Raw genomic sequence first — 288,358 nt, forward strand, 5'->3', positions numbered from 1 at the left:
GCCGCGATTAGACACCTTATGTTTTTCAGCGGAGTACCCCTTTAATGTTATTATGACACTTTATTCAACAATTAAGCATCCTGCTCAACGCTGTCTTGATAAAATGCACAGAGTCTAATAGCATTGTTTTCAAACTCCCTCACAGAACCGTATGCATTTACTAAAATCTATAAAAATAGACAAGGAAATGACAGACAAAGCAGAATCTATAAAGAAGGGTTTTCTCACCTAACTGACAGAGAATAGAAAATAATATTTAGGCTTATTGAGAGAGAGACATAGACCTGCTATAGAATGAAATGTTGTATGGGTATTTCATATCATGCTTTATGTTATGATGATACGTTCAATGATACAGAAATGACAGTAAAATTACATAGAAATTACACTAACAATACATCAGATTTGCCATTATCTTTTCCGATAACCTGGATTTCCACTCAAGAGCTAGTCCTGCAGAGCTCCTGCTAATGGGAATGGTGTTCCTGCTGTGAAAAAAGTGCAGGAGCTCAGTTCCCATGCGTTTCTGCAGGATTTGAGCCTGGTATGTTCTTCAAATGATCTAATGTTAATACCTTCCATAATCCTAACCTCTCACTTCTATCTCCAAGACACATCCTCTTGTCCCTGGACTTTTTCTCAATATCTAGTTTTAACCCCTTAACGACAATGGATGTAAATGTACGTCACGATGCAGTGGTACTTAACGCACCATGATGTACATTTACGCCCCGCCATGACCGCGAGCACCGGACCGGTGCTCGCGTCATGCGCAGCAGGTCCCGGCTGCTATCAGAAGCCAGGGCAGCCGGAGGTCCCCACACCTGGCTCCGGCTGTCCCCCAGAGCAGAAGATCACTGATAACACTGATCAGTGCTATGCTCTATGCATAGCACTAAACAGTATTAGCAATCAAATGATTGCTATAAATAGTCCCCTATGGGGACTATTAAAGTGTAAACAAAAATGTAAAAGAAAAAAGAAAAAAAAATGTGACAAAGCCTCTCACAAATAAAAGGGTAAAACGTCAGTTTTTCCCATTTTACCCCCCAAAAAGCGTTTAAAAAAAATAATAATTCACATATTTGGTATCAACTTGTGTGTAAAAGTCTGATCTATTAAAGTATATTGTTAATTATCCCATACGGTAAACAGCATAAACTTTAAAAAAATATGTAAAAAGTCCAACATTGCTGTTTTTGTCACATTTTATTCAAATTATTTATAACAAATTAATAAAAAGTAAAATCTAGGCAAAAGTGGTATTGATAAAAACTTCAGATCATGGCCCAAAAAATTTGCCCTCATATGGCCCCATATACGGAAATATGAAAAAGTTATAGGTGGTCAAAATAGGGCAATTTCAAACGTACTAATTTTGTTAAAATGGTTTGAGAAGCGGTACAATTATAGAAAAGCATATAACATGGGTATCATTTTAATCATATTTACTCACAGAATAAAGAAAACATGTCATTTTTACCGTAAAGTGTACAGCATGAAAACAAAACCTTCCAAAATTTGCTAAATTGCGGTTTTCTTTTCAATTTTGTCACATAAATAATATTTGTTTGGTTGCGCCGTACACTTTATGGTAAAATAAACCCGAGTAGTCTGGTCCTTAAAGGGGTACTCCGGTGGAAAACTTTTTTCTTTAAATGAACGTGTGCCAGAAAGTTAAACAGATTTGTAAATAACTTCTATTAAAAAATCTTAATCCTTTTAGCACTTTTCAGCAGCAGTATGCTACAGAGGGAATTGTTTACTTTTTGAATTTCTTTTTTGTGTGGTCCACAGTTCTCTCTGCTGACACCTCTGTCTGTGTCAGGAACTGTCCAGAGCCGCATAGGTTTGCTATGGGGATTTTCTCCTGCTCTGGACAGTTCCTGATATGGGCATCAGGTGTAAGCAGAGAGCACTGTAGACAAGACAAAAAAGAAATTCAAAAAATAAAGATTTTCCTCTGTAGCAAACGACTGCTAAAAAGTACTGGAAGGATTACGTTTTTTTAATAGAAGTATTTTACAAATCTGTTTAACTTTCTGGCACCAGTTCATTTAAAAAAAAAAAAAAGTTTTCCACTGGGGTAACCCTTTAAGGCCAAAATGGGCCTGATCCTTTAGGGGTTATGCATGTCCCAAAACCACATATTTTAGGCAAGCTTAAAACATTTCTTAATTGGTTTCCCTTACTTTCAAACATCCCCTCTTGATTCCATAATGCTCACCCCCACTCTGTGTACTTCATATCTGCAGATGTTGCTGATGTTAATATAAGAGACAGTAGTCAGGTTAGGGAAAGTCAATACAGCATAGAGAAAATCTCCTGATAGGTGAAAGAAACAAGCTGGTAGTAAGGCTATTTGTATTTCAAGGGTTTCTCACCCTTTTCTTCAGTATACTTACAGACAGAGTACATGGCATCAGAAAGCATCAGAAGTACCGTGTGGGATGCCCCCTCTCATAAGCTTGCATTGAGGGGGTGGAGCATGATGTCATATGGAGGCAGAGCCGTGACATCACGATACTCCGGCCCAATGATCGGGATTCAGCAGACCAGGTGCGATGTTCGCTCTGAAGGCTGATGATAGCGGGGTGCTGCATGAAAGATTGTGAGGGTCCCCTGGGGCGGAACCCCTGCAATCAGGCATCTTATCCCCCATCCTTTGGATAGGGCATAAGATGTCTTAAGGCTGGAGTACCCCTTAAAAGGATATCTGCTGCAAAAAAAAATGTATCCCCTATCCACAGGATAGGGGATAAATGTTTGATCTCCCGAATGGGCCCCCGGCATTACCACGCTATGCGCTGGTTAATGCACGTAGTGTTGAAATCACTGAGCTCGATGGACACCTCCCCCCTCCATACAGCTTTATGGGAGAGGCGGGGAGGCACAAATGCTGCATCCCCGCCTCTCCCATATAGATACATGGAGGGGGTGTGTCGGCTGCAACGTCATGCTGCGGCCAACATGCCTCATTCACGGGAGAGCCGTGGCAATGCCAGGGCTTCATGCAGGAGATCGATCGTGGGGGTCCGAATGCTGGGATTCCCCCCCCCCCCCATTTATCCCTGTGGATAGGGGATAAGTATTTTAAAGATTTCTCCCCTTTGTTTAGTTTTTTTTAGCTATTTCATATTATTGCACATTTGGATATTGGTTTAAGTTCAGATAAAGTAGTTATCCAGGAATAGAAAAACAGAGCTAATTTATTCCGCAAACAGCTCCACATCTGTCCCCAGGTTGTGTGTGGTATTACAGCATAGCTCCATTAACTTCAATGGAACTAAGCTGCAGAACCAAACCCAACCTGGAGACAGACAGGGTGTGATTGTTCAAAGAAATTTGCTCTGTTTTTCTATTCCTGGATAACCCCTTTAATATCAGTATACACTAGCCCTTTATAAGCTACAGGATATGAGCTACAACTCATATCCTTCTTGCTTTAAAAAAAAGTGTATATTATTACTATATTATTAAAATTTTTATTATTATTATTACTATTATTATTGTTAAATAACAAATTTGAAGAACTAGATAAAGAATTAGAAGATTAGAGCACTAAAGAAAATGTCCTTGAATTTGAGTCTTTACTACATACACTTATCTGACTGATAACATCTCAGTTGAAAAGAAAATATATTGCCACCTAAAAGGGGTACTCCGGCCCTAATACATCTTATCCCCTATCCAAAGGATAAGTGATAAGATGTATGATCGCAAGGGTCCCACCGCTGGAGACCCCCACAATCTGTCATTGCCCACCCACCACAGAACGAGAATATTGTGACGTCATGACTCCACCCCCGTGTGACGTTTCTGCCCCCTCAATGCAAGTCTTTGGGAGGAGGCGTGACGGCCATTTGGATGGGGGATAAGATGTATTAGGGCCGGAGTACCCCTTTGAAAAGTTACCAGAACCAATACACTGGGAGCATGATCTTTTTAGTGAAATGTTAGAATGGTTACACAAATAAAATATAGGAAAGTCAGCCAAAGCAAGGTCTGCAGCTAACTGCAATATTCAAACTTCTACAGCTTTTTATGGCTGCAGCTTTTTAAAGGCACTGCATTCTAAAAATGTACACCTTTAAAAAAAATACTTACCGTATATACTCGAGTATAAGCCGAGTTTTTCAGCACGATTTTTCGTGCTGAAAACACCCCCCTCGGCTTATACTCGAGTGAACTCCCCCACCCGCAGTGGTCTTCAACCTGCGGACCTCCAGAGGTTTCAAAACTACAACTCCCAGCAAGCCCGGGCAGCCATCGGCTGTCCGGGCTTGCTGGGAGTTGTAGTTTTGAAACCTCCGGAGGTCCGCAGGTTGAAGACCACTGCGGCCTTCAACATCATCCAGCCCCCTCTCACCCCCTTTAGTTCTGAGTACTCACCTCCGCTCGGTGCTGGTCCGGTCCTGCAGGGCTGTCCGGTAAGGAGGTGGTCCGGTGAGGAGGTGGTCCGGGCTGCTATCTTCACCGGGGAGGCCTCTTCTAAGCGCTTCTCATCATTCGCCCTCAGTGGTCTTCAACCTGCGGACCTCCGGAGGTTTCAAAACTACAACTCCCAGCAAGCCCGGACAGCCGATGGCTGCCCGGGCTTGCTGGGAGTTGTAGTTTTGAAACCTCTGGAGGTCCGCATGTTGAAGGCCGCAGTGGTCTTCAACCTGCGGACCTCCGGAGGTTTCAAAACTACAACTCCCAGCAAGCCCGGACAGCCGATGGCTGCCCGGGCTTGCTGGGAGTTGTAGTTTTGAAACCTCTGGAGGTCCGCATGTTGAAGGCCGCAGTGGTCTTCAACCTGCGGACCTCCGGAGGTTTCAAAACTACAACTCCCAGCAAGCCCGGACAGCCGATGGCTGCCCGGGCTTGCTGGGAGTTGTAGTTTTGAAACCTCTGGAGGTCCGCATGTTGAAGGCCGCAGTGGTCTTCAACCTGCGGACCTCCGGAGGTTTCAAAACTACAACTCCCAGCAAGCCCGGACAGCCGATGGCTGCCCGGGCTTGCTGGGAGTTGTAGTTTTGAAACCTCTGGAGGTCCGCAGGTTGAAGACCACTGAGGGCGAATGATGAGAAGAGGATGATGAAGGGGGGGGGGTGTGGGGATGATGAAGGGGGGTGGGGATGATGAAGGGGGGGGGGGTGTGGGATGATTACAAGGGGATGATGAAGGGGGGATGTGTGGGATGATGACAAGGGGATGATGAAGGGGGGATGTGTGGGATAAGGGGATGTGTGGGATGATGACAAGGGGATGATGAAGGGGGGATGTGTGGGATAAGGGGATGTGTGGGATGATGACAAGGGGATGATGAAGGGGGGATGTGCGGGATGATAAGGGGATGATGAAGGGGGGATGTGTGGGATGATGACAAGGGGATGATGAAGGGGGGATGTGTGGGATGATAAGGGGATGTGTGGGATGATGACAAGGGGATGATGAAGGGGGATGTGTGGGATGATAAGGGGATGTGTGGGATGATGACAAGGGGATGATGATGAGGATGTTAATGACGGGTCTGGATGATGACAGGGGGGGATGAGGTATTTCCCACCCTAGGCTTATACTCGAGTCAATAACTTTTCCTGGGATTTTGGGTTGAAATTAGGGGTCTCGGCTTATACTCGGGTCGGCTTATACTCGAGTATATACGGTAAGTACAATACTTACTGTATGCCCTACAATAGACCAAAAAATTTAAAAAATTAACAGAAAGTTTGAAAAAGTATCCAACATACACCTAAGCTTGTGCTTTTCCTGTTAAACAAAATAGGATATAATAATAATAATTTATCAAAACCTATCCAAAGGAAAAGATGCTGAGTTGCCCATAGCAACATACAGATTGCTTCTTTTATTTTTCTCAGATCTTTTCAAAAATGAAAGAAGCAATCTGATTGGTTGCTCTGGGCAACTCAACAACTTTTCCTCTGGACAAGTTTTGACAGATCTCCACCATTGTTTCTTTATTATTTTCTATTTTTTATTGCCCTAGAAAGAATGCCTACAAAAAGACTGTCAAGAATATATGTGAGAATTATATTTTCACTCCTATCTTAACCCCTTAACGACGTAGGACGTAAGTGTATGTCCTGGTGAGGTGGTACGTAACGCACCAGGACATACATTTACGCCCCACACATGACCGCGAGCATCGGAGCGATGCTCAAGTCATGCGCGGCAGGAACCCTTTGGCAATGGCCGACATCTGCGATCGCGCAGATGTCTACCATTAACCCCTCAGATCACGGCATCTGCAGCGCTGCAGTCACTAAAATGGATGATCGGATCGCCCGCAGTGCTGCCGCGGGGATCCGATCATCCAGAACGGCAGACGGAGGTCCCCTCCCCTGCCTCCGCTGCCTTCCACGGGCCTACTGCTCTGGTCTGAGATCAAGCAGACCACAGCAGAAGATGACCGATAATACTGATCAGTGCTATGTCTTATGCATAGCACTGAACAGTATTAACAAGCAAATATTTGCTATAAATAGTCCCCTATGGGGACTATTAAAGTGTAAAAATAAAAGTAAAAAAAGTTAAGAGAAAAAAAAAAGAAAAATCCCCTCCCCCAATAAAAATTTAAATTGTCCCATTTTCCCCATTTCACCCCCAAAAAGTGTAAAAAAAAAAAAAAAGTTTATAAACATATTTAGTATTGCCGCGTGCATAAATATCCAAACTATTAAGATATAATGTCAATGACACCGTATGGTGAATAGCGTGAACGTAAAAAAAAAAATAAAATAAAAATTGCTGCTTTTTTAATAACATTTTATTTAAAAATTTATAAAAAATGTATTAAAACTTTTATATATTCAAATATGGGATCAATAAAAATTACAGATCACGACACAAAAAACCACTGCTTATACGAAAAAATTAAAAAGTTATAGGTCTTCAAAATAGAGGAATTTTAAACTTACTAATTCGGTAAAAAAAAATTTAAGCGCAACAGTAATAGAAAAGTATGTAATCATGGGTATCATTTTAATTGTATTGACCCAAAGAATGAAGAACACATGTCATGTTTACCTTAAATTGTACGGCGTGAAAACAAAACCTCCCAAAATTTGCTAAATGTAAAAGGGGTACTCCCGTTAAAAAACTTTTTTTTTTTTTTTAAATCAACTGGTGCCAGAAAGTTAAACAGATTTGTAAATCCCTTCTATTAAAAAATCTTAATCCTTCCAGTACTTTTTAGGGGCTGTATACTAAAGAGAAATCCAAAAAAGAAATGCAGTTCTTCTGATGTCATGACCACAGTACTCTCTGCTGACCTCTGCTGTCCATTTTAGGAACTGTCCAGAGCAGCTTATGTTTGCTATGGGGATTTTCTCCTGCTCTGGACAGTTCCTAAAATGGACAGCAGAGGTCAGCAGAGAGGACTGTGGTCATGACATCAGAGGAAATGCATTTCTTTTTTGGCTTGTCCTAACATTGCCTTGTCCTAACATGCATAGGGAGTGTTAGTGAAATAATACTGTTATTCAGTATAACATGCAGATTACAGGCATCACTATTAGAATCACTGCCCCAGAGCGCCTGGATGTGGCAGCAGGGAGACCATATGGCGTCAAAAATGAAGAGAATAAATAGATTTTTTATGTAATTTTTATTTTAATTGAATTTATTTATATTTTTGAGATCCCATTCTGGTGAGCATCGAGCTGGCGGTCCACCATTAGGCGAGCTACCACCTGTTCCAGCCCCCCCCCCCCCCACTGACTTACTCTTTTTGAAACTGCAAATGTTTCCTTTAATCAGTTATGGATCATTGTTAAGGCTCCAACATGGTTCATTGGATTCTTGCAGTAATTACATAGCTAATATATGACATCGACGACCATAGGGCCTCAGTCTTGAAAAGATTACATCGATTTTTTGAAATTTCAATTTAAGATTTTGAAATTTAGATTTAATAGTACACACCCAAGTTTAATGTGATCGGCCCTGGCGTATACTTTGAATAAATAGTGTGGTTACAAAAGACCAAATCTAAAAAGAAGTCATATGTCACATGGCAGCACAATGACAGAGCCTGGTGGTGGCATCAGCATGAGGAGACCATATAGTGGCTGAATGACACAGCCTGGAGCTGGAGGCAGCATGAGGAGACCACATAGTGGCTGAATGACGCAGCCTGGAGTTGGCGGCGGCATGAGGAGACCATATAGTGGCTGAATGACACAGCGTGGAGGTGGCGGCAGCATGAGGAGAACATATAGTGGCTGAATGACACAGCGTGGAGGTAGCGGCAGTATGAAGAGAACATATAGTTGCTTAATGAAACAGCCTGGAGATGGCGGCAGCATAAAGAGACCACATAGTGGCTGAATGACACAGCATGAAGGTGCGGCAGCATGAGGAGAACATATAGTGGCTGAATGACACAGCCTGGAGGTGGCAGCAGCATCAGGAGAACGTATGGTGGCAGTATGAGATAGCTTGGAGCTGGCATTAGCATGAGGAGAACATATGGTGGCAGAATGAGACAGCCTGGAGGTGGCAGCGGCATCAGGAGTCCTGAAAGTGACCCGGTGACCGAGTGGTGTGATGGGTGGCAATAACAGTACCCGGTGACGAAGGTGGGTGAAAAAAGGAAAACTTGACATCAGATGTGTGGCATTAGGGTGACAGGATCAGAATAGTAGCTGAGGCAGGTAAGAAGAAGAAAAAAAACTCTTTTATAAAAGTGTTAGTGTGCACAAGTAAGTATTGAGGATATGCATTACTTAAAACGCAAATTTTAATAATATGATTAGGATAATATATATGGCCCCCAAATTTTTTTTTTTATCAAACCAAAGGAAAGGTGTGGAAAAAACACCATGTGTCACCTACACCACGAAGTATTGATGTGATGCAAAGACCTCTAAAAGGTGGAAGGGAACACCTTCCCAGGGTTTTTAGGTGGAAATAGGAATTGTTTCCTGTGTGGGGAAGACGAGTAACACTTTCCTCGAAAAGGTGGAAGAGAACAACGTATTGTTCATTGTAGCAGGTGGGAGTAAAAACTACCCCTATAAGGCCCTACTCTTGCCCTATTAATTCCCTTCTTGGCAAGTGTTACTCACCCTAAAAAGGGTGGCCCCACACAGGAAACTCTCTATTTCCACCTAAAAACCCTGGGAAATGGCAGTGTTTTTAGGTGGAAATAGGTATGTGGGGCCACCCTTTTTAGGGCGAGTAACACTTGCAAAGAAGGGAATTAATAATGCAAGAGTAGGTCTTACATGGGAAGTTTTTACCCCCATCGGTTACAATGGACCATACATTGTTTCCTTCCACCTTTTAGAGGTCTGTGCATCACATCAATACTTGGTGGTGTAGGTGGCACATGGTGTTTTTTGCACACCTTTGTTTGATTTCAAAAAGAATTTTGAGTACGGATATTTTATCCTCAGAAAATTAAAGTTTTAGCTAATGCCTTTCCTCAATGTTTGAGGTCTGATGGCGAGGAATGTCTGTTACTGGGGAGCAGCACCTTAAACATGTTTTGCACTATCCATATTTGTGAAGTGTTGGTGTGGCACCATGGTCAATCTACTCTGATACATCAGGCATTGGTGGGTGGAAATCCTGGCTGATCCATGCCTGATTCATCTTCACAAAGGTCCAATAAGGTGGAGAGTCAGAAGTCATCCCGCTGACGAATGGTGACAATTTGGCGGTCACTACGCAAGCAAGTGAGCATGCATCGTGCCATTTGTGCATGTGACTCAGAGGGACTCTCTGCCTCCATCTCTACTGCAAACTGCCATGGTGTGTCTGGGTCCTCTGTCTCACCTTCCTCATAACCCTCTAGCTCCCCTGCTGCTCCTGCTCCTCCTCTCCATTCAGATGACTAGAAAAACTGCCCATCTCGCGGAACCTAAACTGTGCTCCACTGTGTCTCTCCCCCTCCTCCTCCTCCAGTTCAGCCCCAACAGGGCTCATGTGGCTGTGAGATGTAGGCCCCACGTCTCCAGTGCCCTGACCAGCTGTTTCCAACACGTATTGTAGTACAGGGTGGGCCATTTTTACGGATACACCTTAATAAAATGGGAATGGTTGGTGATATTAACTTCCTGTTTGTGGCACATTAGTATATGTGAGGGGGGAAACTTTTCAAGATGGGTGGTGACCATGGCGGCCATTTTGAAGGTGGCCATTTTGAATCCAACTTTTGTTTTTTCAATAGGAAGAGGGTCATGTGTCACATGAAACTTATTGGGAATTTCACAAAAAAAACAATGATGTGCTTGGTTTTAACTAAAGATGAGCGAATTGAAGTTGACGAACCCGAATTCGTTACGAATTTCATGAAAAATTGGATTCGCAACGAATGCGAATATCGCTGCGATTCGATCGCGCGAATCGCTTCATTAAACTCCATTTTACAGCGTTCCAGGCTATTGGAGACCTAAAATGGCGGATCCACATGTGAGTACATGGGGCAGGGGATTATGGGAGGGTGGGAAACAGCGGCGGGAATGAAGGTAGGGCTGACCCTGAATCCCATGTGAGATGCAGCCTATCAGTATTCACTGACCCCTGTGATGTCACAGCCCCTATATAATTGGTGGCCATCTTGTCTCTCTTCATTTCATCTATGCACTCAGATGGAGAGGACGGGACTGTGTGTGTGTGAATAGCTCATACCACAGCGTTACACTACAACTGCTAGTCACATCAGCATTAGGGAAAGACAGGAGTGCAGAGTGCTGTGCTGTTACTCTGAGAAGGATCATTGATAGTTAAACCTCCTATTCACGTTATTGAGCATTGCAGCAGAAAGGGGCAGATAGCTGTCAGCTGCCTCATACAGATTTCCAAACTGCCTGAACTTTCTGAAGCATCTTATCTCCTCATTTCTCAGCCCAATTGAGTTTATTTTTTTTTGCTCCACAAATCTTCTGCTGCTCAGAATTGTGTGACAGAGTGCAATTTAGGATTGAATCCCAGGATTTTTTTATTTTTTTTTTGCAGTGCTGCACTGTTGGGTCCTGCTGCTGTTCATAAATACGTGATTTTTCAGTGGACTGTAGTGCATTTGTACCATTTTGTACCTGTTAATCTGTCAAGGGGCTACAGACTGTGCAAGTCCAAACAATAGTATTCACCGGCTGTTTAAAAAAAAAAAAGTTTTTCTGCGTATAGTTACTCATATATAACTGCCCTCATCAGTGCATAACGCATAGGTGCATACAAGTATTGTACAATTTAGTACCTGTTAAGCTGTCAAGGTGCTCCATACCGTCAAAGTCCAAACAATAGTACCACCGGCTGGTGTTTTACAAAATACAGATTTTTTTCTGCATATAGTTAGGCATATTAATGCGCTCATCAGTGCATACCGCATAGGTACATCCAAGTATTGTACCATTTAGTACCTGTTAAGCTGTCAAGGTGCTCCATACGTCAAAGTCCAAACAATAGTATCCACCGGCTGGTGTTTTACAAAAGTACAGATTTTTTTTCTGCTAATAGTTAGGCATATTACTGCCCTCATCAGTGCATACCGCATACGTACATCCAAGTATTTTACCATCTAGTACCTGTTAATCTGTCAAGGTGCTCCATACCGTCAAGGTCCAAACAATAGTATCCACCGGCTGGTGTTTTACAAAAATACTGATTTTTTTCTGCGTATAGTTAGGCATATTACTGCCCTCATCAGTGCATACCGCATTGGTACATCCAAGAATTGTACCATTTACTACCTGTTAATCTGTCAAGGTGCTCCATACCGTCAAAGTCAAAACAATAGTATTCGCCGGCTGGAGTTTTACAAAAATACTGATTTTTTTCTGCGTATAGTTACGCATATTACTGCCCTCATTAGTGCATACCGCATAGGTACATCCAAGTATTGTACCATTTAGTACCTGTTAAGCTGTCAAGGTGCTCCATACCGTCAAAGTCCAAACAATAGTATCCACCGGCTGGTGTTTTACAAAAATACAGATTTTTTTCTGCATATAGTTAGGCATATTACTGCCCTCATCAGTGCATACCGCATTGGTACATCCAAGTATTGTACCATTTACTACCTGTTAATCTGTCAAGGTGCTCCATACCGTCAAAGTCCAAACAATAGTATCCACCGGCTGGTGTTTTACAAAAATACAGATTTTTTTCTGCGTATAGTTAGGCATATTACTGCCCTTATCAGTGCAGACCGCATAGGTACACCCAAGTATTGTACCATCTAGTACCTGTTAATCTGTCAAGGGCCTACATACTGTCAAAGGACAGCCATAAGTTATCACCTGCTGCTATTCTAGACAAATACTGTTTAAAAAGTAGTGTAGCGTATTGTAATACCCTCATAAACGCACTAAGTATGTCAGGCAAAGAAGTGCCAGGACATGCACAGAGGAGTGGCAGAGGCCTAAATACTTCAGGCAGAGTAGGCAGCAGTCTTGGGGCGAGTGGCAGCAGGAGTCGCAGCGAGAGGCCTGAGCTCCCGTTATGAGCCAGCGGTCATGTCTCCACCAGCAACCCATCTGCCGTCGTCGATTGGTTAACAACATTCATCCACATCATCACAAGTGACATCTGACACCCCCAGTCAACAGTGAGTTCTACAGACTCAACCCTCAGTTGGCATGGCCCGTGAGCAGTCCCTGTCCTCCCATTGCCTTTGTCCTATGCTGTTCCCTCTCCTAAAGTATCTTATGCTGTGGGTTCAGCTCCACTATTTACTGAGGATGATCTAATAGAGGACAGTCAGCAGCTACTGGACAGCCAAGAAGGGAAGGAAACATGCGCCACTTGCTCCGCTAGGCAGCCAAGTAGTGATGCGGAGAGTGACGTGGGAGGCGGTGTTGCAAGTGTTCAGGGTCCTGAAGCAGACACTGTTAGGGAACCTGAGGAGGACATTAGTGACGTGCACACAACTGTTGATGATGATGAAGCTGATCGCAATTGGGAGCCGGGTGCAGAAGGCGCTTCATCATCATCAGGAAAAGAGAGTTGCAGGTTGCCCTTGAGGCAGCAAGGCGGTAGCACGGTTGGCAGTCAGCGTGGTGGCAGTAGTGGAAATTCAGGAGCCAAACGTGCCCGGGGTAGACCACCTGCTTCGCGGCAGCCTACCTTTCCGGGAGGTAGTGGAACAGGGGTTCCTGGAGACGGCGCCAGTAGCAGTCAATTAGTGCGGACTGCGGGTGGGAAAATCAGCTACTCGGCGGTGTGGAAGTTTTTCATAAGGCATCCGGAGAAGGTTCACGTAGCCACATGCGAGATCTGTCAGTAGAAGGTGAAGCGTGGCCAGGGTCCCAATGTCGGCACCATGGCCCTGAGTCAACACATGCTTCGCCACCATAAAGCGGCCTGGGAGAACCGTGGCTCCGATGTAGTGGTCCAGCCTGCTGCATCACCCAGTGGCCATCCGCTCCCTCCTTCATCCAGCCAAGGCTCCACCACCTCAGCCGAAGGGAGCTGTGTGTCAAACCCTCCTTCTGTCGCTCCTGCTTCTCCCGCTTTTAGTCAGCCATTCCGCCAACAATCCATCAGCGAAGCCATGTCCGAGAGACAACAGTATGGGCCCACTCATCCAACAGCGCAGAAGTTGAATGTGCTCCTGTCCAAGTTGCTGGTGTTGCAGTCCCTCCCTTTTCAAGTGGTGGACTCTGCACCTTTCAGAGAATTGATGGCTTGTGCCGAGCCGAGGTGGAGAGTCCCAAGCCGTCATTTCTTTGCGAAGAAGGCAGTACCAGCCATGCATAAGTTTGTACAAGAGAAGGTGGGCCAGTCCTTGAGCCTGTCGGTGTGTTCAAAAGTGCACGGCAGAGCTGTAACTACGGGCAGGGACAATACTTGTCTTTTACGGACCACTGGGTAAATGTGGTTCCTGCACAGCCACAACAGCAACTTGGACAGGTCACACCCCTTCCTCCTCCACGCTCTCGCTCCCAGGCAGTTGGTCCAGTTACAGCGTGCGACGCGACCTCCTCATCCTCCACCATGTCCTCGGCCTCCACTGCACGTCCAAATCTTTGTGGACCTTCATCTTACTCTTACGGCTTACTCCACGAAATCTGGAAATGGGAACCATGGTGACCGACAATGGGAAGAACATTGTGTCCGCGCTGCGACAAGGAAGTGTGAAACATGCGCCCTGCATGGCACACGTGTTGAATCTGGTTGCACTTCCTCAAGTCTTACCCCCATTTGCAAAACATCCTGAAAATGGCAAGGAAACTGTGCATGCACTTCAGCCACTCGTACACCGCCAAGCACACCTTCCCTGAGCTGCAGCGTCAGAACGGTATCCCACAACATAGTCTTATTTGTGACGTTGCCACACGTTGGAATTCCACCCTCCATATGTTGGACAGACTATACGAACAAAGAAAAGCCATCACCGATTTCTTGATGATCCAAGCAGATAGGAGTACTCCCCTGTGTAATTTCAATGTGAACCAGTGGCAGCTCATACGTGACACCTGCCGCTTGCTGAGGCCCTTTGAGGAAGCCACATTATTTGTGAGTCGCCTGGATTACACCATGAACGACGTAACTCCACTCCTACATTTCCTACAACAAATTATTGAAACCATGGCTGGTTACGGCAATGGAGACGTTGCGCCTACATCTCAAGGCTACATGAGCCCTGTGGGGGCTGAACTGGAGGAGGAGGATGATGAGGGGCAGAGCGGAGCACAGTTTAGGTTGGATGAGATGGCCGGTGTTTCTAGTCGTCGGACAGGAGAGGAGGAGCAGGAGCAGCCAGAGGAGCTGGAGGGTTATGAGGAAGTTTAGACAGAGGACACCGTGGCAGTATGCAGTGGAGATGGAGGCAGGTAGTCCCTTCGAGTCACTTGCGCAAATGGCGCGATGCATGCTCAGTTGCTTGCGTAGTGACCCCCGAATTGTCAAAATTCATCAGCGGGATGACTTCTGGATCTCCACCTTTTTAGACCCTCGCTACTGTCCCAAAATGGGGGCCTTTTTTACAACCACTGAGAGGGAGGACAAACTGACCTACTTCAGAGAGATTCTACATAGTCAGTTGGCCACATGGTCCATCCAATCGCAGGTCTGACTTGGGGGGCCCTCTGCGCTCACCTTCCACTCCCATGGCTGCTGGGGAGGGGAGGGGTGGCAGGAGCAGTATCAGCTCAATCAGCAGCAGCTTGAGTCTACAGTCACTGATGAGTAGCTTTCTTCACCCGCATAGTGAAGCAACTCATCAGCAGCAGGTAGACATGGAGCAGGACCTGAACCAGCAGGTGGTGGCTGATCTGAGGAAGGGGGTGGCTCCCCCGAAATGCGTCATCTGTGTACTTCATTGTCCTCTTATGCTCTAATAAACCACTCCGGTGTTTTTTTACCAATACCTCTGGTTGGCATCTATATTACTCTGGAACTAGCAGCGCCTCTGTAAGGGTCAAATTTTCCTTCTTTGCCTCCACTTCTATCAGGATCGGATCTTTTCCTTCCCTGGGACCCAGGCTCAGCAGCAGTTCCAGCCTTTCTGTCACCCATGGTGTGGGTTATATGCGAATATCCTATTCGCTCAAGGTGAGCGGCCACTACCTAGGGGCAAGTCCTGCCCGTTCACTGTGACTTTGTTTTAATTTGTCATCCCTGTTTAGTGGTAACGCACAAGGCGCCTGTGTCGGCCTCTCTTTTTTTCTCTCCCACTCTCAGGTACCTAGAAATGACCATGCCAACAACCATTGAAGATTTGCTGGTCTTCTGTTCAGCCAAACTTGATTTATGGCCACAACTAGCAGAGTTTGCCCTGGAAAAGCTGTCCTGCCCGGCCAGTAGTGTGCCATCAGAGCGGGTGTTTAGTGCGGCCGGGGCCATAGTCACACCAAGGCGAACTCGTCTGTCCACTAAAAATGAGGAGAGACTGACGTTTGTCAAGATAAATCAGGGATGGATCAGCCAGGATTTCCAGCCACCAATGCCAGATGCCTCAGAGTAGATTGACCAAGCTGCTACACCAACACTTCCCAATTATGGTTGGTTATGAAACCCTCTTGGGCTATCAATTAGGGTTATGAAACCCTCTTTGATACTGTGATTGCCTTCTCCTGGCTCATCCTGTGTCTTTCAGGAACTACTTGCTTCACTGATGATTCTGGCCTTGGGCGTTTAATTTTTGGATGTTTAGCAGTAGCTAAATATATGCTTAATGCAAATGTCAACATTGATCTTTAAATGTAAGGGGTTATGAAACCCTCTTGGGTACTGCGAATGCCTGCTCCATACTCATTCTGTGTCTTTCAGGATCTACTTGCCTCCCTGCCCTCAGGCCTTGGGCCTTCAATTTTTGGATGTTTAGCAGTAGCTAAATACATGCTTAATGAAGATTTTAACATTCATCTTTAAATGTAAGGGGATGATTATGAAACCCTCTTGGGTACTGCGAATGACTGCTTCTGACTCATTCTGTGTCTTTCAGGAACTACTTGCCTCCCTGCCTTAAGGCCTTGGGCCTTCAATTTTTGGATGCTTTGCAGTAGCTAAATACATGTTTAATGCAAATTTCAACCTTGATCTTTAAATGTAAGGGGTTGGTTATGAAACCGTCTGGGGTACTGCTCCTGACTGCTCCTGACTCATTCTTTGTCTTTCAGGAAAAAATTGCCTCCCTGATGCCTCAGGCCTTGGGCCTTCAATTTTTGGAAGTTTAGCAGTAGCTAATACATGCTTAATGCAAATTTCAACTATGATCTTTAAATTCTCAGCATTCTGCTAGGGCCTTCTCCTACCCCGCCGGGGCCAATCCGAGGACCTCACTAAACCATCCAATCGGTAGTAGAGACCTGCGGTGTGTACAAAGGGCAGGGATTTAATGAACCCCAGCTTATGACCCGCGCTTAGTTGTGATTCTTCTTTCCTGGCAAATAATTGCAATCCCTGATCCCTATCGCAAACGGGGTTCAGCGGGTTACCCGCACCTGTCGGTGAAAGATAGACACACGCTGGTCCGTTCAGTGTAGCGCGCGTTCAGCCCCGGACATCTGAGGGCATAACACAACTGTTATTGCTCGATCTCGCGAGTGATCGTGCAATGTAAGGGGTTATTAAAGCCTCATGGGTACTGCTGATGCCTACTCCTGACTGCTCCTGTGTCTTTTAGGAAGTACTTGACTTCATGATGCTTCTGGGCTTGGGCCTTTAATTTTAGGATTTTTGAAATATATACATACATGCTTAATTTAAATTTTAACATTTATGGTGCAATGTATGGGGTTATTAAACACTCTTGGGTAGTGTTTTTTTTTCAAATTTTCTGATAATTATCACAGTAATAAACTTGAATGTTCCACAATAATAACCATTACACCATTGAACGATTGTTGCGTGTGATTTTTTGAGTAAAATTTTCAAAAAAAGAATACGCAGAGGGATGAACTCTGCTTCTTTGGTTCATAAAAAATTATTTTATAGAAGAATGTCTTTTGGTGGTCCACCATCCTGCATTATAGAGTCTTCTGGACTCTTGGATATGCGCTTGTTCTTAACCCCTAAAGGACCGGGGTTTTTTCCATTTTTGCATTTTAGTTTTTTGCTCCTTGCATTTAAAAAATCATAACTCTTTCAATTTTGCACCAAAAAATCCATATCATTGCTTATTTTTTGTGCCACCAATTCTACTTTGTAATGAGGGGCTTTTGGGGGCTTCCGTTTCTACGTAGTAAATTTTTCGGTAAAAATGACACCTTATCATTATTCTGTAGGTCCATACAATTATGATACCCTACTTATATAGGTTTGATTTTGTCGTACTTCTGGAAAAAATCATAACTACATGCAGGAAAATTAATACGTTTAACATTTTTATTTTTCCGTGTATGGGGCAGTATGTGGGCTCATATTTTGCGCCGTGATCTGAAGTTTTTAACGGTACCATTTTTGCATTGATAGGACTTATTGATCGCTTTTTATTCATTTTAAAATTATATAAAAAGTGACCAAAAATGCACTATTTTGGACTTTGGAAATTTTTTGCGCGTACGCCATTGACCGAGTGGTTTAATTAACGCAGTGATACCATATATGTTTATTTTTATTTTTATTTAAACTGTGTTTTTTTTATGGGAAAAGGGGGGTGATTCAAACTTTTAATAGGGGAGGGGTTAAATGATATTCATTCACTTTTTTTTCCACTTTTTTTTTGCAGTGTTATAGCTCCCATAGGGACCTATAACACTGCACACACTGATCTTTATCATTGATCACTGGTTTCTCATAGGAAACCAGTGATCGATGATTCTGCCGCTTGACTGCTCATGCCTGGATCTCAGGCACTGAGCAGTCATTCGGCGATCGGACAGCGAGGAGGCAGGTAGGGGCCCACCTGCTGTCCTGTAAGCTGTTCAGAATGCCGTGATTTCGCCACGGCTATCCCGAACAGCCCACTGAGTTAACCAGCAGCTTTTACTTTCACTTTTAGCTCAGCTATTAGCGGCGGGTCCCGGCTTCACTATGACGTCGGGCCCGCTGTGATATGATGCGGGGTTACTGTGTAACCCCGCGTTACATCACGGGAGTAGTACTAAGGACGTACCTGTACGTCCTTGGTCCTTAAGGGGTTAAACAAAGGTACAAAAACCAAAAATGGCCGGTCAGGGCTATGGAGATGTTGCGCCTACATCTTACGGCCACTTGAGCCCTGTGGGTGCTTGTGAGATTAGGTCCTTTGTACCCACACGGCGGGGTCCGGGACACAAATTTTGATTTATATTTAAAATAAAAAAATCACACATTTCAATGGTCTCCTCATGCTGCAGACAACTGAAGGCTGCGTCAATCTGGTAATATATAGAGAGCACTCGCTGTCCTAAATTTTATTTTAAAAATGTTTGTTTTTTTCTTTGGGATTCTGAAGCCCTGGTGTGTACTCAATGCTGCTTCCTGCTACACTCTGTCAGATCGTTGGTCCTGCGACAGTGTGCTACTCCGCCTCCACATCCTCCACTGTGTCTTCAGCCTCCACTGCCCGGACAAGTCTCAGTGGCCCTTCAGCATACCATGTGTGCAGGTCACGGCGGTGTCACGTTGTTCTTCACATGGTTTGCCTTGGCGAGATGTCTTGGAAACAATGGCCGGTCAGGGCAATGGAGACGTTGCGCCTAAATCTCACTGCCACATGAGCCCTGTGGGGGCTTGTTGGATTTGGTCCTTTGTACCCACACGCTAGGGTCCGGGACATGCAAAGGTTGTTTTAAATTTCAAATAAAAAAATTATGGCGCTGCTGGGCCTGGGTCTGGGAATTTTAAATTTTCTCATGGGTAGCACCCGCTATCCAAAATCTTTTTCGAAAAATTCTAAAATTGTGGTGTTTTTTGGGGGGGATTGTGAAGCCCTGGTGTGAACTCGTGCATCAGCCAACTCCAGGCTGTGTCATTCAGGCAAAATATGGTTTACTGATGCCTCTGTGGGCCTGGGTCTGGTAATTTCAAATTTTCTCATGGGTAGCACCCGCTATCCAAAATCTTTTTAAAAAATTTCAAAAATGTTGGTGGTTTTTGGGGGGGATTGTGAAGCCCTGGTGTGTACTCGTGCATCAGCCAACTCCAGGCTGTGTCATTCAGGCAATATATGGGTTACTGATTCCGCTGTGGGGCCTGGGTCTGGTAATTTCAAATTTTCTCATAGGTAGCACCCGCTATCCAAAATCTTTTCCAAAAATTTCTAAAATTGCGGTGCTTTTTGGAGGGAATAGTGAAGCCCTGCTGTGTACTTGTGCATCAGCCAACTCCAGGCTATGTAATTCAGGCAACATATGGGTTACTGATGCCGCTGTTGGGCCTGGGTCTGGGAATTTAAAATGTTCTCATAGGTAGCACCCGCTATCCAAAATCTTCGGTTTAAATTTCTTAATTCATCTTCTAATCTTAGGGATTGTGAAGGCCTAGTGCCTAGTCATGCTGCTGGCAACTCCGGGCTGTGCCATTCATCCACTATATTGTCTCCTCATGCTGCCAACACCTCTATGCTGTGTCATTCAGCCACTATATGGTCTCCTCATGCTGCCAACACCTCCACGCTGTGTCATTCAGTCACTATATGGTGTCCTCATGCTGCCAACACCTCCACGCTGTGCCATTCAGCCACTATATGTTCTCCTCATGCTGCCAACACCTCCACGCTGTGTCATTCAGTCACTATATGGTCTCCTGACACTGATGCCACCACCAGGGTCTGTAATTGTGCTGCTGTGTGGCAGTGATTCTAAAAGCGATGCCGGTAATCTGCATGTTATTCTGAATAACAGTATTATTTAACTAACCCAGCACATGCCATATGCATTTTAGAACACAGCAAAGTGTTCTATACCCCTATAGAGGCTGTATGTAGGCTAGAAATAGCCTTTTTAATATAGATTCGCCGCTAAAAAATTCGGAACTAAACAAACTTTATCGGCCGAATCAAATTTTTGAAAAGTTCGCTCATCTCTAGTTTTAACGTAACTTTATTATTTCATGAGTTATTTACAAGTTTCTCTTTGTTAACAGCCAACCCAGGCAAATGCACAAAATGAGCCATCATTGAGAATCGGTCCACTACAACCCAGATGACAGTATTGCTGCTAGAAGAAGGAAGACCCGTAATAAAGTCCATTGCAATATTAGACCAGGGCAGATCAGGAACAAGCAAAGGATGTAGTTGGCCAGCAGGCTTGGCGCATGGTGTTTTGTCCCAGACACAAACAGAGCAAGAACGAACATAGTCCATGACATCCCGTTTCAAAGTGGTCCACCAATACTGACGAGAAATTAGTTGCAAGGATTTACAGATACCAGCATGACCTGCCAACAGAGAAGAATGACCCCATTTCAAGATCTGGAGTCTCAAACGAGGAGAAACATAAGTCTTCCCAGGGGGCAGACGCTGGAGACTTGCCGGTGCTGTGGAAATAAAACCATCCGGAGGGACAATATGTTGCATATGGGGTTCCAGGCCTTGTACCTCAGAAGATCTAGATAGAGCATCAGTCCGAAGATTTTTCTCTGCTGGACAAAAATGAATAAAAAAGTTAAATCTAGAGAAGTACAGGGACCAGCGAGCCTGACGAGGATTGAGACAATGGGCTGACTGAAGATAAAGCAAGTTCTTGTGATCCATATAGATGGTTATTGGATGCACAGAGCCCTCTAAGAAATGACGCCATTCTTCGGAGGCCAACTTAATAGCCAGGATCTCTTGATCTCCTATAGTATATTTTCTCTCCACTGAAGAGAAGGTCTTCGAGAAGAATCTGCAAGTCATAGTCTTACCCTTGAGAGATCTTTTTGTCAAGACTGCTCCTGCAGCGACAGAAGACGCATCCACCTCTAAAGTAAATGGCGTGTCCGGATCAGGTCTTGACAACACCGGAGCAGATGCAAAGGCAGACTTTAAATTTTTGAAGGCTTCTTCTGTCTCTGGAGTCCAGACCTGAGGATTGGCAGCTTTTTTGGTTAGAGATACGATGGGGGCAACCAAGGTGGAGTAGTGGGGAATAAACTGTCGATAATAACTGGCAAAGCCAAGGAAGCGCTGAATCGCTTTCAGTCCAGTTGGTTGAGGCCACTCCAGTACAGCGGATAACTTGTTAGGATCCATTTGTAGTCCTTGACTGGTAACAATATATCCTAGAAACGGAAGGCTGGTCTTTTCAAAGTTACACTTTTCTAGTTTAACGTAGAGTTGGTTGTATTGGAGACACTGCAAAACTTGATGGAAATGGAGATGATGAGTGTGGAGATTGTGTGAATAGATGAGGATGTCATCCAAATAGACAACGACACAGGAGTAGAAAAGGTCCCGAAAAATGTCATTGACAAATTCCTGGAAGACTGCTGGAGCATTACATAGTCCAAATGGCATGACAAAAACTTTGAAATGTCCCTCTCGAGTATTGAACGCTGTCTTCCACTTGTCCCCTTCTCTTATACAAATTAAGTTATAGGCACCTCCAAGATCCATTTTGGAGAAAATCCTGGCACCTGGCATCCTGGCAAACAACTCCAAGATTAAAGGAATGGGATAAAGGTTTTTAACTGTAATTTTATTCAGTCCCCGGTAGTCCATGCAAGGATGCAACGACCCATCCTTCTTTTCCACGAAGAAGAACCCAGCTCCGGCAGGAGAAGAGGAATTCCTCATAAATCCTTTCTGTAGGTTCTCCTGGATGTAGGTTGACATGGCCTGGGTTTCTGGAATAGACAAGGGGTAGATACGGCCCCTGGGAGGTGTGGTGCCGGACCGCAAGTCAATTGGACAGTCGTATGGACTATGTGGAGGCAAAACTTCAGCTTGCTTTTCGCTGAAGACATCAGCAAAATCCTGGAGAAATAAAGGTAAACCGGGTAGAGGTCTAGACAAAGGTTCCAACTTGGTCACATGTATGTGAAATCAGGGATTGTTGCAGTGCGGACCTCAGTGAAGGACTTCTCCAGTTTTCCAATCCAGTTGTGGGGCATGGAGCTGCAACCAAGGTAGATCAAGCAAGAGAGGGGAAGTACAGTGTGGGAGTACATAGAAGGACAAGTTCTTCCTATGGGAGACTTCGACCTGCATCACCAGGGGTTTTGTTTGGTATAGCACGGTACAGTCCAGTCTTTCTCCATTGACCGTAGAGATGAACAGAGGTTTCCGGAGGTGGAAAACTGGCAGACGATACTTATGCACTAGAGAGGCGTCAATAAAGTTTCCGCCAGAGTCCAGGAAGGCCAGGGAGGTTCTCTTTGGAGGGAAGAAGAAGCTGAACCGTCATATTTAAGCGTGAAGAGGAGGAATTCACACCTAGGGAGGCCTCTCCAACAAACCCTAGGTGCAAGCGTTTCCCTGTGGCTGAGGATGCAGAGGACAGTCCTTAAGAAAGTGGTCTACACTGGCGCAGTATAGGCAAAGATTCTCGGTTCGTCGGCGAGTCCTTTCCTGAGGGGTCAGGCGAGACCGATCCACTTGCATAGCCTCCACTGCAGGGGGCAACGTAGAAGATCGCGGTGGTTGCTGGAAGACTGGCGCCAGCCGAGGAAAGAGCTGAGGTGGTGCAGATTCCCTTTCTTGTAGTTCCTCTCGTCGCTCCTAGAAACGGATATTGATCCAGGATGCTAATTGTATTAGTTCGTTCAAGGTAGATGTCAATTCCCGGGCTGCAAGGACATCCTTAATTTGACTTGACAATCCTCTCTTGAAGGTAGCACAGAGAGCTTAATTATTCCCGGCCAACAGTGACGCCAGGGTTCGGAACCGGATTGCATACTCACCAACAGTGGAGTTGCCCTGAGAAAGACTCAGCAGAGCCGTCTCAGTAGAGGAAGCACGAGCAGGTTCCTCAAAGACAGTGCAAAATTCTGTTAGGAATGCCTTGAGATTAGTAGTGATGACATCACTGCTATCCCACAGCCGAGTTGCCCAGGCCAAGGCCTGGGAGACTAATGACAAAAGCCACCTTTGCTTGTTCTGTGGAGAAGTGGTCCACCATGAGTTCAATGTTCATGGAGCACTGCGTCACAAAACCTCGACAGGACTTGGAATCCCCCTCATATTTTTCAGGAAGCAACAAACAGAGTTTGGTTCTGGACGAGACTGCAGCAGCGGGAGGCTGTACTGGAGCTGGAGGAGGAGACTGTGGCTGTGGCAGTTGCTGCTGAGCAGATAGCAACTGCTGCATCATGGCAGATAGCTGGTTAAGCTGCTGTGCCTGCTGGGCCAACTGCTGGGACTGGAGCACCACGATAGATGCAAGATCCGTGTTGTGAGGCAGAGGATCCAGTGGGATCCATGGCCGGATCTTACTGTCACGCACCTGAATGCGGGCTGTCACGAAACTGGATGTGGATTCTCTACCTGTGTGGCCAATGACTCGGACCGTATCTGGGAGCGGAGTCTAAGGTGCCGCTTGTCTTCACCAGAGACCGCAGCAAAGCAGGATGGATGTGCTGCGGCAGGCAACACCCAGGTCGTTACTCCCGACACGGCTCGACCACACGGGTAACTGGGCAAAGCGGGGTACCGGAGGATGAGGCAGAGGCATAGTCAACGTAGCAGAAGGTGTAGGCAGGAGTTCGGTTCGGAGTAAAAAAAGACACGGGTAGGCAAAACAGGCAATGGGAACGAATTCTCTTAGGCAATAAGCACTGAAGATCTGGCAGGGGGCGTGGGAGGTGCAAATAACTTTTAACATGGTGACAGGTGAATGCACTAATTATGGGTGCACTGGCCTTTTAAATTTCAAAGCTCTGGCGTGCATGCGCCCTAAGGAATGGGGACGCGCACGTCGGGGCTGAGAGAAAGCAGCTGCAGGAGCAGAGTGAGGTAAGAGACGGGCTGGGGATTCGCATGCGGGCGCGTCTGGCAATGCGAATCCGGCTCCATTGGCAGTCAGGAACACGGGGATGCAGCGCTTACGGCCGGTGACTCCTACTTCTCGCATTCAGTTTTTAGGTCTGATTGTAGATCTTCAAGAAATTAAGATTTTCTTTCCAGAGGACAAGATTCATCAGATAAGATTCGAGGTCCTGAAGCTTTTCCGTTTTCCAAAGATTTCCATCAAGAAACTATGAGTGTTCTGGGGATGCTGACTGCCACCATAGAGGCTGTACCATGGGCAAAAGCTCATTTCAGAGAGTTTCAACTAGAGATTCTCAGAAGTGGGCAGTTGTGGGCTTCTCTAGCATCCTTCATCACAGTGCCTTCCAAGGTCCGCTGGAACCTCCTGTGGTGGACTATCTGTTCCAACCTACTAAAAGGAAAACATTTTCTCTGCAATCACCATGTGACCATCACTACATATGCCTCTGCCACCAGTTGGGGTGCCCACTTAGAGGACAAGTGGATCCAAGGTTCCTGGACAACAATAATGAGGTTTAAATCTTCCAATTTCTGCGAGTTGAATGCCATTCAGATAGCCCTCTGTCACTTCGGGACTTATGTCTTCGGAAAATCTGTGGTATTGCGAACCGGCAACGCTACTGCAATATTTTATATAAACAAACAAGGGGGCACCCGTTGTCTAGCGTTACAAAATCTTTATGCACAGATCACGGCCTGGGCAGAGCCAGTAGTGACGGATCTCAAAGCTACACACATCAAGGGAATCCTGAATCATCAAGCGGATTTGCTGAGCAGAGAGATGCTTATACCAACCGAATGGTCTCTGAATCCAGTTTATTTCAACTGTCTAACAGACAAGTGAGAAGCCTACGGCTGAATTTGTGGGAGGGGCCGGGTGTATTTAACGTTCGGCCTCTCTGCAAGCCGGCACGTTCATCGCACAGCGTTGTTCGCACAGCGTGGTTCGCACAGCGTTGGAGACGTTACAGGAAGGGACGTCAGCAAGCGGGGATTTCCGGTTCCGGTCAGGTGAACGGCGGGCGTTCAGCCAGGGGACACGCATCGATCTCCAGGACTGAATCCAGAGGACGGGTAAGCGCTGGATACAGGGGCCTTTAGTGGCCACGCTCGTGGAACGTACAGCCCCGCAAACGGTTCCTCGCAGGGGGGACGGCAGATTCGCAGCCAACTGATTCTGCCAGGGACGCTTAGATGGCAGTGCAGAGTCTGTGAGGGGGGGGTTGATTGGCAGCATGTCAATACTGACGATGGTGATAACTTGTTATGTCGTTATTTCATGAGTGATCACCGGCGGTGGTTGTGACAGGGTACGTGCCATGCATATCGCTGACAACAAGGAGGGTACAAGGTCTTCAATCCTGACGATGGGATAACTTACTATGTGGCTGGGTATTGTTACATTATGCATTTATACTTCATAGGCTTAAAAGTGCGTGGGACAAGTCCTGGCAAAACAGTCAAACTCATAGGTATGTTCCAAGGTATATGTATTAGCACTGGGAACCGGTAGTTGTCACAGTTGATGCACATTACTGAGATACATTGACAGCTATGATTGATCTGACAAGGCACAGGCTGTGACTACTCTGGAGATGTGATCACGGGGATACCACGTGCAGTGGGGCGGAGGTCATGTCTCCAGGGGGTCAACAGCCGCAGCTCATCCGGATAGATCTCAGTATATGACAACAGAACAGGGGCCAACACAGGGGGGGACATAACAGTAAACCTCTGAAACGACTATTGGCTTCTGACGCGTCAGGGCATGCATGCGCAGGTGCACGCACATGCAGAGGGTGGGTGCAGGTGCGTATGCATGTACATGTGGGGGGCATGGTCGTAAAAAAAAAAAAAAAAAAAAAGGGGGGACGGGTGTCATTCCTTGGACAGGCCCCATGGCTAGCGTCACAGGACATACAGAACGCCACACAGGAGCAAACATTGACACTCCCGCACAACAAGGACTACTGACACGTGGCCAGAGCACACCGTATAGCTCACGTTACGGACTCATAAGAGTAACCAACAACTGCAGTCCGACACGATTTAGGGGCAGCATTCCACAGCTGGTCATCTTCAACTCGTTTCCAGGTGTGCTACTGACACGTTTTTCAGAGCATACCACACGTCACGCACATATGTAGGAGTTTAACCTGTTATCCTGACACGCTTTCAGGGGGTAACCTACAGCCAGGTTTGCTACTGACACGTCTTTCAGAGCATACCACACGTTACGCACTTTTGTAGGAGTTAACCCGTTGTACTGACACGATTTCAGGGGGGTAACCTACAGCTGGTTTGCTACTGACACGTTTTTCAGAGCATGCCATCGCGTTACACACTTGAATAGAAGTGAACCGTCACCCTGACACGCATGCAGGGTGGCGGGGGGGGGGGGGGCATAACAGTTATTGGCTGCTGACACGTTTTCAGAGCATACCATACGTCATTCATTGGTAGGAATTTAACCCGTTGTCCTGACACGTCTTCAGGGGGGTAACCTACATCTGGTTTGCTGCTGACACGTTTTTCAGAGCATACCACACGGCACACGTACGATTAAGCGCAGATCCACTTATCCTGACACGTTCTTCAGGAGGGTAGCTACGACTCATTGCTGCTGACACGTCTTCAGAGCAATACACTTATAATCAGACTATCTCCCGAAACATCTTGCAGGACGGAACCACGACAAGACAGTTGCGGACATATTTTCAGAGCAATTCGCACGAGGCGACACGTTGCGTTCACACGGTCCACGACAGGGGCTTGTGCTCCGCAGGCCTTAGAACCTTATGTCACGATGGTGTAAATGTTGGCGGCTTCACTGTTCCACGATCATGTTTTCACGACAATTGGGATGGTCTAGTATAGTCACGGTCAACGAGCCAGGAGAGTTGGTCTAGGTAGTACACGGTGAGGTGGTAGGCACCTGAGTCGATAGTAGGAATGTTATAGCATGTGTTAATATATCGTGTTGTCCTAGGTCCTTGCCTGACGGTTGACGGTGGTAGTTGGCAGGTTAGTAGCAGAAGGGGTTATCAACTAGAGTCGGAAGGCATACATGGTTTTCATGTTTTATTAATCTCTCCCCGGCACCCGTCATGGCCCGGACAGGTGGAGGCATTATGTCGAACGCATCAGACATCGAAGACACGTTGTCTGTCCCAGAAACCCCTGCCAGGAGTTCCGAGCAGGGAATAGGCACGGCGTACAGATCCTGGACAATTCCCAGATTGATGGAGGAGCTTCGCAAGAAGGGAATTCCATTTCCGGCGTCAGCTAGGAAAGCAGAATTATACAAGCTGCTAACATCAGGACAGGAAGCGAGCGGCAGTCAGCAGGACATGTCAGGGCAGACAGTAGCCACGTCCCTGGCACAACTGCATTCTATGATGAACAGCATGTTGTCCTCCTTGTCCAGCCTGGAATCCAGAATGGACACATTCGAGAGGGGTAGTGCGTCCCAAGCTTCAGTTCCCCTCGCGGCGGTTGCACCCGCAACCCCAGCTACGCCTATGGTGGCAACTCCTGTAGGTAGGGGAACAACTCCTCCAAAAATCACGCCATCACACTTCATTCCCGCTTCCATCCGCAAGGATATTCTGGACGGCAAGGACGTTAACCTGGCATCCTTGCTTATCAGCACCCAAGACGTCACTGAGACGAAGACGGTAGCATGTGGGGAGGTCTCGGTGGTCTTCAAGAGCAAGGATGCCAGGTTAAACCGCAAGCTCACTATAGTAGAGTTTGTGATTGCTTTCAGCCTATACAGGGATGTGATCTGCACAGAGAAACCAGAGAGGAGGGAAGAGCTGGACCTGTATTTGTACAAATTATCAGAGTTTGCGTACAAATACGGCGGGTCGTACTTCTACGAGTACCACAAGTCCTTTGCGGCAAAGGCTGCGGCAGGGGTCAGTCAGTTCGCTTACGAAACAGACTGGGGAGTGGTAGACACCGAACTGTTTTGTAAGCATTTTGCTGGGTTGAAGGCTCCGACCTGCACCATCTGCCAGTCTATTTCACACACAGCCCCGTGGTGTTCCAGCGCCAGCCACGAGCCTGAGCCAAGTACCAGTAGGGGGGTCACGGCTTCTCCTGCTCCCGGGCACAAGTTCTCGACTGCTGTAGACAAACTGGGGCGCCCTGTGAGGTACCTGGGCAGGAGCCAGGTATGCAACAACTACAACTTGGCAAGTTGCAATTTCAGCAACTGCAGGTTGTTGCACGTGTGCTTGCTCTGCTTCCGGGCCCATCCCAGCTCATTGTGCTCTCAGAGGTCACAGCAGTCGTGACTAGGCGGGGTCCAGGTGGATGCGCTGGCTGGTGTGTTGGCAGATCACCCGGAACAAGACTGGGTACAATGGTTACTCACAGGCTTCAGGTCGGGTTTCCACACAGGCTTAGTGTCTTTACCTCAATCTACGTTTGAGTGTAAAAATTTACGGTCAGCCACGCAGCAACCCCAGGTCGTTACGGAATTAATCCAACAGGAGTTAACCAAAGGCTTCATCATCGGGCCATTCCAGACGTCACCATTCGAAGTCTGGAGGGTCAGTCCGGTCGGGATGGTGACAGGGAAATTCTCCAATAAAAAACGTTTAATTTACGACTTATATGCCCCATATTATTCTGTAGTACCCAGCCTGAATGCCCTGATCCCATCTGAAGAATTTGCTATGAAATATGCTTCAGTCGACCTCGCTATACAAATTATTCTTCAGTTGGGACCAGGTACATGGTTAGCAAAGGCAGATATTGCCGATGCCTTCAAGTTGCTACCAATAGCAGAAGAGTTGTGGAAGTGGTATGGCATAAAGTGGCAGGGCATGTACTATTTCGCCTCAAGACTCACGTTCGGCTCCAAGAGCAGCCCGTGGTTGTTCGAACAGCTAGCAAGAGCGTTGCACTGGGTACTGGTAAATGTGTCAGGTTGTAGACACGTCATACATTACTTGGACGACTTTCTCCTGTTAGATCCCCCAGGCGGTAATCCCAACAGTCTGCTAGCACTGAGGTCTTTATTCGACACCCTGGGTATACCAGTATCTCATGGGAAAACGGAGGGACCATCAGCCAAGATTACATTCCTAGGTGTGGTACTGGACACAGAGAGAATGCAGGCCAGCCTGCCCGCAGACAAACTCAGTAGAATTAAAGAAACCATCCAGAAATTCATGAGAACACGAGTGACATCAAGGGTTGAACTCCAGAGCTTGCTAGGCATGCTGGCTTTCGCGATGCGGATAATTCCGCAGGGTAGATCTTTTGTATCAAGGCTATTGGCACTACTGTCACTAGCAACAAAGTCAGGTAGTCCGGTCAAGTTAGGTCCTGAAGCATTGGCAGACTTACACATGTGGCATGATCACATCAGTCAGTGGAATGGGGTGTCAATTTTCTTGCCAGCTGTCACTCTCGACTCCCCTAAGGTGTACACGGATGCCACAGGCACACTGGGTTTCGCAGCAATCCATGGCGAGCAGTGGATGGCCAGCCGATGGCCACCGGAGGTTATGGATGTCCCTGGGTTCAGCCGCACTTCCGCCTTGTTTGAAGTGTATCCCATAGTGGCAGCAGCACACGTCTGGGGATCCTCATGGTCCAAGTCCACGGTCACGTTTTTTTGTGACAATTTGGCCACAGTACAGACAGTTAACAAGGGCAGATCCAAATCATTACAGGTCATGAGTTATTTGCGCAGGCTAGTATGGATAGCACTACAACACAATTTCAACTTCATTGCAGTACACATAGCTGGAACTTGCAACACAGCGGCTGATGCCTTGTCTAGGGGTAACTATGATCTTTTTTTTCCAGGTCTCACCAGGTGCGGAGCCAGTGGCCACCACAGTGCCTTCACATCGGGTGCTAACTCTGGATTGAGGCGTTACTCCCTGATAGCAGAAACTTTAGTGAAGAGTTCATTAGCCCCAAGGACAAGGAAGGCTTACGCAGCAGCCATCAGCTTATACAGCTCGTTTCTGGACAGACACGCCTTGCCTTGGGGCTTTAGCATTTCCACTACACTACAGTTCATTGCCTTTTGCCACTCTGACCTGAGCTTGTCTTACAACTCCATCAAGTTACATATATCCGGGATTCAACACTACCATGCTTTACAATTCCCTGAGGAGCCTTCCATATGCTCAATACATCTCATCAAAGCGGCATTAAAAGGAGTTAATTCTACCTCCATCCCGCGGGTGGGTACACGGCAACCTATTACAGGGGAAATCTTCAGAAACATGTCGAATCTTCTCGACTCCGCCCCGTTCGGGTGGTTCCACAGCAAGGTTATCAAGGTCGGCATATATTTGGCGCTCTATGGGTTTTTGAGGCCTGGGGAGATCACTTGCGCGTCACGTTCAGCTCCTTTCGTAGACATAGGCCAACTTAGCATCAAGCAAAGTCATGCAGAGCTCACACTACGGGTCACGAAAACCTGCAGGGAGTCCACCGTGGTGCGGTATTATCCCTCCGGTAACCCCTGGTGCCCTCTAGCGGTACTCACGGAGTGGGTAAACATCATGAATGGCAAACCAGAGCTAAGGCCACTGCTGCCTTTTGATTCAGCTCCCCTCACCACCGCTCAATTTGTCAGTCATGTACGCACGTTGATTAGGCTGTTAGGTCTTGACCCACGCTGCTACTCAGGACACTCGTTCCGCATTGGAGCAGCCTCCGCAGCCTCCAAACACGGAGTACCGGTCCATATATTAAAAAAGTTAGGAAGATGGAAATCAGATGCCTATGCGGCATACATTCCCAACCCCCAGTTAGAAATGGCGGATGTATTCAAATTTTTAGTGCTGTAATAAATAAAGTAATTTGCTTTCACCATTTACCTAAACCGTGTTATCATTTTTGCCCACTATAGGCGTGCCCTCGTTCGCGGTTTGGGCACAATTCAACCGCTGTTAAAATTCAATAGTAAGGGTCAGTTAGTATCAGTCCAGGTTAAGGCATGTGTGTTCAGTGGCAGGATGTGTTTTACAGGTGGATGAGTTGTGAAACAAACAGATCAAGACAAGCATTGGTAAGTACGTCCAATTCCACTGTCATGGGCCACGACCACAAGTGAGAAGCCTACGGCTGAATTTGTGGGAGGGGCCGGGTGTATTTAACGTTCGGCCTCTCTGCAAGCCGGCACGTTCATCGCACAGCGTTACCCACCCTCCCAAACCCATTTTTCATTTATCACCAATAGGGCATGCCCACTATAGGCGTGCCCTCGTTCGCGGTTTGGGCACAATTCAACCGCTGTTAAAATTCAATAGTAAGGGTCAGTTAGTATCAGTCCAGGTTAAGGAATGTGTGTTCAGTGGCAGGATGTGTTTTACAGGTGGACGAGTTGTGAAACAAACAGATCAAGACAAGCATTGGTAAGTACGTCCAATTCCACTGTCATGGGCCACGACCACAAGTGGTGTTATCTGGACCTTAACCTGATGGCTACTTGGGAGAATCGGAAGTTGGAGAAGTTCAGATCCCTGAGGGTTTGAGATCATCCAGATGTCCTGGATTCCTTTTCAATATCTTGGACCAAGAAATTTCTCTACATTTTTCCTCTACTTCCAAGGTTCTCAGCAAAATCATGAAGGAACTGTGATCCTGGTGACACCATCCTGGCCACGCAGAGCCTGGTTTCCGGTCATCCTGCAGCTTGCGGAAGGGAAATACTTCAAGTTTCCAGTTGTTCAAGATTTATTGCTTCAGAAAGGATTTCTCCATCCTCATCCAGAGAGGTTACACCTACAAGATTGATTCCTGAAAGGGAGAGATTAATTCAGCAAGGTTTTTCTAGCGAAGTCGTGGAAACTCTAATGGCGTCTGGAAGGTCTTCCACAAATTTTGTGTACTCAAGACTATGGAAGAAGTTTCAGAGCTGGCTAGCTCTGTTTAATCTCTCTTTAGTCTATTCTACAATTTCTCCAGGAAGGTTACAATAAGGGATTGAAACCCAACACGCTCAGGGTACACATGATGGCTATCAATGCAATGACAGATGGAAAATTTGCTAATAATCCACTCATCACCAGATTTTTAAAGCTTTAAAGAAATGAAGGCCTACTGTCCGTCCTCCAGTAGCCTCATGGGACTTAGCATTGGTCCTGAATGCTCTGACCAAGTCTCCCTTTGAACCTATTGAAGATATTGATCTTAAATGGCTTTCAATGAAACTTTTGTTCCTGATTGCTGTCACTTCAGCTAAAATAGCTGGGGAACTTGAGGTTCTTTCCTCCAGAGAACCTTATCTTAAGATCCTGCCAGAAGGAGTTAACCTTAGGACTATGGCATCTTCCCGTCCTAAAGTGCCTTCCTCTACTAATATTAACAAAGATTCTTTCTTGCCTGATTGCAACTTGCATTCTTTGATATCGGGCCAACATGAGGACTGCGCTTATTGTTTCCTCACCGCCCTTGCAACTCTGAGACAAATGTCCACTTGATTGTAACATAGCATGCTTCTATGACTTTTATTACTATTGTTGTCCAATACCTGTTATCTACCTGCTGATGCAATCCTATGTTCTACCCTAAGGTTTTTTTTTTCTCAAAGTATGTGTTTATTAAAGTTTTCACAATACAGAATAATAACAAGAGCACTGTAAATGGTCACAATGCGGCACAACAAAAGTCAATGGATATTATGAACTAAGTAGAGCACAGTGTAATCCACACTTAACAAGAGAACAGAGAAAACAGTTTGGGAGACAGCGTAGCAATATCTATGCATTAGATCATCAGTTGCATATATAAGTCAATCAGTTACAGCTACCATTTGTAAAGAAGTGAGGTTTGTTCCCAGTGTTTGCATATAGGAATGGCCTATGATGTGGGAATGAGGTCCAACAGGTCATGTTGCGCCAAACTGGGAGCTAACTAACGGGCAACAGTGCCCCAGTCAATACTAAACAAAGTGAGAAGAAAAAATAAGGAGAGAGAAAAGAAGGAGCAAGAAAAAGGCAAAGAACGGAAAGGGATCGAAAGAAGAGGTGGGAATATAGGATGAACAATCAAGAAGAGCATACCTTGCGTCACCGCTCGTAATTTGGAGTCCCTGGGCACCTGAGCATGGAAACCGATCATGGGATGCCACTGAGAGCATCATGCGTCCGAACCATGGAGGTCCGTGAACTCACTAGAGACCATAAAGTCTATCCAAGGCCACCATGTGGAGGCGAATTTATCTAGTTGACCGCGTGAGTCTGCCACTAGTTCCTCCATTCTTTGTAAGTATGAAACCTCTTGAAGCCAGGACGAAACCGAAGGGGAGGGGGAGACGACTTCCACAGCCGTGAAATGACAGTTCTAGCTGCTAAGAGTAGAAAATGGAGCAACCGTACCGAGACTTTTGGTATGGTAATAGGGAGGATTGACAAGAGGAGAACTTTAGGTGACTTCGGAAGTGAAAGTTTCAAACTTTTTCTACGATGTCTAACAGTTGGGACCAGAAGGAACTAAGCACCGGGCAGTCTAACCAGACATGAGTCATGGTGCCTCCTGGTCGTCCACACCGCCAGCAGATGTCAGAGACATTTGGGTAGATGCGGGTGAGAAAAGATGGGACACGGTACCATCGCGTCATCACCTGATAGTTTTGTGTGCTTTCGACGAGGTAGCAGACCGGTGGCACCATGAGAAGGCCCTCCCCCATTCCTCCTCCGAGATGGAGCAATCAATCTCCTGTTCCCATGCAGAGCAGAAGGACATTGGTCCCTTCTTAAGACTATCTAGGAGTTGAGCATATAAGGTACTGACAGTTTTACAGGAAGGGGATGAGGAAGTACATAATCGCTCAAACGGTGTGAGAGTCCGGTGCAGGTCCAGTTTATTTTTATTGGTCTCGTAAAAATGTGTAAGTTCTAAGTATTGGAACATATGAGATGCAGTGGGCGTCACACCTCCCATAATGTCTGCGAGAGGTCTCACACCCATCGAGATCAAGAGGTCACGTACTGCTGGTGCTTAATTCCTAGTCATGGACAGGAAAGACAAGGAAGATAGGGCCGGTGGGAACAGTGGGTTACCAAAGAGCAGAGTCATTGGACTAGTGGATGGGAACATGGACAAGCGAGAGGAGTATGTCCTATGGGCTACCCTAAGGCTTTGTGTTATATGCCTATTCTAGATGTTTTTTTATAAAAATCTTTATTTGAAAAAAAAAAAAAAGAAACTTTCTTGCCAGTCTTTTTTACAGAACCTATTTCTGAGGAACAACAGAGGTTTCATCTGCTAGATATAAAATGCACATTAACCTGTTATCTTAGCCGGGTACAAGAGTTTTGTAAGGAATAAATTTCCTTTGTCTTGCCAACTGGTGTCAATAGAGGTAGCAAGGCATCAAAAGATACCCTTGCAAGATGGATTCACACTACTATTGTGGAAGCCTTCACTCTGGTCAAGGGAAAGAACCACCTAATCCACTGAAGGCACACTCTACTCGATCTACCTCTGCTTCATGGGCGGAAAGAGAACAAGACTCGTTGATGGAGATCTGTAATGCAGCATCCTGGTCGTCATCTTCCACCTTCACCAGGCACTACAGGCTGGATTTTCAGGAAATGAGGAAATATAATCTAATTTTCTCGAGTCCCGAAGGCAGCACAACACCCACTCAATAACATTTTTTATTTACATCAATCGGTCTATTTTATTTCACTATGTACTATGTGCGCTGGGTACCTTTATGGAGCCTCTGGCCCAACCCTGCACTGGCCAATACCGGGACCCCGCACCGGCACATACTTGCTAGTCCTGTACAAAAAAAAAAAACCTTACCAGGACCCTGCACTGGTAGAAAGTAGAAGGCCCGAGAACGCGCACCGGCCAGACGTAGCAGCCAGGACCCCGCAAGGCTAAATCCTCAGGATAGGATGATCCACATCTGGTAAGGAGGACTAAAAAAAAAACACAATGTACTATGTGTGCTGGGTACCTTTATGGAGCCTCTGACCCAACCCAGCAATTAATTAATTATTAGTTTGTTCTAGGGGATTGTCCTGATTTGGGATGGCGAACTAGAATATTAGAATATCCTTACTTTGCTGGCTTCGGGACTCGTGGAAATTAGAATTACGTTAAGTCAAATACCAACTATTTATTATACATATATATATATATATATATATATATATATATATATATATATATACACACACATAAAAAACTAAAATGTGCCGGGAACCTTCAATAAAACTTCACTTTTAATTCCTTTAAAAAAAATACTGAAATAGATTATCAAAACTTAGATACACTCTGACCATCACCAATGCTCTTGAGCGCTGCAGAATCCCCTTATTTTGCACTAAAATTCCACATACTGTAAACTTGACTGTTATATCACATTTTGCAAAGCAGCATACGGCATTACTACATGTTATTGCACATTTGTCCATACCTTAGATTATTTCTGCTTGTGTGGGAGTTCAAGATACAAAATTACAAAAAAATATATAAAAGTCCAGATACTCCTCATAATTATATGCAACAATATCCAGAATCATCCTTGTTATTAAAGGCTCCAGTATATTATTCTCTTAGAGCCTATTATACATCCATTGTAGCATACGGCACCCAACAACATTAGTGCAAAATAATCTATTGTGCAAATATATCCACATTTTTTTATATATTCACTTCCACTGCTTTATAGACATCTAGTGCATAGTTCCCATTCAATGCGGTATGTAATCCCCCACTGCAATTGTCCGAGCAAGTAGCGCACTCCAAACAGTATTATATTCACTTCAACTGCTTTATGGACACCCAGTACACAGTTCACATTTAATGCAGTTTATAGTCACCAACTTCATTATCCAAACAAGCAGCACAAATTCAGAATATATTATATTTCATGAACCATTTAAATTAGTATGCATACTATGCGTTTTTTAACCCCTTAACGACCACAGACGTATTTTTACGTCCATGGCCGGCTTCCGATCTGTGAAGCGCGCTCAGAAGCTGAGCATGCTTCGTATCTGTGCGGTCCTGGTTGCTATAAGAAACCAGGACCCACGGCTAGTATCGGACATTGCCGATCGGGCTGATGTCCGGTATTAGCCCTTTAGACTCTGCGATCAAAGTTGATCGCGGCATCTAAAACAGGAGAATAATCTGGTGGTTAGCTCAGTGGAGCTGTTCAGGACCGCCGCGGGATCCCGAACAGCTGAGAGGACAGCGGGACGTAACTTACCTACTTCCCGGCATTTGATTGCTCCAAGCCTGAAATCCAGGCTTAAGCAATCAAGTGCAGAAAACACTGATCAATGCATTCCTATTGCAATGCATTGAACAGTGCCTGCAATCAGTATATGCAATGTTACTGCCCCTAGAGGGGGCTATAACACTGCATAAAAAAAGTTTTAAAAAAGTTAATAAATGTGATTTAACCCCTTCCCTAATAAAAATCTGAATCACCCTCCTTTTCCCAGAAAAAAAAAAAGTGTGTAAATAAAAATAAAAACCAACATATTTGGTATCACCGTGGGCATAAATGTCTGAACCATAAAAAGATATTGTTAATTAAACCGCACAGTCAATGGCGTATGCGCAAAAAAATTCCAAAGTCCAAAATAGCATATTTTTGGTCACTTTTTGTACCAAAAAAAAATGAATCAAAAGCGATCAAAAAGTCTGATCAAAACAAAAATGGAACAAATAAAAACTTCAGATCATGGCACAAAAAATTAGCCCACATACCGCCCCATTTGTGGAAAAATAGAAAAGTTATAGGGATAAGAAGATGACAATTTTAAACTTATCGATTTTTGTGCATGCAGTTATGATTTTTTCCAGAAGTATGACAAAATCAAACCTGTATAAGTAGGATATCATTTTAATCGTATGGACTTATAGAATAAAGATAAGGTGTTATTTTTACCAAAATTACAAAATTGTGTTTTTTCTTCAATTTTGTCGCACAATGATTTTTTTCAGTTTTTTCGTAGATTTTTTGGTAAAATGACTGATGTCATTACAATGTAGAATTGGTGGCACAAAAAAAGCCATCATATGGATTTTTAGGTGCAAAAATTGAAAGGTTAATGATTTTTAAAGTGTAAGGAGGAAAAAACAAAAGTGCAAAAACTGAAAAACGCTTGAAGAGATAGAAGGTCAGCTGTATAAACAAATAGAGAGGGCCGCCCGGGCAGGTACAGTGGTAATAATGGGAGATTTTAACTATCCAGATATAGATTGGGGCCGGGGGCTGGCTAAAACTACAAAGGGGAGAAAATTCCTAAATTTATTGCAGGATAATTTTATGGGCCAGTTTGTGGAGGACCCAACAAGAAGTGATGCCTTGTTGGATCTGATCATTTCCAACAACGCAGAGCTGGTTGGTAATGTAACTGTGCGGGAAAACCTTGGTAATAGCAACCACAATATAGTTACTTTTGAGTTAAAATGTAGAAAACAAACACAGACGGGGAAGGCAAAAATATATAACTTTAAAAAGGCAAATTTCCCTGGGCTGAGAGCTGCACTACAGGCATAGACTGGGGGGGAGGTGTTCTCAAATACTGATACAGAAGGTAAATGGGACATCTTTAAATCAACTCTAAATAACTATAGAGCTAAATATATACCAAAGGGGAACAAATATAAACGATTAAAACTAAATCCTACATGGCTGACAAATGATGTTAAAAGAGCAATAAACAACAAAAAAATAGCCTTCAAAAAATTCAAATCTGATGGGTCAGATATAACATTTAAACAGTACAAGGAGCTTAATAAAATCTGTAAAAATTTAATAAAAACAGCAAAAATTCAAAATGAGAGACAGGTGGCCAAAGAAAGCAAAACTAATCCTAAATATTTTTTTAGATATATAAATACAAAAAAAAACAAGGACAGAGCATGTAGGACACCTTAATAATGATAATGGGGAGGTTGTCACGGGCGATCAAAAGAAGGCGGAGCTACTGAATGGGTTCTTTAGTTCTGTATACACTATGGAAAAAGTGTATACATTGGCCAGGTCAGTGCTGGTAACACATCATGTAATGTACTGAACTGGCTTAATGTAGAGATGGTACAAGGTAAGTTAAGTAATATAAATGTAAGCAAATCTCCAGGGCCGGATGGACTACACCCAAGAGTTCTTAGAGAGGTAAGTTCAGTAATATCTGTACCCTTGTTCATGATATTTAGAGATTCTCTGGTGTCTGGTATTGTGCCAAGGGACTGGCGCAAGGCAAATGTGGTACCAATCTTCAAGAAGGGCTCTAGGTCTTCGCCAGGCAATTATAGACCGGTAAGTCTAACGTGCATTGTGGGTAAAATGTTTGAAGGACTTATAAGGGATTACATACAGGAATACATAGGGGATAATAGTATTATAAGTGATAGCCAGCATGGGTTTACTAAGGATAGAAGTTGTCAAACCAATCTAATTTGCTTTTATGAAGAGGTGAGTAGAAGCCTTGACAGAGGAATGGCTGTGGATATAGTGTTTCTGGATTTTGCCAAAGCGTTTGATACTGTCCCTCACAGATGTCTGACAGGTAAGTTAAGGTCCTTGGGCTTGGAAACTTTAGTTTGTAACTGGATTGAACACTGGCTCATGGATCGTACCCAGAGAGTGGTGGTCAATGATTCGTACTCTGATTGGTCCCCGGTAATTAGTGGTGTACCCCAAGGTTCTGTACTGGGCCCGCTGTTTAATTTATTTATCAATGATCTAGAGGATGGTATTAACAGCTCTGTTTTGATGACACCAAGCTTTGTAGCACGGTACAGTCTATAGAGGATGTGTATAGGTTACAAGATGACTTGGATAGACTAAGTGTCTGGGCATCCACTTGGCAAATGAGGTTCAATGTGGATAAATGTAAAGTTATGCATCTGGGTACTAATAACCTGCATGCGTCGTATGTCTTAGGGGGGATTAAACTGGCAGAGTCACTGGTAGAGTAGGATCTGGGTGTACTTGTAGATCACAGACTACAGAATAGCATGCAATGTCAGGCTGCTGCTTCCAAAGCCAGCAGGATATTGTCATGTATAAAAAGAGGCATGGACTTGAGGGACAGGGACATAATACTCCCCCTTTATAAAGCATTGGTACGGCCTCACCTGGAATATGCTGTTCAGTTTTGGTCGCCTGTTCATAAAAGGGACACTGCGGAGTTGGAAAGGGTGCAGAGACGCGCGACTAAACTAATATGGGGCATGGAACATCTTAGCTATGAGGAGCGATTAAAGGAGTTACAATTGTTTAGTCTTGAGAAGAGACGTTTAAGGGGGGGATATGATAAACGTATATAAGTATATAAATGGCCCATGCAAAAAATATGGAGAAAAACTGTTCCAGGTTAAACCCCCCCAAAGGACGAGGGGGCACTCCCTCCGTCTGGAGAAGAAAAGGTTTAGTCTAAAGGGGCGACAAGCCTTCTTTACCGTGAGGACTGTGAATTTATGGAACGGTCTACCTCAGGAACTGGTCACAGCAGGAACAATTAACAGCTTTAAAACAGGGTTAGATACATTCCTGGAACAAAATAACATTAATGCTTATGTTCAATTATAAAACTACATCCCTTTCCCTTATCCCCTTACACCCTTCACTTCAATTCCCTGGTTGAACTTGATGGACGTATGTCTTTTTTCAACCATACTGACTATGTACCTACTAACTATGTAACTATGTAACCCCTTAAGGACGCAGCCCTTTTTCACCTTAAGGACTGAGCCCTTTTTCGCAATTATGACCACCGTCACTTTACGAGTTAATAACGTGAAAACGCTTTTACCAAATATTCTGGTTCTGAGATTCTTTTTTCGTGCCATATTGTACTTTATTTTGGTGGTAAATTTTCGGCGTTAATTGCATCCTTTTTTGGTGAAAAATCCCCAAATTTCATGAAAATTTGGAAAATGTTGCATTTTTCTAAATTTGAAGCTCTCTACTTGTGAGGAAAATGGATATTCCAAATGCATTTTATTTTTCTTCACAAATACAATATGTCCCCTTTATGTTGGCATCATAAAATGGACATATTTTTGCTTTGTGAAAAAATTTGAGGGCTTCAAAGTAGAGCAGCAATTTTCAAAAATTTCATGAAAATTGCTAAATCTGAAGGGACAGATGTTACAGAACTACAACTCCCAGCATGCCTGGGCAGTCGAGGCATGCTGAGAGTTGTAGTTTGGCAACATCTGGAGGGCTACTGTTTGGGCACCACTGTTACTTTCACTTTCAATTACCCCCCCCCCCCCCCCACTGTCGATTCCCTACCTGAGCAAAGATCCAGCAGGCTCCAGCGAAGATCCCAGGTCCCCAGGCATCTTCTCCTGCAGGCACGGCCTCCATCTTCTTCCCAGATCCCCTCGACATCCAGGGGCAGGCAGAATGGGGGGCAACCCCCTGTCCTGCGCTGCCATTGGTCAGAACTCCGTTCTGCTAATGGCAGGGGATAGGAGGAGATCGCAGCTTTGCGTCCTCACTCCTATCCCTTAGGCTGATCGGGGCTGTTGCTGACAGCTCCGATCAGCCCTATTTTCCGGGTGATTAGGTCACCAGAGACCCGATCAGCCCGGAATCGGAGAAAATCGCATGTCTGAATTGACATGCAATTTTCTCCGATTGCCGACATGGGGGGGTCTCAGGACCCCCCTGGGCGATGTGCCGGGGTGCCTGCTGAATGATTTCAGAAGGCATCTGGCTCTGGTCCCCAACCGGCTAGCGGTGGGGACCAGATTTCCCACGGGCGTATGGATACGCCCTCGGTCCTTAAGGACTCGGAATGCAGGGCATATCCATAGCCGTGTCCTGAAGAGGTTAAGAGGTTAATGCATTTTTTTGTATTCATATTTTCATATAGTACGTTCCGGCTATTAAAATAATGACATTAGGACGTACAATTTATAGCCTCTTACACATGTATGCTGTTATAGGTCCAGGACAAACCACAGCAATAATGTTCATTTTCCATATGACCATATTCAGACTCCCAACAGGCAAGTACTATATAATCATACTTCACTCCGTGGGATTTTTCATTTGAAGACCAGTATATACACTAAGGATGTATGCTGGTCTTCCAATGAAAAATCCCACGTATGCCTGTTGGGAGTCTGAATATGGTCATATGGTAAATGGACATTATTTCTGCAGTTTGTCCTGGACCTATAACAGCATACATGTGTAAGAGGCTATAAATTGTACGTCCCGATGTCATTTTTTTTTTTTTGTATAACTGTTTATTTAAGGAATTTTTCATTTCAATATAGAAGAAAATACAATACAGAAATGTAGGTGCACTACTGTGGTAGATGTATACAATGACATTGGCTAATCCCTCAAAACTGATGTTAAAATTGAGACATTTGCCAGTGTATCCTTATATTAAGGACACACCAGAGCCCGCACACCAACGCCAAGGTTTCTCAGATGGCACGGGACCTAACGCTAACCTACCTAAGCAAAAACCAGGAGCCAGTGGGCAATTACAGCAGCACTAGGTCGACATGTAGCCTGCTCCCAGTTCCCTTCAGCGTGACTAAGCACACATACAATGGAAGGGGGGAGAGAGGCTACAAGCCCCACCCAAGTTGGCTGATATAGGTGCATGGCCTCACAGGTGCAACCCTAATGCTGCCTGGAAAATGTTCAAGGCGCATTAACATATGGAGTTTACACACCTCCACGTATAAATTTACAAACAACAACAAAAAACGTGGTCTCAAATGGCTGGAGGTGCTCAACCCCAAATGCAGTTGTGCATATATACTGGGGGAGCAGATCCTGCCCTTGTAGTCCGTTGCTAGGGGCGATCCCCAGCATAAAAATGCATACAATGGAGGATGCCTGCAGCGGACTACAAGTGCCACAATAGAATCCTACACCAGATAAATGGTGTTGATGTGTAACAATTAGAATAATACAATACAGAAATGTAGGTGCACTACTGTGGTAGATGTATACAATGACATTGGCTACCCCTCAACACTGATGTTAAAATTGAGACATTTGCCAGTGTATCCTTATATTAAGGACACACCAGAGCCCGCACACCAACGCCAAGGTTTCTCAGATGGCACGGGACCTAACGCTAACCTACCTGTGCGTAATAAGCAAAAACCAAGGGCCAGTGGGCAATTACAGCAGCACTAGGTCGACATGTAGCCTGCTCCCAGTTCCCTCCAGCGTGACTAAGCACACATACAATGGAAGGGGGGAGAGAAGCTACAAGCCCCACCCAAGTTGGCTGATATAGGTGCATGGCCTCACAGGTGCAACCCAATGCTGCCTGGAAAATGTTCAAGGTGCATTAACATATGGAGTTTACACACCTCCACGTATAAATTTACAAACAACAACAAAAAACGTGGTCTCAAATGGCTGGAGGTGCTCAACCCCAAATGCAGTTGTGCATATATACTGGGGGAGCAGATCCTGCCCTTGTAGTCCATTGCTAGGGGCGATCCCCAGCATAAAAATGCATACAATGGAGGATGCCTGCAGGGGATATGAATACAAATAAATGCATTAAAAAACGCATAGTATGCATACTAGCTTAAATGGTTAATGAAATAGTATATATTCTGAATTTGTGCTACTTGTTTGGATAATGAAGTTGGTGACTATATGCCGCATTAAATGTGAATTGTGTACTGGATGTCCATAAAGCAGTGGAAGTGAATATAATACTAGTACAACAATGGAGTATCCAGCTCACCAATCCACTTCGTGTGCACGGATGCGTGGGGACTGCATCCACAAGACAATTGGAACAACGGACATCCAGCACCACAATCTCGGATAAAATGTTGCTCTTTATTGTAGAATCATCAACAGGAACATAAAACACAGAAAGCACAGACCAAAGAGTGATACATTTGGGCGGACGTAGCCGCCTTAGTCGTACTACACAATCCCAGGAACCTATCTCCACCGTCAGGTGCAACACCTGTGCCAGTAAGGATGGAACACTCCCACAACACAGATGGGGATTCACATTAATTAAACACCTTCAGTGCAACATTATACACTATACAAATCAACAAGCATTATATACAGCATAAAATGTTACTGTTATAAATATTGGTGTAAGTATAGGTTTTATGCATAAATGTGCAGGAATCACACATAATAGTGAAAGGAGGAAAAAAATTACTATGGACACAGAGTCCTAATACCGGTATCAAGGAATTTTGTATATAGTGATGGAGTAAAGTGGGTTTATTATTGCCCCTTTTTTGGGGGAGGATTTATGATAGATTTTTTTCTCTGCAGTAATTCTTGTTTCTACAATTCAAGTTCTGCACATATAACTATGTTTTTTTATTTAGTATTTACGTGGTATTATATATTTTTTAACTTTTGTGTTTGTTTATTATTTTCCATACAACACTTTTATGTTGGAGATTCATAGTACACACTTTATATTTATTTATATATTTATTTTTTGTTGTTGTATTGTTATATACAAAAGTCCTTGATACCGGTATTAAGACTCTGTGTCCATAGTCATTTTTCCTCTTTTCACTATTATGTGTGATTCCTGCACTTATATGCATAACACCTACACTTACACCAATATTTATAACAGTAATATTTGATGCTGTATATAATGCTTGTTGATTTGTATAGTGTATAATGTTGCACTGAAGTTTAATTAAGGTGAATCCCCATCTGTGTTGTGGGAGTGTTCCATACTTACCGGTACAGGTGTTGCACCTGTTGATGGGTGGAGCCCTCCCCCTATATAGAGGGGATGGATTCCTGGGATTGTGTAGTACAACTAAGGCGGCTATGTCCGCCGAAATATGTCACTCGTTGGTCTGTGCTTTCTGTGTTTTATGTTCCTGTCAATGATTCTACAATAAAGAGCAACATCTTTTCCGAGACTGTGGTGCTGGATATCCCTTGTTCCAGTTTAATATAATACTGTTTGGAGTGCGCTACTTGCTTGGACAATTGCAGTGGGTGATTACATACCGCATTGAATGTGAACTATGCACTAGATGTCTATAAAGCAGTGAAAGGGAATATATAACATTTTTGGGATTTATGTGCACAATAGACTATTTTGCACTATGTTGTTTGGTGCCGTATGCTATAACGAACATATAACTGGCTCTACAAGAATAATATACTGGAGCCGTTAATAGCAAGGACGATTCTGGATATTGTTGCATGTAATTATGAGGAGTATTTGGACTTTTATATAATTTTTGGTAATTTTGTATCTTGAACTCCCACACAAGCAGAAATAATCTAAGGTACGGACAAATGTACAATAACATGTAGTAATGCCGTATGCTGCTGTTGCGCTGAGCGCTCTGGCCACTCACTCTGGCCGTGAGTGCTCTCCTCCTTCTTCATCTGGCGGGCCTGGGATTTGCATCACGGGACGTGCCCGCATGCGAATTTTGGGCTGTCACTTACCTTCTGCTCCTGCTGACTTCTAGGGCGCGCCAGAGCTCTGAGATTTAAAGGGCCAGTGCGCACTTAATTAGTAATTGCACCTGTCCCTTCCTCATAATTTTTTGCACCTCCCTCTACCTCTTGCCGGATATTTGTGTGCCCTGAACCCCTAGAGAAAGCATGCTAGTGTTTTGCCCATACTGTGTTCTATTCTTTCGCTTTGTGACCTAACCTTGCCTTCTTGTTGCCGGCCTGTATACCCCCTGCTATGTTTCCTGACCATGCATCTGTGCCGCCACCCCTGACCTTCCACTATTTCTGACTACGAGTTGTCTCATCCTTCCTGTGCCACGTTATACTTCAGCTGCCTGTGGGGACGAGTCGTATCAGGGGTAGCGACCTGGGTGCCGCCTGCCGCAGAAAGACAATCCCACTTTGTGGCACCTTAGACTCTGCTAACTGGTACGACCAAAGTAATCTTCCCCACAGGTCAGTGGATCCACCTACCACAGCCATTACATCTTCTGTGCAATTTGTGCAATAACAATCAAGTTTAAAGTATGTGGAATTTTAGTGCAAAATATGGGGACTCTGCAGCACTCAAGAGTACTGGTGGTGGTCAGAGTATCTAAGTTTTAATAATCTAGTTCATTACTTTTTGTGTGTGTGTGTATATATATATATATATATATATATATATATATATATATATATATATATAATATCTTGTTATATGTAATTTAAAAATGAATTGTATTTTTCAAGCTGTGTTTTTAATATTTTTACTATTACTCTGCACAGTATGCACTAGCGCACTTTATATACCAGTATGCACTATTTTCTACATGAATTTATATTTGCACTTATGAAGTTTTTATTTGATTTGTATTAATGATCACTTTATGAAATTGTTTGGCACTAATGATTTGTATGGGCATAAAAGCCCTCATAGGTTTGTGTATCACTATGCTTGAAAAAGGCTCCAGGAGGAGCTGAAACGTTGTAATGCTGACATGAGACATGAAATCACTTTTTTTGTTGGAGTGCTGCGCCTGTATCTGGTTCATATATATATATATATATATATATATATATATATATATATATAAAACCTAATGTGAAAGTTTACATCTACATACATCTACAGTATATATTATTACATATTATCCATATAGTACATATACTCGATATTCTGGGTCCTGCAAAAGTATTGAGATATGCTGCGGGACCCACTGACAGTCAGTTTTCAAACTGTGAAAATATATGTTTGCAAACTGTCTGTGGGTACCTGAATAGGATGCGATTCTCGTTCCTTCAACCCAGGTCAGATATGCTGCAGGATCGGCGGTACCCATGGACAGTTTACAAACATATATGTTGCACTGTTTTCAAACTGACTGTTGGTGGGTCCCGCAGCATATCTCAATACCATTGCAGGACCCAGCATATTGAATATATGTACAATATGGATTGTATGTAATAATATATACTGTAGATGTATGTGGATGTAAACTTTCACATTAGATCATATATATATATATATATATATATATATATATATATATATATATATATAAATGTATATACATATAGCTACACATATATCTATATTTATATATATATATATATATATATATATATATATATATATATATACATATATATCGTCATGAACTTCACGGCTCGGCAGTTGCTGACTTTAGCCTGCATGAATTAGTTCAACTTTCAGGTGTTCCAGTGGGCTGGAAAAGGTGGATACAGTCCTAGGAGACTCTCTCCTAGGACTGTATCCACCTTTTCCAGCCCACCGGAGCACCTGAAAGCTGAAGTAATTTATGCAGGCTAAAGTCAGCAACTGTTGAGCAGAGAAGTTTGTGACGAATTGAATCACTGTATCTTCGTTGATCTCTAACATATATATATATATATATATATATATATATATATATATAAAGGGGATAAGTATTTGCCTCAGAGCGAGGCCACCACTCCTGGTGTAACAGAGCTTCAGAAGGCCATTAATCACTCCGTGGGCATTCTGGGTAGGGGAATATGCAAAGCAGCTCATTACATCACCTTTTCAGGTAATGTTCCCTGGTATCAGCTTAGCTCCTGTTAAGGAATATAAAAAGCTGATCAGGATTTTATGCCAAGCCAGACTACTCCCCAATGGCCTTCTGAAGCTCTGTTACACCAGGAGTGGTGGCCTCGCCCTGAGGCAAATACTTATCCCCTTTAGCTGCTCTCAGGCCTCTTACCCCAGCCAAACCAGATCACCCTGCTCTGTACTGACGAGTGGCAAAAACCACGAAACAGCTGCCTGCAGATGGGAAGAAACTTCCCTTTTGGGGAGTAGTCTGGCTTGGCATAAAATCCCGATCAGCTTTTTATATTCCTTAACAGGAGCTAAGCTGATACCAGGGAACATTACCTGAAAAGGTGATGTAATGAGCTGCTTTGTATATTCCTATATATATATATATATATATATATATATATATATATATATATACATACACATATACTAGCTGAATACCCGGTGTTGCCCGGTTTTTCCTTCCTAATCTTTATTGGGGAGGAAAATAAACAAAGGAGGAAGCTTTTGACTTCATATCCCGTCCTCATATATTGTTGTCATATCCCAACCCCATATCTTGTCCTCCTATCCCGACCTCCTATCACGTCATCATATCTCAACCTCATATCCCATCCTCACATCCCGTCCTCACATCCTGTCCTCATATCTCGTCCTCCTATCCCGACCTCCTATTCCGACTTCCTATCCCGACCTCCTATCCCGACCTCCTATCTCGTCCTCCTATCTCGACCTCCTATCCCGACCTCCAATCCCGACCTCCTATCCCGTCCTCATATCCCGTCCTCTTATATCGACCTCCTATCCGACCTCCTATCCTGACCTCCTATCCCGACCTCCTATCCAGTCCATCCATCCCAACCTCCTATCTTGACCTCCTATCCCGACCTCCTATCCTCCTATCCCTTCCTCATATCCCGTCCTCATATCCCGTCCTCATATCAAGTCCTCCTATCTCGACCTCCTATCCCGACCTCCTATCCCGTCCTCCTATCCAGTCCACCTATCCCAACCTCCTATCTCGACCTCCTATCCCGTCCTCATATTCTGTCCTCATATCCAGACCTCCTATCCCGCCCTCCTATCCTGACTCGTAATATGTGTACCAGGTATTGAAATATCTCTAGCCGTACTGAAGTTACGTACTGAACATACATTTCCCATTGATTTGCATGAGACTTTAACCCTTAAGGACCGGGGTTTTTTCCCTTTTTGCATTTTCTTTTTTTGCTCCTTGCCTTTAAAAAATCATAACTCTTTCAATTTTGCACCTAAAAATCCATATGATTGCTTATTTTTTGCGCCACCAATTCTAATGACACCTTATCTTTATTCTGTAGGTCCATACGATTAAAATTATACACTACTTATATAGCTTTGATTTTGTCGTACTTCTGAAAAAAATCATAACTACATGCAGGAAAATTAATACGTTTAAAATTGTAATTTTCTGACCCCTATAACTTTTTTATTTTTCTGTGTATGTGGCGGTATGGGGGCTCATTTTTTGCGCCGTGATCTGAAGTTTTTAAAGGTAAAATTTTTGCATTGATAGGACTTATTGGTCGCTTTTTATTCATTTTTAAATGATATAAAAAGTGACCAAAAATGCACTATTTTGGACTTTGGAATTTTCACGCCATTGACCGAGCAGTTTAATTAATGATATATTTTTATAATTCGGACATTTCCGCATGCGGTGATACCATATATGTTTATTTTTATTTTTATTTACACTGTGTTTTTTTTATGGGAAAAGGGGGGTGATTCAAGCTTTTAATAGGGGAGGGGTTAAATGATATTCATTCACTTTTTTTTTCCACTTTTTTTTTGCAGTGTTATAGGTCCCATAGGGACCTATAACACTGCACACACTGATCTTTATCCTTGATCACTGGTTTCTCATAGGAAACCAGTGATCGATGATTCTGCCGCATGACTGCTCATGCCTGGATCTCAGGCACTGAGCAGTCATTCGGCGATCGGACAGCGAGGAGGCAGGTAGGGGCCCTCCCACTGTCCTGTAAGCTGTTCGGGATGCCGCGATTTCACCGTGGCTATCCTGAACAGCCCACTGAGTTAACCGGCATGGTTTCACTTTCGCTTTTAGCCGCGCGGCTCAGCTCTGAGCGCGCGGCTAAAGGGTTAATAGCACGCGGCGCCGCGACCGGCGCTGCACGCAATTAGCGGCGGGTCCCGGCTTTACTATGACGCCGGGCCCGCCGTGATATGATGCGGGGTTACCGTGTAACCCTGCGCTATATCACAGGAGCAGGACCAAGGACGTACAAATGGAGGTAGTTAAGTGTTGAATTAACTATCCTATATTTTAAGTGGACATATAAGTAACATGTGACCAAGTATTATCGAAATATCTCCAGCCGTTTGGAAGTTATGCAGTAACATATATTTCCCATTGACTTGTATGGGACTTTAAACATAAACCCCGCCCCCGGGCAAATGGGGGTGAGTAAGGATTAAATCACCTCTCCTATGTTTGTTGTTGACATATAAGTAACATGTGTGCCAAGTTTCATGTTCATTTCTTTAGCCGTTTGGACGTGATGCTGGAACATACACACATACACATATACACACATTGGCCCTCATTTACTAAAGGATAACCAACGCTTTTTCTCGGTTATTTCCCCTAAAATTTGGTCGCATCCTGCTTGCGACCAAATCTGCGACTTAAATTTAGGCGCACAACCTACATTTTCTTAAACACTCCGAGATTTTTTTTTAACCTACAAAATGGGCGTGTTTTACTCGAAAAGGGGCGTGAACTCGACAAAAAGAGAAAAAAACACTCAGAGTGTGAAGAAAACTCAGGAAAACACAGGAAACACAGGAAAACCTGTGAGTTTTGTATCACAGAAAGCCGACAGCTCAGAGCTGTTGGTAAATTCCACAAAACGGAGTGAATCCTGCTACCCCCAGCATGGAACAGGGTCTGTTCCATGTTGGGGGTAGTAGTAGTAGAGGGGCTGAGGGATTGATCGCACCGGGTCTCACTTCTGAGACCCGATCCGATCAGATGTTATTAAGCAGGGGAGCGGGCGGCATGTTCCGATCCCCTGCAATGTACAGTAAACTTAGATTTTTTTATTTCCCACCAGAAGCCCTGAATGGCCAGGACCGAGGAGCCAATCAGGGCTCCTGGCAGGGTTTTAATATAGAAACGCTGTGGTGGGCAAAGATGTATAGAATCGCTGGGGGGGTATATATCTGGCCCCTCCAGCGTTTCTATATATATTTTCGGCACCTGTATATATGTAGATGCTGTGAGGGTCAGACATATATCCATATGTCTGACCCCTACCGCACATCTATATATACAGGTGCCGGTTCACCACTATGAATGACAAGTAAAGCAGTGCAGGGAGAGGAGGTTCGCGCTGCTGCTGCCAATAGCTTACTTGTCATTCATAGCGGTGAGCCGGCATTTGTATATGTATGATGTGAGGGTCAGACATATATCCATATGTCTGACCCCCACAGCATGATATGCAGCTGCTGCCCGCTATGAATGACAAACTCTTAGCAGCGAGAGCAGGCAGCAGCCTTCCGCTCCGCCGCTAATAGAGTTTTCATTCATTGGCAGCCTGGGGAGGGAGAAGATGAAGATTAATATGTGCAGCTTGGGGGGGGGGCAGTATATATATAAATATGCGCAGCGGGGGTCAGTATATGCGCAGCGGGGGTCAGTATAGATACATAATATCGCTGGGGGGCAGTACATTTATTCAAGTGCAGCGGCCACTAAGTTTGATATAGCGCAGGGGGAAATATATATAGAAACGCTGGAGGGGCCAGATATATACCCCCCCCCCCCCAGCGATTCTATACATTTTTGCCCACCACAGCGCTTCTATATTAAAACCCTTCCAGGAGCCCTGATTGGCTCCTCGGCCCCGGCCATTCAGGGCTTCTGGTGGGGAATTTAAAAATGAAAGTTTACAGTACATTGCAGGGGATCGGAACATGCCGCCCGCTCACCTGCTTAATAACTTTTGATCGGATCGGGTCTCAGAAGTGAGACCCGGTGCGATCAATCCCTCAGCCCCTGTACTACTACCCCCAACATGGAGCAGACCCTGTTCCATGATGGGGGTAGTTGTACAAGCACTAATGTAGTCAGAATTTGCTGAGACTTTTTTCTGTCGCACAGAATACATTTTGTGCAACAGAAAAAAAACCTGCGACAGAAAGAAAGGGAAATTGGGCGACAGATTAGTAAATCACAAGGAAAAAAAAGACGAGTACACTGAAAAAAAAAACCTAACCGACACTCCAGTCTTTGTAAATGAGGGCCATTGATTTTTTAGTGAATTTTTTGTGAATTTTTTTTTTTTTTGTCATTTACACATCCGACTTTAACGAAAAGTCGTCAAACACCTGTGGGGTGTTAAGGCTCACCCTTGAGGGGTGTAGTTTCCAAAATGATATGCCATGTGGGTGTTTTCTACTCTTCTGGCACCATAGGGGCTTCCTAAATGTGACATGCCCCCCAAAAACCATTTCAGCAAAATTCACTCTCCAAAGTCCCATTGTTGATCCTTCCCTTCTGAGCCCTCTACTGCGCCCGCCGAACACTTGACATACACATATGACGTATTTCCTTACTCAAGAGAAATTGGGTTACAAATTTGGGGGGGGGGTTTTCTCCTGTTACCCCTTGTAAAAATTCAACAATATGCGAGTGTAAAAAATGAAGATTTTGAATTTTCTCCTTCACATTGCTGCTATTCGTGTGAAACACCTAAAGGGTTATCACACTTACTGAATGTCATTTTGGATACTTTGAGGGGTGCAGTTTTTATATTGGGGTCATTTGGGGAGATTTATAATATTAAGGCCCTTCAAATTCACTTCAAAACTTAACTGGTCCCCGAAAAATTCCGATTTAGAAAATGTTGTGAAAAATTGGAAAATTGCTGCTGAACTTTGAAGCCCTCTGATGTCTTCCAAAAGTAAAAACATGTCAACTTTATGATGAAAATATAAAGTAGACATATTGTATTTGTGAATCAATATATAATTTATTTGGAATGTCTGTTTTTCTTACAAGAAGAGAGCTTCAAAGTTAGAAAAATGCTAAATTTTCCATTTTTTTCATCAAATTATGGAATTTTTCACCAAGAAATTATGCAAGTATCAACAAAAATTTACCACTATCATGTAGTAGAATATGTCACGAAAAAACTATCTTGGAATCAGAATGAAAAGTAAAAGCATCCCAGAGTTATTAATGCTTAAAGTGACAGTGGTCAGATGTGCAAAAAATGGCCAGGTCCTTAAGGTGAAAATGGTCTGGGTCCTTAAGGGGTTAAATCTCTTAGTTTTTATTTGTTCTCCTCTTGAATTCTTTGTTTACAAGTTTCCCATCTGAGAGTGATTTAGAAATGTAGGAAATATGCTTCACATGTACAGGATCTGATGCATATTTGAAGCTGCAGATTTTATGCCACAGCTTTCAGTGTAAGCTAAACGACTGACCACAGCATAAAATCTGCATCTTCAAACCTTCAGCATCAAATGTGTGTGGGATACTGTACGTGTGAATACACCCATAGGGTAAGGTCACATGTAGCACATCCGCAGTGGGTTTCCCAGAGCTGAAATTCCACTTGCGGATATTCTGCTGGGGAATTGCACAAGCTTTAAGCCTGATAAGGCAGTATTTGTGTGAGGGGCATGAGTTTATAAGGACCCTTCACCTCTAGGCAGGGCGTATGAGATTTTTGGTAAGAGGTGCATGAGTATATAAGGCTCCCTGCACCTCTAGGCACGGCATGTGTAACGTTTGCAGAAGTCAGGAGTTGTATTTCCCACCACCGGCGGCTGCGCCCGCATGTGTCATCAGGGTGCCTTTGGGGATACCACTTTTCAGGATGAGGATCGCAAGTGGTGGGTGAGCCAGCATGTGCATTTGCTGCTCAGACTGCAGCTTTTTTTACAACTTGTTTCATGTTGCACTATGGTCAATGTCAGTATTGCTTCTGGCAGAGTAGATGCCTGTAATTACTAATCAGTAACCCTGTCTTTGACTTTCGTTAACTTGCAGTAATTAATTTTAAAAAAAAGTATGCTTTGCGTTACCGTAGTATGGAGAGCAGTTATGCCGAGCATATATATGTTCTTCACGTATTATACTGTGTATGTGTAAAAAATGCATATTATACATACGTTCATAGCACTCATTATGTATATACATTCTTAGTATTTATTTCATGCATACATTTATGACTTTAACCGCATTAATTCTTAGGTTTTAATCTGTGCGTACATTTATAGCATCTATACTGTGCATTTGGTCATACCTGTTACCATGCATACTGTTACGCCGAGCGCTCCGGGTCCCCGCTCCTCCCCGGAGCGCTCACGGCGTCTCTCTCCCTGCAGCGCCCCGGTCAGTCCCGCTGACCGGGAGCGCTGCACTGACATGGCCGTCGGGGATGCGATTCGCACAGCGGGACGCGCTCGCTCGCGAGTCGCATCCCAAGTCACTTACCCGTCCCGGTCCCCTGCTGTCATGTGCTGGCGCGCGCGGCTCCGCTCTCTAGGGCGCGCGCGCGCCAGCTCTCTGGGACTTAAAGGGCCAGTGCACCAATGATTGGTGCCTGGCCCAATTAGCTTGATTAGCTTGCACCTGTGCACTCCCTACTTATACCTCACTTCCCCTGCACTCCCTTGCCGGATCTTGTTGCCCTTGTGCCAGAGAAAGCCTTTCCTTGAGTGTTCCTAGCCTGTGTTCCTGACCTCCTGCCGTTGCCCCTGACTACGATCCTTGCTGCCTGCCCTGACCTTCTGCTACGTCCGACCTTGCTCTTGCCTTATCCCTTGTACCATGCCTATCTCAGCAGTCAGAGAGGTTGAGCCGTTGCCGGTGGATACGACCTGGTTGCTACCGCCGCTGCAAGACCATCCCGCTTTGCGGCGGGCTCTGGTGAATACCAGTAGCTACTTAGAACCGGTCCACCAGCACGGTCCACGCCAATCCCTCTCTGGCACAGAGGATCCACCTCCAGCCTGCCGAACCGTGACACATACTTTCATTGCATACACTCATTGCATTTATACCACATACGTTTTCTAGAATTTACTTGTGTGTACTTTCTTCTGCAGGGGGATGCGACACACAAGTTATTGTTACTGTCACGTCCTCAGAGCAATAATCTCATAACACAAAGACGATGGTATGCCTGCTACATCTGCAGGGGGATGCGCTAGACAGTTATTGTTACTGACATATCTTCAGAGCAATGACATCACGATACCTGCCACTTCTGCAGGATGAGGCACTACATAAGTGGTTGTTACTGACATGTCTTCAATGTAATAAAATCACGACACATAGGAGGTTGTATACCTGTCATTCCTGCCTCCTCTGCAGGGGGTACACTGTGCAAGTTATTGTTACTGTCACGTCTTCAGAGCAATAACATGACTGAACATAGGTGGTGGTATACCCGTTATTCCTGCCATGTCGGCAGGGGGATTGCACCGCACAACTTATTGATATTCATACATTTTCAGTGCAATAACATAACGTCACATAGGTACCCGTAAACTTGTGACTGCCATGTGTAAGGACATGCACTGAGCAAGTTATGTTAATGATATGGCTTCAGAGTGCTATGCAGATACGTGTCACAGCTAAGGGTGGACTGATTGGGTTTAGTTCTGTTAAGTACTCAGGTGAGGTGGTTACAAGGGTCTTGTCTAGTCTACAGGTAAACCGGATTTGCAGGACCGTCATCACCAAAGGTCTGTCATGTCTGCAGGTTTTCGGATGTCAATGACCTATCAGTTATTATTTTGCCTCTTAATAGCAGGATTATGGGATAGCACCACATTTATGCCTGACATGTTTCCAACCATTTTCCATCTTGCAGTGTTCAACATGGGTAAATCTGTTAATGTGTGATTACATCAGCTAGTATGTCAGCCTGTTCTGATTTCAGTGTCAAGTCGTTCTTTCAGAATGGGTATGGCTAACACAGCTACTCTGCACAAGGTAAAGGCTCAAGTGGTCACATATTAGGCAAAGTCAATGTTTTCTTTTGGGCTAGAGATATTCCAGCATATAGTATGAGATGGGGATGCTGCAAATGTGTGGTATGGAGTTGTGATAATTAAGGACATTGTTTTCATCTTATTTGGTTTGACATTTGCCCTTTATTGGTGTGCCCTCGGATGTGGTTTATGGCATACCTCTTACTGCTGTGGTAAGGTTTATATTATTCATACAGTTTTGTGTGCAATGTTGCAGCCACGAGCATAAGTATTAAGCCCCGTGCCAAGTGAAATTTTCCCAGCGGAAAATCTGCAAATGGATTCCGCTTGCAGATTTTCTGCTTTGAAAATTCCAAAAAATTGTCAGCAGAAAATATACAGCAAAATATGCATGTGTGAACGTACTTTTAGGGTATATTCACACGTGCAGTATCCTGTGCACATTTGATGTGCAGAATTTGAAGCTGCAGATTTTATACAGTGTTCAGTTAGTTAGATTACATTGAAATCTGCAGCATAAAATCAGCAGTTTCAAATTCTGCTCATCAAATATACGCAGCATACTGTATTGGTGAATGCAGGTACTTTCACACGTGCATATTTTTCTGCAAATTTGTCTGCTGCATATTTTCCTATCGATTAAAGTTAATCGGTAGCAAAATACGCAGCTGATTGCACTATCCATTTATATCAATAGGTAGGAAAATACGCAACAGCAAATATGCTGAAAAATATGGCACGTGTGATCCTACCCTAAAGGTACAAAGAAAAAATAAATTAAGACTACAATATTTAGCAGTCTTTTTTTAATTTTTTTTTTTATTTCCCATTGTAAGAGCATTCCGAATTCTGGTATCTACAGATAAGCAGTATAATATCACCTCTTTTTTTTTCAAAAACAGATACAACCAAGAGAGTGCGGAACTGAAATGAAGAAGAAAGATAAATGGTTCTTAAATATGACATCTTGTTCTTCGTGTTCACTGACTCTTTAATCACATGATCCGCTTAAATAATTTTCCCTGACAGCTGTATCCACACCATGATACCATTAACATACTGTAGATATGCTTCTACTGCAGCTCTGCAATGACATGTATTGATTTAACTTGGGCTTGTGCTACGACATGTCCTAGATTATTTTTGTTCCTGTTATGTCCTGCTATGGCTTGTCACGGCCTTTATTAGATTGGATCGCTTTCTGTCTGCTGCTATGAGTTCATCTCATGTGCCAAGCTGTTAGATTTGGCTTATGCCTATATTTTCCTTTTTGGTCTTGTCACATTAAACTTATTTATCCTTTAGCATCCGATTTTTAAAGCATGGCTTATGTTACAGTCATGACAGTTTATGCTCCCGAACCGTTATTTAAAATACTGAACCTACATTTCTATCAAATAAAACCAGAGTCGAATACAGCTCCTGTCTTCACAGTCACACTACGGGGCTTTAAAAGTGTTACATTTTTTTTTTTTTTTACTTTGGGTTTGTGAGCAGAGATTTCATTACATTAATGTGCTTACTTATGTAAAGTGAACTCTTATCATCTTGACCATGCTGTCTAGATCTATGGGGGGGGGAGTTGAACAAATTAATATATTGTTTTGTGGCAGAAGATTCTGCATTGTTTATTTTTGTTTTTTCCAATCTGACACAGTGCTCCCTGCGAGGAGCTGCCCACAGCGGGTATAAACCCTCAGAGCAACTTAACCTGCTTAGTTTCTCTACATATCCCTCTATATCAGTGTTTCCAAGCCAGGGTGCCTCCAGCTGTTGCAAAACTCCAATGGCTGTCCGGGCCAAAGTTTTGCAACAGCTGGAAACACTGAAACGCTGAAAAACACTGCTCTATATAGTCACACATTCTTGTCACACATCCAGCTACACCTATACATTTTCACATTTCTCATACCTGTTTCCATATATATATATGTGTGTATATGTATGTATATACAGTATGTATGTATATATGTATGTATGTAAGTGTGTGTGTATGTGTGTGTATGCATGTATGTGTGTGTATGTGTGTGTATGTATGTATGTGTGTTGTGTGTGTAGTATGTATGTGTAGTGTGTGTGTAGTATGTATGTGTAGTGTGTGTAGAGTGTATGTGTAGTGTATATATATATATATATATATATATATATATTAAACAGTCTTACACAGTCCTCCCATAATTCTTTAATGTTTGTCCACAGCACACAAAGCTCGATCTTCTGACACCTCTTGGAATGTAGACGTACAGTACCAACACATACATAAGGACCTCTGCCACATCACCACAGTGCACAGTGTCATTGATGCCCAGCCTGTCTTCTATCTAAACCCTGGCCCTGAGCATACAGTACTCAAAGTGTTAAATGTGCCTTTCTATATTCCTCACTACTGCAATAGCAGTAATTGATGGACATGTAATTACTACTTTCCTCAAACTGGACTGGTTCTCCTAGTTCTCCTGGCATTGCCTTTAGCCTATAACCTGTCTACTAGAGATGTCGCGAATTGTTCGCCGGGAACAGTTCCCGGCGAATTTTGCATGTTCGCGTTCACATCGCCGGGCGAACATATGTGAAGTTCGATCCGCCCCCTTTACTTTAACATTGCAGTAAACTTTGACCCTGTGAGTCAGAGTCAGCAGACACATTACAGCCTATTAGCAGCAGTCCCTCCCTTCCAGACCCTTCTACCTCTTGCGCGGACGCCATTTTAGCCTCATTCGGCATGCTGCAGGCTTAGGAAGTGGAGGGTTAGAGAAGCTGCTCCTGCTGTATAGGGAAAGCGATAGCTAGGTTGCTGCTAGGTGGTGTATTCAGGGTCCAGTTTACTCCTAAAGCACTAGTGTAACATCTGCTTTAAGGAAAGCACCCAAAAAAGCCCTTTTAAGGGCTGAAAGATATCCTTCCTGGTTGGGAGGGAACCGCAGGTTAAAAGGGGTACTCCAGAATCAAACTTAAGTTCCTTCAAGCAACTAACTACTACAGTATTCAAAGGGCTGAAAGATATCAGTCCGTTAGTCTTGCAACAGCTGGAGGCACCCTGGTTGGGAGGGAACCGCTGGTTAAAAGGGGTACTCCAGAATCAAACTTAAGTTCCTTCAAGCAACTATCTACTACAGTATTCAAAGGGCTGAAAGATATCAGTCCGAGTGTTTTGCAACAGCTGTAGGCATCCTGGTTGGGGACCACTGCTTAAAAGGAAAACTCCGCTGGCAAGCTTTTTTTCTTTAAAGCAACTAATTACTACAGTATTCAAAGGGCTGAAAAATATCAGTCCGTGTGTTTTGCAACAGCTGGAGGCACCCTGGTTGGGGACCACTGCATAAAAGTGGAACTCCGCTGGCAAGTTTTTTTGCTCATTGTCACCCTAGTGCAAATCACATTAGGTGTGACAGTTGCGCAAATTAAAAAAAAAATACCTTTTTTGGCTGTTAAATAAAATCAGCTGTCACTGTTAGTTCACATCACAGTTGCCATTTTTCCTGCCTGCCGGGCAAATTGTGTCACCTTAGTGCAAATCACATTAGGTGCGACAGTTGTGCAAATTTAAAAAAAAAAACTTTTTTGGCTGTTAAATAAAATCAGCCATCACTGTTAGTTCACGTCTCAGTTGCCATTTTTCATGCCTGCAGGGCAAATTGTGTTACCCTAGTGCAAATCACATTAGGTGTGATACTAAATTTTACCAAAAAAGTGACAGGCAGAGGAAGGCCACCCCGCAGGGGCCGTCGTGGTGCTGGGATTCCCTTTGGCCCTAGAATGGCCAGTGTTCAGAGGACTTAGTTGACTGGCTATCACAAGACACCCAATCTACTACTAAAGCTTCCGCTCGGAACCTTGACGCACCGTCCTTCTCCTCCTCTAGCTTAGCTTCGAGCACCTCTCATGCTACCACTTGCCCGCCTGCCGCCACCACCAACACTAGCACCACAGCAGCTTTACTTGATCTGTCAGAGGAGTTATTTACACATCAGTTTGAAGACATGAGTGATGCACAACCATTATTGCCAGAGGATGTAGCTAACAGGGATATGTCTCAGTCAGGCAGCATTACACACATGGACGTACGGTGTGATGATGATGTTGTACCCGCTGCTGCTTCCTTTCTTGAGGTGTCAGATAGCGAGGAAGGTGTTGATGATGACGATGTGTCCGTAGATGCCACGTGGGTGCCCACTAGAAGAGAAGAAGAAGGGGGAAAGTTCAGATGGGGAGACAGAGAGGAGGAGGAGACAAGTTGGAAGCAGGGGGAGGTCGTCGCAAGGAGCTAGTGGCACAGTCAGACATAATGCATCGGCACCAGGGGTCAGCCAGACGGGACGCCAATCAACGCATGCTGTTGCCACCACCAGAATGCCGTCATCGCAGAGCTCAGCAGTGTGGTATTTTTTGTGTGTGTCTGCCTCTGACAACAGCGAGGCCATTTGCAACCTGTGCCAGAAGAAACTGAGTCATGGGAAGTCCAACACCCACCTAGGCACAACTGCTTTGCGAAGGCACAAGATGTCACATCACAAACGCCTATGGGATCAACACGTCAGTACAAAAGCACACAAAGTCAAAGCCGCCATCCTCCTCCTGGTCCAGCATCTTCAGCCAGGTCAACCACTGCTACCCTCCTTGCCCCCTCTCAATCATCCGCCTCTCCGTCTCTCGCCTTGAGCAGTTCCTGCTCATCTGCCCACAGTCAGGTGTCTGTCAAGGAGATGTTTGAGCGCAAGAAGACAATGTCTCAAAGTCACCCCCTAGCCCGGCATCTGACAGCTGGCTTGTCGGAACTGCTAGCCCGCCAGCTTTTACCATACAAGCTGGTGGAGTCTGAGCCCTTTAAAAAATTTGTAGCCATTGGGACACTGCAGTGGAAGGTACCTGGACGAAATTTTTTTGCACAAAAGGCAATCCCCAACCATTTCTCCATTGTGCAAAAGGAAATTATGGCATGTCTGGCAAACAGTGTAGGGGCAAGGGTCCATCTGACCACTGATACCTGGTCTGCAAAGCATGGTCAGGGCTGGTATATCACCTACACTGCTCATTGGGTAAACCTGGTGACGGCTGCCAAGCATGGAATGCGTGGCTCTGCAGAGGAGTTGGTGACACCGCCACGACTTGCAGGCAGGCCTGCTGCCACCTCCTCTACTCCTCCTACTCCATCCTCTTCCATAACATCCTCGGCCGAGTCATATTCCACTGCTGCGTCTTGCTCAACATCACCGGCACCTCCCAGCTTCCCAGGTGCTATTCCACATCCCGGATACGGCAGTGTCATGCCATCTTGGGGTTGACTTGCCTCAAAGCGGAGAGTCCCATCGCACCAGCGCCCTGAACGCACAGGTGGACCAGTGACTGACTCCGCACCAACTGGAGATCGGCAAGGTGGTTTGTGACAACGGAACAAATTTGTTGGTGGCATTGAGGTTGGGCAAGTTGACACATGTGCCGTGTATCTGATTGTACAACGCTTTGTGCTCAAGTACCCAAGCTTACATGATGTCCTGAAGCAGTCCAGGAAGGTGTGTGGCCATTTTAGGCATTCCTACACGGCCATGGCGCACCTGTCAGATATCCAGCGGCGAAACAACATGCCAGTGAAGCGCTTGATTTGCGACAGCCCAACATGTTGGAATTCAACACTCCTAATGTTCGACCGCCTGCTCCAACAAGAAAAAGCCGTCAACGAATATTTGTATGACCGGGGTGCTAGGACATCATCTGCGGAGCTGGGAATTTTTTTGCCACGTTACAGGAGGCTCAGTCGCAATGCCTGTAGGCTCATGCGTCCTTTTGAGGAGGTGACAAACCTGGTCAGTCGCACCGAAGGCACCATCAGCGACATCATACCGTTTGTTTTCTTCCTGGAGCATGCCCTGCGAAGAGTGCTGGATCAGGCAGTAGATGAGCGTGAAGAGGAAGAGTTGTGGACACCATCACTACCAGAAACAGCCTTATCAGCATCGCTTACTGGACCTGCGGCAACGCTGGAAGAGGATTGTGAGGAAGAGGAGTCAGAGGAGGAATGTGGCTTTGAAGAGGAGGAGGAAGACCAACCACAGCAGGCATCCCAGGGTGCTCCTTGTCACCTATCTGGTTCCCATGGTGTTGTACATGGCTGGGGGGAAGAAGATTATACCTTCTTTGACATCACTGAGTACGAGGAACGGGACATGAGTAGCTCGGCATCCGTCCTTGTGCAAATGGGGTCTTTCATGCTGTCGTGCCTGTTGAAGGACCCTCATATAAAAAGGATGAAGGAGAGCGACCTGTACTGGGTGTCCACGCTACTAGACCCCCGGTATAAACACAAAGTGCCTGACATGTTACCGCATTACAGCAAGGCGGAAAGGATTCAGCAGGTCCAGAAGTTTGCTGTACACAGCGTATAAGGGTCATGACACAGCACAACAGGGATCTAACAGGGGAAGAGGTGAAAGTAATCCTCCTCCTCCTCCCACGAACACGCCGGCAAGGACAGGAAGCTGTACAGACATGCTGTTGATGGAGGACATGCAGAGCTTTTTAAGTCCTACGCATCGCCACAGCCCTTCGGGGTCCACCATCAGAGAACGACTTGACCGACAGGTAGCAGACTACCTGGCCTTAACCGCAGATATCGACACTCTGAGGAGCGATGAACCCCTTGACTACTGGGTGTGCCGGCTTGACCTGTGGCTTGAGCTATCCCAATTTCCCCTCGAACTTCTGGCCTGTCCCACTTCAAGTGTCTTGTCAGAAAGGACCTTCAGTGCAGCAGGAGGTATTGTCACTGAGAAGAGGAGTCGCCTTGGTCAAAAAAGTCTGGATTACCTCACCTTTCTTAAGATGAATGAGGGATGGATCCCGAAGGGACTGACAATGGGCCATACATTTGACTGAACAAGGCCTGATCAGATGAGCTGCCTTGGCCTAAAAATGGTCCACACGCTGCTGTATTTGAACTCTGAATGCCGGATGACTTGCGTGACTTATCCGCCACCAACTAGGGTTCAAGCCGCAATGTTTCAGGGCACTTTCTGCCTGGCAAAAGAAACAGAAACTATTCAGGCTGCTGCTACAATACCAAATTTTTCAGCCAGGTATACATGCCTAATTTTTCTGGCCTCTGCTGCTGCACTTGTTATGGTGCTTCAATTTTTATGGCCACTGCTACAGCTGTGGCTGCGCCAATACCCAATTTTTCATCCATGTGTACATGCCTAATTTTTCTGGCCTCTGCTGCTGCACTTGTTATGGTGCTGCAATTTTTATGGCCACTGCTACAGCTGCGACAATACCAAATTTTCCTGCCTGGTGTACATGCCTAATTTTTCTGGCCTCTGCTGCTGCACTTGTTATGGTGCTGCAATTTTTATGGCCACTGCTACAGCTGCGACAATACCAAATTTTCCTGCCTGGTGTACATGCCTAATTTTTCTGGCCTCTGCTGCTGCACTTGTTATGGTGCTGCAATTTTTCTGGCTGCTGCTACAGCTGCGGCTGTGACAATACCCAATTTTTCATCCATGTGTACATGCCTAATTTTTCTGGCCTCTGCTGCTGCACTTGTTATGGTACTGCAATTTTTATGGCTGCTGCTACAGCTGTGACAATACCAAATTTTCCAGCCAGGTGTACATGCCAAATTTTTCTGGCCTCTGCTACTGCACTTTTTCTGGTGCTGCAATTTTTCTGGCTGCTGCTACAGATGCGGCTGCGACAATACCCAATTTTTCATCCATGTGTACATGCCTAATTTTTCTGGCCTCTGCTGCTGCAATTGTTATGGTGCTGCAATTTTTATGGCCGCTGCTACAGAAGCGGCTGCAACAATACCAAATTTTTCAGGCATGTGTACATGCCTAATTTTTCAGGTACTCTCTGCTGACATCTCTGTCCATTTTTGCAACCGTGGATATTAGATGTATGCTAAGGGTAGCATGGTGGCTCAGAGGTTAGCACTGCTGCCTTGCAGCGCTGGGGCCTTGTGTTCAAATCCCACTATGTGCTGCCTCAAGGGGGGCTCTAACTATGTGCTGCCTAATATGGGGGAATCTTATGTGCTGCCTAAAGAGGAGCTCTAACTATGTGCTGCCTAACATGGTGGAATCTATGTGCTGCCTAAAGGGAGGCTCTAACTATGTGCTGTCTAAAGGGGGGAATCTAACTATGTGATGCCTAAAGGGGGGCTCTATGTGCTGCCTAAAGGGGGCTAAAGCATGTTATTCCAAACCATTTAGGAATAATAGGTGATTTATGCCCTTTATGGATTAAAACCAGACTCTGCATCAACTATGTAATTTTGTAATCCCACTATGTAATCCCACTCCGGCCCGCCACAGTCCAGGTTTTAGTCCCCTTGAAACAACTTTTAAATCACTATTGTGGCCAGAAAGAGTCCCTGTGGGTTTTAAAATTCGCCTGCCCATTGAAGTCAATGACGGTTCGCCCGGTTCGCCGGTTTGTGGACGTTCACGTTCGCAATTCGCAAACCGAAAACTTTATGTTCGGGACATCACTACTGTCTACATATTGCCTTTTATCTCCTTACTTACCTACCTATAACCTTTTTTTTCCTTACTGACCTACTTATTTTCAGTTAACCACTCTACCATGATACACAGGTGTACTGTGCCACTTGTATACTATTCTACATTATGATTTTACAGTAGATTAATATGTAGTATAACATAACTACAATGCCATTCTGACAACATTTCTATAGTCCTTTATGCATATTATATGTGTTATAATGTGTACTATGAAATCCACACATTGTCTGAAGACCAGCAGACCACACTATGTGTCTCCTTCCTAGTACATTGGTTTTTAAATCCATTTCTAGACAGCAAACACTTGATATATAGCAACTATGTTTATGAACTCTTATAAATCTTTAGAACACTGGGATTCATTATTATACTGCATATTCAATAACTCGTACTCTGCGGTGTATTCATGTATGTTTCCCAGGAGGGATTTAAAACTCTTTACCTGGGTCACTTTTTTTATATATTGCCCCCTTCAAAAATTTAGAAATAAGTGAACCAAACCCACAGAACTCGAGTTCGGTCAGAACTTTGCTAGAACTCAAACTTCAGGCAGTTCAGCTCAGCAGGATCTGCTAAAATATCATCAGCCACTTGACAGAAAAGAGAAGGAGGAAGGATCACATGACCTCAGGAAATCCCATAATGACTTTCAAACAGTTCTTCCAGCCAATCAGGAAGCAGTATAGGGGTGATGTCAAAGTCACTATAAAAGCCTATGCATGTAGCTTTAGCAGCAATTTTAGAGATAACAGGTATTAGGTGAAGACCTCTGTGAGGGACACAAAACAGTGAACAAAAAAGATAGGAATAGGACAGCATTATCATTATAATTATAGTTATTGTAGGACCTCTGGGGTCTGACCTCTGAGACCCTCACCATTGCAAAAACAAAGACTAAAGTCCCCCCCCCCCCCCCCCCGAATGGAGTTGAAGGTCAGCACATGCACATAGTCCCCCCATCCATTCTCTATAGGGCCACCATGGAGGTAGTCGAGTACCATGCTCGGCTATCTCTGGCAGCTTCATAGAGAATAAATGGAGCACACACTGACCCACCACTTTATTTAGTGAGAATAGTCTAGTCTGCTTCTTTGTGGTTCCAGAGGTTGACCCCTACAAATTGACACTTGTCTCCTATCATATGAATAGGAAATCGATTTAAACAGCAGGAATACCCCTTTAATGAGAAATTAACATGTGCACCAAACTTGCCAGGTATTTTATGATTGCCTTGGCTATCTTTTAGCCCAGCATGGACTGCATCTCTTTATTCCTGATCTAAGGAAAGGGCAGAAGTTTAATTTTACAGGTATTCTTTTACAGTAATTTAATATACAGTTGTTTCCTCTTCTACCTTTCCCTGAATTTAGTTAACCCCTTAAGAATGCAGTTCATTTTCACCTTAAGGACAGAGCCCTTTTTTGCAGTTCTGACCACTGTCACTTTATGCATTAATAACTCTGAGATGCTTTTACCGATTATTATAATTCCAAGATTGTTTTTTTGTGACATATTCTACTTTAACAATGTGGTAAATTTTTGTCGTTACTTGCATCCTTTCTTGGTGAAAAATCCCAAAATTTCATGAAAATTTTGAAAATGTTGCATTTTTCTAACTTTGAAACTCTCTGCTTGTAAGGAAAATGGATATTTCAAATAAATTTTATATTGATTCACCAATACAATATGCCTACTTTATTTTGACATCATAAAGTTGACATGTTTTTACTTTTGGAAGACATCAGAGGGCTTCAAAATATAGCAGCAATTTTCTAAATTTTCATGAACATTTCAAAATCTGAATTTTTCAGGGACAAGTTAAGTTTGAAGTGGATTTGAAGGGCCTTTCTGTGAGATATACCCCATAACTGACCTCATTATAGAAACTACACCCCTCAAAGTATACAAAATGACATTCAGAAAGTTTGTTAATCCTTTAGGTTTTTCACAAGAATAGCAGCAAAGTGAAGGAGAAAAATCGAAATCTGCATTCTTTACATTAACATGTTCTTGTGGCCCCATTTTTTTCATTTTTAAAAGTGGTATTAGGTGAAAAAAAATTGTGTTGAAGTTGGATGTGAAAATGGAAAATTAGATTTTTAACACTAAATTGATGGTGTTACCCCAAATTTTTCATTTTCACAAAGAGTAATAGGAGAAAATGGACTCCAAAAATTGAAGCCCAGTTTCTCCCATTTAAGAAAATGCCCCATATGTGGCCGTTAAGTGCTCTGCTGGCGCACTACAATGCTCAGAAGAGAAGGAGCAAAATTTGGGTTTTTGAAAGAGAATTTTGCTGAAAAGGTTTTTGGGGTGTATCTTGCATTTAGAAAGTCTCCAGGGTGCCAGAACAGCAAGAAAAAACCCATATGGCATACTATTTTGGAAACTACACCCCTCAAGAAACGTAGCAAGGGGTATAGTGAGCCTTAACACCTAACAGGTGTTTGACGACTTTGTGTTGAAGTTGGACGTGAAAATGTAAAATTAGATTTTTAACACTAAATTGATGGTGTTACCCCAAATTTTTCTTTTCCACAAGGGGTAATTGGAGAAAATGGACCATAAGCTTTGAAGCGCGATTAAGAAAATGCCCCATATGTGGATGTTAAGTGCTCTGCTGGCGCACTACAGGTCTCAGAACAGAAGGAGCGCCATTGGTCTTTTGAAGAGAGAATTTTGCTGAAATTGAAGTTGGGGGCCATGTGCATTTTCAAACCTCCCATGGAGCCAGAACAGCAGAAACCCCCCACATGTAACATAATTTTGGAAACAAGACCCCTCCAGGAACGTAACAAGGGTTACAGTGAGTATTTACACCTCACAGGTTTTTTGAACAGTGGGCCGTAAAAGTGAAAAATGCAATTTTTAACACTAAAATGATGGTGTTACTCCAAATTTTTCATTTTCACATGGTGTAATAGGAGAAAATGGACCCCAAAATTTGAAGCCCAATTTCTCCCGATTAAGAAAATGCCCCAAATGTGGATGTTCAGTGCTCTGCTGGCACACTACAGGTCTCAGAACAGAAGGAGCGCTATTGGACTTTTGAAGAGAGAATTTTGCTGAAATTGAAGTCGGGGTCATGTACATTTTCAAACCTCCCATGGAGCCAGTACAGCAGAAACCCCCCACATGTGATACCATTTTGGAAACTAGACCCCTCCAGGAACGTAACAAGGGGTCTAGTTTATCACAGGTTATTTGAACAGTGGGCCGTAAAAGTGAAAAATTTGATTTTTAATACTAAATTGCTGACATTAACCAAAAATTTTTTGGTTTCACAAGTAGTAAGAGAAAAAAAGCTCCACAAAATTTGTAGCCCAATTTCTCCAGAATAAGAATATACCCCATATATGGCAGTAAAGCCCTATGCGGGTGCAAAACAGGGCTTAAGAGTGAGACAGCACCGATGAAATTTGAGGCATAAAGTGGTGCTTTGCACTACAATGGTTGAGGTTTTGACGTAAAATAAAAACAATAAAAAACCCGGCAAGTGACCACAATTTTGAAACTACACCCCACAAGGAAGGCAACAAGTGGTACAGTGAGTACTTATACTTCACAGGTTTTTTGAACAGTGGGCTGTGAAATGAAACATTAGATTTTTTTTACACTAAAATGCTGGGGTTACCCAATTTTTAACATTTTCACAAGGGGTAATTGGAGTAATTGGGTTACATGTTTTTGAGGGCTTTTTCTCCTCACTATGGAAACACATCCACATATGGGGTAACGTGTTGGGCGGGCACACAACAAGGCTCATAAGTCATAGAGGTCTGTTTGCATTTGAGGCCTATGGCATATCAGTAGCTGACCATTACGTACATTCAGAGGAAAATACAAAAATGAAACACCCACATATGACATCATTACAGAAAGTACCCACCTTGAGTAATGGGTATAGGGCTAAAGAGGACATTTTGAACGCACGGGTGTTTCCTAAATTTATTTTCCAGGAATGGATGAAGGAACTGACCTAAAAGTTACATACATTCAGAGGAAAATACAAGAAAGGAACACCCACATGTGAGCCTATTACAAACAGTACACCCCCTAGGGAAGGTGTATAGGGGTGAAGTGGACATTTGTAACAGATAGGTGTTCCCTAAATTTATTTTCCAGGAATGGATGAAGTGTACTATGAAAATTGCAATTTTAATACTGATATGCCAATTCCCAGAATGATGACCCAGAGTATAGCTGAAAGTAAAAATGATGCCCGCCCCAAACCCTATGCTCTGAGTCATCATTCTGGGAATGTGATGTGTGTGGCCGTCCCTAACCTGTTACCTCAAATGCGCACCCTGCTCAGATGGGGAGAGAGTGCTGCGCATTTGAGGCAACTGCAAACCCCCAATGCTGTTGACTCTGTGTCCCATGACCCATTTTTTTTTGGGGGGGGGGAGAAGATATCAGGGGTATTGGGAAAGAGGTTTTGGGATTTTTTTTGGGGGGGTTTGGTTTTTAAAATTTGGAAGACAATGTAATCTGGACTGGTACATTGAAGTCGAATTCTGGGGACTGAAAATCAGGTGAAAGGATAAAAAATGTAGTACTCCATGAAAGTGTTATACTCCCTGAAACAGTTTTTAATGCAGAAGCCCAGATGATCAGGGCAAGTGTCTCATTGAGTGGTGGTGTCCTTCCGAATCCCCCTCTTGCGACACACTCTGCATTTTTTCTGGGATCGTCCCTTCTTTCCAGTGTGGGGGACCTCACCTGGAAAGTGTTGGCCTGAGACGATCCGGGGGCCCACAGTTCCAGAGGTGCTCTGACCAGCTCTTTGGCGGTCACCAAACATGAGGGCCTTTAGAACTTCCTCTTGAAACTGCAGGTATGTCCCTGTGTTGCCAGCGTACTGGGACAGTACAAAATAGTTGTACATGGAAACCTGTACCATGTAGACCGCAACTTTTTTGTACCATACCTTTGTTTTCCGCATGGCATTATATGGCTTGAGGACTTGATCAGAAAGATCAACTCCCCCCATATACCGATTGTAGTCCAGAATCCAATCGGGCTTGAGGATCCAAGGTACCTCGCACAGGGACAGGGGTGCTGCCGTTCCCATGAATTGTGGTGAGCATAATGACATCCCTCTTGTCCTTATACCTGACCAGCAACAGGTTTTCATGAGTAAGGGCACGGGACTCACCCTGGGGGATAGGAGTCTGCAGGAGACAGGATTCTTTGATTCTTCTGGACTGTCTCACAAGCGAGCGTGGATTTGGCGGCGAGGGATGTGAAGAGAGGGATACTAGTATAAAAGTTATCCATGCAAAGGTGGTAACCTTTATCTAGCAATGGGTGCAAAAGGCCCCAAATGATTTTCCCGCTAACATCCAGAGTGGGGGGACATTCTGAGGGTTCAACACGGGAATCTCGTCCCTCATACACCATAAACTTGCAAGTGTACCCTGAGGTACTCTCGCAAAGTTTATACATCTTCACTCTATACATCGCTCGCTTGGTAGGGATGTATTGCCGGAAGCTGAGTCTCCCCTTAAAGCTGATGAGAGACTCATCAATAGCGACCTCCCATCCAGGGACATAGGCCTCCCAAAATTTGCCTTGAAGTGATTGATGACTCGCGTGTCATATGCGGGATCAGTTCGGGGGGGGACATGCCGCATTATAATAGCATAATGCAAACAATTCCGAATGGCCTCGAACCAGGTAAGTGCCATGGCCATATTGTAGAGCAGGGTCTGGTAAAGGACGTCCCCACTCCAATGTTGCCTGACACTGGGTTTCTTGACCAGGCACATATGCAGCACGAGGCCCAAAAATGTCCTCATTTCGGCTGCATCGACTGGGAACCAGCCTTTAGGCCTAGCCAAGAGTGAGCCCGGGTGTGCGGCGACACACTGTTGGGCGTACAGATTCGTCTGCTCATCCATCAGATTGACAAAGTCGTCACTGAAAAAAAAACTTAAAAAGTCAATTTCAGTGAACCCGACAATGTCAATCTTGATTCCTGAGTCGCCAACAAACTCAGGCTCATGGTCCGCTGGATCATTCAAGAAAAGTTCTCCGGTACGGGCACCAGTGAACTTGGCCGGGGGGCTTGACTAGTATGAGCGCCAGGGGAACTCATACTAGCATGGGGCACAGAGTCAGGAGAAGAGGAGGTTTGCGGATCCGCTTTATGGCAACTCCGCCGCCTTGGATGCTCATCATCAGAACTAGATGATGAGGAGGACGAGGAAATAAGGAAGGTGGGGTCTTCCTCGTCCTCTGAGATGCTTTCAGTGTCGGAGGCAAGTATGGCATATGCCTCCTCTGCTGAAAATGCCCTGCGGGCCATTTGCCTACTCTAATGGGGGGGGGGGGGTGAAGTATATATATGTGGGGGGAAAACTTTATTTGTGTATGTGCTGTGTGTGGTTTAAAATTGGCATCTTCTGACCCCTATAACTTTTAACATTTTCCGCGTACGGGGCTATATGAGGGCAAATTTTTTGCACCGTCATCTGTAGTTTTTATCAGTACCATTTTTGTTTTGTTGGGACTTTTTGATTGCTTTTTACTAATATTTTTATGGTATATGAAGTGACCAAAAATGCACAATTTTAGACTTCTGTATTTTAATGTGTACGCCATTGACTGTGTGGTTTAGCTAACCTTACATTTTAATAGTGGTGATTTAAAATTTTAATAGGGAAGGGGTTAAAAAACTTTTTCGACATCTTTTTTTATTTTATTTTATTTATTTTTAGCCCCCATAGGAGGCTACAACATGCACTCTTCTGATTGCATATACTGATCAATGTAATAGCATTTATCAGTGTTCTCGGCGCTCTGCTGCTCCCGCCTGCTGATCGAATGACGGAGAGGCAGGTGAGCTGATCAGGACATTGCGATTTTGTCACAATAGTCCCCATCAGCTCTGCCGAGCTTCCATGATTCTTTTACTTTTGCTTTAGACGCCACAATCAATTTTGATTGTGGCATCTAAAGGGTTAATACTGGGCATCAGCCCGATCGGCTATGGCCAGCATTAGCCGTGGATCCTGGCTGCCCGTAGCAACCGGGACCTACCGGGTTTAACCCCCTCTCCGCTGATGAGAACAGTTTAAACCCGGTAAACGGGACCAGGGCGTACAGGTACGCCCTGCGTCCTTAAGGATCGGTGATGCAGGGCGTACCTGTGCGCCCTGCATTTCCAAGAGGTTAAGGATTATAATTTGTTATGGTACAAATTCAATATAACATTCTGATATGCCAGCAAAACATGTAACAGACTGCTATGCAACATCACAACCCCTGGGTGGCCACACATAGACACATAAGGGAAGATTTTTCAAAACCTGTCTACTGAAAAAGTTGCTGAGCTGCCCATAGCAACCAATCATATCGCTTCTTTCATTTTTGAAAAGGTCTCTGAAAAATGAAAGAAGCGATCCGATTGGCTGCTATGGGCAACTCAGCAAATTTTCCTCTGGACAGGCTTAAATCTCCCCCATATAGCTTATACATTTCCTAACAACAAAATAATTTCGCAAAATCACATTTCCTTCCTCATCCTTGTTGGGGAGGAAAATCAACAAAGGAGGAAGCTTTTGACTTCAAATCCCATCCCCATATATTGTTGTCATATCTCAACCCCATATCCAGTCCTCATATCCCATCCTCATACCCCGACCTCCTATCACGTCCTCCTATCTCGACCTCCTATCTCGATCTCCTATCCCGTCCTCCTATCTCAACCTCCTATCCCGTCCTCCTATCTCGACCTCATATCCCGTCCTCCTATCTCGACCTCCTATCCCGTCCTCCTATCTCAACCCTCTATCCCGTCCTCCTATCTCCACCTCTTATCCCATCCTCATATCCCGTCCTCATATCCCGACCTCCTATTCTGACCATCCTGTCCTCCTATCTTGACCTACTATCTCGACCTCCTATCTCGACCTCCTATCCCGTCCTCCTATCTCGACCTCCTATCCCATCCTTCTATCCCGTCCTCCTATCTCGACCTCCAATCCCGTCCTCCTATCCTGTCCTCCTATCTCAACCTCATATCCCGTCCTCTTATCTCAACCCCCTATCCCGTCCTCCTATCTCAACCCCCTATCCCGTCCTCCTATCTCCACCTCCTATCCCGGCCTCCTATCCCGGCCTCCTATCCCGGCCTCCTATCTCGACCTCCTATCCCGTCCTCCTATCTCGACCTCCTATCTCTACCTCCTATCCCGACCTCATATCCCGTCCTCCTAGCTCGACCTCCTATCCCGTCCTTCTATCCCGTCCTCCAATCTCAACCTCCTATCCGGTCCTCCTATCTGGACCTCCTATCCCGTCCTCCTATCTCAACCCCCTATCCCGTCCTTCTATCTCCCCCTCCTATGCCGACCTCCTATCTCAACCTCCTATCCCGTCCTCCTATCTCGACCTCCTATCCCAGCCTTCTATCCCGACCTCCTATCTCAACCTCCTATCCCGACCTCCTATCTCCACCTCCTATCTCGACCTCCTATCTCCACCTCCTATCCCGTCCTCCTATCCCGTGCTCCTATCCCGACCATCCCGTCCTCCTATCTTGACCTCCTATCTCGACCTCCCATCCCGTCCTCATATCCTGACCTGTGATATGTGTACCAGGTATTGAAATATCTCCAGCCGTACAGAAGTTATGTGAGAACATATATTTCCCATTGATTTGCATGGGACTTTAAACAAAAACCCAGACCCTCACAAATGTGGGTAGTTAAGGGTTAAATTAACTATCCTATATTTTGAGTGGACATATAAGTAACATATCGAAATATCTCCAGCCGTTTGGAAGTTATGCAGTAACATATATTTTCCATAGACTTGTATGGGACTTTGAACATAAACCCCACCCCTGGCAAATGGGAGTGAGTAAGGGTTAAATCACCTATCCTATGTTTGTTGCTGACATATAAGTAATATGTGTGCCGAGTTTCATTTTAATATCATTAGCCTTTTGGAAGTTTTTGTGGAACATACATACACACACACGTTGAGTACATATATATATATATATATATATATATATATATATATATATATATATATATATATATATATATATATAGATTGTGTTAGCCATGAGGAAAAGAAAGGAAGGACACAACTGAATATAACATTTTAATATTTAGAGAGGACCTGTGGGCAACTCCCCAAAATGTTACTGTCAGTCAGAAGGGTGTGAATATTAGATGAGGGGCCAGATTATACAGTCAGGGGGTGTAAATGTTTTACATTGATGGGCCTGTATGCCTAATTAAGACCCCTGACTGTATAATCCCATCCATTACCTTATACAGTGACCCCCGACTTATGATGGCCCCGACATATGATCATTTCAACATATGATGGCCTCTCAGAGCCCATCTTATGTTGAAGGCAGCATCGACATATGATGCTGCTGTGTGTCGGGGACATCGTACAAACAGCTATCTGACAGCGCTGACAACTTCAGCAACTGACAGATAGTTGTTTAATGTGCCCCGTGTGTCCCGTTCTGCCTCCTGATACTCACATACTGTCCTGCTAACTCACGCGGGCTTCCACTGTGAGCTCCGTGTAAGCCCCCCCCCCCCCCCCCCCAGTGCAGCTATAGCCAATAGCCTGCAGCATCTTGCTGCAGGCATCCAATGATCTGCTGGCTGCCCTCCCCTTCCTTTCCTATAGAGCTGTAGTCGGCAGGATCGTAACGGAGGACATTCTGTCTCCCCTGAAGGTATTTAAAGAACTGTACAGTACTGTATGCGATGTCACACATCACATACAATACATATACACACAATGCACCCCATACATCAATGTTTCCCTATCAGTGTGCCTCCAGCTGTTGCAAAACTATAACTCAAAGCATGCCCAGACAGTCAATGGCTGTACATGCATGCTGGGAGTTGTAGTTGTGCAACAGCTGGAGGCACCCTGGTTTGTTAAACACTCCCCATACACTCCACATACAATGATCATCCCAGAACCAATTAGCAGTTTCCCATAGAGATATGCATTCAACATACAATGGTTCCGAGGCCCCAGAACCAATTACCATTTTTACATAGACATATGTACTCGACATATGATGGTTTCAACATATGATGGTTCTCCTGGAACCAATTAATATCATATGTTGAGGGACCACTGTATTCATTCCCATTAATAAAATTAAGTACATGCCCATCTGATGATTTTCTGAATTGTCAGACAAATTAAACAACCACATATCTTGGCAATAGAAGGCGATATCACAGGACTGTAAAAAGGTGGGTGATCAGGGCACTCTGAGCTTTTAATGAAAATGCAATATCATTTATGGGGTTATAGCCACAGGTCCTCTTTAAAACACACCTCTTTTGATTCACTTAAAGGGGTATTCCAGGAAAAAAAATGTGTTTGACCATGCTACAGGGACTGTAAAGTTATTGTAGTTCATAATCTTGTGTCTGTACCTGTGTGTGACGGTTTTCTCACAATTCTTCTGTGATTTTCACTCCAATATAAATTTTTAACAGCATACGAAATTACTGTTGTCTCAGATTTTTCCCAGCTTGCAATGCGTCCGAGACCTGACTCACTAGTCAGCTGATGACAGGGAACCTGTCTGCTTCAATCGGTGGAGGGATAGCTTGGTTAGAGAGAGATGAATCTGCAACTAATGCAACAGCTGTAGGCACCCTGATTAAAAACCACAGGTCTTTTGAATGGATGCAGCTCATTTTTTGTTTCAATGGGTGGGGTGGCTCATGTGTGGGAGGGAGGAAAATGGAATTGTGGGATTTGTAGTAAAAAAAAAGAAAAGTCAAACAGGAAATACCATTTCACAAAAAGTTAGCCACAGTATTATGGTAATCTCACAACATAGCCATTTAGCCCCAAGACAAGCACAGATCCTTCCTAAGCATGTCCATTACTGCCTGTCAGGTATGTACTAAAATCACCTTATGGTGAAGAACCCCTTTAATAGCCTTTGTAAACGAGGTATATAAATTTTATATTATAACCTAGAATTAGTGAATGCTTTATGCTGTAGTGTAGTGCATACTTATGTAGTGCATAATTTAATATGGAGCAGATTAGGAAAAATGTTAGTCACCTCACCTGGATTATAGTCTAAATAATCTACATCTCTAATATAAGAATATAACAGGGTAGACTTGAATTATTGCAGCCCCCTACTTCCTCCCTGCTGATAAATGATTGTGAGACAGATAGATAGATAGATAGATAGATAGATAGAATGATTTAAAGATCTTACATATATAGGGTATAACAAGATGCATGTCTGTAGTGGAAATTTGCTAGTCTAAAAGGTACTGTGATTACAGAAGCCTGGTTCTGACTTTAATACTATGTAGGGGTATATAACATGAAAAGGCTATGACTGGAAATTGTGATCTGAGCTAACAAACTTGTACAGTGATAAAAAGCATTGAAAAGAGTAGCTAGTCTGTTGAATAAATGAAGTACTTAAAGGGTTATCCACCATAAGGTTATTTTAGTACGTAGCTGACAGACAGTAATGGACATGCTTAGGCTATGCTGTGAGATTACCATAATACTGTGGCTAGCTGTTTGTGAACTAGTATTTCCAGTTTGGCTTTTCTTTTTTTGACTACAAATCCCACAATTCCATTTTCCTCCCTCCCACACATCAGCCACCACACACATTGAAACATAAATGAGCTGCATCCATCAAAAGACCTGTGGTTTTCAATCAGGGTGCCTACAGCTGTTGCATTAGTTGCAGATTGATCTCTCTCCCATCAAGCGATCCCTCCACCCATTGAAGCAGACAGGCTCCCTGTCATCAGCTGACTAGTGAGTCAGGTCTTGGCCGCATTGCGACCTAGGAAAAATCTGAGACAACAGTCATTTTGTATGCTTGTAAAAATGTATATTGGAGTGAAAATCACAGAAGAATTGTGAGAAAACCGTCACACACAGGTACAGACATTATATTATGAACTACACTAACTTTACATCCCCTGTAGCATAGTCAAATAAAACAAATTCCATGAATACCCCTTTAAACTTAATCTATATATATATATATATATATATATATATATATATATATATATATATAAAACTCAATGGGGGAGATTTATCATTAGGTGTCTATTGTAGACACAGGTCTGCCCCTTTACACTGATTGTCTAATTTACACTCTTGCTCAAAATTTTTGAATGAATTTGCCACAGCTCTGTGAAGGAAAATGCCACAGCTCTGTGAAGTGTGCGGTAGAGAAGGAGTGCACGGTAGAGCGAGGGGGGGGGGGGGGGGGAGGGTTGTTTCTATATTTGCACAAAGTTCATCATTGCCGAAACGTTGCATTCTATTTGGGAATAAAATCACCAGCTTATTTTAATCCAAGACCTACTTGTGCGGTAATTTGTTAAAATTGTTATATATATATATATATATATATATAACTCCACGCACAAAAAAAATGAAATGAAAGTCACTGCGCAAATTTTTGCACTAAAAAATACACCAGAAAAAGGGGTAAACTCAATGATTAATCTCTCCCAATGTGTGTGTGTGTGTGTGTATGTGTGTGTGTGTGTGTGTGTGTATGTTCCAGCATCACGTCCAAACGTTCCAGCATTTCTATCGCTATTAAAAACGGCTATTTCAGGCCTACAAGGAGCATCAATAGGGCTGTAGAACACTTTGCTTTGCTGCAATTTGCATAGGGTGTGTGATGAATTAGTGAAATAATACTGGAGGTGGCATCAGTATAAGGAGACCATATAGTGGCTGAATGACACAGCCTCGAGTTGGTGGCAGCATGAGGAGACAATTTAGTGGATAGGGGATAAGATGCCTGATCGCGGGGGTCCCCGTTAGAATCAGTCCGGACTTTCGCGTTCGCTCCGGATCTGATTACTGACGATCACTGGGGCTGGAGCATTGTGACATCACGGCCCTGCCCATGTGTGACAAAACGGGGCTGTGACGTCACCATGCTCCGGCCCCCGTGATTGCCAGTACTCGAACGTGCTCTGGGGACTGATTCTAACGGGGTGCTGCGTGCAAGATCACGGGGGTCCCCAGCGGTGGGACCCCAGCGATCAGGGATAAGATGTCTTAGCGCCGGAGTACCCCTTTAATAGGGCGAGAGTAGCGCCTTACAGGGGAAGTTTTTACCCCCACCTGCTACAATGGACAATTGGATAGGGGAGAAGATGTCTTAGCGCCGGAGTACCCCTTTAAGTCCCTTCTTGGCAAGTGTTACTCACCCTACAAAGGGTGGCCTAACTCAGGAAATTCTTTCTATTTCCAACTAAAAACCCTGGGAAATGGCAGTGTTTGTAGGGGGGAACTAGGGAGAGGTAACACTTGCCAAGAAAGTAATTAATAATGCGAGAGTAGGGCCTTACAGAGGAAGATTTTCCCCCACCTGTTACAATGGACAATACGTTGTTCCCTTCCACATTTTTGAGGTCTTTGCATCACATCAATACTTGGTGGTGTTGGTGGCAAATGGTGTTTTTTTTGCATACTTTTCCTTTCGTTTGATTTAAAAAAAAATTTGGGTACATACAGTACAGACCAAAAGTTTGGACACACCTTCTCATTCAAAGAGTTTTCTATATTTTCATGACTATGAAAATTGTAGATTCACACTGAAGGCATCAAAACTATGAATTAACACATGTGGAATTATAGACATAACAAAAAAGTGTGAAACAACTGAAAATGAGTCATATTCTAAGTGGACAGTGTCCCCAAGTGCAGTCACAAAAACCATAAAGAGCTACAAAGAAACTGGCTCACATGCGGACCGCCCCAGGAAAGGAAGACCAAGAGTCACCTCTACTGCGGAGGATAAGTTCATCCGAGTCACCTGCCTCAGAAATCACAGGTTAACAGCAGCTCAGATTAGAGACCAGGTCAATGCCACACAGAGTTCTAGCAGCAGACACATCTCTAGAACAATTGTTAACCCCTTAAGGACCGAGGGTTTTTTCCGTTTCTGCATTTTCGTTTTTTCCTCCTTGCCTTTAAAAAATCATAACTCTTTCAATTTTGCACCTAAAAATCCACATGATGGCTTGTTTTTTGCGCTACCAATTCTACTTTGTAATGACGTCAGTCATTTTTGCCAAAAATCTATGGCGAAATGGAAAAAAAAATCATTGTGAGACAAAATTGAAAAAAAAAACGCTGTTTTGTAACTTTTGGGGGCTTCCGTTTCTACGTAGTAAATTTTTCGGTAAAAATGACACCTTATCTTTATTCTGTAGGTCCATATGATTAAAATGAAACCTTATTTATATAGTTTTGATTTTGTCGTACTTCTGGAAAAAATCATAACTACATGCAGGAAAATTAATATGTTTAAAATTGTCATCTTCTGACCACTATAACTTTTTTATTTTTCCGCGTATGGGGCGGTATGAGGGCTCATTTTTTGATGATATAAAAAGTGACCAAAAATTCACTATTTTGGACTTTGGAATTTTTTTGCGTGTACGCCATTGACTGTGCGGTTTAATTAACGATATATTTTTTATAATTTGGACATCACGCCGCACGCAGCGATACCATATATGTTTATTTTTATTTACACTGTGTTTTTTTTATGGGAAAAGGGGAGTGATTCAAACTTTTAATAGGGAAGGGGTTAAATGATCATTATTCACTTTTTTTCACTTTTTTTTTGCAGTGTTATAGCTCCCATAGGGACCTATAACACTGCACACACTGACCTATTACATTGATCACTGGTTTCTCATAGGAAACCAGTGATCGATGATTCTGCTGCTTGACTGCTCATGCCTGGATCTCAGGCACTGAGCAGTCATTCGGGGATCGGACAGCGAGGAGGCAGGTAGGGATCCTCCAGCTGTCCTGTAAGCTGTTTGGGATGCCGCGAATTCGCCGCGGCTATCCCGAACAGCCTACTGAGCTAACCGGCATGCTTTCACTTTCACTTTAGACGGGGCGTTCAACTTTGAACGATGCGTCTAAAGGGTTAATAGCGCGCGGCACGGGTCCCGGCCGTTGTTAGAGGCTGGGCTCAACCCGCTATGATGCGAGGCCACGCCGTGGCCACGCGTTATAGATCGGGAGCGGAAACATGACGTACCGGTACGTCATGTGTCCTTAAGGAGTTAAGAGGAGACTGTGTGAATCAGGCCTTCATGGTAGAAAATCTGCTAAGAAACCACTGCTAAGGACAGGCAACAAGCAGAAGAGACTTGTTTGGGCTAAAAAACACAATGAATGGACATTAGACCAGTGGAAATCTGTGCTTTTGTCTGATGAGACCAAATTTGAGATCTTTGGTTTTAACCACCGTGTCTTTGTGCGATGCAGAAAAGGTGAATGGATGGACTCTACATGCCTGGTTCGCACCGTGAAGCATGGAAGAGGAGGTGTGATGGTGTGGGGGTGCTTTGCTGGTGACACTGTTGGGGATTTATTCAAAATTGAAGGCGTACTGAACCAGCATGGCTACCACAGCATCTTGCAGCGGCATGCTATTCCATTCGTTTTGCGTTTAGTTGGACCATCATTTATTTTTCAACAGGACAATGACCCCAAACACACCTCCAGGCTGTGTAAGGGCTATTTGACCAAGAAGGAGAGTGATGAGGTGCTGCGCCAGATGACCTGGCCTCCACAGTCACCAGACCTGAACCCAATGAAGGCTAAAGGGCCAACAAGTGCTAAGCATCTCTGGGAACTCCTTCAAGACTGTTGGAAGACCATTTCAGGTGACCATTTCAGAAAATGCCAAGAGTGTGCAAAGCAGTAATCAAAGCAAAAGGTGGCTACTTTGAAGAACCTAGAATATGACATATTTTCAGTTGTTTCACACTTTTTTGTTATGTCTATAATTCCACATGTGTTAATTCACAGTTTTGATGCCTTCAGTGTGAATCTACAATTTTCATAGTCATGAAAATAAAGAAACTCTTTGAATGAGAAGCTGAGTCCAAACTTTTGGTCTGTACTGTATATTTTATCCTAAGAATGATATTAAAAGTTAAGTTTTATGTAATGCATATCCCCGATATTTATTTGTGGTCTAATGTGGAGGAATGTCTGTAACTAGGGAGCAGCACCTTAAATATGTTTAGCACTATCACTATTTGTGAATAGTGTTGCTCGCGAATATTCGCAATACGAATTTTATTTGCGAATATTCGCGAATATAGTGCTATATATTCGTAATTACAAATATTTCTTTTGTTTTTTTTTTTCACAGTACAGATCACAGTGATCATCCCTCTCTGCTTCCAGCTTGTGTGGTGTAAAGAAGGCTCTAATACTACTGTGTGAGACTGGTGTGCGGATTTTCGCATATGCGAAAATTAGCATATGCTAATTTTCACATATGCAAATTTGTGCTTATGCTAATTTTTGTATATGCAAATTTTCGCATACGCAAATTTTCGCATATGCGAAAATAAAACGAGAATATTACGAATATGCGAATATTCGCGAATATATGACGAATATTCGTCCATATATTCGCGAATATTAGCGAATTCGAATATGGCCTATGCCGCTCAACACTATTTGTGAAGTGTTGGTGTGGCACCATGGTCAATCTACTCTGATGTATCAGGGATTGGTGGGTAGAAATCCTGGCTGATCCATGCCTGATTCATCTTCACAAAGGTCAGTCTCTCCACATTTTTCGTGGGCAGACTAGTTCTCCTTGGGGTTACTATGGCCCCCACCGCACTAAACACCCACTCTGATGGCACACTACAGGCCGGGCAGGACAGCTTTTCCAGGGCAAACTCTGCTAGTTGCGGCCATAAATCAAGTTTGGCTGCGCAGAAGTCCAGCGGATCTTCAAGGTGTGTTGACATGGGCATGTCAAGGTATGCCACCACCTGCTGGTTCAGGTCCTGCTCCAGGTCAACCTGCTGCTGATGAATTGCTTCACTATGCAGGTGAAGAAAGGTACTCATCAGCAACTGTAGACTCAGGCTGCTGCTGATGGAGCTGGTACTGCTTCTGCCACCCCACCCCTCCCCAGCAACCATGGCAGTGGAAGGTGAGCACAGAGGGCCCCCCGAGTCAGACCTGCGAGAGGAAGGACGATGGGACAGATAGGCATCGTCAACTTACTATGTAGGATGTCTCTGTAGTAGGTCAGTTTGTCCTCCCTCTCCGTGGGTGTATGTCTCAGGCTTCCTTGTCACAGCGCAGACAAGATGTTCTTCCCGTTGTCGGTCACCATGGTTCCCATTTTCAATTTTCATGGACGAAGCCATTATTTAATTTCTTGATGAATTACTTTTAGCAGTTCCTCCCCTGTGTGACTCCGTTCACCAAGGAAAACCGTGTAAAGAACAGCGTGACACTGCCGTGCTCTGCACATATGGTATGCTGGAGTGGCACTGAGACTTGTCCGTGCTAAGGACACGGTAGAGGATGAGGAGGCGGAGTCGCACACTGTCACAGGACCAATGGCCTGAGAGCATGGAGGCAGAAGCAGCATGACCTGTCCAAGTTCCTGTTGTGGCTGTGCAGGACTCACATTCACCCAGTGGGCCGTAAAGGACATGAATTGTCCCTGACCGTAGTTACAGCTCCACACGTCGGCACTGCCGCACACTTTGGTACACGGCGACAGGCTCAAGGACTGGCCCAACTTCTGTTCCACAAAATTGTGCAGGGCTGGTACTGCATTCTTCGCAAAGAAATTACGGCTTGGGACTCTCCACCTCGGCTCGGCACAAGCCATCAGTTCTCAGTTCACTTGAAAAGGGAGAGACTGCAGCATCGGCATCTTGGACAGGAGCACATTCAGCTTTTGCGCCGTTGGATGAGTTGGCGCATACTGTTGTCTTTGGACATGGCTTCACCGATGGATTGCTGGTGGAATTACTCGAAATAGGAGGAGCAGGAGCATTTGGAGAGAAAGAAGATGGGTATGACACACAGCTCTCTTCGGCTGAGGTGGTGGAGCTTTGGCTGTCTGAAAAAGGGAGCAGCATGCCACTGGGTGATGCAGCAGGGTAGACCACCACATCGGAGTCACGGTTCTCGCTACATATGTTGATGCATGGCCATGGTGCCAACATTGGGACCCTGGCCAAGCTTTGCCTCTCTCTGTGACTCCTGCTGCCACTTGCCCCTAGTCTGCTGTGACCTCTGCCTGATGAATTTAGGCTTCTGCCACTCTTCTGTGCACGTCCTGCCACTTCTCTGCCTGACATACTTAGTGCATATATGAGGGGAGTACAATACGCTCCACTACGCTTAAAACAGAATTTGTCTACAACATCCACAGGTGTATACCTTTGGTTGGCCTTTCACAGTATCTAGGCCCTTAAGACTTTAACAGGAACAAAATTGTACACCACTTAGATGTATGTATGTGTTATGAACTTATGAGGGGAGGACAATGTGCTCCAATACGCTTAAAACAGTATTTGTCTACAACACCAGCAGGTGTGTACTTTTTTCTGGCCTTTCACAGTATCTAGGCCCTTAAGACTTCATCAGGAAGAAAATGGTACACCACTTAGATTTACGTATGTGGTATGCTATGAGGGGAGGACAATGCGCTCCAGTACGCTTAAAACTGTGTTAAAGACTGGCTCTGGTTAGGCCTCGAATGTAAGTGACTGCCGCTGTCCAAATTAGTATATGCTTAGTGTCGACACAAGGAAGGAACACCAGACAAAAGTTTGGTACAAACTCCTTTGTTAGCAAAGCTTGAAGCTCACACTGGCGAAGGAGAAGTGCCTTTTTTTTTTTAAGGAAGACAATTGTTTTATATAAGGTAATCAAAAAGAGGAGGTTGTTTATCACATAAAAATCATTGTGTTATTTTTTGATTGGTTGTTTAAGTATATGCACTCCTGTAAGAATTTATTAATCATAGTCATATGCCGTTATATGATGCAGGCTTCCTGTTTATGAAGATTCTCGATGTGTCCATTAATTTACACCAGCTGCATATTTTTCAGTTAGATATTATTTCTCCTTTTTGGACACTGCAAATCTTCTTTCTTGCTTCTTGGGTGTTGTCCCAGAGAGCAGGTTCTATCTTGGTTACAAGCAAATAACAAGCTAATATATCTGATAAGGATAATAATGTTTTTCTGTAGCACTCTATTATCAATAGCAATATATAAATCAGCAATCAATATTATCATAATCATCCTTAACAACAGTATTTGTCTACAACACCAGCAGGTGTGTACTTTTGCCTGGCCTTTCACAGTATCTAGGCCCTGAACACTTTAACAGGAACAAAATGGTATACCACTTAGATCTACGTATGTGGTATGCACTTATGAGGGGAGGACAATGCGCTCCAGTACGCTTAAAACAGTATTTGTCTACAAAACCAGCAGGTATGTACTTTTGTCTGGCCTTTCACGGTATCTAGACACTTAAGACTTTAACAGGATCAAAATGGTACATTTAGATGTATGCACAGGTTACACTTAATAGAGGACAATGGCCCACATTTATCATTGCAGTGCAAGTGAAGCATTTTTTTACACCTTTTTTTTGTGTGCTGATAATGTGTAGGAGCACCAAATTTATTAAAAGGTAAAAGAGCTTTGATAAATTTTGTGCAGGTCCACATTTTTGGAAATTTATGTCTACACATACACCAAAAAGCTACACCATGTCTGGGCTGGTGTAGTTTTAGAGACTTTTCAGTGGCTTTGCACCTTTTTTTTGCTCCTTTTTACAAAAAGGATGAATGATAAATCCCTTCCATATCATGTCTATTGCCAAAATCAGTGGATTGCAACTGAAAATCAGTGGATTGCAATTTAAAATCAGCAGAAATGTGTAAACAAAAAGAGGCAAAAAAAAGGCGCAAAAAACCCTGCTTGCGCCTTTTTTGCCCCTTTTTTAGATACAAAAAACAGTCTAAAGACAATGATAAATGTGGGCCAATATGTTTTTAGTGCTCTGCTCACCCTAACTGGCTGGCTATTAGCTTTTCAGTTGTTGTACACACCAGTGCTGCAGCACACAGTGTACTACACCCAAAATTGCACTTTCTCTCTTAATCTCACAACCTTCCCTATCAGTGCTTCTAGGCTGGATTTGGGCTTGGGGTGGATCGCTGCTGTAAAAAAGCTTTTCTGTGCAACACACTGCTCTCTGTCCCTCTCTGCAATAGCATGCTGAAGTGACTGGGAGGTGAATCACTGCTGTAAAAATGCTTTTCTGTGCAACACACACTGCTGTCTGTCCCTCTCTCTCTGCAATAGAATGCTGATGTGACTGGGAGTCGAATCACTGCTGTAAAAATGCTTTTCTGTGCAACACACACTGCTGTCTGTCCCTCTCTCTCTCTCTGCAATAAAAGGCTGAAGTGACTGGCCGCAAGATGGCTGCCGATTATATAGGGCTGTGACATCACAAGGGTGGTTGGCTGCTGATAGGCTGCATGCTGCATGTGATTCAGGGCCATCTCGCCGACCCTTATTCCCACATTCCCAGGATTCCTTTCCCCATGTCCTCACATGTGGATCCGCCATTTTTGACGCCCTGGAGCCTAGACCGCACTAAATGGAGTTTGATGAAGCGCTTTGCACAATGGAATTGCAGCGAATCCTGGAAAGGCGGGAACAAGGGTAGAGGGGATGACCCTGAATCACATGCAGGATGCAGCCTATCAGTAGCCAGTCACCCATGTGAAGTCACAGTTCTATATAATTAGCATCCATATTGCAGCCAGTCACTTAATCCTTACACTGCAGAGAGATAGATAGGGACAGACAGCCCGGTGTATTACACAGAAAAGCTTTTTCCAGAAGCGATTTACCTCCTAGTCAAGTCAGCGTTCAGTTGGACATAGAGCAGTTTGTTTGTCATAGAAAAGCATTCTTACTGCAGTGAATCTCCTCCCAGTCACTGTATACAGCTTTCTATTATAGAGAGGATCAGAGAGCAGTGTGTTGCACAGAAGATCAGCAGCGATTCAGCTCAAGCACAAATCCTGCCTAGAAGTACTGATAGAGAAGGGAATAAGATTGAGAACGATTTTGGCTGTAGTACACAGTGACTGTGTGCTGCAGCACTGGTGTCTACTGCTGGTATAGTGCACAAAAACTTTTTTAAGCGTACTGTATCGGGACACTGCATTTTCACTGCGGTGCTCCCGATCAGCCCCTCTGAGCAGCCGGGAAGCTTTTACTTTCGTTTTAGATGTGGCGTTCAACTTTGAATTCCGCGTCTAAAGGGTTAATAGCTATTAGCCCCGGGTCCCGGCTTCAGTTACATGCCGGGACCGAGCTGATATGACACTGGGTAACCGCGTGACCGCATTATATCACGGGAGAGCGCCAAGGACATAAATATGGTCCATGGTTGTTAAGGGGTTAAGGACCTAGCCCATTTTCACCTTAAGGACCCGGGCATTTTTTTGCACATCTGACCACTTTCACTTTAAGCATTAATAACTCTGGGATGCATTTACTTTTGATACTGATTCCGAGATAGTTTTTTCGTGACATACTCTACTTTATGTCAGTGGTAAATTTTTGTTGATACTTGCATCATTTCTTGGTGAAAAATTCAAAAATTAGATGAAAAATTTAAAAATTTTGCATTTTTTAACTTTTAAACTCTCCGCTTATAAGGCAAATAGACATAACAAATAAATTATATATTGATTCACATATACAAAATGTCTACTTTATGTTTTCATCATAAAATTGACATGTTTTTACTTTTGGAAGACATCAGAGGTCTTCAAAGTTCTGCACCCCACTGGCGTTTGACAGATCTTTGGAACAGTTTTAATTTTTCATTTTCACAGACCACTGTTCCAAAAATCTGTCAGACACCTGTGGGGCGTAAATGCTCACTGCACCCCTTATTAAATTCTGTAAGGGGTTTAGTTTCCAAAATAGGTTCACATGGGGGGGGGGGGGGGGGACCTCCAGTTGTTGCAAAACTACAACTCCCAGCATGCACTGACAGACCATACATGCTGGGAGTTGTAGTTATGCAACAACTGGAGTCACATTGGTTGTGCAAAACAGAGTCTGTTACTTAACTCAGCGTTTTGCAACCAATGTGCCTCCAGCTGTTGCATAACTACCACTCTCAGCATGCTCTTCGACTGTCAATGCATGCTGAGTGTTGCAGTTTTGCAACAGCTGTAGACACATTGGTTGTGAAGCAGAGTTTGTGTCCTAACTCAGTGTTTTGTAGCCAGTGTGTCTCCAGCTGTTGCAAAACTAGAACTCCCAGCATGAACAGTCTCTCAGCTGGAGGCACACTGGATGTGAAACACTGAGTTAGGACACAAACCCTGTTTCACAACCAATGTGTCTACAGCTGTTGCAAAACTGCAACACTTAGCATGCATTGTACATTCACATGGGGGGGGGGAACCTCCAGCTGTTGCAAAACTACAACTCCCAGCATGCACTGACAGACCATACATACTGAGAGTCGTAGTTTTGCAACAGCTGGAGTCACACTGCTACAACTCCCAGCATGCCCTTTGGTAGTCTGTGCATGCTGGGAGTTGGTAGTTATGCAACAGCTGGATGTACATTTTTTCATAGAAAAATGTGCCTCCAGCTGTTGCATAACTCTAACCCCCAGCATGCAGATTACCAAAGAGCATGCTGGGAGTTGTAGTTGGAGCTCCAGCTGTTGCAAAACTAAAACTCCCAGCATGCCCTTTGGCTGTGCATGCTGAGAGTTGTTGCCTCACCTCCGGTTGTATCCTGCCGCCAGGACAGCTGCCGGGACTGCCACCGCTGCTGACACCTGGACCGCCGTCACCTCTTCTGAGGGGTCCTCTGCCGAACAAGGGAGAGGTAAGAGACCCCAGCCGGCCCGATCGCCGCCCCAATCACTGCTCATCACATGATCGTGAAGTGGCACCCGTACCACCTCACTCTTGCTCAGTAAAGGTGAATGGGGCTGTCTCGAACAGCCCCATTTACCCTTTTTTTCCTGGGTCACCGGGTTACCAGGGACCCAATTGACTCAGAATCGCCGCAAATCGCCGATCTGAATTGACCGGCGATTTGGGCGATCGCCAACATGGGAGGGTCTCAGGACCCCCGCAGAAGTGTGCATGGGGTGCCTGTTGACAGATATCAGAAGTCATCCCGATCCGCGGCGGGGACCGAAATTCCCACGGGCGTACTGGTACGTCTTAGGTCCTTAAGTACCAGGGCGACAGGGTGTAGCTGTATTCCCTGGGTCCTTAAGTGGTTAAGGGCCTAGATGCTGTGACATGACAGCCAAAAGTACTCACCGGCTGGTGTTGTACATGAAAACTTTTTTAAGCGTACTGTAGCACATTTTTCTGCCCTCATAAGTGCATACCACATACGTACATCTAAGTGTTGTAACATTCTGTTCCTGATAAAGTCTTAAGGGCCTAGATACTGTGAAAGGACAGCCAAAAGTACTCACCAGCTGGTGCTGTACACATACTGTTTTTAAGCGTACTGTAGCAAATTTTTCTGCCCTCTTAAGTGCATACCACATATGTACATTTAAGTGTTGTATCATTTTGTTCCAGATAAAGTCTCAAGGGCCTAGATACTGTAAAAGGACAGGCAAAAGTACTCACCATCTGGTGTTGTGAACAAATCCTTTTTTAAGCGTACAGTAGCACATTTTTCTGCCCTCATAAGAGCATATCACATACGTACATCTAAGTGTTGTACCATTTTGTTCCTGATAAAGTCTTAAGGGTCTAGATACTGTGAAAGGACAGACAAACATACTCACCAGCTGGTGTTGTACACATACTTTTTTAAGCGTACTATAGCACATTTTTCCTCCCTCATAAGTGCATACCACATATGTACATCTAAGTGTTGTACCATTTTGTTCCTGATAAAGTCTCAAGGGCCTAGATACTGTGAAAGGAAAGCCAAAAGTACTCACCGGCTGTGTTGTACACAAAAACTTTTTTAAGCGTACTGTAGCGCATTTTTCTTCCCTCATAAGTGCATACGACATATGTACATCTAAGTGTTGTACCACTATGTTCCTGATAAAGTCTTCAGGGCCTAGATACTGTACAAGGCCAGCCAAAAGTACACATCTGCTGCTGTTCTAGACAAATACTGTTCTAAGCGTAGTAAAGCGTATTGTACTCCCCTCATATACACACTAAGTATGTCGGGCACAGAAGTGCTGGGGCGTGTACAGAGGAGTGACAGAGGCCTAAATTCATCAGGTGCAGACAGAGGTCGCAGCAGACTAGGGACAAATGTTGGGCATGAATATTCGCATTTTGAATTGTTATCGCGAATTCGCAAATATTGCGAATATATTCGCTATATATTCGAAATTGTGAATATTCACTTTTTTCAACATATTCGCATATGTGAATATTCACATATGTGAATATGCGCATATTCGCATATGTGAATATTTGTATATTCTTTCTTTTCACTTGTGGGCCAATTAGAATGATGCAAATACACTTGTCAGAGGTTATCAATCTAGCAACAATCTAGTTACATCCCTAGCAACAAATAGTATAGTTGCCCACCCCCTCACTGTTTTCTTCCTCGAATACACGAATAGGCGATTATGCAATATTCACATATGCCAATATGTGAATATTCACATATGCAAATATAGGAATACAACGAATACGCAAAATTCGCGAAAATAGGAAGAATATTCGTCTATATATTCGCAAAATATCCTGAATTTGAATAGGGGCAATGCCGCTCATCACTACTAGGGACGAGTGGTAGCAGGAATCGCAGCAAGAGGCCTGAACTCCCGGTATCAGCTAGCGATCATGTCTTGACCAGCAACCCATCTGCCATCATCGATCAGTTTGCACGGTCATCCACTTCATCACAAGTGACATCTGATACCCCCAGTCAACAGTCGGTGGGTTCCTCAGACACAACCCTCAGTTGGCATTGCCTGGGAGAAGTCCTTGTCCTCCCATTGCCCTCTGTCCTATGCTGTTCCATCCCCTACAGAACTATCTTATGCTGTGGGTTAAGCTCCACTATTCAGTGAGCACGATCTAATAGAGAACAGACAGCAGCTACTGCCCAGCCAAGAAGTGGAAGAGACGTTTCCTCCACTGGGCGGGAAAGTAGTGATGAGGAGAGTGACGTGGGAGGTGGTGCTGCCAGCGTTTAGGGTCCTGAAGCAGACACTGTTGAGGAACCTGAGGAGGACATCAGTGACGTGCAGATAATGATGAAGCTGATCGTAATTGGAAGCCTGGTGCAGAAGGGGCTTCATCATCATCAGGAGAAGAGGGTTGCAGGTTGCCCGTAAGCCAGCAGCTGAGCCAGCAAGGTGGTAGCATGGATGGCAGTCAGCATGGTGGCAGAAGTGGAAATTCTGGACCAAAACATGCCCGGGGGAGACCACTTGCTTTGCGGCAGCCTACCTACCCGGGAGGTAGTGGAACAGGGGTTCCTGGAGACGGTGGCAGTAGCAGTCAATTAGTGCTGACTGTAGGTGGAAAAATCAGCTACTCAGCGGTGTGGCAGTTTTTCATCAAGCATCCTGAGGAGGTTAATATAGCCACATGCAAGATGTGTCGGCAGAAGGTGAAGTGTGCCCAGGGTCCCTATGTTGGCACCACGGCCCTGCGTCAACATATGCTGCTTCACCATAAAGCGGCTTGGGAGAACCGTGGCTCTGATGCAGTGTCCAGCCTGCTGCATCACCCAGTGGTACATCGCTCCCTCTTTCAGCCAGCCAAGTCTCCACCACCTCAGCCAAAGGGAGCTGTGTGTCACACCCTCTTTCTTTCGCTCCAGATGCTCCTGCTCCTCCTACTTTTAAATAGGAAATGCAAAATATGTGTAGCTCACTTAGGATAAAAGAAATAATGTGCTTGAGGTTAAAGGTGTTGCCTTCACCCAAAAGGCCTAATGTAATATGTAGAAATTATAAATAAAAAATATTTATGTGAACCAGTCCTCAAAAGCACAGGGGAGAGAAAAAGGAAAAGACTAGGGGAGATGGGATCCAAGAAATGGTCTTTATTATATAAAAAGGATATATATGACCAATCGCCTAGCAGGGCCCTTGCTAAAGGCGAATGGAATATACTGGGTAAAAAATAGATATAATAAAAAATACAGAATATAGTAGGATTAAAATGAAATAAATATGATGGGTAAGTAGCACCAAAGAAAATTCATTAATTAAATATCTGCTGCATATATCAGGAGAAAACGTTCTCAGTCCATATAATTCATAGGGATATTTCAATGAAAAATCCACAAGAAATGTCCAGAATGAAAAGTCACAATTAGTTTGGGTGTGTCCGGAGTAACGGTATATGGTAGTTAGTGTAGCGACAATAGCTACAATAGGAAATTCATGGACAGGTAATGCAGACAATGTGGCAAACACTGTCAGCGATGAAGATGTCAAGTCTCGGTGCACAGCACCACTCACCCTCCTTTGGAGTCCTCAGGTCCGGGCTGGCACGGCTGAGTCCGGCACTCTGGATATCAATGCCCGCCTGGGTGGTATGCTGGGTGAATGGCTGAATCTCCGGGGGTCCGAGTGTCCTGGGCTGGCAGAGGAGGCGTCCGGCCTTGGGGAGGATGATGTCCAGGAGTAACTCTGCCGACCGGGGCTGTGAGAGGATGCAGGTAACAGGTGGTGCGGATTGCACGTATGAATAAGGTGCTAACAGCGCGCATGCAGCAGTGGTCCCGGAATCGCGGGCATCCAGCTGTTGCAATTGGAATATGGCAGATACAGTCTATTTGAAGTGATATACACTTATGGATAAGGTGCAGATAATGGGCTAGACGCGTTTCAAGGCCGCGGGCCTTTTCTTCAGTAGCTGTAGCTATACGAACAGAGAAAAGCCATCACCAATTTCTTGATGATCCAAGCGGATAGGGGTACTCCCCTGTGTAACTTCAATGTCAATCAGTGGCAGCTCATACGTGATACCTGTCGTTTGCTCAGGCCCTTTGAGGAAAACACATTATTAGACAGTTGTCTGGATAATGGGATGAACAACATCATTCCACTGCTTCATCTACAACAACACGTGTTGTATGACTGGTCAGAGCACTGGAGACGTGGCGCCTACATCTCACGGCCACATGAGCCCTATGGGGGCTGAAATGGAGGAGGAGGAGGGGCACTGTGGAGCACAATTTAGGTTTTGTGAAATGGGCTGTTTTTCTAGTCATCTTACAGGAAAGGAGGAGCAGGAGCAGCCAGAGGAGCTAGAGGACCCAGACACATTGTGGCAGTATGCAGTGAAGATGGAGGTAGGGAGTCCCTCCGAGTCACTTGCACAAATGGCACGATGCATGCTCAGTTGCTTGCGTAGTGACCGCCAAATTGTCACCATTCGGCAGCGGGATGACTTCTGGCTTTCCACCTTATTGGATCCTTGCTTCTGGCACAAAATGGGGGCCATCATCCATCCTCTCACAGGTCTGACTCGGGGGGGCCTCTGCGCTCACCTTCCACTGCCATGGCTGCTGGGGAGGGGTGGGATGGCAGGAGCAGTACCAGCTCAATCAGCAGCAGCCTGAGTCTACAATCGCTAATGAGTACCTTTCTTCACCCGCATGGTGAAGCAACTCATCAGCAGCAGATAGACCTGGAGCAGGACCTGAACCAGCAGGTGATGGCATACCTTGACATGCCCATGCCAACACACCTTGAAGATCCGCTGGATTTCTGGGCAGCCAAGCTTGATTTGTGGCTGCAACTACCAGAGATTGCCATGGAAAAGCTGTCCATAGTAGTGTGCCATCAGAGTGGTTGTTCAGTGTGGCGGGGGCCATAATCACCCAAAGGAGAACTCGTCTGTCCATGAAAAATTTGGAGAGACTGACTTTGTGAAGATGAATCAGGCATGGATCAGCCAGGATTTCCAACTACCAATGCCTGATGCATCAGAGTAGATTGGCCATGGTGCCACACCAACACTTCACAAATATGGATAGTGCCAAACAGATTTAAGGCGCTACTCCCCAGTTTCAAACATTCCTCCGCATCAGACCTTTTTTCATCCACCTTCGTCACCAGGTACTGGTATTGTCACAAACCGCACCACTCTTTCACCGGGTCACTTTCAGGATGTTTCATTCAGCCACTATTTTGTCTCCTTATGCTTCCGCCATATCCAGGCTGTTCCATTCAGCCACTATCTGTTCTTCTCATACTGCCGCCAACTCTAGGTTGTGTTATTCAGCCACTATATGTTCTCCTCATGCTGCCGCCAACTCCAGACTGTGCCATTCAGCCACTATATGTTCTCCTCATGCGGTCGCCACCTCCACGCTGTGTCATTCAGCCACTATATGTTCTCCTCATGCTGCCACCAACTCCAGGCTGTGCCATTCATCCACTATATGTTCACCTCATGCTGCCGCCAAGTCCAGGCTGTGCCATTCAGCCACTAAATTGTCTCCTCATGCTTCCACCACCTCCTGGCTGTGTCATTCAGCCACTATATGGTTTACTCATGCTGCTGGGCCTGTGACATTACCTAAAACATTTTAGGGTAGCACTAGCTACCATAAATCTTCAAATAAAATTTGAAAATTAATCTTTTAATCTTAGGGTTTTTGAAGCCCTATTGTCTCCTCATGCTGCCGCCAGCTCCAGGCTGTCTCATTCAGCCACTATATGGTTTACTCATGCTGCTGGGTGTAGTACATTACCTAAAAAAATTTATGGTAGCACCAGCTATCACAAATCTTCAATTTAAATTTGAAAATGTATCTTTTAATCTTAGGGATTGCTCTCCTCATGCTGCTGCAAACTCCAGGCTGTGTCATTCAGCCACCATATGGTCTCCTCTTGCTGCTTCCAATTCCAGGCTGTGTTATTCTGCCAGATTATGGTCTCCTGATGCTGCTGCCATATCTTGGCACTGTCATTGTGCCACCATGTGACTCTTTGTTAGATTGGGTTTTGTGGTCATACAGTATTAGTTCAAAGTAATAGCCGGGACATTAAACTAGGTAATCTAATACAAATCTTAAATTTTAATTAAAAAAATCGATGTAATCTTTTCAAAACTGAGGCTCTATGGTCTTCGACGTCGTATTACCTGTGGAATTATCAGAAGAATCCAATGAAACAGCTTGGAGCAATAATAATAAACCATAACTGATTAAATGGAACATTTGCATTTTCACAGTCAGGGGGGTGCTAATAGGCAGGGGCTGGATCAGGTGGTATATCGCCTGGCGGGGGACCGCCAGCTTGATGCTCACCAGAATGGGTAGTTAAAAAATTAAAATAAATTCTAATTATATTAAATAAAAATTACATAAAAAAATCTGCCACATCCAGATGCTTTGCGGCAGTGATTCTAATAGCGATGCTTGTAATCTGCATGTTATACTAAATAACAGTATTATTTCACTAACACAGCACCCTTCCTATGTGTGTAAGGTAAAGTGTACTAAACCCCAATTGAGCCTCTCTGTAGGCCAGAAATTGCTGTTTTTAATTTTGCTGCGAATAAATTCGGACCAAACTGTATTTCTTCAATAAGTTTGGCGAATCGGCTGAATGGAATTTTTCAGAAATTCGCTCATATCTAATTATATTCATTACATTTGCAGTCAAAAAAATTAAATCTCACGAAGCAGATCAAGTTTATTGATATGATAAATGCTGATAGAGAAAGTACACATTTGGTGGAAGTTGACAGTTTTACATTGCACACAGCATTACATAAACATCATAGATGAATTACCAGTAATCTAGAAAAACCGTAATACTCCAACTGTGATTAGCTTAACTGTGATATAACAATCAATGATAATAAAAAGGTAAGTATCCAATAGTTAAAAATAGTTTCTTCATAAGTAATATGTTTATATTTTTTACAAACTGTATCAATAAACATTTTCATGTTATATTTGTATCTAGGGATTCTTAATTGACTGTAGATGATATTATACATATACAATTATAGTCAAGAAAATACTTTATATCATATTTAGAAGGATTAGTCATAAGGCAGCACATAATGCACATTTTATTTTTTTAGTTAATGCAATAAATGGTGATAAATTAAATGTAACAAATATCAGTTAGTATTTTACTATTGTAATATATGTATGATAGTGCTTAACTTACATGGTTATGTCATCATAGTGATGCAGTGATCGTATATAGCTGAAGATGTTAGTCACACCATCAAGGCAAGCACAAAAGGCAAATAATATGTAACTAAACAACATTACCTAATTTTTTTTAACAATGGCTGAAATTCCAAACTCTTATAAAAGGTCAACAAGCTAAATGTTTTTTTTTTTTTACCTATTGCTATATATGTATAAATATTTGTTGTTTACAATAATGTTCAAAATTTTACTCTTTGTCAGTACATTCCACCTATGCTTTACATGCAACCATATTTTCCATGACCTGCATATTTACCCTCAAATTGTAGGTGTAGGCATGCAAATGGCACCTGTGCTTTTTAATTAACTATTAAACTATACAGTCAGTAATGAAATTATTTTATTTATTCCATGTATTTATCAAAGACCAAAGCATACTTTGAAGGACTGAAAAAAGGCATATTTGTTTTCAAAAAGTCCTTATCGTGGCAAAAAATTCCATGAGATCCAATATATATTTAGAATGTTTGCCCTTGAAAATTTGTTGACATTACAACCTTTGTATTGTATTATGGCTTTTAGGTTATTTGAGAATCCCTGGCTTTTCTCTGTCAAATACTATATGTTACAAAGTATATTACTACTCTTCGCTTCGTAGTTTGGCTTGTTTACCAACCTGGCTACTTCTATTCCCGACTTCTTCATTGTGTCAATATCACTATGCATTTTACTGATGTACATGTCCAAACAAGAGTCAAGGATAACCCTGGAAAATAGTTTTTAAGTTGGCACAGACAACGGGATACATAAAGGGTATTTACAGTCTATAAGTAATAAGGTATTTACAGTCTATAAGTTATGCTTATTTTGTCTTAAGTTGGTGACAGAATAACACAGAAAGTCATTAGAGAGGTTTTCAACAACTTGTCGGGTACTGTCCAGTATCTTCATGCGCACTTTTGTAAAACCCATTCGAAGCCTTTTCCAAATTGTATAATTCTTCTTTCATTTGTAAAATGTATATCTGTACATATCAAATTTGTTGTTATTTTACATTTTTACACTATATATATATATATATATATATATATATATATATATATATATCTTATGCAACATACATATGTTGCCTCATCACAGAAAATACCAACTCTGTACAGTGACAATCTTTGTCTCCTATTGAAGGTGCTTGGACTTCATTGTGCCAAACAAAAATATAAGATTTCTAGTCTCATTCCACCAGTGGATTAAAGCCCTGTAGTTATCTGAGTAACTTCTGAACTGATGTCCTCTCTTGCAGGACCTCCTGAATCCAGACATGACATTTCCACGGCTAGTCATACCTGATGGTTAGTCCTATCTACTGTGTTGGCAGTGGAAGCGTGGTCACGTGTATTGTGACGCATGCGGGTAGAGTTTTGCTGCTCTATAGTTGAAGATGTAGGGATGCAAAACTCTCTAAAGCATCTTTTAAAGTTCTCATCTAAAAATGCATAAAGAACTGGGTTAAGGCAGCTGTTTGTGTAACCTAGAGCAATACATACATGCCAGGTCACTGTCTGAAAAAGAGAAGGAGGGATATTAATCAAGGCCTTAATAATCACGTATATGTGAATTGGAGTCCAACAGACAATGAACACAGCAACGACAACAAGGACCATCCTTGTTATTCTTCTCAGATTCCTGTCTTTTTCTTTGGATCCAGACAGCATTCGGACACTCTTGAGCCGTAAGATCATCATCCCATAACACACTGTTATTATAAGGACTGGCATTATGAATGCAAATATAAAAACACATATTTTCAAGAGGTTGTCCCAGTACCATGAAGGGTGTGGAAATTTAAGCGCACAATCAGTTGACCCTTAAAAAACAAAAGAAGTAGTTAATATTTATTTTTGAAGTTCAAGTTAAAGCATTACTGTTGTTAGAAACAACTTTTTTCATTAAATACATCCTTAAAAATGAAGCATTTTCCAAATGTTCTTCATTAAAAGATTTGATTGCTAAAGATGTAAAAAAAAAAAAAAAAAAAAAAGGGCCTAGGGTTCTTTGTCCCTTTAATTAATGCAAAAAAAAACTGGTAACCAAGTCCTTTTGGTCTAAGCAACAAGAAATGTGGACCTGGAAGTGTGGTTACCTACCTGCTGTGCCTTAGCCCCTTAAGGATGCAGGGCATACCTGTATGCCCTGCGCCCGCTCCCACGATCCTGTTGGCTAATGATAGCTGGGACCCGGGGCTAATACCGGACATGACCAATCATGGTGGTGTCCGATATTAATCCTTTAGACGCAGCGATCAAAGTTGATTGCCGCGTCCAAAATGTGAAAAAAGCATTCCCGGCAGCTAAGTCGGGCTGATCGGGACCACCGTGGTGAAACCACTGTGTCCCGATCAGCTAGGACGCACCAATGATATGGCATAGCATTGATCAGTGTATTTAATCAATATACTGCATGTTATAGCCCCCTATAATATTGCAAAAAAAAGTGTAAAAAAATAAGTTAATAAAATAAGTTAATAAATGTAACCCCTTCCTTAATAAAAGTTTGAATAACCCCTTCTCCCATTTAAAAAAAAACAAAGACTATGTAAATAAAAATAAATATAAACATAAACAAATGTGGTATTGCCACGTGCGTAAATGCCGGAACTATAAAAATATATCATTAATTAAACCGCATGGTCAATGACGTACACGCAAAAAAATCCAAAGGCCAAAATAGAGTATTTTTGGTCACTTTTTATACCATAAAAAAATGAACAAAAAGCGATCAAAAAGTGTGATCAAAACAAAATTGTTACTGATAAAAACTTCAGATCATGGCGCAAAAAATTAGCCCTCATACATTCCCGTATGCGGAAACATTTAAAAGTTATAGGGGTCAGAAAAGGACATTTTTAAACTTATTAATTTTCGTGCATGTAGTTATGATTTTTTTACAGAAGTAAGACAAAATCAAACCTATATAAGTAGGGTATCATTTTAACCGCAATTTTGTTGCACAATGATTGTTGTTTTTTTTTGCCGTAGATCTTTAGTAAAATGACTGATGTCATTACAAAGTAGAATTTGTGGCACAAAAAAAAGCCATCATATGGGTCTGTAGGTGCAAAATTAACAGGGTTATGATTTTTAAAAGTTGAGGAGGAAAAAATGAAAGTTCATTAACAGAAAAATGACAGATAGTCCTTAAGGGGTTAATGCAGTGTATAATCCAGCTTTTAACAGTGTGAGCTAAGCCCCTGTGAGATCCAGACAGCTTGCAGTCTTTTTAGAAGAGGAGCATTTCCATGCACACTGACAAGCAATACAAGGTGCTAAATTATTATAAATTTGAAAAATTATTTATCTTTGATCATTTTCTGAACTTATTTCTTGAGTATTTGAACAGTATAGGTTCCCCATGGCTGCTTCACAGTTATAAAAAAAAAAGCATGCACTTAAAGCACAAAGCTTTGCAAAATTAAAAATGTTTATTTTTTGGCATAAAATTGAGGTTTTTCTTGTGTACTTGAAACACATTAGGTTCATATGGCTGCATTAGCATCATAAAAAGCATGCACTTCAGGCACAAAGTTTTGTAAATGTAGAAATGTCTGTGCAGACCTCATGACAAGAGAGAGGGGAGGGGGAGGAAAAGAGTAAGTTTGTCATGGTTCTTAAGAAACACCCCCCAGCCTCCAAGAGAAGTGCAAAAAAGAGTGAGTATAGTAAGACGTAGATCAAAAGGTATTTTACGTATAAAAACATGCTTAATTTTCTGCATACAGGTCTTAGGGCACAGTACTACAATGACTTAAGCTATTTTTTTTTTATTTTCTTACTAATGACAGTAACTCTTTCAATAAAAATAGCTTGGGCATACAAAAAAGAAGAAACAAGGAAGACGTTGATCCAGAAAAGTTATGCAAAATCTGGCTTTATTGGATATAAAAGCAGTACATGAAATGTAAAAAGAGCAGCTTCTGGACTTTTCGAACAGAAATCCGTTATTTGTTACAGATAACCTATGAATGCCCGTTACCCAGTTATATAGGCAACCACAATCCGGTGGGGCAAGAAAAAAACACACATGCAGTTAATGCAAAATGGATTAAAAACCATGTATTCATCCATATTGTAGCATGTCAATCATAGTGGTGTGAACAGGACCCATGATATATCCAGGACAGAAGTAACTGTACCAGTGCCAACATGCACCCATATAATGTATCATATGAGACAATACACTGGAAATAAAATGAGCCACCGTTCACATACTGCGTATTTCGCAAAGGAAAATACAGAACCACTGTACAAATAATGGCATACTTCCATACGAATAAATGTGTAATAGATTTCCACAAAAAAATGAGTTAATTTTATTTATTTTTTTTTTACCGAGTGGAGGCAGTAGAGAGACCTAGAATGCCAATAAATAACACATTGCTAATAACATAAAAATATTCTTTGTGAATGTAGAAAGAAATAATAATTTTTACATTATTAGCAATATGTTATTTATTGGCATTCTAGGTCTCTCTGCTGCCTCCACTCGTTGGTAAAAAAAAAAAAGAAATTCACTTACTTTTTGGGGGAAATCTATTACACATTTATTCGTATGGAGGTATGCCATTTTTTGTACAGTGGTTCTGTATTTTCCTTTGTAAAATTTGCAGTATGTGAACGGTGGCTCATTTTATTTCCAGTGTCTTGTCTCATATGATACATTATATGGGTGCATGTTGGCACTGGTACAGTTAATTCTGTCCTGGATATATCACGGGTCCTGTTCACACCACTATGATTGACTTGCTACAATATAGATGATCAAATGCTTTTAAGTCATTTTGTATTAACTGCACGTGTGTTTGTTCCTGCCCCACCGGATTGTGGTTGCTATATAACTAGGTAACATGTATTCACAGATTTTTGGTGACAAAGAACGGATTGCCGTTCCAAACGCGACCAGAAGCTGCTCCTACCCATTCACGTTTGATGTACTGCTTTTATACCCAATAAAGTTGGATTTTGCATTAATTTGCTGGATCAACTTCTTCCTTGTTTCCTGTCTTCATGCACCTGGTCCCGGCGGATCCATGCAGATTTTCCGGGAGGGGAGCTGGCTATTACATTGTGTTTGCTATGATACAAAAGAGAACCCTTACTATCAGTCTATAATGTAAATATAAAGCTTTCTTTGTTCCCAACAACAACTAATGGCAGTGCAGCTTTCATTTTTCAAGAGCATTATTAGAAATAAACGCTGCTCTGTTATAGACCACCAAAGGGCAACAAAGACAATTTATGAATCTCCATAGAAGAATTCTATTTTATTCAAAGATGAATGTTACACTTTTGTTGATCTAATGTTCAATGCCCTGATAATTCTGTTTGATAAAATAATGAGAAAGCACATGGTTGAGTTGATATAAAGTAAATAAGCCATAGCTTTGTGAATAATTCTTGCTTTGTAGAAACTAGATACGGTTTGAAATGTGTGATCTTCATCCAAAGGAATCATCTGTGAAATCAGCTGGGCAGCCTGTCCGGCACATTTCACTTCATTTTCTATTTATGAGGGACAAACACCAGGGATTTTTCTATTGCTGTAATCCATGAGAATAGTGTAGATTTTTCACTGTATAGTTTTTATAAGAAATTCAGGATTTTTCATTTAGCATAATGCGCTACAGGAGTCTTTGCAGTTTCCTTATTTTTTTTGTGGTATTACCAAGAAGGCCAAAAGCTGACCTTATTTAACACTATTAGTTGCTTTTACAACCTTTCTTAAATAATTTAAAGAGAACATGTTACCTTTCCTGACCTGCCTGTTTTAGTAAATACTTGTATTTCCCGCTTAAAAACAATTCAGGAACATCTTTTTGTATAGCTCTTTGCTATTCATCTGTTTTTCTTACAAGAAAGGTATGACTAAATAGCCAACTGTGTGTAACCAGCTAAGGCTTGTCCCTATATTGTATGTCAAAGCTGACAGTGAGGAACACCCCCTCAGCTGGTAACACCCACTTGACTATTTAGTCATACCTTTCTAGTAAGAAAAACTGATAAATGGCATGTTTGTATCTAATATATTGTACCACTAATTAAAAAATGCTAACAAAAAAATTATTTGCATTTTTATCATGTTGGGAATTTTTTTTAATATATATATTTTTTATTTTATACACTTTTTTTTAGTACCCATACAGGACTTTTTAAAAGCAATCACTAGGTGGCTTATAGACATCAATTCAATACATGTCTATTGTATTGACCTGTGAAATCTGTGCTGTAATTGTGTAGCCTGCCTTAGGTAAGCTGTATGAGTAAAGTATGTATGGCCAACACAGTGGCCTTCAGAAGGCCTCTGGGTGCCATAGCATAGCAAGATTGACATCCTGCAATTGCGTTGTAGGGGTGCTGATCAAAGACTTGACACAAACAAACATTCAGCGCCGATAGGAAACTATAAGAAACTATTTTGGTACTTTAAAATAATGCTCTATTTCAAATGACTTACCTCTTTCAGTTTTTGTGGTTGCCATAAACATTACGGGCAGTCCGATTGCTGAAGAAAGGATCCAGTTGCAAACGTTAACAATTTTGGCATTTCTTGGTGTCCTGAAATCAAGAGCTTTTACTGGATGGCAAACAGCTATATACCGGTCAACACTCATTGTAGTCAGAGTGAAAATGCTTGTGAACATATTATAGTAGTCTATTGATATAACAATTTTACATACAATATTACCAAAGGGCCATGTTCCCATAAGGTAGTTCACACTTTGAAAGGGCAAGGTACTTGTTGCAAGGGCATCTGCTAAGGCGAGATTAAAGATGTAGATATTGGTAGCTGTCTTCATTTTGGTGTATCTAGAATATAGAAGGGTGATCCATTAGCCTTTGATAATGTCCCATATTTTTATCATAGACATTTATTGCCATTAAAAAAGTGTGTTAACAAGAGATCGTACTGTAAGTATTGAATATGAGTATAATTAAACAAAAAACATTCTTTATATTTCAGAGTATAAAAAGGCTAAATGATTACAAATAAAGTTTGTGTGTGTGTAGTAAAAAAAATTACAATTTAAAAGGGTGCCCCACTAATGACACTTATCACTTATCAATAGACTAAGGATCCCCTGTGATTTTAAGAATGGGGATTCTTAGTTTCCTGTTAGAATGTAGTGGTGGTCATGCATGCTTACTGCTGCTCCATAACTGAAAATAGCCCATAGGGATTGCTGAACATAGCTCAGCTTTCTCTGGAAATTCCATGGACTGTACCTTTTCATTGGAAGTTATAATATTGTGGTAAGGAGATGAAGAAAGGCAATGCCGCACTCACCATAGGTAGTCAGACTTAGTCTATACGTGGGAGGTGCCCCCGCCTATCTGATCTATGTACCTGCTAAGTTTTTCCTAATAAAGAAGTCAGACTACCTACGGTGAGTGTGGCATTGCCTTTCTTCATCTCCTTACCACGATATTATATCTACTTCATGTTCATATGTTGAGCACCACAACCAGACTCACCCAGTGTTCACTTATCCCAGCATCCGATGTTAAAGGGAAAGTACACCTATGTTGAAGTGCCAGACACTACTACTTCTACATTTGTTGTTTTCATTGGAAGACTCTGAACCTCCATTCTCTAGATCACAGGGGTCCCAGTGATCAGATCCCAAGATCATATACTCCTTTCCCCTTCTGTAGATAGGGAATAGTGTCATTGGTGGAACAATACTTTTAACTCCTACTTGGGACAAAAACTTAATGCATTTTCTATTTAGCCCCGTGGAGAAAGACATACTGGGGTGGGGGGTGGGGGGGAATTTATGAATGGATTTTAAGTTTTTAATTAATTTGCACTTCTCCACTAATCTTTTGCACACATTTTAATACATTTCCACCATTTTATTTACTGCATTTTGTGTACTCTTGTTAAAACTTAAGGGGGGATTTATCAAACCTTGTGCAAGGGAACAGTGGAGTAGCTGCCCTAAGGCAACCAATCAGATTTCAGCTTTCATTTTTAAAAAGGTCTCAGAAAAAAATGAAAGCTTAAATAAGATTGGTTGCTATGGGAAACTGCTTCAATGTTCCTCTGCACAAGGCTTGATGAATGCCCCCCTTATATCTAAAATATCTACAGTAGTAATAAACAAACAAAAATAATAATAAATCATAGTATACCACTGATATTTTATTTAAAAAATAAGCTTCTAAAGAATAAATGATATGTATAGGAAATACACACAGAATCCATATCAACCAGTGATATGACAGATTGCCTCTGTGGCTCTGTAGATATAGTATTTGTACAGAAAGTCATTTGTCTTCTGAAACATTTTGTAGGTATTTCCTTTGGTATTATAACAAGACATTTTCATAAACTAGACCTAATAGACTGTCTGAATGTTTTTATCTGTTGTTTATAATGAACATTAATTAAAAAAACATTTACTTATGAATTAACTAAAAAATGTGTTTAAGCAAAAACTGTGCGCTAAAATCTATTTAAGCTACACCCTTTTTCCAGCAAGCCACACACTTATTGATAAAACACTTCCCTTCTCAAGTAAGTCCCATTTTCTTATTCTTTTGGAGTACTGTGTGTAATAAATGTGTAGTAATAGCCATGTGTCACAATTCTGGAACTGTTTATATAGGCCACTATGTGTGTAGCCATCCTTATTTAATGTTATAAAAAGTAAAATAAAAAAGAATTACGCCAAAGAACAATTCTGTTCGTAAAAGTCAATACTACTAAAAAGGGGCCACGTTAAAAATTCAGCTCCCCCTCAATATACCAATGTAAAAATGTGTTCACCCTACATTTAAATAATGAAATTGAGTACCATTTCAACCCAAGTTTGAATACAAACAAAAGAGAATGCTTTCAGCAAATGTTTCTTTTATTAACTGTTCAATGATACATGACTGTAATTGGGAAGTCAATACAATAATTTATTCAAAATTAGATCTTATTGTTTAGCAATTATTCTCCATTAGTTTGGATGCAAAAATCGATATGTGCTAACACATGCATATCATAGAGTGTTATATTACTTACAATTATTTTAGTAATTGCAGACCCTTTCTTCGGCAAGAGTAAAACAATGCACAAATACAATATGCAGCATAAAAATGTTGTGGATCTGACAATGCCACTTGATACAACTCACATGATATAACAAAGTGTCTTTATTTTCCAAATGTCTGTAGGTAAATTTTTATAGACCCATTTACACACATTCATGCACACACACATTTATACACACACATTTACAGTCATGAAACATGAAACTTGGCACACATGTTACTTATATGTCAACAACAAACATAGGATAGGTGATTTAACCCTTACTGATCCCTATTTGCCAGGGTCAGAGTTGTTTAAAGTCCCACACAAGTCTACGGGAAATATATCTTACAGCATAACTTCCAAACGGCTGGAGATATTTCAATAATACTTGGTCACATGGTACTTATATGTGTTACTTATATGTCCACTTAAAATATAGGATACTTTAACCCTTACCTACTCCGATTTGTGAGGGTCTGGGTTTTGTTTAAAGTCCCATGCAAATCAATGGGAAATGTATGTTCCCACATAACTTCCGTATGGCTGGAGATATACACATATTACTTATATGTCAAATTAAAAGATATGATAGTTAAATTAACCCTTACCTACACCCTTACATAAAAGGTGGGTTTTTGTTTCAAGTCCCAGGCGAGTATATGGGACTTCCAGTGCCTTACTCCACAAGCTCCGCTCTGCATCTCCTGGTGAATGTGTCAATCTGGCTTGCAAGCCACACCCCATCTCACAAAGAGAGGAGGTCGGGATAAGAGGTCGAAATATGAGGATGGGATATGAGGTTGGGATATGAGAACGGGATATGAGGTCAAGATAGGGGGTCAAGATAGGAGGACGAGATAGGAGGTCGGGATAGGAGGTCGGGATAGGAGGTCGGGATAGGAGGTCGAGATATGAGGTCAGGATATGAGGACAGAATATGAGGATGGAATATGAGGACGGGATAGGAAGATGGGATAGGAGCAAGGGATAGGAGGACAGGATAGGAGGTCGGGATATGAGGTCGAGATAAGAGGATGGGATAGGAGGTCAGGATATGAGGTCGAGATATGAGGTCGAGATATGAGGTTGAGATATGAGGTCAGGATACGAGGACGGGATATGAGGTCAAGATATGAGGAGGTGTGTGGATAGGAGGACGGGATAGGAGGTCAGGATAGGAGGTCGGGATAGGAGGTCGGGGTATGAGGTCGAGATATGAGGATGGGATATGAGGACGGGATAGGAGGTCGGGATATGAGGTTGAGATATGAGGACGGGATATGAGGTCGGGATATGAGGACGGGATATGAGGCCAGGATATGAGGTTGAGATATGAGGATGGGATATGGGGACGGGATATGGGGTTGAGATATGACAACAATATATGGGGATGGGATATGAAGTCAAAAGCTTCCTCCTTTGTTGATTTTCCTCCCCCAACAAGGATGAGGAAGGAAAAACCAGGCAACGCCGGGTACTCAGCTAATATATATATATAAAACTCAATGGCCCTCATTTACTGTTGCAAACCCGACATGTTTTGTCGTTTTGTACGCAAGATTCTGTCGCATTGCGCCAGAAATTCTGTCTGCGCCAAATTTTGCTAAGAAAACCCAGAAAAGGCACATGGCCACCAGGGAAAGGGGGCGTGGTCTCCGAAAAGAGGCGTGTTCCTGACATTTTCACAAAAAAAAAAACAACATATTTACTAAGGTTTCCACATAAAATGTGGTGGATTTAAGCTGAGGAAAACCAGACAAATCAGAGCATGTGTAAAAAAAAGCAAAGTGTAGGGAAAGTGGAAAATGTAGGGAAACTTTAGTAAATATCATGGAAAATAAATTGTAGAGAATTAAAACCCACAAAAAAACCTACACTCTACTCTTAGTAAATCAGGGCCAATGCGTGTGTATGTGTGTGTCTATGTGTGTGTGTGTATGTGTGTGTGTATGTGTGTGTGTATGTGTATGTTCCAGCATCACATCCAAACAGCTAAAGATATTAACATGAAACTTGGTACACATGTTACTTATATGTCAACAACAAACATAGGATAGGTAATTTAACCCTTACTCACCCCCATTTGTCAGGGGCGGGGTTTATGTTTAAAGTCCCATGCAAGTCTATGGGAAATATATGTTACTGCATAACTTCCAAACGGCTGGAGATATTTTGATAATACTTGGTCACATGTTACTTATATGCCCACTTAAAATATAGGATAGTTAATTTAACCCTTAACTACCCCATTTGTGAGGGTCGGGGTTTTTGTATAAAGTCCCATGCAAATCTATGGGAAATGTATGTTTCTACATAACTTCCATACGGCTGGAGATATTTCAATAATACCTGGTACACATATTACTTATTTGTCAAATAAAAATATATGATAGTTAAATTAACCCTTGCCTATACCCTTATATAAAAGATGGGTTTTTGTTTCAAGTCCCATGCAAGTATATGGGACAAGCCACACCACATCTCTCAAAGACACGCCCACTGTTTAAGCCCTACCACTTTTATTCTCTACCCTTTTGTGCATTGGTCTGGCTTGCAAATCATGCCCAGTCCCACAAATCCACGTCCCCTTCTATTTTCAGCTTACAATATCTTCATATCATCATCACAAATCAGTCCCACCTGAGAACAGGATATGAGGATGGGACATAAGGATGGGATATGAGGACAGCATATGAGGACGGCATATGAGGTCAGGATATGGGGACAGGATATGTGGTCAGGCTATGAGGACGGTATATGAGGATGGGATATGAGGTCGGGATTTGAGGTTTGGATATGAGGACGGGATATGAGGGTTGGATAGGAGGTTGAACTAGGAGATCGGGACGAGAGGTTGGGATATGAGGATAGGATATGAGATTGGGATAGGAGGTCGAAATAGGAGATCGGGATATGAGGATAGGATATGAGGACAGGATAGGAGGTCGGGATAGGAGTTCAAGATATGAGGTCGAGATATGAGGACGGGATATGAGGAAGGGATATAAGGACAGGATATGAGGTCAGGATATGAGGACGCAATATGAGATTGAGATATTGGGACAGGATATGGGGTTAGGATATGACAACAATATATGAGGATAGGATATGAAGTCAAAAGCTTCCTCCTTTGTTGATTTTAGTTCATAGTGACTTACTATAGATTTCGTCTTCTGTAGTAAAACCGTAAGAACAGTTGGGGGTCTGAATACCCCTTGTACCCCTCCCTTTCTATAACGAGGGCTCAGGACCCATGGCAAATGCTGGACATCACCAATCGCAGCATGCGTAAATGTCAGAACTATAAAAATATTACATTAATTAAACAGCATGGTCAATGGTGTGTACAGTACATCAAAAAATACCAAAGTTCAAAATTGCATATTTTTGGTCACTTTGTATACCCTAAAAAATGTATAAAAAGTGATCAAAAAGTCACTTTTGGTATCGACAAAAACTAGAGATCACGGCACTAAAAATGAGCCCTCATATAGCCCAATATACGGAAAAATATGATTATGACATTTTTAAACATGCTAATTTTGGGAACATAGTTAAAATTCTTTAAAAGAAGTAAAACTAAATCAAACCTATATAAGTTGAGTATCATTTTTATCATTTCGACCTACAAGATAAAAAATAAATAAAAAATAAAGAAAAGGTGTAATTTTTCCCAAAAAGTGCTCTGCATAGAATCGGAAGCCCCAAAAGATACAAAATGTATCTTTTATTTATTTTTTTTTTTTTTTTATTTTGTCCCACAATATATATATATTTTTTTTCACTGTAGATTTTGTCAAAATTATTGATGTGAGAAAAAACCCGATGTCCTGAAGGGGTTAATGACCCATATAATTTACATTCAATAACTCTAGGCAGCTGTGGCTGGCATGGAGCAATTTTCAATGCTGTCTATTAACCATTTAAATTTTACTAACAAAACTGACATCAGCATTATGAGTTGTGCAGTGGCTTAGATTGCCGATGGCAGGCTTTACCAAAACAGCAACTTAATTGATTAATGGAATACATTTGCACTGCATTGATGTGTATGAGTAATTGCATGATTGCTCATACAAGTCTCTATACTAGGGGGACTTAAAGAGTTTAAAACGAAATAAATATTCAAATCGACCCCTAAAATAAAAATACGCAAACAAAAAAAATGTTGACTAGGCTGAAAGACTTAAGGCGTCCTTGATGATCATAAACTGAATTCAATCTGTTCAAAGTTTTAACTTGGATTTTGCCAGAGCTGAAATAGGGCAATATGTATGATGCCTTACCATATTCAGTGTCTCGCAGCTTTAAAAAAAAAAAAAAAAAAAAAAAAAAAATAGTCCTGTTATTTGTTCAAGGTTGATTTGTTATGCAACTCACTATTCAATAACTAATTAATTAATTAATTAATTAATTAAATTAAGAAACTTATATGTCTGCTGATGTGTCCAAATAACTTTTCTCCAACATTCCACCAACTTTGTGTCACGACTCGGCTGGCTGGAGGTGGATCCTCTGTGCCAGAGAGGGATTGGCGTGGACCGTGCTGGTGGACCGGTTCTAAGTTGCTACTGGCATTCACCAGAGCCCGCCGCAAAGCGGGATGGTCTTGCAGCGGCGGTAGCAACCAGGTCGTATCCACCAGCAACGGCTCAACCTCTCTGACTGCTGAAGATAGGCGCGGTACAAGGGAGAAGACAAGAGCAAGGTCGGACGTAGCAGAAGGTCAGGGCAGGCAGCAAGGATCGTAGTCAGGGGCAACGGCAGGAGGTCTGGAACACAGGCTAGGAACACACAAGGGAACGCTTTCACTGGCACAATGGCAACAAGATCCGGCGAGGGAGTGCAGGGGAAGTGAGGTATAAGTAGGGAGTGCACAGGTGAGAATACTGATTAGGCCTGCTGCGCCAATCAGTGGCGCAGTGGCCCTTTAAATCGCAGAGAGCCGGCGCGCGCGCGCCCTAAGGAGCGGGGCCGCGCGCGCCGGGACAACACAGACGGGGAACGGGTCAGGTACGGGAGCCGAGATGCGCATCGCGAGCGGGCGCGTCCCGCATCGCGAATCGCATCCCGGCTGGGAGTAATATCGCAGCGCACCCGGTCAGCAGGTCTGACTGGGGCGCTGCGAATGAGAGAACGCTGCGAGCGCTCCGGGGAGGAGCGGGGACCCGGAGCGCTCGGCGTAACAGTACCCCCCCCCCTTGGGTCTCCCCCTCTTTTTGGAGCCTGAGAACCTGAGGATAAGACTTTTGTCCAGGATGTTGTCCTCAGGTTCCCAGGATCTCTCCTCAGGGCCGCAATTCTCCCAGTCGACCAAGAAGAATCTTTTACCTCTGACCGTTTTGGATGCTAGAATCTCCTTCACAGAAAAGACGTCAGAAGATCCGGAAACTGGAGTGGGAGAAACAACTTTGGGAGAGAAGCGGTTAAGGATGAGTGGTTTAAGGAGAGAGACATGGAAGGCATTGGGAATACGGAGAGAAGGAGGAAGAAGGAGTTTGTAAGAGACAGGGTTGATCTGGCACTTGATTTTGAAAGGACCAAGATAGCGTGGTCCCAGTTTGTAACTGGGGACACGAAAGCGGACATATTTAGTGGAGAGCCATACCTTGTCTCCGGGAGCAAAAATGGGGGGAGTTCTTCTTTTTTTATCAGCAAATCTTTTCATCCGGGATGAAGCCTGTAAAAGAGAATTTTGGGTCTCTTTCCATATGGTGGAAAGATCACGAGTCACTTCATCCACAGCGGGCAAACCAGAGGGCAAGGGAGTAGGGAGGGGGGGAAGAGGGTGACGGCCGTACACCACGAAAAATGGGGACTTGGCAGAAGATTCGGAGACTCTGAAGTTGTATGAGAATTCGGCCCATGGTAGAAGATCTGCCCAGTCATCCTGGCGGGAGGAAACAAAATGCCGTAAATAGTCACCCAGGACCTGATTAACTCTTTCTACTTGCCCATTGGATTGGGGATGATAAGAAGAAGAGAAGTTTAATTTGATCTTGAGCTGTTTACAGAGGGCCCTCCAGAATTTAGACACGAATTGGACGCCTCTATCTGAGACGATATGCGTGGGCAAACCGTGAAGGCGAAAAATGTGTACAAAAAATTGCTTTGCCAACTGAGGCGCTGAAGGAAGACCAGGAAGAGGAATAAAATGTGCCATCTTGGAAAATCGATCAACGACCACCCAAACAACTGTGTTGCCACGGGATGAGGGCAAGTCCGTAATAAAGTCCATACCAATCTGTGACCAAGGCTGTTCATGAACAGGCAGAGGATGAAGGAGACCAGAAGGCTTCTGGCGAGGAGTCTTATCCCGGGCACAGACAGTACAGGCCCGCACGAAATCAATAACATCAGTCTCCAGAGTCGGCCACCAATAAAATCGAGAGATGAGTTGCAAGGATTTTTTGATGCCCACATGGCCTGCGAGGTGGGAGGAGTGTCCCCATTTGAGAATCCCGAGACGCTGGCGTGGAGAAACGAAGGTCTTCCCTGGAGGAGTTTGCCTGATGGAAGCTGGAGAAGTGGAGATCAGACAGTCCGGAGGAATGATGTGTTGCGGAGAGACCTCTACTTCAGAGGCATCAGAAGAACGAGAGAGGGCATCGGCCCTAATGTTCTTGTCAGCAGGGCGAAAATGGATTTCAAAGTTAAAACGGGCAAAGAACAACGACCACCTAGCCTGGCGAGGGTTCAGTCGTTGGGCAGACTGGAGGTAGGAGAGATTCTTGTGATCAGTGTATATGATAACTGGAAATTTTGATCCCTCCAGCAGGTGCCTCCATTCCTCAAGCGCCAATTTAATGGCCAGTAGTTCTCGATCCCCGATGGAATAGTTTCTCTCCGCCGGGGAGAAGGTCCTAGAAAAAAAACTACAAGTCACAGCATGCCCGGAAGAATTTTTTTGTAGAAGGACAGCTCCAGCTCCCACTGAGGAGGCATCTACCTCCAATAGGAAGGGTTTAGATGGGTCAGGTCTGGAGAGCACGGGAGCGGAAGAAAAGGCAGACTTGAGATGTTTAAATGCGTCTTCCGCTTGGGGGGACCAGGACTTGGGATTGGCATTTTTCTTGGTTAAAGCCACGATAGGAGCCACAATAGTGGAAAAGTGTGGAATAAACTGTCTGTAATAATTGGCGAACCCCAAAAAACGTTGGATAGCACGGAGTCCGGAGGGGCGTGGCCAATCTAAGACGGCAGAGAGTTTATCTGGGTCCATTTGTAGTCCCTGGCCAGAGACCAAGTATCCTAGGAAAGGAAGAGATTGACATTCAAAGAGACATTTCTCCATTTTGGCATAAAGTTGATTGTCACGAAGTCTCTGAAGAACCATGCGGACATGCTGGCGGTGTTCTTCTAAGTTGGCAGAAAAAAATCAGAATATCGTCCAGATAAACCACAACACAGGAATATAGGAGATCACGAAAAATTTCATTAACAAAGTCTTGGAAGACGGCAGGGGCGTTGCATAGGCCAAAGGGCATGACCAGATACTCAAAGTGTCCATCTCTGGTGTTAAATGCGGTCTTCCATTCGTCCCCCTCCCTGATGCGGATGAGATTATAAGCACCTCTTAAGTCCAGTTTGGTAAAGATGTGGGCACCTTGTAAGCGATCAAAGAGTTCCGAGATAAGAGGTAAGGGGTAGCGTTTTTTTACCGTGATTTTATTAAGTCCGCGGTAATCAATACAAGGACGTAGGGAGCCATCTTTTTTGGACACAAAAAAAAATCCAGCTCCGGCAGGAGAGGAGGACTTGCGGATAAACCCCTTTTTTAAATTCTCCTGGATGTACTCCGACATGGCAAGAGTCTCTGGAGCAGACAGAAGATAGATTCTGCCCCGGGGTGGGGTAGTACCCGGGAGGAGGTCAATAGGACAGTCATAAGGCCTGTGAGGAGGCAAAGTCTCAGCTTGCTTTTTGCAAAAAACGTCAGAATAGTCCATATAAGCCTTAGGAAGACCGGATACAGGGGGAACCACAGGGTCACGGCAAGGAGTACTGGGCACCGATTTAAGACAGTCCTTGTGACAAGAAGTACCCCAGTTCTTGATTTCTCCTGTGGAACAATCAAGGGTTGGGGAATGGCGTTGAAGCCACGGTAATCCAAGAAGAATTTCAGAAGTGCCGTTGGAGAGGACCAAAAATTCAATTTTTTCGTGATGAGGTCCGATGCACATTAGGATAGGTTCCGTGCGGTAACGCACGGTACAGTCCAATCTTTCATTGTTAACAGAATTGATGTAGAGGGGTCTGGCGAGACTGGTCACCGGGATGTTGAACCTGTTGATGAGAGAGGCCAAAATAAAATTTCCTGCAGATCCGGAATCCAAGAAGGCCGTAGCAGAGAAGGAGAAGGTAGAGGAAGATATCCGCACAGGCACAGTAAGGCGTGGAGAAGCAGAGTAGACATCAAGAACTGTCTCATCTTTGTGCGGAGTCAGCATACGTCTTTCCAGACGGGGAGGACGGATAGGACAATCTTTCAAGAAGTGTTCGGTACCGGCACAGTACAGGCATAGGTTCTCCATGCGGCGTCGTGTCCTCTCTTGAGGTGTCAAGCGAGACCGGTCAACTTGCATAGCCTCCATGGCGGGAGGCACAGGAACGGATTGCAGAGGACCAGAGGAGAGAGGAGCCGGGGAGAGAAACTGCCTCGTGCGAACAAAGTCCATATCCTGGCGGAGCTCCTGACGCCTTTCGGAAAAACGCATGTCAATGCGGGTGGCAAGATGAATAAGTTCATGCAGGTTAGCAGGAATTTCTCGTGCGGCCAGCACATCTTTAATGTTGCTGGATAGGCCTTTTTTAAAGGTCGCGTAGAGGGCCTCATTATTCCAGGATAATTCGGAGGCAAGAGTACGGAATTGGTTGGCGTACTCGCCAACAGAAGAATTACCCTGGACCAGGTTCAGCAGGGCAGTCTCAGCAGAAGAGGCTCGGGCAGGTTCCTCAAAGACACTTCGGATCTCCGTGAAGAAGGAGTGTACAGAGGCAGTGACGGGGTCATTGCGGTCCCAGAGCGGTGTGGCCCATGACAGAGCTTTCCCAGACAGAAGGCTGACTACGAAAGCCACCTTAGACCTTTCAGTTGGAAACTGGTCCGACATCATCTCCAAGTGCAGGGAACATTGCGAAAGAAAGCCACGGCAAAACTTAGAGTCCCCATCAAATTTATCCGGCAAGGATAATCGTAAGCCGGAAGCGGCCACTCGCTGCGGAGGAGGTGCAGGAGCTGGCGGAGGAGATTGTTGCTGGAGCTGTGGTAATAGCTGCTGTAGCATCACGGTCAGTTGAGACAGCTGGTGACCTTGTTGCGCTATCTGTTGCGACTGCTGGGCGACCACCGTGGTGAGGTCGGCGACAACTGGCAGTGGGACTTCAGCGGGATCCATGGCCGGATCTACTGTCACGACTCGGCTGGCTGGAGGTGGATCCTCTGTGCCAGAGAGGGATTGGCGTGGACCGTGCTGGTGGACCGGTTCTAAGTTGCTACTGGTATTCACCAGAGCCCGCCGCAAAGCGGGATGGTCTTGCAGCGGCGGTAGCAACCAGGTCGTATCCACCAGCAACGGCTCAACCTCTCTGACTGCTGAAGATAGGCGCGGTACAAGGGAGAAGACAAGAGCAAGGTCGGACGTAGCAGAATGTCAGGGCAGGCTGCAAGGATCGTAGTCAGGGGCAACGGCAAGAGGTCTGGAACACAGGCTAGGAACACACAAGGAAACGCTTTCACTGGCACAATGGCAACAAGATCCGGCGAGGGAGTGCAGGGGAAGTGAGGTATAAGTAGGGAGTGCACAGGTGAGAATACTGATTAGGCCTGCTGCGCTAATCAGTGGCGCAGCGGCCCTTTAAATGGCAGAGACCCGGCGCGCGCGCGCCCTAAGGAGTGGGGCCGCGCGCGCCGGGACAACACAGACGGGGAACGGGTCAGGTACGGGAGCCGAGATGCGCATCGCGAGCGGGCGCGTCCCGCATCGCGAATCGCATCCCGGCTGGGAGTAATATCGCAGCGCACCCGGTCAGCAGGTCTGACCGGGGCGCTGCGAATGAGAGAACGCTGCGAGCGCTCCAGGGAGGAGCGGGGACCCGGAGCGCTCGGCGTAACACTTTGTAGTTATACTTTAACAAAAATGACTCCTTAGCCCTATAAAAAAAATCCCCAAATTATTCGCCCCTAGTTGACAGTGTTTTATATTATTTTTTGCTCACACATCCTCACACATTGCAAGGCAGTTTGTCCTGGTAATGTAAAGTAGGCCTTATTTTCGGGGGATGTCCTACTTTTGGGGTATACACAAGTTAAGTTTTCCACTGAGACTATTTTTGAAACATGATACCATTGTATAATTCTATAGTCATGTGATCACTAAATGTAGCTAGTAGTCACCATATAATGTTTTTTTTGCTTCCTCAAGGTCATTATTTCTACAAATGTATAAACTATTATTGCAACTAACAGGTTTCTGAGGCATCTGAGTGAGATTACATTTTTTCATTTGCGCTTCCGATCCATGAAATGTAAACAGTCTTTTGACTACTTATTTCCAAGGTTTAGGCTAGATAATGGTCATGTTCTCTATTTCTGCTCTCTTTAAAATGTTCTATTCTATGAAAGACATATGCTATTACAGCTATTTTATCAGAAGAATGATCATTTCACCTCTTTCATTTAAAGAAATTAAAAAGTGCTGCCGAATAAAATAATAAGACGGAAGGAACCCTTTCTTAGTCACAGTAGTTTTTATCAGCACAGGATGAGTCATAAATATAATGAACAGTATATAGAGGCCCCCCTTCACATTATTGGTCTTGTCCCGAGTAGAAAGCATCGGAGATGGGGGGGGTGGGGTGGGGGGGGGGTAGGAGGGGATGGGTGCTCTCTACATTCACAGCCTGTGATGTGATATCACAGCTTCAAGACAACACAGACAACACAACTGATATAGAAGATCTGTGCATTATGGCTAATAAGATTATACTAGTAAGTTGCTTTATTATACTTTTAGACACCATACACAGGCGTCTTTTGCCGAACAACCCCTTTAAGGTTATTTTAACAATTTATTTAGGGGCTATGCTTGACATATACACCAGGAAAGTCTACTAGCATAGCTGCTGTACAGACAGTGATATGTTGTATGGCACTTTATCAAATACCATGATATTTGCTCTCTGTGTAAAAAAAATTATTAAAAATAAAAAAGTACACAACCTATTATGTATTTTTCATCAGTGGTAGACTGTAGCAGATTACAACTTATTTTGGGGAAAATAGGTAATAATAGGTCCCAAAGGGACTATGACCATTGTATGCACTTGGAGCATTTCCTGGCAAATAAGTTGAATATGAACATTGAACTTAGTGTGAACAAAGCCTAATTCATGTGAATTGTAGCAGTGACAAAAGTGTATTAGGTACTTATGTATCAAAAGTCGTTCATTAGTTTTATATTCTTCTGCTATATTGTACTATTAGTACAAGATCTCATTTGAGAGCATAGCTATTACATTATTGAGCATTATATATTTAATTTGTAAGTGTGCTACTCGCATTTGCTAATGCATTTATCCTTATTACACAATAACCACTTATTATGGCAGCTGGTTTTACAAGATAAATGTCTAGGAGATTTTAATAATGAATGCATCTACTTTCAATTTTTGGCTCTATTATCTCCTTAGTCTATAATTATGACTTCATTGTACAAAAATATGATGTCATTGTGGTGAAATTATTATTTTAACATATGTATGGTGATTTGGGTTTCACATTAATCTCATTCATTAGTAGTGTGCTGCTTCACTCTGTAGTAAAGTAAATGCATTAAAACAGCAAGCCAAAAACATATACAGCCATTTAAGTCATAATCAAAAACTTTTTATATGTTGTACATCTTGGCAAAATATTCACCTTTCTAATATATTTATTAAAAAAGAAAAATTATATAGAAATCATGGCTTATGAAATATATCACTAGAGGCCCACAAATCGACAAGAACATAATTCTGTCCGGCTGCAGCATTTTCTTTTTTCCATCTAAAGCACAGGCTGAGACAAAGTCCAGTAAGTGAGGGTTGGAGTAGCACTCCTCTGTGCTCACTCCTGTCCTGTCTATTAGACTGCAGCATAAAAAATAGAGAGGAAAGTGATACAGAGCAGCCTGCAGTGATTTAATGAGGAGACCCAGTACAGCAAAGCAGACACAGGGAGAAAGTAAATGCAATGCATAGTGAGTAAGGGTGGGTCTGTACTTACCTCGCATCTCCCTCTTCCTGAGCAGTTGATGTCAGAATGAGTGAGCAACAGCACAAAGCCAAATACAGAAGCTAGACCTAGTGAGTAACATATAGAAGCAAAATATTTTTTCTATGATATGACGGGTGCACTTTAAGGATGTGATAAAAAAAAATGACATATGGTCTGGATCATATGATAATTTAGCATAACAGAAAAACTGGAAAAACTACAAAGTTGTTGACAGAAAATGACCACCTGGTCCATCTAGTCTGTCCTTACAGTGGTTCAGTATTTTAAATATATATATATATATATATATATATATATATGCTAACTGAGTGTTACGATTCGGCAGGCTGGATGTGGATCCTCTGTGTCAGCGAGGGATTGGCGTGGACCGTGTCGGTGGACCGGTTCTAAGTTGCTACTGGTTTTCACCAGAGCCCGCCGCAAAGCGGGATGGTTTTGCTGCGGCGGTAGCAACCAGGTCGTATCCACCGGCAACGGCTCAACCTCGCTGACTGCTGAAAAGGCGTGGGACAGAAGGACTAGGCAGAGGCAAGGTCAGACATAGCAGCAGGTTGGGGCAGGCGGCAAGGTTCGTAGTCAAATAGGAATAGCAGAAGGTCTGGAACACAGGCTTTGGACAACACTAAACGCTTTCACAGGCACAAGGCAACAAGATCCGGCAAGGAAGTGCAGGGGAAGTGAGGTAATATAGCCAGGGAGCAGGTGGAAGCTAATTAGACTGATTGGGTCAGGCACCAATCATTGGTGCACTGGCCCTTTAAATTTCAGAGAGTTGGCGCGCGCGCCCTAGGAAGCGGAGCCGCGCGCGCCAGAACATGACAGCCGGGGACTGGGACGGGTAAGTGACTTGGGATGCGATTCGCGAGCGGGCGCGTCCCGCTATGCGAATCGCATCCCCGCCGGCAATGTCAGTGCAGCGCTCCTGGTCCGCGGGTCTGACCGGGGCGCTGCAGAGAGAGAGACGCCGCGAGCGCTCCGGGGAGGAGCAGGGACCCGGAGCGCTCGGCGTAACAGTACCCCCCCCCTTAGGTCTCCCCCTCTTTTTGTCTCCTTGTCCCTTCAAAAGAGACGAGAACATAGGGGACACCTCTTGAGTCTCCTTCTGAAAAAAAAAAGTCTTGGGTAGCTATACCAGCGGCAGGTAGTTCAGAAGAAGTGGGAATGGGGAGGGGGGGCAGAGGGTGAAGCATGTCACGGGGCAGAGTGTCACCAGGACGGGGGCTATGAGGAGGCACGGCACAGTCCAGATAGGCCTTGGGGAGACCAGGCACAGGAGGAGACACTGAGGCCCGACAGACGGGACTGGGAGCATATGTGAGGTATTTCTTACGGCAAGCAGAACCCCAATTCTTGATCTCCCCGGTGGTCCAGTCAAGGGTGGGAGAATGATGCTGGAGCCATGGCAGACCGAGGAGGACTTCAGAGGTGCAGTTGGGAAGGACGAAAAATTCAATCTTTTCGTGATGGGGTCCAATGCACATTAAGAGGGGTTCTGTGCGGTAACGCACAGTACAGTCCAACTTCACTCCGTTGACCGAAGAAATGTAGAGCGGCTTGACGAGACGGGTCACCGGGATGCAGAACTTATTCACCAAAGAGTCCAGAATAAAATTTCCAGAAGCACCAGAGTCCAAGCAGGCCACGGCTGAGAGGGAGGAGTTGGCAGAAGGAGAAATCCGCACGGGCACAGTGAGAAGTGGAGAAGCAGACTTCGTACCAAGGGACGCCACACCCACGTGAGCTGGGTGCGTGCGTGCGTTTCCTAGACGTGGAGGACGAATAGGGCAATCCACCAAGAAATGTTCGGTACTAGCGCAGTACAGACAGAGATTTTTTTCCCTACGGCGAGTCCTCTCTTCATGGGTCAGGCGAGACCGATCCACTTGCATAGCCTCCTCGGTGGGAGGCACAGGGGTAGATTTCAAAGGATACTGTGGGAGAGGTGCCCAGAGATCAAGGTCTTTTTCCTGGCGGAGCTCCTGGTGTCTCTCAGAAAAACGCATGTCAATGCGGGTGGCCAAATGGATAAGTTCTTGCAGGTTGGCAGGAATCTCTCGTGGGGCCAGCACATCCTTGATGTTACTGAATAGGCCTTTTTTAAAGGTCGCACAGAGAGCCTCGTTATTCCAAGATAATTTGGAAGCGAGAGTACGAAATCGGATGGCGTACTCGCCTACTGAAGAATTACCCTGGACCAGGTTCAGCAGGGCAGTCTCGGCAGAAGAAGCTCGGGCTGGTTCCTCGAAGATACTACGGACTTCAGCGAAGAAGGACTGGACTGTAGCTGTGGCAGGATCATTGCAGTCCCAGAGCGGTGTGGCCCAGGACAAGGCCTTTCCAGACAGAAGACTCACTACGAACGCCACCTTAGACCGTTCTGTAGGAAATTGGTCCGACAACATCTCCATATGTAGGGAACATTGAGACAGAAAGCCACGGCAGAGTCTAGAGTCCCCATCAAATTTGTCCGGCAGGGACAGGCGGAGGCTAGGAGCGGCCACTCGCTGCGGAGGAGGTGCAGGAGCTGGCGGAGGAGATGGTTGCTGCTGTAGCAGTGGCAGAAGTTGCTGTAACGTGGCGGTCAACTGCGACAGCTGCTGTCCTTGTTGGGCAATTTGCTGCGATTGCTGAGCGGCCACCGTGGATAGGTCAGCGAGACTTGGCAGCGGCACCTCAGCGGGATCCATGGCCCGATCTACTGTTACGATTCGGCAGGCTGGATGTGGATCCTCTGTGTCAGCGAGGGATTGGCGTGGACCGTGTCGGTGGACCGGTTCTAAGTTGCTACTGGTTTTCACCAGAGCCCGCCGCAAAGCGGGATGGTCTTGCTGCGGCGGAAGCAACCAGGTCGTATCCACCGGCAACGGCTTAATCTCGCTGACTGCTGAGAAGGCGTGGGACAGAAGGACTAGGCAGAGGCAAGGTCAGACGTAGCAGCAGGTTGGGGCAGGCGGCAAGGTTCGTAGTCAAATAGGAATAGCAGAAGGTCTGGAACACAGGCTTTGGACAACACTAAACGCTTTCACAGGCACAAGGCAACAAGATCCGACAAGGAAGTGCAGGGGAAGTGAGGTAATATAGCCAGGGAGCAGGTGAAAGCTAATTAGACTGATTGGGTCAGGCACCAATCATTGGTGCACTGGCCCTTTAAATCTCAGAGAGTTGGCGCGCGCGCCCTAGAGAGCGGAGCCGCGCGCGCCAGAACATGCCAGCCGGGGACCGGTACGGGTAAGTGACTTGGGATGCAATTCGCGAGCGGGCGCGTCCCGCTATGCGAATCGCATCCCCGCCGGCAATGTCAGTGCAGCGCTCCCGGTCAGCGGGTCTGACCGGGGCGCTGCAGAGAGAGAGAGACGCCGCGAGCGCTCCGGGGAGGAGCAGGGACCCGGAGCACTCGGCGTAGCCCAGTTTGTCTTTCCTAATCCTAGTTGGGGAGAGAAATAAACAAAGGAGGAAGCTTTTGACTTCATATCCCGTCCTCATATATTGTTGTCATATCCCGACCCAATATCCCTTCCTCATATCCCGACCTCCTATCCCGTCATCATATCTCAACCTCATCTCCCATCCTCACATCCCGTACTCACAGCCTGTCCTCATATCCCGACCTCATATCCGACCTCATATCCGACCTCATATCCCGACCTCCTATCCCATCCTCCTATCGCGTCCTCCTATCCCGACCTCCTATTCCGTCCTCCTATCTCGACCTCCTATCTGGACCTCCTATCATGACCTACTATTCCCGTCCTCCTATCCCGTCTTCCTAACTCGACCTCCTATCTCGACCTCCTATCCTGACCTCCTATCCCGTCCTCCTATCCAGTCCAACTATCCCAACCTCCTATCCCGTCCTGCTACCCCAACCTCCTATCCTGACGTCCTATCCTGTCCTCATATCCCGTCCTCCTTTCTCGACCTCCTATCCCATCCTCCTACCTCGACTTCCTATCCCGACCTCCTATCTCGTCCTCCTATCTCGTCCTCCTATCTCGACCTCCTATCTCGACCTTCTATCTCGACCTCCTGTCACAACCTCCTATCCCCTCCCCCTATCCCGTCCTCCTATCTCGACCTCCTATCTCGTCCTCCTATCCCATCCTCCTATCTCGACCTCCTCTTCCGACCTACTATCTTGATCTCCTATCCCGTCCATCTATCCCGACCTCCTATCTTGACCTCCTATCCCGACCTCCTATCCCGACCTCCTATCCCGACCTCCTATCCCATCCTCCTATCCGGTCCATCTATCCCGACCTCCTATCCCTACCTCCTATCCCGACCCATAATATGTTTACCAGGTATTGAAATATCGCCAGCCGTATGGAAGTTATGTTGGAACATTCATTTCCCATTGATTTGCATGGGATTTTAAACAAAAACCCAGACCCTCACAAATGGGGATAGTTAAGGGTTAAATTACCTATCCTATATTTTAAGTGGACATCTAAGTAACATGTGACCAAGTATTATCGGAATATCTCCAGCTGTTTGGAAGTTATGCAGTAACATATATTTCCCATTGACTTGTATGAGACTTTAAACATAAACCCCGCCCCTGGAAAATGGGGGTGAGTAAGGGTTAAATCACCTATCCTATGTTTGTTGTTGACATATAAGTAACATGTGTGCCAAGTTTCATGTTAATATCTTTAGCCGTTTGGACGTGATGCTGGAACATACACACATACATACATACACATATACACACATACACACATTGGGGGACATGTATCAACGATTTTACCCCTGTTTTGTGTGTATTTTTTTTGCGCAAGATTTTGCGCAAGCCCTTTTTTTTGCGAATTTTTTTGCGCACGTTTTGGTAGAGCATGTCCTCCAGATGTGGCCTAATTGGGGTACCTTGGAGTGACATCTATAGTACACATGGATTTATTAACTGCGTACTTTTCCTCTACACCAAAAATTTTGCCGCAAGTGCTGTTTTTTTTTTGCGCAAAAATAAGCCATCTTGGACTTAACGTAGCAAGATGCTCTAAATCATCTATTCTATTTTCCAAAGAGTAGCTTGAGGAGATCACTATATTTACCCCAAATTTATGAAGCTCATTGCGCTTGATTGATAAATTTAGTGCTTCTGCACATAATTTAGAATTCGGGAAAAGGGGTAAACTGCTTCTACCATACACAAATAATGATGCATGTCCCCCATTGAGTTTTATAAATATATATATATATCTATTTACCCCAGGAAGGATTGCACTCACTTACTGTGGATTTATCAACTACATCTGTTACAAGTTTTCTCCAAGGATCTATTCTACTACTATTTACGGTGCACTATGCATCTTAATCTTTCTACCCCTTAGGCTATAGGTATAAACTAGAGGGAAATGAAGAAGGGTTCATGTGATTGCTAAAGGCTACATGTCTCTTACATGACTCAATCTAGCAGTTTCTACACCATTTTAAACATGACCCATTCAATTGATAGTGGAGCCAACGGAGCTCTTATACCCAGCCCAATGTATGTTTTGCTGATGACTACTTGTACAGGAGCAGAGAGTCTGTTTATAGACAGGGGACCCTGCTCCTGCACATACAATCCATTGCATGCTATGCCAATATCATAGCACACCACCAATCATGTTAGCAGCCACTTGTTCTGTTTACCCCGTCTGAGCACAGTGCTGCAATGCAGCTTAAAGGCAGCCAAAAAGGCAAAGCTAAAGTACACAAGGAACAGGGCTGGATACTCTCCTACAGGACTCCATTATTTTTAAGTTTATTATTACTGCAATATACAGAGATCGGCTACTACAACATTCCTCTGTAATCTATTACAAGCCATCCACAGGACTAGCATAACCCCTCGGGTTCAAGGGTTTGATACATTGTTCCAACTCATACCTTCAGAGCTGCCATTCTTCATGGCATACTTTCTACAAGGTGCTGGAATCATTCTTCAGAAGAATTATGGTCCATATGGACTTGGTGGCATCACACAGTTGCTGCCGATTTGTTTGCTGCACAATCATAATGCTAATCTCTAGTTCCACTACTTCCTAAAGGTGCTCTGTGGAGGCCATTGGACAACATTCAACTCAATATGAGCTTTGTGACGGTGCATTATCTAGCTGAAAGTAGTCAGAAAATGGGTCATAAACGAATGGACATGGCATAGCAACAAAACCTCGAAGAGCCAGTGCTGTTGTTACAAGGCAGGATGGATCCATGATTTTTATGTAGTTTACACCACATTCTGACCCTGCTATCTGTCACAGCAGGAACTGAGACTCATCAGACCAGGCAACTTTCTTCCAGTCTTCTATTGTCAAATTTTGTTGAGCCTGTGGGAATTGTAGTCTCAGTTTCCTGTTCTTAGCTGACAGGGGTGGCACCCAATGTGTTCTTCTATTGATGTATCACATCTGCTTTAACCTCTTAAGGACGCAGGGCGTATGGATACGCCCTGCATTCCGAGTCCTTAAGGACGCAGGGCGTATCCATACGCCCGTGGGAATTCCGGTCCCCACCGCTAGCCGGTTGGGGACCGGAGCCGGATGCCTGCTGAAATCATTCAGCAGGCACCCTGGCACATCGCCCAGGGGGGTCCTGAGACCCCCCCATGTCGGCGATCGGAGAAAATCGCATGTCAATTCAGACATGCGATTTTCTCCAATTCCGGGCTGATCGGGTCTCTGGTGACCCGATCACCCGGAAAATAGGGCTGATCGGAGTTGTCAGCAACAACCCCGATCAGCCTAAAGGATTGGAGTGAGATCGCAAAGCTGCGATCTCCTCCTATCCCCTGCCATTACTCAGAACGGAGTTCTGACCAATGGCAGCGCAGGACAGGGGGTTGCCATGGCAACCCCCCGTTCTGCCCGCCCCTGGATGTCAAGGGGCTCTGGAAAGAAGATGGAGGCCGTACCTGCAGGAGCAGATGCCTGGGGACCTGGGATCTTCGCTGGAGCTTGCAGGATCCTGATCAGGTAGGGAATCCACAGTGGGGGGGGAGGGGGGATTGAAAGTGAAAGTAAATCGATCTTTACTGTGGCAACCACTAGGGGGGCCAAACTGCAACTCCCAGCATGCCCAGAGAGCCAAAGGCTGTCTGGGCATGCTGGGAGTTGTAGTTTTGCAACATCTGGAGGGTCACAGTTTGGAGACCACTGTTACCGTGGTGCCCAAACAGTAGCCCTCCAGATGTTGCCAAACTACAACTCTCAGCATGCCTCGACTGCCCAGGCATGCTGGGAGTTGAAAATTGCTGCTCTACTTTGAAGCCCTCTAATTTTTTCAAAAAGCAAAAGTATGTCCATTTTATGATGCCAACATAAAGTGGACATATTGTGTTTGTGAAGAAAAATAACATTTATTTGGAATATCCATTTTCCTTACAATTAGAGAGCTTCAAAGTTAGAAAAATGCAACATTTTCTAAATTTTCATGAAATTTTGGGATTTTTCACCAAAAAAGGATGCAAATAACACCGAAAATTTACCACCAAAATAAAGTAGAATATGTCACGAAAAAAAAATCTCAGAATCAGAGTATTCGGTAAAAGCGTTTTCGCGTTATTAATTCGTAAAGTGACGGTGGTGAGAATTGCGAAAAAGGGCTCAGTCCTTAAGGTGAAAAAGGGCTGCGTCCTTACGGGGTTAAGGTTAGACACGCTGTGCATTCATAGATAGTATTGTTCATACCTTGGTTGTAACAAATGTTATTTGAGTTACTGTTGCCTTTCTGTCATCTTGAACCAGTCTGTCCATTATTCTCTTACCTCTGACATGAACAAGTTGACACAACTGCTGCCCATTGGACATTTTTATTTTTTATACCATTCTCTGTAAAACTTAGAAATTATTGTGCATGAAAATCCCAGTAGATCAGGGGTTTTCTAAATACTTAGACCAGACTGTCTGGCACCAACAATCATGTCACGTGCAACTATGCCATGTTCAAAGTCACTTAAATACCCTTTCTTTCTCTTTCTGATGGTCACTTTGAAATGCAGCAGTTGTCTTGACTAGGGATAAGTGAATTGAATCTGGCAAATCTGAATTTGCTACAAATTGCAGGAAAAATTTGATTTGCAACAAATGCAAATTTTGACGCAATTCGATCACGCAAATCTCTTCATTAAACTCCATTTAGTGTGGTACAGGCTCCAGGGCATCTAAAATGGTGGATCCACAAGGAATTCTGGGAAGGTGGGAACAAGGGTAGGCGGGATGACCCTGAATCACATGCAGCATGCAGCCTATCTGCAGCCAGTCACCCCTGTGATGTCACAGCCCTATATAATCGGCAGCCATATTGCGGCCAGTCACTTCAGCCTTTCATTGCAGAGAGATAGATTGGGACAGACAGCACTGTGTGTTGGCCAGAAAAGCTTTTTTCCAGCAAGGATTCATCTCCCAGTCACATCAGCATTCTGTTGCACAGAGGGACAGAGAGCAGTGTGTGCTGCACAGAAAAGCATTCTTACCACCACAATACACCTCCCAATCACTGCAGCGTTCTATTACAGAGAGGGACAGAGAGCAATTTGTGTTGCACATAACAGCAGCGATTCAGCTCAAGCACAAATCCTGCCTAAAAGCAATGATAGGGAAGGAAGTGAAATTTAGAGAGAAAGTGCAATTTTGGGTGTAGTACACAGTGACTGTGTGCTGCAGCACTGGAGTATACTACTGGTGTTGTACACAAATACTTTTTTAAGTGTACTGGAGCGCATTGTCCTCCCCTCATAAGTGCACACCACACACTTACATCTAAGTGGTATACAAATTTGTTCCTGTTAAAGTCTCAAGGGCCTAGATACTGTGAAAGGCCAGGCAAAAGTACTAGAGATGAGCCAATTTTTGAAAAATTCGATTCAGCCAATTCGTTGAATTAAAAAAAAAAAATCGATTCAATCCGAATAAATTCTCGGCAAATGTTTACTAGTTTACTATTTTAATAATGTGTTTAATAAAGTGTGTGTGTGTTTCACTTTTTTTCTCTATTTAAAAAAAAAATATTTTAGGTAGTACTACTACTCCCAGCATAGAACAGACTGTTCTATGATGGGAGTAGTAGTACCTGTGCTAATAGACAGATCGCCCGTTTGTCACTCCTGACACCCGCTGCGATCAGGTGTCAGGAGTGATACCTGCTGTGATCTGTCCATAACTGCAGTTACTACTGCTCCCAACATGGAGCACATTCTGCTCCATGCTGGGAGCTGTAGTACCTGCTTTAATAGACAGATCGCAGCAAGTGTCACGCCTGACCCTCGCTGTGATCCTCCTGTATAATGAATAGATGCAGCCGGACGCTCTTCTATGGCCCCCCGCACTGACGTATATATATATATATATATATATATATATATTCATATTCATATTTCCCACAGAGAGTTGTGATTGGCTGGAACCATCTGGCCAATTACAGCTCTCCGCGGGAAATATGAAAAGGTGTATATATACCACAGTGCAGGGGACCATAGAAGAGCGGCTGACCGCATCTATACATTATACAGGAGGATCACAATGGCTGTCAGAAGTGACATGGACCATCTGTCAATTAGTACAGGTACTACCACTCCCATCATGGAACAGTGTGTTCCATGCTGGGAGTAGTAGTACTACCTGAAAAAAAATTTTTAAAGTGAAAAACACACACACACACACTACATTTTTATTAGGCTTCTTTCACACTATAGATTATTCATCCATTTTAAAACATCCATTTTCTGTATTGTATAATTAAAAAACGGATGTATAATATCGGATGAAATAAAGGGTGCTAAGGTTTAATAACGTCTGTCAAAATAACGGGCATATCCATCCATTAAGACTCGTTATGACATCTATCATGTACCTTTTTTATGGCCGTTTTAACACCTCTGCCTACACACTCCCGCAGCCGGGACTACTACTACTCCCATCATGGAACATACTTGTTTCCATGATGGGAGTAGTAGTTCCTCGGCTGCGGGAGTCTGCCGGTGGCTGGTAAGGCTACATTATTGTTTTTACTACTACCCCCATCATGGAACAGGCTCTCATCTATGATGGGTGTTGTAGTAAAGGGGCTGAGGTATTCATTGCACCTGGTATGACTTCTGAGACCCGATGCAATCAGAAGTTATTAAACAGGGGAGCAGGCGGCATTCTCCGCTCCCCTGCAATGTACCATGTATTTTTACTTATATTTTTTTAATTCCCCGCTGGGAGCCCTGAATGGCCGGGAGGAGGAGCCATTCAGGGATCCCGGCGGGGTTTTTAAACTTACAGTATGCCTACTTACTGTATAATCACATTCCCCCTGACTTAAGTATATTCATTTTATTCCCCCCATGTGTATATGTATGATTCCTCCCCTGTCTGCTGCCTGGTTATCTTCTAGCACTGTCACAGTGCACAGCAGGGACATGCCATTCCATTCCCTGCTGGTCATCTGCATACTTGAAAGAGATGAGCAGCAGATAATGGAGGGACCTGTCTCCCCTGTGTGCTGCTTCATTCATTCACCACCACCGCCGCTGATTCCCGCACCTGACGGAGATGAGCAGTGGGGAAGAGACTGACATATCCCCGCTGTGTGCTCTGAGTGCGCTCGGAGCAGGGCAGCAGTGGGGACATGTCGGGCGGCGGTGGTGAATGAATGAATGAAGCAGCGCACAGGGGAGACAGGTCGGGTACCGGCAGCGGCGGGGAATGGAGCGCTATAACAGCGCTCAGGGGAGACAGGTCCCTCCATTCTCCGCTGATACTATCTGTCAGATACGGAGATGAGCAGCAGGGAATGGAATGGCATATCCCTGCTGTTAGCTGTGACAGCACTAGAAGATAACCGTGCAGCAGTCGGAGGTGGGGGAGAGGGGAATCATACATATACACATGGGAGGAATAAAACAAATATACTTAAGTCAGGGGGGAATGTGATTATAAAGTAATTAGGCACACTGTAAGTTTAAAAACCCTGCTGGGAGCCCTGAATGACTCCTCCGTACGGCCTTTCAGGGCTCCTGGAGGGGAATTTAAAAATGAAAGTAAAAATGCATCGTACATCGTAGGGGAGTGGAGCATGCTGCCCACTCACCTGTTTAATAACTTCTGATCGCATCGGGTCTCAGAAGTGAGAACTGGTGCGAAAAATCCCTCAGTCCCTGTACTACAACCCCCATCATGGAACAGAGGCTGTTCCATGATGGGGGTAGTAGTACAAACACTAATGTAGCCTCCCCAGCCACCTGAAGACTCCCGCAACCAGAAAGCTCCTACTCCCATCATGTAAAGAAGTCTGTTCCATGATGGGAGTAAGGTAGCACCGGCTGCGGGAGTCTGTCGATGGCTGATACTAGCGGATGAAAAACTGATACAGTAGTGATAGAAAAAATAGTATTTTAATGAAATTTATCTTTATTATAACAAAATTTGAATTCATTTTTAAACAAGGATCAATTTATGTGGGCAGGCAGGGCACTAAAAATGGAGCCGACAATAATAAAAATGTAGTGTGAATGTTTTTCACTTTTTTTTAAACACATTGTTCCATGATGGGAGTAGTAGTACCTGTACTAATTGACAGATCGCCCATGTCACTTCTAACACCCGTTGCAATCCTCCTGTATAATGTATAGATGCGGCCGGCCGCTCTTCTATGGTCCCCTACATTGCCATATATATATATATATATATATATATATACATCTATTCATATTTCCCGCAAAGAGCTGTGATTGGCCAGATGGTTCCAGCCACTCACAGCTCACTGCGGAAAATATGAATAGTAGGTACCGTATTTATCGGGGTATACCACGCACCGGCTTATAACACGCACCCTCATTTTACCAAGGATATTTGGGTAAAAAAAGTTTTTTACCCAAATATCCATGAAAAAATGAGGGTGCATGTGTGCGCGTGTATACCCCGATATACCCCCAGGAAAGGCAGGGGGAGAGAGGCCGTCGCTGCCCGCTTCTCTCCCCCTGCCTTTCCTGGGGTCTAGAGCGCTGCTGTCGGCCCTTTTCAACCCCTGGTTATCGGCGCCGCTGCTCGTTCTGTCCCCCTGACTATCGGTACCGGCGCCCCATTGCCGGCGCCGACAGCCAGGGGGAGAGAAGGGGCAGCGGCACCCATTGCCGGCGCCGCTGCCCCGTTGCCTTCCCCGATCCCCGGTGGCATAATTACCTGAGTCCGGTCCGCGCTGCTCCAGGCCTCCGTCGTGCGTCCCCAGCGTCGTTGCTATGCACGGCGCGGCACTCTGACGTCATGCACCGCGCCGTTCAGCGCATAGCAATGACGCCGGGGACGCACGACGGAGGCCTGGAGCAGCGCGGACCGGACTCAGGTAATTATGCCACCGGGGATGGGGGGAGGCAACGGGGCAGCGGCGCCGGCAATGGGTGCCGCTGCCCCTTCTCTCCCCCTGGCTGTCGGCGCCGCTTCTCTCCCCCTGGCTATCGGCGCCGGCACCGATAGTCAGGGGGACAGAACGGGCAGCGGCGCCGATAACCAGGGGGTGAAAAGGGCCGACAGCAGCGCTCTAGACCCCAGGAAAGGCAGGGGGAGAGAAGCGGGCAGCGACGGCCTCTCTCCCCCTGCCTTTCCTGGGGGTGTATCGGCATATAACACGCACACAGACTTTAGGCTAAAAATTTTAGCCTAAAAAGTGTGTGTTATACGCCGATAAATACGGTATATATACGGCATATACTCATACTACAGTGGGACCAGAGAAGATCGCCAGTATCTATACATTATAGAGGATGATCGCATTGAGTGTCAGAAGTGGCACTCTCTGCCATCTGTCTATTAATACAGGTACTACAGCTCCCAGCATAGAGCTGAGTGTGCTCCATGTTGGGAGCAGTAGTACCTGCAGTTGAGGACAGCGTACTGTAGCGCATTTTTCTGCCCTCATAAGGGATTAACACATACCTACATCTAAGTGGTGTATTATTTTGTACCTGTTAATCTGTCAAGGGCCAACATACTTTGAAAGGACAGCCAAAAGTAATCACTGGCTGGTGTTTTACTCCAATACATTTTTTAAGCATACCGTAGAGTATTTTTCTGCCCTCATAAGTGCATACCACATCACTACATCTAAGTAGTGTACAATTTTGTACCTGTTAATCTGTCAAGGACCTACATACTGTGAAAGTCCAGGCAAAAGTAATCACCAGCTGGTGTTTTACTGTAATACTTTTTTTAAAGCGTACTGTAGCACATTTTCCTGCCTTCATAAGTGCATACCACATACCTACAACTTAGTGGTGTACTATTTTGTACCTAATAATCTGTCAAAGGCCTACATACTGTGAAAGGACAGCCAAAAGTAATCACCGGCTGGTGTTTTACTCAAATCATTTTTGAAGCGTACAGTAGCGCATTTTTCTGCCCTCATAAGTGCATACCACATACCTACATCTAAGTAGTGTACTATTTTGTACCTGCTAATCTGTCAAGGGCCTACTGTGAAAGTCCAGGGAAAAGTAATCACTGTCTGGTGTTTTACACCAATACGTTTTTTTAAGCATACTGTAGCGCATTTTTCTGCACTCTTTGTTTCACAAGAAATCATCTGCTGGTTATACTAGTCTGCTGGTGTGCAAAAATACGTATTTTTAAGCATACTGTAGCACATTTTTCTGCCCTCATAAGTGCATACCACATACCTACATCTAAGTAGTGTACTGTTTTGTACCTGTTAATCTGTCAAGGGCCTAGATACTGTGAAAGTCCAGACAAAAGTACTCACTGGCTGGTGTTTTTACTCAGATACTTTTTTTAAGTATACTGTAGCGCATTTTTCTGCCCTCATAAGTGCATACCAAATATCAACATCTAAGTAGTGTACTATGTTGTACCTGTTAAACTCTCCAGGGCTTAGATACTGTGAAAGACAGGGGAAAAATAAACACCGGCTGGTGTTTAACTAAAATATGTTTTTTTAAGCGTACTGTAGCTCATTTTTCTGCCCTCATAAGTGCATATCACATACTTACATCTAAGTAGTGTACAATTTTGTAGCTGTTCATCTGTCAAGGGCCTAAATACTGTGAAAAGACAACCAAAAGTACACACCTGCTGCTGTTCTAGACAAATACAGTTTAAGCGTAGTGAAGTGTATTGTACTCCACCCATATACACACTAAGTATGTCAGACAGAGAAGTGCTAGGACGTGTACAGAGGAGTGGCAGAGGCCTAAATTCATCAGGCAGAGGTCACAGCAGACTAGGGGCGAGTGGCAGCAGGAGTTTCAGCGAGGGGCCTGAGCTCCCGGTATCAGCTAGCTGTCATGTCTCGACCAGCAACCCATCTTCCATCATCAATTGGTTAACACGGTCATCCACATCATCTCAAATGACATCTGATACCCCCAGCCAACAGTCGGTGGGTTCCTCAGACACAACCCTCAGTTGGCATGGCCCTGTCCTCCCATTGCCTCTGTCCTATGCTGTTACCCTCCCCTAAAGACGTATCTTATGCTGTGGGTTCAGCTCCACTATAGTGAGGACGATCTAATTGAGGATAGTCAGCAGCTACTGCCCAGCCAAGAAGTGGAGAATAAATTTGCCGCTTCCTCCGCTAGGCGGGAAAGTAGTGATGAGGAGTATGACATGGGAGGCGGTGTTGCCAGCATTCAGGTTCCTGACACAGACACTGTTGAGGAATCTGAGGAGGACATCAATGATGTGCAGACACTTGTTCGTGATGATGAAGCCGATCGCACTTGGGAGCCGGGTGCAGAAGGGGCTTCATCATCTTCAGAAGAGGGTTACAGGTTGCCCGTGAGGCAGCAATTGAGCCAGCAAGGTGGTAACATGGTTGGCAGTCAGTATGGTGGCAGAAGTAGAAATTCTGGAGCCAAACGTGCCTGGGGGAGACCACCTGCTTCGTGGCAGCATAACTTTCCGGGAGGTACTGATACAGGGGCTCTTGGAGATGGCGGCAGTAGCTGTCAATTAGTGCGCACTATTGGTGGTAAAATCAGCTACTCAGCAGTGTGGCCGTTTTTCATCAAGCATCCGGAGGATGTTAACATAGCCACATGCAAGATATGACGTCAGAAGGTGAAGCATTGCCAGGGTCCCAATGATAGCACCACGGCCCTGCGTCAACATATGCTTTGCCACCATAAATCGGCCTGGGAGAACAATGGCACCGATGTAGAGGTCCAGCCAACTCCCTCTTTCAGCCAGCCAAGGCTACACCACCTCAGCCCAAGGGAGGTGTGTCATACCCTCCTTCTGGCACTCCAGATGCTCCCGCTCCTCCTACGGCCAACAATCCATCGGTAAAGCCATGTCCAAGAGACAACAGTATGCGCCCACTCATCCAACGGTGCAGAAGCTGAATGTGCTCCTGTCTAAGTTGCTGCTGCTGTAGTCCCTCTCTTTTTGTCACCCCGCTTCCTCCTCCACACTCTCAGACTGTTGGTCCTGTGACAGTGTGCAACTCTGCCTCCTCATACTCCACTGTGTCCTCAGCCTCCACTGTCCAGACAAGTCTCAGTGCTCCTTCAACATACCATGTGTGCAGGGCACGGCGGTGCCACGCTGTTCTTCACATGGTTTGCCTTGGCAGACAGAGTGACACAGGGGAAGAACTGCTAAAAGTAATTTCTGCTAAAATCGGAGCATGGCTTACTCCATGAAAACTGGAAATGGGAACCATTGTGACTGACAATGGGAAGAACATCTTATATGCGCTGCAACTGGGAAGACTGAGCCAATATGCCCCTGGTTGTCAAGCGGTTCCTGAAGTGTTCCCCCCATTTGCAAGACATCCTAACAATGGGAAGGAAACTTTGCATGTACTTCAGCCACTCATACACGGCAAAGCACACCCTCCTTGAGCTGCAGCATCAAAACGGTATCCCCCAACATAGTCTAATCAGTGATGTTGCCACACATTGGAATTCCACCCTCTATATGTTGGACCGACTGTACGAACAGAGAAGAGCCATCACCGATTTCTTGATGATCCAAGCGGATAGGGGTATTCCCCTGTGTAACTTCAATGTCAACCAGTGGCAGCTCATACTTGACACCTGCCGGTTGCTCAGGAGGAAGCCACATTATTAGTCAGTTGCCTGGATTATGGGAGGAACTACGTCATTCCACTTCTTCATTTCTTACAACGTGTTGGAAACGATGGCTGGTCAGAGCACTGGAGATGTGGTGCCTACATCTCACGGCCACATGAGCCCTGTGGGGGCTGAACTGGAGGAGGGGGAGGGGCACATTGGAGCACAGTTTAGGTTGTGCCAATTGGACATTTTTTTCTTGTAATCTGACAGGAGAGAGGAGCAGGAGCAGCCAGAGGACCTAGAGGGTTATGAGGAAGGGGAGACAGAGGACCCAGATACACCATGGCAGTATGCAGTGGAGATGGAGGCAGGGAGTCCCTCCAAGTCACTTGTAGAAATGGCACGATGAATGCTCACTTGCTTGCGTAGTGACCGCAAAATTGTCACCATTCGGCAGCGGGATGACTTCTGGATCTCCGCCTTATTGGACCCTCGCTACCGTCTACAGTTGCTAATGAGTACCTTTCTTCACCCACATAGTGAAGCAATTCATCAGCAGCAGGTAGAGCTGGAGTAGAACCTGGACCAGCAGGTGGTGGCATACCTTGACAAGCCCATGCCAACACACCTTGAAGATCTGCTGGACTTCTGGGCAGCCAAACTTGATTTGTGCCAGCAACTAGCAGAGTTTGCCCTGGAAAAGCTGTCCTGTCCGGCCAGTAGTGTGCCATCAGAGCAGGTGTTTAGCACGGCGTGGGCCATAGTCACCCCAAGGAGACTGTCCACGAAAAATGTGGAGACACTGACCTTTGTGAAGATGAATCAGGCATGGATCAGCCAGGATTTCCACCCACCAATGCCAGATGCATCAGAGTAGATTGACCATGGTGCTTCATGCTTCAGCCACATCCAAGCTGTGCCATTCAGACACTATATGGCCTCATCATGCTGCCACAAACTCCAGGCTGGGCCATTCAGCCACTATATTGTCTCCTCATGCTTCAGCCACCTCCTGGCTATGCCATTCAGACACTATATGGTCTCCTCATGCTGCCACAAACTCCAGGTTGGGCCATTCAGACCCTATATGGTCTCTCCTCATGCTTCAGTCACCTCCAGGCTGTGCCATTCAGACACTATATGGTCTCCTCATGCTGCCACAAACTCCAGGCTGGGCCATTCAGCCACTATATGGTCTCTCCTAATGCTTCAGCCACATCCAGGCTGTGCCATTCAGCCACTATATGGTCTCCTCATGATTCAGCCACCATCATTCGCCAAGAATAAATTCGACCCAAAATAAATTTGGGGGGAAAATTCGGCAAATCGGCCAAATACATTTTTTCAAAGGTTCGCTCATCTCTACCACATACACGTCTATCTAAGTGGTGTACTATTTTGCTCCTGTTAAAGGCTCAAGGGCCTAGATACTGCAAAAGGCCAGCCAATGGCCGGGCTGGAAGTATGAATTAAATGGGAGAACACTTGGGAAAAGCACTTAGAAGTCTTAGTTAACAGTAAATTTAGCTGTAGTGACCAATGTCGGGCAGCTGCTGCCAAGGCAAATAAAAAACATGGGGTGCATCAATAGGGGCATAGATGCGCAGGACAAGGAAATAATTCTACCGATGTACAAATCACTAGTGAGACCACACATAGAATACTGGGTGGTCTCACTAGTGCAGTACTGGGCATCAGTGTATAAGAAAGATATAGTGGAGCTGGATAGGGTTCAAAGGCGGGCAACCAGGGTAATACGGGGAATGGGAGGACTAGAGTACCCAGAAAAAATATCAGAATTAGTGTTATTTAGTTTAGAAAAAGAAGGCTTAGGGGTGACCTAATAACTATGTATGAATATATCAGGGGACCGTACAGAGATCTCTCCCCTGATCTGTTTATACCCAGGACTGTATCTATAACAAGGGGGCATCCTCTATGTCTTGAGGAAAGAAGGTTTCTACACCAGCACAGACGGGGGTTCTTTACTGTAAGAGCATTGAGACTATGAACTCTCTGCCAGAGAAGGTGGTCATGGGGAAGTCTGTAAAATAATTCAAAAGGGTCTGTATGCATTTGTGGAGAGTAATAACATCGCTGGTTATGTATAATAGATTTATAGGGACAGGACATTGATCCAGGGATTTATTCTGACTGCCATATTTGGAGTTGGGAAGGGTTTTTTGCCTTCCTCTGGATCAACTCAGTAGGGACTCATTAGGGAAATAGGTTGAATTTGATGGACTCTGGTCTTTTTTCAACCTTATTAACTATGTTATTAAAAGTACTCACCGGCTGGTGTTGTACCCAAATACCTTTTTAAGCGTACTGTAGCGCATTGTCCTCCCCTCACAAGTGCATACCACATACGTACATCTAAGTGGTATACTATTTTGTACCTGTTAAAGTCTCAAGGGCCTAGATACTGTGAAAGGCCAGGCAAAAGTACACACCGGCTGGTGTTGTACACAAATACTTTTTTAAGCGTACTGGAGCGCATTGTCCTCCCCTCATAAATGCATACCACATACGTACATCTAAGTGGTGTAATATTTTGTTCCTGTTAAATTCTCAAGGGCCTAGATACTGTGAAAGCCAGGAAAAAAGTACTCACCGGCTGGTGTTGTACACAAATACTTTTTTAAGCGTACTGGAGCGCATTGTCCTCCCCTCATAAGTACTGCATATCACATACGTACATATGAGTGGTGTACTATTTTGTTCCTGTTAAAGTCTCAAGGGCCTACAATCATGGCCGTAAATGTTGGCACCCCTAAAATATCTCAAGAAAATTAAGTATTTCTCACAGAAAAGGATTGCAGTAACATATTTTTTTGCTATACATACCGTATTTATCGGCATATAACACGCACTTTTAAAACTTAAATTCAAGGCAAAAAGTCTGCCTGCGTGTTATACACCGATAAATCTTTTTGTCACTGATTTAAAGTGGCCGCAGCAGCGGCTGCTTGTTAAGGATTAGCAGCCTGGCCGCGGCCACTTTAAATCAGTGACCAGCGCGCGGTTCCCCCTTTGTTTTTTTTTTACATTTTCCTTCTTTTCCCCTCTGCTTTTTATTGTATTGTTTCTTTTTATCTTCGTTACCTAGCCGCGCTCGGCAGGCCAGGTCCGTTGTCGGCTGCGGTCAGTGAAGCCGGATGAGTGATGTCCTCTGCTAGCTCCGCTGCACAAGATCAGGGACGTCCCTCATTCAATGCTGCTGCCGCTGTGACTATTGTAAGGTGGCTGCGGTTGGGCTGCCAGCGGCAACCACGCTGACCAGCGGCGGATGCAGCGAATGATGAGTGACGTCCCTGATGCTGTGCAGCCGGCAGAGTACGTCACTCATCCAGCTTCACTGACCGCAGCCCGCAAGACCCGACACCGGACCTGGCCTGCCGAGCGCGGCTAAGTAAGGAAGATGGGAAAAATGTATACATCAAAAACGGATGAAAAGGGGGCATGATGTGAGGGGGGCATGATGTGAGGGGGGCATGGTGAGACGGGGGCATGGTGAGAGGGGGGCATGGTGAGAGGGGGGCATGGTGAGAGGGGGGCATGGTGAGAGGGGGCATGGTGAGAAGGGGGCATGGTGAGAGGGGGCATGGTGAGAAGGGGGCATGGTGAGAAGGGGGCATGGTGAGAAGGGGGCATGGTGAGAGGGGGGCATGGTGAGAGGAGGCATGGTGAGAGGGGGCATGGTGAGAGGGGGCATGGTGAGAAGGGGGCATGGTGAGAAGGGGGCATGGTGAGAGGGGGCATGGTGAGAAGGGGGCATGGTGAGAAGGGGGCATGGTGAGAAGGGGGCATGGTGAGAGGGGGGCATGGTGAGAGGGGGGCATGATAAGAGAGGGGTGGGGGAATGATAAGACAGTGGGGAATGATGAGAGGGTAAGGGGGGGGGGGTGTAAATGTGGCACACGGGCTGATAAAAGGGGAGGAATTATGTGGCACTGGAAGGGGGGACCAAACTGAAGTTCAGGCAAAATCAAAGTTAGAGGGATGATATGGCATTTAGTCTTTCATTTATCTTATATGTATTTTTTTTTTTTACTTAAATTTCCCTATTAAAACGGGGGTGCGTGTTATACGCCAGTGCGTGTTATACGCCGATAAATACGGTATGTTTATTCCCTTTGTGTGTATTGGAATTAAACCAAAAAAAGGAAATTTGACATAATGTCACATCAAACTCCAAAAATGGGCTGGGCAAAATTATTGGCACCCTTAACTTAATATTTGGTTGCATACCCTTTGGAAAAAATAACTGAAATCAGGCGCTTCCTATAACCATCAATAAGCTTCTTACACCTCTTCCTTTGCAAATTGCTCCAGGTCATTTTTATTGGAAGGGCTCCTTTTCCCAACAGCAATTTAAGATATCTCCATAGGTGTTCAATGGTATTTAGATCTGGACTTAGATTTGTTACCCTCCGTTTCTGGGTGCTTTTTGACATATGTTTGGGGTTATTTTCCTGCTGAAACACCCAAGATCTTGGATGCAAACCCAGCTTTCTGACACTGAGCTGTACAATGCAACACAAAATCAGTTGGTAATCCTCAGATTTCATGATGCCTTGCACACATTCAAGGCACCCAGTGCCAGAGGCAGAAAAACAACCCCTAAACATCATTGAACCTCCACCATCTTTTACTGTAGGTACTGTGTTCTTTTCTTTGTAGGCCTCATTTGGTTTTCAGTAAACAGTAGAATGATGTGCTTTACCAAAAAGCTCTAACTTGGTCTCATCTGTCTACATTACGTTTTCCCAGAAGGATTTTGGCTTACTCAAGTTCATTTTGGCAAAATGTAGTCTTGCTTTTTTATGTCTCTGTGTCAGCAGTGGGGTCCTCTTGGGTCTCCTGCCATAGCATTTCATTCATTTAAATGTTGACGGATAGTTCGCGCTGACACTGATGCTCCCTGAGCCTGCATGACAGCTTGAATATCTTTGGGGCTGCTTATCCACCATCTGGACTATCCTGCGTTGACACCTTTCATTAATTTTTCTCTTCCGTCCACGCAGATTAGATACAGTGCCATGAGTTGTAAACTTCTTGATAATGTTGCGCACTGTGGACAAAGGCAAATCTAGATCTCTGGAGATGGACTTATTACCTTGAGATTGTTGATATTTTTCCACATTTTTGGTTCTCAAGTCCTCTTCTCTGTGGTACACACAAACACACAATGCAAAGACTAAGTGAACTTCTCTCCTTTTTATCTGCTTTCAGGTGTGATTTTTATATTGCCCACACCTGTTACTTGCCCCAGATAAGTTTAAATGAGAATCACATGCTTGAAACAATCTTATTGTTCCACAATTTTGAAAGGGTGCAATTAATTTTTTCCAGCCCATTTTTGGAGTTTGTGTGACATTATGTCCAATTTGCTTTTTGTCCTCCCTTTTTTTGGTTTAGATCCAATACACACAAAGGGAATAAACATGTCTATAGCAAAACATGTGTTACTGCAATCTTTTTCTGTGAGAAATGCTTCATTTTCTTGACAAATTTCAGGGGTGCCAACATTTACGGCCATGACTGTATATACTGTAAAAGGCCAGGCAAAAGTAAACACCTGCTAGTATTGTAGACAAATACTGTTTTAATCATAGTGGAGCATATTGTACTCCCCTATTATTCGCACTAAGTATGTCAGGCAGAGAAGTGCTAGGACGTGCACAGAGGAGTTTCAGACACCTAAATTCATCAGGTAGAGGTCGCAGCAGACTAGGGGGGAGTGGTATTAGGAGCCTGAGCTCCCGGTATCAGCTAGCGGTCGTGTCTCGACCAGCAACCCATCTGCCTTCATTGATTAGTTAACACGGTCATCCACTTCATCACAAGTGATATCTGACACCCCCAAGTCAACAGTTGGTGTGTTCCTCAGACACAGCACTCAGTTGGTATGGCCCGGGAGCAGTCCCTGTCCTCCCATTGCCTCTGTCCTATGCTCTTCCATCCCCCTCAGAAGTATCTTATGCTGTGGAGCTTCAGATCCACTATTTAGTTAGGATGATCTAGAGGACAGTCAGCAGCTACTGCCCAGTCAAGAAGTGGAGGAGACATCCGCCTCTCACTCAGCTAGGTGGGCAAGTAGTGATGAGGGGAAAGGCATGTGAGGTGGTATTGCAAGCATTCAGGCTCCTGAAGCAGACACTGTAGAGGAACCTGAGGAGGACATCCGTGATGTGCAGACACAACTCGATGATGATGAAGCCGATCACACTTGGGAGCCGGGTGCAGAAGGGGCTTCATCATCATCAGGGTTGCAGGTTGCCCGTGAGGCAGCAGCTGAGCAAGCAAGGTGGTAACATGGTTGGCAGTCAGCATGGTGGCAGAAGTGGAAAGTCTGGAGCCACATGTGCCTGGGGTAGACCACCTGCTTCGTGGCAGCCTACCTTCGCGGTAGGTAGTGGAACAGGGGTTCCTGGAGTCAGCGGCAGTAGCAGTCAATCAGTGCGGACTGTTGGTGGGAAAATCAGCTACTTGGCGGTCTGGCAGTTTTTCATCAAGCATCCGGAGGAGGTTAACATGGCCACATGCAAGATGTGTCGGTAGAAGGTGAAGCAAGGCCAGGGTCCCAATGTTGACACCGCAGCCCTGCGTCAACATATGCAGCGTCACCATACAGCTGACTGGGAGAACTGTGGCTCCGATGTGGTAGTCCAGCCTGCTGCATCACCCAGTGGCACAACGCTCACTGTTTCAACCAGTCAAGGTTGAAAGTGCAGAAGCTGAATGTGCTCCTGTCTAAGTTGCTGGTGCTGCAGTCCCTTCCAGAGTGGTGGACTCTGCACCTTTCAGAGAACTGATGGAGGTGGAGAGTCCCAAGCCGTCATTTCTTTTCGAAGAAGGCAGTACCAGCCCTTAACAATTTTGTGCAACAGAAGGTCCTTCAGCCTGTCGGTGTGTTCCTAAGTGTACGGCAGCACCGATGTCTGGAGCTGTAACTTCGGTCAGGGACAATACATGTCCTTTACGGCCCACTGGGTGAATATGGTTCCTGCACCGCCAAAACAGCAACTTGGACAGGTCATGAAGCTTCCTCCTCCATGCTCTCAGGCCGTTGGTCCTGTGACAGTGTGCGACTCTGCCTCCTCATCCTCCACTGTCTCCTCAGCCTCCACTGCCCAGACAAGTCTCAGTGCCCCTTCAGTATACCATGTGTGCAGGGCACGGCGGTGTCACGCTGCTCTTCACATTGTTTCCCTTGGCGAACAGAGTCACACAGCTGCTAAAACTCATTCATAAAGAAATTAAATCATGGCTTACTCCACGAAAACTGGAAATGGGAACCATGGTGGCCGACAATGGGAAGAACATTTTTTCTGCGCTGCAACAAGGAAGCCTGAGCCATGCGCCCTGCATGGCACATGTGTGCAATCTGGTTGTGAAGCAGTTCCTGAAGTGTTCACCCCATCTGCAAGACATCCGAACAATGGGAAGAAAACTTTGCCTGCACTCCAGCCACTCGTACACCCCAAAGCACATCCTCCTTCAGCTGCAGCGTCAGAACGGCATCCCCCAACACGTTCCAACACGTTTGAATTCCACCCTCCATATGTTGGACCGACTATATGAACAGAGAAAAACCATCACCGATTTCTTGATGATCCAAGCAGATAGGGGGACTCCCCTGTGTAACTTCAATGTCAACCAGTGGCAGCTCATACGTGACACCTGACGTTGACTCAGGCCCTTTAAGCCACATTATTAGTCAGTCACCAGGATTATGGGATGAACGACATCATTCCACTGCTTCATCTACTACAGCACATGTTGGAAATGATGGCTGATCAGTGCAATAGAGACATGGTGCCTACATCTCATGGCCACATAAGCCCTGTGGGGGCTGAACTGGAGGGGGACGAGGGGCACAATGGAGCACAGTTTAGGTTTCACGAGATGGCTTTTTTTTTTCTAGTCATCTGACAGTAGAGGAGGAGCAGGAGCAGCTAGAGGAGCTAGAGGGTTATGAGGAAGACGAGACACAGGACCCAGACACACCGTGGCAGTATGCAGTGGAGATGGAGGCAGGGAGTCCCTTCGAGTCCCTTGCATAAATGTCACGATGCATGCTCAGTTGCTTGCGTAGTGACCGCCAAATTGTCACCATTCGGCAGCGGGATGACTTCTGGCTCTCTACCTTATTGGACTCTTGCTACCGCCACAAAATGGGGGCATTTTTCACAAACACTGAGAGGGAGGACAAACTGACCTTCTACAGAGACACCCTATGTAGTCAGTTGTCCAATGTCTATCTGTGCCATCGTCCATCCTCTCGCAGGTCTTACTCGGGGGGCCCTCTGCTCTCACCTTCCACTGCCATGGCTGCTGGGGAGGGGTGGGGTGGCAGGAGCAGTACCAGCTCCATCAGCAGCAGCCTGAGTATACAGTTGCTGATCATCAGCAGCAGGTTGACCTGGAGCAGGACCTGAACCAGCAGGTGGTGGCATACCTTGACATGACCATACCAACACACCTTGAAGATCCGCTGGACTTCAGGGCAGCCAAACTTTTTTTGTGGCCACAACTAGCAGAGATTGTCCTGGAAAAGCTGTCCTGTCCGGCCAGTAGTGTGCCATCAGAGTGGGTGTTTAGTGCGGTGGGGGCCATAGTAACCTCAAGGAGAACTCGTCTGTCCACGAAAAATGTGGAGAGACTGACCATGGTGCCACACCAACACTTAACAAATATGGATAGTGCAAAACATGTTTAAGTTGCTGCTCCCCAGTTACAGACATTCCCCGCCATCAGACCACAAGTAAGTATTGTGGATATGCATTAGCTAAAACAACTTTTTTTTAGAATAAAATATATGTACTCAAAATGTTTTTGAAATCAAACAAAAGGAAAGGTGTGCAAAAAACACCATGTGCCACTTAGACCACCAAGAATTGATGTAATGCAAAGATCTCTAAAAGGTGGAAGGGAACAACATATTGTAACCAGTGTTGGTAAAAATTTCACTCTTGGCAAGTGTTACTACTATAAAGGGTAGCCCCACATAGGAACCTCTCCCTATTTCCCCCTACAAACACTGCCATTTCCCAGTGTTTTTAGGTGGAAATAGAGAGAGTTTCCTGTGTAGGGCCTTACAGGGGAAGTTTTTACCCCCACCCATTACAATGGACCATACGTTGTTCCCTTTCACCTTTTAGAGGTCTTTGCATCACATCAATACTTGGTGGTGTAGGTGGCGCATGGTGTTTTTTGCACACCTTTCCTTTTGTTTCACTTAAATAACACTATTTGGGCCCATATATTTTATCCTAAGCATATTAATGCATATCCTCAATACTTACTTGTGCACACTAACACTTTTACAAAAGAGACTGTTTTCTTCTGCCTACCTGCCTCAGCTACTATTCTGATCCTGCCAACCTCCTGATGCCACACATCTCATGCTAAGTTCTCCTTTTTTCACCCAGCTTCGTCACCGGGTACTGGTATTGCCACCCACCGCACTACTCTGTCACCGGGTCACTTTCAGGACTTCTGATGCTGCTGCTGCCACCTCTAGGCTGTCTCATTCTGCCACCATATGTTCTCCTCATGCTGATGCCAGCTCCAGGCTGTCTCATTCTGCCACCATATGTTCTCCACATGCTGCCGCCAACTCCAGGCTGTGTCATTCAGCCACTATATGGTCTCCTCATGCTTCCGCCACCTCAGGGCTGTGTCATTCAGCCACTATATGTTCTCCACATGCTGCCGCCAACTCCAGGCTGTGTCATTGAGCCACTATATAGTCTCCTCATGCTTCCGCCACCTCAGGGCTGTGTCATTCAGCCACTCTATGTTCTCCTAATGCTGCCGCCAACTCCACGCTGTGTCATTCAGGCCCTATATGGTTTTCTCATGCTGCCACTACCTCCACGCTATGTCATTCAGGCACTATATGGTCTCCTCATGCTGCTGCCAACTCCAGGCTGTGTCATTCAGCAACTATATGTTCTCCTCATGCTGCCGCCAACTCCAGGCTGTGTCATTCAGCCAATATATGCTGCCGCCAACTCCACGCTGTGTCATTCAGATACTATATGGTCTACTCATGCTGCCGCCACCTCCAGACTGTGTCATTCAGCCACTATATGCTACCGCCAACTCCACACTGTGTCATTCAGGCACCATATGGTCTCCTCAGGCTGCCACCACCTCTATGCTGTGTCATTCAGCCACCATATGTTCTCATGCTGCTGCCAACTTCAGGCTGTGTCATTCAGCCACAATATGCTGCCCCAACTCCATGCTGTGTCACTCAGGCACTATATGGTCTCCTCATGCTGCCACCACCTCCAGGCAGTGTCATTCATCCACTATATGCTGACGCCAACCCAACGCTGTGTCATTCAGCCACTATATGGTCTCCTCATGCTGCTTAGACACTATCTAAATACTTTTATGGTAGCACTAGCTACCATAAATCTTCAATTAAAATTTCAAAATGTATCTTTTAATCTTTGGAATTGTGAGACCCTATGGTCTCCTCATGCTGCTGCTACCTCCAGTCTGTGTCATTGTGCCACCATATGGTCTCCTTATGCTGTTGGCACCTTAGATAAAAATTTTCTTTTATCTAAAATCTTCAATTTCAATTTTACAAAATATCTTTAATTGTTTCTATTGTGAGGCCCTATGGTTTCGTGGGGCTGCTGCCACCTCTAGGTTCTGTCATTGTGCTGCCATGCGACTCCTTGTTAGATTGGGTTTTCTAGTCATACAGTATTAGTTCAAAGTAACCGCCAGGACATTAAACTTGGGAATATAATATAAATCTTAAATTTAAAAAAATTGATGTAATCTTTTAAAGACTGAGGACCTATGGTCATCGACATCATATATTACCTGTGGAATTACCACAAGAATCAAATGAAACAGCTTGGAGCAATAACAATGAACCATAACTGATTAATTGAAACATTCACACTTTCACTGTCAGGGCGGCGGGGCTAGAACAGGTGGTATCTCGCCTGGTGAAGGACCACCAACTCGATGCTCACAAGAATGGGTACTCAAAAACTCCAGGCTGTGACATTCAGCCACAATATGCTGTCCCCAACTCCAGGCTGTTTCATTCAGCCACGATGTGGTCTCCTCATGCTGCCGCCACCTCCACACTGTGTCATTCAGCCACTATATGGTCTCCTCATGCTGCCGCCACCTCCACACTTTGTCAATCAGCAACTTTATGTTATCCTCATGCTACCGCCACCTCCACGCTGTGTCATTTAGCCACTATATGTTCTCCTCATGCTGCCGCAAACTCCAGGCTGTGTCATTCAGCCACTATGTGGTCTCCTCATGCTGCTGCCAACTCCAGGCTGTATCATTCAGGCACTCTATCTACTCCTCATGCTGCCGCCACCTCCACAATGTGTCATTCAGCCACTATATGGTATCCTCATACTGATGCCACTTCCAGGCTCTGTCATTGTGCAGCTCTGCGACAGTCATTCCAATAGCAATGCCTGTGATCTGCATGTCATACTGAATAACAGTATTATTTCACTAACTCAACACACACCCTATGCATATTACAACAAGGCAAAGTGTTCTACACTCCTATTGAGGGTTTCTGTAGGCCAGAAATAGCCATTTTTAATAGTGATTTGCTGCAAATAAATTTGGACCAAAACAATTTTGTTTCAGAAAATTTGGCAAATTGGCCAAATCTAATTTTTCAAAAATTCAGTCTTGACAATGTTGACATGCCTAAATGCTTTGAGTTGCTGCCATGGGATTTGCTATTAATGTTAACAGGTAATTGAACAGTTGTACCTACCTACAAAAGTGAGTGGATATTTATATATCATGTGGTGATGGATCACGGTTGGAAATTACCCTGTTTGTGCACACCAAGATTTTTGTGGCAGCCACTAGTGCTACTGACTGGGGAGCAAGTTGTATAGATCCTGTTTGTGACTCAGGGTGGTTAGATGTATCACTTTGTGATGCCAGGGCACTGTTCACCTACACAGTCCAAGGATACAACAGCTTCTCCTGGGCCAGGTGTGGGATAAATAATACACCGATGCCAGGTTACAGGTAACTGTCTCCTTACTTTGCTGGAGGTAGCAGAACTTAAACAATACAGACTTTGATTGCTGAGGAATGGGCAGAGTGGAACCCGGGGAGCCTAAATCCTTGCTGGGAGTTGTTGTAGTGGCTGTTGATTACAGCTTTAAGATTAGTAGCAGCACACACTGACTTGAAAGCCTTAACTTGATGGACTGAAGTAGAGATTTTCAAAGAGAAGAGCTTTGCTTACCACCAGGCTTTGACAATTCCTGAGATTTTGCATGGCTGTGGAATTTAGTAGACTTCTTCTCCTTTAGGCTTCTCTTCAGCTTGCTAGCTGGAACACACTCTCCTCTCACTCTAAACACACTGAACTCTAGGCTACCATTCAACTATCCTTCCCTCCTATACTACAATAAGGGCTAACTTTGGGGGTCACTCATTGGGGCATCAGGGTCACCTGGTCAGTCTGCCTCAATCCCTTAAAGGTACAGAGCCTAATTAAGACATAGCACAACACAGCAATAAATCACATTATCACAGGTTAGACAATGGAGTAGCGGACCCAGCATATAAACAACAGGGATGCCCAAGGCAATCTTTAGCCCACAAGACAGCCATTGGCGTTTGGACACCACAATGATATCACAAGAAATAATCCTGGAGGTCACCAGAGCCAGAGATATAAAGTTATGTTGATGCGTGCTAGAGTCCACCTCTACCCATCACATATGGCTTCTTATATGGAATTATACATATTATTTACAGTCATGTCCGTAAATGTTGGCACCCCTGAAATTTTCCAAGAAAATGAAGTATTTCTCACAGAAAAGGATTGCAGTAACAAATGTTCTACTATACACATGTTTAATCCCTTTGTGTGCATTGGAACTAAACCAAAAAATGGAGGAAAAAAAGCAAATTGGACATAATGTCCCACCAAACTCCAAAAATGTTCTGGACAAAATTATTGGCACTCTTTGGAAAAAATAACTGAAATCAGTCGCTTCCTATAACCATCAATTAGCTTCTTACACCTCTCAGCCGGAATGTTGGACCATCATCTAAGATGTATGATCGCAGGGGTCCCGCCGCTGGGATCACTGCGATCTTGGTGCAGCCCCCAGCATTCTGCGCCGGGCACTGCCTCCAAGGCTGGCAAGTGATGTCACGGCCATGGCCCCTCATGATGTCATGCCACACCCCCTCCATTCATGTCTATGGGAGGGGGCATGATTGAACGAGGGGGCATGGTTGTGACGTAACGTCTTAGTCTCGGAGGCACCGCCCGGCATAGAATGCCGGGGGCAGCACCGAGATTGCGGGGGTCACAGCGGCGGGACCCCTGCGATCATACATCTTATCCCCCATCCTTTGGATAAGGGATAAGATGTATAAGGCCGGAATACCCATTTAAAGGCTTCAGGTACAATGATTTTTCGCTGGGCAAGACATTAAAAAAACTTTATTTTAAAAAGTATAGAACATTTAGCTTTATTTTTTACTCTTTTCAGACAATTATTGTTAAAAAAGAAAAAGAAAGCAGATGTTCTCCAGTCACAGTGTGCGGCTGATTTGGGCAGCAGTAAAGAGAGAACACAAGGCATAATCCTCACACATCAATTTTTGATGAATCACAGCCTCAGGCCTCTATAAAGTACCTTTAATGGATTTAATGAAAAAGATAAGTCCTTTTGAGTCATGTTTGGGGATGAGAGTGTTCAGTCAAAATAATATGTACCGTATATATGGCTTTTCCTTCCAGCCCATAAATAATAAAGCAGCAGAATTAGGATAGAGCCTTTTCCTCCTAAATTCTATGGATGTTTTTCTGCATCATTTTTAATAATGAAAACTCATGTGACCTGTGCTGTAAACTGAACAGTGGAATGATTTTATTAATATTAATGGCCAATATAATCTGGGAGATATGAGATTAGGTTAAACTTTTCTCACAGAAAGTCCTTGAACATTTTCCTGTCACAATTTAAAGGAGCACTAAAAACCTAAATTGTATATTTTCTCCATTTCCAGTGCAGTTTTATGGCCCCCAAGGACCAAGCAATTATTTTAATTTTTCATTTCAATTTTTCATATATCTATATAGCTGTACTAGGACTTCTTTTTTTTTGCAGGTTGGCACAATTTTGGGGTACATATAATTTATTGACTGTTTTGTCTACAAGAATAAGCACGGCAAAGTATGGATACAGTGGTCATCTAAGTAATGGAGTCCAGGTGAGTTAAAAGGGGCACTAAATATTTAATAAAGAAACGGCTCATGAAAATCCCACCACTAGGGGTCACCATGCCTACTGCCACACTAACCAGCCCTGCAGCAGCATCAGGCTTGTCCATGAGTGATGAACAAGAGATGACTCATGGTCAAGGCTGCATGAGTAGGCACACCAATCACCTCCCACCACCACAAGGGAGGGACACGCCCGTTCCCCTGAGAGGATTTCTAACACTGTGAGCTAATGAAAAAGATATTTTGGCAACAAATACAAGTGATAAAGCCATAAAGATGAGATGTACATGGTCAAGATTAGTTACTGAGTTACATTATTTTTATTTTTATTTTTTTTTGTGGGATCTGACTGGTACGCTTTAACTGTAGTGCTTAGTATACATACAGTCATGAAATCAAGTGAAGCCAAAACACAAAGAAAAGAATGAACTTTCATTCAGCAATCACCAGTTTTGTTTGGTAGAACTTGTATTTTAAATTTTACTTGTACTTTGAGAATATAGTGCTGTATGCAGGTTAGGTGGAATGGTTATGCTGAATTAGGATGGAACAGTTGTACCATAATAGCATAATCAATGGTGTGAGCTATTATGGTACAATTGTTCTACCAAATTCAGCATAACCCTTCCACCTAACCTGCATACAGCACTATATTCTCTGCCATACAACGCTATAATCTCCAAGTACTTTGTATATATGGGACGTCTTATAAGTACTTTGATATATATATATATATATATACACACAGTGCATAGTGAAAGTATTTGGCCCCATTGAACTTTTCGACCTTTTGCCACATTTCAGGCTTCAAACATAAAGATATAAAACTGTAATTTTTTTTGAAGAATCAACAACAAGCAGGACACAATCATGAAGTGGAACAAAATGTATTTGATATTTCAAACTTTTTAACAGATAAAAAACTGAAAAAATTGGGCGTGCAAAATTATTCAGCCCCCTTAAGTTAATACTTTGCAGCGCCACCTTTTGCTGCTATTACAGCTGTAAGTCGCTTGGGGTATGTCTCTATCAGTTTTGCACATCGAAAGACTGAGATTTTTGCCCATTCCTTCTTGCAAAACAGCTGGAGCTCAGTGAGGTTGGATGGAGAGCATTTGTGAACAGCAGTTTTCAGTTCTTTCCACAGATTCTCGATTGGATTCAGCTCTGGACTTTGACTTGGCCATTCTAACACCTGGATATGTTTTTTTGTGAACCATTCCATTGTAGATTTTGCTTTATGTTGTGGATCATTGTCTTGTTGGAAGACAAATCTCCGTCCCAGTCTCAGGTCTTTTCCAGACTCCATCAGGTTTTCTTCCAGAATGGTCCTGTATTTGGCTCCATCCATCTTCCCATCAATTTTAACCATCTTCCCTGTCCCTGCTGAAGAAAAGCAGGCCCAAACCATGATGCTGCCACCACCATGTTTGACAGTGGGGATGGTGTGTTCAGGGTGATGAGCTGTGTTGATTTTACGCCAAACATAACATTTTGCATTGTTGCCAAAAAGTTCGATTTTGGTTTCATCTGACCAGAGCACCTTCTTCCACATGTTTGGTGCGTCTCCCAGGTGGCTTGTGGCAAACTTTAAACAACACTTTTTATGGATATCTTTAAGAAATGTCTTTCTTCTTGCCACTCTTCCATAAAGGCCAGATTTGTGCAGTATATGACTGATTGTTGTCCTATGGACAGAGTCTCCCACCTCAGCTGTAGATCTCTGCAGTTCATCCAGAGTGATCATGGGCCTCTTGGCTGCATCTGTGAACAGTCTTCTCCTTGTATGAGCTTAAAGTTTAGAGGGACGGCCAGGTCTTCATAGATTTGCAGTGGTCTGATACTCCTCCCATTTCAATATTATCGCTTGCACAGTGCTCCTGGGGATGTTTAAAGCTTGTGAAATCTTTTTGTATCCAAATCCGGCTTTAAATTCTCCACAACAGTATCTCAAACCTGCCTGGTGTGTTCCTTGTTCTTCATGATGCTCTCTGCGCTTTAAACGTACCTCTGAGACTATCAAAGTGCAGGTGAATTTATATGGGGACTTGATTACGCACAGGTGGATTCTGTTTATCATCATTAGTCATTTAGGTCAACATTGCTGAACTTCTGGAGAGAGTTTGCTGCACTGAAAGTAAAGGGGCTGAATAATATTGCACGCCCAATTTTTCAGTTTTTTATTTGTTAAGAAAGTTTGAAATATACAATAAATTTTGTTCCACTTCATGATTGTGTCCCACTTGTTGATTCTTCACAAAAAATTACAGTTTTATATCTTTATCTTTTATATCTGTTTGAAGCCTGAAATGTGGCAAAAGGTCGAAAAGTTCAAGGGGGCCGAATACTTTCACTATGCACTGTATATATAATATATATATATATATATATATATATATATATATATATATGACTGCCTTTTAGTAATACCTAGTGAGCTAACGTGCAGATATTCTATTTCAACTTTTATCTATTCTGTTCAATTTGATATCAGTGTGGTGGGGACCTGCAGGGGTCCTGCAGCTACCTCATTATAAACAATTTTGTATATTTTTTCCCCTTTTGTAATAAATGTATTTTATGCTATATACTTAGATTGATTGACTGAATTCCTACAATTGCATGCCAGAGAACAACCCATTACATGTAGTATAGGATATACCTAGTAGGACTGTTTCTCTATGCACACTATTTTTTACTTATAGGCACATCAGGTTCTGTGTAACACAGATGCCTCGGTATATTCTACTGGCATTTTGTGAGTCTCACAATCTCCATTTTCTATAAGTGATTAAAAAATGTTTAGTTCTTTTTCTGATGGTCATTTTTTTAAATATAAATCTTAATTCATCCTATTACAATATGAATTTTAGCACAAGGCTAGATAACCAAACAAAAAAAAAATAGCATAAAAAATGTAATACTTGAAGAAGTCCAGTGTAGGAAAATGTAGGGGATAAGTTTCTGATTGTAGGGGTCTGACTGCTGGGACCCCCTGCAATCTCCTGCACTGCACACAGTCTCTTCGCTGCACGGAGTGGGGTCTGCACACACCCTCCATTTATCTCTATGGGAGAGCTGAAGATATACAAGTGCTGTACTCGTGTATCTCTAGCAGCTCTCCCTTATAAATAAATGAAGGGGAGGTCACTTATCTCCTATTTTTCAGATCTGAAGTACCCCTTAAACAACAATGAGGGGCATTTACTAATCTTTTACTATGTAGTCTGGTTTATACCCTGTTTTTTTCTACTTCGTTTTTGACTATGTGCGACAAATTTACTAAATTGTTGCACGGCATTAATAAATTTGGCACACATAGGCAAAAGTGAGAAATTTACTTCATGTAGTAGAAAAAATAGTCTGTTCCTCTTTCCTGCTGTCTGAATAGGTTTGGCTGCTAGGTTTCCTTCTGGATCTTTAGTTTTTGAGTTTTTTTTTAGCTTTTTCACCACATCTAAACAATTCAATAACTAAATTGTAGTCATGGTTCAGAATAGTGGTAAACGGCGTTTAGTGTGTGTGTGTGTGTGTGTGTGTTTATTGCATTTTTTTAACACAGTTTTTTTCTCCCTAAATGTACTTACACTTTTTTTTTTGGTTACTTCTTCTACAGATCCATGTATCCTGTGGACTCCTTCAGATTCGGTGGACTACTTCGACGACCAGCGTTTTTCTTTGCTTGATGTTAATAAAATGGTTAATGAGGGCTTGTGTGGGAGTGTTTTTTTGTAATAAATTTTTTTTTAAACCTGTTGTGTTTTTTTTTTTTTTTTACTTTACTAGACAGGCTTAGTAGTGGAAGCTGTCTTATAGACGGAGTTCATTACTAAGCCGGGCTTAGCGTTAGCCACAAAAACAGCTAGCGCTAACCCCCAATTATTACCCCGGTACCCAACACCACAGGGGTGCCGGGAAGAGCCAGTACCAACAGGCCCGGAGCGTCAAAATGGCGCTCCTGGGCCTAGGCGGTAACAGGCTGGCGTTATTTAGGCTGGGGAGGGCCAGTAACAATGGTCCTCGCGCACCCTGGTAACGTCAGGCTGTTACTGTTTGGTTGGTATTTGGCTGAGAATAAAAATAGGGGGGACCCTATGCGTTTTTTAAATTTTTTTAATTATTTAGTTTAAAAAAAAAACACATAGGGTCCCCCCTATTTTCATTCTCCGCCAAATACCAACCAAACAGTAACAGCCTCACGTTACCAGGGTGGGCGAGGACCATTGTTACTGGCCCTCCCCAGCCTAAATAACGCCAGCCTGTTACCGCCTAGTCCCAGGAGCGCCATTTTTGACGCTCCAGGCCTGTTGGTACCAGCTCTTCCCGGCACCCCTGTGGCATTGGGTACCGGGGTAATAATAGGGGGTTAGCGCTAGCTGTTTTTGTGGCTAACGCTAAGCCCAGCTTAGTAATGGACTCCGTCTATAAGACAGATTCCACTACTAAGCCTGTCTAGTAAAGTAAGGAAAAAACACAACAGGTTTTAATAAATTTTTATTACAAAAAACACTCCCCCCACAAGCCCTCGTTAACCATTTTATTAAAATCAAACAAAGAAAAACGCTGGTCATCGAAGTAGTCCACCGAATCCGAAGGAGTCCCCAGGATACACGGATCTGAAATGAGAAGAAAAAAAAAATGGGTTAGTACATTTATTATCTCCTGCTCACACATCTCCCGCCCCGCACGACTACAACTGCCAGCATGCCCTTACAGTAAGGACATGCTGGGAGTTGTAGTTGTGTGGTGCAGGGGATGTGTGGGCAAGTGACAAGCTTGTCCTCTGCCCCCAGCTGCAGGACTACAACTCCCAGCATGCCCTTACAGTAATGTGGGGCGGAGGCCGGGCACAGTGTTTCCCAACCTGGGACTTGTAGTTTTGCAACATCTGGAGGCACCCTGGTTGGGAAACACTGTTTTAGGCCAGTGTTTCTCAACCAGGGTGCCTCCAGATGTTGCAAAACTACAACTCCCAGCATGCCTGGACAGTCAAAGGCTGTCTAGGCATGCTGGGAGTTGTAGCGCAGTGAGGGTAGCGGGGAGAAAGTATGTCGGAGCCCGGGTGGCAGTAGCTTTTCGTGCTCCATGTTGGAGCTGGAGTAAATTTAGTCATTTTTTACGGCCGTTGCGACAGTGTATTGCACAACTGCGACTGTCTCAGTTAATAAATTCCTGACCACTGCAAGTCAAAACTGAAAACTTGCGTAAATTAAGCGGGACAATTTTTTTTTTACTTTTTAGCTCTTGCTAGAGAAAGTCGCACAAAAAATAGGGTAGGCGCAATTGGGACAATTTTGCGCCAAAAATAGTCAGAAAAAAATGAATAAACCCCTTAGTAAATGCCCCTCATTAAGATTATGGGGGGGGGGGGGGGGGGGTTAAATGATATTCCTTTCTCTTAAAGCAGGCAAACAAAATTTCAAAAACCTGTCAATATTGAATTTCCAAGGGCATTACTTATGATTATAATTAATAAAATTGATTATTTAATCCCAATTTTATTTTATTAAGCATCTCTAATGTATTCTTTTTTTTATACATTTCTACCTGCAGGTGTATTACAAGGTTTCAGAGATTTGCTCATTAATTTCTTGCCTTATTTTAAATTATTTAAATGTGATTAATGTTCGTTTATCTACTTGTTCTGACTTACCAATTATTTATATGACTGAGAAAAAAGAATCTCCAGTAATCTTTGACGTGGCTCCCTTGAGCTTGTCTTGGCCGCTAGTGAAACTCATGCAGAAATCAAGAAGCTACTATCCATCTTCCTTAATACAATTCTATTGTTATTTTGTGTATACAATGCTGCACGTATTACAGAATCATTTTAATTTTCTGTAACAATTGCGTTTTAATTCACAATTGTTTTTCCTTTCCTTACATTTTACTCATTATGTAGATTTCACCAAAGGCTGTCCGGGCATGCTGGGAGTTGTAGTTTTGCAACAGCTGGAGGCACCCTGGTTGGGAAACACTGAAATAGACAGTGATTTACAGCTCCCAGCAGATCTTTCTTACTTTTATATGTAAGGATTTGCTTTATCTATATTAGTTATCTACTTATTTATCTTTAATCCTTTCTTTTTTCCTATTTTTGGATGATATTTTGGGGCTTCAGAACCAATTACCAGGTTTCCATAGAGTTATGGTCTCAACATACAATGGTTTCAACATACAATGGTCGTCCTGGAACCAATTAATATTGTAACTTGAGGGACCACTGTAACGTGTAGGGATATCTGGCACAGGAGCTTAAAAACCATTGCTAGACATTCAGGACTATTTTGTTTTGCTTTTCCCTTCCTGCTTTCCAATAAGTGATAATCGTTTTGCAATATAGTAAGCACTTCACATATAATAAATCATGGCGTACAGAAAGACAAACTGTATTTCAGCAGCACGGTTCTTACATTCAGTTCAATTACTTCTTCTTTCCCATGTGGATTGTCTGCATGATTTCTCAGGATTTAAGTCTAAGTTGAAATGTTTTAATGCATGTTTATTTGTTGCCAAGGCAACCCAATCCCATCTTATCCTGATGCCAGCTGCCCCATCTAAAACCCTATCTACTTTCTGTGGGCACTACAGACAGATGTGGGTGTTATAACAATATATGCAGTGGAATATTTTCTGTGCTGGCAATAACAAATAGCCTGTATTCAAGCAAAACTTCAGCGCCAACCATAAATCCAAGGTCCATTAGAAATTGTAACATTATTTACTATTCTGATAATTTCAATATGCTTTGATTCTTCATGGTTATAAGAAGCTCATAACAAAAATTGTTCCTGCACTCATAAAAACAAAGGCTATGTTTACAGCGAAAACTAAAGAGAGCCAATGTTTCATATTTTTATGAAAATTTAATCTAGATAAATGCATCTGTAAGGTGCAATGTAAACTGCAATGTAAAAATTATACACATAGAGTGAATGGATATGTGAAGGTAGAGGACTTTTACATTGGACATGTTTAGAACATTTGCTTAGAGCACATATTAGGGAAAACAAATCTGCTTTAACATGTTTAATGCAGGAGCAGGCTGGCCCAGGAACAGGGAAAAATATGCCCTCTGGGCTGGTACTCCAATGGATAGTAGGGCTTAAGCCTCGGGGACATGATAATCATGGTCACACCCTCTACAACGGCGATCATGGTGGCTGAAACCCTCCCAGGAATCCAGGATACCCAATCGATCACAACTTTACAGCTGTACATGTGTCTTTAAAAGAGAAAAGAGCATGCTGGGAGGAGGACAGTTTCTGAATTACTTGGACCAACCCGTCTACTTACATACTACTCTAAAAGTCACTTAAATCCCCTTTCTTTCTCATATTGATGCTTGGTTATAACTTCAGCAAGTAGTCTTGACCACATCTACATACCTAAATGCATTGAGTTGCTGCCATGTGATTGGCCAATTAGCTAGTTGTGTTGACTAGCAATTGAACAGGTATACCTACACTATAAGGATGGTATTGGGCAGGTGATCCAAAGGGCCTAGTTTCCTTCAGACATGATGCATAGAATTGAAGCCAGAAAAGTCAATCTCATTTTCATCAGTCTAGTCCAGAAAATGTAGGTGCTCTTTAAGAGTTCTTTAGGTGCTTTTTTGAAAATCCCATGTTTCTTTAAAGTATCTTCTTTCTGGACAGTCCTTTGGAGCCAGGCCAGAGTAATCATTTGGTTTTTCATCACCTCTCTTGGCAAGACCCTTCTACCTATTACTTAGTTTGGTAAGACGGTCAGCTCTCGGAAGAGTCTTAGTGGTTCCAAATATCTTCTTTTTAAGAATTATGGAAGACGCTGTGCTCTTGGGAACTTTAAGGGCTGCAGAAATGTTTTTGTACTCTTCCCTTTGATCTGTGTCTTTACACAATCCTGCCCCTAAGCTCTACAGGTAGTACTTACCAAATCATGATTTATACTCTAAAATGCATTGCCAGCTGTGAGGCCTTATATAGACAGGGCTGTGTCTTCCCAGATTATGTCCAATTAGATGATTTTACCACACGTGACTCAAAGTGTCTGAATACCTTTGTCCATGCAATATATATTTTTATACACTACTAGTACCATCATTGGGGGAAAGGATAGGGGTGTTATGGAGAGACAGAGTTAAACAGATGGACCACTGTGTCTGTTATTTCCATGGTAAAGTGATATATCAGTACTATTGTACTGTTGTGCAAACTTTACCACAAAATGTATAATTATTGTGCATCGAAGGGCTTGCTTTTTGAATGACCTCATTGGCTGAATGTAATGTTCTGGAAATTTCAGAATAAGAATAAGCCAACTTGTATGATTTGACTGAGGCAGAATAGAAGATAATTTTTGCTCATATGGAAACAGGTTTCCCTATAAAGACTGATATGCTGCATACAACAGATACAATGCTAAGCACAGATGCACTGGAGGCTCTTATTGCTCCCTTTATGGCTGTTAGCCGCTCTATATCAATGTTGTGTGCACACTGCAAACGTTAAACTGCATTAAGATCTTCAATGTATTTTTCAAGTTATATAAACTAAGAACACTGAAGCTGTTTGTCATAATGACCAGGACAGTAAAGGTATGTTCACACGTTACACATTTATCATAGAGAGAGCTGCCCTGTCTTAGTTTTTTTCAAAGACTCTGGGACAAAAATCCAAAGATGAACACTTGTATTTCTTCCATGTTGCCAATGCTGCACCACAGATTCACAAGAAGATTAGTCTGATTGTCAGCAATGGAGCAGACATCAATTCAGACATGCAATTTTCTGCTATTTCGGGCTGATCGGGTCTCTGGTGACCCGATCGCCCAGAAAATAGGGATGACCGGAGCTGTCAGTGACAGCCCCGATCATCCTGAGGGATATGAGCGAGGTCGCAGTGCTGCAATCTCCTCCTATCCCCTGCTATTAGTCAGAAATGAATACTGACCAATGGCAGTGCACGACAGGGGGTTGCCATGGAAACACTCCGCTCTGCCCACCCCTGGATGTCGGGCAGAACGGGGGGAGAAGATGGCGGCCAGTACCTGGAAAGAAGATGCCGTGGGGTCCGCCGATCATCGGAGACATCAGCGGCACAGGTAGGGAGGCGACAGTGGGGGGAAAAAGAAAGATGGCAGTAAAGCTATATTTACTGCTGCCCTTCTAGTGGATGCCAAACTGCAACTCCCAGCATGCCCAGACAGCCAAAGGCTATCTGGGCCTGCTGGGAGTTGCAGTTTTGCAACATCTGGAGGGTCACAGTTTGGAGACCACTATTACAGTGATGCCCAAACGACAGCCCTGCAGATGTTGCCAAACTACAACTCTCAGCATGCCTAGACTGCCCAGGCATGCAGGGAGTTGTAGTTCTGTAACATCTGTCCCTTCAGATTTTGCAATTTTCATGAAAATTTGGAAAATTCATGCTTTACTTTGAAGCCCTCTAATTTTTTCAAAAAGTAAAAATATGTCCATTTTATGATGCCAACATAAAGTAGACATATTGTATTTGTGAATCAATATAAAATGTATTTGGAATATCCATTTTCCTTACAAGCAGAGAGCTTCAAAGTTAGAAAAATGCTACATTTTCAAAATTTTCATGACATTTTGGGATTTTTCACGGATGCAAGTAACGACGAAAATTTACCACTAAAATAAAGTAGAATATGTCACGAAAAAACTATCTCAGAATCAGAATAATCGGTAAAAGCATCTCAGAGTTATTAATGTATAAAGTGACGGTGGTCAGAATTGCAAAAAAGGGCTCAGTCCATAAGGTGAAAATGACCTGCGTCCTTAAGGAGTTAAAAGGGTACTCTGGTGCAAACCATGTTTTTTTTTTCCCCCCCAAAATTAACTGGTTCCAGAAAGTTAAACAGATTTGTAAATTACTTCTATTAGAAAATCTTAATCCTTCCAGGATTTATCAGCTGCTGTATACTACAGAGGAAGTTATATAGTTATTTTCCCTCTGACCACAGTGCTCTCTGCTGACACCTCTGTCCATGTCCGGAACTGTCTGGAGAAGGAGAGGTTTTGTACGGTGATTTGTTCCTACTCTGGACAGTTCATGACATGGACAGAGGTGTCAGCAGAGAGCACTGTGGTCAGAGAGAAAAGAACTATACAACCTCCTCTGTAGTATAAAGCAGCTGATAAGTACTGGAAGGATTAAGATTTTTAAATAGAAGTAATTAGCAAATCTGTTTAACTTTCCGACACCAGTTGATTTGAAAAATATTGTTTTTCCAACGGAGTACCCCTTTTAGATTTCCCTTTATTGGCGTTAAGAATGCTACATAAAATATTCATTACCACACTTCCAGGCCAAGTAATTGTCAGAAAGGTCTACATTGTTGTTATGGGAATTGCTATATTCAGTTTATAAAATGAACAATATGAACAGCACAGTTGTAAGTTCACATATGTAATGCTTGGTGGATACTGAATACTCCCACTCTGTTGCCCAATAATGCTTGTCACTGTCCCTCTTAGCTCTCTAGTAGTGTTGCTCGCGAATATTCGCAATTCGAATATTATTCGCGAATATCGCATATTCGCGAATTCGCGAATATCGCGAATATAGCGCTATATATTCGTAATTACGAATATTCGTTTTTTTTGTTTGTTTTTTTTTCTTCACAGTACACATCACAGTGATCACCCCTCTCTGCTTCCAGCTTGTGTGGTGTAAAGAAGGCTCTAATACTACTGTGTGAGACTGCCGGACGGAAATTCGCATATACGAAAATTAGCATATGCTAATGTTCGCATATGCGAATTTTAGCGTATGCTAATTTTAGCGTATGCTAATTTTGTATATGTCAATTTTCGCATATGGTAATTTTCGCATACGCGAATGTTCGCATATGCGAAAATAAAACGAGAATATTACGAATATGCGAATATTCGCGAATATATGACGAATATTCGTCCATATATTCGCGAATATTCGCGAATTCGAATATGGCCTATGCCGCTCAACACTACTCTCTAGTTTACTCATTCTGTCAGACTTCTCCACATCAGACCACATCAGGCCTCAGGACATCCAGTCTCTTAATATCTTCTAGTCTATCCCACTCATGGCTTAAAAACTTACAGCCTACACTTAGGGGTGTAACTACAGGGGTACAGAAGTGGCAGTCACACTGGGGCCCTATTGTCTAAAGGGAGCCCAAGGCACATCTTCCCTATAAGAGACCGGTATTATAAAAGGAGGATGGGGTCCTGTTGCGGATTTGTATCGGGGCCCAAAAGCTACAAGTTATGGCTCTGTCTCTCTATCCCTTAACAGCTCACTGGTTTGCCTCAGCTACAACTGCAGTCAGACCTTACCAGATATTCTCATTTTTGTCTAGGTGCACTCAGTCCATGTCTGTGGACTACTGTCTCATCTTCTTTCAGCAAGATGGCAGCCAGGAAACCATGCCTCGTGCTGCCTTTTGACACTAGCAGGGTCTGGTGGTACATTCACCTATGACATATCAGACCTTCAACATAAAGGGTAACCGGTAAGCACACATATGCGAGGCACAATGAAACAAAATACAACTTAAAGAGTAACAAACACAATTTTACATACAGAAGGCAATATAAACCAAATTCATAGCACCATTTTCATAGCACTCACATAACCTAAAATCAGCTATGAGGCTTCCAGCTGGTATACCATGATTAAGGTAACTGTTTACAATGCCTTGTATTTCATGTTTCATACAGATTTACACTAAACAGTAAGAATATGAAGTCAATATAAAGGTGTGGGATATAGTTAACAATAAATGAACAGTGATTTCTTGAAGTTGATGTGTTGAAAGCAGGAAAAATTGGCAAGGGTAAAGATCTGAGTAAGTATTGTGGTTCTCACTGATGCTATCCTGAAGCCTTTCCCACAGCAGAGACTGTCACCAGATGTTACCAGGTCTACTAGTAGGTGGCACAGGTGCAGGATTAAAAGACAGGGCTTGGCTTCCAATGCTGAGTCCTGTCTTTAAATCCCGCACCAGTGTCACTTAAATGCATAACAAATAGGAAGGGAAAGAGGGGGGTGGTAAAGGCGTTAAATGTTGCGCACTGTTATGTAATTTAAGTAGTATCTTTGTAGGGGATTTTATCAGTTCATTTAGTACACATGAGCTGGCAGACTCTGTTTAATAAAACACAATATTGGCACTGGTGACTTTTTTCCTGAATGGCATATGTTGGATACTTTAGAAGTAGTATCACACTCACTGCAATAGAATACATCTGCGGTCGAAATTATTACTACTAGGGTATGTTTGTAAGACACATTTTTATGTAGGAAAAGTTCATAGCAGAATCAGTAACTGAAATCCAAGGCATTTCCTTGAATTTCTTATGCAGATTTTCTCTTTTTTAAATATAGAATTTTCTATAGTCTAAGACAATTAAAGGAAATCTGTCATCAGTATCACCTGCACTAACCTGACATACATGCTTGTAGTGCGGGTGAGACTGATAAAATAATTTGATAGCAGATAGAGTGGTCAGACGTCTGGCACTACCGATATAACAAAACTGCTGTGTGAACAAACAAATTCAAACAGCCCGGGATCCAAGCATGCAGATGGGTGGTGCTGCGAGTGTAACAAGTCCAAGTAATGCAAAGTGTATAGAAGAAAGACTAGTGTTACGCCGAGCGCTCCGGGTCCCCGCTCCTCCCCGGAGCGCTCACAGCGTTCTCTTATTCACAGCGCCCCGGTCAGACCTGCCGACCGGGTGCGCTGCGATATTGCTCCCAGCCAGGATGCGATTCGCGATGCGGGACGCGCCCGCTCGCGATGCGCATCTCGATTCCCTTACCAGACCCGTTCCCCGTCTGTGCTGTTCCGGAGCGCGCGGCCCCGCTCCTTAGGGCGCGCACGCGCCGGGTCTTTGCGATTTAAAGGGCCGGTGCGCCACTGATTGGCGCAGCAGGTTTTAATCAGTACCTTCACCTGTGCACTCCCTACTTATACCTCACTTCCCCTGCACTCCCTCGTCGGATCTTGTTGCCATTGTGCCAGTGAAAGTGTTTCCTTGTGTGTTCCTAGCCTGTGTTCCAGACCTCCTGCCGTTGCCCCTGACTACGATCCTTGCTGCCTGCCCTGACCTTCTGCTACGTCCGACCTTGCTCTTGTCTACTCCCTTGTAACGCGCTTATCTCAGCAGTCAGAGAGGTTGAGCCGTTGCCGGTGGATACGACCTGGTTGCTACCGCCGTTGCAAGACCATCCCGCTTTGCGGCGGGCTCTGGTGAATACCAGTAGCAACTTAGAACCGGTCCACCAACACGGTCCACGCCAATCCCTCTCTGGCACAGAGGATCCACCTCCAGTCAGCCGAATCGTGACAACTAGGCGACCCACCATTCTGCAACTGAACTTCTCTTTATTCCAAGAGGTGTGACGTACACATCAGGGCAAGGGAGGGCTGAAGGGGAGGCAGGGGGTGAAGGTAAGACTGCACAGTTTCGTGCCAACCTGGCACTTCTTCGAGCTACTTGCCAAGTAGCTCGAAGAAGTGCCAGGTCGGCACAAAACTGTGCAGTCCTACCCGCACCCCCTGCCTCCCCTTCAGCCCTCCCTTGCCCTGATGTGTACGTCACACCTCTTGGAATAAAGAGAAGTTCAGTTGCAGAATGGTGGGTCGCCTAGTTGTCACGATTCAGCCCTCCCTTGCCACAATGTGTACGTCGCACCTCTTGGAATGAAGAGTTCACTTGCAGAACGGTGAGTTGCCGAGTCTTTCTTCTATACACTTTGCATTACTGATCAAAATAATACTTACAATGTCCTTAATGGTTCAGCCGTTGCGTTGTTATCGCTGTTTTTCTTTTAATCTACATGAGGTCCCTGGGGCACAAGTGCCCGACTCATCAAAATGCCCAGCCTCCCTCCCTGCTCTCATGGCAGGTTTTCGCCAAGGCACACTTAGTACACCTGGAAGCGGTGTCAGTTTCAGCCTCGTTAACCCACATGCCTTCATGCATCCTCACACTTAATTGCTGGCCATGGGAAGGAGGCTGAAACTAATGCCACTTCTGGTTGTACTCTGAAAGCGGTGCATGCACCCTGGCGAAAACTTGCAGGGAGGGAGGCCGTGCATATTGATGAGCCAGGTGGAGCGACCGCCTGGCTGAACTTCACGTGGGGTGCCCAGAGCTCCGGTCCTAGCTTCGCCCATGCCCGAGGGACCTCATTTACATAAAAAGAAAACCAGCGATAACGATGCAATGGCTGGACCATTCAGGACATTGTAAGTATTATTTTGATCAGTATCACTAGCATTACAAGCCTGTATGACAGGTTAGTGTGGGTGATCCTGATGACAGATTTCCTTTAACGTTATTTCATAAGGTTTTAATTTCGCTGTTTCTCCATCATAAAATGACACGTCACTTTTATTGTCACATGGATTTAAAAATCTGTAAAAAAAAAAAAAAAAAACATGCACAGATTCCCATGAAAAATAATATGTTGCGGATTAAATGTGGATTCTAGCATGAAATGAAAGCAAAAACTCTGTGGGAATGAGGTCCTAACCCTGTTGTTAAGATAAGAGAAAATATATAATTCAGGCACTGCGGAATCAGTGTGTGCGAAAAATAAATAAATATAGATTTATTATTATTACTTTTATGATTATTAATACTATCATTCTCTTTGGAGACTTAAGGCCCTCCAGGATGAAAAGAAGCTCCGATATAGACTAACCTTCCTATCCATGCTTGACAGTAATAACAATAAATCAATTCATCATGGATCGCTGGATTTAATGCAACACAATTATTCATTGTTTCATGACACTTGTGTATTCCAAGATTAGCAGTGTTAAATGACACGATGTTTCTTGTGATTTTACACGATATTTAGTGAGTTCATACCTTTCATGTGTCACCTATAATAAGGCAATTATGGTATATCAGGTTCAATTATTAATCTAGGGGAAAAAAGGTTGATTTTCCAGCTTCCATAAAAACAATAGTGCAAAAAATTTAAATTTAACGCACAGATAAAAGCCAAATGAAACGCCAACGCGTTTTGGTTTATTAATAAACCTTATTCATAGCGATGAAATGAGGGTGAGGGTGAGCTAACTCTGCAGTTATACATTTAATATTCAATTATTAATCTACAATTTCTAAAGTCACAGACTTGTTGAGTAAAACAATACGTCCTCCAGCTCTGCAACTGCTTGCAGTATATCTTTGAGCAATCTGTTCATACAAGGTATATTTCATTCAATATCTATAACCTGATTAAAAAAAAAAAATATATATATATATATATATATATATTGTCACGATTCGGCTTACGGGTTGTGGATCCGCTGTGTCAGCGAGGGATTGGCGTGGACCGTGCTAGTGGACCGGTTCTAAGAGGCTACTGGTTTTCACCAGAGCCCGCCGCAAAGCGGGATGGTCTTGCTGCGGCAGTAGCAACCAGGTCGTATCCACTAGCAACGGCTCAACCTCGCTGACTGCTGAGAAGGCGTGGGACAGAAGGACTAGGCAGAGGCAAGGTCAGACGTAGCAGAAGGTCGGGGGCAGGCGGCAAGGTTCGTAGTCAGGATGGATAGCAGAAGTTCAGGTAACACAGGCTTTGGACACACTAAACGCTTTCACTGGCACAAGGCAACAAGATCCGGCAAGGGAGTGCAGGAGCAGTGAGCAGAAATAGTCTGGGAGCAGGTGGAAGCCAATTAAGCTAATTGGGCCAGGCACCAATCATTGGTGCACTGGCCCTTTAAGTCTCAGAGAGCTGGCGCGCGCGCGCCCTAGAGAGCGGAGCCGCGCACGCCAGCACATGACAGCAGGGGACCGGGACGGGTAAGTGACCTGGGATGCGATTCGCGAGCGGGCGCGTCCCGCTGTGCGAATCACATCCCCGACGGCCATGACAGTGCAGCGCTCCCGGTCAGCGGGACTGACCGGGGCGCTGCGGGGAGAGAGACGCCGTGAGCGCTCCGGGGAGGAGCGGGGACCCGGAGCGCTAGGCGTAACAGTACCCCCCCCCTTAGGTCTCCCCTTTTCTTTGTCCGGTAACTGCCTCCCCTGGGATGAGGACACCGGGAAAGAATGGAGGGTTTCCTCAACGGCAGGCAGTACAGCAGGAGTGGGAATGGGGAGGGAGGGCAGAGGGCGAAGCCTGGCACGGGGCAGTGTGACACCAGGACGGGGGCCATGAGGAGGCACTGAGGCTTGCCTGACGGGACTGGGAGGGGGGGAGAGGCACTTCCTATGGCAGGCAGAGTCCCAGTTCTTGATCTCCCCGGTGGTCCAATCAAGAGTGGGAGAATGAAGCCGGAGCCATGGCAGACCGAGGAGGACCTCAGAGGTACAGTTGGGAAGAACGAATAACTCAATCCTTTCGTGGTGGGGTCCAATACACATCAGGAGGGGTTCTGTGCGGTAACGCACGGTGCAATCCAATCTGACTCCGTTGACCGCGGAAATGTAGAGCGGGTTGACGAGACGGGTCACCGGGATGCGGAATTTATTCACAAACGACTCCAAAATAAAATTCCCAGAGGCACCAGAGTCCAAGCAGGCCACGGCTGAGAGGGAGGAGTTGGCTGAAGGAGAAATCCGCACGGGCACCGTGAGACGTGGAGAAGCAGACTTAGAACCAAGAGACGCCACACCCACGTGAGCTGGGTGCGTGCGTGCGTTTCCCAGACGTGTAGGACGGATAGGGCAATCCACCAAGAAATGCTCGGTACTGGCACAGTACAGACAGAGATTTTCTTCCCTATGGCGATTCTTCTCTTCCTTGGTCAGGCGAGACCGATCCACTTGCATGGCCTCCTCGGCCGGAGGCCCAGGCGTAGACTGCAAAGGATGCTGTGGGAGAGGTGCCCAGAGATCTAAGTCTTTTTCCTGGCGGAGCTCTTGGTGTCGCTCAGAAAAACGCATGTCAATGCGGGTAGCCAAATGGATGAGTTCTTGCAGGTTGGCAGGAATCTCTCGTGCGGCCAGCACATCCTTGATGCGACTGGATAGGCCTTTTTTAAAGGTCGCGCAGAGAGCCTCGTTATTCCATGATAACTCGGAAGCAAGAGTACGAAATTGGATGGTGTACTCGCCCACTGAAGAATTACCCTGGACCAGGTTCAACAGGGCAGTCTCGGCAGAAGAAGCTCGGGCTGGCTCCTCGAAGACACTCCGGACTTCAGCGAAGAAGGACTGGACTGTGGCTGTGGCAGGATCATTGCGGTCCCAGAGCGGTGTGGCCCAAGACAAGGCCTTTCCTGAAAGAAGGCTTACTACGAACGCCACCTTAGACCGTTCTGTAGGAAACAAGTCCGACAACATCTCCATATGCAGGGAACACTGAGACAAAAATCCACGGCAGAGTTTAGAGTCCCCATCAAATTTGTCCGGCAGGGACAGGCGGAGGCTAGGAGCGGCCACTCGCTGCGGAGGAGGTGCAGGAGCTGGCGGAGGAGATGGTTGCTGCTGTAGCAGAGGCAGAAGTTGCTGTAACATGGCGGTCAACTGCAACAGCTGCTGTCCTTGTTGGGCAATCTGCTGCGATTGCTGAGCGACCACCGTGGGAAGGTCAGCGAGACTTGGCAGCGGCACCTCAGCGGGATCCATGGCCGGATCTACTGTCACAATTCGACTTACGGGTTGTGGATCCGCTGTGTCAGCGAGGGATTGGCGTGGACCGTGCTAGTGGACCGGTTCTAAGAGGCTACTGGTTTTCACCAGAGCCCGCCGCAAAGCGGGATGGTCTTGCTGCGGCAGTAGCAACCAGGTCGTATCCCCTAGCAACGGCTCAACCTCGCTGACTGCTGAGAAGGCGTGGGACAGAAGGACTAGGCAGAGGCAAGGTCAGACGTAGCAGAAGGTCGGGGGCAGGCGGCAAGGTTCGTAGTCAGGATGGATAGCAGAAGTTCAGGTAACACAGGCTTTGGACACACTAAACGCTTTCACTGGCACAAGGCAACAAGATCCGGCAAGGGAGTGCAGGAGCAGTGAGCAGAAATAGTCTGGGAGCAGGTGGAAGCCAATTAAGCTAATTGGGCCAGGCACCAATCATTGGTGCACTGGCCCTTTAAGTCTCAGAGAGCTGGCGCGCGCGCGCCCTAGAGAGCGGAGCCGCGCGCGCCAGCACATGACAGCAGGGGACCGGGACGGGTAAGTGACCTGGGATGCGATTCGCGAGCGGGCGCGTCCCGCTGTGCGAATCGCATCCCCGACGGCCATGACAGTGCAGCGCTCCCGGTCAGCGGGACTGACCGGGGCGCTGCGGGGAGAGAGACGCCGTGAGCGCTCCGGGGAGGAGCGGGGACCCGGAGCGCTAGGCGTAACATATATATTCACATATCTTGGAAAGAAATGGTGTGTCAAAAAATCATAAAAAAGATTTTCAATCAGGGCACTTTAAGATATTTAATAACAACAAAAAAAATCTTTTTTGGGGGGTTGTCCACAGGTCCTCTTTAAGTGATGTGTTTTACCAAAGTTTTACAACTTTATTATTAATTTTATTAAAAAATCTAAGGCAGAAGGGTAATATTTTTCCTTGAGGAGAACACTGTTAATGGTGTGTGAAGGTGCATAGGCAATTGGAGTCATAGCCTATAAATCCCCACTCACCATTGATGGTGTTCTCCTCATGGAGAATTCTTAACCCCTTGACCTAAGTTAACGTGCCTCTCACAGCTGCCTTTCAGCTAAGGCTGGGTCCACACTACGTTTTGTCCCATACGGGAGCGCATACGGCAGGAGGGAGCTAAAACCTCGCGCTCCCGTATGTGACCGTATGCGCTCCCGTATGCCATTCACTTCAATGAGCCGACCGGAGTGAAACGTTCGGTCCGGTCGGCTCATTTTTGCGCCGTATGCGCTTTTACAACCGGACCTAAAACCGTGGTCAACCACGGTTTTAGGTCCGGTTGTAAAAGCGCATACGGCGCAAAAATGAGCCGACCGGACCGAACGTTTCACTCCGGTCGGCTCATTGAAGTGAATGGCATACGGGAGCGCATACGGTTACATACGGGAGCGCGAGGTTTTAGCTCCCCCCTGCCGTATGCGCTCCCGTATGGGACAAAACGTAGTGTGAACCCACCCTAAGCCAGAACCACCTTTACTGTCTGCAGATGGGAACTCTTTCCTTTTGCAGAGATTTCTGCCTTGGCGACAAATCCCAGTTAGTTTCTAAAACTCTGTAGTTGGAGTGTAAAACTGATGTTTAGGGAAAGCAACCTGAAACGGTGGTGTGATTGAGCTGCTCTGCACATCCTCACTTTGTAAAATGTAAGGCATGTTCTGGCAGCTCTCTGACAATTTACTATCCCTAGTGCAGAGAGCCCGGACACATGACTCACTACTACATACTCTCCTAGAAAACTTGCTGTTATTGTTTAGCACTTTATATATGTTTATTTGTTTAAGTGGGCCCCTTCCCTCCCAGACTTTGGGCTTATTTTAGCACTTTATATATGTTTATTTGTTTATATCGCTGTATTATAAAGGTTATTTAGTTCACTTTTTTGCTCTTACTACCAGGCATTTTCATAGCGGTTATCATTGCCACTATTTATACCTATTATCTATATAGTATTTATACTGTGTGTTGATGTTGAACTGACATATTGACTATTATTGGGGTACTTATTACAGGTTTGTTACATTTTTGCTCTTTTTATTAATATTATGCCATTGTTCAACTGCACTACACGCCAATCCCCTGCTAACAAGGCATTGGTGTATTTTAGTGGTGAAGCAGGGGATTGGCGATCCCCTGGTTCAACACTGTTACCAGCTGATCCCCTGCTACACACAGTGATCTTCTGCATACAGGATTGCTTTGTGTATCAAGTGATGTGACACATTTAAACAATAGCGGAAAGCTTGCTTAGGAGATTCTTTAGCAGATTCTCCTGACTAGAAATAGTAAGGTAGCACTAGAAATAGTAAGACAGCAAAGAACTACCAGAAAATGTGCTCAATTTTTATACAGATAAATTAAAATGTTATATTACTTTGTTTAAAAAAAAATGTAATTTAATAATAATTGCTAACAGTTGTGAGACTGAGCACCTAGGATTTCACAGTGCCATTCATCTTCTTCAGATCTTACCATAATATATCTACTAGATAGGTTAAAAAAATGCTATATTGGTGGGAGCCTTGGCACTGGCACTGTGTATCCCCCCACTCAAGTCTTTAACTTTTCTAAGGCTAAGTTTACACTGTCATTAAAAGGGTACTCCACTACCCCAGGATTCAGGACTTTTATTTCCAAAAGCTGGGTGAGGTCTGCGGGGTTGTGACATCACAGCCACACCCCCTTTTGATGTCACATCATACCCCCTCAATGCAAGTCTATAGGAGGGTGCGTACACCCCCTCCCATAGACTTGCATTGAGGGGGCATGGCCATGACATCATGACTTCGCAGCCCACATCCAGCTTTCGGAACTAAATGTTGCAAATGCTGGGGTAGTGGAGTACCCCTTTAAGCTCCCTCCCATTCAGCTCTTTTTTGTGCCAAATGAACCCAGAATGGGTCTAAGCACAACTGGCAACTGGGTCACATTGACTTGAATGCCAGAAACTTAAACATATTTGTAAATTACTTCTATTAAAAATTCTTAATCCTTCCAGTACTTATTAGCAGCTGTATACTACAGAGGAAATTCTTTTCTTTTGGGATTTATTTTCTGTCACAACCACAGTGCTCTCTGCAGACACCTCTGTCCATTTTAGGAACTGTCCAGAGCAGCATATGTTTGCTATGGGGATTTTCTCCTGCTCTGGAAAGTTCCTAACATGGACAGAGGTGTCAGCAGAGAGCACTCTGGTCATGACAGAAAAGAAATCCAAAAAGAAAAAAAAACTTCCTCTGTAGTATACAGCTGCTAATAAATACTGGAAGGATTAAGATTTTTTTTATAGAAGTAATTTACAAATCTGTTTAACTTTCTGGCATCAGTTGATTTAAAAAAAAAAGTTTTCCACCGGAGTACCCCTTTAGCAACTAATATGTACTGTATACTAGCTATTTGAAGGCTGATATAGGTATTCATACTGAACTTGTTTTACACTATGTGCACACAGATCTAAGAGAGTGACAAGAACTGAATACAATTTAATGTGAACCAGTGGGAAAACTCCGCTTTGAAACTCATGCAGGTTTGGAGTGAAAGGCTTATGTTAACAAACAATAACACAGCGATTCATTCTGAAAGTTTCAATCCATAATACAAACACTACAGTACTGTATGTCTCAAACTGACACTTGAACTAAAATGCCAAACACTGTTCATGAATCATTGCTACAGGTGCTAATAAGCCATTCTGTAGATTCTGGCAGCTTTCTTCCATTCTGTAACATGCTGTTTGGATAGACGCACACTGGACTCTTTTTCTTAAAATAATGATATACCGTATTTTTTGCCCTATAGGACGCACGGGCGTATAAGACACACCCAATTTATAGGTGCAAAATAAAAAAAAATTAAGATTTTGAACCCAATAGTGGTCTTCATCCTGTGGACCTCCAGATGTTGCAAAACTACAACTCCCAGCATGCCCGGACAGCAAACGGCTGTCCGGGCATGCTGGGAGTTGTAGTTTTGCAACATCTGGAGGTCCGCAGATTGAAGACCACTGCATAGGAGGTAATACTCACGTGTCCCCATCGCTCCGGACCCGTCACCGCTGCCCTGGATGTCGCTCCATCGCTATCACCGTGTCCCCGTCACTCCGGAACGTCTCTGCTGCCGGCCGGGTATCGTCGCTCTCCGTAGCCGCCATCACGTCGTTACGCACACCGACGCACGTACGCGACGACATGATGACGAGGAAGGAGAGCGCCGGCAATACATGGGATCCCTGAACGGAGAAGACACCGAGGAGGCAGGTAAGGTCCCTCCCGGTGTCCTGTAAGCACTAACCTGGCTATTCAGTCGGGCTGTTCGGGACCGCCGCGGTGAAATCGTGGCGGTCCCGAATAGCCCGACTGAACAGCCGGGTTAGTGTCACTTTCCCTTCAGATGTGGCGGTCAGCTTTGATCGCCGCGTCTGAAGGGTTAATACAGGGCATCACCGCGATCGGGGATGTCCTGTATTAGCCGCGGGTCCCGGCCGTTGATGGCCGGAGGGACCGCCGCGATAGGGGTGTATTCGCCGTATAAGACGCACCGACTTATCCCCCCCAGTTTTGGGGAAGAAAAAGTGCGTCTTATACGGCGAAAAATACGGTATACTGTATTGTGCTACTATACTATGCGATATTATATTATGATCTTCCAAAAAGAGGATAGAACTGTACATAGCATTCAGAAATAGTACAGCCTAAATTCTGTTGTCTGGAAATATACATTGGCACACTTGCAACTGGCCACAATCAGTCCCCACCTATTGTCTCAGGAATCTGATCTGTTTAGTTGTCAATATAGAAAAACTTCAGGGGTTCTATGTTATCATAGTCTCACAAAATGTGATTTTCTAACTTGAACTGTCAAACACTTGGGGGAGTGGATTTATGAAAGTTTTCTCATTTTTTAGAGTGTGAAATTGTCACACATTTCTGCCCAAAACCCAACTTTCCGCAATAACCTTTTTTTGTGCAAAAGGGGCATGGCCTGTGTGCGGAAATCAATACAATTTATGCTTAATAACATGACAGGTAAGAATATTAAAGCAAGAACAGAAGTATATTAAGGGTACAATATTATTTCCATAATAGTGTTAAATCATAATGGTTTAGCACATTTCTCCCTCTCCATTCTCATCTGAAGTGAATAAAAGCACAGCTAAGTAATAACTCAGCATGGCAACTACACAATGTACGGAGCTGAGGCTTGCGGCTCCACTCCATGTGTACACCCGGTCACAGCTGTTCTAGAGGACAGCTGATTTGTTTGGGCACCATGCCGATCAGATAATGGCAGCCTATCAAGAGATAAGACCAACAATCTCCTCTGTCCTCCACTCGTTACCTGTATTAATGGCACCTGTTTGAACATGTTATCAATCTAAAAGACACCTGTCCACAACCTCAAACAGTCACTCCAAACTCCACTATGACCAAGACTAAAGACCTGTCAAAGAACACTAGAAACAAAATTGTAGACCTGGACCAGGCTGGGAAGACTGAATCTGCAATAGGCAAGCAGCTTGGTGTGAAGAAATCATCTATGGGAGCAATTATTAGAAAATGGAAGACATACAAAACCACTGATAATCTCCCTCGATCTGGGGCTCCACGCAAGATCTCACCCCGTGGTGTGAAAATGATCACAAGAACGGTGAGCAAAAATCCCAGAACCACCTAGTGAATGACCTACAGAGAGCTGGGACCAAAGTAACAAAGCCTACCATCAATAACACATTATGCCGCCGGGAATAAAATCATGCAGACGTGTCTTCTTAAGCCAGTACATGTCCAGGCCCATCTCAAGTTTACTATAGAGCGTTTGGATGATCCAGAAGAGAATTGGAAGAATGTCATATGGTTGGATGAAACCAAAGTAGAACTTTTTGGTAAAAATTCAACTCGTCATGTTTGGAGGAGAAAGAATGCTGAGTTGCATCCAAAGAACACCATACCTGCTGTGAAGCATAGGGGTGGAAACATCATGCTTTGGGGCTGTTTTTCAGCAAAGGGACCAGGATGACTGATCCGTGTAAAGGAAATAATAAATGGGGTCATGTATCGTGAGATTTTGAGTGAAAAACCTCCTGCCATCAGCAAGGGCATTTAAGATGAAATGTGGCTGGGTCTTTCAGCATAACAATGATCCCAAACACACTGCCCGGGCAATGAAGGAGTGGCTTTGTAAAAAGCATTTCAAGGTCCTGGAGTGGCCTAGCCAGTCTCCAGATCTCAACCCCCATAGAAAACCTCTGGAGGAAGTTGAAAGTCCGTGTTGCCCAGCAACAGCCCTAAAACATCACTGCTCTATAGGAGATCTGCATTGAGCAATGGGCAGAAATACCAGCAACAGTGTGTGAAACTCACAGAAGACTTACAGAAAACATTTGACCTCTGTCATTGCCAACAAAGGGTATATAACAAAGTATTGAGATGAACTTTTGTTATTGACCAAATACTTGTTTTCCACCATAATTTGCGAATAAATTCTTTAAAAAATCAGACAAGTTGAGGTATCCCTATGATGAAAATGACAGGCCTCACTCATCTTTTTCAGTGGGAGAACTTGCACAATTGGGGGCTGACTAAATCCTTTTTTCTCCACTGTATCTAAGTCTATCTATCTATCTATCTATCTATCTATCTATCATCAAATATCTACCTTTATCATATCTTACCATATCTTATCTAATTTTCACATCTATCTATTTATCTATCTATTTATCTATATCTACCTATCTATCTTTCTATCTATCAGCTATCTATTGTATCCTGCACTTGTATCATACTGTATTTAATGTTTACTTACAATACACCACTGCGGTTAGTTATATTCGCAACTATGAAATTGTTAGTGTCATCTGACCTATTGTTTTACGTTATTATTCCTGAAATTGAGGGGACATTAGAATCCCATTACATGTACAGAGCTCTAATGAATTCCCAGTTTAATCTACTTGCATTAAATACATGTCCTATGTGTTGGGCTTATTCTGTGTCTGTGCATTTTAAATATCTCTCAAATATTATAATTTCTCAAGCATAAAAACAACATTCTAGCTTGTCATTGTTCACGTTATTCACAAAACTAAAATGAATAGAAAGGCTGCAGTTTCTGAAGTGGTAAATTTGAGATGTGAACACACACAAGTAGTGCCAAAATATTAGTACCAACTGAAAGGATTGTGCAATAAAGCCAAAAAGCTATTATTCAAATGTTTTGTACCAACACAGCAGGGACATAAAGTGTCACATCTGAATTCTTCCGGAAATTCTGTAGCATTGCAATGTATTCATTTTAATTTGAAACAGCTTAGGCGCAGCATGCGAGTTTCCAGTAGAAAGCATCTGCTATGTTCAATTCAGACTTAAAATAACTAATTTACACCTCTTCCCTCATTCCATTCTCTTTGTCACTTGCCTTTAATGTGCTATTAACTGTATCAATGTGCCGTAATATGATTTATATAACACATTCACTACCTGTAAAATGGGTGGCACAGATATGCAACACACGTGTCACTGCTTCCTTCTTTCCTCCACTCTGGAAACATAGTTATTTCAGCAGGTATTGATTTTCTCAATTGTTTCGTCTTACAATGAAAAAAATTAACCCACTCAATGAATGCTTAATAGAGGATTGCTAGTCTTCTGCTTTCCTTCATAAGCAGAAAGAAAATGCAAATCACAGCTCTATTGTGTTCAGTACATGGCGCTTCGGAGAATGGAAAGTGATTTGTGCCACTAGAAAGTCCTGATCTTAGACATAACCACCTTCCGCTCCAGTTTTCACATTCTCTATCTTTACTTCTCTGTTGTCCTAATGTACAATGCCCCTTACAAACATTATTAACCCCTTAAGGACCCAGCCATTTTACACCTTAGGACCTGGCCATTTTTTTGAACATCTGACCACTGTCACTTTAAACATTAATAACTCTGGAATGCTTTTAGTTATCATTCTGATTCTGAGATTGTTTTTTTGTGACATATTCTACTTTAACATAGTGGTAAAATTTAGTGGTAACTTGCATCCTTTCTTGGTGAAAAATCCAAAAATTTGATGAAAATTTTGCATTTTTCTAACTTTGAAGCTCTCTGCTTGTAAGGAAAATGGATATTCCAAATATTTTTTTTATTTTATTTACATATAAAATATGTCTACTTAATGTTTGCATCATAAAATTGACGTGTTTTTACTTTTGGAAGACACCAGGGGGCTTCCGATTTTTCACAAAATTTTCAAACTCACAATTTTTCAGGGACCAGTTCAGGTTTGAAGTGGATTTGAAGGGTCTTCATATTAGAAATACCCCATAAAAGACCCCATTATAAAAACTGCACCCCCAAAGTATTCAAAATTACATTCAGTCAGCGTTTTAACCCTTTAGGTGTTTCACAGGAATAGCAGCAAAGTGAAGGAGAAAATTCAAAATCTTAATTTTTTACACTCGCATTTTCTTGTAGACCCAATTTTACAAGGGGTAAAGGAGAAAATTCATACTTTTATTTGTAGCCCAATTTCTCTCGAGTAAGCACATACCTCATATGTCTATGTATAGTGTTTGGCGGGCGCAGTAGAGAGCTCAGAAGCGAAGGAGCGACAAGGGGATTTTGGAGAGTAAGTTTTTCAGAAATGGTTTTTGGAAGGCATGTTGCATTTAGGAAGCCCCTATGGTGCCAGAACAGCAAAAAAAAAAAAAACACATGCCATACCATTTTGGAAACTAGACCCCTTGAGGAACGTAACAAGGAATTAAGTGAGCCTTAATACCCCACAGGGGTTTCACGACTTTTGCATACATAAAAAAAAAATGTGTGTTTCCCCTCAAATTTCACATTTATGTAAAGGTTAATAGCAGAAAATACCCCAAAATTTGTAACCCCATCTCTTCTGAGTATGGAGGTACCCCATAAGTTGACCTGAAGTGCACTACGGGCGAACTACAATGCTCAGAAGAGAAGGAATCATATTTGGCTTTTTTAGAGCAAATTCTGCTCGGGGGCATGTCGCATTTAGGAAGCCCCTATGGTGCCAGGACAGCAAAAAAAAACGCATGGCATACCATTTTGGAAACTAGACCCCTTGAGGAACGTAACAAGGGGTCCAGTGAGCATTTACCCCCACTGGTGTCTGTCAGATCTTTGGAACAGTGGGCTGTACAAAATTTTTAATTTGCACAGCCCATTGTTCCAAAGATCTGTCAGACACCAGTGGGGTGTAAATTCTCACTGCACCCCTCATTACATTCCGTGAGGGGTGTAGTTTCCAAAATGGGGTCACATGTGGGGTTTTGTTTTTTTTGCGTTTGTCAAAACCGCTGTAACAATCAGCCACCCCTGTGCAAATCACCTCAAATGTATATGGCGCACTCTCCCTTCTGGGCTTTGTTGTGCGCCCCCAGAGCATTTTGCGCCCACATATGGGGTATCTCCGTAGACGGAAGAAATTGCATTACAAATTTTGGGGGGCTTTTTTCCCTTTTACATCTTGTCAAGTGGAGAGAGCTTTCACCCGCACTACTCACTTTCCAATAGGATCTTGGATATAGTAAGAGGCTGAATCCAGCAATCCCGTGCTCAGCAGAAGAAACAACAGCGTGTAGAAATCCTCAGATAGGAAGAACACTGCAGCACTGGGTGTATGTTCCAAATAAAAGGTTTTCTTTATTGCGGCATAGCAGGTAACAGAGGAATCATACCAGAACGCCGACGAGCGTTGGTTTCTCGTCAAATGACGCTTTCTCAAGGCATGATGGGAGTGGACGGAGCCCCGTCCATATACCTCCTGTCGGCAATCAGTACAACACCTGATGCAAAACATATACAATGTAACAGGTAAAAAAACATATAAAGCTTACATATAAATACAAAGTAACAGCATAGCAAACACAGAGGTATCAAAATATCTTTAAAACAAATTCCATCCAAATATTTCACAGGAAAGAAGAAAAATCATTGCGATCATTCAGACCCAGAGCACCAGTGGCTCTTGTCCGAACGATCCATTTCGCCTCCGCTTGCAATAACCTGGTATGACGATCTATACCCCCTTCTTTGGGCATAATTCTTTGTAGGCCAATAAATCTTAAACTGTTACTGTTGCCATAATGTATTTCTTAAACATGGTAAATCAACCAGGGACATCTTTTTCCTGTACTGGTTGAGTTGATGTGCTCACTGAACCTATGGAAGAGAGGCGGGATTGTTTTACCTATATAAAATAGGTGACAGGGACATAGGACTGCATACACAACATAGTCAGAATGGAATGTAATAAAATCTGATATTCTATGATTAATACAACCAAGTTGGATGCTAACAGTCTTCAAGTTGATTGCAAAAAGAGCTATGATTGCATTTACAATTCCCCTTGGGAAGGCTCTGTTGCAGCCAATTCTGTTTGTTCTGGGGGATCCGACTTTTAACTAATGCATCCCTAAGATTTCGGGTTCTCCTAAAAGAAACCACTGGCGGTTCCATAGTCAAAGACCTTGCCTTCTTTCCTGTGAAATATTTGGATGGAATTTGTTTTAAAGATATTTTGATACCTCTGTGTTTGCTATGCTGTTACTTTGTATTTATATGTAAGCTTTATATGTTTTTTGTACCTGTTACATTGTATATATAATATTTTTGGGTTGCATTGGAATACCCCTTCAAGCACTGAGCAGAAAAGACACTGTTTGGGTGTGCTTCACTAGGTAAACAACTAATCTTCCTCATCCTAGCCAAACTAAGCCGTAAATCACAGTGTCCTGAATTCAGAGAGGGTAAAACTGTGCAATTTAACAAGTGCAGCCTACCTTTCTAGAGAAACCCACAGCCTCAGGGACAGTTCAGATTTCCTGATGCAACTACTGAGGCCCATTGTAGCCCTCTCACGAGCTGCCGATCCATCCATGGCAGACTGCCTTTGAGGGTGTTCAATCCCTGGTGACCAACCTCAGCCAGTGCTTGGCTGAGCAGGCATTCTTGTGTGGAGATGGGGACTAGGAAGTAAAGGTGGACCTGGCCACCAACTCATTGACATTAGTGTTAGACAAATGAGGTCAGTTTACAGTACCTTTTTAAATATTTACCCACTCTGACCCTCTTTTTTATTTATCCTGCCAGACAAAGATTTTAACTGACTTTGTACATACCAAAAATTATTGCTGTACAATTCAGTTGAATGCATTCTCTCAACTAAAACAACCTCTTTCGATATGTTTTATCAGAGTATATGTTTTGGACTGTAATCAACAAATTGCAGGGCTCCCTTAAATATAAGGGTAGGTTGACATATGGTAAAATTTAGTTGCATATTTTATTTTATGTGCACATTGTCAACCGGCAGAAAAGGGCACATTTTTTTTTATTAAGGGGTGCACAGGGGCAGTTTGTCACACAGCTGAGAATCATACCTTTTACCATGAATAGCTACAATTTTACTGTGTGGTTTTTAATGTTTCACACCTGTACAAGCCGAGAAGGCAAAAAACAGATAATTGAATGGTAGTAATTCATGATATTGCTGCATTCTGCTTAGCCACATGGTTTTTGACCATGTAGCTCAATACTCATATATATGTAAAAACAGCCTTACAGTTAAATGTTAATCTTACCCCATTCATATTGTTTTATTAAGGCAGCACTATTTGGATTTCATTTGTTGTAAAGAAAAAAACATCTAGAATGTGTTGTTTAAACTTTACAAAAGAAAGAAATCCCAACTGGCACTACTGTGATTGCTGTGGAGTGTTGCAAAAGTCCTGTGCCGAGGTCTAGGTCACAGTCACTTGTGATAGCCTGTGGTGGTGCTCAGTGTACCAGAGTCCATACAACTGTGATAAACTTCAATAGAAGAAAAGAAAGTAGGCGGCAACTCACCAAGCGTAGCTTTAGGCTTATTTTATTATGGCAGGTGAACATACAAGTGCAAACTCACATGCAATGAGCGACGTCCATTTCACACAATACTGTGCTTATTCTGGCTCAACAAACATTCAAAGGGCTAACCCCGGTATATATACCTACACATCGGCCGTTTGCCCAATTGGCGCGGCGTTTGCCGGAGCATCGGCGCTAACTGATGACATAGTCATCCACCTGTGCTCCCAACCACACCTGCCGCAATCTACACGGGCAGCTCCCCCATCTCCCAGGCAACCCGGGGACGCCGGCGCCAGCACAGAGACAGGTGTTACCTGCCCTGGGCCTCCCCCAGGCCACCCACAAGAGGCAGGGCCGCCCCGCCAATACACCGAGCAGCGCTCATACCACGTCTCCATGGCGACCGGAAGACGCCGGACAAGATACACCACGAGCCGGCGATATCCCAGCACACCACGGAGGCCAGGCAGAGCAACCATTCACACCCGGCAAGGTAAGTACCTATATGAGCTGCTGTAGAACCACGCAGGGGTAGCCACTATGAAGAGAAACAAAGTGCGTTATGGGAGCACAGGTGGATGACTATGTCATCAGTTAGCGCCGGTGCTCCGACACACGCCGCACCAATTGGCCAATCGGCCGATGTGTAGGTATATATACCGGGGTTAGCCCTTTGAATGTTTGTTGAGCCAGAAGAAGCACAGTATTGTGTGAAACGGACGTCGCTCATTGTATGTTCACCTGCCATAATAAAAGGAGCCTAAAGCTATGCTTGGTCAGTTGCCGCCTACTTTCTTTTCTTCTATTGAAGTTTGTTGTGTTGTTTAAATGAATTCCTTGCATAGAGGCACTGTTTTCTAGTCACATTTAGCTATTGTAATATAAAGGTTTTGAACTCCTAGTATTCACAATCATAATATGCTTTATACTTTGTACAGTATAAGTTTCTGCTATGACAATTAACTCCATGACATGTTTTCCATCCCAGTGAACGTGTACAGTCCAACACCTTCTATTGTTTTCCTACACATAAAGGTGTTAGTTCACAGGAGCTCACAGTCATGCGCCAATCACAGAGGTTATTGGGTGTCTGTCCAATGTAGACATCTTTCACTCATTAGTATTTGATGAATATGTTTTATACAAAATAAAGAGTGGATTAACTAAGCCACAGAGAAACAAGGGAGGTACTACTGCTGTCTTGCACTCAAAACACATCTGCCAAAATGCTGTGGATGCAATGACAACAGAATTCTGTGAGCACAATGTAGCCAAGAGGGAGCACAAGCCACTTTATTTTTTAGATATGGTAAATAGGAGGATAAAAAAAAGGACAGCCGAAGCTGCATATTATGACAGCAGTATTTTTTCCCAGTGTTAAAGGTGTTCTCTGGTAGAAAACATTTCTTTTTTAAATCACTTGCTCCAGAAAGTTAAACAGATTTGCAAATTAGAAAAATGCAATGTAGCCCGGACCTTCTAGGTGAGTATAAGATGGATATACAAGGATCGTGCTTCAATAATAATTATCATTTATTTATAAAAATAAAATTTCATCACTTCTCACAGGGCCCTTGTGAGAAGAGCATACATAATAAAAAGGCAACCTAACAAGATATTAGGCAATAGTATTAAAATTAAAATTCTACACTTGGCATAGAGTATAGAGTAATAGAATAAAATAGCAAAGTAAGAGCTGTACCATACAAATATATTAGAAAATTGCTCTTCTAGATGTTTAGGGTAAATATGTCCCTTTTTTTGGATACAGTGACAAACAGTCTGTATTGATAGCAATTGTTACCGGTCTGTCGATTGTGGCTCAGGCGGTAGATGTTGCTCCCGCAATAGCTAAGTGTCCGTAGTGTATACAGTCCACTGTGTGGTGCCTCCGATCATAAGCCTGGTCCAGTAGGGTCTAAGCGTGGTGGCAGTCGCTGTCGGATAAGGCGCTGGCAGGCGCCAAAGATCGTGATGGTGTCCGGGGACTGCTGGCGCTGGCGTGCGCTAAAGTTGATATTCCTCACCGCTTCATTAGTTGGAAAGCAGGACCATATACTGGAAGGCTGGAGGTTCACCTCGTGGTGCCGGCGTCTGACGTCAGAGCCGGGATGGTTACGGCAGAATAGTTGCACCGGGATGATTGCGCCGGGATGGATCTGAACCGCTGGACCGGGTGAACAGCAAAGCGTGAGCACAAATGGTGGTACAGTTCATAGAATGTAACTGGCCATAGAATTTGGGCACAGTTTTGATACTACTATGCCAGTAGATAAAGACTAGACGCGTTTCAGGGTTGTATGGTATAACCCTTTCCTCAGTAGTCATCTCGGTGCGTAATAGTTGTGAGCTGCACACATCCACAGATTTGCAAATTACTTCTATTTAAAAATCTTAACTCTTTCAGTATGTATCAGCTGCTGTATCCTCCAGAGGAAATTGAGTTGTTCATTTCTATTTGACCACAGTGCTCTCTGCTGACACCTCTGTCCATGTCAGGAACTGCCCAGAGTAGGTGCAAATCCCCATAGAAAACCTCTCCTGCTCTGGACAGTTCTAGACATGGACAGAAGTGTCATCAGAGAGCGCTTCCTGTGGAACACAGTAGCCAGGAGCAGTTGTGTGTGAAGCAGCTTTGGGTGTGTCCCTTTTTGTGTTTCTCCAGAATTCAAGAGGCAGAGCAGGTGATTCACCAACCTTTCCCAGGGGTGTGGCAGGCTCCTTGGGAGAGTTTCCCTGCATGGAGCCCCTGGCCTCCACTCCCCGTTCTTCAAGGCTGGTGGGGGGTGGAGAGAAAACAGCGACAGCCATTTTTCCGGCCGGAGGAAGAAGATCTGGCAGAGTCTGCAGCAATGCAGGCTCGGCTCCTCCGGCAATGGGTGCCAGCCAGAGATCCAGTGGAAGGAAGGCGAGGAGGCAAAGTATTGAGTTGTGGGCTGAGAGAGGGCCCGAAGAGTCCAGTGAGACCTACTGCTCCCGCATGACCGCACGGTTTGCGGAATACGACCGCTGCGGTAGGGAGCTTAGGTTGATGAGAGAGGACCTGCGTGGAGCCCAGAATCTGGCATGCTCTGGGTCCAAAAAGAATAAACTGGAACTGAAAAAGAGGATTGCAGCCCTGAAGAAAGACATTGCAAATATGGAGGAGAGGAGAGCAGAGATCCTGGAGGGGAGCGGTCTCTTCAGGGAGAAGATGGAGAACCAGGATCGGTTTGCCGGTTGGTGTAAAGGAGGAGGAGGTGGAGGAAAAGAAGTTGGAGGAAAGTGTACAGGTTGTGGAGGATGATGTATTGCCTGACCCTACTCCCTGTGACACCCAGACCACTAAGACTCAGGACAGCTACATAGAGCCGGCTCAGGTGGCACTACCGCTAAGCGATAGTGAGGATGATAATGTGGAGAGTGAGGCTGGGGGATTGCTGAGGGCTATAGTGATGCAGGAGTCCCCAGCCCACCTCCAGAATTTTACATTTGGTGATGACCAGTGTGATGACACATTAGTAAAGCTGCAAAGCTGGTTCAGGCTGCTGGGTCCTCTAAACTGCCAGACTCCGTTTCTGTGGTGGAACGGAGCCAGCATGGGGGATACAGCATGGCGTCAGTAAAAGCTGCAGACGCAATAGATGTGAAGCCCACCCATCCTGCCGGTAGGGAGGGGCAGGATGGGCTCATGGTGGGCAGCGCGAGTTATGCCCTGCGTGCTCGGGGGGCGGTTTCCCGAGTACTGTGGGCATTACCGGCACTGCAAGGCACTCCCCTGTGAGGGGGGGGCAGTGTCCGGGCGCCGGGATTATCCACAGAGCCTGTGAAGTCGGGTGAAGCAGGTGCTGGCGCTGTGGGAGGAGCTGGGGTGCGCCCAGTGGGGCAGTCCCAGAATCAGGATGTGATAGCAGCCATGAAGGAGAAGCCATCGGCGTCGACCCCAGCAGCGGCTAAGCCAGCACAAAGGACTTTACTAAAGCCAGCCATACTACAAGTCCCAGCCAGCCCAGAATTTGTTAGTCAGGACAAGAATGTAGGATGTGATATTGATGGGTGTAGTAGTGTTGTGGGTGAGAGGAGTGTATGTGGGAGTGTCAGTGGAGTGAATGTTGATGGGAGTGGTAATAGTATGGCTGGAAATAAAGAGAGTTGTGGTGTGAATGGTGTTGTAAGTGATTCTGGCTCTGGGTCTGGTCCGGCTGCCCCCCCGGCAGTGACTGCTCCCAGGAGCTATGCTAATGTCGCTGCCGGGGGTTCAGGGGGGTCCCCATCTCCGTCCGGCCCTGGGGGCCATTTGCAACAGCGCCTCCTGGAGGCTCTACGCAGGGGTGACAGGTCGATCCAGGTAGAGGGAAGGGGTGAGGTCGACCTGTCTTTCTGGATAGAGAGACACGGTTTGGGGGCTTTCCGAGAGCGGAATGGGGAGGTTGTCTGGTCCCTCCCGACACCCGGGCAGGACAATAACCGTAGGAATGTGGTCCGTCTGATTTGGAGGGGCGAGGATGCGTGTCCACCTCGCGCTAAAGTGGTTGAGCTCCTCCTTCAGATGGAATTCAGGGCGAGTGACATCTTTGCCCTGATTCACCCCTACGGGTCGTCTGAGTTTGACGTCAGTTTCGTTCGGCCAGAGGGTCTTGAACTCTTCTGGTCAAACTATGAAGTGGCAAAGAACGAGCCCGGCTGGCGGGATTTCGCCGTAAAGGCGATTTCTCGTCAGAACTCTGTCAAGAAGGTGACCGTTTTGACCCGTAATGAGTCGCTTTCTTGTTATGACATCATGACCTGGCTCGGTCGGTATGGGGATGTGACGGACATGCCCAAGAAAAACTTTGATGAGCACGGGATCTGGTCCGGGGCCTGGACGTTTTCCGTCAAACTTAAGCGTTCAGGCAGTACAGTTGCCCACATTCCGTCAGCCGCCTTCCTTGGACGTGATAGGATTCAGGTCTTCTACCAGGGGCAGCCTAAGGTCTGTCACAGGTGTGGCAGCCCCACCCACTTTAGCGCAGCCTGTACTGTGCAGGTCTGCGCTTTGTGTGGTGGGGTGGGTCATCTGGCCTTATCCTGTCGGCAGATCTGGTGCCACCAGTGTGGTGTCCTCGGACACCCTTTTAGCCGTTGTTCTAGCGCCTTCACCCGTGCGGCGGCCGCTCCGGCTGAGGAGAGCTGTGAAGTTGCCTCGGCTGGGGAGGGTACGAGCAGGGATGGGGGCGCAACAGGGCTAGTGAGGAGGAAAAAGGGCCCCGCCAAACTAAGGCGGGAGGAAAATCGTAGAAGGAGTAGGGAGCTGGAGAGTGCCCAGGTGGCGGGGGTAGCTTCAGCCCCTGCTCCTGAAGCTGGCCCTGTAACTGCTGAAGCCCTGGAGAACGTGCTAGATGAGGAGATCAGGAGACTGCGCAAAGAGGATGGCAATATGGCCGACCTTTCTGATTCCTCCCACTATGAAAGTGTGGATGAGGATAGTGGGGAGAGGCCTAAAAAGAAAGATAAGGGCAAAAGGAAAGGGAGAAAGAAGAGGTCAGAGTCATCTGTTCCTTGTACTACGGGCCAGGTCCAAAACGGAAGCCTGACTGCCCCCCCTCTGATTGACCTGTCAAACCGGTACCTCGTCCTCGATACCATCTCCTCCCCCTCCTTGGAGGGAGAAGGTGAGGGCGGGGTGCCTAGGAAGAGCCTCTGGGGGGAACTGGGCCCTGTCCTGTCGGGACACCTTCCTCGGAAGGCAGGGCTAGACCGGGGCCAGGTGGAGACGGGGATCAAATGGATCAATCTGAATCCAAAAAAAGGTCTAAGTGTGGTCCTGCCCTCTCGTCTTCTTCAGGGGATGAGGGGGCGAAAAAGAAAGGGAAGCAAAAGTAAAGGGTGTGGCCGTCTAATTTAATCACCCTGTATGGCGGCACTCACCCCATTGACGCTGGCATTTATTAATTGTGCCAGCATAAAGTCGGATACGGCTAGATTTGCAGCCTTTGATTTTCTCGGCCGTGTTGAAGCCAATATTTTCTTTTTACAAGAGACCAGGTTGTCAGATCTAGCCTCTCTGGTAAAAGCCAGAAGAGAGTGGAGGCGCGGCCCCTCCCACTGGTCTCTTGCAGCTGAGCCGTATAGTGGGGTGGCGGTCCTTTTTACCGCTCCTGTTGAATGCCGACTGGTTATTGAATTAGAAATGGGGAGGTGCCTGATCTTAGATGTCTTCATGAAGGGACAAGAGCTCCGGCTCATTAACATCTATGCCCCGTAAGCCAAACTAAGCGGGGCCGTAAAGATCTCTTTATGAGGATTAAGCCCTTTCTTTTTACGAGTCGGCAACTGATCTTTGGAGGGGACTTCAATAATGTCACGAGGTCCCAAGATAGGAGAGGCTCCAATGGTCCGCTGACTTGCGATAGTGTGGCACTGATTAGCATAGCTAGAGAAGCTCGCCTGGAGGATGCCCACATCCGGAGCCCCTTAGGCCACGCGGGTTTCACCTATCATCAAGGTAGTCGCAGGTCTAGGATAGATAGGTTTTATTTAAAGAAGGAATCCGTCTCTTCCGCAGTGTCCGTGGTTGAGGTGGAGTTCTCCGATCACTGTATGATTTCGTTTTCCCTGAATGTTTCAGAGACCCCCCGGATGGGAAAAGGTTATTGGAAGCCTAATTCGTCCCTCCTGGAGGAAGCGGAGATAAGACAGTCCTTTGAGGATTTTCTTCAGAGTCAGGTACCTTTACTGGACCTATGTAGTAGTAAGTCAGAGTGGTGGGAGATATTCAAGAAGCGGGTTGCGGGGTTCTTCCGCCAGCTCTCGAGCCTCAGGTCCCTGAACAGGTACCGCTTGTATCAGGGTCTGAGGAGGAAACTCGAGCTTCTCGTCTCGACTGGAGGTAGCCGAGAGGATATCTCCAGAGTGAAGTCTTTGCTGATGGGGTGTCAGTACGATAGGCACGCATCTTTGGTTTTTGAGAGGGATTTCGGGAAGTACCGCTCGCCCGACCCTTACAGAAACTGTAAGATGTCAGTGAGTAGTAAAGTCATTTCAGGACTGATTGATAGTACGGGATCTCTGAATCGGTCCAGCTCAGGGATCTTGGAGGTCGTCAGGTCCTTCTACTCGCACCTCTTGGGAAGGAAGGATCTAGATCGAGACAGGATGTCGGCTTTCCTGGCTAAAACGATTCCTGAGCCAGGGGTAGACCCCTCTCTTGATGTTTTGGTAGAAGAAATGAGGGAAGAGAAAGTGAGACTGGCAATCGAGGGGCTCGCCCCTAAGAAGTCGCCAGGTCCGGATTGCTTAACATCCGAGTGGTACAGGACCTTTAAGGAGTCTTTAGCTCCCCTCTTGACTGAGGTATTCAATGAGTGTCTCTCCTCGGGCACTCTGCCGAAGTCAATGAGGAGGTCAGCCCTGATTCTTCTCTCAAAGGGTAAAGATCTCAGCCGAATTGAGAATTGGAGGCCCATAGCTCTTCTCAAGCCAAGATACTGTTTAATCGGCTGGTGAAGTTTGCACCCCGGCTCCTTTCGGGGACTCAGCACTGCTCTGTTCCAGGCCGAAGCACCTTAAGTGCTGTCCTTAGTGTCAGGGAGGCAGTGGAGCGGAGTAGTGCGGGTTTCTGGAAGGGGTACTTGCTGTCCCCGGATCAGGCCAAGGAATTTGATCGGGTGAACCACGAGTACCTCTGGTCCGTCCTCCTGAGATATGGCTTACCGAGTACTTTTGTTAATTGGCTTAAGATCTTGTATGTAGGGGCAGAGAGTTTCCCACTGGTGAACGGTTGGTCTGGCCGCTCTTTTGAGGTGGGGTCCGGAGTCCGTCAGGGTTGTCCTTTGAGCCCGCTTTTATACGTGTTCGCAATCGATCCCTTCGTCCGGAGGGTAGATTGTGGGCCGTTGGCGGGAGTCGGGAGGAGTCTCGCGGAGCCGGATGTCACCCAGAGAGTGGTGGCATACGCTGACGATGTCACTATTTTCGTCTCCTCGAGAGAGGAGGTCGATGTGGTGATGTCGGAGGTGGACCGCTACTCGGAGGCATCCGGGTCTAAGATCAACCGGGATAAGTGTGAGGGTCTCTGGCTGGGAGGGGGGGATCCCACGTTTGATCTTCCGGACACCCTTCCAGGGCCCCAAGAATCAGCAAAAGTCTTAGGCATCACTTTCGGCCAGGATGATTATCCCACCAAAAACTGGGATGGTAAGCTCCAGGATGCCGCTCAGAAAGTGGACCAGTGGAAGGGTTGGTCTATGACCCTCAGGGAAAGGGTACACCTGATCAAATCGTACCTGCTCCCCTTGTTTATCTATCTGGGCAGCGTATGTATCTTGCCAGAGGCTTACTACACTAGGATCTACAGCCTGTTTTTCCAACTGTTATGGGGGAACAGGATGAACCTAGTCAAGAGGGAGGTTACGTACCACACGAGGAGACTAGGGGGTTTATCTATGGTAAACCCTGTGGTGTTCTTTACGAACACCTTCTTGAAAGCTAACATTGCAAACCTCTGGAAAGAGAGGGCTCCTCCGTGGGTAATCTCCTGCAGGGAATGGTTTCGGCCTTTCTTCCAGGAATGGGAGAGAGGAGGGCGAGTGAAGGACCTCCGCACGCCCCATGGATATCTTCCGGATTATGCTACCCCGACTCTGAAGGCGATGCGTCGGTGGGGTCTGGGAGTGTGGGAGATCAGGACCCAGTCAAGGCAGTTCCTTGACAAACGGGTTCTGTTGACCCACTTCCAGAAGCCTCTGGCACTCAGGGACTACCCAGGTCGGGATCTGAGGGTGGGGTTGTACCTTTTAAACATGAAAAGGATCCCCCAGAAGTTTTGGGACTTGGCCTGGCGCTGCTTTCAGGGGAAGCTATATGTAAGGGACAATCTGAAGTGTAGGAACTCTGATAACCGGGGATGTCCCCGAGAAGAGTGTGGGGACACGCTGGAAAGCATGGACCATTTCCTGCTTCATTGTCCCTTTAATATAGTGGTCTACAACCGGATGGGCGCTTCCATCGGCTGGAGTCAACTTGCCGGCCTAACCTATCCGGAGTGGGCTTATGGGGCATTCAGGAACCTGGGTGGCCGAGATCGGGGCACTTTATTCTTAGTTAGTTTAGTGGTTAGGTACTACACGTGGAACGCACGGTGTTTAGTGTCGACCCAACAGAAAATCCTCTCCGAGGTGGAGGTCTGTAGGAATATCACCGGTGACCTCGGGAAGATCAGGTCTTTGGAGTATGGCAGTCTTGGTACCAGTAGGGCTTCTCTACTGTGGAGAGGTTTTTCTTTTGATGTGCCCTAGGTACTAGACCTTTTTAGGTAGAGTACCTTTATTTTGGTTAGGGGCAGTGTTATAGGGATAGTGATAGGGTGAGAGCAGGGTCAGTTTTAATGGAGGGATAGAATTAGGGAAAATTGTAGGGGGGAGTTAGGGAAAGAGTTTAAAATTATTTTCATGTATCAGGTCTGCCATCCTTCTTCCTGGTGGTGGGCTAATGCATGTGCACGCTAGCTTTTTGTTTTGATTTAAGCTGATATGGTATGAAGGGCTTACAGACGACCAAACTTGGGCCTAAGGTAGCTTTGGTTCAGTGTGTATATATGTATAAGTTTGTGTGTAAGTTGGTTGGGAGGAGTGCTAGGTGGGGAGGGTGTTTTTTATTTTTAAATTTTTTAAATTTTTTTTGTGGGTGGTGGTGTTTTGCTTTTCTTTTGGGGACCTGACATGGGTCAGCTATGGACAGGACTTTGTGTACGAACGGTATGGACTCTGACCCATGTGCAGGAGGGGTGGTGTGGGAGAGGGTACAGTTTTAGTGTAGGGATTTTGGTAGGGTTTTCTATTGTTTTTGTAGGTTTTCTGTAGTGTATATATATATATGTATTTTTAGTTAAATACTATATTATTATGTTCATGTGATTTCGTATGTATATTGTTTATGTGTGTATATATATATATATATATATAGAATATAATTTTTTTTTTTTCATATTGCAGAATTACAGTAGCTATGGCAGTCGGACCAGTTATTATGTTACGTGGTTTATTTGAGTTTATTATGTTGTTACGTTGTTTATTTGAGCTTATTTGTTCCTTTTTTTTTTTTTTTTTTTTTATTTATTTTTTTTAGCCACGTAGTGCTAAATTTTAGGTTTATGTTTATATTTTGCTAAGCCAAGTTGTACTTTATTTTATTTTTTTTTTATTAATTTTTATTTATTTATAAAAAAAAAAAAAAAAAAAAAAATTTTCTTGTTGTGTTTCCCGAATATGGATGGTTTTGAGTTGTAGCCAGGTAGTGCTAAATTTTATTTTCATATTTTGATAAGCCAAGTGCTATTTTTATGTTCATTTTTGGTATGCGTGTGAGTGTGTTGTTTGGTTCGGTTAGGTGGGTTTACATATTTTAGGTTTTTGTAAAGCTGGGCTGGCCGGTTAGGCAGGGTTTTGTTTTAGTTTTTTTGTACCAGTATATTTGTTATTTATGTTATAGCTGGTTAAGCTTGTTTTGTGTTTTTGTATAAGTTTTGTACTTTTATAATAAAAAAAGAGTGTCAGCAGAGAGCACTGTGGTCAGACTGAAAAGAACTACCTCTGTAGTACACAGCAGCAGATAAGTATTAGAAGAATTATGATTTTTTAACAGAAGTAATTTACAAATCTGTTTAACTTTCTGACACCAGCTGATTTGAAAAAGTTTGTTTTCCACCGGAGTACCCCTTTAATGCCATACTTCTCTTGTATGAGAAGCTGCATAGCAGCTTCCACGGCTGTGACACCTTTCCCCACTTTGCCTGAGTGGGTTGCTACCGCATGCGCTGATGAGGATTGAGTAATTGTTTGGGTATGGGCAGAGGAATGAGTGATGTTAGTAATGGATGTCATCATTGACGGGACGTGACACCCGTGCCACATTCAGCGATTGTGCAGACCCTCTATTTAAAAACAGTGGAGGAATAATACATATGTAGTGATCATTATGTTTGGGAGAGGAAAATGAGGCAGTGAGGGACAGATACACATGGTAGATCACAAGATCCCTTCATTTCCTTTTGTATACTTTAAGCGATCTCCAAGTAACCTAAAAGCTGTTTATTTTTAAATATTTTTCCCTGCATCCATACGTAAAAACAAGCCAGATTTATATTTATCAGGCACACAGCAAGTTAACCAATCAAATCTAATTCAAAACAAAAAATGAAGCAAGAAAGCAGAAACACCCAAAAACATTATTAGTTTATTTATCTTTTTTTTTGCAGTGCACACACTGATCTCATATGCTGATCCCTGCAAAGCAATAGCTTTGCACGGATCAGCAAGATAGGGGCTCGATTGCTCAAGCCTGTAGCTCAGGCTTGGAGCAATCAAACCCTGATCAGACGCGGCGGAGAGAGGTAAGGGGACCTCCGCTTGCGTCCTAGCTGATCGGAACATCACAATGTTATCGGGATGTCCCGATCAGCCTAACTGAGCTGCCGGGAAGCGTTTATTTTCACTTTCAGACGTGGCTGGACAACTTTGATCGCCGCGTCTGAAGGGTTAATAGCAACGATCGGTGCCGCGCGCTGTTAGCCCAGGGTCCCGGCTATGAATAGCAGCCGGGACCGAACCGGTGTGATGCGAGGTCACAGTGTGACCCCTTTTTAAACACCGCGCGTAGGGCGTACAGGTATGCCCTACGTCCTTAAGAGTTTAAGGGTACAAACAATTGTTTCCACCCCATTTGCTATCATTTTGAGGGTACGTTCAGACGAGCGGATCCACAGCGTATTTCTCTCTGCAGATCTGCCGCCAAAAGACCCCTACAGGGTGCCTTTAGATGTGCCTGCTCGGAGCAGCACTATGCCGCTATGAGCAGACACACTGCTATGATGTGCGAGTCGCCACGCATGCTCGCACACATCGCGGCCACTCCCCGTGCTCCCTGAGCTAGGCCGAGAGCTGCCGATATGTGCGAGTATACTGTGCGTGCGCGAAGCAACTCAAACATCGCAGTATATCTGCTCGTAGCGGCATTATGCCTCTCCGAGCAGGCACATCTAAAGGCACCCTGTATTGGTCCTTTCAGCGGCGGATCTGCAGCGTAAAATATGCTGTGGATCCTCTTATCTGAATGTACCCTAAGACATCATTTGTTTCTGCCTTGCTACTCTTCATTGAATTCCATGTTTAGGGTGTGTTCACACGTGCGTATTTTCTGCTGCAGATTTACTTGAAGTCAATGGGCAGTAAAATCCGCAGCAGCAGATCTGCAGCAAAAATACGCATGTGTGAAAGTACCTTTATACAGGCTTTTTCTCAATGTGTTGTCATGAAGATAGAGGTAAGGCAAACCTGTAGTTCTTTCAAAGTTCTTTGAAATGCGAGAATAACTCCTAGCATGAGTTGTTACTATACCCTGGGAGTCACTTTGGCAGACACATCACTACCAGTAAAATCACATCTATCTTTTGAAGATAAAATTACTTTCATTATGTAGTCTAAGGACAACACTTTCCAGACTGATATTTCTTCTGAAGTTTCCTAGGATTATACGATTATTTTGTGATTGAGTGTTCTCGTAGGAAATATGTGTATACTACATCACTCTTATGTAGAATGTGTTGTTTATATTTCATGGGAATTGAAAATATTGACATCAAATTTTAGGTTTTGCATTTAATTCTGCAACAGATGTGGAAAACAGTTATGTAATGGGTTGCCCGCTCTGCGCAATTTCAATTTGTTAAAAAGCTTCCCGACACCGAAGGTGATCACAAAGATCATCCTACTGCTATATTCCCCGGGGACCAATGGTAATCTGTGAAGGAGCCTGACAGCAAGAATTCAATTTCCCTACAGAGTCAACAAAGGGCCAAGAAAACATTACACACCTTGAAATCAATGAGCTGTGGTTATATTGTACAAACATGTCAGGTCCTCCAGTGCCTAAGACAGACATTTAAGTTGCTTTTAGTTCTTGCTAATAGATAAACCTCAACATGGAACCCCCTCTACTCGCTTAGAATACTCAAGTAGATATTTGAAAGTGTGTTTAAAAAAAAAAAAAAAAAAAAGACTACTGGTGCCATTTATGGGGGGAAAGTTGGTGCGTCTTATACGGCAAATACACACCCTGTCACCGATCCCGGTGATGCCCTGTATTAACCCTTCAGACGCGGCAATCAAAGATGGCCACCATGTCTGAAGCGATAGTGAAACTATCCCGGTTGCTCAGTCGGGCTGTTTGGGACCGCCACGGTGAAATCGCGGCATCCTGAACAGCTTACAGGACACTGGGAGGGACCTTACCTGCCTCCTCGGTGTCCGATCAGCGAATGACTGCTCCATGCCGGGATCCCCTGCATGGCCAGCGCTCTCCTTCATGGTCATCACGTCATCGCGCACGCCGTCCCGTCATCCAATAGGAACGGCGTGCGTAGCGATGTGATGGCGGCGACGGAGAGCGAGGATCCCGGGCAGCAGAGACGTTCCGTAGCGACGGCGACACCCCGGGGACTCGGCGACAGCAATGGAGGGCGACATCCAGGGCAGTGGTGGCGGGGACACTTGAGTATTACCTCCTATACCAGTGGTCTTCAACCTGCAGACCTCCAGATGTTGCAAAACTACAACTCCCGGTATGCCCGGACAGCCAACGGAGGTCCGCAGGTTGAAGATCACTATCCTATACTTTACATTGTATTTGGTTCAGAATCTTTTTTTTCTAGATTTTCCTCATTTAAAATTGGGTGCGTCTTATATGCCGGAGCGTCTTATACGGCGATAAATACAGTAAATGTTTTGGCTAGTCCATTGTTCCTCAAATAAATGAAGTGTTAACACAACCTTACAAAGGTTCTCATTGTCTTATATTTTATTAAACTATCAGAAACTGTTCTGTGTAACTAACATAAAATAAGAGGAGTCAGGATGAGGGCACATTCTTGTACAACTCATAGCAGAGTAACAGCTTCTAATAGATGCCCTTTCAGAACACAAATCAAACAATAAAGTCACCTCATGTTATGACAGCAGTCAGCTGACCTGGTAGGGTAAATCTGTGATGTTTTTGTGAAAGATTAAAATGACAGTTTGAAAAACTTTTGGTTTTACAATCTTTTTCCAATAACATTTTTTATGATATTCTTATCAATGTATATCTGATTTTACTGTGGGGGAGATGGAGAAAACCATACCCATAGTATTATCAGTCTGGCCAGCCCCAGAGGTTTAAGAAAAACATCTCTATAGTCAGCCTCTTCCAGCCTAAAATTTTAAGGGGTTCTCCACCATAAGGTGATTTTAGTACGTACCTGGCAGACAGTAATGGACATGCTTAGGAAGGATCTGCGCTTGTCTTGGGGCTAAATGGCTATGTTGTGAGATTACCATAACACTGTGGCTATTTTTTTGGGAACTGGTATTGCCTTTTGAGTTTTCTTCTTTTGCCTACAAATTCCATAATTCCATTTTCCTCAGCCACCCCACCCATTGAAACATAAATGAGCTGCATCCATTCAAAAGATCTGTGGTTTTCAATCAGGGTGCCTACAGCTGTTGAATTAGTTGCAAATTGATCCCTCCACCCATTGAAGCAGACAGGCTCCCTATCATCAGCTGACTAGTGAGTCTGGTCTCGGCCTCATTGTAACCTGGGAAAAATCTAAGACAACAGTCATTTTGTATGCTGGTAAAAAATAAATATTGGAGTGAAAATCACGGAAGAATTGTGAGAAAACCATCACACACAGGTAAACACACTATATCATGAACTACACTAACTTTACAGCCCCTGTAGCATAGTAAAAAAATAAAAATAAATCCTGGATTACCCCTTTAAGATGAGCGCTCTTGCAGACGATGGAATCACAACCGAAAAGTCTCTTTTCACCTTTTTAAGTACTTTTAGTCAACAAATTTGTAGCTTTTAACACTCAAGGAACATATGAACTAATCTTGCCTCCTTTTCGAACACATTGGGCATCTAGTGTCTCTCCTCAAACCCCTTTTACCTGGTGACAAAGGTGAATAATGTGATCTATGATTTCTGTTAAAAAATGAAAATTTGTGATTATTATCTTGTACCCATTTTTCTCAAATTCTAGGATAATTTTTTAAGATCCCACTTTCCAGCAATTTCATATAAAATCTTTCCACTTTTTTCACCTTCCCCACATCCCCTTCTAACATTTCAAACAACACATGACTCCCAATCACCCATCTTGAATTATCTTTATCCTCGTAAAATGCATTGTGTAATTGCATATATGCAAATGTGTGATTCCCCTCCCCATCTGATACAGTGATTTTATTTATTCCAAGTCAATAATTTCTTGTCCCTCACCACTTGATGAACTTAACATACACCCAGTTTTTTCCAACCCACATAATTTTGACATTTAATAAGTTTAGAAAAATGTTTGTTTCCCCATAATGATGTCCAATTACAATTAGCAGTGAGCCCATCCATTTTTTTTTCACCAATACCCACATTTTCTCAAAATACCATTTATGGTAATGTTTTTTTTTATTTTATTACCAGGGAGGAGTATCTTTAATAATTTACATAGAGACTTTATTAATATTCAGCTAAGAGGGAAGGTGCCCTGCTCCATCCTGTCTCTCGACGGGAATAAAGTGTTTGACAGGGTGGAGTGGGGATTCTTATTTACAGTTCTGGAAAAATTTTACATGGGTAAGCCATTTAAAAATTGGATTATGAACATGTACTCAGCACCTAGAGTTAATGGAAAGTTGACAGAATCCTTACAGCTTGAAAGGGGCACCCGGCAGGGTTGTCCCCTCTTTCCATTATTTGCATTTTTTGGGGGACCATTGGCTTGTAAAATAATAGAGGTGGACTCATTTGAAGGTTTGGGATTAAAAGGAGTGAATGAAAAAAATCTTATGTATGCATGTATGCAGATAATATTGTTCTGTTTGTTAAAATAAAATACCTGAATTCATTAGTTTAGTTAAAGAATTTGTTGGATATTCAGGATTTGGTAAGCAAATGAGAGAGGGGAGAGCACAGAGGAGTGCTAGCCCACCCTCACTTACTGGACTTTGTCCATGCCTGTGCTTCAGCTTGGACAACGCCATGATTTTATAAGCCATGATTTCTATAAAAAGGAAATATAATTTTCTTATTAAGTATATTAGAAAGGTGAATGTTTTACCAAGATGTACAAAATATAAAAAGTTTTTAAATCTGACAGTTCCCATTGCAGGAGCTTCATTCCTGACTGGTCCCGGCAGCTGTCAGCAGCCGTGGACCCGCTGGTAATGGTAGACATTAGCAATCGCACTGATGTTTGCCATTAACCCCTCAAATGCCGTAATCAATACAGAACACGGCATCTGCGGCAATGCGGAACTTTGAATTGCTGATCTAATCTCCTGCGCCACTGCCACGGGGATCAGATCAGCCAAAATGGCCTCCATCCATTTCCCGGGAACTTCTGCACTGATCTGCCTTCCAACAAACGAGAGCAGCATATCGCAGATAATACTGATCAGTGCTATGCAATATGCATAGCACTGAACAGTATTAGCAATCTAAGGATTGCTATAAATAGTTCCCTATGGGGACTATAAAAGTGTAAAATAAATGTAAATAAAAGTTTTAAAAAAAGTTTTTGAAAAAGCCCCTCCCCCAATAAAGTTTTTAATCACCCCTTTTCCCCATAATAATACGCAAAAACGTAAAAAAATATGATAAATAATAAACATATTTCTTATTGTTGCGTGCGTAAATGTCCGAACTATAAAAATATAATATTAATGATCCCCTACGGTGAAAAAAGTTCTACATTTCTGCTTTTTTGTCACATAAAACTGCAAAAAAGTGATCAAAAAGTCACATATGCGCAAACATGGTACTAAAACTAACTACAGATTATGGCGCAAAAAATTAGCCCCCACACATCGCTGAGTACAGAAAAATAATAAAGTTAGAGATGGTCAAAATAGGGCAATTTTAAACACACTGATTTTGTAAAAAAAAGTTTGAGTTTTTTTAAAAGCAGTAAAATAATAGAAATGTATGTAACCATGGTTTCATTTTAATCGTTTTGACCCAGAGAATAAATAAAACATGTAATTTTTACCATAAAGTGTACAGCGCGAAAACAAAACTTCCCCAAATTTGCTAAATTATTATTTTCGTTTAAATTTCCTTACACATAAAATATTTTTTTGGGTTTACCATACATTTTAGGGTAAAATGAGTGATGTCATTACAAAGTGCAACTGGTCACGCAAAAAAACAAACCCTCATATGCGTCTGTGAATGTAAATATAAAAGAGTTATGAATTTTAGAAGACGAGGAGGAAAAAAACCTAAAACGCTAAATTAAGTGTCCTTAAATAGTACCTCTCATCCAAAAATGTTTAATATGTTACAGTTTTATATATATATATATATATATATACATTTTGTAATTGGGTTCTATTAGAAAAAATGTATACTTTATTGTGTTTTATGTGCTTGAGATTCTTGCCACTAGGGGTCTCCATAGGAGTCCCTTTTTTAGTGATTTCGGACTGAAATCTCATACTCAGCGCAGCTCTCCGCCTGTCAATCAGACAGATGGGAGCGAGCGCTGTGCACGCATCCACGCAGGGCGCATTCCTGACTCTGCCGGCCAGCGGCGCCTTCAGGCTCCTCGTGCTGACAAGGAGAGCCATCACGTGCTGGCTGAGAGTCAGTGGAGCGCAGCTCATGAAGATAGAAGGATCGCTTAGATAGAAGGAAGAAGGGCGTAAGCCGCCGGCCTGGCATGGCTTCAAATGATGTTGTGCCTGCCAGGAATGCCCGCTTCCTCCCCTCTCACAAGCTCCTAACTGAGCTACCGAAGATGAAGATAAAAAGGTATTTATAGGGGGTTTACAATTGAAATAAACACTAGGATAGATATAGTAAGAGACAGGGAAAGATGGAGAGGGGAAGTAGGGAAAGTGTAGTTGATAATAGGTACTCTTTAAGGTCAAAATGAGCTGTGTCCTTAAGCTATGACATGACATAGAGCTGACAGATGCCCTTTGAATGGACAGGCACACATTTCTGTTCAGCCTATGGCTAATTACCAACTTTTATTATTTTTATTTATTATGTATAGAGCAAGAAATTAGACACTTTTCTAATATAAATGTATCAGTGCATTGTTCCTTGTCTATACAGAAGCATGGTGTAACTCACATATTAGTTCTGTGTAATGCATCCATGGGCTAAGTGAACTAAACATGCCACCATTCATGTGATAATAACACACACATCATATGACCCCTGGAATTCAGCTGGAAATTGGATTACAAGACATCCATATATACCGTATATACTCGAGTATAAGCCAATCCGAATATAAGCCGAGGCCCCTAATTTCACTCCAAAAAAACAGAAAAAGTTATTGACTCGACTGTAAGCCTAGGGCGGGAAATACATAACCCCTCAAGTCATCATCCAGACCACCGTCATCATCCAGACACCCCCTTTAGTTTTCTACTCACCTCCCCTCGGTGGGAAGGAAGGGTGAGCTGGTCCGGGCCATCTATGCTGCAGGGACCGTCCGGTGGGGAGGGTTAGTTGTTCCAGGCTGTCCATTTTCAGCTGGGGGGGCCCTCTACTCCGAGCTCCGGGCCCGGCCCCGGACTAGTGACGTTGCCTTGACGACAACGACGCACAGGGATGTTCATGCGCGTCCCTGTACGTCGGGGCCGGGCATGCTGGGAGTTGTAGTTTTGCAACATCTGGAGGTCCGCAGGTTGAAGACCACTGAGAACAGATTGAAAGGCTGAAAGTTCACTCGAGTATAAGCCGAGGGGGACTTTTTCAGCACGAAAAATCAGGCTGAAAAACTCGGCTTATACTCGAGTACATACAGTAACTGAATAGGAATAAGGGTGAAATAATAATTATTATGATTATTCCAATTTTTGGGAATTTTCATCCTAAATTATTCTACAGTTTATCATGCAAAATAATTGAAAATGTCAGTCTTTTTCTGCTATTAGTTCTTTTATTTATTTTTTTTTTTTAGACTTTATTATCACTTTTTGGCTATAGTAAATGCTATAATGCAATTTGCAAAACAACTTTTTTTTGGCCCGAAAAAAGTGGAAGAAAAAAAAAAAAAGAAAAAAAGATTTTCTGAGCTATAAATGGCCAAAATTCACATAAAAAAGACCATGAGAAGAATTTAAGAGTGGTTTCTCCACAGATAATGGCAGACATGATGCTGAGTTGCTGTTGTAGATGCATTTACTTCTGCTGTGGCTTTACTAAGTAGGGAGAAATGGTTACTGAGCTGGGAGCCAATGAGTGATTGTTGCATGCTGTAGGTACTAAGTGATACTGAGAAAGTGTTTTACAGCGGAGGCTGTGACCAGTTCCAACAGAATGCTGAAATTGGGGCCAGAGCTAAGGGCTAAGCTGCAGGGCCCAAGATGAACAGATGCACTAAATAAAAGACCTAAGATAATGCTGACTATAAGAGAATTCACTTAAACAAAGAGTTGAGGATAACATTGCCTCAAGGACTGAGATAAGTCAGAAATACTGTGCTAAGGCTGGGTTCACACCACGTTTTTCAAATACGGTTACCGTATACGGTTTTCCGCTAAAAAACCTGTGGCAAAAACCGTATGCAACCGTATACAACCGTGTGATTCCAAATACAGTTTTCCCCCATATACGGTTCCAAAACGTATGTACGGTTCTATCCGTTTGCATCCATTTTTGCCAACGGTTTTGCTATTTTGTTGGAATTAGTTTTCAAGCAATTTAATAAAGTTACTATTGTTCTATTGAAATTCCTTCTGCGCATGTGTCAACTCCAAAAATAGATTAGAAAAACCGTGTGCAACCGTATTCTGAAATTCTGTGTATGGTTCTCATAGACAACAATGTTAAAAGAACCGCATACGGTTCGCATACGGTTTTCCAACCGGAGGCAAAAACGTGGTCGACAGAGTTTTTGCCTACGGTTGAAAAATCCGAGCCACCACTAGTAACCACTGCAAAAAAGCGCACACCAATTATGAAAAATGTGTATACTTTATTAAATTATGTCATAACATGAAAAAAGAGCAAGGCTAAAATCATTTAAAAACTCTATAAACTAGAGTGCACAACATGGGAGAGGGGCCATGAACCCCCACACAATCCCGTCTAACAAGGTACAGGTAATATATAAACAGAACTGACTGTGGAAATAAATTAGCATGAAGCAATCACTAAATAAATGACCAGTGACCCTCCTTAAGCACAATGCACATTATATATAAAAAGATTGACAATGATATACAAGGCATGAGCCACAACAAACCACAGGCAGAAAATCCCTATACTAGTACCAGACGGGATGCCAGAGCCCCACGCGTTCCGTCACACTGTGACTTCCTCAGGGGTATTGTGAATAACTGCCATATGCCTCTTTTTATATATACTTATTAGTAATTACATACCACTCAGGTGTGTGTCAGTCTCCCGTCTCCCGATCCAGACAGCTGGCGTGGACTTCCGTCCTCTGTATCAGCTTCCGGTATGACCCGTAGTGCCATAACGACTCACGTGACCACACGGGTCACGTGACCGCATGAAGTATTATGTCACATCCGCCCATCCTATGCCTCAATACAGTACATCACTATGCTGCGCATTAAGCGCAGCATGTGATGCGACGACTCACGTGTCTCTATTAGGACACGTGGGTAGTCATGTGATCACATATCCCTAGCAACGAGCATAAATAAACACAGTACTCAATAACTCCGAGTATGGGCGTCACACTACTGAACATCTTATCACGCCTCCCATACACCGGACCACACAACGGGACAATTCAAGTAAATATCAACAGAGATATAAGAAAAATTAATGATATGTACATACGGTTGAAAAATCGGCAAAACCGTATCCGAGGCAAAATGGATGCAACCGTACACAACATTTGGAATACGGTTTACAATGCATTCTCTATGCATACGGTTTCAGATACGGTCGTATAAGGTTTTTTGCGGAAAACCATATACGGTTACCGTATTTGAAAATCGTAGTGTGAACCCAGTTTAAGACTGCTTTTAATAGGAAAAATAGGAATCCCGGCACTCAATTTATCTTTCTTCTTCTTTTTATTTATGCAGAACAAACATAGAAAACAAACGCAGTACGCGTTACAGCCAAAGCCTTTCTCAACTGCATGAACTCATACATCACATGATTTCCTTATACCACATGGAGGCTAATTACAATTCATCAGTCGCCATGACTACAACATAAACAAATAATCAGTTGCTATGTAATAATACAAGGTTCACAAAGAAACCAAAAAACAAAACATACATATTTCAAAGTCTTTGCCTTTTCTATTTTCTTTCATGCTGGTCTCTAAAATAAAACCACAATCAAAATCAGTTGGTCATTCATAGTCTATACATTTTAAGACCTATAGCAACACGAGCAACATAATACATCTCAAAGTAATCTTGCTATCTCATATTCTCAATTCATCCCACGGGGTTCCAGGGTACCCAGTTTATGACTCCAGTGGGCCTCCCGCTTCAGGAGGAGTTTTTTAATACTCCCCCCTCTGCGCGGAGGTAATATTTCCTCCAACACCTGAAATTGTAATTGTGAAATATTGTGTCCCATTTTTTTTAAATGGGCTGGAATCGGGAATAATAGATTTTCACACCGTATGGTTAACTTATGTCTGTTAATGTGGTCCCCTACAAGCTGGGAAGTTTCCCCAACGTATAGGAGACCGCACAGACACTTAATCAAATACACTGTATTTCTCGTTTTACAAATGAAAAAACCACTCACTGTGAAGACCTTACCTGTATATGGATGTACAATCCTATCCCCTTTAATCACATTTGAACATTGGGCATAGTTCAAACATGGGAAGGTCCCATTTTTTCTAGTCCCTAAAAAGATCTGCTTCGATTTTTTTACTGGATCCCAAATCTGCCCTTACTAATCTGTCCCGTAAGTTGGGGAGCCTCTTATTGCAAATCAGGGGTGCAGTCTGAAATTCTGGTATATCTGGGTATGCATTGCTCAAAATAGACCAATTCTCACGTACAATCATATCAATTTTACCTATCTGGGGGTGAAAAGTTCGGACGAATCGTATCCTTTTTTGATCTTTAATAATCGCTCTAGATCTATCTTCTGGGATAGCATTAATTATTCTCTCAGGATACCCCCTCGCCTTAAATTTATCCACCAATTCACCCATGCGTTTTTCCCTTAAGGAAGGATCAGTAACGATCCTCTGAATCCTCTTCTTTTGGGAAAAGGGGATTGATCTCTTAATTGACGCCGGATGTCCGCTATCAAAACATAATCAACTGTTTTTATCAGTCGGTTTTTGATAAAGATATAGACCACTCCTATCATTTTTTTATCAGAAGGGTATCGAGAAAGCTAACTTGTTTCTGATCCACCGTCATCATGAATTTAAGTTCACCCCAGATATTAATGTATTGGAAAAACTCTTCTAGTGACGAACGTGGCCCCTCCCATATGCAAATGATATCGTCAATAAACCGACGCCAAATTTTGGCATGTCTTTTGAATAAATAATTATTATAAATAAACTGGTCCCCGAACCACGACATATATGCATTTGCATATGGGGGGGGGGCACGTTCGCCCCCATCCCCGATCCCCTGCATTGTATGTAGAAGTTATCCTCAAAAAAGAAGTAATTTTCATGCAATACCACCTTCAACATATCCATAAAAAACTCCTTTTGTATTTCAGTGAACGTACTAGTTTCGGATTTACAGAAAAATGTGTTTTCAATCTAACACATTTTTCTGTAAATCCGATTGAGGCGCAGCCTGAGATTGTGAATACTGGTGTTATCTCATTAGATAATTATAATTTACGCACTAAGAGCCGTTACATGCCACCAAAATGTTACCACCCGGTAGAGACCTTTTGTACGATTGTGAAGAACCAGGTCAGTGATGTTACGAAAAGATTAGCGAGGGGTGATTTTTGTACATATGGGAATCTTACGAAAGCTGAAATGATGGCTGTGAAATCTCTGTCCGCTGATCGCCTGACCATTAAAGCTGCCGACAAAGGCGGATCCATAGTAGTTATGGATATCACAGCCTATAGAAAGGAAATATTGATGCAACTAGCGGACAGAGATACTTACAAGCCACTTGAAAGGGATCCCCTAGTTAGGATTCAGAAAGATATTAAAATACTCCTGGATAAATATCTAGAGGAAGGGGTGATTGATGTTAAAATGCATAAGTATTTACAAAAAGAGGATCCTATAACTCCAGTGATATATATTTTGCCCAAAGTGCATAAGGGGCTCCGGGATCCACCGGGACGGCCAATTGTGGCGTCAGTGGATTCTGTGTTGTCTCCCTTATCCATAGTCCTAAAAAAAACATTAACCCCACTGGTTAAACAGACCCCAGCATTTTTATTAGATACTACAGATTTTCTCAATTCTATTGTGAACATCACTGGTATCTCAGAAACCACACAATTGGAGAAAATAGATGTGGTTAGCTTGTATACAAGCATAGAACATAGCAAGGGGTTAAGTGCAGTGGCATGGATGTTACACACTAGTACGTTCACTGAAATACAAAAGGAGTTTTTATGAATATGTTGAAAGTGGTATTGCATGAAATTTACTTCTTCTTTGAGGATAACTTCTACATACAATGCAGGGGATCGGCGATGGGGGGCGAACGTGGCCCCCCCATATGCAAATGCGTATATGTCGTGGTTCGAGGACCAGTTTATTTATAATAATGATTTATTCAAAGGACACGCCAAAATTTGACGTTGGTTTATTGACAATATCATTTGCATATGGGAGGGGCCACGTTTGTCACTAGAAGAGTTTTTCCAATACATTAACAACATCTGGGGTGAACTTAAATTCACAATGACGGTGGATCAGAAACAAGTTAGCTTTCTCGATACTCTTCTGATAAAAAATGATAAGGGTGGTCTATATTCTGATCTTTATCAAAAACCGACTGATAAAACAGTTGATTATGTTTTGATAGCGCACATCCGGCGTCAATTAAGAGATCAATCCCCTTTTTCCCAAAAGAAGAGGATTCAGAGGATCGTTACTGATCCTTCCTTAAGGGAAAAACGCATGGGTGAATTGGTGGATAAATTTAAGGCGAGGGGGTATCCTGAGAGAATAATTAATGCTATCCCAGAAGATAGATCTAGAGCGATTATTAAAGATCAAAAAAGGATACCAGTCGTCCGAACTTTTCACCCCCAGATAGGTAAAATTGATATGATCGTACGTGAGAATTGGTCTATTTTGAGCAATGCATACCCAGATATACCAGGATTTCAGACTGCACCCCTGATTTACAAAAAGAGGCTCCCCAACTTACGGGACAGATTAGTAAGGGCAGATTTGGGATCCAGTAAAAAAGTCGAAGCAGATCTTTTTAGGGGCTAGAAAAAATGGGACCTTCCCATGTTTGAACTGTGCCCAATGTTCTAATGTGATTAAAGGGGATAGGATTGTGCATCCATATACAGGTAAGGTCTTCACAGTGAGTGGTTTGTCCACTTGTAAAACGAGAAATACAGTGTATTTGATTAAGTGTCTGTGCGATCTCCTATACGTTGGGGGACCGCATTATCAGACATAAGTCAACCATAGGATGTGAAAATCTGTTATTCCCGATTCCAGCCCATTTAAAAAAAATGGGACACAATATTTCACAATTACAATTTCAGGTGTTGAAGGAAATATTACCTCCGCGCAGAGGGGGGAGTATTAAAAAACTCCTCCTGAAGCGGGAGGCCCACTGGAGTCATAAACTGGGTACCCTGGAACCCCGTGGGATGAATTGAGAATATGAGATAGCAAGATTACTTTGAGATGTATTATGTTGCTCGTGTTGCTATAGGTCTTAAAATGTATAGACTATGAATGACCAACTGATTTTGATTGTGGTTTTATTTTAGAGACCAGCATGAAAGAAAATAGAAAAGGCGAAGACTTTGAAATATGTATGTTTTGTTTTTTTGTTTTTTTGTGAACCTTGTATTATTACATAGCAACTGATTATTTGTTTATGTTGTAGTCATGGCGACTGATCAATTGTAATTAGCCTCCATGTGTTATAAGGAAGTCATGTGATGTATGAGTTCATGCAGTTGAGAAAGGCTTTGGCCGTAACGCGTACTGCGTTTGTTTCCTATGTTTTAGTTCTGCATAAATAAAAAGAAGAAGAAAGATAAATTGAGTGTCGGGATTCCTATTTTTCCTATTATCTACAGTATCCTTGTGCACCTGCTATAGGGTAGTGCCAACCACTGAACCTGGACTAAGACCGCTTTTAAGACTGATACTCCTGAACCAGAGCCGCATCCACTATTACTAGTCAGTATTATCCATGTAAGTAAATCTGTGCTTGAAGTTGCTCAGCTTGAGTCCCTCTGGCTGTATATACATATATATATAAATATAAACCACAAACTTGTTGCATTTCAAGCCAGTAAAAGTTTTAGATTTGAGCAGACTCTGTGGATTTGTGGAATTTTGTTTTTACTGTGGATTTATGGATGTGTCTGGATAATCTGGAAGGAGAAAACCTAGAATATAACAATAGATAAAAATATAAAGTCAAATGTACGAAAGTAAAAAATAAATAAGTAAATAAACAATTCGGTGAAAGTAACTTGCAAGCATCTATCTAAAAGTAATTACTGACATTGCACGTAATTGTCTACAGTCTCCATGGAAACCAGAGGTGTCACTTAGACTGAAAACAGTCGCAGGTAGCAATGGGTTGCATTTAACTCTTATATTCCTTTGTAGAAAATAAATATCATAGATCATCTCTCATGATACAACATCTATGCGCTTGCACTTCTGAGCAGTTACCTTTAATTATAAATGCCACACTAAGTTTTAGTTTGCAATCTTCATTCCTTTATTAGTATTTAACCCCTGTAAGTCAGTTTGCAGTCTGTAATTCAGATTTTGTCATGTGGATGTGTCTCCACTAATAATACATGCAGGGAGTGAGATCTGTGTGTTCAGTAGTCTAGTTTGCTGTGGGTGCTATGTCTTCTTTCTACACTTGTAAACAGTGTATGTGAGTATCTCCTATAAACTGTTCAATACAATAAAGAAGGATATTATATCTATTCTACCCTGGTATGAATTTCTGGAAGAGAACAGATAATACTCCACAACCTATCCCTTACTCCAGGATATGAAAACTAAGGATAGGGGGAAAACTAAAGATAGGGGATAAGTTTCAGATCACGGGGGGTCTGACCGTGGGGGCCCCTGGCTCTTTGCTGAAATAGCGTGTTTTTATCACCGCACCACCAACACACACCCTCAGTACATCTCTGTGGCAGAGTCGGAGACTGCCAAATGCAGTGCTCTGTCTCTCCCATAGAGATGTATTGAGGGGGCGTGACGGCTGCTGCATCATGCGGTGGTCAGACATGCCCCCTTGCTGCTGACTTCCGGGGCCCCATATTGGAGATCTGGGGGGGCCTATTGGTCGGACCCCCCCTACAATCTGAAACTTAGTTTTCATATCCCGGAATACTCCTTTTATTTTAAAGGCCTATGCTTTCTGTTATTCCTTGCATCAAGTATCCAGAAGATCCTAAAACAGAGTGATGCTAGTGCTATGATGTGCACAATCACCCTAAGTGTATACATATCTTATAGATGGTCAAGGAGATTACAAGCCATCTTGTTTTTTTTTTTTGTAAATGATAATGGGCTAGGAACAGACAGGCATTTCACAGACATATAAAGTCCTATATTGGAGAAGTATAATTAGTTTAACCCCATAAGGATGAAGGCTTATAGAACCATGTTTTTCATGTTTGCTTTTATGCATTCTAAGAGTTATCTGTTTTTTTTATTAAAAATTATTTTAAAAAAAACTCTATGATGATGTTGTTTTTTTTACAGTGACACATTTTAGATTTTATTTGGGGTGCATATAATTTATAGTTATTTTATGAATTAGTTTTGGTAGGAATGGAAATTAATGTTTTCAGTGATACCACATTTACATAGCTTTTGTGTTTTAGTATTTGTTCTAAATAAAAACATATTTTACCTATAAAAAAAAAAAAAAAAAAAAATATTTGTATACCCATATACTGAAAGCCCCAAGTATTTTATTTTTCTATTGATATAGTCATATAAGGGCTTATTTTCTAAAGGAACATGTTCTGTTTTGTAGCTCCTTTTTGTCTATGATGCTGCTGTAGTTTGTTTCCTTTCTGCTCACATAACTCCTTTCAAAGGTGATCAATAATCCTCTTCTCCCTTCCTCCCTCCCCATTCCATCTTGGTATCCATCATATGGTATCATATGGTGCATTTAATCCAAGCCCAGTGTCAGCCTGTTCAGTCCAGTGCACTTTCTCCAGCACTATGTAATGGGCATAGCAGAGGGAAGTAAGTGCTGTGCTATGATAAGCCATAGAAGTAAGGGAAAGGAAGTCCATGTATGATACATCTAGCAAACAGCCTAGCTCCAGTCCCACTGCCTGAAAAGGAAGAAAATAAAAAATAGTTGTGTACTTTGGACTAGTTTCTCAGGTGCTCAATGACAGCAGTCCAAAAATTACCTTGTTACTAGTGTTAATGTAAAAGAACACATGCCGTTTTTTTTTTTTTTTTAAATCTTAAGAAACTACAGGTGCACTTTAAAACTAAAAAAAATAAATTTGGTTAATCCACTTTGTCCCACTAAGTGATTAGGTGCTATTCTCCTTTGATCATTTTCTATAATGATATATAGTATGTCAAAGCATTTGTCACGATTCGGCTGGCTGGAGGTGGATCCTCTGTGCCAGAGAGGGATTGGCGTGGACCGTGCTGGTGGACCGGTTCTAAGTTGCTACTGGTATTCACCAGAGCCCGCCGCAAAGCGGGATGGTCTTGCAGCGGCGGTAGCAACCAGGTCGTATCCACCAGCAACGGCTCAACCTCTCTGACTGCTGAAGATAGGCGCGGTACAAGGGAGTAGACAAGAGCAAGGTCGGACGTAGCAGAAGGTCAGGGCAGGCAGCAAGGATCGTAGTCAGGGGCAAAGGCAGGAGGTCTGGAACACAGGCTAGGAACACACAAGGAAACGCTTTCACTGGCACAATGGCAACAAGATCCGGCGAGGGAGTGCAGGGGAAGTGAAGTATAAATAGGGAGTGCACAGGTGAACACACTAATTAAGCCAGCTGCGCCAATCAGTGGCTCAGTGGCCCTTTAAATTGCAGAGACCCGGCGCGCGCGCCCTAAGGAGCGGGGCCGCGCGCGCCGAGACAAGATCGACGGAGAGCGAGTCAGGTACGGGAGCCGGGATGCGCATCGCGAGCGGGCGCCTCCCGCATCGCGAATCGCATCCCGGCTGAGAGAGGTATTGCAGCGCACCCGGTCAGCAGGTCTGACCGGGGCGCTGCAAATGCGAGGATGTTGCGAGCGCTCCGGGGAGGAGCGGGGACCCGGAGCGCTCGGCGTAACAGTACCCCCCCCCCCTTGGGTCTCCCCCTCTTCTTGGAGCCTGAGAACCTGAGGACAAGACTTTTGTCTAGGATGTTGTCCTCAGGTTCCCAGGATCTCTCTTCTGGACCACAGCCTTCCCAATCCACCAAGAAATTTTTTTTCCCTCTGACCGTCTTGGAGGCCAGAATCTCCTTCACGGAGAAGACGTCAGAAGAACCGGAAACAGGAGTGGGAGAAACAAGTTTGGGAGAGAAGCGGTTAAAGATGAGTGGTTTAAGGAGAGAGACATGGAAGGCATTGGGAATACGAAGAGAAGGAGGAAGAAGGAGTTTGTAAGAGACAGGGTTAATCTGGCACAAGACTTTGAAAGAACCAAGATAGCGTGGTCCCAGTTTGTAACTGGGGACACGAAAGCGGACATATTTAGCGGAGAGCCATACCTTGTCTCCAGGAGCAAAAATGGGGGGAGTTCTTCTTTTCTTATCGGCAAACCTTTTCATGCGGGATGAAGCCTGTAAAAGAGAATTTTGGGTCTCTTTCCATATGGTGGAAAGATCACGAGTCACTTCATCCACAGCGGGCAAACCAGAAGGCAAAGGAGTAGGGAGGGGGGAAGAGGGTGACGGCCGTACACCACGAAAAATGGGGACTTAGCAGAAGATTCGGAGACTCTGAAGTTGTATGAGAATTGGGCCCATGGTAGAAGATCTGCCCAGTCATCCTGGCGGGAGGAAACAAAATGCCGTAAATAGTCACCCAGGACCTGGTTAATTCTTTCTACTTGCCCATTGGATTGGGGATGATAAGAAGAAGAGAAGTTTAATTTAATCTTGAGCTGTTTGCAGAGGGCCCTCCAGAATTTAGACACGAATTGGACGCCTCTATCCGAGACGATCTGCGTGGGCAAACCGTGAAGACGAAAAATGTGTACAAAAAATTGTTTTGCCAACTGAGGCGCTGAAGGAAGACCAGGAAGAGGAATAAAATGTGCCATCTTGGAAAATCGATCAACGACCACCCAAACAACAGTGTTGCCAAGGGATGGGGGTAAGTCTGTAATAAAGTCCATACCAATCAGTGACCAAGGCTGTTCGGGGACAGGAAGAGGATGAAGGAGACCAGCAGGCTTCTGGCGAGGAGTCTTATCCCGGGCACAGACAGTACAGGCCCGCACAAAATCAACAACATCCGTCTCCAGAGTCGGCCACCAATAGAAACGAGAGATGAGTTGCAAGGATTTTTTTATGCCCGCATGGCCTGCGAGGTGGGAGGAGTGTCCCCATTTTAGAATCCCGAGACGCTGGCGTGGAGAAACGAAGGTCTTCCCTGGAGGAGTTTGCCTGATGGAGGCTGGAGAAGTGGAGATCAGACAGTCAGGAGGAATGATGTGTTGCGGAGAGAGCTCTACTTCCGAGGCATCCGAGGAACGAGAGAGGGCATCGGCCCTAATGTTCTTGTCGGCAGGGCGAAAATGAATTTCAAAGTTAAAACGGGCAAAGAACAACGACCACCTGGCCTGGCGAGGGTTCAGCCGTTGGGCAGACTGGAGATAGGAGAGATTCTTGTGATCAGTGTATATGATAACTGGAAATTTTGATCCCTCCAGCAGATGCCTCCATTCCTCAAGCGCCAATTTAATGGCCAGTAGTTCTCGATCCCCGATGGAGTAGTTTCTCTCCGCCGGAGAGAAGGTCCTAGAAAAAAAACCACAAGTAACAGCATGCCCGGAAGAATTTTTTTGTAGAAGGACAGCTCCAGCTCCCACTGAGGAGGCATCTACCTCCAATAGGAAGGGTTTAGATGGGTCAGGTCTGGAGAGCATGGGAGCAGAAGAAAAGGCAGACTTGAGATGTTTAAATGCATCTTCCGCTTGGGGAGACCAGGACTTGGGATTGGCATTTTTCTTGGTTAAAGCCACGATAGGAGCCACAATAGTGGAAAAGTGTGGAATAAATTGTCTGTAATAATTGGCGAACCCCAAAAAACGTTGGATAGCACGGAGTCCGGAGAGGCGTGGCCAATCTAAGACGGCAGAGAGTTTATCTGGGTCCATTTGTAGTCCCTGGCCAGAGACCAAGTATCCTAGGAAAGGAAGAGATTGACATTCAAACAGACATTTCTCCATTTTGGCATAAAGTTGATTGTCTCGAAGTCTCTGAAGAACCATGCGGACATGCTGGCGGTGTTCTTCTAAGTTGGCAGAAAAAATCAGAATATCGTCCAGATAAACCACAACACAGGAATATAAGAGATCACGAAAAATTTCATTAACAAAGTCTTGGAAGACGGCAGGGGCGTTGCACAGGCCAAAGGGCATGACCAGATACTCAAAGTGTCCATCTCTGGTGTTAAATGCAGTCTTCCATTCGTCCCCCTCCCTGATGCGGATGAGATTATAAGCACCTCTTAAGTCCAGTTTGGTAAAGATGTGGGCACCTTGTAGGCGATCAAAGAGTTCCGAGATAAGAGGTAGGGGGTAGCGGTTCTTTACCGTGATTTTATTAAGTCCGCGGTAATCAATGCAAGGACGTAGGGAGCCATCTTTTTTGGACACAAAAAAAAATCCAGCTCCGGCAGGAGAGGAGGATTTGCGGATAAACCCCTTTTTTAAATTTTCCTGGATGTACTCTGACATGGCAAAAGTCTCTGGAGCAGACAGAGGATAAATTCTGCCCCGGGGTGGAGTAGTACCCGGGAGGAGGTCAATAGGACAGTCATAAGGCCTGTGAGGAGGTAAAGTCTCAGCTTGCTTTTTGCAAAACACGTCAGCATAGTCCATATAAGCCTTAGGAAGACCGGTTACAGGGGGAACCACAGGGTCACGGCAGGGAGTACTGGGAACCGGTTTAAGACAGTCCTTGAAACAAGAAGTACCCCAGTTCTTGATTTCTCCTGTGGACCAATCAAGGGTTGGAGAATGGCGTTGAAGCCACGGTAATCCAAGAAGAATTTCGGAAGTGCAGTTGGAGAGGACCAAAAATTCCATTTTTTCGTGATGAGGTCCGATGCACATTAGGAGAGGTTCCGTGCGGTAACGCACGGTACAGTCCAATCTTTCATTGTTAACAGAATTGATGTAGAGGGGTCTGGCGAGACTGGTCACCGGGATGTTGAACCTGTTGATGAGAGAGGCCAAAATAAAATTTCCTGCAGATCCGGAATCCAAGAAGGCCATAGTAGAGAAGGAGAAGGTAGAGGAAGATATCCGCACAGGCACAGTAAGGCGTGGAGAAGCAGAGTTGACTTGCATAGCCTCCACGGCGGGAGGCACAGGAACGGATTGCAGAGGACCAGAGGAGAGAGGAGCCGGGGAGAAAAAACGCCTCGTGCGAACAAAGTCCATATCCTGGCGGAGCTCCTGACGCCTTTCGGAAAAACGCATGTCAATGCGGGTGGCCAGATGAATAAGTTCATGCAGGTTAGCAGGAATTTCTCGTGCGGCCAGCATATCTTTAATGTTGCTGGATAGGCCTTTTTTAAAGGTCGCGCAGAGGGCCTCATTATTCCAGGATAATTCGGAGGCAAGAGTACGGAATTGGATGGCGTACTCGCCAACAGAAGAATTACCCTGGACCAGGTTCAGCAGGGCAGGTTCCTCAAAGACACTTCGAATCTCCGAGAAGAAGGAGTGTACGGAGGCAGTGACGGGGTCATTGCGGTCCCAGAGCGGTGTGGCCCATGACAGAGCTTTCCCAGACAGAAGGCTGACTACGAAAGCCACCTTAGACCTTTCAGTAGGAAACTGGTCCGACATCATCTCCAAGTGCAGGGAACATTGCGAAAGAAAGCCACGGCAAAACTTAGAGTCCCCATCAAATTTATCCGGCAAGGATAATCGTAGGCCGGAAGCGGCCACTCGCTGCGGAGGAGGTGCAGGAGCTGGCGGAGGTGATGATTGCTGAAGCTGTGGTAGTAGCTGCTGTAGCATCACGGTCAGTTGAGACAGCTGGTGGCCTTGTTGCGCTATCTGTTGCGACTGCTGGGCGACCACCGTGGTGAGGTCGGCGACAACTGGCAGTGGAACTTCAGCGGGATCCATGGCCGGATCTACTGTCACGATTCGGCTGGCTGGAGGTGGATCCTCTGTGCCAGAGAGGGATTGGCGTGGACCGTGCTGGTGGACCGGTTCTAAGTTGCTACTGGTATTCACCAGAGCCCGCCGCAAAGCGGGATGGTCTTGCAGCGGCGGTAGCAACCAGGTCGTATCCACCAGCAACGGCTCAACCTCTCTGACTGCTGAAGATAGGCGCGGTACAAGGGAGTAGACAAGAGCAAGGTCGGACGTAGCAGAAGGTCAGGGCAGGCAGCAAGGATCGTAGTCAGGGGCAACGGCAGGAGGTCTGGAACACAGGCTAGGAACACACAAGGAAACGCTTTCACTGGCACAATGGCAACAAGATCCGGCGAGGGAGTGCAGGGGAAGTGAAGTATAAATAGGGAGTGCACAGGTGAACACACTAATTAAGCCAGCTGCGCCAATCAGTGGCGCAGTGGCCCTTTAAATTGCAGAGACCCGGCGCGCGCGCGCCCTAAGGAGCGGGGCCGCGCGCGCCGGGACAAGACCGACGGAGAGCGAGTCAGGTACGGGAGCCGGGATGCGCATCGCGAGCGGGCGCCTCCCGCATCGCGAATCGCATCCCGGCTGAGAGAGGTATTGCAGCGCACCCGGTCAGCAGGTCTGACCGGGGCGCTGCAAATGCGAGGATGTTGCGAGCGCTACGGGGAGGAGCGGGGACCCGGAGCGCTCGGCGTAACAGCATTTTACCAATGGCAAACTCTTGCTAGGCCCCAGGTGCCAAGGCAACCCATTGCAGGGTGCTGAGGGACCGACAGAGTCTTCTAAACTCCTGCCTCTAATTATGATACATAAAAATGATGTATGAACATTGGTTTATATTTGTAGAATTGCTGCACATAAAATCCACTTCATAGACATTAGTAGCCAAAAAAGAAGAGAAATGCTACATGTTATTTTCATACTTTTCTTGAGCTTTCTTGCTATATCACAATTGATGCAGTTATGTTACTAAAATACAGATATGAATGCTCTGTATTTAGCCAAGAAGTATGATCTGATGGGAGATATTAGCGACCGTGTTTTCATCTCACCTCTGCTGTTATAGATGCTGATAAAAGTAATCCATTGCTGGTTGGCTTGTAAGCCAGCTGAACGACAAGCTATTGCTACTGCACAGGTACATCAGTCAATAGAACATTAGACGGTTATTAAAGCAATACACCATGAAATCCAGGGAAAATCCACCGTTTATAATACATTGCCTTTTAAATTAGTAAGAAAAGCTTTCAGAAGATGGACAAACAAGCCATGTGGTCTATGTATAGTATTTGCATCTTTGTAATAACAAACCAGTCAGTCGGAGGCAGCATTATAGATAACGAAACAGTTCACCAATAAGAGTATAAATTCTTTATCCATGCCAGCTTATATTGATTTGCTCCACATAATGACATTGTTTACAATAAGTTTACAGCAATATCAATATACATCCTTAATAATTCTTCTTGTTTTCCTGATAATTTCATATTATTTAATAACCTAAAGTTACTTTCATCAGGGCCATATTACAGCTCACACTGCCCTAAGCATTCAGACTGAATACACCCCATTAGGGTGATTTCACAATTGTCTGTATTTTTTTAATGCATATTTGTCTAAATACACATTAAGGGTACGTTCACACATACAGGATCCTGCGCAGATTTGATGTGCAGGATTTGTAACTGCCGATTAGAAGCTGTGCTCAGTCATTTAGTTTACATTGAAATCTGCAGCAGAAAGTCCTGTCCATCAAATCCTGCGCATCAAATCTGCGTACGTGTGAACGTACCCTAAAAACCAAATGCGTTATGCAAATGTATTAGAAGGGTATGCAATGTGTCTCCAAGGGTGGGGGCCATTCTGTTCCAAAGATGGGCGAGAAAAATCTTTTTTATTTGACTATGCTATAGGGGCTATAAAGTTAGTATAGTTCATAATATAGTGTCTGTACCTGGGTTTCATGATGGTCTCACAATTCTTCTGTGATTTATTTTTAACAGCATACAAAATTACTGTCGTCTCAGGATTTCCCAGGTTGCAGTGCGGCACAAGACATTGCATCACTAGTCAGGCATTCAGAGGGAGCCTGTCTTTGCTTCAATGAGTGGAGCGACTGTTGGGTGACAGGAAGATCATTCTGCAAGAATTGTAGTTTTGCAACAGCTCGAGGCCCCCTGGCCAGAAAACACTAGTCTATTGCATGGAAAGGATCACACGTGTGCTTCAATTGGTGGGGTGGCTGATGTGTGGGAGGGAGAAAAGTGACCTCACACTTACAAACAAGGAATTATGGGACTAGTGGTTTTAGGAAATGAACTCCAATAGGAAATAACCAGTTCACAAAAAGCTAGCCACATCATTATGGTAATCTCACAACATAGCTATATAGCCCCAAGACAAGCGCAGATCCTTCCTAAGAATGTCCATTACTGTCTGGCAGTTACGTACTAAAATCACCTTATGGTGGATAACCCCTTTAACCCTAACCCTTTTTGCAACCATTTTTTGAAGCAATGCCCATTGGTGCTTATGGCACAAACTAGGCAAAAAAATCTTGTGTTGCGCCACTTTTTCAATCAATATAGTGCAAATTACACACAAAACACAACAAAAAAAAAAAAGCAAATTCAGTTTTAAATATTCCTGCTCTGACTTTCTTATTGAAGTCACTAGGAAAAATCCTCAATAATTGGACAAACAATCTGCAACATAAATTGACATGCTGCAGATTTTCAAATTTGCACTGCAGATTATTTTCCCGCATGGTGTAGCTGAGATTTCAGGAAAACACATGCATTTTGCTCATATTATATAACATTGCATTTTCTGTGTGCCTATCCACTTGGAAAATCCACCTAGTGTGCACTTAGCCTAGATTCACACTGCAGTCAGCACTGGGACTGCATATACATTGCTGCCCCAATTGACAACAATGTATTCCAGGCAGATTCCGCAAAAAGAATGACCAAGGTCATTCTTTCGGCAGCAGAATATTAGCTGCAGAAACTCCACCACAGAGATTCCACATTGTTCCAATGTAAGTAATGGGATTTTGCTGCACCAGAATTTCTGAGTATAATTTCTAAGTGGAATTACACTCAGAAACACTGTAGTGTGAACCTAGCCTTAGGGAATGAATGCCTCTCAGTGCTCTGTAGGAATCATCAGACTACTATTTGGTACTCTTAATGTAAGTAGTTATGTACAGGCACAGCTCACGATAGCTAGTTGTCTCCATGACTCCGAGAGGACATAGGCTGTTTATTATGCCTAAAAAATTCCCAGCATCCCTCCATGACTGCTACCAGAAAACTTATTTAAATGGCAGAGTTGTATTAAAGGGAACCTGACAGCAGGTGCTATCCAAAACATACAGCTAAATAGTGCAAGGTAACCCAGTTTTGAACACTTGTTACCAGGCGTAAATCGGTGTAGCCATATCAGCCTAGTTGCTAAAATTTTAATTCTTTATTCTGCACAATGGAGGTGGCGGTTGCTGTATGTCCTGCCCTTTTTCCCACCTGCTCTGGGCGATGTCTCTACCCCTATCAAGAAGCAATAGTGAAGCAAGTATGGAAACATCGGCGGAGTGGACAGGAGAAAGCATTTGAACATATTGCAGCAGCCACCTTCTATTTTCAAAACAAGAAATTAACATGTTAGCAACAATATAAATGTCTCCTTAATGGCTGTACCAATTTTCACCTGGTAATAAGTGTTAGAAACAGGAAAATCTGCACTGTATACTTGTATATTTAGGTTAGATTTAGGCTAATGCGGGTGACCATGCTGTGAGATTCCATTTAAAACATTTCTATTTACATAATTCCTATGTATAATCTTTAAATAGCCACTGCCATTTGAAAAAGCTTCATATAGATCAATAGTACAAGTGGATAAAATAAATTTAGTATTATATTTTATTTTACTCCTTCCCTTACCCTCACTCTCCTATGAGACGGTATTCCCTTCTGAAAATCAGCTCAGCTTTGTCCTGTGTCTGCAAGACAAGCCAATGCAAGGGGGAGAGGGGAGCTCTGCCCATCAGCTCTGGGGAAACTGCAAAGTAGAGTTAAAGCCTGCAGAGCAGAAATCTGCTAAAAATACCATTTATAAGTTATTTAATGGCCAGAAATAGTGCTCATATATACACAGGGCAACTTATGCTGAAAAGTCTCCTGAGTTTGCCCTCAGTCCAGTGTCACTGACCTTTCAAAATAATTTTCTTCCACCCTTAACCTCCCAATGGTCGTATAAGCTTAATTAATGTCTTAAAGTAATGAAACAAGTGAGAGGTCATCTGAACTACATAATGTATATTATATGTGACGACTTTGTGTGTCTGCATCAGTAGTTTCATTACACTGGTCGAAGTGTCCTTGAAAAAGATGTTCTACGTAGAGCATGTCTAGATGGAGAAGAAGATGTCCGAGAGGGTTTATGAGATAATATGCAATTCAGTGCAATCTGTGGATAGAAATGCTTTACAGTAATGCACTTAAAACAAAATTGCTGTATTTCTTTTATATCATACAAACTGAGAACATTTGCAAAGTATGTCAAAAAGGGTCACCAATGTATTTGTTACTTTTCAAATCCATTAGCTTAAACATAAGACCATGCGCATTCCATAGCACCCCGTTTCCACATAATTTTAATATTTTGATGTATGGAGTAAAAAGTTGCACAAAATTGGAGTAAAAAGTTGCACAAAATTAACACATGCAATTGTTGAGCTTGATATAAGTGGGCTTGACTTTCACATAAGTATTATGTTCCAGTGATGCTCTCTTTCTCCTATCAAGCCTACCAAGCGTTCAATTACTGCGCTAGTGGCGCCTGTTAGCAGTTCCTGTTATTTTATCCCTTAATAGATCAGGATAAAATCTGCCTCTTATACACAGAAAACAATATGCATATTACATTCTAGATTTGCAGTAAAATAATGTGTGGCTCATGTGGAGAAATGATCTGCCACATGTGGACCTACCCTAAATCTTCCATATAAAGCAACTGCTTTCCTTGATGATGTCATCACTGAACAACACTGCCCAGCAGCCTTGACTGCCGGGTAGGTTATTTGGTATCTATCTGTCCTATGGGTCCATACACATGGCAAAGTTGTGAGCCCAGATTCTCTATGACAGCCACAAAATTCTATGTGTCTGTATTATAATCCTTTTGGCACTCTGTATGCCACCATATGGTGCCTTCATTGATATGTATATTCTTTAGACTCGTTCTATAATTCTTTTAAAATACCTACAAAATACAACATGAAGCAACATGACACAATTTTGTCTGGGTCTTTCAACCAGTCACGTGTGCTGTAGATAAGCATGTGTCTCATGTTAAGTCAAATGTGGTTTTGCCTTTGATGGCCAAGAAAAAAAAAAAACACTGTTAGTTAAAAGTATTGTAACATTTCTTCATAAAAGGTCAGAGTTCTGTTTTCTTATATATAACTTCAAATCCCCTTATTCTTTCCACAAATTCATAGAGTTAAATCATGAAAATATGGCTACTGGCAGTCACCATAAGGGGGAGCTCAATGAAGTCAGATTTGGAAAGCTCCTATTAAACTAAATAATAAATCAACAGTAAATTTATCTTCAGAAAGAATGCAAAGTAGGTCTCCCCCAGAAGAAAGAGATGGCTTTATAGTACCACCTTTTGGGGGTAGCTTTCCTCTAAGTCAATTTATGACCCCTTAAAGAGAAGCTGCTGCTGTTTTGGAGATATACAATGTATTAGCCTCCATTGCTAATATGTTGATTATGTGCTTTGCATTGTAGAGGCAGATTTCTGCTCTGATATGCCTGCCCACCAATATTTGTGGCGAGGGTGTGATGAGGGCAGATGGCATTAACCCCTTGTGTTCATGATGCCAGGGCGTAATTTATCCTCTACACCACCTGAAGGTATACCGCTGGATCCTGGGCTATGCATGGGGGCAAATAATGACTGACTCCAAGTTACGGAACAACGGCAGCTTTACTGAGTCAGACAGATGTAACAGTCTATACAGCTTGGCTAGGCCCACGGAGGTGACCAGTGACTTTAGAGACCTTAGGGCTTGTTTGGACTTATAGTGGACTTGGACAATTTGGATGCAGGCCATGGTGACTTGAGAGAGGATAACTTGGACTGACTTGACTATGACAGATTATGATTGACTTCATCCCTTCTGTAGCTTACCAGGCTTTGACTTGACCTGTGGGGCAATGGACTTGAGAATCCTTGGCTGCTTGACTGACTTTAGGCCTCCTCTGGACTCCAGACACACACCTAGGACTTGACCTCACTGTTCCTCCGCAAAGACTAAGAGACAGAGCAGAGGCTCCACCCAGGGCTTATATGGGGGAGACTCTGAGGGGTCCCATAGGTCACCCTTAGGTCACATGGTCACTGATACCTCACTGGGTTACAATCACATGACAACAGGTTAACCACAACTGTCAACTATTCTTAAAGGCATAACACTTTTATATACAATACACAGCTTAAAGATAACTGTACAAGGGTGCCTGACAGGGCAGCAAGGGTACAGAGGTGCAACTCCTGTACTGGGCCACCACATATTCATGAGACCCCCTTCACCCATGTGAGCAATTTGTGGGCAGGCATATCAGAGCAGAGGGGAATGAGGCAGGGATGCTGGATATGCCAAGTGGCACCTCCATTGCGCAAAGCTAGTGATTATTATATTAGCAATGGAGGCTAATACATTGTATATATCTGCAAGAACGGCACCAATCTGGGTAAGTGAAACATCATTTTATTCTCGTTCACCAACACTATAACCCTATGTATTGGGTTTAGTGCTGGTGAACCAGCTGTCAGTTTTACTTTAAAGAGCCTTGATACTTGATTAGGGATTATTTACCAAACCAGAATAGTAGCCATCTGTAGACAGCTGTTTTGGGGTTCTTGCACCACATGAGTACAAAGTAGAGTGCTGACTGTCAAAGAGTCCTTTAATTTTGGACTGAGGGGATATTGTGTCTCCTTGAGGAGACTGCCAAGGTGTTGGGCATAAAGGAGGCATGGTGGCTAAGGTGGCATAAAGGAGCAGGCTTGTTTCCTTCTGAAGTAATGCTGTTTTCCATATATTTTTTTTCAGTGAGTGTTGCATGGCCTACACGACTCCTTACGGCAGCTTTCCAAAAATCTTCATTGATGTTAAAGCCGTATGAGGAGAACTATGGAGTGTAGGACTACGTAGCAGAAAATGGATAATATGTTTTTTGACATTAGACAAAATGCCTCTTCTGAAAACCATGCAACCATCACTTGCTACATCTAATGGTCTAGATGCAGGAAGCAAAAGACAGGAAAAACTGAGTTATGAGTTAGTCAAAGGTCCTAGCAGGGCCCACTGAAAAGTATTGCACACATAGTTTTGTAAAATAGAACTGATTTATATACATTTTAGAGTAAATCTGTGACCCATGTTCTCTGCCGGGACCCCCAAAACTGTGCACAGAAGAGGATGCTCTTTGCCTTTATACCTGACTAAACAGATTTATTTCCAGCCGCTTCTACACTACTTATGTCTGGTAGGTTCAGTGGAAGGGATGTATTGCAAGGCTGCCCCTGATAATGAGGGGCACCATGGCTGGGATAGTAAATAGACACTGTGACTAGCGTAGTAAGTGGGTGCTGTGGCTGGTATAGTGAGAAGGCAATATGGCTGATATAGTGAAGGGCCAGTATGGCTGACAACAGTGAGGGGTCACTGTGATTCACATGATGAGGGGCACTGTAACTGAGATAGTGAAGGGGCATTATGGCTGGTATAGTGATGAGGTTTAATAACTTGTTCTTTTTATGCTAAATACAGGTGTCTTATAGTCCTGAAAAATGTACAATATAATTCATAAGCACAGATTTTTTTTTATTGAATCATTTAAGGGAAAGGAAATACAAAAACAAATGTATCCTTTATACAAAGAACTCTTTATAATTTACAAAGTAGTATAATAATAGAATTAATTCTGAACATAAAACTACAGAACAAAATGGTCAATATGGACATTTCTTGTTTAGGCCAGCAAATAGAGTTTAAAGCTGTGTGTATCCTTAAAATAAAGAAGATGACTAACTTCTGTAGGTAAATATAACTATTGGAAGTGGGTGATAAGTAAAAATACCATGGTTTCTAATCTAAGAAGAGAACGGTCATAGCTGTCGGTAAGAGACTGAAGAGCGTTAGTAAACATAGCAACTGTTTATCCAATATATCTGATAATATAACATTTGTCAAATGTGTCATTTGTCTGGTATAAAAAGAAAAGATACATAAAGCTTGGTACATTTTAACATTATTTTATTATTATTTACTTTTCTTCTCCTTCCAATCTTAATGCAGTGCCCTATAGATGGCAGTGTTCACTCAGAAACTGATGAACTCTACAATATTTGTGGCTTCTCTATAAAGCTTTAGCTGATACAAATATATATATATATATATATATATATATATATATATATATATATATATATGTGTGTGTGTGTGTGTGTGTGTGTGTGTGTGTGTGTGTGTGTAAAAATATAAAAATGCCCAGCTTATTAAATTCGAAAACTATTAATATATATATATATATATATATATATATATATATATATCCAATAGAAAAAGCAAAATAGTCACCATAAATGTTATATATATATATATATATATATATATATATATATATATATATATACACACACACACACATACATATATAGTTAGGACCTTTGAACAGTCCTACTCATCTCTTTCCAAGAATTTGCACATTTAAAGTCAAATTTGGAATAGCAATGTTAGAAAGTAGATTCCTATCCCTGGAAGTTCACAAATCAATTAAACCCCTTTAAACATACTTTTCCAGTAAGGGCATTTTGCTTAACTTGCTAGAAAGTGCCCAAAAAAAGTTGGAATTATGACCTGGAAACTGGCACTGCCAGCAACTGTGCCTACTGGAGACTCAACAGTGTCACAAACTATGGCACGCAGGGTCTGGTGGGAAATCATCACTTTTACTACCTCATTTTCAAAGCAAACTTGGTGCCAGTGAACATTAGATTTTGGCACATTACGATATGGTCACATGGTAAAAATGTTGCCTGGATTCCAACATGGATTATGCATCTAAATCCACACAGAACCTACATAAAAAACCATGTCCAACTCATTTCCGTTGGAATCCCATTGTAGTTTATATGGTGCAGATATCTGTTGTCTATGTGAATTAGGTGTTTTATCACTTCTGGGCGCAGAGTTCACAGGTATTTCATGAAGAAACTAAACCAGTGTTTCCCAACCAGGGTTCCTCCAGATGTTGGAAAACTACAACTCCCAGCGTGCCTGGACAGCCTACAACTCCCAGCATGCCCCGACAGAATGACATGGATGCAGATTACAGGGGTTATCCAGGAAAAAAAAAAGTTTTTTATATATATCAACTGGCTCCAGAAAGTTAAACAGATTTGTAAATTACTTCTATTAAAAAATCTTAACCCTTTCAGTACTTATGAGCTGCTGAAGTTGAGTTGTTCTTTTCTGTTTAAATGCTCTCTGATGACACGTGTCTCGGGAACTGTCCAGAGTAGAAGCAAATTACCATAGCAAACCTCTTCTACTCTGTGCAGTTCCCGAGACAAGCAGAGATGTCAGCAGAGAGCACTGTTGCCAGACAGAAAAGAACAACTCAACTTCAGCATCTGATAATTATTGGAAGGATTAAGATTTTTTTTAATAGAAGTCATTTACAAATGCTCTCTGACGACACCTGTCTCGGGAACTCTCCAGAGTAGAAGCAAATCCCCATAGCAAACCTCTTCTACTCAGTGCAGTTCCCGAGACAAGCAGAGATGTCAGCAGAGAGCACTATTGCCAGACAGAAAAGAACAACTCAACTTCAGCAGCTGATAATTATTGGAAGGATTAAGATTTTTTAATAGAAGTAATTTACAAATCTATTCAACTTTCTGGAGCCACTTGATATAATTTTTTTTCCCCCCTGGAATACCCCTTTAACTCCATTCAGTGGGGCTAATCCATGGCCAAATCCATGGCAGAAACCCATAGGTACAGATCTGTCATGTGAACAGTAACCATGTATTTATTTATTTCATTATTTTGCATAGCTAGTTTGGTTACAGAGGAACTAGCAGGTATTGGTAGGAAGGACATTATGAATGTGAATCCCTGTCCCTTAGTGTATTACATAAACACACTGTCTCGTTCCAGGTATATACTGATATACATTGTATCCTGCTAAGTCATATTAAAAGAGCAGGTAAATATATATTGTTTACTATGCTAAGCCATATATTTCCATAACATGCTTGCACATTGAAATACATGGTTGTTGTTTCAGCACCATGTTCTGTAGCCCTCAACCATTGAATCATGAGGGGTGGAAAGAGTTAAACTGTATCTACAGAGTGGAAAGGTAGGGAAAGGGTTTTGCTATGTATCCTGCCTATGATACCATTTCTCTTACATCCATATTCCCATTGAAATAGAGCTTTAAAATCAATGTCCTCCCAATGGCCCTGTTCTTGTAACAATTAGTGATGAGCGGCATAGGCCATATTCGAATTTGCGATATTTCATGAATATATGGATGAATATTCGTCCTATATTCGCAAATTTTGCATATTCGTTAACTTTTTTCTCCATTTCGTAATTCGCTAAATGCACACACGCGATGATATCTTTCAACTAACTACTTTCCTATTGGTTGCTAACCTCTGACAACTGTATTTGCATCCTTCTCATTGGCCCACAAGCTAAAAGTGTCCTCTGGAAGTGCCGATATTCGTAAATTTTCGCATATTCGCCTTCTTTGGACCACAAGCTGGAAGCAGGGAGGGACGATCACTTTATATTTACACAGTACACATCATTGCCGATATTCGCGATAAAAATTCGCTATTCCAATACACTAGTAATCATGTGACCAGCAGGAGATTAATTCAGAGGTCTCTTACACTTCAGACAACCTGCTATTCCAGTGTTTCCCAACCAGGGTGCCTCCAGCTGTTGCAAAACTACCACTCCCAGCATGCCCAGAGGCTATTTATTAAGGAACATCGCTGCTGGAACACATAGACTGAGAGCACAGGTAAAAGAGCCCAACCTGGGCAGGGAATAAGGAGACTGATACCACTGCAGATGCCCACGTGTGTATAGAAAGCAATGATGATCTTGTCATCTTGGCATCACATACACAACAAGGTGTCCTCACCAAAGTAGTAATTTCCAGGCATGACACACAACATGAGGTCGTTACTCATTCCATGAGGAATCATTGACAAGATGAATGGATTGCCTCATTGTCCTTGCTCCTCTTCTTCATATGCACAGCAGGGTTGTGCACAGGTTGACTAGAAAGGGGGCTTGAGCCCTTGCCCTTTTCATGTTCTTCCTACAAGTGCCCTTGGCAGTCTGGCATCAGTATGTGGGCATTTACATATATATATATATATATATATATATATATATATATAATTACAAGAAGTGCCCTTTTTTTTTTTTTAGTTCAGACCCTACCCCCCAAAATGTCCGTGCACGTCACTGATGCACAGTCCTTCTCATACATCCCCTCTGTCTTAAAGTGTAACCCTTCCTTCCCCAGCACCTGCTGTTCCTTATGTCAGTCACTCTGCACTTGACTTCCTTCAACATCTGCTTAGGTGGCCTTAGCCGAAGGCTGTCCGGGCATGCTGGGAGTTGTAGTTTTGCAACAGCTGGAGGCACCCTGGTTGGGAAACACTGCCTTGCCTACTTCACTTCTATGGTTCATCACTGCTCACATTTAACACTTTCCCTGCCTGCTTCCTCCTCGTTTTCTGCTTTCGCTTCGTTTGTTTACAAATACTTGAAGTCACAGCAATTCTAATTGTAAACAGAAACAATGATGGTCTACATCAGCGGTCTCCAAACTGTGGCTCTCCAGATGTTGCTAAACTACAACTCCCAGCATGCCCGGACAGCCGTTGGCTGTCCGGGCATGCTGGGAATTGTAGTTTTGCAACATCTGGAGGGCCACACTTTGAAGACCACTGGTCTACATGAAGCTAAAACTTTGCCCCAGTTTTTAAGGTGGAACCCTAACTCTGAAATTAAGGTGGATTAGAGAAGGGGGAGGGGGTAACAGAACATTTCTAAAATAAGAAGAGGGCACATGTCTGCTTACCTGACAATGACATACATGACCAAAACGTTTCCAAAGAGCCCCACCACGCAGATCATGGAGTACAGGGCAGTGATGATGATGGCTATGATGATGGAGTTGGTGTCCTCCTGAAGAAGCTCTCGCCCATTGCACAGATAGGACTGGTTGCCATCTAGCCTGGTCGTGTTGCCCAAGGTACCAACTGGACACCTGAAGGCTGACAGAGAGCCATTGATACCTTGGTCTGCGGTGCTAGTGTTGTTGAGGAGGCTGTCAGGGAGTAACAAGGAGCCATTCACAATGATGTCCATGTTGACAACAGCTATAGAGATACTTGAGAGGTAAGACAGTCTGGGGATGTGAGTGCTGGATCTACAGTCCCCTCAGTCTCTCTCACATCTTCCTCCTCCTCTTCTGCTACTTCCCCCTCTCCCCCTCCTCTTTACAGTAACAGAGAGAAACCTTTCAGCCAGCTAGCAACTAGGCAATGACAGAGATGGCAATAGAAAGCACAGCCCTGGCATGGAGAGATGAGAGCACCCTGCAGTAGCAGTGCCCATGTGTTGACATGTGGAGTAGTGGCTGCTACCTGCTGCATCCCCATCCACACCACGCCTCTAAGCTTCACCATTCCTAAAGCATCTCAGCCTGGCAGAGGAGGGCTGCATGCACGAGAACCAGTTAGCAGAGCAGACTGGCAGGTTTATTACACTCGGTGACGACAAATCAATAGCAGCCGGGGATAGAGGGCACAAACCCACTGTCTTCTCCTACATTTCTCATAGTATCCTATGACTAGCAAGAAGTCATTCTAAAAATACACAGAATCCCCTTTCTTTGATCATCTGAACATGGAATTCTAACCCTAGTGTACTCTTTAAAGTGTACCTGTCGTCAACAAAAACTTTGCATATAATGTAGATAATACCATTATATCTATATTTGTAATATGCATTGGTTGAAAATTGTGTATATTTTTGGGTGAAAAAAATGCTGTCCCTGTGATGTGTGTCTCTATGATGAGTCCAAAAACAGGAAGTGAGGGCAGGACAAGCAGGGATCTGTGCAGACTCCTGGCTTGTCAATCATCCTGATGTATGAGCCAGGAGCATGTTATAGAGCCTCAGAGCACACTGTCCTGCTTTTTCTTACTGCACAGAGCCCTGCTGGTCCACCCTCTCTTTCTGTATTTGGACTCCTCATAGAGACACACATGCAATAGCTGCAGGGACAAAACTATACACATTTTTTAACCAATGAATATTACAAATATAGATATAATGGTATTATCTACATTATATAAAAACATTTTTGTTGACGACAGGTACACTTTAAACTATGCTAAGGGTTAAATGGATGTCATAAAGGCATTGTTTCCAAACCAGTGTGCATCCAGCTGTTGCAAAAATACAACTCTGGCATACCAGCATACAAGTTCAGCTCCCAGCATCCAATTAAATGGGTATTTAAAAGCAGTGTTTTCCCAACCAATATACCTCCAGCTGTTGCAAAACTATAATTTCCAGCATGCCCGGACAGCAAAATGCTGTCTGGACATGCTGGAAATTATAGTTTTGCAACAGCTGGAGCAGTGTTTCCCAACCAGCTTGCCTACAGCTAATGCAAAATTATAACTATAACTCCCAGCATCCCAGGACAATTCTCAGCCTCCCAGTTAAATGGGCATTTTAAGGCAGTGTTTCCCAACCAGTGTGCCTCCAGCTGTTGCAAAACTACAACTCCTAGCATGCCAGACAGCCTTTGGCTTTCTGGAAATGCTGGGAGTTATTGTTTTGCAACAGCTGGAGCAGTGTTTCCCCAACCAGCATGACTCCAGCTGTTGCAAAACTACAATTCCCAGCATGCTCCGATAGTCAAAGGTTGTCCAGGCATGCTGGTAGTTGTAGTTTTACAACAGCTGGAGCTACACTGGTTGGGAAATACTGTTCTAGGGAATACAGGACTATCTATAACATCTGTCACAGTGGAATGATTTTTATTTTAACACTTTTCTTCCCAGGCTGCATAGTGTAGAAGAAACAGTGATAATAAGTAATGACTGTATATATCTGGGTTCATTCGGTCACATATTACAGTCATTGGACCAGATTGGTTCCTATTCTCCAGAAAGCATGTAATGCAGAGATAAGGTGGTCACCTTCAACCTGTCTTCATTTCAGCATGAAATCCAGGGCACGCTGTAAGCTATGGAAAGGGTTAAGTGAACATGCTGATAAGGACAACACCACATTATACATCTGTAGCAAGGATTTTTAGTATTTTAACTCTCCTCCCCACACAGTTCTGTGGAAAATAGCAATTGTATCCCTAAGTAACCACTGTATGTATCAGTGACAAGATGGAATCAGGTAGGTGTATGGATACTCCAAAGCCTATGTAGTGCAGGGATGGAGGGTCACCTGTGTGTTGTAAAGTCAGCGTTTCATTCACAGTTTCTTGGCTGTCACGACTAAAGTAAACAGCTGAAAAGGACAAAACGCGTCAAGTGTTTATTCCCACTGCACACATAACAGGCAACACATGGAGAAATAGAGCTTTAAACCACAATTTCCCCTCCACAAACTGATGCTTACAGCTACAAGAAACAACAAACAGCTGAATTACCAGTTGTGCACAGTAGATATCAAGGACATTAACCAAGCCTTATAGCAAGTTTATACCATGGCTGTACAGATGAACAACTCTTTAACCCCTTAACCTGTTGGGGACTAAGGGCGTACAGGTACGCCCTTGCTCCCTGGCACTTAGGGACCAAGGGCGTACCTGTATGCCCTTGGTGTTTCCAGTCACCACCGCTCACCGGGTGGTGATTGCAACTGGATGGCTGCTATATCCTGAAACCCCCCCATTATAACGATTGCCCTGATTCGCTGGGGGGTTAAAGTTCATTTCCCCCTCTCTGCCCACCGATGGAAGCACGGGCAGAGCTGGGGGAGAGCAGTGTCAGACAGCTTACATGCCTGCACCTATGATCTGCTGTGGTGGCGGCAAGAGGAGGCAAGTGGTGGCAGGAGGAGGCAGGCGGCGGGAGGAGCAGGAGGCAGGCAGCAATCCTGGACAGGCGGGTGGCGATCCTGTGGTCTTTCCTCTTGTTGTGGTCTTGCCTCTGGAGGATCACAGTTTGACCACAAATTTTCCACCGCAGCTCAAACTCCCAGTGTGAACCCCCACCTGTGTGAATGTACCCTAAAAACCCCACACTACACTAACACAAGATAAAAGGTAAGACACTACATATCCACACACCCTTACACAATTAACCTCCCAACCCCCCCCCCCCCCCCCCCCCCCCGTTTTGTAAGCCAGTGTTTTCCAAATGGAGCCTCCAGCTGTTGCAAAACAAAAACTCCCAGCATTGCCCATGCATTGCCTGGAAGTTTTGCAACAGCTGGAGGCACCCTGTTTGGGAAAAACTGCCGTAGGTTATTTTTTGGTAGAAGAGGCAAACGCCATGCTTGCATCCGGGTCTACCACTATGCAAATTCCTAATTTAGGCCTCAAATGCGCATGGCGATCGCTCACTCCAGAGCCCTGTCATATTTTAGGGCAACAGTTTAGTGCCATATATGGGGTATTTCCACCCTCAGGTCAAATTGTGCTATCAATTTTGGGGGGGCCTTTTCTCTTTTTCCCCCTTATGAAAAGGAAAAATTGGGGGCTACATCAGCATGTTGGTGTAAAAAAATAAAAAATTTTACACTATCATGTTGCCCCATACTTTTCATTTTCACAAGAGGTAAAAGGAGAAGAAGACCCCCAAAATTTATAACGCAATTTCTGTTACGAGTGCAGAAATATCCCATATGTGGATGCAAATTGCTCACAACAGGGCTCAGAAATGAGAGCACACCAAGTACATTTGAGGCCTAAATTGGCAATTTGCACAGGGGTGGCTAAAATTTGCAGCGGTTCTGACATAAATGCAAAAAAGAACACTCTCATGTGACCCCATTTTGGGAACTACACCCCTCAAGGAACGTAACAAGGGGTATAGGGAGCCTTAACACCCCACAGATGTTTGACGAACTATCGTTAAAAATGAAAAATTTGTTGTTTTTTTTTTATTAAAATACTGCTGTTACCCCCAAATCTTTCATTTTGACAAGGGATAAAAAAAAAAAAAAAAAAAAAAAAGGAGAAAAAGCTTGCAAAATTTGTAACCCCATTTCTGGGAAATTCCCCATATGTGGATGTAAAGTGCTCTGCAGGCGCACTACAGGGCTCAGAAGAGAAGGAGCAAAATCATTTTTTTGGAGGGAGAATTTGGCTGGAATTGAAGGCCATGTACGTTTACATAGCCCCCATGGTGCAAGAACAGTGGACCCCGCACATGTGACCCCATTTCTGAAACTACCTACACCCCTCACGGAATGTAATAAGGGGTGCAGTGAGCATTTGCACCCCACAGGTGTGACAGATGTTTTGAACAGTGTTCCGTGAAAATGAAAAATTTTATTTTTCATTTGCACAGCCCACTGTTCCAAAGGTCTGTCAAATGTCAATGGTGTGTAAATGCTCACTGCACCTCTTATAACATTCTGTGAGGGGGTGTAGTTTCCAAAATGGGATCAGATGTGGGGATGGCACTGTTCTGGCATCATAGGGGCTTTGTAAATGCACATGGCTCCCGACTTACATTACAACCACATTCTCTCTCCAAAAGCCCAATGGCAATCCTTCTCTTCTGAGCCCTGTAGTGCGCCCACAGAGCACTTTACATCCATATGTGAGGTATTTCCTTACTCAGAGGAAATGAGGTTACACATTTTGGGGGGATTTTTCTCCTATTACCCCTAGTGAAAATGAAAACTTTGGGATAACACCAGCATTTTAGTGAAAAAAAATTGAAATTTTCATTTTCACGTCCCACTTTAACAAAAGTTTGTCAATCACCTGTAGGGTGTTAAGGCTCACTATACCCCTTGTTAATTCACTTGAGGGGTGTAGTTTCCCAAATAGTGTGCCATGGGGGCTTCCTAAATGCGACATGCCCCCCAAAATCCCATTATGGCTCCTTCCCTTCTGAACCCTGTAATGCACCCGCAGAGCACTTTACATCTATGTATGAGGTATTTCCTTATTCAAAAGAAATGGGGTTACAAATTTTGGTGGCTTTTTCTTTTTTACCACTTGTAAAAATAAAAATAAAAAAATGGGTCTACAAGAACATGTTAGTGTAAAAAATGAAGATTTTGAAATTTTTCTCCTCCACTTTGCTGCTATTCCTGGGAAACACCTAAAGGGTTAACACACTTTCTGAATGGCATTTTGAATACTTTGAGGGGTGCAGTTTCTATAATGGGGTCCATTATGGGGTATTTCTAATGTAAAGACCCTCACATGCACTTCAAAACTGAAATGGTGCCTAAAAAATTCTGATTTTGAAATTTTCATGAAAAATTGGAAAACTGCTGCTAAACTTTGAAGCCCTCTATTGTCTTCAAAAAGTTAAAATATGTCAACTTTATGATGCCTAGTTGAAAGGAGTAATTCCTGGCACTCACCACAATTTCATGAATATAGTTTTATTGCATCTTGTTGCTCAGCGGCATAATAAACCGGACGCTTTTTGGCCCTTGCTGCAAGAGCCAAAACGTGTCCTGTTTATTATGCTACTAAGCAACAAGATGCAATGAAACTATATTCATTAAATTGTGGTAGGTGCTGGGAATTACTCCTTTCTACTGTTCTAACCCATCCACGTGGACCACCAACAGACGATAGTGCAGACGCTATACTTCTATTAACTTTATGATGCCATAATAAAGTAGGCATATTGTATATGTGAATCAATATATAATTATTTGGTATGTCTATTTTCCTTACAAGCAGAGAGCTTCAAAGTTAGAAAAATGCAACATTTTAAAATTTTGTATGAAATTTTGGAATTTCTCAACAAGAAATGATGCAAGTATTGACAAAAATGTACCACTAACATAAAGTAGAATATGTTACGAAAAAACAATCTCAGAATCAAATTCATAAGTAAAAGCATCTCAGAGTTATTAAAGGGGTTATCCACCATAAGGTGATTTTAGTACATACCTGACAGACAGTTATGGACATTCTTAGGAAGGATCTGCGCTTGAATAAATGGCTATGTTGTGAGACTACCATAATACTGTGGCTAGCTTTTTGTGAACTGGTATTTCCTGTTTTAGTTTTCTTTTTTTTTTTACTACAAATCCCATAATTCAATTTTCCTCCCTGCCACACATCAGCCACACCACTCTTTGAAAAATAAATGAGCTGCATCCATTCAAAAGTCCTGTGGTTTTCAATCAGGGTACCTACAGCTATTGCATTAGTTGCAGATTGATCTCTCTCCCACCAAGTGATCGCTCCACCCATTGAAGCAGACAGGCTCGCATTGCAACCTGGGAAAAATCTGAGACAACAGTCATTTTGTATGCTGTTAAAAAAAAAATATTGGGGTGAAAATCACAGAAGAATTGTGAAAAAACCATCACACACAGGTAAAGACACTATATTATGAACTACACTAACTTTACAGCCCCTGTAGCATAGTTAAATAAAAAAAATCCTGGAATACCCCTTTAATGCTTAAATGGGCACTGTCACCAACTTTTTTTTTTTATATGTTGTAGTACTGTATTACAACATATCCCTAATATATTTTCATTTATTTTTTTTATTTTTTTTCATTATTATCAGGGGGACATTTGCGTTTGAAAACCGGCCACTTGGAGTCTCCCTTCTAGTGGCCGGCTACAGCCTGGCGTGACATCAAGCCTGAATTTGGACCGATGCCGGCCGGGCAATCGGTCCTAATTCATTTAGGCTGCGCTTGTTCGGTGCCTGTCAATCAGACAGGCGGGAGCGAGCACATTAAATGCCGGGGCTGCGCGCATTGACTGATTAGATTCCCGCGCAGCCCATCCATTCCCGCCCCCGGCATGTAAACTGCAGTGGAGACAGCGTGCGCACACTAGTTATCAGTGCCGCGCTGAAGCTTCACTGCAAGTTTACAAGCCGGGATAAGCTGATCTGAGGTCTTATTTTTCTTTTTGAACTTATAGAATAATAAATATTTTTTGTCAGGTGTCTATTTCTATGCAGGCTACTCCTATACTCCTCCTCCCTGGGTAGCACATGTACTGCTAAACAGGGAGGAGGAGACCTCGGAGCAGCCTGCCCTGCGATGTGCTGATCATCTATGTTGCGCTCCCGACGGGAGCGCAGCATAGATGAAGTGAGGGCGGAAGTCGGCGACCAGCAGGCATCAGTGATGTCGCACCTGCTGGGGAAGGCGGATTCCAGGACAAGACCGTACAGCAAGCAAGAAGACCAAAAGATGAAGACTATGTAAGTCCCAAATTATTTTTTTTAAAGGCAGGGAGGGGGTTAGGGATAGATTACCTATAGGTAGGGACAGAATAAAATAATAATGAGATGGTGGGAGCTACTCTTTAAAGTGACTCTTTAAAGTCAGATTTGCAAAAAATGTTCTGGTCCTTAAGGCCAAAATGGGCTTGGTACTTAAAAAGTGGGCTTGGTCCTTAAAAAGTGGACGTTAATTTTTTCATCCACAGATCCATAGGAGGGCTTGTTTTTTTTCACAACCAATCGTTCTTTGTAAATACACCTTTCATTTTACCATAAAATGTATGGCACAACCAAAAAATATCATTCGCGGTGTGAAATTGTAAAGAAAGCCGCAATTTTTCAACTTTTGAGGGGTTTAGTTTTTATGCAGTACACTTTACGATAAAACTGACTTGTTCTTTTATTCTATAGGTCAATATGACTAAAATGATACCCATATTTACATGCTTTTGAGTAATGAACAGCTATAACTCGAGCCTCTTCCTCTCCCAAGGACTCAAACATGTGTATTATATGGTTCATTGATTTTATTTGTCACGTAATGCTCAATTTTGCCAATGTTGACAACACTAAGCACCATATTTACAACTAGGCACTGCTGTTGTACCTTTCCTTTACAGTATCATGCACCAACTATTGGAGTAACAGTAAGCTGGGGCTGCTGTTTAACCCCTTCAGGACCAAGCCCATTTTGGCCTTAATGACCAGAGCGTTTTTTGCACATCTGACCACTGTCACTTTAAACATTAATAACTCTGGAATGCTTTTAGTTATCATTCTGATTCCGAGATTGTTTTTTCGTGACATATTCTACTTTAACATAGTGGTAAATTTTTGTGGTAACTTGCATCCTTTCCTTGTGAAAAATCCAAAAATTTGATGAAAAATTTGAAAATTTTGCATTTTTCTAACTTTGAAGCTCTCTGCTTGTAAGGAAAATGTATATTACAAATAAAAAAAAAATTTTATTCACATATACAATATGTCTACTTTATGTTTGCATCATAAAAGTGACGAGTTTTTACTTTTGGAAGACACCAGAGGGCTTCAAAGTTCAGCAGCAATTTTCCAATTTTTCACAAAATTTTCAAACTCACTATTTTTCAGGGACCAGTTCAGGTTTGAAGTGGATTTGAAGGGTCTTCTTATTAGAAATACCCCACAAAAGACCCCATTATAAAAACTGCACCCCCCAAAGTATTCAAAATGACATTCAGTCATCATTTTAACCCTTTAGGTGTTTCACAGGAATAGAAGCAAAGTGAAGGAGAAAATTCACAATCTTCATTTTTTACACTCGCATGTTCTTGTAGACCCAATTTTTAAATTTTTACAAGGGGTAAAAGGAGAAAATGTATACTTATATTTGTAGCCCAATTTCTCTCGAGTAAGCACATACCTCATATGTCTATGTAAAGTGTTCGGCGGGCGCAGTAGAGGGCTCAGAAGGGAAAGAGCGACAAGGGGATTTTGGAGAGTACGTTTTTCTGAAATGGTTTTTGGGGGCATGTTGCATTTAGGAAGCCCTTATGGTGCCAGAACAGCAAAAAACCCTCACATGGCATACCATTTTGGAAACTAGACCCCTTGAGGTACGTAACAAGGAATAAAGTGAGCCTTAATACCCCACAGGTGTTTCACGACTTTTGCATATGTAAAAAAAAATATTTTTTTTTCACTAAAATGTGTGTTTCCCCCCAAATTTCACATTTTTCCAAGGGTTAATAGCAGGAAATACCCCCCAATATTTGTAACCCCTTCTCTTCTGAGTATGGAGGTACCCCATAAGTTGACCTGAAGTGCACTATGGGTGAACTACAATGCTCAGAAGAGAAGGAGTCACATTTGGCTTTTTGAGAGCAAATTTTGCTCGGGGGGCATGTCGCATTTAGGAAGCCCCTATGGTGCCAGAACAGCAAAAAATACCCACATGGCATACCATTTTGGAAACTAGACCCCTTGAGGAATGTAATAAGGAATAAAGTGAGCCTTATTACCCCACAGGTGTTTCATGACTTTTGCATATGTAAAAAAAAAAATAATAATTTCCACTAAAATGTGTGTTTCCCCCCTAATTTCACCTTTTTGCAAGGGTTAATAGCAGAAAATACTCCCCAAAATTTGTAACCCCATCTCTTCTGAGTATGTAGGTACCCCATAAGTTGACCTGAAGTGCACTATGGGCGAACTACAATGCTCAGAAGAGAAGGAGTCATATTTGGCTTTTTGAGAGCAAATTTTGCTCGGGGAGCATGTCGCATTTAGGAAGCCCCTAAGGTGCCAGAACAGCAAAAAAAAAAACACATGGCATACCATTTTGGAAACTAGACCCCTTGAGGAACGTAACAAGGGGTACAGTGAGCATTTACCCCCCACTGGTGTCTGACAGATCTTTGGAACAGTGGGCTGTACAAGTTTTCATTTTATGGACCACTGTTCCAAAGATCCGTCAGACACCTGTGGGGTGTAAATTCTCACTGCACCCCTCATTACATTCCGTGAGGGGTGTCGTTTCCGAAATGGGGTCACATGTGGGGTTTTGTTTTTTTTGCGTTTGTCAAAACCGCTGTAACAATCAGCCACCCCTGTGCAAATCACCTCAAATGTACATGGTGCGCTCTCCCTTCTGGGCCTTGTTGTGCACCCCCAGAGCACTTTGCGCTCACATATGGGGTATCTCTGTAGTCGGGAGAAATTGCGTTACAAATTTTGGGGGGCTTTTTTCCCTTTTACCTCTTGTGAAAATTTAAAGTATAGGGCAACATCAGCATGTTAGTGTAAAAAATAAAAAATGTTTACACTAACATTCTGGTGTAGACCCCAACATTTCCTTTTCATGAAGGGTTAAAGAAGAAAAAGCCCCCCACACCTTGTAACGCAATTTCTCCCGAGTACAGCGATACCCCATATGTGACCCTAAACTGTTGCCCTGAAATACGACAGGGCTCCAAAGTGAGAGCGCCATGTGCATTTGAGGCCTAAATTAGGGATTTGCATAGGGGTGGACATAGGGGTATTCTACGCCAGTGATTCCCAAACAGGGTGCCTCCAGCTGTTGCAAAACTCCCAGCATGCCTGGACAGTCAACGGCTGTCCGACAATACTGGGAGTTGTTGTTTTTCAACAGCTGGAGGCTCTGCTTTGGAAACAGTGGCGTACCGGACGTTCTTATTGGGGGAGGGGGGCTGTGTAGGGGTATGTGTATATGTAGTGTTTTTAACTTTTTATTTTATTTTGTGTTAGTGTAGTGTAGTGTTTTTAGGGTACAGTCACATGGGGATTACAGCGAGTTTCCCAGCGCAAAATTTGCTGCATCTCAAGATGCGAGAAACCCACTGTAAAAGCCTCGCCCATGTGAATGTGCCCTGTACATTCACGGGGGTGGCGGGGCGGGGGGGGCTTGCATCAGCTGTTGCAAAACCACAACTCCCAGCATGCATGGTCTGTTAGTGCATGCTGGGAGTCATAGTTTTGCAACAGCTGGAGGCACACAGGTTAGGAAACACTGAGTTAGAAACAGACAATGTTTCCCAACCAGTGTGTCTCCAGTTGTTGCAAAACTACAACTCCCAGCATGCCCAGACAGCTGAAGGGCATGCTGGGAGTTGTAGTACGGCAACATCTGAAGGGCCAGATGTTGCTGAACTAAAACTCCCAGCATGCCTGGACAGTCAGTGCATACTGGGAGTTGTAGTTTTGCAACAGCTGGAAGAGCACAGATTGGAGACCATTATACAATGGTCTCCAAACTGGGGCCCTCCAGATGTTGCAAAACTACAACTCCCAGCATGCATGGTCTTTAGTGCATGCTGGGAGTTATAGTTTTGCAACAGCTGGAGGCACACAGGTTAGGAAACACTGAGTTAGAAACAATGTTTCCCAACCAGTGTGTCTCCAGCTGTTGCAAAACTACAACTCCCAGCATGCCCAGACAGCTGAAGGGCATGCTGGGAGTTGTAGTTCGGCAACATCTGAAGGGCCAGATGTTGCTTAACTAAAACTCCCAGCATGCCTGGACAGTCAGTGCATGCTGGGAGTTGTAGTTTTGCAACAGCTGGAAGAGCACAGATTGGAGACCATTATACAATGGTCTCCAAACTGAGGCCCTCCAGATGTTGCAAAACTACAACTCCCAGCATGCCCAGACAGCCAAAGGCTGTCTAGGCATGCTGGGAGTTGTAGTTTTCAGACTCCTAGAAGCAGCAGTGAAGATCTTCACTGCTGCTTCTGAGGACCATATACTCACCTGCCGGTCCCGTCGCTGCTCGTCCACGTGGCCGGTCCCGCGCTGCTCCTCGGTCCCGCCGCTGGATCAGGTAAGTCCGCCGGTCCCCTCCTGTTCCCCCCCGTGTGCCGCAGGTCCCCGCGAGTCCCCGCGAGCCCCCGCAGCCTTCGTCCCCCGTTCTGCCCGACTTCCAGGGGCGGGCAGTGCGGGGGATCTGAACTTTCACCCCAGATCACTGTGATTGGTCCACAGGGACCAATCACAGTGATCGCTGACCAGGACCATCAATTGATGGTCCTGGGGGTGAAGCAGAAGTTGTCCCCTGCTGGAAACAGCGGGACTTCTGCCAGTTAACCCGTGCGATGCTGCGCATCGCCGGGTTAACTGAATGTCATTTATAAACGCCGGGATGCGCGAACGCACTGCACAACCCGGCGTTTATATATGACATTCTGCGGGAAGGGGTTAATGCTCTACCAATCCAAGAGCTGGCTCTACACAGTCAGGGAATACACCAACACCACAGAGAAAGGAGGAGAAGCCACTGCTGCCTGTCTGCAATTACCCCTGTCACCTGTCTGTAGAGCCACCTTTGATGCGCAGTCACACAGCTGATTGTATGCCACAATATATTCTGTGTTACTGTTGTCTAAAGCAATACCCAAACTATCTGTAGAAGTATATGTAATAGTCAGTGGCCCACATCATCTTGGTGTGTTAAAATATCGTACTGCACTCCTGAAGTTTATCTTACACACTGCACAAACCTAAGTTTAACATTACTCCTCAATTACTGGCCTTACCTTAAGCTCTGATGCATTAACTCCTTAAGCCCAATTTCGCTTTGAGGACACAGGAAATTTTCATTTTTGTGCGTTTGTTTTGTCCTCCATGCAGTCTTAGAGACACAACTCTTTTATTACTCCATCCACAAATTCATATGAGGGCTTTTTATTTGTGTGTGTGACCAATTGTATATTGTGATGATACTTTTCAATTTACTGTAAAATGTGTGGTGTAACAAAAAATATATTATTTTGTGGAAAACTGAGAATAAAACTGTTTTTGCAACTTTTGGGGTTTTTCATTTTTACTCGGCACACTTTACTGTAAAAAATGACATGTTCTCTTAATTTAGTGGGTCAATACGATGACATTACTCCCATATTTACATGGTTTACTATTATTGTACTACTTTTTTTTAACAGAAGAAGTATATCTAAAATTTTATTGGTATGATTTTTTTGCATATGCATCACTTTTTGATCACTTTAATTCCTTTTTTATAGGATGTGATGTGACCAAAAAGCAGCAATTTTCAGAATCTGACTGCTAATTCACCTGCATGAAACCGAGCTTACTCCCCTGCCTCATCAGTATTCCGTTCCAGCCTGCCCCTTGGAGCTCTCGCATCTCGGGCATGTGAGTGAAGATGTTTGTTAGCATATTTAGCAAGGGGTCAGGCCAAGGGCTGGCATATTGATGAAGCAGGGATGCTGGGCAAGCCAGCTCCCCGCCTCCATTGCGCATAGGGGTGCAATAGCCATGCATAAATAAACGGCCAGAACACAGGACATACTATTTGTGACTCTCTATAAAGCTTTTCACCCTAACTATAACCCAGTATACTGGGTTTAGTGCAGGTGAATACGCTGTCAGATTCTCTTTAACATTATACCCTAATAATTCAGAGTTTTCAACAAAAGGCAATACTATATATATATATATATATATATATATATATAGTGACGATCCGTCTTGGGGATTAGCTCTGGGATCGTCCTGGACCACGCCACAGGATGCGTTTCTTCTCAATAAACCAGCAAACAAACGCTTATAATGCAAACCTGGCACCTTGCCAGTTTTATTAGACAGGTTGCAGGGAAAGAAATAAACAAAAAAGCAGGAACAAAACAAAATCCTAGACCGTCTGGTCACTGACTAAACAGATCAGCTTGTCCTGACTAACAACCGCTGAGCTTCCCTCAGCCGGTTAAACTTATGTCCCCTGCAACCTTCTACTCACAATTCATGGCAGTCTCTTTGAGCCCCTCATAGCTCGGGCTGTGTACTCCTCAGCAGGCTCTGTCTCTTCCCTACAGCCCACATGCTGTCTCCTAGGAAGAGCCCCCATTACACTGAGTCTCCATCTCATATACACCTCCCTTCCCTCCTGCCTCATTACTTAAGCAGGTGAGAGCTTCTGCAGGGTGAGCCAAGGAAATACACCCTTTCCTTGCCACACTGCCACATATCCCCCCCCCCTTTGCTCAGACCACCGGGAAGGAGCACATGTATTTGAAAGGCAGAAACCATCTGCCTTTCCTTTCTCTTGGACAACTTTTGTCCCACAGTCTCTGAAGTCCTTGACTTTTTTCTTCAGGACTTTTACCAGCCACCAATTGCAAGTCTCTCGGTCACACCTCTCCAGTACCAGGTTCTTCACCCTGGTGTGGGCAGGGTTCTTGAAATTAAGGAGTGAGAGGACCGATGCTTCTAACCTTTGTCTTCTTCTTGCTTGCCGGACCTCTGCCTCTGCTTTAGAGAATCTTTCGGCCTCAGTGGCTTCACCAACCACTATCTTGTTCTCTGTACCGTCAGAGGACCTCTGACACGGGTCCATCTCAGTTTCAACATTAGAGGACTTCCCACCTGGTTTCACCTCAGTCTTGTCTTCAGTGGATTTCTCACATGGTTTCACCTCATCCCATCCAGCTTTCTCTTCTGGGGCACCAGCTTCCTCAGGTTTGGCTTCAGAGTCTTTGGCTCCTTCAGATTCTTGTGTAGAATCAGCTTCTACTACTGCAGCTTCTTCAGGCTTACTCTTCTCTTCACCTGTAGCTTCAGTTGTGCCATTCTCTTTACTCACAGCTTTTGAGGTTGACTCTGGTTTAGCTTCTGCTTCAGAGGATTTCTCTGCCTCAGCATTACCTTCAGAATTTTTGGTCTGCTCAGGTTCAGAGGATTTCCCACCTCTCTTCTCCTTAGTCTTCACTTCAGAGGATTTCCCACCAGGTTTCAGCTCAGTCCTAGCTTCAGGAGACTTCTTACAGGACTTCACCTCAATCTTAGCTTTAGAGGACTTTTTCGCAATCAGAGAAAGCAGAACTGTATCCTGTAACTTCAGCCCCAGAAGCCTTTCTTGAGCCAATTCCGCCATATCTTGGTCTCTGCTCTCTTTTAGGACTTCCTGGTCCTCTTCCTTTTTCTCACATTTTCGCAGCTTACACTGGAGCTTAGCGGACTTCATCCTCTCACTGTCAAGTAACTCTGTCAAGTCCCTGGCAGTATCTTCCGAAGACAGCAATTGTTTCCTCAATTGTTCATTGTCCGCCAGCACAGCCACCTGCTCGTAGAGTTGCGCTCCCAGCAAAACCAAGGCAGCTACGTGGGACCTTCTGCGCGTTTCGTTCTGCGCTTCCAGGCTCTCTTTTAAGATCTTCATGTCATCTTCCAGCTTTATATATTTCAGCTGCTCACTCTTGAGCTTTGTGGCGATCATCTTCTCACTGTCCAGCAACTGTTTCTTGGACTTCACTAACTCATTGATAGATTTTCCACTTTCACCAATCTGTTCAGATAAATCTGAGATCTCCTGTTGCAAGTTCTTGTTTTCATGGTTCAGAGTCTCAACTTGTTCCAGGGCCTCATCATACTGCTCACGGAGCAAGTCATTGTCATGATGAGCAGATTGAAGAGCATGTGCAAGGGCATTCTTTGCCTTGACTTCCTCCTCCAGTTGTCTCTTAGCTTTAGAGACACTCTCCAGATTGCTGGCAAGATCATCAACTTCCATCTTAATTTCATTCTTCTCTTTTTCTATTTTTTCCATGGCCACCAGGCTAGCCTTGTGATCACTCTGCAGAGCCTGATATGCACCATGCAGAAGACTCACTTCTTCTTCCTGGAAGGACATCCGCTTGGCCAGACTCTCCACTTCACTCTCCTTGCTGGTCACAAGACCCTGGGAGCGGGACAGTTCATCCTGCAGAGCCACAAACTCACTTCTGTGATGCTCCATGACTTTTTCCAGCTGAAGCCTCACTTCTTGCTCTTTTTTAAAGTCAGCAAGTGATTTGTCCCTCTCCTCTGTCAAGCGATGTACTTCTTTTCCTTTCTCCAACAACTTCACAGAAACCATCTGCAGGGTTTCTTCCAGATTCTGGATCTGCTCCAGTTTTTTCCCAAGGCCAGCTCGTCTTTTCCGAGACCTTTTACTGACAGCGGTCTCCTCACTTTCGCTGTTAGACCTTGAGACATCCTCTGGTCCTCTGTCAGACACTCGACCCAGCTCTTCTCCATCTCTAGATGAAGTCTCCCCCTTTTCCGGGGTTGTGGCCACTTGTGCCTCATTATTATCATCCACAACAGGTGCCACTGACACCTGGCACTCTTCCTCTCCCACCACGTTGGCAACTCTGGAGACTCTCGCTAAACACTCCCGTCGGACCGGCAATCCCTTGGCGGTAAGTTTGTTGCCCCTAGCAACAACTTCAATGGCTCTTGGCACCAGCGAGTCAGGGAGATTCCTGATCAGTTCCTCTGAACTGTCTCTCGGCTTCTTGGCAGACTTTTCTTTTGTCTTGTCACAGTCTCCTTCACTTAGGACTCTGTCTGTGACCGTAAGTGCAGCCCCCAGCTCCACTGGTACTCTTTTCTGGAGTTTTGGTTTTTCCATAGCCATCTCTGGAGCTTCTATTCCAGTCACCACTTTAACTTGACTCGTGGACTGTTCTTCAGCTCCCCTAGTGGTCTGGCACACTCCCACCTGACATATACCTAGGGTCTGCTGACACTCCCTGTCCTCAGCTGAGTTACTGTCCCCTGCTATGTGGTGAAAACCAAGTGTTGTGAGCCTATCAGGTGTTCCTGCTCTAGTCACCTGACTATCTTCCCACAACTGCTGAAAAAACGGAAAATCCTTCCCCAGCACTACTTCATACTCTAAGGTAGGCTCTATTGCAACCTTGTGACTTATGGTACCATAGGGAGTAGAAATACACACATTAACTGTTTTATAACCCCAAATACCGGCCTGTATAGACACTATAGCGGGGTCTGGCTTTCTGCAGCTGGTCTTTACCAGACTTATTACACATTTTGGATCTAACAAAACAGTTATCTTTTTACCTTCTATTTCCAGCTCACACAGGTTTTCTTTTGTCCTGCGAGAGGTGGGAATAGAACTCTTTACATCAGAACACATTAACATAAGTGTTTCAAGAAAAACATTATCAGCCTGCATGGGTTCACAATATACAGCACCATTCACACAGTCCAGTAGAGACCCCCCAGTCCTCACTCCTTCCGGAACCTTTGTGTGCGAACTCTCAGGTGCACTCTCAGCATCCCACAGCTGCCAGAAATACGGAAAGTCTCTGCCTAGTACAATTTCCACTGTAAGTTCTGCACATACCTCCATCATATGGCTTACTGTCCCAAAACATGTATCAAAGGTAATTTGAACAGTCTTACCGGGCTCCGGGCGGGACTTCACAAAGAGAATTATTTCTGGCATAATCCGAGATACAGTCTGGCAACAATCCAAGTCCACCCACAGTGGGATTCCGCCCACCGACAACTCATGGGACCTCGGCTTCTTCTTGGCGTCCATCGGTTGTGGCCCACGTCGGTTGCTCCCAGCAACAGCCTTTTGAGGTCCCATTTTCTTGAAAAAAAATTCTTGATCCGTTGCCCCTAGCAACGCTCCTCCACAGACACCAAACTGTGCTTGAACTCCTCTGCTGGGCTCCTCCGACTTGCAATCTTGCAGGGGGTTGCTCCTAGCAACAGCTCCTCTCCAACTCGCTTGTTGGTTGCTCTTGGCAACGGGTTGCCCTTAGCAACGGCGTGCCCGCATCCTCCACCAAAATGTGACGATCCGTCTTGGGGATTAGCTCTGGGATCGTCCTGGACCACGCGACAGGATGCGTTTCTTCTCAATAAACCAGCAAACAAACGCTTATAACGCAAACCTGGCACCTTGCCAGTTTTATTAGACAGGTTGCAGGGAAAGAAATAAACAAAAAAGCAGGAACAAAACAAAATCCTAGACCGTCTGGTCACTGACTAAACAGATCAGCTTGTCCTGACTAACAACCGCTGAGCTTCCCTCAGCCGGTTAAACTTATGTCCCCTGCAACCTTCTACTCACAATTCATGGCAGTCTCTTTGAGCCCCTCATAGCTCGGGCTGTGTACTCCTCAGCAGGCTCTGTCTCTTCCCTACAGCCCACATGCTGTCTCTTAGGAAGAGCCCTCATTACACTGAGTCTCCATCTCATATACACCTCCCTTCCCTCCTGCCTCATTACTTAAGCAGGTGAGAGCTTCTGCAGGGTGAGCCAAGGAAATACACCCTTTCCTTGCCACACTGCCACAATATATATATTTATATTATTATTATTATATATATTTTTTTACTTTTTTTGTAAAATGGGAAAAAGGGTGATTTAAATGTTATTGGAGGAAGGGCTTATTCACATTTTTTTTTTTTAACTTTACTTACTGGTTAAATTTTTATGTCCCCATGGGGGACAGCTGATAACAATCTTTTGATTGGTAATACTGTTCAGTGCATAGGCATACCAATGATCAGTATAATCTGCGATCTACTTCCAGAGGAGAAGATCACAGCAATGCGGCAGGAGGCAGGTGAGGGGACCTCCGGCCGCGATCTTGGCTTCTCTGATGTGGACGTGCCGCAGGTGCTCTGTTGAGTCTCTTTATGCCCCCAATATGCTTTAGATGCCTGATTAGTATCGATCACAGCATCTAAAGGGTTAATGGTGGGCATTAGCGTGAACTCCTTTGGTCACTTCATGTAAAGGATGTAAATGTGTACGTTCTGGTGCATTAAGTACCAGGGCACCAGGACGTACATTTCCGTCCATTGTCCTTAAGAGGTTAAGAGCACCATGGTTACATCTGTAAATGTGTATGTTTAGTAAGAGAGTAATGAAGCCAAGGCATCACCTGGCACATTTTGGCATCCATGACACAGGAGTCCACTATAAAACAAAAAGGCCTCCTGAACTAAACAATTTCCCTACAGGGAAGTGTAAGGAATACATTTGGGCCTAGACTACCACTTATGCCACATTTGACAAGCACCAGCAGACCCTTCTATGCTTAACCCCTAGATGGCCACAAACATAGGTGACCAGCTTTCACTGGTATGAAGAATTCTAATGGGAAACTATTTCATTTAGGAAGGAGTGTATACAACTGAGATATATTCTTTGCTTCCATGAACATGTGGATAATCTGTTCATCCCTATAAGTGGCAAGAGAAATCCCGGAATGTCCTGAAACTTTAATTCCAGTTGTACAGGGGATTGTATACATTTGAGGAATTTCAGCAGTACATACGTAGCATCATTTTTATTTTTTTTAAAGTCCCATTGATAATGGTCTTTTCTGCAAATCTCACCAAAAGAATAAACATCTTCATTCTTCCTTGTTGGAATTTCTGCTATGGAACTTTCGACCTTTAAACTAAGCAGTACAATCACATTGAAATCAATGGGAGGCTGCTGCAAGCGGAATCCAAGCAGAATCTCCATAGTGTAAACAAGCCCTTACTCCCATAATGCCATCCCCATAAATAAGTATTTTTCACAATGTACAGTAGAGACATCATATGTATGATAAAGGAGGACCCCACCACTGGGCCATGAGCAATCATTAGAATAAGGGTTGTGAGCCTCCTGATCAAGAAAAGAATGAATAGAGCAGTGGTCCTCCATGTGAACTGCAGCTAGTTTTATTGCCCATGGAACAAACAAAAACAGCCATCCCATAGACATGAATGGAAGGGGCGTAGCGTCATGTCCCCAGTTCCGGAATTCCAGAGGTTTCCGAAACTGGAGATTCAGCACCCGCATAGAATGCGGGTGCTGCAGGGAGATCGCGGGGGGTCTCAGCGATGTTTTGCCTGGAATACCCCTTCAATTATGAAAGGTGGCATCCCTATGTAAACTGTATAATTTATTGGATGATGCACCCACTCCAGTTTTTAAAAATGTATTAAACTGAAAGTAAATGCTGCCACCAGTCGCCCACCACCATTACTTGGCATTTCATAAATGTCACTATTAGTAGTGTAAAAAGAATTCCCCTGTTATGTCAATGTCCATGGTCCTCCACCAGCCTGGAAAAGCCTGCAAGCATTGATAGAGCAGTTTCCATGACAACCATCACATTAACATCACAATAGCAGTGGGAATAATGCACGGATGATCCCAAGCTCTGCCAGTGTTGCTATTTCTGCCTACATACCTAGCGCCACCTACTATGTAGTCAGTGTGAAAACGTTCCATGTTATGCTTGTGGGAACATGAGTAGTGAGCTCATATGCTTGAATGTTTGTTGTCGTATGTGTATGTGCACTTGCATAAATGTGGTGAACGAGTGTACAGTATATGCATGGTAGAGACTGCATGTATGTATGGGCACATATACTGGTCAAGGAGATACGGGCTATCTACACCTCATCCATTTTCCATAATTGTGGCAAAAAGCGTTGAAATAGGCGTGCCATAAATAAACACTAGTGCTTCAGGAACTCATCTGCTGATAATGTTATTGGAATCCTGGGTTATATTGACATTTTCATATTGTTATTGGGTGACAGCCAGGGGTCAAGTCCTGGAAAAAAAAATATGGGAACTCACCCAAGATTTCTAATACACGTCCCCCCCCCCCCCCCCCCCAGTTTGTGCAAAAAAAAAAAAAAACTGAAAATGTCCAAGCTAAAACTTAACATCCTGCATGGTTCCAGATTTCTTACAGGCCACAGGCTTACAGCTGCCTACGGAGTATAAGAGTGACACACTGTAACAAACCTTCTCCTCATGTAATCTCATTACTATTGGGGTGACACACTGTAACAACCCCCCTCCTCATGTAATCTCCTTACTACTGGGGTGACACACTGTAACAACCCCTCTCCTCATGTAATCTCCTTACTACTGGGGTGACACACTATAACAAACCTCCTCCTCATGTAATTTCCTTACTACTGGGGTGACACACTGTAACAAACCTCCTCCCCATGTAATCTCCTTACTATTGGGGTGACACACTGTAACAAAACCCCCTCCTCATGTAATCTCCTTACTACTGGGGTGACACACTATAACAAACCTCCTCCTCATGTAATTTCCTTACTACTGGGGTGACACACTGTAACAAGCCTACTCCTCATGTAATCTCCTTACTAATGGGGTGACACACTGTAATAAACCTCCTCCTCATGTAATTTCCTTACTACTGGGGTGACACACTGTAACAAACCTCCTCCTCATGTAATCTCCTTACTACTGGGGTGACACAATGTAACAAATCTCCTTCCATGTAATTACCTTACTGGGGTGACACGTGACATGTCTCCTCCAGCTCAGCCCCGCCTCCTCCACAGCATCACACAGGTCCTTCAACCTCACTCCTCTCCTTTCCAGCTAAGCTCCACCCCCAGAACATGTGATGGTGACATCATCAAAGGTCCTACATCTCCAGCATCTAGCTAGGGGAGGAGACAGAGGGAGGGTAAGAATAATACAGAGGTCGGTCCTGCAGGACTAGTGTAACAGGGACGGCGTTCCTCCTCTGGAAAAAGCAAAAGAACGCCGTTCCGGTGTGCTCCTGCAAGACTCGAGCCCTGGTGACAGCACTGCATTAGGGGACTGGTCTTAAGAAACAGAGGTACTGTATCTAAGAGGTTGAATAAGAGGGTGTACTAAAATGTTTGATGCTGTATAAAGTAATGTATCTGTAATTCAGAGAAAATATGTAACAAATGTCCTATTGTATTTATAGTACAAAGTATAGTTGTAATTTTTACACTTTATGGTAGTATTTGTACACAGAATGATGATATTTTTTTGAGTACTGTCACAATATTTTTACACCATTTGATGATAATTTGGTAATTTCTATAGCATTATGGGGATGCTGGTATTATGCATTTCCTGATTATTATTGGTGTATCCAATGTAATTATTATAAAGTCCATATGTAGTGACCTACCTGATGCAATCTAATTCATGACATATATTGTATGATTTATGGGTTTTGAGTGTATTTGGTGGGTCTGTATATCCCCCTTCTTTATCAGAATTGGGGTTATTTAATTTAAAGAAAGAAGGCTTAGGGGCAACCTAATACCTATGTATAAATATATCAGGGGGAAGTACATAGATCTCTGCCATGACCTATTTATATCTAGAACTTTATCTATAAACAAGGGGGCATCCTCTACGTTTAGAGGAAAGAAGGTTTCTACACCAGCACAGACGGGGGTTCTTTACTGTAAGAGCAGTGAGACTGTGGGATTCTCTTCCGGAGGAGGTGGTTATGGTTAACTCAGTAAGAGAATTCAAAAGGCCTGGATGCATTTCTGGAGAGTAATAACATTACAGATTATGCATAATAGATATATAGGGACAGAAGGTTGATCCAGGGATTTATTCTGACTGCCATATTTGGAGTCGGGAAGGTATTTTTACCTCTAGTATGAGGGTTTTATGCCTTCCTCTGGATGAACTCAGTAGGGGCTTATTATGGATATAGGTTGAGCTTGATGAACTATGTTACTATGTAATGGAAATTTTGGGTCAAACCCTTCCCCAGATTCAGGGTGTACCCCTGTTAATAAGTCAACTTATTGGGGCTTGTGTAAATAATTTTTTTTGCCAAATCTGATTTTATAATTAATTAATGTATTTATTTATTATTAAATACCCATATGCAGATGGGCGAAGAAAGCAAGATCCCTCTAACAAAACAAGGGAGGGAGTCAGGGGAGGGAGAAGGTGGGGCAAGGGAGGGTGGTAAACATGGAAGGAGTCGGGAGTTGTAATCCAAAAACCATCAGGCAATATTGACAATGTCCATTATTTCAGGGTTAAAAAGTGAGGCGCAAAGGAGGAGGTAACTTCATGGGGGGAGTAAGGTTGAACGAGTGAGTAACGAAAGGTCAACCATTGGTTCCATGTGGCGGCAAATTTATCATGAGTCCCATTAGCCCAACAAGTAAGTTCCTCTAATCTGCATATCTGATTTATATTTTCTATCCACTGTTGGGTGGACGGGGCTGTTTTTGAAGCCATAAGAGAGGAATAAGCAATTTGGTGGCTGTGAGCATATGGGTTGGCAAGGAATTCTTGGAAGGGAATAATAAGGTGGTGGGGAGCGCACGTGCAATCAATGGGAGGTTAAGTGTAATATTAGAGGAGATTACTTGGTTGATTATTCTCTCTACTTCTTTCCAAAATGGCTTTAGAAGCCAGCAATTCCACCACATATGCGACAAGGTACCCGTCTTTTCACAGCAGTGCCAGCACAGCTTCGAGTCAGCGAGTCCGATGTAGTGCAATATTTCAGGTGTGTTATACCAGCAGGAGAGAAGTTTAAATTGGGTTTTAATGCATCTGGAAAAGCCATGGGAGTTGCGTAGAATAAAACTCCTCTCCTGATCCGTAAGAGACAAGCGGGGTTCTTGTTCCCAGGAGCATAGATATAGTGGTGAGGAGTGCAGAATAATAGTAGGAGAGGTGTAATTTAGAGGTGGCTCTTGAAAGGCAGGCTCACTCTAACCAGCTGGGATCTTTGGGTATGGAGAATTTGGACAGGAAAGCGGAGCATGCACTCTTTATCATTCATAATTGAAGAATGTTAAGATGGTGTGGGCTCGCTAGTGATTTTACAAAAGTCATCTGAGGGAGCAAGGCCCGGGGGAAGAGGTCCCTAAGGGTGTATCTAGAAAAAAGGGACCACACAGTGTCCATATCTTTAAGAGAGAGGAAAGTAATGAGTAAGGAATAAGTAGTGCTGGTAAGAGGAGGGGTGGTGGGTGAGCGAAATTTGGCCATCCTAATTTTAAGCAGGCCTCTCAGAAGGGGATTGGAGGTGGAACAGGGGGCGGAGGGTAGAGGAATCCATAAGGAATGGAGATAGACCTCACCCAATGATGATCTTTTCAGGGTCCGATCTCTATGGAGAGTCCCTACAGTTACCATGTCTCCCCAGCGTTGAGTGTGTATTGCCTTGTAATATGTCTCAAATCAGGGAGGCTTAGTCCACCTTGAGATTTCTTTTTAATGAGGATTTTGTATGGGAGTCTGGGTTTCTAGCTGTTCCAGAGAAAGGTATGGAAAAGTTCGCGCAAGCTCATAAAGAAAAAGTTGGGCAAGTCCACAGGTAGTACTGTCATTAAATATAGGATTAAGGGAACAATGTAGGATTGTAAAAGTTTATGACCCATCCACGATATGAAGGGCATTTTATATGAGGAAAGCATGTGAGTAATCCTAGCTAGCAGTGGTTTGAGTCGTATAACTGGTCAAAGGAAGCTGTTAGTTGTATGCCTAGGTACTTAATCGAAGTTGGCGACCAAGAGAATGGGGAATTTTGTTTTAGCACTTCTGCCTGTGTTTGGGGAATTGAAATGTTTATGATTTCTGATTTTGAGTAGCTAATTTTAGAATTTGATATGGAGCCAAATTGTGTGAAAATCTCTTGGATGTGAGGGAGTGCTTGTTCGGGGTTGGTGATGAGAAACAGTAGATCATCGGCAAAGGCTGCTGTCAGATGAGTATGTGGGCCAGAGCTAAACCCCTTTAGGATTTTGTACTGTCTGAGGCACTGTAGTAGGGTTGCCATCACTAATATAAACAATGTTGGGGATACGGGGCATCCTTGGCAGGTGCCGTTCCTAATGGGGAAAGGAGAATATAACATGCCATTCACTCTTAATTTAGCGGAGGGTGAAAAATGAAAAGTGAGGATCGCCGATATCAGTTGTTTGGATAAACCAAATTTCTCCAGGGTAAGGGACATGAAATCCCAAGCTACTCTGTCAAACGTTTTTTCACCATCCATTTCGACCAGAAGCAGGGGAAGGTGCAAGTCATTAGTAGAGTGAATGGTGTGTAGGACTCTAGTGGTATTATGTTTTTCCTCTCTTCCTGTCTGATCCAAGTGCACAAGTTTAGGCGTAGACGTGTCGCCAAGAGTTTGGCCCGTATCTTCAAGTCAATATTGAGGAGGGAGATAGGTCTGTAATTGGAGCAAACAGTGGGGTCCTTCCCTTCTTTAGGTATAACTACAAAGTGTGCTTCTAGGGATTGTGGTGTGAGGGTGCTGCCCTGAAGTAGAGAGTTGCAAGCCTGGGTCAGATGAGAAATAAGGAGATCATGAAATTTACAATGTTATGTGGTGGCGAAACCATCTGGGCCAGGGCTTTTACCAGCAGAGAAGGACCACAGGATATTTTTAATCTCTTGTGGAGTGCAAGGTCATGCTAAGGACTCAACCTCCTCCTGTGTGAGGTGGGGTAGGGAAAGGGAATCTAAATAGGAGCGTATCAGATCCTTCTTGATGTTGACTGTGGGGAAATTTGGGGGAGGTTGTATAGGTCTGAGTAGAAGGTTTTAAACAGTTCTGCAATATGCCTGGAATGTGAAACATGGTCCCCGGAAGGGGTAGAGATCGAATGGACAAATGACCTCTCACGCTGCTTCCTGATCATAGCTGACATTAACTTCCCTCCCTTATCACCATGTGCGTATAGCTACTGGCGGAAGTACAAAAGGATATTTGCCAGTCGTATATTGAGGAGATCTTTAAACCTCTCTCTCAGGGCAGTGAGTTGGGGGAGCACTGATATCGAAACTGAGTGCTTATGTGTGATTTCCAGAAGGGAAATTTGTGTTAGTGAGCAGTCAATTTCTGAACTGCGGTCCTTCTTCACTTTTGAGCCCAGGGAGATAAAATGCTTCTAATGTAGGCTTTGTGAGCTTCCCATGTTAGTCGCCTAGAGATCTCAGAAGAAGCATTAGTTTCAAAGTAAGTGTGGAGGTGTGATGAAATATGTGCAACATGAGAGGGATCATCCATTGTGTAAGTTATTTGATGAACTACAATACATAAATATTTAGGGATTTCACAATCCGGAAAGAAGTTGCTATTCATGTTGTTAATCTTCCTATGACTTATTATATTGTATAGATTTAGCAATAGGAAATTCTGTGCTAAAGTGGTACTCCAGTGGAAAACTTTTTTTTTTTAAATCAACTGGTGTCAGAAAGTTAAACAGATTTGTAAATTACTTCTATTAACCCCTTAAGGACCAGGCCATTTTACACCTTAAGTACCAGAGCGTTTTGTACAATTCGGACCACTGTCACTTTAAACATTAATAACTCTGGAATGCTTTTAGTTATCATTCTGATTCCGAGATTGTTTTTTCATGACATATTCTACTTTAACTTAGTGGTAAAATTTTATGGTAACTTGCATCCTTTCTTGGTGAAAAATCCCCAAATTTGATGAAAAAAATGAAAATTTTGCATTTTTCTAACTTTGAAGCTCTCTGCTTGTAAGGAAAATGGATATTCAAAATAAAACATTTTTATGTTCACATATACAATATGTCTACTTTATGTTTGCATCATAAAATGTATGAGTTTTTACTTTTGGAAGACACCAGAGGGCTTCAAAGTTCAGCAGCAATTTGGAAATTTTTCACAAAATTTTCAAAGTCGCTATTTTTCATGGACCAGTTCAGGTTTGAAGTGGATTTGAAGGGTCTTCAGATTTGAAATACCCCATGAATGACCCCATTATAAAAACTACACCCCCCAAAGTATTCAAAATGACATTCAATAAGTGTATTAACCCTTTAGGTGTTTCACAGGAATAGCAGAAAAGTGAAGGAGAAAATTCACAATCTTAATTTTTTACACTCGCATGTTCTTGTAGACCCAATTTTAGAATTTTTGCAAGGGGTAAAAAGGAGAAAATTTTTAGTTGTATTTGAAACCCAATTTCTCTCGAGTAAGCACATACCTCATATGTCTATGTTAATTGTTCGGCGGGCGCAGTAGAGGGCTCAGAAGGGAAGGAGCGTCAAATGGTTTTTGGGGGGCATGTCACCTTTAGGAAGCCCCTATGGTGCCAGGACAGCAAAAAAAAAACACATGGCATACCATTTTGGAAACTAGACCCCTCAGGGAACGTAACAAGGGGTAAAGTGAACCTTAATACCCCACAGGTGATTCACGACTTTTACATATGTAAAAAAAAAAAAAAATGTTTTACCTAAAATGCTTGGTTTCCCAAAAATGTTAAATTTTTAAAAAGGATAATAGCAGAAAATACCCACCAAAATTTGAAGCCCAATTTCTCCCGATTCAGAAAACACCCCATATGGGGGTGAAAAGTGCTCTCCTGGCGCACTACAGGTCTCAGAAGAGAAGGAGTCACATTTGGCTTTTTGAAAGCAAATTTTGCTCTGGGGGATATGCCGCATTTAGGAAGCCCCTATGGTGCCAGAACCGCAAAAAAAAAAACACATGGCATACCATTTTGGAAACCAGACCCCTCGGGGAACGTAAAAAGGGGTAAAGTGAACCTTAATACCCTACAGGTGTTTCACGACTTTTGCATATGTTAAAAACATTTTTTTTTTAACCTAAAATGCTTGGTTTCCCAAAATGTTTACATTTTTAAAAAGGGTAATAGCAGAAAATACCCCCCAAAATTTGAAGCCCAATTTCTCCCGATTCAGAAAACACCACATATGGGGGTGAGAAGTGCTCTGCTGGCGCACTACAGGTCTCAGAAGAGGAGGAGTCACATTTGGCTTTTTGAAAGCAAATTTTGCTCTGGGGGCATGCCGCATTTAGGAAGCCCCTATGGTGCCAGGACAGCAAAAAAAAAACACATGGCATACCATTTTGGAAACTAGACCCCTCGGGGAACGTTACAAGGGGTAATGTGAACCTTAATACCCCACAGGTGATTCACAACTTTTGCATATGTAAAAAAAAATTAAAAAATTTTACCTAAAATGTTGGTTTCCCCAAAATTTTAGATTTTTAAAAAGGGTAATAGCAGAAAATACCCCCCATAATTTGTAACACAATTTCTCCCGAGTACGGCGATACCCCATATGTGACCCTAAACTGTTGCCTTGAAATACGACAGGGCTCCAAAGTGAGAGCGCCATGCACATTTGAGGCCTGAATTAGGGACTTGCATAGGGGTGGACATAGGGGTATTCTACGCCAGTGATTCCCAAATAGGGTGCCTCCAGCTGTTGTAAAAGTCCCAGCATGCCTGGACAGTCAGTGGCTGTCTGGTAATACTGGGAGTAGTTGTTTTGCAACAGCTGGAGGTTCCGTTTTGGAAACAGTGGCGTACCAGACGTTTTTCATTTTTATTGGGGAGGGGAGGGGGGGGGTGTAGGGGTATGTGTATATGTAGTGTTTTTTACTTTTTATTTTATTTTGTGTTAGTGTAGTGTAGTGTTTTTAGGGTACAGTCGCACGGGTGGGGGGTTCACAGTAGTTTCTCGCTGGCAGTTTGAGCAGCGGCAGAAAATTTGCCTCAGCTCAAACTTGCAGCCGGATACTTACTGTAATCCTCCGCCCATGTGAGTGTACCCTGTACGTTCACATTGGGGGGGGGGAGGGGGGACATCCAGCTGTTGCAAAACTACAACTCCCAGCATGTAGGGTCTATAAGTGCATGCTGGGAGTTGTAGTTTTGCAACAGCTGGAGACTCCGTTTTGGAAACGGTGGCGTACCAGACGTTTTTCATTTTTATTGTAGGGGTATGTCTATATGTAGTGTTTTTTTACTTTTTATTTTATTTTGTGTTAGTGTAGTGTAGTGTTTTTAGGGTACAGTCACATGGGCGGGGGGTTCACAGTAGTTTCTCGCTGGCAGCTTGAGCTGCAGCAGAAAATTTGCTGCATCTCAAACTTGCAGCCGGAAACTTACTGTAATCCTCCGCCCAAGTGAGTGTACCCTGTACGTTCACATAGGGGGGGGGGGGGGGACATCCAGCTGTTGCAAAACTACAACTCCCAGCATGTAAGGTCTATCAGTGCATGCTGGGAGTTGTAGTTTTGCAACAGCTGGAGACACACAGGTTGTGAAACACCGAGTTTGGCAACAAACTCAGTGTTTTGCAACCAGTGTGCCTTCAGCTGTTGCAAAAGCTACAACCCCCAGCATGTACGGACAGCGGAAGGGCATGCTGGGTGTTGTAGTTATGCAACAGTGGGAGGCATACTACTTTGGCTGGGGATGCTGGGGATTGTAGTTATGCAACAGCTGGAGACACACTGGTTTGCTACTTAACTCAGTGTGCCTTCAGCTGTTGCAAAACTACAACTCTCAGCAGTCACCGACAGCCAACGGGCATGCTGGGAGTTGTAGTTTTGCAACCAGCAGATGCACCACTACAACTCCCAGCATGCACTTAAGCTGTTTGTGCAAGCTGGGAGTTGTAGTTACACAACAGCTGAAGGTACACTTTTCCATAGAAAGAATGTGCCTCCAGCTGTTGCAAAACCATAAGTCCCAGCATGCCCATAAGTGCATGCTGGGAGTTGTGGTGGTCTGCCTCCTCCTGTTGCATAACTACAGCTCCCAGCATGCCCTTTTTGCATGCTGGGAGCTGTTGCTAAGCAACAGCAGGAGGCTGTCACTCACCTCCTGCTGCTGTTTGATCGCCGCACAGGTCAGTCCCGCCGCTGCCGCCGTCGTCGCTCCTGGGGCCCCGATCCCAACATTAACGCCGGGGATCGGGGTCCCCAGCACCAGGGGTGCACGTCCCGCACCCGCTCACGTCCTCAGAAAGAGGGGCGGAGCGGGTGCGGGAGTGACACCCGCAGCAGGCGCCCTGATTGGTCGGCCGGTAATCCGGCCGACGAATCAGGGCGATCGTGAGGTGGCACCAGTGCCACCTCACCCCTGCTGGCTCTGGCTGTTCGGGGCCGTCTCTGACGGCCCCGATCAGCCAGTAATTCCGGGTCACCGGGTCACTGGAGACCCGATTGACCCGGAATCGCCGCAGATCGCTGGACTGAATTGTCCAGCGATCTGCGGCCATCGCCGACATGGGGGGACATAATGACCCCCCTGGGCGATATGCCGCGATGCCTGCAGAACGATTTCAGCAGGCATCGGGCACCGGCTCCTCTCCGGCTAGCGGCGGGGGGGCCGGGAAAGGACAGGACGTACTCCTACGTCCTCGGTCCTTAAGGACTCGGAAACGGGGGCGTAGGAGTACGTCCATTGTCCTTAAGGGGTTAAAAAAATATTAATCCTTCCAGTACTTATTAGCTGCTGAATACTACAGAGGAAATTCTTTTCTTTTTGGAACACAGAGCTCTCTGCTGAATCACGAGCACAGTGCTCTCTGCTGACATCTCTGTCCATTTTAAGAACTGTCCAGAGTAGGAGAAAATCCCCCGGAACTGGAAGGATTAATATTTTTTTAATAGAAGTAATTTACAAATCTGCTTAACTTTCTGGCACCAGTTGATTTTAAAAAAGTTTTCCACCGGAGTACCCCTTTAATCTCTAGTGTATGCAATTCAATATTTAGCCTGTGTTCTTTCTGACCATTCTTCATTTATGGATGAATTGAGTCTTCAAGAGCTTAGGAATGGAAAGATTAAACAAATATGGAGGACCAAATCCTCATTTGTCAGGACTTTTAAATAACAAGTCTGTTTTTGTAAAATAATCAGGGATTATGTCTGCTAAATCCACAATTGCTTATCTTCACAGCTTCCGGCAGACAACCCAGGGGGAAGGGTCGTGCTTTCACTTGACGCTTCCAAGGCTTTCAACAGCTTCAACTGAAAGTACCTCTGGGTTGTTCTGAGGAAGATGGGTGTTGGTCCATCATTCATAGGTTTGATCTAGTTGTTATAGATAGTCCTAAAGGCTAGGCTGGAGATTGTTGGGATACTGTGACAAAGTTTTATGCTGGAAAGGGGAACGTGGCAGGGGTGTCCTCTATCACGTCTGCTGTATGCTATTGTAATTGAACCAATGACTGTTTGCCTAAGAACATCTATCAATGTGGAAGGTATTAGATATGGAGGGATCAATTAAATGGTTGCACTATATGTGGATAACTTAATACTTTTCCTATTAGATACTAGTGACTCCCTGATACATGCAATGGAATTTATAAAGGTGTATAATAAATCAAAAAATGCTTAGGCGCTTCTCTATGGTATGTGGCCGTTGCTCACTAGCTGCTAAGTTTAGTATGATTCCCTATATGTCACACTGATATAATACAAGAGGGGATTGGTTCAATCACTCCTGCTTATAAAGAACTTAAGACTTTTATAACCAGCGCTTAATGAGACTTCAAAGGTTGTGAGTATACAATGTACAGGAATTGTTACTCACATATATCTTCTTTGTAGCGAGTGTGTCTTCATATCTTGCAATGTCCCGCAGCTCCTGGGTACACGGCTTTCTCTATATGCGGATACACTGACTCGAATGTATCCGAAAAATTTCCGGGTACGGAGTAGCTGGTGATGTGATCCGGATGCTGTCCAGAAGGTTCCGATGATAACTGTAAAATGCAGGTGTTGTAAAGGGGACGTAGCACAACAGGGAGAGGGCCCTGGCCGGTGGCGTCTCTACCCCGCTAGTTCGCGCTGGCATGTAGAATTCTGTGGCTCTGTCTGAGTGACGTCACTATAGGGCACGGTAAGGGACAAAGGAGAATACCTCCTTTGTCTCTTACCGTGCCCTATAGTGACGTCACTCAGACAGAGCCACCTAATTCCACACGCCGGCGGGAACTAGCGGGGTAGACACACCACCGGCCGGGGCCCTCTCCCTGTTGTGCTACGTCCCCTTTACAACACCTGAATTTTACAGTTATCATCGGAACCTTCTGGACAGCATCCGGATCACATCACCAGTTACTCCGTACCCGGAAATTTTTCGGATACATTCGAGTCAGTGTATCCGCATACAGAGAAAGCCGTGTACCCAGGAGCTGCTGGACATTGCAAGATATAAAGAGCCTCTGTACCTTGATAAAGTTGGTCTATCCAACGAAGCGTCGGGAAGCGGAGGGCTATTCACATTTTAACTAGCAGCTATCAGTGCTTTTCTGTCTTTATAGCGGCATCCATAGATTAGTGCTAGTAAAGCACAATACCATTACAAACGAAGTTATAGGATGCTCATATACTATTCAAGCAACTACTAGCTGTGCTTTTAATCACAACACCGGAGCTCATATATTTTAAATGATCTAATAAAATTCAGTTTTTAGGGGGGTTTCTAGTTTAGGGTTAACCCCTTGGGGGGCGACCCCTAAAGGTTGTTGTTATAGATATAAAGACACACTCGCTACAAAGAAGATATATGTGAGTAACAATTCCTGTACATTGTATACTCACAACCTTTGAAGTCTCATTAAGCGCTGGTTATAACAGTCTTTAATTTATAAAGGTGTTTGGGGCTTTTTCGGGCCTCCAAATGAATTGTGGAAACCAGATTTAACACCAAAAATAATTTATCACCATAATTTATCTATGGATTCCAGTGTGAAACTCTTTTAAAAGCTGTTTTTAAATGTAAATGTTGGATCTTTGGATCCAGAGGGATCTTCATCAGCTTATGCATCTACATTTATACATCTAAAACAAAACAAAAATACATTCTGTTTGGTTCAAGCTCACATAGTCTATTGTGGGTAGAACAAATTTATCAAAAATGATTCTTCTACTGCAGTTGTTCTATGTTTTAAAAAGCTCCCCAATATAGATCCCACTAAGTTACTGACATACCTTTCTGGACCTATTACATGATCTGAAATGGAAAAAAACAACGGCAAGGATAAGGTTTGAAAGATGGCAGAGAGGGAAGGATGAGAGGAGTTTGTCAGCACTGAACATTTGGCTGTATTTCAAAGCTTCAAAATTGCAACATATAAAAGGCTGGTTTGCCATAGAACCGCCAGGTGGTACTGTGGGTAGAGTATTACAGATACTGTTTAAAGAAACTAACTTAGGCCCCTTGCATACTACTGTTATGACATGGTAGTGTGACGGCTGTCGGGACCACCGGGGAGAATAAATACTGCTTGCACCATCTTTTTCTCCCGCTATTCTCACTGAAAAACTGCAGCGCCCGATGGACCCCATTGACTATAATGGGGTCCATCGGGACCTGTTTTTGCCCGTTGCACCCCATCAAAATGATGACCGTCATACTAAAAAAAAAAGGGGGAGTTGAATGGCCGCTCTTTACAGGGTGCAACGGTAGTTTGAATGTAGCCCAAGGTTCATTTTTGGAGAAGGGGGTTGCCTGGATTGGATTTGAAATACTGTCCAACCATATCCTTGATGTGAAACATCTTGTCCAAGGCTAAACAAATGGTTGGGTTAAATATGTGCACCCTGTGAACTCCAATTTGGCAGTATCCTGAGCTGACTGAATAATATAAACTTCAAGGTTTTTTATGGATGGGAAAAGCCAGGGATCTAGGTTATTATTCAAGTCTCTACAAATGCAATTTTAAAGGACTTATCACAGCTGTCCACTGAATATTCACTTTAACCCAGGATGCTTATTCAATACCACCTACTATGCCTTGCTTGGAATACACAAGTCCATTAATTAAACATTAAAATTGGAGATTCAACACTGTTCTCTTATGTTTCAAACAAAGGGAATAGGTCTGGTACCATCTCACATATACACAAGTGTCCAGCGAAGTAAAGTGGGAATGCAATATTGGTTTATTAACCATTGAGCAGTGAAAAGAAGTGCCTGTGACTGTTCTCAAATTGTCACCTAGTAAGTCTTATAGAGTATATAGAATTCCTGCTTTTATGAAGAAAAAGGATATCATTGGACACAAATTGTATCAGATGTGGGGAGGAGGTGGCCAATCATATTCATATGTACTGGAGCTGCGGCAGTTCTGGGAGACAACTGTAGACCATTTATATACTGTATTCAATACAAATAAGTTGTAATCCATTGTTGTGTGTTCACAGTTGTGTAGAGGGCATCCTGTTGGATAGGTATAAATGATTGCCTATTCAAAGTATTTTAAGTAGTAAAGTGTGTAGCGCATAAAGTAATCGTAAGAATTTTGTGGCAATCTAATGCCCCCACTTTGCACCAATTGACTCTGAAAATAGAGTTGGAGTATAAGAGTAAACAAAATAGATATCATAAATGAAGAGCATACCAGGATATTATCAAAAGTTTTTATATCTGACAGTGCCTATTTAAAAGTACAAATATAGCAGCATAAGGAGTACAAAAAGCCACAAGATAGTAGCATGTAAGGTGTCAAATATAAAGTGCACAAGTCACAATTGTACTAATGGGCTATAAGGAAGCTAAAGTGCTATGATGACCTATATAAGACTACATCTGAGTTACCAGAGGTTAGTGGTTAGAAAAAGTATGTATATATACAGTACAATCAACACACATATATCAGTATGATACCTGACATAAACATGTTACAACCTGGTATGTACAGCCTGGCCAGCCAGCGGACCCAACATTTCGCAATAAGCTTCGACGGGAGTGTGGCCAATGAGGGAACCTGCCTCTTATTTATATAGCATTTTGGCCAATCAGTAAAGGCCCTAAATGTCAGCTGACGGCGGAAAAGGAAAGAGATGAGGGCGTCATTGTTGCGTGCCACATTGGCGCCGCAACAAAACAAAACAAGGACGCCCAGTGATTGCGTATTTACCTCATGTGGTTTGAAGAACATAAACATCCTGTCTTCAATTCATGACGCGGCCGAGGTCGGCCAAGTCACGTGAGTCGGAATGGGCGGAGACAGCAGTACGCATCAAAGCTGGACCAGCGTAATGACGCTAAGGGAACTACCCGTGGCCACGTGATCATTTCTGATCACGTGACCACAGCGCAGAGCCAACGGGAGCCACCGAGGGACAATATCGCGGCGCTATGCGCAATAACTGAGGAAATATCCCTGAGACATGGAGGCGGACGGAAACATCGGCCACCAGGTCTCAGGCATATATATAACCAATCAAACTGCTCACAGCTAGATAGCGGGAGCATGTGGGTGACCTAGGATACAATATTAGCATAATTATATGTGTATGAAAAGAAATTGTATTAAGAGTACCAGAGTATGGAAAATGTCATGATTATAATAAAATAAAATAAAAGTAAAGAAATATAAAAACACTATTAGAATGAATGGTGAATGTGGAAAATGGGTGAATAAAAAAGAACATGATTATGTGAGATGTGTGAGTGGCTGCAATAATAAGAGTTGTGTAAGTAAGACAAAAGTGGAGCAAATGTGCATAGAAAAGAATAACCTGAAGAGAATGTGATGTGATGTATGTGTGTAGTGGAAACCAATTAAATTATAAATCCATGTGCATGGAAAGTAGCAACACTATATATGTTCACACAAGCATGCACGGCTTCAATTATTGAAGTTTGCGACAGCATAAGGAGAACATGTGCCTGTGTGGTCGAGTCATGCCTGGGGTAACAACCTGGGTGCGGCCTGCCGCAGCAAGTCCATACCGCTTTGCGGCGGGCTCTGTTGAAAACCAGCGGCCCCTTAGACTCCGCTCCCTGGCACGGCCCGCATCATCTGCCACACAGGTCCAGCCGATCCACTACATTTCCTGCTCCAGATCACCTGGTATTGCGGATCTACTACCTCCCAAGTTCCAGTCATCTGCGGTGAGTCTTACAGTAAGATCCGGCAATGGAGCCCGCTGAGGTTTCGGATCTCCCATCCGTTGTGGTTCGTCAGTCACAAAAGTTGACCGTGAGGCGCAGCAACTAAATCAACTGTCTGCCATGATGCAGTGACTTCTGACCATGCAATCTCAGTCGCAACCTGTTCCAGCCTCTCCACCTGTTCCTGCAGGTCCTTCTGGATCAAAGCTTTATCTTCCCTTCCTACGAAGTTTGACAGAGATCCTTAGTTGTGTAGAGGCTTTGGGACTCATGGCAGATGAGTTCCCGACAGAACGTGCGAAGGTGGCTTTTGTGCTTAGTCTCTTGTCTGGAAAAGCCCTGGGCTACTCCTCTTTGGGATTACAGTGACCCAATTTCCTCTAATCTCATGACCTTCTTAGCTGAGTTCTGCAGCATTTTTGAAGAACCCACATGTGCTTCCTCTGCCCAGACGGCTCTTCTTAACCTAAGACAAGGGACCTCCTCCGTGGGAGACTATGCTGTCCGGTTTCACACCCTTGCTTCGGAGTTGGCATGGAATGACGAAGCCACATGTGCCATGTTTAAAAAAGGACTATCCAGTAGTATAAAGGACGCTCTTGCTGCACGAGATCCTCCGACTAACCTGTGTCAACTGATCCATTTGGCCATACGTATTGATGTGCGTTTTGCCGAAAGACAGGAGGAACTTCATAATGAAAGAGAATCTGCCCGAACACTGCATTATCCTCGCTTGGCACCTGTGTTTCAACATCCACCTCTACAGTCTTCTTTGTCTCCTGCCAAAGTGCCTATGCAAGTGGATCGTACTCACCTAACCCAGCAGGAAAGAACCCGACGACACAATGAGAATTTGTGCCTATACTGCGCCAGTCCAGAGCACTTTCTCAAAGACTGTTCTTCCCGTCCTCAGCGTCTGGGAAAACGCTTGCACCTAGGACATGTAGGAGAGGCATTCCTGGGTGTGAATACTACCTCTACTCGTTTGAATCTACTGTTCAAGTCCACTTTCTGCTCAGACTTCTTTCTTCGCTTTTGCATTCCTGGACTCTCTCATGCATGAATATTGTGTTCCTGTGACTCGGCTTATCAAGCCTATGTTTATCTCTTCCATCAATGGACAAAATCTGGACTGTAGATTGCTATACCGCACAGAGTCTCTTCTCTTGCAGATGGCAGTCTTGCATACGAAAAGGATTGAATTCTATGTGCTTCTTCATTGTACTTCTCAGATACTTCTTGTTCTTCCTTGGCTCCAACGCCATTCCCCGCAGCTTGACTGGAGGTTTGGAGAAATCCCTCGCTGGGAACAGTGCTGTCAAAATCATTGTCTTGTGCCGGTCCAACCTAAATTTGTTTCTTCCTTTTCTCCTATGCCTGGTCTGGTTTACCTTTGCATCGTCCTTACGATTGCCCCATTGATTTACTGCCTGGGACTATGCCTCCTCATGGTAGAATCTATCCTTTGTCAGTCCCTGAGACTCAAGCCATACAAAAATATATCCTGGACAACCTCCAAAATGGATTTATTCAAAAGTCCTCTTCACCTGCTGGAGCCGAGTTCTTCTTCGTGGGCAATAAGGACGGTTCTCTCTGCCCAAGTATTGATTACAGACGTCTCAGCAAAATCATGGTCAAGTATCGTTATCCTCTTCCTCTGATCTCTGAACTTTTTGATCGTCTCCGGGGGGCCAAAGTCTTCTCCAAATTGGCTTTAGGTGGAGCTTATAATCTGATTAGAATCCGAGAGGGAGACGAGTGGAAAATAGCTTTTAATACCCGAGATGGACATTTTGAGTATCTTGTGATGCCTTTCGGTCTTTGTAATGCTCCAGCTGTTTTTCAGGAATTCCTCAATGATATCTTCCACAACCTTCTCTATATCTGTGTTGTCGTGTATCTTGACGACATTTTGAACTATTCTTCCAGCTTGGAGGAGCATCGCACTCATGCTCGTCTGGTTCTTCAGCGCCTCCAGAGGAATCATCTCTACACCAAACTGGAAAAAGGCCTTTTTGAGAAATCCAGTCTCCCATTTCTTGGTCATATTGTCTCTCATCAAGGTCTGCAAATGGATCCAGTAAAACTGTCTGTGGTGTTGGATTGGCCTCGCCCTACCGGTCTTTGGGCTATTCATTGTTTCCTGGGATTTGCCAACTATTATCATCTGTTCATCCCACATTCTCTTCTGTGGTCGCTTCCATTGTAGCCCTCACCAAAAAAAAGAGCAGATGCCCTTTCCAGATCTTCTGACGTTGTTGGTTTGGATCCTACACCTAGACATATTATCCCTCCTGGCCGTCTGATTGCCGCAGCTCCTGCCGATCTTCTACAGGTACCTCCTGGTGAAACCTTTGCACCAGTCAGATTGTGACGCAAAGTTCTAAAATGGGGTCATTCTTCTTTATTGGCTGCTCATCCTGGAGAACGCAAGACTTTTCTTTTAAACTCCCGAGATTATTGGTGGCCGCATCTGGAATACGATGTCTCTGACATTCTTACGGTCCTGTGTCACCTGTACTCGTGACAAGACCCCTCGACTGAGCCCCGCAGGACTCTTGCAGGCTTTGCCCATTCCTGAGACTCCTTGGACTCACATTGCTATGGATTTTATTACCGATCTTCCGTCATCTCATAGTAACACAGTCATCTGGGTAGTGGTTGATCGGCTTTCTAAAATGGCCCATTTTATACCACTCCCCAATCTCCCATCAGCTCCACAACTGGTAAAGCACTTCTTACTTCATATCTTTCTTCTTCATGGTCTTCCTGAAATTATCGTTTCGGATCGCAGAGTTCAGTTTGTGTCCAAATTCTGGCAAACTCTCTGTTCCTGCCTTGGCATCAGCTTGGATTTCTCATCTGCCTACCACCCTCAGTCCAATGGCCAGGTAGAGAGGGTAAATCAAATCTTGGAGACTTATTTACGTCATTTTGTTTCAGCTCGTCAAGACAACTAGGTAGATCTGCTTCCCTAGTCCAAATTTTCCTAAAATCATAAAGATTCTGAAGCTACGAAGACATCTCTGTTTTTTGTTGTTCTTGGTCATCATCTCCAATCTCCTCTTCCTGTTCCAGTTTCTTCCAGTGTCCCAGTTGTAGACGAACCTGTCCGTGATTTCTCTTCCATTTGGTGACAGACTTGGCAGTCATTATCTCTGGCCTCCTCCCACATGAAAACCCAGGCAGACAAGAAAAGACTTCCTCCATCCTTCTCTCCTGGTGATAAAGTGTGGTTATCTTCTAAGTACATCTGTTTCAAAATCCCAAGTTATAACTTAGGTCCTCGTTTCCTAGGTCCATTCGAGGTCATACTAAAGATTAATCCAGTTTCATACAAACTCCGTTTACCCCCTTCTCTCCTTTCATATATCTCTCCTCAAACCTCTGGTTATCAACCGTTACTCTCAAAGAAAAAACTCTGCTCCCACTCCTGTCTCTGGTTCCTCAGATATTTTTCAGGCTCAAGAAATCCTGGCCTCTAAAACGGTATGGGGCATTAATTTTTGGGGGTTGATTGGAGGGGATTTGGTACTGAGGAGAGGTCCTGGGAGCCCGAGGAGAACATCTTGGACCGTAATCTCCTCAAGAATTTTTTGTCCCATAAAAAGAGGGGGAGACCAAAGAGGGGGGTACCTTATTACCCTGCGCTCCGGCCGGACATACCGCACATGAGTGCATCTCCCCGTCCTTGTCAGCTGCCCAGCCCATCACTCAGCTTTGTCCCCTACCTCTGTTCCTCAGCTCCAGCGCACGTGTCCCTGCGCCGGGGCTTTAAAAATTTAAAGGGCCAGTGCGCCCTTAATTACTTTACACCTGTACCTCGCTTATAAGTTCTAGATCCTCCCTCTTGCCCTTGCCGGATCTTTGTTTGCCTTTGTGCATGAGAAAAAGCAGTATTCCGTGTTCCTTGCCGTGTACCAGACCTTGCATCCCGTGACCTGACCATGTTCCTAGCCGCCTGTCTATTGACCTTCTGCTATTTTATTCGCGAATATCGCATATTCGCGAATTCGCGAATATTTGCGAATATAGCACTATATATTCATAATTACTAATATTCATTTTTTTTTTTTTTTTTTTTCACAGTACACATCACAGTGATCATCCCTCTCTGCTTCCAGCTTGTGTGGTGTAAAAAAGGCTCTAATAATACTGTGTGAGACTGGGGTGCGAATTTTCGCATATGCAAAAATTAGCATATGCTAATTTTCGCATATGCTAATTTTGTTTATGTGAATTTTCGCGTACGCAAAAATAAAACGAGGGTATTACGAATATGCGAATATTCGCGAATATATGACGAATATTCGTCTATATATTCGCGAATATTCGCGAATTCGAATATGGCCTGTGCTGCTCAACACTACTGACTACGCTCCTGTGCCACCTGCCCAGACCCTCTGCTTGCCTTACTACGTCCTGCCTTGTCCCTTCTGTGCCACGCTTCACCTCAGCCGCCTGTGTGGTCGAGTCATGCCAGGGGTATCGACGTGGGTGTCGCCTGTCGCAGAAAGTCCATCTTGCTTTGCGGCGTGTTCTGGTGAAAACCAGCGGCACCTTAGACTCCGCTCCCTGGCATGGCCCATGTCATCTGCCACACAGGTCTAGCAGATCCACTACATCTCCTGCTCCAGACCACCGTGGTTTTGCGGATCTACTACCTCCCGAGTTCCAGTCGTCTGCGGTGAGTCTTACAGTCAGATACAACAACTTTTGATATGTTGTAAAGCATGCAAAACCAACAGGTTTTTCAATTGCTTTCATTAGAAAATTTTCAGTATTTCATACTGAAAAAGCCCGTCAAACAATTGCCCCCCCTGCCTGCTTGGACACATACTAGTCCAACTGTGTCCATGCGTCATCAGCTATGTCAAGGACACACTTCCTTGATTGACAGCTGTGAGCGCAGGGCTCACAGCTGGAGGAAAAATCCTCCCACTGTCAGCTTGTGTCCCGCTACTGTCAGTGAGGACAAGCAGGGAGTTGTAGTTTTGCTAATGCTAGGGGAGATGTGAGCAGACAGCATACTGAGGGAGGGGGCAGAGACCTGCACAGTGAGGTCACCCCCCCCCTTTGAGAGAAATTGAGACTAGTGAGCTAAATTAAAAAGTGTAATAAAGAAATAAATAAAGGTGCTAGACACATAAAAATTAGATGTACATGGTCAGGATTAGGTACTATGTGATATATTAAAAAAAAAAAAAATTGTTGGATCTGACGGGTACGCTTTAAGTCCCCCACTACCAGTACCTGTCTGGCCTGCCCTGCCCTCCTCCCTCCCTCCTTACTGGAGCAGACACCCCCCTGGCAGTCAGAGGCAGAGTCCTGCTGCAGTACTGCTAGCTCTGAAATGGCATCCCCCTCATCTGCCAACCGGGCAAACTTGTTGAGGTGTGGCAGATCAGGACTAGCCTCCCTAACACTTTTCCCTCTATCCCGTTTTCTAACTGTAACCCAGCTAGCTGCTTGACTGTCCTGCACCTTTGTCCCACTATTCTCCCCACCTCTACCCCAAAGAGTACTTGCTTAGTGAGCAGGAGACTCCTCTCCAAGTTGTCAATGTGTTTAAGTGTTGCCAGTTGCCCCTCTAGATCCAGGATCTGGGCTTCCAAATGAACAACTCACACACATCTCGCACAACAATATGCACCCTCAAATTGTGCTGTTTAAGATTCTATCAGTGATCCCTCTATGTGCAAATGTATGTACTAACACAAGTCACTCCAGCTCCACAGATTCACTCCGCACAGCAGATATCTCCTGTTTTCCAACTCTTTCAACTGCCTCTCTTCTAAAGCAACACTCAGACAGAGCAAGCCACCACCTGCTGGTTTAGGTCCTGCTCCAGGTCTACCTCCTGCTGATGTGTTGCTTCACTATGCGGGTAAAGAAAGCTACTCATAGCGACTGTAGGCTCTGGCTGCTGCTGATGGAGCTGGTATTGCTCCTGCCACCCCACCCCTCTCCAGCAGTCATGACAGTGGAAGGTGAGCACAGAGGGCCCCCCGAGACAGACCTGCGAGAGGATGGACGATGGCACAGATAGGCATCGGCCAACTGACTACCTAGGATGTCTCTGTAGTGGGTCAGTTTGTCCTCCTTCTCAGTGGGTGTAAAAAAGACCCCCATTTTGTGCCACTAGCAAGGGTCCCATAAGGTGGAGAGCCAGAAGTCATCTCGCTGCCGAATGGTGACAATTCAGTGGTCACTACGCAAGCAAATGAGCATGCATCGTGCCATTTGTGCAAGTGACTCAGAGGGACTTCATGCCTCCATCTCCACTGCATACTGCCACAGGGTGTCTGGGTCCTCTGTCTCGCCTTCCTCATTACCCTCTAGCTGCTCCTGCTCATCCTGTCAGATGACTAGACAAACTGCCCATCTCACGAAACCAAACTGTGCTCCATTGTGCCCCTCCCCCTCCTCCAGTTCAGCACCCACAGGGCTCATGTAGCCGTGAAATGTAGGCGCCATGTCTCCAGCGCCCTGACCAGCTATTGTTTCCAACACGTGTTGTAGTAGATAAAGCAGTGGAATGACGTTGTTCATCCTGTAATCCTGGCAACTGACTAATAATGTGGCTTCCTCAAAGGGCCTGAGCCAGGTGTCACGTATTAGATGCCATAGATTGACATTAAAGTAACGCAGAGAGTCCCCCTATCTGTTTGGATCATCAAGAAATCAGTGATGGATTTTCTCTGTTCGTATAGTTGGTGTAACTTATGGAGGGTGGAATTCCAACGTGTGGAAACATCGCAAATCAGACTATGTTGGGGGATGCCGTTCTGAAGCTGCAGCTCAAGGAGGGTGTGCTTTGCGATGTACGAGTGGCTGAAGTGCATGCAAAGTTTCCTTCCCATTGTTAGGATGTCTTGCAGATGGGGAGAACACTTCAGGAACTGCTTGACAACCAGATTGAACACGTGTGCCATGCAGGGCGCATGTCTAAGGCTTCCTTGTTGCAGCGCAGACAATATGTTCTTCCTGTTCTCGGTCACCATGGTTCCCATTTCCAGTTTTTGTGGAATAGGCCATGATTCGATTTCTTGATGAATGACTTTTAGCAGTGCCCCTATGTGACTCCGTTCGCCAAGGCAAACCATGTGAAGAACAACGTGACACTGCTGTGCCTTGTACACATGGTATGCTGGAGGGGCACTGAGACTTGTCCGTGCAGTGGAGGCTAAGGACATGTGGAGGATGAGGAGGGGGAGTCGCACACTGTTACAGGACCAACGGCCTGAGAGCATGGAGACATGACCTGTCCAAGTTGCGCTTGTGGCTGTGCAGGAGCCACATTCACCCAGAGGGCCATAAAGGACATGTATTGTCTCTGACCGTAGTTACAGCTCCACATATCAGCGCTGCCGTGCACTTTGGTACACACCGACAGGCTCAAGGACTGGCCCACCTTCTGTTCCACAAAATTGTGCTGGGCTGTAACGGCCTTCTTCGCAAAGAAATGACGGCTTGGGACTCTCCACCTCAGCTCGGCACAAGCCATCAGTTCTCTGAAAGGTGCAGAGTCCACCACTTGAAAAGGGAGGGAATGCAGCACCAGCAACTGGGACAGGAACACATTCAACTTCTGCGCCGTTGGATGAGTAGGCACATACTGTTTTCTCTTGGACATGGCTTCGCTGATGGATTGCTGGCGGAATGACTATGGGTGGCTGAAACAGGGGGCAGAGTGCCACTGGGTAAAGCAGCAGGCTGGACCTCAGAGTGCCGTTTAATGGTGATGCTGCATATGTTGACGCAGGGTCGTGGTGCCAACATTGGGACCCTGGCCACGCTTCACCTTCTGCTGACACATCTTGCATGTGGCCAGGTTGACATCCTCTTGATGCTTGATGAAAAACTGCCACACTGCCGAGTAGCTGATTTTTTGCCCATTGGAAACAATAGGTCCATTGTGGTCTATGGGGGATCTCATGGCATGTAACTCAGTAAGATAAGCAAGACCGTCTCGGCAGCACAGTGAATGGGACCCCACCACAGGTTTGTGTCACATGGTGGGACAGAGTGTTACAGTGTTGTAGTTTAACTTTACTTTCCTGGAAAAGCTGCTGAGTTGCCCATAGCAACCAATCAGATTGCTTCTTTCATTTTTCACAAGGCCTCTGCAAAATGAAAGAAGCGATCTGATTGGTTGCTATGGGCAACTCAGAAACTTTTCCTGGGAAAGTTTCTGAGTTGCCCATAGCAACCAGATTGCTTCCTTCATTTTTCAGAGGCCTTTTCAAAAATGAAAGAAGCAATCTAATTGGTTGCTATGGGCAACTGCACAACTCTTCCTCTACACTGGTTTTGATGAATCTCCTCCATAGAGGGAGATTTATCACAACCTGTCCAGAGGAAAAGTTTCTGAGTTGCGCATAGCAACCAATCAGATTGCTTCCTTCATTTTTCAGAGGCCTTTTCAAATGAAAGAAGCAATCTGATTGGTTGCTATGGGCAACTGCACAACTCTTCCTCTACACTGGTTTTGATGAATCTCCCCCATAGAGGGAAATTTATCAAAACCTGTCCAGAAGAAAGGTTTCTGAGTTGCCCATAGCAACCAATCAGATTGCTTCCTTCATTTTGCAGAGGCCTTGTGAAAAATTAAAGAAGCAATCTGATTGGTTGCTATGGGCAACTTAGCTGCTTTTCCAGTAAAGTAAAGTTAAACCACAGCACTTAAACACTCTGTCCCACCCAGGGACTCAAACCCGTGGTGGTCTCCCAGTCCACTGTGCTGCCAAGATGGTGCTGCTTATCTAACTGTTCTACATGCCGTGAGATCCTCATAGACCACAATGGGCCTATTGGTTACAATAAGCAAAAAAATCACAGAGTTAATGCACTAATCAAAGTTTCCTATACCATTAAAGAAGAGAGGGCTGAATATTTGCGAATATGCGCATATGCGGAAAACCAGTGTAGAGGAAGAGTTGTGCAGTTGTCCATAGCAACCAATCAGATTGCTTCCTTCATTTTTGAAAAGGCCTCTGAAAAATGAAAGAAGCAATCTGATTGGTTGCTATCGGCAACTCAGACAGGTTTTGAAAAATCTCCCTCTATGGGGGAGATTCATCAAAACGAGTTAGAGAAAGAGTTGTGCAGTTGCCCATAGCAACCAATCAGATTGCTTCTTTCATTTTTGAAAAGGCCTCTGAAAAATGAAGGAAGCAATCTGGTTGCTATGGGCAACTCAGCAGCTTTTCCAGGAAAGTAAAGTTAAACCACAGCACTGTAACATTCTGTCCTACCCCAGGACTCAAACCCATGGTGGTCTCCCATCCACTGTGCTACCGAGACTGTCCTGCTTATCTCAACTGTTTTACATGCCATGAGATTCCCATAGACCACAATGTGCCTATTGGTTTCAGTGGGCAAAAAATCACAGAGTTAATGCACTAGTCATAGTTCCCTATACCATGAAAGAAGGGAGGGCTCAATATTCGCGAATATGCGCATATATTTGCCACTTGCCCCTAGTCTGCTGTGACCTCATTCTTATGAATTTAGGCCTCTTCCACTCCTTTGTGCATGTCCTGGCACTTCTCTGCCTGACATACTTAGTGCGTATATGGGAGGTGTACAATACTAAGAGAGCAGTGGATGCATGGAACAGCCTTCCAGCAGAAGTGGTAGCTGCAAATACAGTAAAGGAGTTTAACCCCTTAAGGACGCAGCCCTTTTTCACCTTAAGGACTGAGCCCTTTTTTGAAATTCTGACCACCGTCGCTTTAAGAATTAATAAAGCGAAAAAGCTTTTACAAAATATTCTGATTCTGAGATTGTTTTTTCGTGAGATATTCTACTTTATTTTGGTGGTAAATTTTTGGCGCTACTTGCATCCTTTTTTGGTGAAAAATCCCCAAATTTCGTGAAAATTTTGAAAATTTAGCATTTTTCTAACTTTGAAGCTCTCTACTTGTAAGGAAAATGGATATTCACAATAAATTTTATTTTTATTCACAAATACAATATGTCCACTTTATGTTGGCATCATAAAATTGACATATTTTTGCTTTTTGAAAAAATTAGAGGACTTCAAAGTAGAGCAGCAATTTTCAAAAAATTCATGAAAATTGCTAAGTCTGAAGGGACAGATGTTACAGAACTACAACTCCCAGCATGCCTGGGCAGTCCAGGCATGCTGAGAGTTGTAGTTTGGCAACATCTGGAGGGCTACCGTTTGGGCACCAATGTAACAGTTGTCTCCAAACTGTGACCCTCCAGATGTTGCAAAACTACAACTCCCAGCATGCCCAGACAGCCTTTGGCTGTCTGGGCATGCTGGGAGTTGCAGTTTGGCCTTCCTAGTTGTTGCCACAGTAAAGATCGTTTTACTTTAACTTTCAATCCCCCCCACCAACGATTCCCTACCTGAGCCAGGATCCAGCAGTCTCCAGCGAAGATCCCGGGTCCCCAGGCATCTTTTCCTGCAAGTACGGCCTCCATCTTCTTCCCACAATCCCCTCGACATCCAGGGGCGGGCAGAACGGGGGGTTGCCATGGCAACCCCCTGTCCTGCGCTCCCATTGGTTAGAACTCCGTTCTGCTAATGGCAAGGGATAGGAGGAGATCGCACTCACTCCTATCCCTTAGGCTGATTGGGGCTGTCGCTGACAACTCCGATCAGCCCTATTTTCCGGGTGATCGGGTCACCAGAGACCCGATCAGCCCGTAATTGGAGAAAATTGCATGTCTGAATTGACATGCAATTTTCTCCTATCGCCGACATGGGGGGGTCTCAGGACCCCCCTGGGTGATGTGCCGGGATGCCTGCTGAATGATTTCAGCAGGCATCCTGATCCGGTCCCCAACCGGCTAGCGGCGGGGACCGGAATTCCCACGGGCGTATCCATATGCCCTCAGTCCTTAAGGACTCGGGATGCAGGGCACATGCATACACCCTGTGTCCTGAACAGGTTAAGCATGTATGGGGTAGGCATAAGGCTATCCTTCATATAAGGTAGGACCAGGGACTATTAGTAACATAGTTTATAAGGTTGAAAAAGAAAAAAAACAGAGTCCATCAAGTTCAACCTATATCCCTAATGAGTCCCTACTGAGTTGATCCAGAGGAAGGCAAAAAAAAAACAAAACATCATACTACAGGTAAAAATTAATTCCCGACTCCAAATATGGCACGAGAATAAATCCCTGGATCAACGTTCTCTCCCTATAAATCTAGTATACATAACCAGCAATGTTGTTACTCTCCAAAAATGCATCCAGGCTCCTTTTGAACTCTTTTACAGAGTTCCCCATGACCACCTCATCTGGCAGACAGTTCTATAGTCTCACTGCTATTACAGTAAAAAAAAAAAAAAACATCTGTGCTGATGTAGAAACCTTCCTCCCTCTAAACATAAAGAATGCGCCCTTGTTATAGATACAGTCCTGGTTATAAATAGATCATGGGAGAGATCTCTATACAGTCCCCTGATATATTTATACATAGTTATTAGGTCGCCCCTAAGCCTTCTTTTTCTAAACTAAATAACCCTAATTTGGATAATCTTTCTGGGTACTGTAGTCCTCCTTTTCCCCATATTACTCTGGTTGCCCATTTTTGAACCCTCTCCAGCTCCACTATATCTTTCTTGTACACTGTACACAGTATTCTATGTGTGGGCTGACTAGTGATTTGTACAGTGGTAGAATTATTTCCTTGTCGTTGGCATCTATGCCCCTATTGATGCACCCCATGACATTATTTGCCTTGGAAGCAGCCCAACACTGGTTACTACAGCTAAATTTACTGTTAACTAAGACCCCTAATTCCTTTTCCACATCAGTCGTCCCAAGTGTTCTCCCATTTAAAACATAATACCTGCCTGAATTTTACCATCCCCCTAGCCCAAACCTCCAACCTATCCAGATCCATTTGTAACAGTGCACTGTCCTCTATTGTGCTAACCACTTTACAGAGTTTAGTATCATCTGCAAAGATCGCTAATCCACTATTCAACCACTCTACAAGGTCATTAATGAATAAATTAAATATTCTAGTAACAGTCACCCAATCAGAATAAGCCCCATTAATACCCACCCTCTGTTTCCTATCACTGAGCCAGTTACTTACCCACTTACACACATTTTACCCCAGCCCAATCCTTCTCATTTTATACATCAACCTTTTATGTGGCACTGTATGAAATGCTTTGGAAAAATCAAGATATACAACATCCAGCGATTCCCCCTGGTCCAGTCTGGAGCTCACCTCCTCATAAAATCTGATCAGATTAGTTTGACAGGACCGATCCCTCATAAACCCATGCTGATATGGGGTCATACATTTATTTTTATCAAGATACTCCAAAATAGCATAGCAAAACCCTCAAACAATTTATATACAACAGAGGTTAAACTAACAGGCCTATAATTCCCAAGGTCACTTTTTGACCCCTTTTTAAATGTTGGCATCACATGCTATGCGCTAGTCCTGGGGAACAGACCTTGTCACTATAGAGTCCTGGAATATTAAAAAATAGGGGTCTGTCTATTACATTATTTAATTCCCTTAGAACACAGGGGTGAATGCTATCTGGACCTGGTGATTTGTCTATTTTGATTTTTTGTAGGCGGAACTGTACTTCCTCCTGGGTTAGACAGGTGACCTGTACTTCTACCTGGGTTAGACAGGTGACCTGTACAGGGGTGTTTACCTTATCTCGCTGTATTTCCCCTGGCATTTCATTTTCTTCTATGAATACAGTGGAGAAGAATGTGTTTAATATATTTGCTTTTTCCTGATCCCTGTCCATAATTTTTTCCTCATCATTTTTTAAAGGGCCAACACTTTATTTTTTTAACCTTTTTGCTATTTATATAGTTAAAATACATTTTGGGGTTAGTTTTACTCTCTTTGGCAATGAGTCTTTCTGTCTCTACTTTTGCGGCTTTTATCAGTTTTTTTTTAATATTTTACATTTTTCTCTATAGCTTTTTAATGCTTCTTCACTGTCGTCCTGTTTTATTAGTTTAAATCCATTGTTTTTGTCATTTATTGCCCTCTTAACATTTTTTTTTATCCAAATAGTTTTTTTCTATTCCTGACACTTTTATTCCCATAAGGTATATACCTCTTACAATGAGAATTTAATATTTTTTTTTAAAGTCTCCCATTTAGTGTCAGTATTCTTGTTTTTGAGGACAATATCCCATTTTACATTGTTAAGGGCTTCTCTGATTAGATCAAACTTTGCCTTCCGAAAGTTCGTTGCTTTTGTGGCCCCTCGCAAGGTTATTGCAGGGCAAGTTATAATGTATTAAATAATGACCACTATTTTCTAGGTATCCTTCTACTTGCACATTAGTTACTTTGTCAGGTCTGTAGGATAATATTAAGTCTAGTAGGGCACCTCCTCTGGTCGGGCCCTGCACCATTTGGGGCAGATAATTGTCTTTAGCTATAATCAGAAACCTGTTTCCTTTATGAGATTTTCAGGACTCAGTCTCCCAGTTTATATCAGGATAGTTAAAGTCCCCCATTATTATCACCTCATTCTGATTTGCTGCCATGTTTATTTGCCTCATTAATTGATCTTCTGCCTCTTCCATTATATTTGATAAATTATAGCAAACCCCCATCAGAATTTATTTTTATTTTTATCTCCATATAATTCTACCCATAATGACTCCATATTATCGTTTCCCTCCCGTATATCCTCCCGCAGTGCGGTCATCAGACTGGACTTTACATAAAGACAAACTCCTCCCCTTTCTGTTTTATACAGATCCTTCATAGTTCATAGTATTCAGAATATTGAGCAGACTAGAAGGGCCAAATGGTTCTAATCTGGCAACACATTCTATGTTTCTATTTATCTTGTTATCATCATTGAAAACAAAATATTTATTTTTTGTTGGACAAACTATTGAAATAAAATCATGAACAGCCAACCGTTTTGTTTACAAACATATTGGAAATAGAATAGCCAATTCTATGTATGGATCAGATACTAATATGAAAAAAATTGTAGCATGTATTGTACTGTAGAAAGAACTGTTCACAATGATAATAATCTATTAATTCCCCAGCTTTAAAAAAAAAAATCTACTTTTCTTTACAGATTCTGTAAAAAGTTTCCTACTTTCATGGACTGTCTTTAAATTTACAAAGAGAAGGCAATCTAGCCCCTCTGAACAAAAGAGTACGACATGGCTAATATCCTTATGTTACAGAGAATGTTTAGCACTTGGCAGTAACCTTTCCTTACATTCCCTTATAAGACAGTGACATTTGTCTGATAAGATAACCTTGTACTACATTGAACTCAATGGGGGACATGTATCATTATTTGTGTATGGTAGAAGCATTTTACCCCTTTTCCCGAATTCTAAATTATGTGCAGAAGAGCTAAATTTATCAATCAAGTGCAACGAGCTTCATAAATTGCGGGTAAATATAGTAATCTCCTAAATCCACTCTTTGGAAAATAGAATCAATGATTTAGAGCATCTTGCTACGTTAAGTCCAAGATGGCTTATATTTGCGTAAAAAAAAACAGCTCTTGCGGCAAAATTTTTGGTGTAAAAAAAAAAGTACGCAGTTAATAAATCCATGTGTACTATAGATGTCACTCCAAGGTACCCTGATTCAGCCACATCTGGAGGACATGCTCTACCAAAACGTGCGCAAAAAAATTGCGCAAAAAAAGGGCTTGCGCAAAATTTTGCGCAAAAAAATACACACAAAGCAGGGGTAAAATCTTTGATACATATCCCCCAATGTCCCCATGGGTGAGGATATTTACATATTTTTTGTGTTTCTCTGACAATAATGGAGTCAAGTGAAACAATACTCTACACTACTAATCTTGTCTGGGGAAGAGCTTCAGATAAGATGCTTGTGTACATACAGATGCCACCAAATTTGGGATCACAGATATTCTAACACAATACAGGCCAATATCAATTCAGATGAAAGCAGCATTGTTGTAGTTGGGGGCTCATCTGGATGCTCTACTGATTTTCACTTTTCCAAAGCCCAACAATGGGCCTTATTTAATAACAGTCTAGGTTTTTTGTTGGTCATTTTTTTTCCTCTTCTGTTTTCCATTAGTTATGAGCACTGTGGTCAGACAGGGAAAAAAAAATGCATCTGTTGTATAGAACAGTCCTGGAAGGATTAAGATTTTTTAATAGAAGTAATTTACAAATCCGTTTAACTTTATGGAGCCAGTTGATATGAAAAAAATTGTGCTCCACCAGAGTACCTCTTTAAATTTGGCTGCCAAATGTGCTCTTTGAACAATGGCGATTTTATTTAAGAAATAACACATTTTTTCACTAAATTTTAGAAAAACTTTTAAGCATTCATTTGGACACTGAGGCTGCCAGCCATAGCGACAATATTCTACATACTAGATGAAAGATTAGGATGAACGTGGATTATGTTAGCAATACAACAAATAAAGTTGTGCAATAGATATTGACTAAATCACAGATAAAATTGAAAAGTACTGCCATGAAACAATGAAAACATCAAAGTAAACCATATTTTAACCCCTTAACAACATAGGACATAAATGTACGTGCTGGTGCCCTGTAACTTAATGGACCAAGATGTACATTTACGTCCTTTACATGACCGCGAGCATCGGAGCGGTGCTCGTGTCATGGGCGGCCGGTCCCGGCTGCTATCAGCAGCCAGGGTCCCGCCGGTAATGGCGCACATCAGAGATCGCCCTGATTTGTGCCATTAACCTCTCACATGCTGTGATCAATTCAAATCACGGCATCTGCGGCAGTGTGGCGCTTAATGTGGATGATCGGATCGCCCGCAGCGCTACCGCGGGGATCCGGTCATCCATAATGGCGGACGGAGGTCCCCACACCTGCCTCCGTCCGTCTCCCGGGGTCTTCTGCTCTGGTCTGACATTGAGCAGACCAGAGCAGAAAATAGCCGATAATACTGATCAGTGCTATGCCCTATGCATAGCACTGAACAGTATGAGCAATCAAATGATTGCTATAAATAGTCCCCTATGGAGACTATTAAAGTGTAAAAAAAAGTAAAAAAATTTATTAAAAAAGTAAAAAAAAAAATTAAAAATACCCTCCCCCAATTAAAAAGTAGATCGTGCGTTTTTCCCATTTTACCCCACAAAAAGCATTAAAGAGTAGCTCCCACCATCCTTTTTTCTGTCCCTGCCTATTGCCCATCTATCCTAACCCTCTCCCTGCCTTTAAATTTTTTTTTTACTATCTGAGAAATGCCTTTTTGTCTACCTGGTAGTGTGCTCATTTACCAGGTAGACAGGCAGACTTCCCCAGCAGGCACAACGTCACTGATGCCAGCTGGGGGGGGGGGCTGACTTCTGCCCTTAGCTTATATATACAGGGTGCCTCCAGCTGTTTCACCACTACAACTCCCAGCTTGCCCTGACATCTATTGGCTGTCAAGGCATGCTGCATGTTGTAGTGGTGAAACAACTGTAGGCAACCTGTGTTGAAAACAAAAACTATATGGCCATGGCCACGGCGCTACCCCAAACCCCGCTCTCAGTCCCCCCTGAACCCTGATCTCAGTCTCCCCCGAACCCCGCTCTCAGTCTCCCCCCGAACCCCGCTCCCCATCCCCCAAACCCCACTCTCAGTCCACTCTGAACCCCACTCTCAGTCTCACCCCTAAACTCCGCTCTCATTCCCCCGAACCCCGCTCTCATACCCAAGTGCAGGACAGCAGGAGCAGCAGCGGCGTATATGCAGGGAGGTGGGGCCGGCATGTGAGGCCAGGGAGCCAAAGCGCGCATCCTGTTCTCAGCGCTTTCTCCCACCTGTCTGATTGACAGGCAGGGAGCGAACACAGGCTGACTGAATTAGGACCGATTGCCCGGCCGGCATCAGTCCTAATTCACTAGTGACGTCAAGTCATTTAAATGTAAATTAAACCATTTTAATGATAAAAAAATAATGAAAGCATATTAGAGAAATGTTGTAATACATAAGTACTACAATATAAGAAAAAAAAAGTTTGGTGACAGTGCCCATTTGAATTTTTTTTATAAACATATTGTGTATTGCCGCGTGCGTAAATGCCTTAAATCTCAAAATATAATGTTATTGATCTCGTATGGTAAATGGCGTAAAAAAAGAAAAAAAAGAAAAAAACGCCAAAATTGCTGCTTTTTTGTCCAATGTGTGTGTGTGTGTGTATATATATATATTGTGGCAGTGTGGCAAGGAAAGGGTGTATTTCCCTTGCTAACTCTGCTGAATGCTCCACCTGTGGCCTGATAAATGAGGTATCAGGAAGGGAAAGCGTGTTTAAAAGGAAAAGAAACAGAATAGTTGGGGCTCTCCCTGGGTAACAGCACATCGCTGTAGGGGGAGACACACGGACCCTGTTGAGGAAACACACAGCGAACTGTGAGCGGGCCAAGAAGTGAAGAAGTGGTGTGAACTGTGAGTAACAGGTTGCAGGGGCACATGTTTTATGCTGGCTGAGGGTAGCTCACCAGATAGTAGTCAGGGGATGCTAATATGTGTAGTCAGTGACCAGACGGTCTAGGACTTTGGTTTTGTTCCTGAGTTATGTTTTGTTTTACCTGCAACCTGTCTAAATAAAGCTGGCAAGGTGCCAGGCTTGCATGAATAACCGTTGTCTGCGACTTTATTGAGTGGAAACGTGTCCCGTGGCAGTGTCCAGGACGATCCCAGAGCTAATCCCCAAGGAGGAATCCTTACAATATATATATATATATATATATATATATATATATATATATATATATATATATATATATATTTAAAAGGTTAAGATATGCAAATGGTATATCAATAAAAATTACTGATAATGGCGCAAAAAATTAGCCCTCAAACCGCCACTTATATGGAAAAACAAAAAGGTTATAGGCCATCAAAATAGAGGGATTTTAAAATGCACTAATTTGGTTAAAAAAATGTAGATTTTTTTATAACGTAATTTTTATTGAAGTTTTTCAAAACAGTAATTACAAAATATAACAACAGTGGGCATATGTAAGACAGTTTCTTGTATCAAAAGTATACAAAAAGGATTTGACATTTTCTCCATCAGCTCGTTAACATAAGATAAAATAAATAAAGGGATATATATATATATATATATATATATATATATATATATATATATATAAACATTTAAAAGAAAAAATAACATTAAATGAACATATCACTTATACAGCATCTGTACGTAAAAAAAAAATTATAAAAAAACAAAGGAATGATAATTAGAAGGATAGGAGCAACTTACAAAAGGAAAGAGCTACCTAGGACAGAGATGACACATCGTCCATCCGACCATTAAGTTTTTATAGTTAAACGGTATTGTGGAGGCTATGTAACCACACATCCTATCTAGAAATGAACTCATATTCTTTGTCTAGTGCAGATGCCACTTTTAAATGCCAACAATTAAAATTGACTCCTGATTTAATATCTGTAATGGATGGTATGTGTTTAACAATATTGTATCTGGGAGCTATAAGGATATGTAAAATGATAGTCTTGTGAAAATGGGAGATATCTATATAAATATTAAGGAGAGCTAAAGTTGTGTCTAGTATAACAGGGAACCCACACAATTGCCATATAAACCTGCCAAGCCATCTCCAAAATGGGAGAAGACGTGGACAACTCCACCAAATGTAGAGAGGTACCTGGGCCTGAACATCTCTTTTTTGAGAATTAGAGATTTTTGAGAATGTCGTTTTTTTTGTCCAAATATGTTGCAAACATTGTTGCACAGGCGTGCGTCTAAATTTAGTCCACAAAATCTGATAAAAACTGTTGGCTTCGGCTTAGTAAATGAGGGCCAATATGTACAAACTGTACAACAAGCAATTCCCAAAGCCTTATTAAAAGAGTTTGTCATGTGCAGATGCCCATTTGCTCCTTTTGTTAGTAACAGATGTGTGAAATTTGCTGCAGCCATAGCAGAGTGCAAAGTATTATGGGATGTAGTTAAGGGATCCCGAAAATGGAAAATGTATCTCACACTTGCACAAATCAATACCGATGAGTTACAGAGGACAAGTTGTGGAACAGTTCTCATCTCAAAGAGCAAAGGATACCTAGAATCCAAGTCTCACTGATCAAAATGTGACTTATTACTATGCCATGTTAAATGTTTATGCGTCCTGCTACTGTTTCTTTTGATGTGAGATTTTTGTAATGTTTGTGCAACCACAGTAAAATAGGGACAGTTAAAATAAAGTTTTATCATCGGAAAAACCCCTCATGACTGTCAGAAAAAAAAACTTTACTTAACTCCTTAACGACATAGTACCTAAATGTGCATCCTGGTGTCCTGGTACTTAACTCACCAGGACGTACATTTACGTCCTGTACATGAGGCGAGCACCACTGCCGCGGGAATCCAATCATCCAACGTGGCAGCCGGAGGTCCCGGGGTCTTCTCCTCTGGTCTGACATCGAGCAGACCAGAGAAGATCGCCAATAAAACTGATCTGTGCTATGCCTATGCATAGCACCGTTCAGTATTTGCAATCTAATGGTTGTTCTTAATAGTCCCATATGGAGACATAAAAAGTGTAAAAAAAAGTAAAAAAGTTTTTAAAAAATGTGAAAAGGCCTCCCCCAATAAAATTTTAAATGGCCTCTTTTTCCTATTTTATCCCAAAAAGCGTAAAAAAACAAAAATAATTAATAAAGATATTTGTTATCGCCACATCCGTAAATGTCCGAACTATGAAAATATAATGTTAATCCCGTACGGTGAACAGTGTAAACATGCAGTTTTTTTATAAATTTTTTGTCACATTACATTCCCCCCAAAATTTATAAAAAGTGATTAAAAAGTTAAATATGCGCAAAAGTGGTACTGATAAAAAGTACAGATCACAGCGCAAAAAAATTAGCCCTCATACATCTCAAGGTGAGTGATATCCAGAGGTTGCCTAACAGCAAAGACATAAAATATTCTTTACATTCCTGGGGGATTATACATTATAAATAGTGTTGAGCGTCATAGGCCATATTTTAAGTCGCGATATTTAGCGAATATATGGACGAATATTCGTCATATATTCGCTAAATTTGCATACTCCTAATGTTCACGTTTTATTTTCGCATATGCGTACGCCAGTCTCACACAGTAGTATTAGAGCCTTCTTTACACCACACAAGCTGGAAGCAGAGAGGGGTGATCAATGTGATGTGTACTGTGAAAAAAAAAAAAAAAAACGAATATTCGTAATTACGAATATATAGTGCTATATTCGCAGATATTCGCGAATAAAATTTGTATTGCGAATATTCCCCGAGCAACACTAATTATAAAGTAGCAATAGTGGAAAGGGTTTTAGTAAAAGACAATATTGTTTACATAATCCTTTCGACCTTATCCTGTTGCTGGCTTTACTTATAATTGCACTGCAAGCCCCATCCTCCTTTGAAGGGTTATATTATACTTTGTACTTTCTTCTGGGTTATAGGGGTACTCCAGGAAAATAAAACTTTTTTTGGTCGTGAGGAGGTCTGACCGAGATGATTTGCTGGAGTAACCCTTTAACTTTATGAAACCTGAGAGTCTGACTCTTACATATTGCTTCTTGACCTGCAGGAAAAAGGAAATCTTTGTGTTGTTCACACTACAGTTATTCATATCCATACATATTACAGAATATAAATGATGTTATTTCCTGTGTTTCCTGTGAAGTTGGCTTCTTGGGTGCTTATGGACCACTTGACATTTTTCTGTACTACAGTCTGTTGAGTAGATACTGGGTGTTTGATTTTCCATGGAGCAGCATTGAACTCTAGTACGTCCATGGGCATTGCTGGGGGGGGGGGGGGGTTCAAAGGTCAGGAGCACAAGCATCAAGGCAAATATCTTTCTTACACACATAAACACTAATTTATATAAATGTATAGTTAATATATAATACTGCTATACCAGTACCAAATACTCCCACCATACAGTGATTAAATGTCCATGACTCCTTGACTACAGGGTTTGCTACCCAGATATCTTTGGCCACATACTATTCCAACAACTTCCATACTTTTTTTGCAGCCTTTTCTTACTAACATTTCTGTGCCTGCTGCCCCCATATTGTGTCTCAGACAATAATGCTGCTCTAGATGGTAACAGTGCATCACATGGTAAAAGTGCCCCCTTTGTACCTGACACAGTAAAAGTTTCTCAGATTAATAATAATAATAATGATCTTCATAGTGCCTAGAATAGTAATAGACTAAAAGACCAAGAAACAAAAAAGTACTATAATATAGATGCACAAACAATAACAATGAAAAGTTAATCGGATTTTATTAAACATGTAGGTATGTAGGTACAAAAGACACACATTTAAAAAAATGTTAACGCTCGTGTAAGAGCACTCACAAAGCTGAGGGGGAAAGATTTTGTCCCTCATGGAGCATTTGTAAGTGATAGATGTAAACAACAGTACAAACTGACCCAAGTACATGCAGTCTGCAACCACAAACAATATATAAATGTGAAAGACAAATCGCTCGGCACAACTCCCGTAGACCCGCAAATGACTGATATGACTCCCAAGGACACCTGGTCTGTATACACTTCAGCGGGGTGCTCAATCTGGAATTCAGAGCAAGATACACACAAAAGAATCGAGATGGCACTCACCACAATTGAAGTAACGGCTGTGCTTTATTCGGTGACCGGCAGACTTACAGCATGGGAAGGAGGAACGCCAAGAGCGTGATAGCTATTTCGTGCACCAGGTGCACTTCTTCAGACCGCTCCCCCACTCTTCAGTGCCGTTTGCCTTCAAAAATACACCAATGAGTGAAAACAGTGTAAAAACAAGGTGTGAAAAAGGTTAAAAACATACGTACAGACCAACACAATGCAAAACATAGTGTAACTTCCTTAAAATATACTTAGATCCACTTTATCATTCAGGCCAGCTGGACCCTGCACACGCATGCGCAGAATCCACCTTGCCTCCTTCTGCAGTAACAGCCTCCTTCTGTCTTCCCCAGCAATGGGGAGGACTCTTTCGATTCCAAAGAATTTCAGCATGGAGGTATCACCTTTACGTTCATTATTGATATGCTCAATGATTCTGGGACAGCCCTTTAAAGTTCTTACTGACCGCACGTGTTCACGGAAGCGAGCATGCATGGGGCGTATAATGCTCCCTATATGGAAGCGGCCGCATGCACACTCGATTCCATAAACTACGTGATCGGTCCGACATGTGATAAGGATAAGGTCTTTCACAAATACCTTGGATCCAGCCAGTATGAAGTTTTTTTCCTTTTTTCAAGCTTGGACATTATTTACAGCTCCCACAGCAATGATTCCCTGTGCGTGCTGTACCACTCAGTCAATCTAGATCTCTTTTTCTTTTCTGACACATAACAACTTCATGTAAGGAGATTACCGATGTTCTTCACTTTCCAAAAGGCTATTACAGGTCTATTTTGAGTAACCTTACTTAACAAGGGGTCTTTTTGAAGAAGTTACCAGTTATCATTTATTGCTTTTTTAATGGTGTTGGAAAGGGGGCTAAAGTTGAATACAAAAGAGAATCTATCAGGAGCTAACTCTGCTGTCTGGGACTCCAACTCAGAATAATCACTTGTAAAATTACCGTTTTCATGTTTTCTCCTTCTCAATAAAGCGTTACGATCCTGTGAGGCTGCTCTAGTAAAGGCGGCATCTATAATATTCTGGGGATAGCCTCTAAGTGTTAATCATTGTGCAAAATATTTTGTCTGTGTTAAGAAGCCATCATCCGAGCTGTTGATTTGCCGTAGGCGTAAGAATTGGCCATACAAGTTCTGTGGACCAATGATGTTAAAATTGAACTTTTTGGCAGGAATGAGCAAAGGTACGTTTGGAGAAGAAGGGGAACAGAATGCCTCAGTGGAGGCTGAGGACATGGTGGAGGATGAGGAGGTAGAGTCGCACACTGTCACAGGACCAATGGCCTGAGATTGTGGAAGAGGAAGCAGCGTGACCTGTCCAAGTTGGTGTTGTGGCTGTGCAGGAACCACATTCACCCAGTGGGCTGTAAAGGACATGTATTGCCGTGCACTTTGGTACACACCAACAGGCTCAAGGACTGGCCCACCTTCTCTTTCACAAAATTGTGCAGGGTTGGTACTGCCTTCTTTGCAAAGAAATGACGGCTTTGCACTCTCCACCTCGGCTCAGCACAAGCCATCAGTTCTCTGAAAGGTGCAGAGTCCACCACTTGAAAAGGGAAGGACTGCAGCACCAGCAACTTGTACAGGAGCACATTCAGCATCTGCACCGTTGGATGAGTGGGCTCATACTGTTGTCTCTTGTACATGGTTTTGCCAATGGATTGTTGGCAAAATAACTGACTAAAAATAGGAGGAGCAGGAGCATCTGGAGCAACAGAAGGAGGGTATGAAACACAGCTCCCTTTGGCTGAGGTGGTGGAGCCTTGGCTGGCTGAAAGAGGAAGCGGTGTGCCACTGGGGGATGCAGCAGGCTGGACCACTACATTGGAGCCACGGTTCTCCCAGGCTGCTTTATGGTGGCGCAGCATATATTGACGCAGGGCCGTGGTGCCAACTTTGGGACCCTGGCCACGCTTCACCTTCTGCCGACACATCGTGGCTATGTTAACCTCCTCCGGATGCTTGATGAAAAACTGCCACACCGCCACGTAGCTAATTTTCCCAACAACAGTCCGCACTAATTGACTGCTACTGCCGCCATCTCCAAGAACCCTTGTTCGACTACCTCCTGGGAAGGTAGGCTGCCGCGAAGCAAGTCGTCCCCCCCCCCCCGGGCACATTTTGCTCCAGAGTTTCCACTTCTTCCACCATGCTGACTGCCAACCATGCTTCCACCTTGCTGTCTCAGCTGCTGCCTCACGGGCAACGTGCAACCATCTTCTCCTGCTGAAGCCCCTTCTGCACCCTGCTCCCAATTGCAATCGGCTCACTGATGTCCTCCTCAAGTTCCTCAACAGTGTCTGCTTCAGGACCCTGAACGCTGAAAACACCACCTCCCACGTCACTCATCACTACTTGCCCGCCTAGTGGAAGAAGTGGAGGATGTCTCCTCTCTCCTTGGCTGGGCAGTAGCTGCTCACTGTCCTCTAATAGATCGTCCTCACTGAATAGTGGAGCTGAACCCACAGCATACGATACTTCTTTAGGCGAGGGAACAGCATAGGACAGAGGCAATGGGGGACAGGGCCTGCTCCCGGGCCATGCCAACTGAGGGTTGTGTCTGAGAAACTCACCGACTGTTGAGTGGGGGTATCAGCTGTCACTTGTGATGAAGTGGATGACTGTGTTAACCAATCAATGATGGCAAATGGGTTGCTGGTCGAGACACGACCGCTAGCTGATATCGGGAGCTCAGGCCTCTAGCTGCAACTCCTGCTGCCACTCACCCCTAGTCTGCTGTGACCTCTTCCTAATGAATTTAAGCCTTTGCCATGTCCTGGCACTTCTCTGCCAAACATACTTAGTGCATATATGAGGGTAGTACAATATGCTTCACTACGCTTAAAACAGTATTTGTCTAGAACAGCAGCAGGTGTGTACTTTTGCCTTTCCTTTCACAGTATCTAGGCCCTTGACAGATTTACATGTACAAAATAGTATTTAGATGTACATATGTGATATGCACTTATGAGGGCAGAAACATGCACTAAAGTAAGCTTAAAAAAGTATTTGAGTACAACACCAGCCCGTGAGTACTTTTGCTGGTACTTTCACAGTATCTAGGCATTTGACAGATTAACAGGTACAACATAGTACACTATTTTGAATTAGGTATGTGGTATGCACTTATGAGGGCAGAAAAATGTGCTACAGTACGCTTAAAGAAGAAGTGGAGTAAAAAACAGCTGGTGATTACTTTTGCCTGGACTATCACAGTATCTAGGCCCTTTACAGATTAACAGGTACAATATTGTACACCATTTAGATGTAGGTTTGTGGTATGCACTTATAAGGGCAGAAAAATGCACTACAGTACGCTTTAAAAACATATTGGAGTAAAACACCAGCTGGTGATTACTTTTGTCTGGCCTTTCACAGTATCTATGCCATTGACAGATTAACAGGTACAAAATAGTACACTACTTAGATGAGAGCAGAAAAATGCGCTACAGTGCGCTTAAAAATCATATTTTAGCACAACACCAGCAGTACACAACAGTGCTGCAGCACACTGTTGCTGTGTACTAAACCCAAAATTTCACTCTCTCAAAGACTATTACGAATGGACTGTTCGGTATTATACTTTCTACAGACTGACATAACCAGCAGATGATTTGTTGTGGAAAAAGACACAGAGTTGCGCTGAAAAATTATTTATTCATCCTCTGCTGTTTCTCAAACTGAGCCAGCTTGTTCAAGTATATGAGGCAACATACAGCTCTCTGCCCCTCTCTGTAATACACTGCTATAGAAAGTGACTGGGAGGTTAATAGCTGCAGTAAGAATAATTTTCTGTGAAAAATGCACTGCTCTCTGTCCACCAGAATGTTGATGTGACTATGAAGTGAAACACTGCTTTAAAAAGCTTGTCTGTGTAACACACAGTGCTGTCCTATCTCTCTGCAGTGAGAGGATGAAGTGACGAGCCAGAATATGGCTGCCGATTATATAGGGTTGTGACATCACAGGGGTGACTGGCTGCTGATAGGCTGCTTCCTGTATGTGATTCAGGGTCATCCCGCCTACCCACATTCCCGCCTTTCGAGAGTTCCTTGCCCCATGTCCTCACATATGGATCCACCATTTTAGATGCCCTGGAGCCTGGACTGCACTAAATGAAGTTTAATGAAGCGATTGAATCAAATTTTTCATGAAATTTGTAACGTATTCGGATTCGTTAGATCCAATTCGCTCATCTCTATTTATGATGCATTGTTTCCCCTTTGGCATAATGGCTGTTTTTTGCACTAAATATTCTAAAAATATCAAACATTGTATATATAAAAATAACAAAAAGAGATAGGGTCAGCAGAAAAGTGTATATTGGTCCCTCAACTTGCAATGGCCCCAGGTTACAACACCCCCAGTCCTTTCTGGAACATTATATCTTAAAACCAGACTAAACATACAATTCTACTAATAATGGCTGTAGGTTACATGTAACTAGAGATGGGCGAATCAAATCGGATGAATTCAAATTTGTTCCGAATTTCATGAAAAATTTGATTTGTAACAATTCCAAATTTCGCCATGATTCGTTATAATGAATTGCTTCATTCACTCCATTTTGTGTGGGCCGGGGGGAAAAAATGGTGGCTACACATGTGAGGACAAGAGGCAAGGAATTATGGGAAGGTGGGTAGGAGGGATCACCCTGAATCACATGGTGGCATGCAGCTTATCAGCAGCCAGCCCTGTAATGTCACAGCCCTATATATTCTGCAGCCATTGCTGAAGACAAAGGAAAAAAGGAGAGCGCTCCATAGCGTGAAACCACCTTCAGGTAATCTAGTATAATAACTAGGAGCTCTTACCATCGGAGATTGTGTGACCCCACACACAACAATGGTAAGCGTAAGAGGGGTAATATTGCCTCGTCTGCAGCCTTCCCAATCACAGGGCTAAAAATAGAGGAGGACTTCCAAGGGATGAATGGCTTTGAACGGCGCTGACCAGGGCCAGAAGCAAAAGGTAAAAACAGCAGGTTTATTTGGATTTCCCACAATGCAACGCGCTTCACCGCACCTGGGCGGCTTCATCAGGCATCACAATGCACATTTTATTAAGTGGTCAGAAACTTGTAAATAACCCATGAAAGAATAAAGTTACTTTAAAACCAAGCACATCATTGTTTTTCTTATGAAATCCCCAATAAGTTTGATGTGTCACATGACCCTCTTCCTATTGAAAAAACTAAAGTTGGATTCAAAATGGCCAACTTCAAAATGGCTGCCATGGTCACCACCCATCTAGAAAAGTTTCCCCCCTCACATATACTAATGTGCCACAAACAGGAACTATATATCACCAACCATTCCCATTTTATTAAGGTGTGTCCATCCTGTATATTGGCTACTACTATAAAACACCTTAAAAATGTCTCCATTTTAAAAGGTGCACTTTTTTTGACTAAATTGCTGCGACAAACAACAGTGACAAAAATAGATAAAAAAAAACCTTACATGATTAATTTCCCCACTATGTTCAGGCAGAGACCCAAGCACATGGCTGTTGTGGTATAGGTTACTCAACATCCATATAAGCACAGTACAAGGCATCGCTAATAGATTGTACTTACAGTGTTCAATAGTTACTATAAAGCAGGACATCCCCCGTGAACTATCTCTCTGTATGACTGTGCACATCTCACAGTGTTTAATCAGTGGTTAAAGGTTCAGTGCATATATATATATGGAGACTAATCTCTGGTCATATAGTTACACGCTTAGTTAGTAATCGAGCACAGAATTACATTATCTTTTTTCTGCTAAGCAAATTATTTCCATTACATTAAGACTGAAAATAGAAAATGGCTCTTAAAAAACGGCAGAAGATCTTTATCTGACTAGTGACCCGGTGTCATTTGATTTCTTTGCGCACATATACAACTGCACACTTTGCTCTTTAGCTCAGCATTGATTTGCATAAATAAAACTCAAACAATAGTAAATGAGTACATCTTGCATGTTAAGAGTAAATTACCCATTATCTATCATCTGAGCCAGGTACACATACAAATATTGTTTCCTTTTAAATGCAAGAGTTACAAAAAAATAAATAAAAAATACAAATTGAAAAGACAGCAAGCGTATCGTAATTCAATTTGAGCAAATCAAATTAGCAAAAATGATGGAAAATGCTACATGAACACAATACAGACTGAAAAACAAATGTCAATATGCTCTCTCCTTCTATATTAGCCAATGTGCACAAATGTGTTTTATATTCATTCAAAATTCAGACCAACTAGAAAAAGTGTAAATGGCTAGACTAGATATCAGGGTAGCACTGGAGAATTGTCTGTTTTTCACAAATGTCCAAATTTCCTTTTCCTAGCATTGTTACTGTTACGCCGAGCGCTCCGGGTCCCTGCTCCTCCCCGGAGCGCTCGCGGCGTTCTCCTCTCTGCAGCGCCCCGGTCAGACCCGCTGACCGGGAGCGCTGCACTGACATTCACAATGGGGATGTGATTCGCATAGCGGGACGTACCCGCTTGCGTATCGCATCCCAAGCCACTTACCCGTCCTGGTCCCCGGCTGTCATGTTCTGGCGCGTGCGGCTCCGCTCTCTAGGGCGTGCGCGCGCCAGCTCTCTAAGATTTAAAGGGCCAGTGCATCAGTGATTGGTGCCTGGCCCAATCAGTCTGATTAGCTTCCACCTGCTCCCTGTCCATATTACCTCACTTCCCCTGCACTTCCTTGCCGGATCTTGTTGCCTTGTTCCAGAGAAAGCATTTAGTGTTGTCCAAATCCTGTGTTCCAGATCTCCTGCTATCGTCATTGACTACGAACCTTGCCGCCTGCCCCGACCTTCTGCTACGTCTGACCTTGCCTCTGTCTAGTCCTTCTGTCGCACGCCGTCTCAGCAGTCAGCGAGGTTGAGCCATTGCCGGTGGATACGACATGGTTGCTACCGCCGCAGCAAGACCATCCCGCTTTGCGGGTCCACCGACACGGTCCACCGACACGGTCCACGCCAATCCCTCGCTGACACAGTGGATCCACATCCAGCTAGCCGAATCATAACAGTAGATCCGGCCATGGATCCCGCTGAGGTGCCGCTGCCAAGTCTCGCTGACCTCCTCCGCCAGCTCTTGCACCTCCTCCGCAGCGAGTGGCCACTCCTAGCCTCCACTTGTCCCTGCTGAACAAATTTGATGGGGACTCTAGACTCTGCCATGGCTCCAGCATCATTCTCCCACCCTTGACTGGACCACCGGGGAGATCAAGAATTGGGGTCCTGCTTGCCACAAGAAATGCCTCACGTCTACTCCCAGTCCCGTCTGTCGGGCCTCAGTGTCTCCTCCTGTGCCTGGTCTCCCCAAAGCCTATCAGGACTGTGCCGTGCCTCCTCATAGCCCCCGTCCTGGTGACACTCTGCCCCGTGACAAGCTTCAACCTCGGCCCCCCCTCCCCATTCCCACTTCTTCTGGACTACCGGCCGCTGATGTAGCTACCCAGGACTTCTTTTTTTTCCAGAAGGAAACTCAAGAGGCATCCCCTATGTTCTCGTCTCAGTTGAAGGGACAAGGAGACAAAAAGAGGGGGAGACCTAAGGTGGGGGGGTACTGTTACGCCGAGCGCTCCGGGTCCCTGCTCCTCCTCGGAGCGCTCGCGGCGTTCTTCTCTCTGCAGCGCCCCGGTCAGACCCGCTGACCGGGAGCGCTGCACTGACATTCACGATGGGGATGCGATTCGCATAGCGGGACGCGCCCGCTCGCGAATCGCATCCCAAGCCACTTACCCGTCCCGGTCCCCGGCTGTCATGTTCTGGCGCACGCGGCTCCGCTCTCTAGGGCGCGCGCGCCAGCTCTCTAAGATTTAAAGGTCCATCAGTCTGATTAGCTTCCACCTGCTCCCTGTCCATATTACCTCACTTCCCCTGCACTTCCTTGCCGGATCTTGTTGCCTTGTGCCAGAGAAAGCGTTTAGTGTTGTACAAATTCTGTGTTCCAGATCTCCTGCTATCGTCATTAACTATGAACCTTGCCGCCTGCCCCGAGCTTCTGCTACGTCTGACCTTGCCTCTGTCTAGTCCTTCTGTCCCACGCCTTCTCAGCAGTCAGCGAGGTTGAGCCGTTGCCGGTGGATACGACCTGGTTGCTACCGCCGCAGCAAGACCATCCCGCTTTGCGGTGGGCTCTGGTGAATACCAGTAGCAACCCTAGAACCGGTCCACCGACACGGTCCACGCCAATCCCTCGCTGACACAGTGGATCCAGCTAGCCGAATCATAACAGTTACTCATACATAGAAGCCAAAAGCTAATGATTGTAATGGGGATTTAATTGTAATATTTTTAAAATTATCTTAGAAATTATACAAAACTGAAGATTTAAAGATGTTGTACTGACTTTGCATCGATTTTAGGGGGGGGGGGGTTTGTCACATTGATCATCCTATCTTAGCCTTAAAGGGGTACTCTACTGCTTAGCTTTTGGAACAAACAGTTTGTTCCAAATGCTAAGCAGCGGAGTACCCCTTTAAAAAAAAAAAAACTGTCTTCAGTTTTATACTGCCCAAACTGCGGCCAAAATAAAACTGGTACAGGCATTTCCAGTCCAGTATAGGGAGAGATGCGTTACTCAAGCTGGCTGGGCTGGGATAAGAGAAGGAGCCTGTAACCCCTTAAACCCTTAGGGACCCAGCCAATTTTCAGTGCAGGACCCAGCCATTTTTTGCACATCTGACCACTGTCACTTTAAGCATTAATAACTCTGGGATGCTTTAAGTCTTTAACCTTTCATTCTGATTCTGATAAAGTTTTTTCGTGACATATTCTACTTTGTGTTAGTGGTAAAATTTTATCGATACTTGCATCATTTCTTGGAGAAAAATTCCAAAATTTGATGACAAAAATTGATGAAAAAAAAGCTCTCTGCTTATAAGGAAAATGAATATTCCAAATAAATTATATATTGATTCACATATACAATATGTCTACTTTAGGTTTGCTTCATAAAGTTGAGATGTTTTTAGTTTTGGAAGACATCAGAGGGCTTCAAAGTTCAGCAGCAATTTTCCAATTTTTCACAAAATTTTCAAAATAAAAATTTTTTAGGGACCAGTTCAGTTTTGATCTGGATTTGAAGGGCCGTCATATTAGACATACCCCATAAATGACACCATTATAAAAACTGCACCCCTAAAAGTAACATTCAAAAGGTTTGTTAACCCTTTAGGTGTTTCACAGGAATAGCACAAAATTGAAGGAGAGAAAGGGTTAAAAGGAGAGAAATCTTCCTAAAATGTGTAACCCAATTTCTCTCGAGTAAGGAAATACCTCATATGTGTATGTCAAGTGTTCGGCGGGTGAACTAGAGGGCTCAGAAGGGAGGGAGCGACAGTGGGATTTTGGAGAGTATTTTTTTCAGAAATGGTTTTTGGGGGGCATGTCACATTTAAGAAGCCCCTATGGTGCCAGAACAGCAAAAAAAAAAAAAAAACACATGGCATACTATTTTGGAAACTACACCCCTCAAGGAACATGTTGTTTGACAACTTTTCTTTAAAGTTGGATGTGTAAATGATTATTAATTTTTTTTTACTAAAATGCTAGCTTTCCCTCAAATTTGAGCTTTTGGAAAGAAAATTTGTTTGGAATGGAAGTCAGGGGCCATGTGCGTTTACAAAGCCCCCCGTGGTGCCAGAACAGTGGACCCCCCCCCCACATGTGACCCCATTTTGGAAACTACGCCGCTCACAGAATTTAATTAGGGGTGCAGTGAGTATTTACACCCCACTGGCATTTGACAGATCTTTGGAACAGTGGGCTGTGCAAATGAAAAATAAAATTTTTCATTTTCACGGACTACTGTTCCAAAAATCTGTCAGACACCTGTGGGGTGTAAATGCTCACTGTACCTCTTATTACATTACATGAGGGACTTAGTCTCCAAAATGGGGTCACATGTGGGGGGGGGGGTCCATTGTTCTGGCACTATTGGGGCTTTGCAAACACACGTGGCCTTCAATTCCTGACAAATTCTCTCTTCAAAAGACCAATGGCGCTCCTTCTCTTCTGAGCATTGTGATGTACCAGCAGAGCAGTTTACATATGGAGTATGTTCTTGCTCAGAAGAAATGGGGTTACAAATTGTGGGAGGCTTTTCTTCTATTAACCCTTGTGAAAAATTAGGATAACACCAGCATTTTATGGAAAAATTTTTTTTTCATTTTTCCATCCAACTTTGAAGAATTTTCATTAAATACCTGTGGGGTGTTAAGGCTCACTATACCCCTTGTTACATTCCAAGAGGTATGTCGTTTCCAAAATGGGGTCACATGTGGGTATTTCTTTTTTTTGCGTTTATGTCAGAACCGCTGTAAAATCAGTAGACTTGTGCACTAGAAAAATTTTCGTTTAATTTCGTTTCGTTTTTTCGTTTTGGAAAAAAATTTCGGTTCGGCAATATTTTCGGTTTAGATTTTTCGGATACATTCGGTATTCAGGTATTCGGGTTGTTTTTTTCGGATACATTCGGTATTCGGGTACATTAAGTAAATCTTTTTAGTCTTTTTTTGGACTTTAGCGATCCTAATAAATTATGGAGATACCTTTTTTAATAAAATTTTGCAGGGTATCATAAAAAAATCATAATAAAAAAGATACAGTGGTGATGGAAAAAAATGTATCTAACGAAATGTATCTTTTTTATTATGAAATGTTTATTCATTTTTAAACAGGGATCAATTTATGTGAGCGGGTAAAGCACTAAAAATGTAGCCGACAATAATGAAAATGTAGTGTGTGCGTGTTTTTCACTTTTTTTAAAAACATTTTTTAGGTAGGACTACTACTCCCAGCATGGAACACACTCTTCCATGATGGGAGTAGTAGTTACCTGTACTAATTGACAGATCACAGGGGTCCCTTGCGATCCTCTTGTATAATGTATAGATGCGGCGGCTGCTCTTCTATGGTCCCCTGCACTCACGTATATATACACATATTCATATTTCCCGCAGAGCTGTGATTGGCCAGATGGTTCCAGCCAATCACAGCTCTCTGTGAGAAATAGGAATATGTGTATATATACGGCCGTGCAGGGGTCCATAGGAGAGCGGCACCCGCATTCATACATTATACAGGAGCATCACAGCGGGTGTCAGGAGTGATACCTGCAGTGATCTTTCCTTTACTACAAGTACTACCACTTCCAACATGGAGTACACTCTGTACAATTTTATTTAAAAAAACACTCCCCCACAGCCCTCGTTAACCATTTTATTAAAGGAAAAAATAAATAATCCGCCGTAATCCATTGAATCCGCAGTAATCCTCTGCATACACGGATCTGAAACGAGAAGAAAAAAACACAAAAAATTGGTTATGACATTTTTGGCGCTGTCCGTTGGGGAGAGCACCCATGATGCAATGTCTACCCAAACAGGGAGCCACCAATTGGTGCAAAACTACAACTCCCAGCATGCCCAGACAGCCTTTGGCTGTCTGGGCATGCTGGGAGTTGTAGTTTAGCAACAGCTGGAGTCTCCCTGTCTGGGTAGACACTGCCAGAAGGGTCTGTTAACATTATACAAAACGTACAATGTGAACAGAGCTTCAGATTAACTAGCCTTGTTCCCTTCTGTAGCTCCGCTCCCTAATGACGTCATCACTAGGGGGCGGAGCTACACGGACCCGGTGTGAGGTGGTTTTTTGCGCTCCCGTAGATCCATGCGTCCGCTCCTCCCCCAGCTCTCCTAACATTTCCGAAGCTAGAACTGGGGGAGGGCAGAGCAAGGGGAGAGAGAAGGTTCACGCCCCCTCCTTCATCTCCCCTCTCTGAGCTCGGCTTGACGCAAATCTCCACGGCCACGCCCCCTCCCCGAGGACATAGATCTCCACAGCAGGTCCCTCCCTCCCTCATCTCCCCGAGCTGAGGACGTAAATCTCCACGGCAGGTCCCCTCCCTCATCTCCCCCAGCAGATCTCCACTGCAGGTCCCCTCAAAAGGGGACATACTGCACGGGCTACAGGCTAAAGGGGGACAAAGGAGGACATACTGCACGGGCTACAGGCTAAAGGGGGACAAAGGAGGACATATTGTACGGGCTAAAGGGGGACAAAGGAGGACATACTGTAAGGGCTAAAGACTGCACAAGCTAAAGGGAGACATACTGAGCTCTATGTGTAAAGGGGGACATTTAGCACGTACAGTATGTCCCCCTTTATACATAGAGCTCATTGGGAGCACTGCTCTACGTCCTCAGCTCGGGGAGATGAGGGAGGGAGGGACCTGCCGTGGCGATCTATGTCCTCGGGGAGGGGGCGTGCCGTGGAGATTTGCGTCCAGCAGCCGAGCTCAGGGAGGGGGCGTGAACTTTCTCCTTCCCCTTGCTCTGCCCTCCCCCAGTTCAAGCTTCGGAAATGTTCGGAGAGCTGGGGGAGGAGCGGACGCATGGATCTACGGGGGCGCAAAAAACCACCTCACACCGGCCCGGGACTCGAGGGAAGTAAGCTGGACTTCGTC

The 288,358-nt window shown here is 43.9% G+C and overlaps 1 protein-coding gene across 1 annotated transcript; it reads right to left on the minus strand.

Annotated features, from left to right (window-relative positions):
• Nucleotides 1-92,843: 92,843 nt before the first annotated feature.
• OPRM1 (opioid receptor mu 1) lies at nucleotides 92,844-219,730 on the minus strand. Its single transcript, XM_056567257.1, has 3 exons — nucleotides 219,127-219,730; nucleotides 99,842-100,194; nucleotides 92,844-95,198 (listed from the first exon to the last, which is right to left on the minus strand). The coding sequence occupies exons 1-3, from the start codon at nucleotides 219,414-219,416 to the stop codon at nucleotides 94,672-94,674; spliced, it is 1,170 nt and encodes a 389-aa protein (XP_056423232.1). The 5' UTR covers nucleotides 219,417-219,730; the 3' UTR covers nucleotides 92,844-94,671.
• Nucleotides 219,731-288,358: the final 68,628 nt, after the last annotated feature.

Source organism: Hyla sarda, chromosome 3 (genome assembly GCF_029499605.1).
Source record: "Hyla sarda isolate aHylSar1 chromosome 3, aHylSar1.hap1, whole genome shotgun sequence".
NCBI lineage: Eukaryota > Metazoa > Chordata > Amphibia > Anura > Hylidae > Hyla > Hyla sarda.

Coding starts and splice junctions, on each gene's coding strand:
- OPRM1 (XM_056567257.1), bottom strand. CDS start 219,416: ATGGACATCATTGTGAATGGCTCCTTGTTACTCCCTGACAGCCTCCTC. Junction 100,195..219,126: donor GTCATGTATGTCATTGTCAG/GTAAGCAGACAT, acceptor TCTATATTCTAG/ATACACCAAAATGAAGACAG. Junction 95,199..99,841: donor AACCACAAAAACTGAAAGAG/GTAAGTCATTTG, acceptor TTGTTTTTTAAG/GGTCAACTGATTGTGCGCTT.